General features: G+C 47.9%; 1 protein-coding gene across 3 annotated transcripts; it reads left to right on the plus strand.

Moving 5' to 3' along the window:
* Nucleotides 1-21,592: 21,592 nt before the first annotated feature.
* Nucleotides 21,593-229,742, plus strand: GALNT14 (polypeptide N-acetylgalactosaminyltransferase 14). Of its 3 annotated transcripts, none has more exons than XM_027033488.2 (15): nucleotides 21,628-22,015; nucleotides 153,276-153,445; nucleotides 179,953-180,051; nucleotides 187,541-187,608; nucleotides 189,934-189,999; nucleotides 190,172-190,293; nucleotides 197,894-197,981; nucleotides 198,702-198,786; nucleotides 202,351-202,454; nucleotides 210,731-210,857; nucleotides 212,991-213,083; nucleotides 217,135-217,218; nucleotides 217,695-217,839; nucleotides 227,866-227,985; nucleotides 229,172-229,742. In XM_027033488.2, exons 1-15 carry the CDS (start codon nucleotides 21,887-21,889, stop codon nucleotides 229,325-229,327), a joined length of 1,656 nt encoding a protein of 551 aa, XP_026889289.1. In that variant the 5' UTR covers nucleotides 21,628-21,886; the 3' UTR covers nucleotides 229,328-229,742. The 3 variants fall into 3 exon arrangements, with proteins under 3 accessions (XP_026889293.1, XP_026889289.1, XP_026889288.1); XM_027033487.2 differs by having other exon boundaries at nucleotides 21,640-22,015; nucleotides 229,169-229,742; XM_027033492.2 differs by lacking the exons at nucleotides 217,135-217,218; nucleotides 217,695-217,839 and having other exon boundaries at nucleotides 21,593-22,015; nucleotides 229,169-229,205.
* The last annotated feature ends 58,616 nt before the right edge of the window (nucleotides 229,743-288,358 follow it).

Raw genomic sequence — 288,358 nt, forward strand, 5'->3', positions numbered from 1 at the left:
TCAGGTTTATAAAAATCAGCATGGTCCTCTGATGAGGGGTGCATGTAAGGGGCTGTGCAAGACTAAGGAAAGCCTTCCAGGCAGAGGCGACATCTGTTCACTATGCTCCAGCCACGTTGTCTTCTTGGAATTACAGGTTCCTCCCCACTCCAAGCCATCTTCATTTACTGTTTCCTCAGCATCACATGCTGCTCCTTCTCATTTTGACTGCTCCCATACACCTCTAAGTCTTGGCCTCAAAGACGCTTCCTCTGGGTAACACCCCCCACCCAACCTAAATAATGATTACTCTGATTTTTCTTTTCTACTGCTCTATTCCTTTCCTTTACAGTACAGATATATTTGTATCTATTAAATACTCATTTATTTGTCCCACCAAGATGTAACCTCCTCAAAGAAGACTTTACCGTGGTGCTTGGGTGGCTCAGTCAATTGAGTGCCTGACTCTTGATTTTGGCTCAGGTCGTGATCCCAGGGTGGTGGGATTGAGCCCCGCATCCAGTTCTGCACTGAGCTTGGAACCTGCTTAAGATTCTCTCTCTCTCTCTCTCTCTCTCTCTCTCTCTCTCTCTCTCTTTCCCTCTGTCCCTCTACCCTGCTACCTTGCCACTCTCCCTCTAAAGTAAAAAATATTTTTTAAAGTAGACTTTCTTTTGCTGTGCATACAATAGTGTCTGCCACACAGAGGACTCTCAATAAATATTGGTGGGACACATGAGTGACCTTACCCAACAAAGACAAGTCAAGAAACTGACTTAATCTCAGTTTTTTTTATCTGCAAAATGGGATTTAGGTATCTACTACCTAGGGTTTCTGCAGTGTGGTTGGCTGAGTAATGTCTCCCAAAGATTTTCATATCCTAATTCCTGTAAGCTGTGAATATGTTACCTTATAAGGCAAAAGGGGCTTCACAGATATGATCTAATTAAGGATTTTAAGATGGGGAGATTTTCCTGGATTATCCAGATGGGTCTGATGTAATCAGTGGGGTCCTTGTAAGAGGCAGGCAGGAGGTCAGCAGGACAGAAGGTGATGTGGTAACAGAAGCAGAAAAAGACTTGGAGGTGTTATGTGGCTGGTCCTGAAGGTGGAGGAAGGGGCCACATGCCAAGGACTGCAAGTGAGAAAAGGCAAGAGACAGATCCCTCCCCTGGAGCCTTCAGAAGGAGCCACCCCTGCTTACACATTGATTTAGCTCTGTAAGTCTCATTTTGGACTTCTGACTTGCAGAACTGTAAGAGCAAAAAAAAAAATTATGTTATTTTAAGCCTCTCAATTTGTAGTAATTTGTTACAGCAGCAATAGGAAACTAATACATGCTGGGATCAAATAAAATAATGCATGGGAAGACTCTGGGAAAAACACAAAGCCAGGAATCATTATTAGTTTTTGACAGCTCACCCCTTGTTTATTACATTTCTGTGCAGTGCCATGTAAGTTCCAGCTACCATAATGAGGAGAGATGTTTGAATAATAGCCATACACCCCAAGGAAGGGCATTTTTTCATAGTTTATAATTGCCATAGAGCTTGAAAATCTTCCAGGTCTTACAGTTCTTAATTATGCTCTCATGCATATGCATCAATTACTCACATGCTCCTACCTAGCTTGTTACTGCAAAGATACTTAAAAAAATATTTGGAACAGCTCCTCTGCATGTATCTCCCTCTGAAAATATCCAATGAAATATTTCACCTCTGCTGCAAAACTCTGCTCCAGTTGGGACATGCTCACCAATCTTCCCTGCTCGACAGAATTAAACCTCAACCCTCGTCTGTCTGCAGTCTCAGTGCCTGTTTATTCTACCTGGCAATTCTCTCCTCCTAACTCCCAGTGGCTTAATTGCAGGTCTGGTCCTCTAGGTTTGTGTTTGCTTTGCTGGGTATGATCTGCAATCCGGGAGGGACCAGCGAGTGCCTGACCCAGGAGGTTATATTTAAATGGCAGTGGAGGGGAAAGAAAAGGTGTTGACGTTTTTGCTTGCTGTTTCTCCCTATAGAAGTGGCTCTGCAGGGAGTCTAAGTGTCAGAGAGGCCATTTTATCTGCAAACCAATGACTTTGTCAAGAGATAGCATGTGAATTACCCAGGTGGCCCTTCCAGTGATTTTTCTGGCCCACCTGACTCGATTTACCAGCTTGTGAGTCAGTTTTGTTCTTCCTTGGCTCCCTCTTTTCCTTCTGTTCCTTTTCCCCCATGACTGATCCTCCTGAGAGATGTCAAAAGGAGTGCTACCTGCTTCTGTTGGGAAGATTACAGATCTTCATGGGGCATTTTCATCAAATGGCCCAATGCCATTCTGTTGCTGCGCTAAAAGGTGGTGGTCTGTCTCAAGTTTTGACTGTTGGACTGAACTTAAAAAAAATGTCTTTTGTGGAACAGAACATCTCACCTTTGGAAACCTCCATTTTACAACACGTGTTGTATCATTAGGTAACTTCCTTAGCCTCTCTGCATCTGGGTTTCCTTGTCTATAAAATGGAGATAATAAAAACATGGGTAGTATCAGGGGGAGGATTAAATTAATTAATATGTAAAATGCTTGTCACATACAAAGCACAGTCACTTGGAGAATACTTGTTTCCTCCTCCACACCCCTCCCCACTCCATTTTTGGGCTTGAGATGCATATACAGCCTCTAAAGATTCTGGGATCTCATTCCAGAGAGTCAGATTTGGTTGGTCTGGGGAGAATCCTGGGAATCTGCACTTTGAGCAAGCTGCCCAGGTGACATTGATGCAAGCGGTCTTCAGACTCTACTTGTAGAGACTGCTCCGTGGGCTGTGAAGATGGTGGGCTTGGACCATAAGCATATTAGGGGCAGCAACTGTGTGGTGTTGATTTGTGTATAATCACAGTGCCTGTCACAGAGGAGCCATCCTACAAACATTGGCCCGTGTTCAGTGAGTACCTCTGTGCACTTTCAAGATTATCTGACTTATTTTTTTCAAGTTTTACTCCTCACTGGGCAATGAGAAGTCAATGTGTAAAGTATACTAGCGCAATAACCTATCATCTGAACTGCAAAACATATTCCCCGGGAACATCTGGGGTCCCCATTCTCCTCCATTCCAGCATGTCCAAATCTTATCATGTTCAATAAGCCCCAGTTCAGAACTATGTTCTCTCTCCATAATGCCTTTCCTGGTTAGAGCTAACACTACCCTCCCCCGCTTCAACCAGTTTCTCTCTGTCATTTAAAATAGGTTAACTCCTACAGTTATGTACTCATGTATGTACATTAGCTCTCTCAGCAGATTGCACAGCTCTTGATGGGTTTCCCCCGAATATCTCTCAAATCCATACCCTTCTCCCAACTGGTCTGGTCCCAGCTCCATTGTCTTGCTCACATTTCCTACATTGCTTCTTTGGTCTGTCCACATCATTCCTCCCCCTTCCAAATTGTTTTTCTCTTTATAGCCAAAGGGAGTCTTTGAAAACCGGAGTCTGGTAGTATTAGCCCTCTGCAACCCTTCCTCACCCACCTGACACTTAAAGTCCTCCCATGGCACTGCTTCCTTGTGCTATTGGGACAAAGCCCAAAGATTTGAACATGACCTTACAAGTTCTGTGGAGTCTAGTTGCCCCCTTGCCTCTCTAGTCTCATTGGGAATTATCATCCCTTTGCTCGGGATGTCTTGCACTTCCTTAAATGCAACCTGCTGCCTTTGGCTACATGGCCTTTGCACATGAACATCCTCCACCTGGAGTTGTCTTCTCATCCTTGCCTGCTGGCCTAGGTAACTTTGTTTTCAGCACTGAATACAAATCTCACATCCTCAGGAAACCTCCAATTCAGCCCTGTCCCCAGTCTAGATAAAATTCTTTTGTTATATGATCTCAAACTGTGTTCCTTCCCTCATTGTCCTCATCTTACTTTATAATCATGACAGTAATACAGATACTTGATTAATGTTTGTCTCCAGGAGAGCAGGGACTTGTCTGTTTTTGTTTACCTGTGTCTCCTTCGCCTTAGAAGGTAAGACTTAACACACACCAGGTGAATCGTTGGTGAGCAAATGAAGGAGATAATGTGCAGCTTTTATTTTGAATGAGGGCTATTGTTTTGAACTCAAAAAGCACCTGGTCTCATTAAGTTCTAGGAATCAGAATTAAGCAGTCTAGAAAATAATTTTGAATTGAAAATTTGTGAAAACTGGTTTATGGCTTAACTTGGATTCAGGGACCATGCTGATTGATGTGTTATGACTATCTTCATTAAGCTTAAGTCCTCAAATTCTCAAAGGAAGTCGATTTTGCTGACAAAATGACTTACGGAACAGACTTTGGGTAGACAGATGGCTATAGAGTATCGTGTCAACATGAGTTTTGGAGACAAATGTTTTTCAGTGAGTAGGAAGGTGGCTGTGTGCTCCGATAAGTGGAGTACAAGCAGGTGAGCGTGAGTGGAAGATGTGGAATGTCTGCATGGAGATTCTATACCATCATGCACCATATTGTATATGATACCCTTCATCCATAAAAGAATCTAGGAATATCATGCAGGAGTAACTAGAGTTGAGAGTAAGTGATGAGACCACAAAGGCCATGGTCAGGAAAAGGATGCTCAAAAGGTAAAAAGAAAATGCGGAAGAACAAAAGGAAGTATTAAATGACGGGCAGCAGTATATAGAAACTACGGGAAATAAAAAGGCCCGGGAGATCTCCATCCCAGAAGCTGCAGACAACATAGCTTGGGGTTCATGCTCCCACCCAAAGCTTCCTCCTTGGGCAGTTGCTCCCAGCCCAGATCAGGAAGGTTGACCAAGGTGGTCATGACTGTAGTATACAACCCACTCTTGCCCCTTACTTCTCATATAATTACTTGGTCTAGAGCAGTTTCCTGAGCAGAGCTGAGTCAATCAGATCCCTCTCTTGAAATCTGGAAGTGGAATAGTGAGGGACTGAGAGAGTTATTTGTCATCATGTGGGCCCAAAGCGCATATAGGGATGGGGTCAGAGTCAGCTCCAGTGCAGGCCAAAGCTTAAATTATGAAAGCAGAAACCATAAGTGATGAAGCAGAGAGGAAAAGATAGTAGACGTTGGAGAGAGGCTGAGATGCACGACTATTTGTGTCCGAGAGAACCAGAGAGGGTAGCTGCTTGGGCCCCATGCCTCTCAGTTACTTAGATCCTCTTTCCAAGAAGCCTGGATAGGTCAGGTGACTGCCAGCTCTTCATCTTTTCAATAAACTCTCCTTTAAGTGGGCTAGGATAAACGGGTCTCCCTCTGTTCTTTATTTTCCAAAGAAATGTGAGAAGCAATCAGTGATTGAGCATGTAATGGAGTAAACAGTTTCCACTTGGGTTTGAGATGTACCTGGGAGGACTCAACTTTCCTAAAGAGTACAGCCCCAAACATGGGCTCAGAAGAAACAAGCTGGAAAATCCATGCTTGTAACTAAGCTGAAAGCTGGTTCTTATGTTTATGCATACAGTTGGCATTCTATGTTACACTTGAGTGAAGGAGATTTTTCCTGCCTGGACGTCTGACCTAGCATGAGTTGGGCTAATGGCTGGCTATGTAGGAACCCCTGAGACTGAAGTCCAAAGTGGAGAGCCTTCTTTGTTGCCTTGGGAGATGGTAGTGGGAATGACAGGCAGAAAGAATTGCTCTAGTTTTCCCGTCTTCCCCTCCAATCACAGCCTGGCCCTAATAAAGGGCTTATAGTCCCTTCCGTGCTCTTCCAGATTATTTCTAAGGTCGCAGCACCATGCTGATGCTCTTGTAAAATCACACTGGTTGCTATTCCCTTTGGATGGTGTCTCAGCCACCAGCTCTAGATGCCTTCAGATGTTCAAGGCAGCGGACTAAGCACCCTCTTCACTGGCCTAGGTATTGTCAGCTAATCAGCAAGTGTTTACTGAGCATCCCCTGGGTGCCCATCTCTGCACCAGGTGCTCTGTGCACTTGGCTTACATGTGTGAAGAAAACAGTTAATCGACTACTGGATGTGCTGTTCTGTTGGAAGGGTTCTGACGCTTTGATGAGCATTGCCAGGGCAACCAGACCAAGAGTCTGTTCATTAATTAATACCACAGTGATTGCACCCAACTCTAGCTATAGAGAAGAGGAAGCTGGTTGGGATGATTTTCTTCCTGGTGAGGGATGGATGAAAGAGAAACATGGAATTTTACAGCAGAGTAGGGTTTATGTCTCATTTTAAAGCTAACGGGGGAAAGAACCTGAAGGAACTGACGTGTGTGGCGGGGAACTGTGGATGAAAATAGTTCAGCTCATAGCCAACTGGATGACCAGCAGAAAAATAGCTGAAGGTTTTCTTAGGAGAGAAGCTCTATCGGGAGAGAAGCTTAATTGCCAAGTTAGGGTTCAGGTTCCGTGGAAAGCCAAGCCTTCTGGTCAGCGTTCCTGAGAAGATACACTGAAAAGGGATTTCATAGAGGGGTAGCTGGGTGGCTCAGTTGGTTAGGTTCTGATTTCGGCTCAGTCATGATCTCATGACTCATGAGTTCAAGCCCCAAGTCAGGCTCTGTGCTGACAGCTCAGAGCCTGGATCCTGCTTCAGATTCTGTGTCTCCCTCTCTCCCTGCCCCTCCCCACTCATACTCTGTCTCTCTCTCTCTCTCTCAAAAATAAATGAAAATTAAAACAATTTTTAAAAAGGCTTTCATAGAAACAATTGGGAATTCATGAAGAAAGGCACATACATGTGTGTTTTGTGTATTTTTTTGGTGTAATATCATAGGTGTGCGTATATAACAACAAAAACCAGTTAGTGATTGTCCAATCTCCTTAGTGGGAACACAAAATTAAATAAAACAAAGACTTTGTTCATGATGGCTTTTTACTTAAAGATGCAAATTCTTCCGACAGTCCTGGATGCCTTTTTGTGCTCTGGGCTCCATTCTGCACCCAAAGGTCTTGGGACATAGAGTAGACTCCAAAGGAACTCATTTGCAGGACGACCTGAGGCAATCAGATTCTTTCTCTCTTCAAGGATTTCACGAAGATGGGGAGCCTGGGTGGCTCAGTCGGTTAAGCGGCCGACTTCAGCTCAGGTCACGATCTCACATCCGTGAGTTCGAGCCCCGTGTCGGGCTCTGTGCTGACAGCTCAGAGCCTGGAGCCTCTTTCAGATTCTGTGTCTCCCTCTCTCTGACCCTCTCCCGTTCATGCTCTGTCTCTCTCTGTCTCAAAAATAAATAAATGTTAAAAAAAAAAAAAGGATTTCACGAAGAAACTAAATTAGTCAATAATTAGGAGCTTGAATGGGGGATCAGGAGAGATCACAGAGACCCATGCTAGGCAGCCATTTTCCTCCATGAATACCCAGAAGTGGGGAACAAGACTGGAGAGAGGAGAATTCACTCACTCATTCATTCTTTATTCATTTTAAACTATTCAGTGAATACCTTCTAGGCATCATGCTCTCTTTGAGATGCAGATGATGCAATATTGCCTAAAACAAAGTCCTTTTCCTCATAGAGTCTACATGCTAGTGGGGCAAGGGAAAGATATAAAATAAATACATGCACACTATATGCTCAGGCCATAATACATGCAATGCAGGAAAAGGAAGCCCCTAAGGCCATAGAGATGGATGGCTGTGAGGCTGTTTTTTTTTTTAATTTTTTAATGTTTATTTATTTTTGAGAGAGAGAGAGAGAGAGAGAGAGAGTAGGGGAAGTGCAGAGAGAAGCAGACATGGAATCCAAAGCAGGCTCCAGGCTGAGCTGTCAGCACTGAGCCCAACGCAGGGCTCAAACTCACGAGCAACGAGATCATGACCTAAGCTGAAGTCGGAGGCTTAACCGACTGAGCCACCCAGGTGCTCCGAGGCTGCTATTTTTGAGAAGGAGGACAGGGGAGGTGAAACAAGGGAACAATCCAAGGGGCTATCTAGCAGGAAATAATGAAGCAGGCCACTGAGAGGATTAGCGACAAGGCTTCCTGTGGTCCTAGAGAAATGGAGAGAGCAATTCTTTTGAGATCTGGCTGTCCTTACTGTCCTTGGGTTCTGTTAGATACTAGGCTATACATCCAATGAATTATCCCTTTTTGCTTAAGCCAGTTTGAGTGGTTTTCCTTTCTTGCAGTTAACAAATTTCAAAGTCATCTACAAATCCACAAGGTGAGTCTAAAGCAGTGATAAGGTATCTAGAATTTCTGTTAAGGCTCCCTGGTCAGAGCATGTGGCTTTTTATCACCACCTGAAGATATCCATAAAGTGCAGGGGCCTTCACAAAGGGGCAAAAACCAACCAGTCCGTGAGTGAAAGAGATGTCAAGGGGTAATAACTCTGCAACTGTTTCTTATTCCAGTTCAGCAAATATTGAAAATGCAAGGAATTATAGTCTCGAAAGCCTTGAAAGAGTATTTGTGCCAAGATCATTCCATTTCATCTGGAGGGTTTGGGGAAACTTAGATATATTAACTGTGGTTTATTTTTTTTGAAATGAGGACCACAGTCCCCATCCTGGGTTCATTTTTTACAGATCACTCTTTTTAATTTTTTAATGTTTATTTTTGAGAGAGACAGAGTGGGAGCAGGGGAAGAGCTGAGCCATCAGCACAGAGCCCATCACGGGGCTGGAACTCACGAAAGGCAAGATCACTACCTGAGCCCAAGTTGGATGCTTAACCAACTGAGCCACCCAGGCACCCCATCTTACAGATCACTCTTGAGGGCTCTGAGCCTTTCAACCTATACATGTGGGGTATGATTTATTCCTGGCCTCCTGACCTCACTCTAACTAGAGAACCAACCAATGAGATGGTAGAATCATGTGGATCCCCAAGGCACGCAAATACTCCAAAGTCAGGAAAGGAATCTAAGGTAATGTTGTGGCTGGAGACTATGACTGTCACCAGACTGATGTCATAGGAAAATAATATTTATTGAGTCCTCTGATGCTGGATGCTTGGCATATAGTACCTCCTTCTGTCCCTAAGTAATTCACCCCATTCTGAAGATGAGGAGACTGAGCTGCAGAGATTAAGCACCTTGCTGTATCTGTCCAGTAAGCTACAGGAGATGACTGTGGGATAAAGCAGAAACAGAACACTGAGAGGAATTTGGGCAGCTCACAGAGAACCAGGGCTAAGCCTCCAGAGGCATGCCTGGCATGGCACCTTGGAGCTCGGGGGATCAGGGGAGGTCACAGAGACTGATGCCAGGCAGCCATTTTCCTGGTGAGCAAACCACTGCCAGCCTCACAGAGACCCAGACGCCAGAGTTGGCATTTCTGTTAAGGCATCAGTGGCTTCTGTGACTGCAGCCTGTACCAGCGCTCTTTTACCCCCTGAAATTCAACTTTTCAGCTGTCACCGCTCCCACTGCTGCCCTGTCCCTTTTCTCTTGTCTCATCAGCTCCCATGTAAAAATTTGGTGAAGTGGTTTCTGTTGGGGAGAGCATAAATGTGAGCTGCAGGATAGTCTAGAAAGGAAATGGCTAGTCTTTTCTACTCCCAAGACAGACTGTTTCAGCCCCTCGTGGGGGTGCAGGAATTCCTCTAAATTAGAAGGTGATTCAGATGGAGGCGGCCAGACATGAGTCACGTGCCCACCAGTGTTGTCAATATGACATATTCAGCGAGGGGTGGATTTGGTGCTCTATTTCCGGAACACATCACTTCTCATTCCCTCTTGTAGGGCTGTCGATCGAGTGGAAGGAGATGCTCGCTTTTAAAAATTTATTGAACAAACATGGTGCTGAGCATTTTCATCATGTCACCAAGTGGCGAGGGGTGCAAAGGTGCGGAAGACATGGTCCATGCCCTCTGAGGGCTTACCTAGCCATCATCACATGGTCATGAGCAGCAAGAATGGATGACTAACATATTAATTACCTTCTGTACCAGGTGTTTTGTATCCATTGTCTCTGAATCCTGACAATAACCCCACAAGGAGATGTTCTTACTGCCATTTTGTTTTTTAGATAGTGACACCGATGGTCACACAGCTAAGAAGCAGCAGATCCCAGATGAGAACGAGAGGTTCTGTCTGACCAACTCCAACTGGGGACTCTGGGGAAAAGAAGGCTCAGTGGCCACAGCTGATGGCTGAGCTGGGATTAGAACACAGGTGCTCACAAACTAAACCACTAAGCAAAACTAACTCCACACCAGCCACGCTCACTACGAGGTGCGTGTAGGCTGCTCTGCCCCCTTTTGCCTTCATTGGTCCGGATGCCTTTTATTCAGTCTTGAGGTTATAAAACCTGTCCCTTCCAGTTCCATCTTTTTGAGGAATGGTGACCACCTCAGCTGATTCCAGGACAGGGTGTGTCATTAAACCAGACCACCCTAAGCCCCTCTGAAGGCAGACTAGAAAGAATCAGGGCACCAGCCTTGAAGGTGATCTTGAAGGTCACTTCCCTGTCTCACTCTCCATGAGGAGAACTCATTCCTGGAGTATGTGACTCCTTTGGGACAGAAGCCCTAGATTTTAACTCTCTTCTGTGAGACGGTGGGACTTTCTGATCTCAGGCCAGTCACCCTGACACTGGCAAGTTCCTTCCCTAAAGTCTGAGGATAGGTTGCAGGTGGTGATTAACTTCTAACGAGGGAAAAGGACTTTCAAAGAAGGAACAAACGTGGAAGCCCTCCTATGGGGGTGTCGAGAGGGACATGAGGACACGGCTCCCAGATGGACGAGTCTGGCAGCACTGGGGGTAAGTGGAGAGGATATTCTGAAAGAGGTCATGAGAGCCTGAGAGACAGAGACAGAGACCCAGAGAACCAGGGGAATTGTTCCTTTGTTCCACGCCTTTGTCTCCCGCCTTCCACTGCTGGTCCACATCCCACCATACTTATCCAGCGGCAGTGATCCTACTGCCCCTAACGTGCATGAATGTGGTCTGTGTGTAGGGGCATGAACATTAGAACTGTCGTCGTGTTAGCATTATGAGGCCATTTCCATTTAGTTCCTGTAAAGGGGAGCCCCACCCCCGACTTACACACACACATCACACCCCCTACATCCATTCCCACACCATCACATACCATACCACCCTGTACCCCTCCGACGTCCCCCACTCCCCAACACCCCCCCACACACAATTATGTCACCTACACACACCCCCATACCACACACCACACGCACACTACACTGCCCTACACCCTCATACACACCCCACACCCCTCCGCACCCCCACATACACACCACACCCCCTTCACAACCCCCACACCCTCCCCATCACACACACACCACACCACATGTATCATACCCCACCAGCACATACCACACACACACACACACACACACACACACGCACACACACACCCCTGCGCACCCTCCCCCTCCCCCACCCCATGTACCACCAGTAAAAACCTCAGAGCCATTGCTGCACCCTGGAAATTGCTTTGTCTTTGAGAGTCTAAAAAGAAAAACCCATCAGCCATCAGAGATTTTAATTATTTATTTTTAATTACACAAGCAATGCATGAATATGTTCTACTTGTAAAAAATTCACACAATACATATAAAATGAAACTCTCCTTCAAGTGAAGAATTTTAAGTAGCTCTGGTCCTCACCTGTCAGCCCACAGGTCTGCCACGGACCAGCTCTGGGGAGTGTGGGCAAGCCCGGCAGGGGTTTAAGGAAACCCGGAGCCCTTGTTATACAGGCAAGGGTAAGGACGCTCGGGTCACTTGTAAAATGAAATGGGGGTCTCAGGCTGAATATATCCTTTCTGTTTAGAAGCTGTTGACTTTGTCAGCACTCTTAGATTTCTGTAGTTTTCTTTGAATGGAGCGGGGAAGGGGGGGCTTGGACACCTGTACCTCCACAGAGATGTGCCCTTTTCTCTGACACCTGTGACCTTAGGGCAGCCAGCATCAGATGCACATGCTGGGATCCTGGCCTGTAGGCTGGTACTCCAGGGGGGCTGCCTTCACCTTCCCAGCTTGGGCAGAAGAAAGAGAATCTTCCTCAGGCACACCTTGTGCCCTCTACCTTGCTGAAGGAGTTTCTCAATAATGGCTCACACCCTCCTTGAATTTAAGGGACCTGGCTATATTTGGCCACAGCAAGTGGGAAGATTTTCATCAAATCAATCTCTTTCTCCACAATATTTTATTAGTAGGTGTTTCCTGAGGACTCAATAAACCCCTGTATAAATTTTCTGTGGAACTAAATGGAGATGCATCAAGGGTTTTAAAAGAGGACTCAGAAATGCATTGGATTGAAGAAAGATGGAAGCAGGAAGAATCATTGAGACCATCTGTTTAGTTCTTCCCTTTACAGGTGAAGACACCAGAGAGGCGGGGTCCAATGCCCGAGGTCCCATAGGCAGAGTGAGAAATAGAGTGAGCACCAGGACTCCCGGTCTCAGACCCTCTGCTCGGCGCTCAGTCCATCACACCAGAGTCGGGATCCAAGCTGCCACTGCGATCTACCAACAGGACCTGGCCCGTCACGACGAGTCCTCGCCCCAGGAGCTCCATTGCTTCCATCCACCTTAGAGCAGCATTGCAGACAGCAGCAGATGAAATAATGACTGTTCAGTGCCGTACAAATTGCCGAGGTACAGAAAGTGAACTGCAGTTCAGTTATTAGAAAGACAAGCATTCCTAATTAGTCACCGACAGCAGCGTGTCCCAGAGCATGATCGTCACCTACCTGAAGAAACATTTTTGGGATTGGGAACCTGGACAGGAAGCTTTGCTCTTCTGTTTTGGTGTATCTAGTGACTTGGTTAGGGACTGAGTGTTCTATGATCTTAGGAAATTATTTTTTTTTAATTTTTAAAAAATGTTTATTTTTGAGACAGAGAGACAGAGTGTGAGCAGGGGAGGGGCAGAGAGAGAGGGAGACACAGAATCTGAAGCAGGCTCCAGGCTCCGAGCTGTCAGCACAGAGCCCCACGCGGGGCTTGAACCCACGAACCATGGGATCATGACTTGAGCTGAAGTCAGATGCTCATCTGACTGAGCCACCCAGGTGCTCCTAGGAAATTACTTTTAATTCAGTTAGGTATGATAATGGTTTTGTGGTTATGCCCCAGGAGGTCATTAATTTTAGAAAAATATGTGTGCTGAAGTATTTCTGGTTTATTTAAGGTTACTGTTTAGGTGTTATGTATCATGATGTCTGTGATTTATTTTTCAATGGTTCGGCAATTGTGGATGCATGCGTGTGTGTGCCCACACATATATGGAAAAATGTTAACTTTTGAATCCAGGTGGTAGGTATATTATATGTGGCGGGTGAGTCAACTATAGTCTATCTTTCTGTGTGTTTGAGAATGTTTATAACAGAATGACCAGTAAAACAAATTCTGCAGGTGAATTCTCTCTAATTCTCTCTAATGGTTTGAGAACCATTATGGAGCTGTACTGACCAATGACAGTCTGTGAAGTGGGAACGTCTTTTGAATTCCCTCCTTGGTATCTCATCAGACTTAGAGCCACTGTTTGTCAGCAGTACTCAAGGTTCTATTTCCTTTTGCTTTGTTGTGACTGAGTCATCGACAAAGCCAAAATATTGATATAATAGGCCATTTTTCTCATTTCAAGGCAGGCCTAGAAACGTAACAAGCTCCACTGGAATATATCGACTAGACCAGTAGTTTCCGGACTTGGGTGCCTAGAAACATTGCCCATAGAATTTCAGCATGCTTAGGGTAAGACACAATTATCTGATTTAATAGCAATCAGAGGTAATTCTAATGTATATCTAGGTTTGAGACCCATATTTTAGACCATGATGACCACAAAGCCAAGGTCACTGATTTGATTTCCACCTTATGAGCTGTTGAACTTTGCACGAAGAAAAGTTCTGTTCCTTAATGACATCCTGCACACCTTACCCTATCCTACCACTTAAAAAATTTTTTTCAATGTTTATTTATTTGTAAGAGACAGAGCGTGAGCAGGGGAGGGGCAGAAAGAGAGGGAGACAGAATCTGAAGCAGGTTCCGGGCTCTGAACTGTCAGCACAGAGCCCCACATGGGGCTCTGACTCACCAACCGCAAGATCATGACCTGAGCCGGAGTCGGACACTTAACCTACTGAACCACCCAGGTGCCACCCACCCACCATTTTTAAATGAAGGTTTTGGTGGAAGAAATGAAAAAAAAAAAAAAAAGAACCAGGATAAAGAAGGTAAGTGGATCCGAACAATTTACTATTGCATATACATATACTATTCCCACCCACCCCCACCCCCACCCCCAATTCTGTCTTCTGAGAACCTGCTCCATTCAGTTGTAGAGGTGGCTGCATTTTACGGATGGGTGAAAAGAGGCCTTTATTTGTTGTTCTCGGATTATCAAGTGTATCAACTGCCTCAGGAATTTTGGATGAAAAGGTAAAAATGTTTTGCCAGCATCAGTGAATTATAATGAAAATGAGTGATGCTTTTAATGAAAAGTACCTGATAAAGAGTTATCCAGCAAGCCTGAAAGGAGAAATTGAACCTCGGGGAAACAGAATGATTAACCACTCCCCCCTCAGCCAACCGTCTTTATCATGAACATTTTCTGGGCCGCCCTAAAGGAAGATGGGGGAACAGCCGAACCCAGGCTTCTGCAGCAGAAACTCCATAAAGCAGCTTCCTTGTTCTTACGTCTTTGCAGCTTAAACCTTTAATTAACCAGAGATGTCATCAAGAAAAGTTTGCCAAGGAAGAGGATGCCTGGTTTAATTAAAAAGATCTTTAATAGTTATTAAGGAAATCAATTTGGAAGTCAGGCCTGAGAGCCGTGATGGGGGAAGAAATCACTGAGAGGAACTTTGCCACCCCTCAGGGTAATGGATTTTAACTCTTGGGTCCTCAGCACCTCCAAATCCCCGGGGATGGTGGTGCAGGGATGGAAAGGAGATGTTCATCACCACTCATCAGTTTAGAATCTACATTCCAGATCCAAGAGGCAGGTCTGCCTTACGGACAGACGAGGAGCCTAACCTTTCTGGAACACAGTTATCCCGGCAATTGACAGAAATAGGAAACCTTTATAAATTGAAAATCTCCTTCCTCATAAGTAGGAGCTATTTTTTTTTTTTCAAGGAGATGCATTATTTTTCCCCGGGGATTTGTGCTTGGACTGTACATCAGGCTTCTTTCCATTACCGTGCAAACCCGCCTCCCTCGGATCAAGCTAGAGAAAGGTATTTGGCTCTTTGGAGCACAAGAGAAATATTATTTTCACTTGTCTCATGAAAATGATGACACAAAAGGTGAAATAGCCGGAGGATGGGCAAAATAAATTGTCTATGTGGAGGGAAACTGCAAAAGGGAAGGAGTTTTTATTTTAAAAAATAGCATTTTGCCAACAGGGGGATGATATTAATATCATCTTCTGATGCAGCCCAGTCGAGTTCAAATGCTAAAAGCACTTTTCAAATAATCTATGTTTAATTAATATTTGTACAGCACTTAGAGAGAGGAACTGAAGAGAGTTGCAGAGTATGGCTACAAAAATAATTTTCCTGTTGCACTGTAGCTATTTCTTAGGTCGACTGAAGTGCCTCTACCTGGGACTCGTATTATTACTCCATGGAAACTCAACAGAGAGGAGGAACCAGATCTTTGAACACTAAAGCCTTCGTCCTAATGACCAGCTTACACTTTCTTGAAGAACCGGAAACAGGCCTTATATTTATTGTATTCCTTACAGCCAATTGCCCAGAATCTATAATCACCATGTATTTTTTTTTATTGCTTTGCCGATTACCTGGAAACCTCTGGGCTTAGTCGCCCCCTCCCCCCCCCCAGTGTCATAGCTCCCTGTTTCACTTGAGGGACATCACTTGGACAACGGGTGTCTCTGGATAGATACACGATAACCCAAGCTTTAGTAATGAACTTATTTTCTTGCTGTAAGTAGATCATGTAGCTTCTCTGGGCTCCACTTTCCTTAATTACAAAGTAAGGAGCATTGAACTAGATGTTCTCCAAGGCCCCTTCTGACCCTAACATAGTCCAATTCATTATTTCCCCTTTGTCTTGGCTGGGTATATCTGTTCAAGTTAATAGAATGATGGTACACAGGACATATCAGCGCTTAGTAAGACATTTATGGCTCAAGTATGGGTTGTAAACTGGCAGGCAGCAGGCTGGATCCAGACGGCAGACCTGTTTAGTTTATAGCCCACCTGAACTTTCTCTTTTTTTGAAGGATGGGAATTAAATCAGTTAATAGTTAAAATCCAGGAGGTTTCACATGGTAGTCTGGACTTCTGTTTCTGTTGAGAAGTTGGGAAACTCTGGCACCCCTTTACACCGGCAATGATCAGTTGGCTTCTTGTGAGTCTTGCCTGCACCCCCAGCACTGCGACCTCAGAATGAAGGTTGAATGTCAGTTCCATCATGACCACTGTGCTTGTGCTGTTGTTTCCCTGACCCTATCTATTCATGTTCCTTTCATGGCCTGTGCAGGTACGTGGGCAAAAGGACGAGATGGTTGGAGGGATAGAGTCTGATGTCAAGAGCCCCTGCCCTTTGAAGGGACATCTGTGCCAGGAATCCACTGCTTTCCGGGATGTGTGAGCTGCTAGGTGGGTAAAATGCCTTCAGCTGGTAAGTGGGGTCAGACACTGACTGGTGTGGGCAATATAATAATTTCCTATTTAAAGCTGGCTCGATTTGTCTATACTGTCTCATCTTTGAATAAATATCTTAAATGTCACTTACTCAGAAAAGCACCCCACATGAACACTTAGTTTATCCTGAGCCCAGTGCGCGCGTGTGCGCGCGCGCACACACACACACACACGCGCGCACACACACACACGCACACACACAAACACACAAGAAATTTTAACATCAAAGACCCGCATTTTTAGTCACTTAAGAAAATCAATGTTCTGTTTAGCAACATCATTGGAAGTCGTCCTGTCCATTAGAGTGGCCATCTAGTTTATTGTCTAATATAGGAATTTCTTAAAAGTCGAAGAGGGCACTATTCATCATCATGCCAGGAAAATAGGAATAAACCGACCTTCTCAAGCAAACCAGGCACGTGGCTCCCCCTGTTCAGTATGCAACATCCACGAATGACTTGATGACAGAATCTGCCAATGGCCCCTGGAAGGTGTCCTGGGAAGGAGAGTTGTCCTATTTCCACCCCTGGGCATAGTCGGTTCCTCTCACTGCTGATGTTCCTGCCGGATGAGAAAGCACCCACCACAGTTGTATTCCTTCTGGGTTCCCAGCTCTCTTGCTCCCTTCTACCTGCACTGATGCCTCTAAGCTTGAGTCTACCAAGGACTGTTTGATGGTCGGAGATCATGCAGGTGGCTGTCAGACCTGGCTATCGGAAATTTGGGGCCTGGGGAGCAAATGACACCTGTCTTTGGGTCCCTCGGTTTCTTCTGTGTGTGCTCTCCTCTTTCAGAGACACTCCTAGGTAATTCTGTTTATTAAATAATCTTCCTCTACTTTTCTTTAAGCTAATCGGGTCACCCCTTCATGCAACTAGAACTCTGCATTTTCTGGTGGGGGTGGATGGTTCATGGCTCAGGTCGCTGCAGGACATTAACACACAAGATCAAATCACTCTCTACAACCCACAAAGACACCATGGCAGCCATAGTAAGTTTTCCACTTGCTGTTTGGGTGAGGAGCAGAGAAAGTTGGGGGGCACAAGTAATGAAGGGAGAAGCAGGCTTTTGAAATGCAAAGCTATAAATCCCTTTCTAGGAAGCAAATTATAGAGGGGTACCAAGGGAAAACAAGAGGTGGGGGAGGAGGGGGGTAGTGGGATAGTGAAAGGAGTTGCTTAATGGATAGAGAGCAGTCCAGAACGGTGACTCTCAGATCCCTGAGATAGAGCCACCCATCTACTCACCAAAGATGAGAGGAGAAACCAGTTGGCCTTATTCTTCTGACAACGATACACCAGTGTGGCAGACAGAGGAGGTAAGGAGGTTGGTAAGAGCTCATTCGAATTTACCACGCAGCCTAAACTATTTCATCACTCACTTTATCAAAAGACCTTGCAGGAGACTTGGGACATGTGGTTGTAACAGAAGCCACCGTGGCAGGGGAAAGGGAGAGGAGCACCGAGGAAGAGGGCTGATGTATTATTTACAGTTGGAGAACTTGAACAGAGCAGACGGCAGGGGTCGGCCCGAAGACCTGGGTCTGTATGACTGTGGAATAAAGACAAGACATCTTTGAATTCTCCGTTGCTCCTTCTGCTGCCAGGGCCCCCTGCCAGTGCTGGGCCGTGTGCGTGTCTCGTCTCTCCACTGTGCTACGATCTGCCCGGCTACCGCTTAGCCCTCCCTACGGCTCAGAAGGGGTAAAGCCCTCCACAGCAAGCTGTCCGGGCCTCTGTGGGTAAAATCTCATTAGGTCGGCACACAGGGCGTCTCGCTGGGGGTGACAGGTCTAATGAGCATGCAGATAGAAGACCGCAGGCACACACGCGCTGTCACTTAAGTCACGCAGTGGGCAGAGAGGACGGATACAGGGACTCGGATCCGAGAGCAGCAAAAGGCTGCAGAGAGCTCGCGGACAGTGACAGGAGGACAGCGAAAGGAAGCCGGAAGCCAAGGGTGAAAACCCAAAGCAAAGGCCGTTGGAGAGCATGTGCCTTGGACTCCATAGCTTCCCCCTGTTTCCAGCTCACATTTGCTCCATATGCTGCTTTACACAGCTTTCCGGGGCCATAATGGGTTTTATTCCATAGTTTTTATACGAACACGAATGACTCACATCTGCTCCAATACCCAATTTCCTCTCTAATGTCTTCGGCTGTGAGGAGAGAACAGCTCGCACAGAACTTGCCAACAATAGGAGTGGCGGGAAGAGTCCTACGCCGGGGACAAGGAAGGTCAGGGCCTTGTGTGTGTGAGCTCGAAGGGCCTCTGAGAGGAGGTGGCATTACAGATGGGGAAACGGAGACCCACCCAGGGAACTGAGGAACTTGTTCGGGAATATCAAGACCAGGGAGGTAGATCCATTTTAGGGCACCAGGAGAGTCCTAATTCCTTATTCCTAACGAGAGTTCTTATTTAATTTATCTTATTTCCTGCCATGTTAAATCTTTTGCTAGGAGCTTTTCCTCCCCATATAAGCTGTGATGAGAAAAACGTAACTTGGATTAATCGCCAGTGATAGCTAATCCCCCACTGGGATCAACTGTGCTCTGCATTACTTAAGCTGGTTATTAAAGTTTTAAATATCCGCCAGAGCGCATGGGGTGGGGGTGGGGGTGGGGGTGAGGGGGCCCATGCCGGGCCCTGGGAGAGACCTACAGGGCTGGGTCCTGCCTGGGGACCCACTTGGTTTCCAGATGCTTGAAGTCCCAACTGAAGTTCATTTCAATCCTGATGACCGTTACTGATGTGACAACCCAGACTACTATACCTTTGGGCTGGATCAGGTAACAACACTTGGCAAAACTGGGTTCCCTTGATAGCTTCCAGAGGACCAGGGGATCTTCTCCACTTGAGTAGAGGGCAAAATAATGATTCAAGAAGCAGGCAATCCCATGGAAGGCAATCCTTGGAAGGCAATCCCTGCTCTCCCTTGCAGGCTCTGCATGGAGCTGCCACGGGAAACCCAGGGCCTCGGTTTCCCCAGATGCCAAACAGAACGAAGCCCCTCAGCCCCTCGGGGGCAGGCAGTGTGGTGCTGCACCATGTCTAAAGCCTGGTGATTGTGTAACCGTCTGCCATCTGTTACTCGGAAGCCGCATCACAAAGCGCTGAGCAATGGACTACGGTGTTGCAGCTCCTGCCTGGAGCCGACAGCATCTCAGCGGCTTGCCTGGGGGTCCCCTGCAGAGCCTGCTGCAGAACAGGGCGCCAGCCCAAGGCTGCAGGTCCAGGGTGAGGCCCCTGGCAGAGACCCAGGGCGCTCACGATGCTGCACAGATGGGTTCCCTTTCTGCTCCCCTCACCCCTCCCATTACAGTGATCTACCTGGATTTTTGCCCCGCCAAAGTGGTGGCTGGGGAGACTACCCCAACCTTTCAGCGATTAGAGTTCTAATAAAGGCAGATTCTGGGCCACCAGTCCCCCACCCCCAGGGTTCTGTGTGATGGTCTGAGAGCTCAGCTGAATCTTAAGATGGGCTGCCAAGAGAGCTCAGCTCTTCTGGGCTGTTTGATTTCCACCTCTGCTCCCAACCGAAACCTTGTTACCTACAGCCTGGCCAAGAACTCTTTGGGGCTGTGAGGCAGGACTGCCCTGTGGCTGAACGACAAGGCACCAAGTATAGGGGGCTTTCAGCAGATTACTCCATATGTGACTCCACTTCTTGGGGGCTGCATTTTACTAGAGAATGAATTCCACAGCCCTGCTTTACACCTGCCTCGCCTCAGATAGGGTATGGGCTATCCCCTATGCTGAGCTCTGTGGGGACAGGCAAGAGGACGGTGGCTCTACGGTGGTAGGTACCTCATCCTTACCTCCCCGAGCAACTTAATGAGATAAGCACCCCTCCAATTAAGACCGCGTACATTCAAATGGCACAGTTCCTGCAGCCACTGTTCCCCAGGCAGGACAGAGTTTTTAACACCCCTCTTCGAAGGGTCAAATGATTCGAATAACACCAGCACCCTGCATTCAGCTTTCACAATTATTCACTCACTTGTCCAAGGAGGTATTACCACCCCCGTTTGGCAGATGAGGAATCTAGGGCTGGGGAAAGCTGAAGGACTTGCCCAATATTCCCATGGCCAGTATGGCTGACCCAGGCCAGGAACGCCTCCTCCCCTGACAGCACCATTATTCTAGTCTAACTGAGGCCTGTGTGCGAATCCAATCCGTTATTTGCGCTGCGCTGCTTCTAGACCCAAGTAGTTTTCATCTGCAAAAAGGAGGCGAAAGCATTTTTTCCAAGGGCATTTGGGAAAGGGGGCTTTCCCAGGGTCATTCCCAAGTACCTCATGTGGTTGGCGCAAATTTGGAACACCGCCCCCCCCCCCCCCCCACCCCCGCTCGCAAGCGCAGAGCCCTGATGCTTACAGGGAGAGAAAACCCTTAAGGGAGATAATTGCGCCTTAATTTTTAAAAAGATTTCTTTAAAGTTAAATTTAGACCAGCTCAGCGTTCCATTAAGCAGAAAAAGTTGCCAGGCACCTGCAGGCAGGCATAGAAACACCCCGGGGGAGTTGGCTGAACTCGGCCTTGGCCCTGAAAGGCCAGGAGAGTGAACCGCGGTCCAGGCGGCAGCCCCGCCAGCGCCCGCGTCCCCCGGTCTCGGCGCCGGCTCCCGGAAGGCGGGTGCACTGGGGACCGGCTCCGGGCGTGAGCGCCACGTGCAGCCCCCGCGCCGAGCGGGAAAGTCCTCCCAGGCACAGCTCAACCCGGCCCGGGCTTGGCCCTTAGGTCCCGCCTTGCGGCTGGGGTGGCGGGCCTGCGGGGGTACCGTTCCTGCCCCGCCCCGGCCCAGCCCCGGACGGCCCCGGAGCCGCGGCCAGGGCTCGGCTGCGCCGGCGGCCCCGGAGCCGCACCGTGCGCCTCAGTCGGCGGGCGGCGGTAGCGCCCCCCTCGCAGAGCCCCGCTCGCTCCCGCCCGGGCTCCCTCGGAGTCGGTCTGTCGGGCCCACGCTCTCGCTTCGCTCCCCCCCCTCCTCCCTCTTGTTCTTCCCGGGGTGCCGGGCACAGCCTCGGATTCCTCCCTCCCCGCAGCTCGAGTCCGTTTCCCTCGCGGCGGCGGCGGCGGCGGCGGGCGAGGCGGCGGCGGCGGCGGCGGCGCAGGGAGCATCTCAGCTGCCACTGCGCTTCTCCGGCGGGAACGTGTGTCCAGCTTGGCTGCCCTTCGGTCCTTCCCGGCCCTTTTGCGCCCCGCGCCCCCCGCCCCAGCTCGCTTCTCTCCGAAGCGGGCGGAGCACCCAGCAGCTTCCTGCCGCCCCAGCACCCTGATCCGGAGGTCGGCGCTCTCCAGGACTCCTGCCCCGCCGACCCTGACCGCCAGGGGGTGCCCCAGGGGCGTAGCGTCGCGGAGAAGACGAGGCAAACGGGACCATGCGGCGCCTGAATCGCCGCTTGGCTCTGCCGATCTTCGGGGTGCTCTGGCTCACCGTGCTGCTGTTCTTCTGGGTAACCAAGAAGAAGTTCGAGCTGCCGCCGGGACCTGAAGTGCAGACCCCCAAGGTACGGGCTTGGGCGGCGTGGTGGGCGCGGGGCACTGATTTGCAGGAGTGCGCGCAGCCCGCGCGCCGGGTTTGCGGGCTCCCGGGAAGCCAGGGCGGGTTTGCTGGGTGCCGCGAGCAGGTAACGGGGCGCCGGATGCGGCCACGGGGTGATGTTTCTGGATTTAGGAAGGCTCGAGGCATCTCCCGACCCGTGAAGTGTGGCAGTGGGAGTGGGTGTGGGTGGCGGGAGCGCGCTCGCGGGCAGAGTGGGGAGCTGAACTTGGGCAGCGCGCTGGGGTCCCGGGGCGGAGGGGACGCTGCAGACGAGCCGCCCAGGGGTGGCAGTCCGTGGACGCCGCGGGAGAGTCGCGGGCGGTGGGGTCGGGTGGCAGGGCGGGCCGGTGCTGGCGCCCGCGAGGAGTCTGGCCGCGGCGCTGACCTCCTTCCTTCCCGCAGCTGCCAGGCCCGACCAGGGGAGGCCGGAGGCCCGGGGTGCGCCGCGCGCGCGTGTGCATCGCGGGCGAGCGCCGTGCAGCCTCCCGCACGCTGGCTGCCCGGGCCCGCCGGCCTGTCGCCACCCCTGCTGTCCCCGATCTCTTTAGCTGCGTGGGAAGTTGAATGTGCCCTGAACACCACTGAGGAGCCTGTAAAACCAGACCCCTGGATGTTGGTGGGGAGTTGGGGAAATGAGAATCCAAGTGGCTTTTCCAACTCCTGCCCAGTGGGTTCCTCCAAGCCCAGCCAGAAGGTTCTCCCTTTAATTTACATTCACACATTTACCTTTAATTCAGAGTCCCCATTCCTGAGTCTCCTCTTCCTCAGACCTGGTCGTGGGACACAGAAGGAGGCCTCTGGAGGTTCCTGACCAGGCAGACAACATTTACTAACTGGGTCCAGAGCAGTCCTCCAGGGACTTGGAAAAAGCCTTTGGAAGAGGGTATGGTCTGAAGCTGGAGGCTAAAAAAGTGAGGGGGGGGGGATGGGGAGAGAAGGGGGTCTCCCCAGTAAGTCCATACAGAGGCCCAGTTTGTGCCAGGTAAACAATAGGTGCTTCTTCATAAGTAATTGTGTAAGTTGGGTGGTATCCTCATTTCATAGATTAAGAAACAGGTTCAGTCTTTGTGCCTTGCCTTAGGTCGTTCTGACTTGAACTCAGACCTCTGATATTCAGAACCTTTCCACTAAATCAAGGTGTCTTTCAGATCCCTTTTTAACTAAGTCTTCTGGTACTTGTGTTTGGAATCTTGCTAATGCCGAGTTGAGTCCCACAAGCGTTTATTGACGGTCTGCTGTGTGCCAGGCAGTGTGCTAGGTGTTATGGGTACAAATATGTAGATCTCACCTTCTAGGGGTAGGGGCTTTGCTCAGGAATGTGCCAGGATCATACAGAGTGCTGAGCGCCAACAGGGCTCACTGTACTGGGTGTCATGGGAGCCTGGGGACTTCCTGGGGGAGGAGGATGTGACAGAACTGAGTTGAGAAGGATGAACAGTAGGTTTGCCAGGAGGTAGGGAGGGCATTCAAGGTAGAGGTTAACTGTACCAAACAGGCTCAGAGGAATGACACAGCGGGTTGTGTGAAGTTGGCATAATTTGAGTGTAAACCACGTGGCTGACGGCAGGAGTAAGGGCGGGCAAGTGTGAAAGGGTAGGATTGGGTAGGACCTCGGGGGTGCTAGGGGCCCTTGGAGGGGTAGTAAGCAGGGGAGTGAGAGATCAGACTGGTGACTTCAAAAAGCCTTTGGATCAATTTTCTCACCTCAGACCTGCCTGTAGATCTGGAGAGCTTTTCTTCTTTTTCCCCCAGGGTGGTTCTGCTCCTTGTGATGCAGTTAATGACGCCTGCAGGGACGTGAACTCTCTCTGTTTTGCATTGAACCTCATTACCTTAAGCTTACTTATTCTTAGTTTACACCAGGGAGCTGGGACAAGAGATCCATATCCCTCTTTGTGCACTTTGTCTTTCGTCTTTACCTGCCTCTTCTTGCCCTGGCATGTGCTGGACACACATTTACTGAATCCAGCTAGATGCCAGGCTCTGTGCTGGGTTTGGAGGCTGCTGCGATGAAGATACTATGTCCCTGCCCTTTGCAGGGAGGTAGGGAGGCTCTCACAAGTTCCTGGTTGAGGCAGAATTACAAACAAGTGAGTAGTGGGTGGGGTGGGGGGAGTGGTCTAATATTGGAATTCTGGACATAGTGGTGTGCAGTCATGGAAGAGGTGGGCTTCTAGTTTTGGCCACTTGCTTTTGGTCTTAATATCTTACTTCTTCCTCCCATGTTCTGTGTCCTTGAGAAGCACAAATTCTATAGACTTTTAAAATCTTGATACCTTTTATTATTAGGCGCCCTTCTTAGTATATTTCTCCTTTCTGTTTTTTGCCGGTATGTGTGACCTCGTGTGCCCACGTATATGTGTTGTGTCTCTTCGTAAGTGTATTTGTGTCTGGTAGATGAACACCCCTCCGTATCTTAGGATATGTGTATCCGAGGAAAGAGACGGAGAGACAGAGTCCTTCTGAGCGCCAGAACAATGTTATTGCCATGACTGACCTGTTTAGGAAATTTGCACATCCTGTACAAAGGCGTGCGGTTGGTTCCCAAACCTGACGGCATGGCAGAATCCTCTGGAGAGTGTTTAACATACAAGTTTTGTGGCTTATTGCAGAGACTATGATTCTGTGGGTTTGGGAGAAGGTCCCAGAATCACTGTCTATACAAGTGTTCCATGTGAGTCTGAAGCAGCCTATTGATGGGTATAATATTTGGAGCTAGATGAAGAATATTAAGTGTGTTGATTTTTTTTTGTAGTTTGGCCCCACGCAAACATGGCCGAATGATTTCATTCTTCTTGAGTTCCTCAAGGACCAAGCTCGTGTGAGCATGTGCACTCGGGCGAAGTAACAAAAGCTAGCATTTGTGTGGTGCCTTACAAATTCACAAGCTCTATTTCACACGTATTCGCTCATTTAATCTCCACAACAACCACATAAGGCAGATAATACGTTTATGCAGATAAGCCTGAATAATGAAGTTACAGTTGGCCCACGACAACAAGGCTATTATTAAGTGGCAGCATCCAGGGTAAGAATGGAATGGGATCGTTTTCGGCACCGCCCACCCACAGGCTCCTTCCATGCCGCTCTGCTGTGTGGACTGCCTGGATCTGCACTTGTGGGTAATGGGGTGAGGCTAGGGGTGTTCACAGCATGTGCTTCCCAACCTCCTTTCCAGCATTTCCATGGTTTGTGCCTAGACACTTGCCTTTGGAGAGCTCCAGGGAGGGGGGAAAGTGTTGGTATAATTTGTGGGGGAACCTCCTCAGGGGGGAATCCTGATCTGCTCTTGGAGGAGGCCACCTGGGGCTGAGGAGGCTCCTTTGGCTGGACAGAGCTCCCCCTGGTGGGGAGGGTCCGGTTGCAGCCAATGATTGCAGCATCCTTTCCAAGGCAGAGATTATTTCCTCAATAGTAGGAATTTGGATGGGATGTTTGTCTATTGTAGGCAAAAAACTCAGTTTTGTGTGAGTTCAGTATCCTAGCTTTTCCTAGGAAATGATCATTCATGGTCCTTTGAAGAGCTCTTGACTTGGACACATTGAAAGGAAGCCTTAGGGAAGTTTTTGTCCTTCCTGGACTCCTTCCCACCTTGGTAGAGGGGGTCAGTTTATTTCCCAAAGCACAAGCAGTGGGTGCCCTTCACTTAAAAATATTTAGAAGGGCCCCTGGGTGACTCAGTTGTTTGTGCATCTGACTTCGGCCCAGGTCATGATCTTGCAGTTTGTGAGTTCGAGCCCCGCGTCGGGCTCTGTGCTGACAGCTCAGAGCCTGGAGCCTGCTTCGGATTCTGTGTCTTCCTCTCTCTCTGCCTCTCCCACACTCTCACTCCATCTCTCTCTCTCTCAAAACAAAGAAACATTAAAAAAATTAAAAAAATATTTAGAGAAGTCAGGGGACTTCTCTAAAAAGAAGTCAGAATATCAACAAGCACTCTTTTTTTTCCTTTAACCTTGAGCTTCCCCCTCCCGCCCTCCCCCCGCCCCCACACCCCAGAAACTGGAGAGGAGAGGACTGGGGCTGGGGCTCCTGGGCCAGGGACCCCTCCACGTAGACTTTCCATGGCAAGTTGCCTTCCCTGGAGTCCACTACAGGCTGTAATTCCCAGGCCCTTAAATTTTTTTCCCAGTGTTGGAAAGCATCCTCATTGGCCTGGGGATGGGATCTCCAAAGTGGACCTGATAATAAAAATAAAATCTGTGCCTTGTCACAATCCAACTGATGTAGAGAAGGCACGCTGCACTCCTGGTTTAAGAAAATTAATTGGATTTTTTTTTTTTTTTTTAAGTTCCAAGAAGGGCTGGCTCTATTAATAGCTCAAGTAAAGATTTCTTTAAGTTTGACTTCTTAATGTTGATTTGATTCTTTTACTGGGTCCCTCCCCCCTCCAAATTCTGCTGAGCTCCAATTCCTAATTGAAAATCGTGTAACAAGTTTGATGTCTTAAGTCAAACTGTATTTTAGTGATAAATACTATACCAGTAAAAATACCTGGAAAATGTTTTAATTTCTTCTCTCCTGTATCATTTGTTTGCCATTTGGAGAATTATACAATAACCGACAGAATTAAAAAAAAAAAAAAAAAAGCAGCACATTTGTCTCTTCCAAGAAACTAAATTTAGTCCAGGGGCTTAGGGCTTAGTAAAAGCAAAAGAATTTGAGGCCTGAGGGTACTTTTTGAGGAAGGTATTGGAAATGTAAAGGCTTTGAATAAAGTGCCTCGGGCCTATGTAGATGTATTTGTGCTCTACTAGAAATATAGCAAACGCTATTAGAAAAGAGCTTGTCTTTTGGTAGTATTTGCATGCCACAAATGCCTTGAGTATATGACACTGTTATTTTATTCCCCATTTAGTAGATCATTTCTCCCATTAAAAAAAATCATGAATTTTAGAGAGAGAGAGAGAGACCCTGTTAATCTGCTGACACTCGGAGCATGCATCCTGGACTCTGTCCAAGGAATTTGACCCTGGCGTGACCAGAAGTAGCCCACCATCAGATAAGCGTCCGTTGTTTCCTTCATTCATGCGTGTGCTGGTGCCAGGCTCTGGGCTCTTTGCCCCCCCCCCCCCCCCCCCCCCCCCCCGCTGTGGTTCCCAAAGCAGGTGGAGGGTAGTGTTGCTTCGTGGTCCAGCAGCGGCTGCTGTACAAGGCTGAGAAATACGAAAGTAGCAGGTTGGAACCTCAGATATTCAAGAAATAGCCTGTTTTTGTAGATATCAACAAGCTTTTTTTTTTTTTTTTTTTTTTTTTACCCTGAGCTCTCCCCTGCAGCCAAATTCAAGCCCATCAGGCTGGTGGGAGTCTGCCCACACTGGGTTGTACCCACATCCCAGCTTGCTTTCTGGCTAAGAAAGCACTCCCCTTCAGGGCCAGGTGGGAGGCCCTGTCTAGGGACCTATGGATCGGATCATTCTGAGGGACTCTTTTTGAGTCAGTGTGGGGAGCTCTCTCTCTCACTAAACCCTTGTTCACCGAAGTGGCCTCCTGCTTTTGGAAACAAAGACCAGGAATCCCTGTCTCAAATGTTCCTGGAGGCATAGAATGATACCTGCTCAAGTCAGGGAAGACAAAGGGCCAAAACCAAGAGGGAAAGAGAAATTAATGTTCCTGTCATAAGCCTCCCTCAGCCTGTCTAGAGACTACCCTTTTTCAAGGTTGCTCGTGTGTTTGCTTCATTTCAAAGTGTTAATTTCCACTCATCAGAGGTCATTTATAAACTAAACAGGGACAGAATGAGGCTGCCTTGGCTGATGCCTGAGGCCCAGGGTTTCCACCCGGCCTGGTTCACAGGATAGCTCGTCTGCCTCGTTTGCCTGCGTCCTTTCCCGCAGCCTTCCACCGCACATTTCCAAAACCGTCTTCTCCATTGTCAGGTGCATTTGAAGATATGTGTTGCCGTGCCCTTGTTTAGTGTCTAACGTGTCCAGTTCTGTCGCTCCTCCAGAGAGCATCTCAAAGTCCCCATTGCACTTTGAGAAAGAGTGTCTGAATTAGAAAGCAGGGACAGATCCCCCGCTCCTCCGTCCGGGGCAGTGTGCGAAGCCTGCCATGGCTTTTGCACATGCCACCCCAGAGAGCAACATTAGAGACCCACCATCTGTGGGGTACGTGAGTGTGAATGTGCCCACTGCCTGCCGCAGCTGGCCGCAGGGCCCCTGGGTGGTCAGCCTTCCCACTCACAGGAGCCTCAGAGACTCGCACTGTTCACTGCAGTCAGGAGACTGAGAGCCCGACCCTCCCCTGGCAGCTCGTGTCACATCATCACGTGTGGTTTCACCTTCTGGCTTTTCTTGTGTGTGTGTGGCCGTCCGTTGGCCATGCTGGAGGGAACTCCGGTCCTTTCTCCTGGGACCCAGTCTCCCCAGCTGTGAAATGGAGGCAGCCTGGCTACGGTCCCCCTGCCTGTCTCGCCCTCGCCCCGCCAGCAGGTCTCAGTCGTTTCGGGTAATTTGGGAATGACTCTGAAAGTAAGACCTCGTGGCTATAAATAATTACACCACAGATACTCCGTGTCTATTACTTATCTTTTAATTATTTTACCAGAAACGCTAGATTAACCAAAAAAATAAATCAGTCTCTGAGTCCTCAGATGTTGAGCTGATTAAGAAAGAACCCCTTTGGGATATGGAAGAACACACACACACACACACACACACACACGTACTCGGGTACCCTGGGGAATTCTGCAGAAGCTCCTGAAATCTGCTGGCTCTGGTATTTTGGTATTTCAGAATAAATGGCCTGATGTGACCTTCTGGGGCAGCAGTGTTTGCATTTGGCAGCAGCTGCTGCCCTCACAGGACCTAATGAACGAACGCTCGGAAGCTGAGAGGGGAGAGAGGGGGAGAGGTCTCTGCCGTGTTAGCTGGGGGTCCTCTTTCCTCCTGCTTCTCTTTCACACCATCCCCTCTTCCCTCCACCACATTCTCCCTCCTCTTATTTGTGTCTCCTGGAAAGCTGGTGGGATCTAGAGCAGAGAGCCCCAGGGCACTCGGCCAGGAGCCCCAGGAAGAAGTCTTGGGATGGGGGGACAGGGGCCTGGGACTTCCCTGTGGCTCCAGCCAAGGTCTGGAGCAGCCTGTGTCCCTGATGCCTTGGATGAAAAAGCAGTTGTTAATGAAGGAGGGAAGTGACTGCCTTGCCCTGGGCCACCCCGGGCCATTCCGCTCGCTTGGATGCCCTGGGAGCAGCGTAAGCCCTTCTCGCAGAAATTGAGGAGCCGTCTGACCCACGGCGTCCCGGAGAACCCCGCTTCCAAGTACAACGTCTCTTCTGCATACCATTCCCAGAGACAAGATTAGGCACTTAAAAAAATAATTAAATTCTCCTCATGTCACTTGTCTTCTTAACTGTAAGCACTATAGAGATCTTTCAAGGAAATGCAGGGGAGAGCTGTATGCTCACATGTTCCTGCCATTGGATTTGAATTCCCAGATGAAGGGAACAGCCACCCAGCTGCCTCCTTTCTAATGATCCTGGTTGTTTAAACCCAATTTGCATCTCATTCCAGGCCAGGAGAGAGAGGGAAGTATCTAGAGAACGGGTATGACTGCCCCATCTTGACAAGCTCTCTCCAAAGAGGCTAACTGTCCCTTTTCCTTGTCTCACTATGGTTTAGAAATTAGGATTTTCTTCCCTGTGGTCGGGACTGGAGATTTATGTAGCTTTTCTTGTTCCTCTGAGAACACTTCAGTCATTCATTACCCGCACCACCCCCCCCCACCTCCCCCCAGCCACAGAGAGACTGGTCCAATCAATATTTATGCGCCCATCACTCGCAGCTGCAACACACAGGAATAATGCACGCCAAATTCCTTGATGGCCATTGAAAAATTAGCTGGCGCCCATATTTCAGGCTCATTGTATTCTAGGATCTCAGGGAGATCAGAGCACGTGGTGCACAGATTAATTAAGCTGCCCAGATAATTGGCTGTTAATAGACGGCCAATTGATGGCTGCCAGATGGGTGCGGAATTGACTAAGGTGCTTATGGCGGGCTGGGGTCTTCATCGGTGGGGGAACTGGCTCAAAGACTTGATTAATTAAAGGTGAATCAGGAACAGGATGTTAAGCGGGAGCTTCTTTCCTCCACCGCTTCCTGTGATGTTTTACAGTTTACACGGTGTTTGTATTCACAAATGCCTCCTTTGATCTTTCCTGCAACCACGTGAGCTGGAAGTTAGTAACACTCTCACTTTCTGAAGTATGATGAAGCCGAGGTTAGAAGGGGGAGGCGACTCTGGCAGGCACCCCCAACCAGTAAGTTGTCTTGAACTCACTCTTTTGACTCTAAAGCTCATGCTGTTTCTATTATGGTCATGCTCAGCTTCTGCTTAGCATTGAAATCTATTTTATGTAGGTACATGTTATATGTATATTTTCATATGGACAAAAGGTTAGCGCTCTTGCTGAGCAATGACTCCTGACCTCTGATGGAAGACCAGTGTTGCTTTTCTGCGTGCGGAAGGGAACTGAGGAGTGAATTAGGGGCACCAGAGAGCCCATCTCGGAAGGACCACTGCAGGTCCAGGAAGACTTTGGGTTTTCTTCCAGGAACGGCCAGGTTTGACTTACCCCCGGGCCCTAGAGAAACATTCCACAGGATGCTACCATCTGTTGTGGGAAGATGCTGGGCCAGAGTGGCTCCGTCCACGTGTCGGTGAGGACTTCCCTCCTAGGCTGGCGGGGTTGACAGCCGGAAATGAAACTTTGCTGTCATTCACGAGGCTGTTCCTCTCAAAAGTCAACGGGATTGTGCAATTAAGACAGACACCGTTGATTTGAATCCCTTTCCTGATGAATGTGGTGCTTGGACAATCAGAAGCAATTCCCCTCTAAGAGGAAAAATGTCACTTGAAAGAACCTAATATGTCCTGTTTGAAATGCAAGGCAAATATGTGGTGGATGACTCCAGGGAAGTGCCTCTGTCCCCAAGCAGAGGGCGCCCTGCCTGTGTGGTGCTGTTTAGCCCTGAAGACCCCTTGATGACTGCTCAGTCCTGCCTTGTAGTCAGACTGACTGCCGGCTGCACCCAGTACCGGGCTCAGCTTCTTCACGGCTGCTTGGGAGGATGGGTGTTACTAACGTACTTGCTGTCCGTGTGTACGTTTCAACTTACGAAAGCAGAAAATCAGGAGCTGCTAATGTCTTCTTGGATATTTTGTCTGCAGTTCAGATTAACTACTGAAGGGCTCATGGTGGTGCTTTTGTTATGTGGTCTGAATGACAAAGTCAGTGTCTACTCCAAGATCCCAAGCGGAAACATGGTTTTTTCACTCTTGTCTATTTTCATGGAGCATGGCAACATTAAAGGGAACTATATTTTTAACAAGTGTGCATGGAGTCAGAACAAAAAGAAATGTAAACCTAATAAGTCTGATATTTTCCCTCTCTACTCGGAGGCCCTACTGATTTTCTAATCATATTTGCCCAATTCTGGATCACATAACTCCCTGGAATTCTCCCTGCCTCTCTTAAAACTGGCATTATGGTTTCTGCTCCAGGTTTTAGCTGTTCTCTTACAATGGAGCATGTATTTTGGAAAGCTTCTTGGTAGTGTCTACAAAAGCTGAACATATGTATATATCTTTGACCCTGCAGTTTTGCTCCTAACTAGAAACCCCAGAGAAATATATTTGTATTACGGTGAATGTCATGTAACCTGAATAGGAGTTGGCACACTTTTTCTCAAAAGAGCCAGACCGTATGTATTTTTTTTTTTTTTTAGGTTATACGGTTCCTATTGTAACTACTCAACAGTGCTGTTATAGAGTTTACAATAATGTAAGCAAGTGGAACATGGCTGTGTTCCAATAAAACTTTATTTATGGACACTGAAATTTGCATTTCATGTATTTTTCACATCTCATGAAATAGTCTTCTTTTAGTATTGCGTATTTTCAAATATTTATACATGTAAGCTGCATTCTTAGTTTGCAGGGTGTGCTGAAACAGGTGGGAGGCAGGCCAGATTTGGCTGTGGGATCCTATTTGTATAAAGCACGAAATCAGGCCAAACAAATGTATGGTGTTAGAAGTCAGTTTCATGGGGTTAGTGACAAGAAGGGGACAGGGGTGCTTGGGGAGAACTGGTTCTGTTCAGTTTCTTGATCTGGGTGCTGGTTATTCGGATGTGTTCCCTTTGCGAAAAGTCACTGAACACACACTGTTTTCTGTTTGTGTATTTCACTTCAGTAAAAAGTTCAAAAACAAACAAACAAACAAACAAACAAAAACTTCTGAGTGTGTGGCTTCTGACTCAGATTTCAGCACCTCACTTGGTGTCAGAGTATGTAGTTTTCATTCTTTTTATAGCTATTGATTCCTGTTTCCTGGATGAGACCGTCTCTGGAGAAAGGTCTTGATCTGTCTTTCCAGTTTCCCCAGTCTTATTCCCTTTAATAATAATAATAATAATAATAATAATAATAATAATAAATAATCAGGGAGACCTTTAACAACTGGTGTGCCAAGGGTACCAGCGAACCAAAGTATGTGCTGTGTGTTAACCCCTTAGTTGCTGGATCACGGGAGGATGGGGAGGATTCTAGGAGAGTGGGTGCTGGGGGAGGGCCGTCAGGACAGTGGGAACCATGCGTAGGACTTTGGCTGGTGTAGCTGTCCCGTGGTGAATCCAGGCTAAAACCTGCTTATGCCTATAGGTAAGCGGCGGAGGTTTAATTCCAGAGAATGGAATTACGTGGCACAAACTATTGGCTTGCAGAAAACCAGCTGTTGGTGGGTGTATCCAGGATGAAAGCAAAGAACTAACAATCTGAGCCCCTAGTAAGTGCCAGGTGCTGTGTGTGTGTAGTCGTCTATTCATTAACAACCCTGTACAGTCGGTATTATTTGCTTCACTTTTCAGAGGAGGAATCTCAAGGCTTAGGGAAGTTCAGTGACTTTCCCAAAGTCATGCGGCTCGCAGGTAGACGAGCTGGATTCCAAGAGGGACCCGTCTGGCCTTTGAGTCTACCTCTTTGCACTTATCACTTGTTCACCCCATGCTTCCTTCTGTCCCCTCACCCTCTCGCACCCCCTGTGCTGTCTTGGAAGTGATGACTTGGATAGATCTTTCTTTACCTTAGCAGCCAGCCTTTATAGCAGCCTTTGCTCTGCTTCCTGGAATTATACACCTCTTGTTTACACCAGAAGCTATTGAATGAAGTAGTTTTATATCAGAAGCTGGCTCTTCTAGGATGAGTCCTTTTATAACAGTAATCAAAGAAAAAACTTTACGACATTTTCAAAGGGAGATATATTGTGGTTTCTGGACCATTTGACATCCTTATGAACACTTCTCTCCGGCAGATGACTGGGAATGTTTCTCGTCCCAGGGTTAAACTTTAAAAAAGGAAGTCCTCAAGGTATCCCATTCTTGCGAGTGTTAAGGTGCTTTAGGTGTGCCTCAAGACAGATTGGAGAGGGGACAGTGAGAACTGACCAACAGATACAAAAATGCGAAGGCTATAGTGGATGGCTACCCACTCCCAACATCATCCCTCCCTCGGAGAGTAGTTCCTTCCCTAGTATAATAGCACCAATTATTTGGTTGTTTGTGCTGAGGAGTTGAAAGCTATCGTGTGCCGGGAAAATACTCAGCATGGAGCAGTAATTATGGATCAGCTGATGATAAAGAATGCATCGGATTGACTGCTAATTAGATTATTAGCAGGAAAAACAAATACCTGCTATTAATACAACACATAAGCTGCATTTATGATACTTTCTACTTTTAATGCATATTCCTTTTTATAATGTGCAGTTTCCTTTTTTTCTCTTTCAGGGCCAAGACCTCCAATTTCTCTAATTTTAGTACGACTATGCTTAGTCGTACTAAGCATATTTGTTTATTGAGCTGTAATCTGGTCATTTTCTTGTTTCCTTCTGGTCCCAAAGTGGGGTTGGGAGAGCTGATATGTATTGAGTGCCATATGTCAGGCTCTGAAGTGTGAAGTGTGTCAGGTCTTTTATGGGAAGAAGGCGGGCTATTCTAGAGCAGCGTCTGGATCTTTCCCATGGCACTGTGGCACTGTGTCTTTTTAAGGGGTTAGGGATCACGGGGTTTTCTTTGTGAGATCAGTGCTGACTTAATTGTCAAAGAGATGACCCCGTTGCTTTTTGTGTGGCATTTTAAGATTTGGTCTTTGTTACCCTGGATTCAAGGTAAATGGGATGGACATTTGGGTGTTTCAGGTGCCGGCACTCCCCGCTACTCCCCACCAGGTCAGCCATGTAGGTTGACTGCGTGTCCCCTAGCAGTGTGAGAGTCCTAGCCACCTGGGGTGGCTAGGAGTCCCATGGGTCCTCTTCCATCTGAAAGAGCCCTTGGGAGCTCCCTGGGCTGCCTGGGAGGTTGGCAGTCTGAGAGTTAGTTGGTGCTTGCCAGTATGGTCATGCTGGGTGGTGTTAAGGCTGGCACCCTTCTGGGGCGCCTGGGTGGCTTGGTCAGTTGAGCGTCCGACTTCAGCTCAGGTCACGATCTCACGGTCTGTGAGTTCGAGCCCCGCGTCGGGCTCTGTGCTGACAGCTCAGGGCCTGGAGCCTGTTTCAGATTCTGTGTCTCCCTCTCTCTCTGCTCCTCCCCTGTTCATGCTCTGTCTCTCTCTGTCTCAAAAAAAAAATAAACGTTAAAAAAATTTTTTTTTAAATTAAAAAAAAAAGGCTGGCACCCTTCTGATTAAACAGTGCCTGAGCCATACAGGTTGTTAAAATGTTCTCTTATAAATATTATCTCTGGATGGCATTGAATAGCCTTATTTTACTAATGAGGAACTTGAGGTTCATGAAGTTCCAATAACTTGCCCAAATCAGTAGAGCTAGTAAGTGGCAGAGCTAAGACAGGTCTGGGTGATTCTGGAGCCCATGCTGGGATGTCATCGGGATGGTTCACAAGGGGCAGTGAGCTCCTCGAAGGAGTTTCTCCTTTTGAGTGGCTGGCCAGCATGGGGAGACAGAGCAAGCAAATTCCCCTGCCACTAGGTCAAGTCCATCAATTCATCCCACAAGCCCCTATGGGGCACTGCTCTATGTGAAGCCCTATGTAGGAGATGTCCCAGCTGGGGTCCTGCCCTCATGTCCAGGGCAAATTTGGGGCAGTAACGGAGCGTGGGGCTGTGGCTGTCTGCTGGCTCCTGGCCACTTTTTCTCTAAAACTACCTCCCTCCTGGGTTTTACATTTGTTGTGTATTACTGGAAGGATACAGCTGTATCTCTAGGATGGTTTTTTAATGGTGAAAGGTACCGCAAGATGGAGAGGCGTCTTTCCTCTCTTTTGAGTTTTTAAAGTGGAACATGAGGCCAAGGGGATAGAGAGAATCTTAATTCAGGTTCACAGGATAAAGGCTTGAGAAGATTGCTTTTGAATTTACTAGTCATTTTTGCAAGGGTGACTTTCTTCCCCTGATCATGTCACTCCCCCGTTAGCTCAGAAAGTTCTAGTTGAAGGTCAGTCTCATCCTGAAAAGCTGTTTCACTAAAACAGGAACCTGTTATTCTGCTATGCCTCTTATTAGAAGAAAAAGCATTTAGGGAGGTCTTTTAAAGGCATTTCGGTGATTTTTTTTTAAATTTTTTTTCAACGTTTTTTATTTATTTTTGGGACAGAGAGAGACAGAGCATGAACGGGGGAGGGGCAGAGAGAGAGGGAGACACAGAATCGGAAACAGGCTCCAGGCTCTGAGCCGTCAGCCCAGAGCCTGACGCGGGGCTCGAACTCACGGACCGCGAGATCGTGACCTGGCTGAAGTCGGACGCTTAACCGACTGTGCCACCCAGGCGCCCCTCGGTGATTTTTGAAGAAGGGCATTTTATCGGGATCTACTTGTCCCCAAAGTGTGTGCTGTTTGAAAAGCATAGTCCTAGTGGAAGGCAGACAGGAAACTTCAGGATAGAAAATAGGCACTAGAAAATAGGGAAACTTCAGGGTAGAAAATAAGGTGGCTGAGCAAGCCATGTGGGTCGAATTGCCCGGGGTGCCTCTTGTGATTCTATACTTATTTGGGCACCAAGAGCTGGGTCTGCACATGGGCCAAATCCAGTCCCTTCCTCCTGCTGTTTATGTACGGCCTGGGAACTAAGAATGGTTTTGGTTTTGTTTTTTTTTTACATTTTTTAATGTTTGGGAAAAAAACTCAAAACAAAAATAATATTTTGTGGCACATGAAAACTGTGGGAGATTCAAATATCAGTGTCCGTCAATAAAGTTTTATGGGAACAGAGTCACGCTGGCTCCTTTATATGTTCTCTGTGGTGGCCTTCACACTGCCCTGGCAGAGCTGAATGGTGAGGGAGACTGGCTGGGTTACAAAGCTCACATTTTACGGGACCCTTTAGAGAAAAAGTTTGCTAATCCCTGCCCCAGACCTTTGGTTCTCATAGTGTGATTCCTGGGTGGGGGTATTTGTTCACCTGGAAGTTTGTTAGACATGCCAAACCTCAGGCCACACCTACCGATTTCACATCCGCGCTGAAGCAAAACGCCCACATAGTTTCTGTGCAATTAAAGTTTGAGAAATGCCACATTAGGTGTCAACTGACTCTTACAAAAAGCTTATATGGGACAAACTGAGGTCTAGAGTTGGTGCCACGTTTCCCTATTCGTAGTGAATTCAGTTGGATTGGATCATTCAAGTCTAAAGTCCCGTTCACCCAGTTAGACTGGGGGGGTTCTTCTACTTAGAGCTGCAGAAGGATCCAGGAGGCCTCCTCAATGCTCCCAGGAACATGGGAGGGGCCTTGAATCTTCCAGGCATTGTGGTCTCAGCTGGAACATCATTGACCAAACCCTCGTCATTGTGCTGACCCCCGGGCTGGGTTCCTTCTGATGCCCTGAGTCCCCATACTCAGGGTCCCGCCTACCTAGGGGCAGCACTGAGGCGTCCCTCTTGGATCTTGCTACATCTTGGGCACCCAGCACTCTTAGGACTGGCTGCCTCCATTGTTTTTCCAAGTTAGAGGAATTCCTTTTTTCCATCACCCTCTGTGCTACTTATTGTTTCAGCAACACGGGCTTTTGCATACCACCTTCCTGGAAGCAAGGGAGCATCAAGTCCTGGTTGTGTGTTGAGATTAGGGGTTAGGGTACGGCTTGGGGTGGGAGTGAGCAGGTAGAATGCAATATGAAGAAATATAATGAATATCTCAATATGTGATCCTACCACACCTGCAGTATATTACGATGGAGTTGATGGGACAACCAGTGTAATCTAGGGCAGTAGCAAATGTAGACTGTCTTCCTGTAGAACAAGGGGTAACTTCTGTAGGAATTTAGAGAAAGGGAGATTGTGTGGGTGGCAGGGGCAAGGGAGGTCTTATGAGGTGCTAGGCCTCCAGCAAGAGTGAGCAGAGGTCAGTGGAAACCAGGAGCAAGCCAGATGTGGAAGAGTTTGAAAATAAATTCATTTGCTTATTTTTGTTCTAAAATGCAAGTATGTCTGAAAGTAAACAGATCTCCCAGGTTGGGAATATTATACCCTACTCACTGGGGACTTTGTTTAGTACATGTTTTGGGTTTAAGTGTTTTAACTGCTCAGAGTATGCTAATTACTCTTAAGGTAGCAATTCAGTGAAATTTGAATTTGACGTTCCCTTTCTTTTACCCTTTTGGCCTAAATGAGAGTGTATGCTTTTCATTTCTCACTGAGGTTGATTCTGGTTTTTCCTGACCACCTATTTTCATCTTTAATTCATGTGGCTGCTTCCTAGAGAAATGCGCCTCTGGAAAATTCATCTCACCTGTCTACATTCCCCTCGATGAAGCCTTGGCGGGGCTGTGGCCAAAAGTCACCTACAAAAGGCATGAACTGAGGGCGTATGCTTGGGGTCCTGAGTCCTGAAGACCTGAGTCCACATGCATTAGTTGGAGGAATGAAGTGGCAACATCCCAGCTGTTGTGACTGGAAGGATGGATCACAATGAGGTTCTAGAAGCTTCCCTCCTTCTTACATATACCAGGTAGCCCAAGGCTGATGGCCTATTTGTGTTACCTGCAATGTGTGGCTGATCCATGGAGACTCTCTCCAGATTACCCGTTTGGGAAGCTAGATTAGGAAAGGACCTAATGCAGCAGACATGCACATAGGCTCATGATGTAGCATGTTAAAAAAAAAAAGTAGGATTCAAAATTGTGTCCATAGTAGGACCTTATTTTGTTTAACAGAAGATGTATATTGGAAAAAAATCTTAGAACGTCAAAATGGGTGATTTGCCCAAATGGGATATTGTCTAGGCTATCTCATTGCTGCTTATTAATTAATTATTTGATTGATTGATTGATTGATTTAGGCTCCCCTGCTCCCTAGCTCCTTCCATTCCTCCCTTCCCCAGCTTTTACATAAGCAACGTAGCAACCTGTGTATATAAACTTCCGTGTCTTCTCTCTGTACCTGTCATCAGTATAGAAACGTAGATAAACATTTACAGATCTGCTGTGGTCCTTGTTAAACAGGAGAGAGAGGTTGATCATGTTGTATATATGTCTTTGTATCTTACTTGTCATCTAATCACATATCCTAGAAATGCTCAGGTCAGCCAGCTTGTTTTTAATGACTGCATAATATTCTATGATTTCATTCACCTGTTTCCATTTAGTGGGACTCCACCTTGTCTCTTAATATTTGTTATCAAACCCAGTGTGGCAGTAAATATTGCACACGTATTCTCACACATTGGGGCTTTTGCTTCTATGGGATAGATTTTGAGGAATGAGAATTCTGAATCCAAGGGAGTCTGATTTTTATATGAATGGGTATAGTAATATTGCTTTTAGAAGCAGTGTAAAAATCCACATTTCCACCAGCATAGTATGAGAACTCTTTCCCCAGCATCTCCTTTAGCATAAATGTTGTCATTTTCCTTTTGCCTATCTGAAGGGTAGAAAACGGGATCCTATTGTAATGTTACATTCTTCTGACTTCAGAGAGGTTGGATGTGTTCTTGTACATTACTGCCCTTAAGGATCTGCTCTTCTGTGATGTATCTATTCATATCCTCAGGCTGTTTTTCCAGTGGGATGTTTATCTTTTTCTTGTCAATTATAAGAGCTCTTTGTATGTTACAGACAGATTTTTATTGGTCGTGGGCATTGCAGATTTTTTTTCTAATCAATTGTTATACTGTTGATTTTGTTTATGTTTTTTATATATTGCCATATAGTGTTTTTGCTTGTTTTCTCATAGTTAACTGTCTTTTTATTAATAGCTAATGAGTGTTCTGTCTTAAAAAGATCTTCCTAACATCTGGGTTGTATATAGAACAGCCTAAATTTCCCCTTCTACATGAGTTACACATTTTTTAAATCTTAAGTCCATCTGGAATTAATTTTTACGTATAATCTGAGGTAGGGGTTCAACTCTGTTTTCTTTTAAATGGGTAGTCATTTGTGTCAATATCACCAACTAAACCATCATTTCCTCCACTGACTGAAATACTACCTTTGTCTTATATTTGTTTCCCCAGAATACTGAGTTTTAGTTCCTGGAGTTCCATTCTGTTCCCTTGACCTATTTATCTCCTACTGTGCCAATATCATACTTTTACTAGGATTTTCTTAGTAAATCTAGGGGTTACTTGAATAATCCAGTGGATTTCCTAGATATAAAATCATATCACTATCAAAATGAGTTAAATTTATCTCTCCTGTTTGAATATTTCTTGATTATTTCACTATCTTGTTTTGTCACATTCATGGGAACTTTAAGATGAAAAACCATGCTAACTTTTTCTTGATTTTGATGCAAATGGTTGTAATGTTTTGCTAATTTGCTGTCCACTTTTATGAAATATTCTTAAAAACAATTTTTTTTAAATTTTAGACAGAGTGTGAGTAGGGGAGGGGGCAGAGACAGAGAGAGAGAGAAAAATCTTAAACAGGCTCCATGCTAAGCATGTGGGACTCGATCCCATGACCCTGGAATCATGACCTGAGCCAAAATCAAGAGTCAGATTCTCAACTGACTGAGCCATCCAGGCGCCCCTGAAATATTATTCATTGTATTTTAGTAGTTTCCTTTTCCTGTTTTACCTCAAGGTTTTTTAATTAGAAATATTTTTGAATTTTTATGGTTTGATTGAATTATGTGTTTCCCTTTTATTGATGCAATTAATTATTTTGATTTCCTTCCTCAAACCATCCTTGCATTCCTGGAATAAACCCTATATAGTAATGGTTTATTTTCATTGTTGCTGCTGGATTTTATTTGTTGGTGTTTATTTGGAATTTTAACATTTGTATTCATGAATTAGATTCATGTATAATTTTTTTGGTACTCTATCAGAGTTTACATTTAAGAGGGGACTGCTTTCATAAAGTGAATTGGGAAGATTTTTTTTAATCCAGTGGTAGGCCTTGACTACCTTGCATACCTATTTTTATTTTTCAATCCAATCTGATAATGTTTGTATTTTAATAGGAATATTCAGCATATCATAATTCATGGAATCATTGATAGATTGAATATTTACTATTTATTTTTATCTTTCTCCTTTATGTTACTTTTATTAGTTTGGCCAATGACCATTTCAACTCCTCTGTCCTTTTTCCATTTGGACATCTTCCTGTGCCATCAACATTGACTGTTACCATTCTTTTCAGGGTATTTAAATACCTATTTCTATGAAAACAAGATATCAGTGAGTTTTCCCTGCCAAGATTTTTTTCCTCATCTATTCATTATCAACCTGATGAGTTGAGCCTCATGGGGACATTTTTACTTCCTTACACTTGCTTACACTGAAAGCAGGTGGAACTTCGAAGGCTTTTACTCACTTCACCTTCTACCACCCCTAATTTCCAGGTTTTACTGAGATAATTTAACACTTCTAGAATGAAATGTCAGGGGTTTTTTTGTTTTTGTTTTTGTTTTTGCAGAATGCCTCTTCTTTTTCAAGTACTCTTTTTTGTGACTTAAATTACACTTTCCAAACACTTTCCTACTATTTAGATGTAACAAATCATGAGGCTTACACTCATCACTGTGTTCTCTTCATCTCACCCATCTTGAGATTTCTGTTTGAATTCATTCATGTTTTTTATCTGAGCTTTTTTTCCCAGATGGGTTGTGTAGGTTATCTTTTCTGTGAACCCTTGCATATCCACAAATACTCTGCTGATTGGACAGGTTGGGGGGGCTTCTGGGTGGCTCAGTTGGCTAAGCATCCAACTACAGCTCAGGTCATGATCTCACGGTTCATGGGTTCGAGTCCCACATCTGGTTCTGTGCTGACAGCTCAAAGCCTGGAGCCTGGTTCAGATTCTGTGTCTCCCTCTTTCTTTGACTATCCCATGCTCGTGCTCTGTCTCTCTCTCTATCTCTCTCTCAAAAATAAACATTTAAAAAAATTAAAAAAAAAAGATTGAGTGACTTCTGGCTTGGCTACTGGCCATTCTGTGGATACAGTGTCTTCCTGATCCCAGTTTTGCAGATGCAGGTTTACTTGAAGACAAATTACTTTTCCCATGTAAGTTACGTTTTCTTTCTTATTGGGTACTGGTGAGATTTTCTCCTTATCCTTGGAACTTAGGAACATGCCTTGGAGTATGTCCTTTTCCATGACTCCTATGAGGAGCTCAGTTCCAGGTCTTTCTTCAAGGGAAATGCTCCACTTTTATTAATTTAATTCTTGTCTATTCTTTATGTGTTCCTCTTGGATAGGTTGGGGGTGCCTGGGTGGCTCAGTCGGTTAAGCATCCGACTTCAGCTCAGGTCATGATCACACGGTTTGTCGGTTCGAGCCCTGTGTCAGGCTCTGCACACAGATAGATATGTTCTCCAAATTTCTTTTTGCCTTTGATTTTTAGGTCTTTTGGGTTTTGTTCTTGTTGTGATATATATTTTTTTTCCATTTGGTCTTCCAAACCACTAATTCAGGTCCCTACAGCAGTGATCCCTTTTGTCAATTCATCTGATGAGCTTTTTAGTCTGAAAATCATAATTTTTGTTCCAGAAGGTCTTTTTGTATGTGTGTGCTATGAATGAATATCATTAGGAGCTGTTATTATTTTTGATTGTGTTGCCCTTTGGCTCCTCCAGCAGCTCTGTTTCATCAACAGCTTCCCTCTCTAAGTGTCTTGCTTGTTCATCTCTCTGGCTTCTGGCCCCTTCTGTGGGTGGCTTGTTCCCTTTGTTTCCTGGATGAGGCTTAGGACCAGCTGTCTGACCACATCAGGTAAGATCAGCAGAGAGTGGTGATGGTGGTGTAGTCTTGACTTCTGTGCTTTGGAGTGGTTCCACTTGGCTAGTGTCAGTTCCCTGAGGCACCAGGAGGAACCACCTAAATTGCTCTGGCACCAGGTCAGAGAGGACTTGGTGGGTCTGTTCAGCCTCCAGCCCTTCCTCTGAGCCAGGGAAATGGAAGGCCCCCTCAGTGTGCTCGTGCCAGGAATGCTGCCTTCTTCCCAGGGCTCAGTCTCACTCTTGGCCAAGTTGTTTGTGGGGTTTGGGAGCTCTGCTCTTGCTCTGCACCTCTCTGCTCTTGTCCTCCATGCTGTCTTTCAGTCCTGCATCCACTTCCTTCATCCATCTCTGCAGGACCTGTGGTCCCTCTCACCGACTCCAGACCATACCCCTGTGTTTGTCTCAGGGTCTTCCAGGCTCAAGAGAGCACCCTGCAGTTGGGTTGGAGTTGAGAGAGATGACTCCACATGACCACAAGGGCACGTTCAAGACACCATTGTCCCAAATTGCTTCATCAGTTTCTGAATTTTCAATAGTGAATTTTCAGAAATTTCCAAGTAAATTCTGTTTTAAGATTTAGGTTTCTTTGTAACCTAATTAAGTTCTGGTAGGAAAATGTGAAGGTGGAGTCTTTGCATTACCTTTCATATTCTGCTACCTTCTGGGAGACGGGTTATGCTTCAGTTTTCATTGGGAAATGTTACTGTGATTTTATAGCAGCTGCATATAACACCACTGGATAGGCCTAACTCATCTTTACTTGAAATGGCTTCCTTATGAGGCCATTTGGGACTTCCAGGCTTAATCCATCACAACATAAGAGATCAAGAAAGATATGGTGATGAGATTCTATAACCAGAGAAAGGAGGATTTGGTATAAGATGGGCATCAAAGTGAAGAACCTGGGGATGGCAAGAATGAGAAGATTCAAAGTAACATCAGGGATAAACTTAATGGCGTTGCGGGCCGATGAGCATGGTATCAGACCTTGTTCCATAGGGTGGACAGAATGCCAAGTGGAGCCCGAATTGCTGGGGAATTAGTTGGCCAAGATGTTATCAGATGGCCTTTCAAGTGAGGAGAACTTGAATGGTCATGAACAGATCATGAATATTGGCCATTTTTCTTTGAAGACTATGGCATATTACAAAGATTAGCTCATGAAGAATTCAAGAGATCCTCACCTTTTTCAAAACTTACTAAGCATCTCTTCCATACACAATTGTGTGCCTAGTGCTGTCCCATACATCTTGTTTGATCTCCATCCAACACTCTAAGTGTATACATTTTCACAGTTTACATGAAGAATGAGGCAGAGACTCATTCAAGGTGCCTTATTCAAGGTCATGGGTCAGTAAATGCCTGTGGCATGCCTTTATGAGCTGATCAGGAGGCCTGACTCAGATGTGACAGTGTTGTTGAAAAGCATAGGTTTTGGTCCAGGATTTGTTCCAACAGTCCTCAGTGTAAGAGAGCAAGGGCCCTGTGCTTGTTCTCCTGAGCCCAGGGGCCAGCTCATTGCTCTTGGGGGGAGCATTTCGGGGCACACTTATGCTGAATGGGCAGGAGTATGACTGTTGGCCTTCTCTAAAGGGCAATTTTTTATGGAGTTTGCAACTGAAATGGGAGCTCAGGTCCTCTGTAGAACAGGAAGGGATGTGTAGAAGGAAAAAGAAGCAAAACAAATAACACTGAGCCTGAAGGAAAGGAGGCATGAGCCCTGTGGTTGAAGGCAACAGCTTTCTGTGGGACTTTCCTGCTGGTAACAGTGCTTCTGGTGGCCTATTTAACAAAGGGAAAGATAAATTAACTCTAAGAAAGAAGCAAAATAGATGGAGGAGGAGGAGGAAAGGATTGAGTGGAAACTCACTGTGCCTAGAAAATGTGAGTCAAGTCAGGTGAGGACCTCCATTTGGAGCAAGAGTGTAAGTAGGTCCCTGTTCACCTATATCATCTTGCTTCATTTTAAGAGGCAAAGGGCACTCACAGTGACACAGCCAGCATTCTCCAGAGGGCTGGGCTCACGGGTGACCTTTGTGCAGCCTGTGGTATATTGTGATGGTTTACTTTTGGTTTGATGGGTTGTAGTTTGAAGTCCTGCTGAAAGCCACATGTGGGACTCCCACAAAAGATGTCCCAGACAAATCAGTCTGTTGAACAAGCAGACGGTCCTCCTTGCCCCTGCTTTTGGCTTTCCTGCTGTAGATTCAGTGAACAAATTAAGTTTAGCACATGTTTTGCAAATATCTACCATGTGACCACTGCTGAACTCCACACTGTGGGAATAAAAGTATAAGCTGGCCCTTTGCCCTGGAAATTTGTGGCATATTCAGGGGAGCCAGCCTGGAGTCCTTGTCATGGTGTCCTTGCGGCTTGCTAATGTGGAATCACTGGGCCGCCTGCCTGCTGGGTGGCTCAGCTGTGGCATTTCCCCACCCACAATCCAGAAGGTTCCCTGGGGCTTCAGAGCTGAAGCAAGAGGCAGCGTTTTATTCTCTGCCTCACTCTGGTTTGCTGTCTTTGAGGCTCTGGAGTGCCTGCTGTTTTAAATTCTCTGGCTTTGTTGGAAGACCACTGGGATGAGGGATGGTTTGTCTAACTCTTGTCTTATAAACTGGATACATCCCTTCCAGTCAGTAAGGGATGTGGAGGTCTGGTCCAGGCTCCCACCTTTTCCCTTAACCTACCTGAGTCAAGTTGAGTGTTATTTTTGAAAATCTGCCCAAGAATTTTTTTTAACCTTATTTATTTATTTTGAGAGAGAGAGAGCACAAGCAGGGGAGGGGCAGAGAGAGAGAGAGAGAGAGAAAGAAAGAGAGAATCTCAAGCAGCCTCCACACTGACAGTGCAGAACACAACGTGGGGCTCGAACTCACCAAAAGTGACGTCATGACCTGACCTGAAATCAAGAGTTGAATGCTTAACCAACTGAGCCACCCAGGTGCACCAGAATTTTTTTTTTTTTTTTATGAATCTAGAGCCTACGTGAGAGTTGCTATAAGTCTCGCTGATTCAGTTTTTCTCACTCAGAGAAAAAGAACAATCAGCTTGACATTAATTCCCCTGCATTTGAGAACAGATGGTTTTCTGAGCACTTAGAAAAAAAATGGGGTGATTGCCAGGGCTAGCGTGGCTCCCCACCGAACAAAGCACGCTTTCTTTCCTGGGGTAGTCCCAATGGGAGGTCAGCGGAAGGACGTAGCACTATAGGGCCAGCACCCGGCCCAGGCGCTTGCTCTCCCTTCCTCAATCTCATGCTCTGGAAGACTGTTCTAACTGTCCTGAGCCAGAATATGTCCACGGTTTTCATGGAAGCCAGCACATGCTTGGCATCTCCTGTCACGCTTTGATTTTGCTTGTTAAAGATTGCCTTCTGGGTAAGAAACAGGGTTCTTTCTTTTTGTGACTCTTAAATCCTTGGCCTGTTCCATTTTTGAGATGCCTAGTGTTTGCGAGACATGTCCCTCAGAATCTCTTTGGAGTGGGACAGCCTTTCACTCGACGAGCCAGTGAGTGGAGTGCCTAGACACAGAGCCAGGAAGAACTGGTGTGCTTTCTGCACTGATGGGGAATACAGGGATTCAGGAGGTAAGAAGGGAGGAAAGAAGGATCTCGTCTGGCTATTCAGAGACCTGGAATATTGTTTCAAAGAAAGGCAATACAGAAATTAAACCTTTTTTTTTTTTTTTGACAGATGGGACTCAAAGACAAGGAAAGAATGGATTTGTTTTTAACGATTTCAAGTAGAATTGAGGCTGTTCCTGCAATTGTTGGAAATAAAATTGGTTAGAAAATGATGTCAGCAGAGAGTGGGGACTGTGAACCAGGAAAATAAATGAGCTCTGAAATCACCTTCTATTTTATAAATATTGTTTCTGGAGCTGAGAAAATTGAGACAGATTATTCCTTTTTCTCTCTCCCAAGCCATGGGTGGAAGAAGCCCTGAGTATCCCATTTGGACCTTGTGAGGAGCATCTCATCTTGTCCTGGCGCGCTAAGTAGCTTTGTCTGCATTTAGACACACTCCATTTCCCTTTCAAGGACCACTATCAGCAGTAGCCAATTACAAACACACCTCATAACACATTATTGAGACACACCGCACGCAGATAAGCTGGAGAGATGTTTAATGATTGTACTGCATCGCGTCCATTACAATCTGTCCGCACTGCCGTAGGACAGAGGGGCCACTTCCTGTGTGAGTGTGTCTCTGTGTATGTGTGTTTATGAGCATTTCATTTTCATTGAGTCCTAATTAGACATAATTTGAGCCAAACCAGTTTATACTTTCAAGGAAGGAAAAAGGGCATCATTTCACATTGTGACAGGCTCCTTTGAAGCCTCAGATTCCTTGTCTTTGGTTTTCTAAACCCATCAGTGCTATTAGCAGCCTGGATTCATCTGCGAACAAGGAATGATTCATTTTCCGACTCAATGGGTGGTTTCTTTCTGTTATCTATTTCTCGTGGAGAGGCAAAAGGTGGGCAATTTAGAGAAATGTTACTTAGGCATTCACTTTCTCCACTTTTTCCTCTGCTGGTTTGGTTTTGCAGTTAGAGTTTGCTGGATTTTATTTTCTCTGCCATTTACCATTGCTGCTGGTTTGGAAGTAATCACCGCGTTTTGCCACAGTAACAGCTGCATTCCAGGCCTGGGCAGAGTGGAGGCTGATTTACAAAGCACAAGGCCTTCCCTTATGGTGTTGGGGGTCTGGGATCTGGGAGGGAGAGCACAGCCAGGCTCAGGGGACAGACCAGAGCCTTCATTTGTTGAGGCGGGAGCCTTTGAGTTTATCAGACCTGCTTGCTCCCTAGGTCTGAGGATGCTGACCCTGGAGAGAGGAAGTTCCTTTCAAGAGTACTTAGTTGGTTAGTGGCAGAGCTTATCTGGAACCTGGCCTCTTGGCCCCTAATCCAAATTCCTTGCATTCTATCTGTTCCAAACTGGCTTCTTTTGTGTGGCAAAATACAAACTCAGTAGGGAGCTGGGAGCTGCCAGCAGGGATGCTGGGTGCCTGCTGGACCCTCCAGCTGTGAAAACCATCCCAGAACTTGCAAATGATTAACACTTGTATAGCGCTTGTTCCCCAGGGAAACCCTTTCCATTCCAAAGAGCCTTCTGAAGGAGGACATGTGATTTCAAAGGATTATGTTATCAAAAGATTGTTCTTACCCTCATTCGTTTGGAAAACCTGAACGCCCAATGTTCCTACCAGTGTTGCCTTGCCTGAGTTTTGTTCTTACAGCTCTGGGCTTTCTCTGACCACCTAGGAGAGGGAGGAGAGAACAAACTTTTGTGTTTGCCTTTAAGTCAGCCTGAAATGTTTTCAGCCAGATGGAAAACTAGGTTGGGTCTTCTAGAGCCCTTTGGTATAGTTGAGAGGGTGACGTGTCCAGCCTCCCAAAGTTGGAAAAATTTACTGTTCACACTTCATTCATATGTTCCTTAGTCCTTGGCAAGCGAATTGCTTTTGAAGAATTTACGTTCCCATCTGCCACTTCTATTAGTAAGGGTGATATTTGTGACTGATGTGGTGATGGTGGAGTCCTGAGGCCTTGGTGATTTAATGTTGCCCATCTGCAGCTTGAAACTTTGGGGTTCACATGGGGTCAGAGGCAGGAGTCTGGGTTTGGTATTTCTTGAAACACCGCCTGGCTGAGAGAGCCTGTGTTTGCTCACAGCCAGATGGATGGTGCCAAGTAGTGGCACATTCCTACTGTTACTTTTGCAGCCAGCAAGAGAAATGAGACAGGGCAGCCAACAAATTGGTATTTTGAAGAATCTGCTCTGTCTTTAGGTGTGAGTGTGGGTGTTGTTGTGGAGGCGGTGAGAGTCTGAGGTGTGGGGTACGATTCTATCCTAAAGAACCAGCTGTTCCCTGGTTAATGGTTATGGAAGACCAGATGCTAAAGGAGAAATAGGAGGAGAGGTAAAATGATCAGCACCATGGAAAGCACCATGTTTAGGGAAGCCATCCTAGCAGCAGGGAGACTTGCCTCCTGTTTGTACCTTCCATACTCTGTTGATAATCTTCAGAGGAGCTGGGAGAAGGACAGCTGTTTCTTCTGGCACTTCTGCTAATGGGAGACTGAAGCTTAAGGGGCGACTGGTTTGAAATGTTGTGGCCAGCTAGCAGAACAGGCAACCAGGATTTGCAGCATGATATAGTTTGTGCAAGACAACCTCTCTTGCTTTCTGCTCTTGGATATTATACAAGAGCAACAAGGAGAACATTTTTTTTTAAATCTCAAAATGTCATTTTCAGTGGAATTAGAGAATAATCTGTGGAATCTGAAGTATGTGCTGCAAGGGCTGGCTGCCGGAGCAGCTGGGTTTGGGAGAGACCACTGAAGGAGTGTGTGTGTGTGTGTGTGTGTGTGTGTGTGTGTGTGTGTGTGTGTGTGTGTGTGTGTGTGTGAAGAGGCTTAGAAGAGTGGCAAGAGGGCCTCTGGGCAGCAGATGGCTGAGAGTGCCAGCAAAGTGCGTGACCTGGAGGTGTAGGGGCATCCTAATGAACCCCAGCCATGTCCCTTATTTGCAAATACTGGGCAAGGATTGGCATGAGCAGAACTGAAGAAAGGTGCCTCCCAAGTCTCTTTTGCTTCAAAGAAGCAGAGGAGGTGGGTTAATACAAAGAATCCTCCAGGGAGGGATATTTGTAGGAAGTAATATCTGTGGTAGTAGAAAAAAAGTCATTCCTCCCTCCCTTCTTTCCTTCCTTCCATTACATGTTTCTTGAGGTATAACATATATACAGTAAGGTATACAAATGTTTTTTACGTTGCCAAGATTTGTACACATGTGCCTTTGTGTAACCACCACCCAGATCGAGATCTGGAGTGTTTTAGGCACCCCAGAAGTCTCCCTGTGCCTCCTCCCAGTCCTTACCCTCCCACAAAGAGAACTTTCTTTTAACAACGAAAAGCTGTCCTGGTCCTTCCTCCTATCCTACAGGAACTTCCTGCAAAAAACTGGTTCAAGAAAGTCCACCTAGCACAATGATAAGTAACAAAAGAGAAATGGAGACTGCTGGCAAAATAGAAGCAAAGATATTATAGCAAAAAGTGTCAGCAGTAGTCACAAAAATTAAGGAACCCCCAAATTGGGAACATTCCCGGGAAAATATTCTCAGGGAGCAGATGAAAATTGCAATCAAGTTATTTCACAATGAATTTAAAGAACTCAATGAAGCAGTCATTTCTATGAAGAAAAACTACAAAGCAGAGACAAGAATTCTGGAAGGGATGACAGGATGGTAAGAGGTAGGGAAATGTGAGGTGTCAGTACTCAAGGAGGAAAGAGGAGAAAAAAGGCAAACGTATCTCAGAAATGGAGATAAAGTTGGAAGGATCTCAAGGGAAAATAGACACCGGAAAATACAGTGTGGAACACAGACAATAGAAATAAGAAAGGTCAAGAAATGCAATGGAAATAAGGGAAGTATTCATAAAGATTAGAAAGAAAATGGTAGATATAGAAGACAAGAAATGGAAATTTAGCATAAGTGTAAATTTAGTCCCTGAAGGAAAACACAAAATAATTGAATACAACAAATATTTAAAATATAAATTAGGAAAACTTTCAGGATATAAAAGAAGACTTAAATCTAAATGTTACTAAGGGAAGTTAACACCAAGGTATAGCCTTGCAAAGTTTTATACATTAAAGATAGGGAATAATTCCCTCCCTCCCTTTCTCCCTCCCTTCCTTCCTTCCTTCCTTCCTTCCTTCCTTCCTTCCTTCCTTCCTTCCTTCCCCCTTCCTCCCCTCCCCTCCCCTCCCTTCCCCTTCCCTTCCCCTCCCTTTCCTTCTCTTCCCTTCCCTTTCCAGCAGGGCAGAGGGTGAATGTGGAGGGGGCACACATAGAAAGTGGCTAGAATGACCTGGAGACTAGTTACAGGGGACAAATAGGTTAATTTATTGAGCAAGTAAATAAATATAGAGAGGGTAGTAGGACCCATGTTTTTCACTGTTTGAGAAGAGATTTATAAACATGTAAAGAAGGAAGGCTAGAAAGAACCTAAGATGCTGGACTGGAATTTGAAGCGTCAATATGTGTGAATATACTTACCTACACTTCCTAACTCATTCCAGTGAGATGGCCCAGAAGCAGTGGGACTACAGTAGTCCTGAGTGCCCACTGAGGTTTATAAATACTGTCCTCCACTAAAAATTACCGGGGCTCCTCAGAGAGATGGCTGACTTAAGGGGTGGGGCAGAGAGAGTAAGAAATGAACCTGAAATGTTCTGTTTTACCAGAAAGTCAGGAAAAGATAAGAAAATGTCAAGGACACAGAAGTCAGCTTGAAGTTTCCATGGGCCAAAATGAGGACAATAAGAGCATGAATATCGGATTACAGTCTATTGGCTAAAATAGGAATCCATGAGTTCATACTGTTACAAATGAATGAATGAATGAATGAGTATATAAATAGATAAGTTAGTAAATAAATAAGTGGGGAGAAGCCTCTTCCTTACAGTAGAGTGCCAATGATAAATGTAGACCGAATGGTGGAAATAGATATTTACCACTTGGCATCTATCATAACGGTAGTTGAAACAGGCAGGAGTTGTCCAAGGATGTTAAGTTATGGGGTTGGAGGTTTCTTATGAGCAGCAGTATATTGGTACACTATTGGAATAGCCTCCCACAAAACTGTAATCAACTACAATGGAAAGATGGTGAATTGTTGGTGGTGAAACCTGGCAGGCACCACTTTGACTAGATGATCAAACTTAACATCATTTGGTGGTAGGATGGTTTGACATAGGGTGCCCTGGATGTGATGCACTAACACAGCATCGTTTCTGTTGTATTTCTGCCTAGCATGCATGGCTTGTTTCTGGTCATGAGGAAATGTAGGAGGGGCCCAGACCCTACAGAATGAAGGCCTATAACTTGTTTGAGACCTTTAAGGACTTGAGACACAGAGAAAGACTGAGGAGCCATTCCGGACTGGAGCAGACTGATGAGACATTACAGCTAAATGGAATGTGTGTTAGTGGATAAGATCCCAGACCAGGAAGAGAAAGGAGGCATTGTTATAGCAGTTGGGGAAATTTGAGTGGGTCTGTGTGTGGGACTGTGCTAGACCAGTGTTTACGTTTTGACTTGGAGAGCTGTATAGTGGTCATATAGGAGAAGGATCCTTGTCTTTGGGAGGCATACACTGGAGTGTTTAGAGATGATAGACATCATGCCAAAAGAAAAATCCTTGTTTCCAAAAATGGGTAAAATACAGTTAAATGTCATCATCTCAAGACTTGGCATAGAGGGGGTGTAAACATTTGTATTGTTCTTGCAACTTTTTTTTTTTAGATCTGAATTGCTTCAAAAATTAACAAAAAGATCATGAAAAAGAATAATAAATGAAAAGATGGGGTGCCTGGGTGGTTCAGTCAGTTGAGTGACTCTTGATTTTGGCTCAGGTCATGATCCCAGTGTCATGGGATCGAGCCCCACATCAGGCTCCGCGCTGAGCATGGGACCTGCTTGAAATTCTATCTCTCTTTCCCTCTGCTCCCTCCCCTGATTGCGTGCTCTCTCTCTCTCTCTCTCTAAAATAAAATTTAAAAAAAAAGAATAGTAAGTAAAAAGAAAGAATTTGTTGGGAATAGAGGCAAAGAAATCAAGTTACTTAGGGGGACAAAAATATCAGGCTGGTCCCAGTTTCCTCTGCAGCAACATTTAATACCCTAAAGACAGTGAAACATCTGAAAGATAAGCAAGGAAAGAAAGTGTGAGCCAAAATTTATATCCATCCTTGCTGTCTTTTAAGTATAAAGAGTTTTGAGCATGCGATAACTCAGGGAATATTGTTCCCATGAGCCCCTACTGAGCAAACTAGTAGAGGATGAACTTCAGCCAGCGAAGAGAAGACTGAGGGTGAATGCTGAGTATTTCCAACCGTCAATCTACACTAAAACTAAGACTAAAATAAATAGAAGCGTTAGAGCGACAGAGGAGAATGTAAATGTTCTGATGATGACAAAATGACACAACTAACAAATATGGGAGGTGGGGGGAGAGTAAATTCCCTGAATGCCTCATTCTATAATAACAGGGACTCAAAGGATATAATTTAGAGCTGACAAAAGAAGTAATATAAGCATAATTATATTTAACAATAAATGGCAAACATTAGGAAAGATAATATTATTGACCAAAATCAGGTGGTAGAAAAGAGACACAGCATAGCCAGAGTAAATGGTGCCCAGGGGCTTGCTTATGTAACGTGTTCATCGTCTCCCTCCCTGCGTGCAGCTGCCACTGTGTTAACATTTCCATGCACTTTCAAAATTGGCATCCAGGGATGTGTGTGTGTCTCTCTCTCCCCACCCCAACCATGCCTTTTCTTTGCCTCTATAGAAAGAAGTGAGGGGGAAGAAGAGAAAATCTACCAATTTTATCTTTGCTTCCAGTACAGGATTAATAAATCATGTCTAAAGACATAGGTTAAGATTATTATATAATGTTGTAGTTATGAATGCAACCACCAGAATAAAAACATGAACCCTCCCCAAGCAGTCACACAGGAGAAACAATCATAGAAGGACTAAAAATAATGCCAAGAAACCAGAAACATAAGATAAAATGAGAACTAGGAGCAAACCTGTTTGTCATGTTGCTAAATATAAATGAGTTTAACTCACCTTTTAAAAAGGGTTTCAGATTGGATCACAAATCAACAACCCAATCCGGTGTTGTTTATGGAGATGCCCCTCAAGTAAAATGATGCAGGAAGGTTGGAAATACAGGAAGGATAAGTGAAGGAAAGTGAGGAAAATACAGAAATAGAAAGTGGTAATTAGGAGCTTGCCTCAAACAAAGGAGAATTCAGGTTAAAATGCATTAAATGACATAAAGGAACTTCATAATGCTAATGTGTACATTTCACAATGGAAAAAAAAAAAGCAGCAACATTGAAAGAACAAATTTCAGGAGATGCATGGAAGAAATAGACCAAAGCACACTTGTAACAGATCGCTTTCATTTACATGTTTCAATCTCCAGATAACTAGACAAAGAATAAAAATCAATATTGAAGACCTAATTAACATAATAAAGAAGATCCATTTGATAAATAGCAAATCCTGTGCACTAAATGAAGAGAATGCATCTTTCAAGGGCCCATGATACACTCACAAATATTGACCATCTATTAGGGGACAAAGAAAACTTCAGTAAATCCCAGCAGGCAGAAAAAAAAAAATACAAGCAGTGTTCTTTGATACAATTAAGCTAGAAATTAATACTAAATCAGAAAAGCAAAATACCATTATGCTGAATGTAAAATCAAATCAAAACAAAACAATACAAACCAAAACACTAAATGCATAGCTTAAAGAGGAAAATAAAAAGTGAAATTGCAGATTTTCTGGAAAACAATGATTAACGAAAACACTGTCAGAACAGATGTGCTGTGGCTAAAGCAGTACTCAGAGGAAAAATGGTGGTCTTAAATATTTACACAAAAGAATGGTAATATGAATTAATCATCTAAGTTGAGGAGATACAGTGGAATAAAACAGATTATAGCAGAGGGAAAGCAGAAGAAAGAAATAGATAAAAATAAGAATTAATGAGTTAGAAAACAAAGGCAGTTGAAATAAATTTCAAAGCTGGTTTTGGGGAAAAATAACAATGAAATAGATAAACAACCAGTTAATCTAATCAAGAGAATGTGGGAACAAATGCAGATACATAAAATAAATGATATGTGGGAAATGACATAAATAGGAAATTAAAGGAATCGTAAGAGACTACTTGACTCAGCTGTATGCAAATACATTTGAAAGCTAAACGAATTAGATTATTTTCCAAGAAAACATATTTTACTCAACTGACCCCAGTAAAGAATCCAAAATTTCCAAAGTGGAAATTAAAAAATAAAAAACAAAAAAAACCCCCGAACTTTCAAACAGGTATACCCTGCCCCAGAGAAGAAATCCCCGTTCTAGATGGTTTTACAGGGAAAGTTCTAGCAAGGAACGGACAATTCCAATAATTCCAATACGTTTCAGAGCATAAGCAAAGAAAAAGAAACAGTTACCAAAGTCTGACAAAAAAGGCACAAATAGAAAACCAAAGACTAATCATTACCATTATGAATATCAATTCAAAATTCAAAAAAAATTTAGCAAGACAACTTTAGCAATACATTTGAATACATATGTCATAATCAAGAGGGTTTTATTCCTAGACTGCAAGTATGGTTTTGTAGCAGTGAACATTAGAAAAAACAATAATGGCTGTCTTCATAGATTCTGAGAAGGACTTTGAGAAAGTTAAAGGATCATGTTTTAGTAAAAAAAAAAAATACACATAAGAAAACAGGGCAGCTGGGTACTTTCTTAACATGCTAAATATACATCCACCTCAGACTAAAAGCCAGCATCAGGCTTAATGGGGAAACAGCAAAAGAATTCTCATTGAAGTAAAGAACAGGAATCTACACTGTTAGTACTAGGATTTGTCTTGCACTGGTGATGCTTACCAATACAGTAGACAACAGAAATCAGTTTGGAGAGAGAAGTGCAGAGGAGGTGAGGGCCACTACATGTGCAGGTATTGAGGTTGCATGGCTGGAGAACATAAGAGAAGTCACTGGAAAACTATTTCAGATAATAAAAGAATCCCCAAAAACAACAAAGTGCAAAAATTAGTACACAGAAATGAATACCTTTTGTATATACCGACATAAAAACATAACAGTTATTATAACATAAAAAATATAAAACAATGATGAATTTGGCAAAAAAGATACGTAGAACATGTAAGTAGGACATGTAAGAATATTTAAAAACATTATGGAAGGATAGGAGCTGTGAGCAAATGGAGCGATATATCATGTTCATGGATAGAAAAACAATGGATGGATGTCATTCTCTTTAATTTGTAAATTTAATGCAATCTATTTTTTTTTCTTTTTTAAAAATGCATATTTACTTATTTTGAGAGAGAGAGCAAGTACACAAGCAGGGAAGCAGCAGAGAGAGAGGGAGAGAGAGAATTCCAAGCAGGCTTTGTGCTGTCAGCGGAGAACCTGATGTAGAGCTCGAACTCACTAACCGTGAGATGGTGCCCTAAGCTGAAACCAAGAGTCAGATGTTTAACTGACTCAGTTACAGGCGCCCCCGTAAATTGAATGCAATCTAAATAAAAGTACCAGAAGTCCTTTAAAAAAGAAGATCAGGTATGTTTATTTTAAATTTCACATAAAAAATTAAATAAGAATAAGTCAGTCAGAGAAAGACCGATACCATATGATTTCACTCATATGTGGAATTTGAGAAACTTAACAGAAGACCATGGGGGAAGGGAAGGGGATAAAAATACTTATAGAGAGGGAGGGAGGCAAACCGTAAGAGACTTTTAAATACAGAGAACAAAGTGAGGGTTGATGCGGGGGGAGGGGGGGTTGCGGGGGAGAGGGGAAAATGGATAATGGGCACTGAGGAGGGTACCTGTTGGGATGAGCACTGGGTGTTGTGTGTAAACGATGAATCATGGGAATCTACCCCCAAAACCGAAAGCATGCTGTATACACTGTATGTCAACCAACTTGACAATAAATTATAGTAAAAAAAAAAAAGAACAGTCAAAAAAATTCTGAAAAAGAAAAACAATATGGGAAGACTGGTCCTACTAGATACTGGAACTTATTATAGTGCCTTATTTATTGAAAAAGAGTTATAGGCACATACACAAATAGTTAACAGCAACAAAATATATAAATAGATCCAAATGCATATGATCATTTAGTATTCTATAAAGATGGCATTTCAAATCACTGGAGGGAAAGTTTAAATATGTACTATTGGGATAACTGGTTGCTCTATGGGGTAGAAACAAAATTGGATCCATACCTCACACTGTATATACACTAGGATAACATTCAAAATGAAAATAAGATCTAAATGTAAAAACAAAACTATAAAAGTACCAGAAGGTAGCACAGAGGAGGCTTTTCTAACCAAATGTAAATCCAGAATCCATAAAAGAAAAATCTGGTATTATATGACTCGATAAGAATTGAAAGAAAAAAATAACAACAAAATCACCCTGACTAGGAAGAAAAAAATCTATATAAACTGAGAAGAAAAATGACAAAGGACTAATCGTCTTAGTAGATAAAGAGCTCCGAAGAGTCATTTCAGTCATTTCAGCTTCAAAGCATTTCAGCCTGATAAAAAAAATAGGCAAAGAATATAACCAGACAATTCATAGAAAAAGAAATATGAATGTTCATGTCCTAAGTATGTTAAGAGATATGCTCAGTCTTACCTCATAACAGTCAAATTAAAACTGAATGCAAATACCGTATTTTATCTATCAGATTGCCAAATGAAAAAAAAAGCTAAGATATAGAACAATGTGTATATGTTACTAAAAGATGATGGAGCAGGAGTGGGGCAGAATTAGAATGTATTTAACTTTGCATCCATATGCATAAGGAGTTCTGGAAGGCTATACAGCAAAATAACAATGGTTTGCCTTTAGGGGTGGTGATGGACTAGGGTTGAAGGGAGACTTTTCATTGTATACCTTTTTAAAACAAACAAACAAACATGTAAATGCATTTTAAAAAGGGGATTAGTACAGTGACAGGATTCTGACATATTTACTGATATATTTATGTGACAAGATGATGCATGCCCCCTTGTCCACCACCTACAGAAAAGGGTACAAATGCCAAATGTAATTTGTTCAAATCCTTTCCTCCCTTAATAAGCCATGAAGGATAGAGGCAGAGCTCCTCAGAGTCCACTACGAGTTTTTTAGGTAAAATCAGCATCATCTCGAATCACTAACTTTTATTAGGCACTGGAGCGTTTGTTTGCAGAATGCAGTGCCTTTGCTGAGTGTGCAGTTTCCATCTCCCTTGACGATTTGGTATGGATCTGGATCGAGTGTTAGATGCTTGTTTTGCAGCTTTTTAATAGAGATGTAGAATGGTGATTGATACCAGCTTGAGATTACTCAGTTGGCTATTATGATGTAAGTCTGAGCAGCTCCTACATACGGAGCATAGGACATAACATGGTGGAAGTGAATGGATCATAGAGACTGACTCCTGAAACTCCCCCATTTCACTGGTGAGGAAACACTCCAGCCCAGGTAGAGGGTACTCGGCTGGTCAGTGGTGAGCTGGAGCTAGAACCTGAGGCTGTCCCCTGGGACCTGCCAGCTCTGGGTTCTTCACATCTGCCTGTTTCCCATGATCACAGAGGTCTTGGCTCGGTCAATGCACTGTTACTGTGTGCACAGCACAGTATTGGAGAGTCTCATAGTAGGGGGGTGAGTGCCACTTGTGTTAGTATGCTTGGATGTGACCAACAGGAAACCTGACCCGTATGGGCTTACACAAAGGAGGAATTAGCTGACAAAGCTGAAAGTTCCAGTAAACATCCTTGGTTTCTCTCTGTAACAAAAACCCTATTTTATTTTCTCATAGCCCATAACACTCTTCAAAGGTGTCTCCTTGGATTTATTTGGTAGCTCCATGACAGCAGGATCCTCTTCTGGCTTGTCTACTCTTGTATTTCCCATGCCTAGAGCACATTTTAGCTGTTCAGTAAATACTTGTGGGAGGTAATTCTCTGCCCTTGGGATGGAAGGTGGAACAGGGAGTATGCACAAGGTCTGAGTCTCCCAAAAGACACTGATGTGGCAATGGACACTAGGGGCCATAAAAACTGGAGTCCACTGCACCTCAGAGACCTTCAGTCTTTAGCTTTCTTCTCTTGTTTCCTAGAAGATATCTTCACTGTTCATGTATTGCTTTCCACTGGATTTGACTCAGGAAGGCAGGGAGAAGCTTCCGTAACTATGATTAGTTATCCTGTCTCACATGACCAGAAGGGTCCTGAGACCACCCAGCCCTGTATAGAGCACAGGAAACTTTCCCCTAATCCTTCTCCAGCTAGAGGATCATGACTGCTTCTTCTTGGTTTAGAATGAGGATAATGCTGATTATGTGTGGTCTCATAGTAAGAAAGGAGGAATACGGTTTTAGGAAGATGCTTTCAATGGGACACAGACAGACATAGGACAGGAATCCAATGTGGGAGATCCAGAATCCTGAATTATCTTCAGAGACCAGGGTCTACCATTGCCACACCTCTTCACTTAGGTCAAGTTGTGCCTTGGTCAATGGTGGTGGTGGTTACCATCTTCCCTGTGTGTACATTTGGATGGTTTTCAGACAGGTTTTCATGCAGGGCATGTGTTATTTGCAGACTCTAATTTGAAAGCACAGTTGTCTTTGGTTAGTTGTGTGATGATCTTGGGCGAATCATTTAATTTCTTACTCTCAGATTACGAGGTAATAGCACCGTCTTCCCTGTGTATCTCCCAGGATTGATGTGAGCATTATGAGACAAAGCATAGACAGAAGCCTACCTTTTCATGACCTTGTTTTAGTTCCATAAAGTTGTAGATCTTAAAGATCTTCTTAGACTTAGAAGGAACCAAAGTGACAAGAGGTTTGGTCAGGGTCCTATGCTTAGCTACTGAGAGAAAACTTTCCCAGCCTCTCTGGGACAGGTACTATGGTAAGGAAACTAATGCCCCCTCTCCTCGACCTTCCCTCCCTCCCCTCCCAAAGATGTCCTCTCCTAATTCCCAGAAACTGAATATGTGCCCTTACATGACAAAGGGGAGTCAAGTTCCTAATCAGTTGACCTTAAAATAAGGAGAGGAGCCTGGATTATCCAGGTGAGTCCAGTGTAATCACAAGTGGAGGAAGGAGGCATAAAAGGGGCTCAGAGTGATTCAGGGTGAGGACTCCACCCTCCGCTGCTGGTTGGAAGGTGGAGAGGGAGGGAAGAAGCCAAGGAATACAAGCAGCTTCTAGAAGCTGGGCAAGGGAAGGAGACCGACTCTTCCCTAGAGCCTCCAGGGGGAACATGCCCTTGCCGACAGCTTGATATTTAGCTTTACCTAGACTTGTGTTAGACTTTTAACCTACAGAACTGTAGGTAAATAAACCTGCATTGTTCCATGTTACTAAGTTTGTGGTAATTTGTCCAGCAGCCCTGAGTACAGGCACCATTTCCCCTATTTTACAAATGAGAAAACGAGACAGAGAAAGGTAGAGACTTTTTCTAAGTCATAAATCTCAGCTACTTTGGGAGCTTTTTCTAGAGAAAGGAGTTGGTGTGTCGAGTGTATTCAATAACTGCTACGGGAGATAGTCTGGAGGAGATTAGGATATTAAATAGATGGTCTTGGAAAGACACCTTCCCCTCCTTCTAGCTAGCCTGCTTTCTACCCATGGAGGGTTAAGAGTTTTAAAATTGATTATTTTTCAGTGACCTAGTATAATCATTATTGTCCTGATAAGTAGGCAGGTTGACTTTTTTTTTTTACCCCCCCCCCCCAGACCCCCCAGGACCAAAGAACATTTTAGTGGGAGAGTAAAAAGTATAAAGTCAGGGCAGAAACCTTTTTTTTTTTTTTTTTTTTTTGCATAAATGGAAGTGGACACTTTGTTGTCTTTCCTTTCTAAGGATGATTTCCCCTGTGCCCAATTAGCTCTAGGTAGGAAGGGAGTAGCTTAATGCAGAACCCACGCTGTGTCAAATACTCAGCTTGCAATTGTTCTGTTTTTGGGGCTGATACGTATTTGTTAGTGTATCTGGACCAAGGTTGCAATTCATAGACATTGAATGCTGGGTGGGGCCCTAGTGGTCACTCTTCCTGGTTGTATCTGTGTTGATGACATTAAGCTATTAAGGGGAAAAATGTCTACCAAGATTAAGTCACCTCTGTGTTGTCTCAACTATTTATGCTGCTTTAAGTCAGCACGTAATTTGTACTCTTAGTGACTCAGCTAGAATATACTCATTGATTCCACTGAGACTTGACATTTGCCTGGTGGCTCTTTTTTTATCAGCTCTTGGTCTCTTCCTCATTTTAATCTTGCTATTCCTTGGCTCTGACCTTGTACCTGGTCCAGTCCACTCACCGGAAAGACAAACCACTAAGGCTAGAAAGGATAAATAGCCTGCATGGGGCCGAATATCACTGGGCAGCAAGGGGGCCAGAGCCTACCTTCTCCCAGTCCCGCCCTTGCCCCCACCTAGCACATCCCCTACCGCAAGTCTGTGTAGGAACATCATTGCTGGACCAGTCTCAAAACCAGCCACGTGTTCTTTGGGAAAATTACTTAATCATGAATTTATTTTTTTTAATCATGAATTTCTATTCTCTGTATGCTCAATAGAGCAGAGAAGAAGCTGAGACACCTGGAGAATGGTGAAGTCTGGCATGTGGAATAAAATGGATCAAGGGAGACCCAAGGCCATCCTATTTGCCAGAGTAGAGAGGGTGATTGAGGGCACCTGGCCACAAGTTGCCCATGTGCATATGTTCTATGGCTCTCTGATCACACAATTAGCTTTGGCCTACAAATGGGGCCAGGTCAAAGCCCACAGCCGGGTAGATCTTATTGTTCCAAAAACAGATGTGAATTACCTGCATTCAGTGGGTTTCTAGACAATCAGCGTGCTTGAGAGGGGTTTCTCGAGTCCTGCTTAGGGTAGTTGAGCCCTGGACATGGAATAACCTGGCAGCTTTACTGTTCTGTGCTCATGGATGTTTTTCTTTATAAGAGGCTGCAAGTCTGCAGAAGTTTTTCAGGCCATTTACATTCAATACCTGCTGAATGCTACAGAAATAAAATGATGTATACATGATAGATAATAATAAGAGATACAGCACTTGTCATTTGTTAACAGTGCTATTCATTATTCTTTGCAGCAGCGTGGTGTGATAGACTCACGTTATCCTCCTCTTGAAGAGGAGAGACATAGGCACGTTGTGTGGGAATCGGCATATCACATCTTTGCTCTCTGCTGGGGATGTGCAGTTCCGGACTCCCTCGGCACTGCTTGGAGAGGTGGTGTGGCCTCTCCTCCAGGCTGGCTAATAGGATCTTAAGTCCCTGGTCCTGGAAGAGCCTGGCCAGGCTCTCAGGTGTTGCGTCTCCCTTTCCAGTTGCTTGAGCTGTAAGTCAGAGAAGCCATCCCAAACCAGCTCCTGCAAAATGAGACTCTTGCAGGGTTCCAGAAGTGTGGTCCTGGAACCCAGGCCTCCTGCAGAGTTGGGAGCCCTGGAACAGTGCTTTCTCCATCTCCTCCTTTTCTTCTCTGCTTTATTTGGCTTTATTCTGCTTTCCTAGCAGATCAGCCTTCTCTGCTCCTCAGCTCACATAGTGGGCAGGAAAGTTATACTGCCAGCCATACAGGGCTCCCTTGTCCTCTTCCTTGTCCCTGACCTGCTCTTAAGTTCTAAGGTAAAAGACCCCAGTGGGTCCAGCCCCAGACAAGAGCCATTCCTAGTCCCCTAAGCCATGGCTGAATCATGTGGCACAAACATGACATCCCAGAACGTCCTGCCCTGTGCATACTTGTGGGGTAGTTAAGGAGGTCTTTGCAAGATGAGTAATCATCTAAAAGATGACCAGATGCTGGTGACTGATCACTACATTTTATATTCATGACATCGTACATTCACTCCTTTGAATATATGTAGTGATAGGAGACTCATTGTTTGAGACAGCTCAGACAGCTAGGATGCTTCTTTATATTGAGCTGAAATAGGCATCCAACCCTAAGTTTACTCCTTGTAGCCACAGCAGGATCTTTATCTTTCTTCTTCATGACGGGTCTTTGGAGGCACCCTGTTAATTAACTCTCTAACCATTCTTCCTCTGACACATGTCTGAAACCCAGCACGTTCCTGGTTGCCCTCCTGAATATGATCCGTTTTGTCTGTATCTCTCTTAAAATGGAATTCCAAGCCTAGTATCAAATCCCCACTCATTCTAGATCTTTTTCTGGGAGTAGCCTTGGGGCAGGTGGAAGATGGTCTATATGAAGACTTGGCAAATTTTTCATTAAAGGACCAATTAGTAAATAATTTGGCTTTACAGGCCATATGATCTTTGTTGCAGCTACTCAAGTAGCTTTCTGGTGTAGCATGAAAACAGTCACAGGTAGTATGTAAACAGGTGAGTGTGGCTGTGTTTCCATACATCTTTATTTATGGATGCTCTAATGTGAATTTCATGTAATTTTCATGTGTCACCAAATACTTTTCTTTTGACTTTTTTTTCCCCGAACCATTTAAAAATGTAAAAACTGCTCTTAGCTTATCTGTCACATAGGAACAGGTGATAGGTTAAGTCTGGGTGGTGGGCCACATTTTGCTGGCCTCTAGTCTGTGTCCTGTAAATAAAGTCCCTCAGTCAAAACAAATACAGTTCCTTTTACCCAAGCCTGAAATACCACCACTGCTGAGGGAGGAAAACATTGCCCTCTGCAGAAGAGGGGAAGGGAGGCCAGAGGATCTGTTTAAAAATACTTCTGGGACAGGTAATAACAGTCTTTGCAACTTTAGTATGAATTAGTACTAATGACTTCCCTTTGTAAAACACTTGCCAGTTTGTAAAACATGCATTATTTAATTCTGTCCTCCCAACACCTGTGAGGTAGATATTTTAATACCTTCACAGATGAGGAGGAAGCCTTTGCTCCAACAGAGGAGGAGGGGTGGGTAGGCTCGAGATCTTGGTATCTGCAAATGATGGCAACTTGAGAAGACGGGTTGGAGGCCTTGAGGGGATGGAGGGTGAGCACCCCTACCTGCCTCGTGAGTTTGCCCGTGGCATCCCTGTTGGCAAGCAGGTGTTCTCTAGACCAGACTTGTTTTCTCCACATATAACTGGCGGGTGTTGAAGAGGGCAGTGCAGGACCTGAGATGGTCAGGTTCCTTGAACAGACTTCAAGGTATATTCAGCTCGCCCCTCCCCCCCCCCACCCCGGCTCAGGCTGGGAAGGCCCTTGAGAGTGAGCTCTCTCTGTTCTCTTTCAGGTATAAATAAGATCTGCATAGTTGGGATGGAAGGAGCATGCTGGCTGCTTGTTATTTCTGGGACCCCTTGCATGAAATACAGGCTCCCTAGCATCACCTGTCAGATCTGGCAGTTTTTGTTTCATTAAAAATAAAACAGAAAGCCCTCTAAGCAATGGCATTAAAGAACATCTGGAAAATAACCCTTCTACTTTCCCAGGGAAGATGTCAGTACGTCCAAGGCAGGATTGATGAAAGAATTTTAGAAGCAGTCAAGAAAAGAAAATGGATCAGGCTTTAGGGAAGTTGGCATAAGAAGTAAGGAGGGAGAAAAAACTGAACCAAAGAACGTGTCTGTCTTCAAAAACAATGGTTCTGGTGGCTAACTCTTAACAGCTGATCTTGCTTGATTTGTTGTGGTCCAGGCTGACTATTCTAGCAGACAGTTATAAATACTTTTTCTTCTTGAGCCAGTTAGCAAGCAATTAAGCCTCTTTGACATGAACATCAATGTGCCAGTTGGTATTGTGGGGGATTCAGAAGAAGCAGACGGCATGGCCCCTGTGGCTCGTCAAGCTCAAGTCCGGCAGAGGGAAGGGACCAGTAAGTCCTGCATCAGACAATGAGAAGGCTAATCAAGTATTGGGCTGGGGTTGAGATTACAGAAGCTGAAGGGAAAGAGAGGGGTCATGGTAGCCTAGAGTCGTTAGCAGAGGCTTTCAAATAGAAAGGGGGACTTCCTAGAATTTAAATCAGTGGAGAAAATTAAAAAGATATTTAAGGAAGAGCAAACAGCTGGCCACAAGGTACCCCTCCCCTCTGCCAACCACACTCCCCACCCATGACCTTGCCTCATCATTCCTTGAGAAGTTTGAGCCTGTTCAATCTGAGTTCATCTTTCCTCTCCCAGGCTTTCAAACCTTCTGGCATCTACATCCACCTTTTCCCTTCTTATAACAATGAAGGACGCCCCCACCCCACCCCCACCGCCTACCTAAGGCCAGCTCCTCTATTGGTTCTCAGGATCTCATCCCCTCCTGCTCTTGTTGTAGATACTGCCCTTCCAAAGCTAGCTCACCTCTCTCAGCCCTCCAAATCCTCTTTCATTTCAATAGATGGTTTTCCCATTAATGTACAAACATGTCTGGTATCACCTATCTTAAAAATAACCCTGTCTAACTAAGCATTCCCCCTTGTGTTGGTCAGCCACATCCATGATGATGCTGCGGAACAAATAACCACAGCGTCCGAGGGGCATACAAGAAGCATTTGTGTTCTTGCTCATTGGCCTGCGGGCTGGCTAGGGTTCCACAGATCCAGGCTGGGTTCCACGTCGTGGGTTGCACTTTAGTCTGTGCCACATATTATTCATCCTCCATCATCCAGAGGCTGCCCAAAGTATGTTCTCCTTGTGGACGAAGACAGGAGCCAAAGACAGCAAGCCCAATCAGGCAAGCACATTCAAGCCCTTGTTGAGGGCACAGCTGTACTTCTTATTGCCCACATCATGTCAGATATCCAAGCCCAATGTCAGTGGGGTGGGAAATAACACTCCCTCCCAGCATGAAGATTGAGAGAGGGAGCAAATGCTTGCTGAAGATTAAAATACCATATTCTTTCTTCTTTGGTGCCTTTGTTCTGGTTCTCTGGATAGCCAGACTTTTAGAAAAGGGTTGCCCACGCACGGTGTCCCAGTTCCTCATGTCCCTTGCTCTCTTCATCTCCAGTGGCTCTGCCACAACCACTCCATCTAGCCCCATCTTGTCAAGGTCACCGACATCATCTGTACTGTCAAAGCCAGTGGATGTGTTTCCACCCTTGTCTTACTTCCTCTGCTGAGGGGGTCACTCTCTCTTTCTGGAATTCCTTTCTTTTGGGTTTTACCCCTTCAGCAGCACTTGGTTTTCCTCCTCCCTCCCTGACTCCTCCTCTGCCCCCTGCTTAGTGGTGGCATTTCTGATAAAGGTGGTCTGGAACTCCTCTTTGCTTACTCTCAACCCCATTGCTGTTCACAGAGTTTGAATACCACCTCTATGATGGTGACTCCTGAATATATGTCTTGAACACAGGGACCTGAGTCGTAGCCTCCTCTACTATTTTAGCTGTCTTAACATCGCTGTTTGGATGCCATGATCATGCCCAAAATTAACACATCCAATTGGAATTGTTTTTCCCTCTATCATTTGCCCCTCAATGTCCTCAGCCTCAGCTGTAGAGGTCCTAAACAGACCACATTGGCACCTGCCTCAGATTCTTTGTAAAGTCTCTTTCTTATGCTTGAAATGTTTTTTGCCCTTCTTCTCCTGACCCCTGCACCCCTTCCCATGGCTGGTGTCTTGTCATCGTCCTGGCCACATAGTCAAATGTCACTACCCTGGAGAAGCCTTCCTTCACCATTCATTCTGAATGAGGCTGCATTCTCCATGCTGCCTCATTTTTTAATGTTTCCTACCAGTTAGCATAATTGGTCATTCTTTTGTTTGTTCTCTTGGGGGTTTTCTGTCTCCCTGAGTAGAACGAACACTTCTTAGCAGGCTCTGAGTAAATATTTGTTGAATTAATGAATTCGAAAGGCCCTTTGAGATTGTCTAGCTCACTGTTTGCCAGCCTGCAGGCCGTGGACCCCTGGAGGACTGTGGAATTATTACCCTGGGTCCGAGGATCCGTAGCACACCAATCATTGCTTTGCTGTTGGACAACCGAATAATAAATCTCACTCACAGGTATACTACTGTTTTTCAGATGATAGTATTGTAATGAATAAAGTACAAATTCATTTGAAGGGATTATTAAATTCATAGGGCTATTTTATCTTACCTGTGAACATAATTTGTATAACTTCTATCTTTATAGCTGTAACCACAGCTGCAGAAGGATGAAGGTGCTTGCTCAAGGTCACATTCTTCAGCAGTAGAAAGGCCTGGAGGGGGTGGAAAGGAAAGGTCAAGGGCCTGGGGAGCTGTATAGCCTGGTGATTAAGAGCACGGCTGTGAGGCATATCCTCTGAGGGTACCTGCTTCAGCGGGGTGGTCCCATGCCCATGGGCCTGAGCCGGTTTGTGTGGTTGAAAGGCTGTGCCTTGGAGGGTAGTAGCAGGTGTAAGGGGCGAAGAGCTGATGACTCTTTGTTCCTAAAAACCAAGGGTTAGCCTGGAATAGGTGAGTCCAGAGATGTTGGGATGCAGTGAAGGTCTGGTGGCCTGGGTAGGGGGTGGGGTATCAGAGCAAATGTCACATGTGGGCACTTCAGTTAGAGCAGCATCAGAAAAGCATGAGAGAGCTGAGGGGTCACAGCAGTGCACAGAGAGGAAACGAAGTGACTGCTGTGAGCACACTGGAAGGTGTAGAGGGAACGTTGGAAAAGGGGGAGGTGTGACAGAGGTGGCAGGGTCTGGTGTGGGACTTGGGGTTCCCTGGTGAGCACCCAGGCCAGAGTGCTGCAGAGGCTGACTTCCCTGCCTTGCCTGCTGTGCCCCCTGCTCCATCCCTGTGACTTTCCTGTGGTTAAGGCTCCCTCGCTGTCTTTTGGCTCAGACTTGAACTCCTCTATGGCTGTTTTTGGGAGCATCTTTTTAAAGTTCTGAAGGTCATGCTTGAGTACTGGCTGCATCCTTTCCCTAGGAGTCTTTTTTAAAAAATGTTGATTTATTTATTTTGAGAGAGAGAGAGAGAGAGCAGGAGGGAGTGGGGAAGGGGCAGAGAGAGGGAGAGAGAGAGTCCCAAGCAGGCTCCATGCTGTCAGCATAGAGCCCCATGTGGGGCTCGATCTCATGAACTGTGAGATCATGACCTGAGCCAAAATCAAGAGTTGGATGCTGCTCAACCGACTGAGCCACCCAGGCGCCCCTAGAAGTCTTTGTCCTGATCCTGGACTGCGTTTCTGGAAGCCCAGAAGATGAGGAACAAGGAACGGAGACTTCAAGTCAGGCCTCTAATTCAATAAGTCAGTCCGGTCTTGTTTGATGCCCTCAATCAGGGAGTGGGATCTCTTCTCTTTGTCTTGTGGGTCAGGTACCCTGGCAGGTTGGCAAATGTCTGGTTGAAGTAACGTTCACCATGTATGGAGGGCTGTGCTGTCCCCCGTGCAGTGCTAAGCATAACACACCTGTTATCTTTAATGCTCGGCCCAGCTCTGGGTGAGCCAGGTTGTAGTGAAGAGACTGAAGTTCAGCGAGGTTAAGTGGCTTGCTTAAGGCTACTACGTTATGAGGGAGCAAAGCCATTGTAACAGTCCTGATGTGTGGGGTGTTCATTCCCACGCTTCTCTCTTACCGGCCTGCCTGGACAGGGCTGCTGAGAAGGACACCTCTCCCACCTCCATGACCTAGGCAGGCTGAGCATCAGAATGCGCAGGAGCTGGGGGCACCTCGGTGGCTCAGTCCATTAAGCATCCGACTCTTGGTTTCCGCTCAGGTCATGATCTCACTGGTTCATGAATTTGAGCCCTGCATCAGGCTCTGCTCTGACAGTGTGGAGACTGCTTGGGATTCTCTCTCTCTCTCTCTCTCTCTCTCTCAAGTAAATAAACTTAAAAAAAAAAAACATGGAGGAGTTAGACACATCTTCCACAGGGCTTCAAATGCCACACTGGATGGCTGGCCCATAGAGAACTCTCCTTTTGGCCCTGAGGTTTCTACTTTCTTGCACCAGCCATCATTAGTTTGGTGCGCATTCCCAGTCTCCATCCAGATCCTCATCTTCCGGGTTCCAGAATCAACTGTTTGAGCCTCAGCCAACACACAGAACCACCTAATAGCTTCTTTGTCTTGAACAGCCCTCTTCTCTTAGCCTCATATTCCACTTCTCTGAGACTGTTTTCTCATCAAAAACAAAACAAAACAAAACAAAAGAAAAACAAAAACAAAGGAGGGGGGTCTAATAATGCTTATTTTGGATTAAGTTTGAGGACGTGCCTCCCGCAGCACCTCACCAGTGCAGGCTCGGCTCGCGTGAGTTGAGGCTGAACTGGAGGTTTGCACTGCGAACCCAGTGCGCTTTCTCCTCTGCTCTACTGCGGATCAGCAGCCTGTAGAAATTGTGTTCCTAAATCCATCCCCAAGTCCCTCAGTGAACCGAGGAGTCCCTGGCAGCTTCCCTGGCAACAGTCTGTCACCAGGATTCTCTCTCCTTTCTCCTGCTGTTTGAAGATTCACCAGCAGTGGGAGAGGGAGTGGGGACCCATGGCCCTGTGAGGACCCTTCCCTCGGGTCACACATGGGGTCTGGCGACCTGGGGTCATGGTCACACATGGGGCCGCGGCTGCTTGACACAGGAGAGCAGAACTGTGGCTTCCTGAGGTTATTCCCAGCTAAGAGCCTAGGCTTTTCTGCAGAGGCACATCCACGGAGGCGGCAGATGGGAACCGCAGCCCCGCCACCCAGCTCGCTTGTGCGGTGGGCGCCGGCTGAGTGCCCACCAGCAGTGAGGCACTGGGTAGAGGTTCCCACTCAGGGGAGGGGAGGGAGACCACTTGAAACCCCGTGATCCCAGGCACATCCAGATCCCGTGTCCTCACAGTCCCCCCCTACCCCCTGTACCCCCTGCTCTGTTTTCTTTAACTGGAACCGTCAGGAGGAAATGATTAGACTAGGCAGCTCATTAACAGTTATCGATTCACTACGTTCCCTTCACCAGGTGCCTTGAAGGGATAAGCCGAGCATCGTTCTCGAACAAGAAAACCCTGCTCTGCCTGTAGGAAGACATGGTGCCTGGCTCCCTGACTCGGCTGGCCTTTGATGCCCACAGCTAAAGGCACTCGGGGCCACCTGCAGCTTGTGTCCCACCCCCAGGCTCCATGATCAGTCTGGGTCCTTCTCAGGGAGAGAAGTACCAACCATCCAGTTTGTCTGGCTCTTTCTGGCTTTAGCACTGGATACCCCACGTCTTGGGAAGCCCATCGATCCTGGGCAAGCCGGACAGTTGGGTTATGCTAGCAGGGAACATTTCATCTTCCTTCTCCTTGGTAATAATTCATACTGAGTGCTTCCCATGTACCCAGCTGACTGTGCCACCCTTTAGGAAGCTGAAGTTACATTGCAGCTAATTTATCTGGTTAATTGTCGCATTTCCCTGAGTCCCTAACTCATGAGTTGAGCATCTAGTCAGCTTCCTGTGGGCCCCATCTAATCCTCTTGTTCTAAAAGCTGGTTTCCTCTTACCTTCTGCCTTGTCCTGGTCTGTGGCTGTCAGCCTCTCCTATGGCTGAGGTCCCGTGAGTGCTACTACAGTCCCCTGTGATGGTTCCTAAAGTCAGCCTTGATCCTGACCTCCATCCCAGAAATCTGTAGGATCCCGGAGTGTCACACATGAACTTGAGTCCCCAGGCTTGGCCTTTACACCTGCACTCTGGACCCCACATGGCTGTCTTCACCTGTGCCTGCTCACTTGCTTAGTATTTATACAGATGTCCCTCAACTTATGATGGGCTTATGTCCCATAAGCCCATGGTAAGTTGCACATATAGGTAGAGAATGTATCTACTACACCCAACCTACTGAATGTCATAGCTTAGCCTAACTTAATGCACTCAGAACACTTACATTAGCCTACAGTTGGGCAAAACAATCTAACATGAAGTCCATTGTATAAAAATTGTTGATATCTCATGTAATTTATGGAATACCCAGTGGTTGTCTGGGTATAGGGGTTTTGTTTAAAAATATATATATATATTTAATGTTTGTTTATTTTTGACACACCCACAGAGAGAGAGAGAGAGAGAGAGAGACAGAGACAGAGACAGAGAGACAGAGCATGAGTGGGGGAGGGGCAGAGAGAGAGGTTGACGCAGAATCCGAAGCAGGCTCCAGGCTCTGAGCTGGCAGCGCAGAGTTCAACGTGGGGCTCAAACTCACAGACCGCGAGATCATGACCTGAGCTGACGTCGGACGCTCAACTGACTGAGCCACCTGGGTATAGGGCGTTTGTAAGTCTGGGGGTCATTCACCCTCGTGGTCACGCAGCTGACCGGCAGCTATGCTCATTGTTCCTGCCTAGCATCGCGAGAGTATCGCGCTGCATATTGCTAGCCTGGAAAAGATCAAAATTCAAAATTTAAAGTGTGGTTTCTACTGAATGCAAATCACTTTGCACATTGGTAAAATTAAAAAAAAAAAAAGCGCAAGTTAAACCATTGTACATCGGGGACTGTGTGTTGGCGGTGCTCGGCCGGTCTTCCTGGGATTATCTCTCCTTGTCCTGTTTGCATGGCATGGGGAACAAGTCCTTTTCGTTATCAGCCTCAGTGTCCTATAAGTAGGCCGGTCGGTACCCACCGAACATAACATGATGCACTTCCAGAGGCATGTATAAATGACTTTTGGATAGGGTGGGCTCGATTAAAAGCAAATTGATTCAAATCATGATTTGAATCACTAGTCAGGAAGAGTCGATTAAATCAATATTTTCCTTTCAAAACTGCATTCGTTTTTGATATAATTTTAATGCACAGGCTTCACAACTCTGACAGAGATAGATGTGGTTTTCATTTTTAGAAGTTACATACCATGCATTTTTAAGCTATGATTTATTTTGACATTTCGTTGAATCAATTTTGCAGCCACTTCTGAGTCTTGAGTGATGACTTAGTTATTTTATTTACCAAAGCTAATCAAACAAATGTGTATAATTTTCCCAACAAAATAAGCATGTGCACTTTTGAATGTTTAACTGTTTTTTGCTGTAAATGTAAAAATGTGTCTTTGCCGAGATGAATTGGACTGTTTGGGGCAGACCCAACCCCAAACACTTATCATATTGTATTTTGGAGTTAACTCACTCTTTGCCTTTCCTTTCTGCTTATTTACGTGTTAGAAGAGAAAGGTGTGCTTTTGTTGTTCCCAAATGATTTTTAAATTTGGATCAAATTCATCTTCTTTGGAAGACTCTCTTGGATGTGTAGAGAAGAAATAGCTGTGGTCACACAAACTTGATGTTCCTCTTCATCCTTGTTGAGACTCGGCCAGCCATTGGCGTGGTCTTCAGAAAGACTTACCAACATCTTTTGTGATTAATCGGGCTTTACCCTATCTGAGGCACATTCTTTATAGGGATCAGTGGATTTTATTTTAAGAAGGTGGAGTCAGACACAGAGAGGCTTGTCTTCTGGAAGGGCTACTTCCCTTCTATCCGCATCAGAATGTTTGGGATACATAGAGCTCTAGACGTCCAGATCGCTTACTCGGGTTTACAAGTTTATCTCTGTCTTTTCTGGGCCTGTTTCTGGCTTCGACTCATGGCGTCATCTCTTAGAACACGCCATATGCATTTTCTACCTGCTGGGAAATCAAGTGTCTGATGATAGATGAATAGGTAAAGACAACATGGTATAAATAGACAATGGAATATTATTTAGCCATGAAAAAGGAGATTTTTGTCATTTGTGACAGTAGGAGTGAAGCTGGAGGGCGTTATGCTAAGTGAAATAATCCAGACACAGAGAAATCTACACAATCTTATGGGTGGAATCTAAGTCAAAGTCCTAGAAGCAGAGATCAGAATGGTGGCTCCCAAGGACTGGGGGAGGGGAAATGGGGAAATGTTGGCCAAAGCATTCAAAGTTCCGGTTATGAAGACTGCATAAATTCTGGTGACCTAATATATAGAATGATGACCATACTTAATAATGCCTTATTATATGCTTGGAATTTGCTGATGGTGGATCCTAATTGTTCTCACTGGCAGGAGTGGGGCGGGGGCGGGGGGGGGGGGGGAAGACAACTGTGCGAATTGATGGTATATTATGTTTAAAAAAGAAAAAAAAAGGATCTGTATTTCCCAAGCTCTCTAGTTTTATTTATTTATTTATTTATTTATTTATTTATTTATTTATTTATTTATTTATTTTATTTATTTTAGGACTTGGAATATAAATGCATTTATGTTTACCCTTTTCATATAGTTCTAGTTGAATAGAACCATAACATGGTAGAGTTGGAAAGAACACAGTGGCTGGTTTCCTAGTCCCATCCTCAAGCTAAGTCTTTAATTGTGAAAATTCAGTGATGTACACAGGTGACAAGCCTGGGGTGAGAAACCATGTCCTCTGAGTCTCTTGGAACAGGATGTTTCCTGTAATAAATCATGCCTGGATTTGAGTAATTTCTCACGTTAGTCTTCCTCTTCTGGAAAGTAATGAGTTTTTAAAACTATTCTTCATATACTAACATTAACTTTTATTCACTTACAGTGGTCCTTTATCGGACTGTACTTAAGAGTCTAAGTGTGGGATGGACACCACCTGGTTTCTTAGTGGGGACACCAGATTTAGCAAGTAGAAATAGAGGACACCCGTTACATTTGAATTTCAGCTACACAATGAATACTTTTTTAGGGTAAGTATGTCCCAAATATCGCGTGGGACATACTTCTGCTAAAAACATAACTAGGCGTCCTGTATGCTATCTTGTAATCCTATTCTCCCTGTTATTCACGGTGATGTGTTTCGTTTGGTTTCCCATGATGTTTGTATGGTGCCAGCTAACACACATAATCCACCTTACAGGTGGCCAGACGTGTTTGAGTTATATTTTCACCGGACACTCTACTCTTCTGTGTTGTTTCATTAAAAAGAGAAATCATTTTGGTCAGCTCTGGTTTTACCCCAGGCACCATTTTCATGAACGTGCACCACTGCATCCCTTTGAGAGGGGATCGTGATCCTTGCAGAGCTCATCCCCTGCCTACACCAGCCTGGGGGGGGGGGGGGGGCGGGCACCAGGTTGCAGGGGGCTGGCCAAATGCAGGACTGCCAGAGGCTGGAGTGGTATCCTGAGCTCACTGCCTGGTCTTCCCTGGGAGCACCAGGAGGTTCTATGTTGGGGTGACCAGCAGAGGGAGCAGGTGAGATGGGGGCTGAGTGACACGAACCTCACTCAGCCCAGAACAGGAAATCGAGACCCCGGTGATGGCAGAAGCCTGTGGAGAGCTCCTGCGGACACATTCCCTTGCTCAGTTGGTGGGAAGCTCGCCTGGAAGCTGAGTATCACTAGATGCATGGCTTTCTTGTTGGAGGAGCACCACTTGTCCATCTGTCTTCCCTCCTGAGGTGGGGCCCGGGCCATTATGGCTCTGGGTCCAGATGAGCTGTTCTCCCTAAGGTGTGGACACCTCAGCCATATATCCTGGCATGCATTTCATTTCTTCTCTGTTTTCTCGAATTGAAAATGCTCTGCAGGGGCGCCTGGGTGGCGCAGTCGGTTAAGCGTCCAACTTCAGCCAGGTCACAATCTCGCGGTCTGTGAGTTCGAGCCCTGCGTCAGGCTCTGGGCTGATGGCTCAGAGCCTGGAGCCTGTTTCCGATTCTGTGTCTCCCTCTCTCTCTGCCCCTCCCCCGTTCATGCTCTGTCTCTCTCTGTCCCCCCAAAAAATAAATAAACGTTGAAAAAAAAAAAAAAAAGAAAATGCTCTGCACCTGAGGCCTGGGCCCAGCCATCTCACTCAGAAGCCAACCCCAGCCCCCCTGGTGTAGCTCCCCTGCTCCCCTTCCCAGGCCCCGAGATGGGCTTGTGCAGCAGGGCCCCCGAAGGGGCCTGAGTTTGCAGCCCTCTGCTCCTCTGGTCTACAAGGCAACCCTACTTTGCCCTGTTCTGTCTCCACAATGAGTTCTCTCAGGCCTGAATCTTGTCCCCAGCCTTGGTCTTCTGTAGCAGTGCTGTTCCCTACTGTGTCACCATGCTGTCCAGCTTCTGGACCTTTGCCGTGAGTAAACAGCCTGTCCTGAGTGGGCAGCGTGGCTCCCAGGATCCAGGGCCCGACCCTTCCTGGTTCAGGCACCGTGCAGGGCTGGGCCCAGGAAGCTTGTATCAGTTGGGGGCAGATGCAGGGTGCATGGGACTGATTCGATGGGGGGGTCCAGGGAGGCCAGACCCTTTCAGGATTGCTTTGATGAGAACTTCAGACTTGGACCTTTTATCCTAAAGTCGTCTAGTTGGCTTTAACTCTAGACACAATTTTCGAGTAACTTTTAAAACGATGGGGTCTCTTATCCATCTATGTTCCTTTAGTGAGGGAAGGGCTGATTGAGACCTGAGTTGGGGCAGCAGACCCGGTGAGCTTATGATCGACTAATGTTATCAAACCTCATTACTATTTTCAAAGCCTTGCTCCCCCTCGGCAAGTTGTCAAGTAGGATCATTACTGTTGAAGTTTTCTCCTCCCAAGCCTGAATTTTCCCTGCCAGTGCTCCGGCTGCTGCCCTGGGTGACTGCTGCATATAAGTGGTCCTGGCCCTTTTCCAGCCTCTGTATCTCAGACCCAGCCCCACCTCCATTGGAGCCAGGCTCTTCCAGATTCCCCCTGGCCCTTCACTTCTCCCTTCTTGTCACTTCTGCTGTGACATAGTGATGTCCCTGGCTCCTTCCGGGCTGCCCAGCCTCTCGGTCTGTCCCGTACCCAGGGCCCCCATGGACCCAGAGCGATCAGTCCTGATCAGGCTCCTGGGCCAGTGCACCGTGGCCTCTCACCCTAGACTGTCACTGAACAGCAAGGCACGTGTGGTGGACGGTAGGCCGTGGTACAGCTGTCCTGCTGATCACGGGATGAAACCCAGAGGTGAGGAGATCAAGTGAGAAGTGTGGTGTGTTTGCTGGTACTCAGGGACAAGCTGGTTTAATTAAAGACAGAGAAGGAGGTAAAGCAGGATTTCTGGGGATCACGGAAGGGGACTTCGGGGCACTTGCGATGTTGTTATCAGATGATAGAGCTGTTGATTATTTTAAAGTTTCTTTCACAACTGAGGCTTTCATTCACCTTCATAAAGGAACTCTTAGACATCAGACAAGATTAGCTGGTGTCTTTGGAGGTTTGTAACAGGAATGGAAATGGGGAAATATTTAGAGAGAATGAAAAAGTATTTGCTGAGATAATTGAAGGGAAAAAGGGGACAGATGTTAAGGAGGGAAGCAGATGTTAAAATGAAGACAAGGAAACCATTGGAGATGCCAGGAGCTGAGCTGTGGATGGTGAGAGATGGGCGTGTATATTGGATTCCGTAGCCTCCTTGAGGAAGGCAGGAGAAAATAAATAACGGAGAAACCCACAGCTCGTGATTAAGAGGAGGCCCTTTAAATTCAGAGACTTTCTTGGGCACTCACTTTTGTGGCCATGGGCATGTCACTTAACCCAAACTCTTTGTACCCTCTTTTACTACCTATGAAATGGGTCTAGTAATGCCCACCCCTCGTGGTCGCAAGAATCAAATGAGATGGAGTTGGCAACGGCTTAGCACTGCCCCTGGCATATTGAGCCAGTAGAAGCTGCACTTGTTATAAAGGCTGTTACTATAGTAATACAAATAACAGTAATCATTAGTACTCTTGTCACAAGGGATAGGGTGCCACTGTGCAGAATTCACATTCCTATGGGACCCTTGAAAGCTGGCTCTGCATAAGTTTGTTGGAGCTTAGGACTATCTAGCTAGCTCAGGTGATCTTATGTCCTGGGTCACTTGGCCGGTCCCATTTATGTCTGGTGTCCTAGCGTATTATTTGCGGCACGTCCTTTCTTCCTTAAGTGTTCCAGTTGGATGACAAGTCATTTAGTTACTCCACGTGTGGTTCTTACTATGTAAATCAGTAAGGCAGTATTATTGCATTATTCATTGTTTCCTGTTTTCTCAAAGAGATTATGAGTTTCTTGAGGCCACTGTACATATGTGTATGTGTGAATCTGTGAATATGCACACACACACACACACACATACACACATCCCTCTTGTACTTCTTGTGTATCTGCATCAGTGCTTCTAATGGGGCCCATCTCAGAGCCATGTGGTGACCTCCTCCTTCAGGGATCATCCTTCAGGACCATCCCCTCCCTCTTGCATGGCTCCGTGCACCTCTCACAGAGACGCGGTCATCAGGGGATGGCGGGCTCAGAGGAGGGGTGGAGGGAGGGTGTCCGTAGGAGCAGAGCTGGATCTAAAGCGTGGAGCTGCGGACAGACCATGGTTTGCATCCTCGCTGGCCACTTAGAAGCTACATGCTCCTGGGTGGTCATTGAGCTTCTCAGGGTCTCTGTTGGTTCATACAGAAAATGTGAGTGACAAAATAGACCTTGAAGGCTTGTTAGAATGGTGGCATTGCATGGCACCTAACTGGGTGCCCAACAAGTGGGAACCCTGGAGCAAGACACTGCTCTGAATGTACGTGGGCAGCTCGCATCCCTGCCTTATCCCATTCGGCTCCTTTCTCCAGCTCTCCCAGCTGATCATTGTACACCGTGGTTTCCAGGGCCTTGGTGACCTGAGGATACTCAAGTTCAGGCAGCTTCTGACCAGGTGGGTGGATGGGTCAGTGCATTCATTCAATAAGTATTTATGGAAGGTGCATGCGGGCACTGTCCAAGGCATGGGGAACGCCCTGGTCCTCTACCCAATGGAGTCCCTGGTTTTGCAGAACTCATGACTGTCGGAGTTATTTGTAGGAGGCTTTAGAAAGGTTTCTTTCCCTAACTCATGCATGGGTAGAACTTTCCGGAATCACAGAACCCAGCATCTGGGAGGAGTCTTCTACCACAGGTTTTGAAATTCTTGCCTGACTTGGAGTAAATCATGTTATTCAAATGGGATGTTTGTGATTCAAACATTCAAACATTCCTCTCCAGTCCCGGCAGAAGAAATCATCCCGTAAGCACGTGAGGCGCTGCAGCCCCTAATAGCTCTTGTAAACACGCTGTCACTCTCGGGGTTGGGCCCGGTCCGGCCTAACCTCTCCCTGACATGAGTCTCTGTTTCTGAGGAGCTGTAGTACCCCACCGTGACACATATTCTGCACCCGTCAAGAAGCACTTTTCAAACCTATGTCTCCAGGCCCCAGAGATTGTTTCTGATCATTTCCAGATCAGTCAACAAACCTTTTATGGATGGAGCAGCTTCTGGGGAGCGGGGGGCGGGGGGTAGAGGCTCAAAGATGTGTGAGACACGTTTGCATGTGAAAGATGTATGGGGATGGTGGAGTCCTATCTTGTGCCAAGACCTGTTTATACTGTCACTTCCACCCTGGGTATCGTGCTCACAGCAGCTGTCCCTAGTTAGGTTCATTTCTCAGATGAGGAAGCTAAGACTTGGGAGGTCAAGTGACTTCTCCAAGGTCACCGAGCTGACATTTGGACCCAGTGCTGTCTCCGCTGTGTTCTCTGCTCAGCATACTGTGAGCAGAAAACCCCCGTTAGACCAGTTTCCATTAGATCTGTTTGCAGTGTAAACCCCAATTGATTATTGTTATGTGCAGAGAACTCAGGGCTCATATAACACACAGGAAGACAAGTAGTCTAGGGTAAGGCAGAGGGGCCCATGTGGCAATGGAAAGAGAGGTTCCATCCCAGATACTGCTTTTCCCTTCCTTTGGAGTCTCCGAACTTGCTTTGTTTTTGTCGTAGCACAGACAGCTTATCTATGATTTGCCTATCTTCTCCCTAGAATGCAGGCTCCAAAAGGGTGGAGTCTTTGTTGGTTTTCTCGACCACTGTATCTCCTGTGCCTAAACCAACATCGGCACGTGGCCAGCATGCAACACGTGTATTTTTTAAGTCCCATCTTTATAATCAACATGTTTTGAGCGCATGTAATATGCCAGGCACAGGGCAAAGTTATTTATGTTATTCAGACCTCATAAAATCCCCATGGAGTGAGTCCTATAAATATCCCCGTTTGGCAGAGGAGGACTCTGGAGCATAGCGTGGTTAAACAGCTTGCCCAAGATCCTACAGCTGGTTAGCGCGGGAGCCCTCAGACACTATCACTGGGTGGCCACTTGCTGCCATCACACAAGCAGTTGGGGGAGGGGTTTGCCCAGCAAAGGTGGCCTGAGCCCTGCGGTTCCTGGTACTTCCTCTGAACGTGGGTGTTTTCCTTACCCACATCTTCCATGTACCCGGCACTTAGCTGTTCCATTGCAAAAGCCAGTTTATCATTGTGTGTTGAAAACATAGGGCTCAAAGAGGACACATAGACGGTTTGCAAGCCCAGCGCAGGAAACGTGGTTGTGGCAGGAACACCGGGCTAGAGTCTGGTGGCCCATGTCACCCTGTCCCACACATCTCTGCGTGGTGTCCTAGGGTGCAAAGCTTCCCTTGCCCTCTTGCTCCATCTAGAGTGCTCAGGGGCAAGTCCCATTGTTCCTGTGCACTGACGTGAGGGCTCCCATGGGAGGGACACACCTGTTGGGCTTGTAGGGGGACCAGGTGTTCCCTAGGTCTCCTTCAGCTCTAAGAATCCGTGTCTGCCGGTCCAGTGAGGAACAAGCAGAGGAAGGCAGAATTTCCCAGGGAGACCAAGGGGCTGTGAAATGGAAAGGAAAAGAGGTAGGGCAAGAAGCAGGGCAGGAGGAGGACAGAGAGGGGATGGGCCAGGGGAGTAGATATGGATTTGCTGTGTGTGTGTGTGTGTGTGTGTGTGTGTGTGTGTGTGTGTGTGTGTGAAAGAGAGAGAGAGAGGAAAAGAGGGAGGGGGGAGAGAAGGGAGAGAGAGGTAGAGGGCGAGAAGGGGGAGACAGAAAGAGAGATTTGGGTGGGGGGGAGAGAAACACGGAGGAGGAAGGAGCCTGGAAGGAAGGAGGGGAATAAGCTTCCTCCAGCCTGAGCCCACCACCGCCGCTCCCCACCATCCCCATGCTCTGCACAGCACAGGTTCAAGACCAGGTCTCAGTCCCTCCATCCCAAAATGCCCTCTGCCTGGGTTCGCTTGTTCTTCCACCTGTCTCTCTCATACCTCCCTTTCCGGCCCCTCCAGATTCGCTCTCTCCTTTCTTGCACACGTGGGTGGGTAGGTGGTCCTCACACCGCAGCCCTCGCTGTCCCCTGGCTGATATCTCCTCTGGGGTTGCTAATCGGCCCCTCCAGTCCAGACGCCTGCATCAGGCAGCCTCCAGAGCTGGCGTCCCGGGATGTGACATGAGGGTACACAGGGGGCCCTGCTTGGTTTCATGCTCTGCTGTTGCCATTTTTGACATTCATAATGAGTCTTGAATGGGAAGCTCCCATTTTCATTTTGCAGTAGGCCCTGCCAGTTACATAGCCAGCCCTGCCTCCATGCCCAGACACCCACGGCGGGGGCCTGAAGGAACGGAGAGATACCCAGAATTCAGAGATAAGAGGAAGGGAGGCCCAGACATAACTGGTCAGGTGGGGAGAGGGCAGCCAGGGAGCAGCTGGGAAGCTGGGGGCAGGTTCCTGGGACCAGGAAATCCTGTAGGGCAGGAAGGGCCGCCAAGGGGCACACAGACTCGGAGCCTACAGAGCCTCGACCACCGAGGCAACGTTGCCATTGTGGGTTCGCCTGTGTGGACCACTCCCTGCCCGGGGTGGGTGGGGAAGGAAACAAGCTAGGATGTGTGCAATGAGGGAAACGGTGTCACTTAACACCAGGTTCTCTGTCCACTGTGAGTTTCAGATCCGAGAGGCTGCCCTCAGTGCTGTTGGCTCTCCATTGTGCTCTGGTGTCCTCTGGACTTTGTTCAAGAAATAGCTGCAGAAGGTCAAGGGCAGGGAGAATGCAGACTCATGATGGTCCTCCTTGGTTGAGTCTGGTTCTGCTTTTCTCCCAAGCCCAAGCAGGTCATGGGATCTCTGTGCTAACAGACACAGCCCTTCCCATGCCTGCAGGCACAGCGCTCAGCCCTTACTCCCTCCATCCCTTAATCATTAAATCACCCAGTCTCGCACATCGGCATTTTTGCCATGGGACAGGGGAGTCTGGATGGCCCTGCCAACTCAGTGATTTAGGCATTTGCCCACACACTGGAATTTGGACGCACCTGAAAAAAAAATCAGAATGCAAGATGTAGGATTTCAAATTAAAATGAGAAGTGTGGCTCACAGCACACTGCTTGTTTCGGCTGCACGGGCTCATGGCTGTCAGCCACCTCCCCTGGAGCACACTTGATAAATCACTGCTGAGCGTTTTCTCGGGTTGCCAGAGAATGGATGAATCACAGGGCTTTTGGAGCCTAACTGCAAGCTTGTTTAAGGTCAATGTAAAGTGGGCAGGTGGAAGAAGATGACCTTTGAACAGGGACCCGGGCGCCTGGGTCACTCAGTCTGGTAAGCATCTGTCTTCTGCTCGGATCATGATCTCACGGTTTGTGGGTTCGAGCCCCGCGTCGGGCTCTGTGCTGACAGCTCGGAGCCTGGAGCCTGCTTCGGATCCTGTGTCTCCCTCTCTCTCTGCCCCTCCCCTGTTCATGCTCGCTCGCTTGCTCTCTCAAACATAAATAAACATTTAAAAAAATAAATAGGGGCCCACAGGGGTATATAAGCATCCCTGTTTTTGAGGACAGGACAACATGGGTAAGGCCTGCATGGTGTTGCCATTTCTAGGTTCCTTCTGTCATCAGGGAATGTTGGGACCTAACACCCAAACTCCTAGGTCTGTTTATGGGCTCCTTTAATGACCATGGACAGGTGCTGGGCCCAGACCGAAATTCATAGCAGGTGTTTGGTGAATGAACGCATGTGTGGAGCCGCCCCTGGTTAACCTGGGGAAGAAGGCCTTGAACGTGGGGTCAGAGTGTGTGTCCTCCCTGGGACTTCACTTGGGCTGTGGCTTATGGTTTGTGCCTTTCCTCCCAGAGGTTCCTGGAGGATGCTTTGCAGGTGGTGTAGGTGGACGGAGGGAAGGTGTAGGTGGACGGAGGGAAGATTGTGGCTTCGCTGTTGATTGGCTCCCTTTCCTTACCCAGGTTTGGGCCGGCATTGATGGGTCTCTCTCCTCCCTGACACAGCGCCTGCTTTTCACCAGGCAGGGCGGTTCATCACCCAATTGGGACGGGGGAGACAAATGACAGCAGTGATATGAACTGAGGAGGATTAGATAAAACCAAAGAGCCATCACACACAGCGGTGGACAGTCATTTAAAAGGACATCCATCTCGTTGTTGCCCGAGGCCTCTTGGGAAGAAAAAGACGTCTTCCTATTGCGAGTTCCGTTTTTACTGCTGGGGGTCAGCCTCCAGGGAGCCCGGGCTGAGCCTCTGCCGGTTGGCACGACCCTGGATCGCCTCCAGTGCACTATCTGGTCAGAGGGAAGAGGGAAGGCTCTGGAGACTGCGTGCGCTCGGGGTCCACCTGTCCTTGGGCGAGGAATTATACTCACTTAACCTCTCGGAGACTCCGTTTGCTCATTTCTAAAATGGGGACAGTAAAAGTGTTTACATCACAGGGCTGTCGTGAAGAATGAGTGACAGACTGCCAGCAAAGTGCTCAGGACGTAGCTAGGGTGCAGTCAGTGAGGAGTGTGACGATCGGGCAGATTCGGGCGGCCCAGCCCGTTCCTAGACAAATACCCCCTAACGAACACTGACCTCTTTGCCTTCCTTATGTGGCCTCGGGGTAGGTAAATAACAGTGAGAAGGTTTGATGCTCTTTCTGAGATCCTGACCGTCCCCTACCGCTCTCCCAAAAGGAAGATAAAGGGGGAATCATTCTAGCATCTATTTATTTTTTTTAATTAAAAAATAGCTCTATTGAGATATAATTTACATACCCTAAGATCCTCCCATATAAAGGGCATAGCTTGGTAGTGTTAGTGTATCCACAGGGTTGTACTACCATCACCATAATATAATTTTAGAGCATCTTCTTCCCCGGAGAGGAAGCCCTGTGCTCATTAGCATTCACTCCCTGTGCCCCCCACCCAGCCCCTAATCTACTTTGTGTCGCTATGGATTTGCCGCTTCTGGACATCCCATATAAATGGAATCACACAACATGTGACCTTTTGTGACAGATTTCTTTCACTTAGCATAGTGTTTTCAAGGTCCATTCATGCTGTAGCCTGAATCAGTCCTTCATTCTTTTTAGTTGACAAACAGTATTTCCTTGTATGGATGTACCTCATTTTGTTCACCCATCCATTAGCTGGTGGATGTTTGGCTTGTTTCCATTTCATTATGAATAATCCGGCATCGTCTTAAATCCCCAGGGGCCCCATTGCTGTCCTGGGCTGCCAGGGCCTGGTGGTATGCTAATGTGGCCCCTCTTCTAGTTTTGATCCTTGGGGGTTGAGAGCGGAGCAGGGGTCACTCTACACCTATTGTTACTATTTTTTTACTTATTTTGAGAGAGAGAGAGACAGAGAAAGAGAGAGCATAAGCAGGGGAGGGACAGAGAGAGGGAGAGAGAGAATCCCAAGCAGGCTCCGCACTGTCAGCACAGAGCCCAATGTGGGGCTTGAACTCACGAACTGTGAGATCATGACCTGAGCTGAAACCAAGAGTCGGACGCTTTACGGACTGAGCCACCCAGGTGCCCCTCTATTGTTACTGTTTAAAGCAAGTTTGCCATTAGTTACAGACCTTGCTTGGGGTGCAGCCTTTTCTATGTCTCCAGAAGCAACCGTAATATGGGTGCCTATGGGAGGGGCCCCATGGTAATGACCAGAGGTTCTAGTTTGGGGACCGACTTGGAGTCCCTGTCTGGGCAGAGCTGGGGCGAGGAGGGGAGTGGGGACTCCTGAGCTTTGTGGCTGGTGCCGATGGGGGAGAAGCGACACCCACGGAAGGGAAGAGCAGACGTGGGGCGTCCCCAGCCTTTGTGCCTGCCTCTCCCCGGGATGGTGGCTCGTGCAAATAGTAATACCACACACGTCCACGCTGCCTGGATTCGGCTCAGCCACAGGGGGACATCTGAGCCCCAGGCCTGGTCTGAAAAACGGGGTGAGGTGTGCCCACTTCGTGAAATGTTAATGGAAGTTAAGGGTGCTGCCAGCACTGGAAGCAGAGAGTGGTGTCAACGTGAAGGTCAGTGTTATTGCACAAGTAGGCACGGACTCCTAAGCCCTCCCTTTGCAAAAGGGAAAGCTGGTAAACTGAGGCACGGAAAGCAGCCTGTCTCAGAGCCACTGGGGATAGCGGGAGATCCTGCCTGGTTTCACACCAGATCCAGTGACCTGTGGAGACCCTGCTCTTCTGAGCGAATGTGGTGTCTGCCCTTCACCAAAGCCCCTGGAGGGAGGACTCTGGAAGGAGGACTCTGGAGAAGCTTCACTGTCTGTACTCTGGACGTGGTGCAGAGAGCCCAGGCCTTCAGGACCCTGCACCGTCACGCTGGGTCACTGGTGTTGCCGGGGCAGGCATCCCTGCCCTGAGCAGGTGAGGACTGGTGTCCCAGCCCCTCAGCAGGGATGTGGGAGAGGTGAGGGGCCACCAGTGCCCCTCCCAGCCTCCCCCATTCTCGGTCTCACTGGACCTGGGAATTGGATTTCCATAGCCCTGAGGCTTCCTGCTCTGACTTGATTTCTCTCATCTGTTTCTGGAGAGTTGGCCCAGCCTGGGGGGCCGGCGTTGTGCGGTGGGGGGCCAGGTGGCCCGAGCGCGGGTTGCTGAGGCAGCGGCAGGACCCAACCTGCAGCCAAGCCCGCAGGCCACTCCACACTCGGCTCTTTGCAGAGACCAATATTTGCGGCCAATTTTATCTTTCCAGCGGGATCGTTGGGATGACGATGTTTTGGCCAAGATGTAGCTGCTGTCCAACCCGTGTCAGCATTTCTGAGGTGAAGAGCTCTAATTAAAGGCTTCCCCGCACGGCCTCCTCCCTCCTTGCTCAGCCGGAGTGACATAAATAAACCCCTTGTTTCTCTTTCGCAAGCAAACCGAGACCCTTAAAGGTGGCTGGCCGCCCCCGGCAGCCCCCCTCCCTGAGTCCCCGGGGCAGAGCAGGTGAGTAATGGCCACTGTCCAAGCCACAGCCTTGCTCCTCTGGCTTCTGACAGGCTCCTGGGTACTTTATAGCAGGGGAGGGTGCCATGAATTCTTCCTGGTCTCCCTCTGCCAGTGCTGCTCTGGCCCCTGGGGTGGCCTAAAAACAGCTTAGCTGGGGAGCGGGTGAAAAGCAGCTAACGGGGCGCAGAACGAAACCTCCAGACTGATGAAAAGAGGGAAATGGGGTCACAGGGAGGGGACACCTGCTGTGCGTTGTCCCCCCCCTGGCTTCGGCACCGGGCACCAATGAGCTCCTCTCCCACATACCAAGTGTGGGAGCGAGACACGGTTAAGTAAGGCTCCGAGACGCTGAGCCGCTTGCCCTAGGTCACACAGCTAGGGAGATGCTGGGGCAGGGATTTGAACCTTGAGTTGGGCGTTCCTGTGTTCTGGTCATTGTGCTCTACTGACTACCACTGGGTTGCATTTGGGGGGCAGTTTGTGGGGATATTTAGTTAAGTTACAAGGCACAACTGTGTCAAAGCTGGAGCTCAAACCCAGGTCGGCCTCTGGCCTTTGGTCCTGCTGTTCTTTCCCTGGGCACACAGAGAAGGTTTGTTGGATGCCCAAGATTGGTTGGGCACCTGGGGAGGATTTGCAGGAGGGTTTGTTGTAGTCATTCTCAAAGCGGGAGGCTCCCCAGGGCAATTGGAGGGTGATTCATTTCGCGATGCTTCAGTTCACACAGTTTTTAAAATCCGATGTGGTGAGCTGGATCTGTAAATCTGAGACCCGGGAGGGGCCGTCACCAAGTTGATAGGGCTGGAAGGTACAGCAGCATTCACTCATCCAGGGCCTTCCTCCTGGCCCCTGACTGGTCCTGCCTAACCCCAGCCAGCACTCTGCCAATGGCACCCGCGTCCTGTCCCCTGGGATTTGCCAGACACTGAGCTGATTGTTTTACCTTTCGTATAATTCTTACCACTTTCCTGCAAAGTATTCTCCCTGTTTTCCCGATGCAGCAAATGGAGCTCGGAGAGAGTCAAATACTTGTCTAAGTTCACACAGCTATTAAATAGAAGGGAGGGCTTTGGACTGACTCACTTTCCTCGTGATATCTTAGCCTTCTGTGGAGGGAGGATAGAGGACGACGGAGGAGGCTTGAAGACAGAGTGTAAAACATCAGGCCTCTGCTCTGCCCTCAGGGCCCTGGGGAGGTACAGCATCCATGTAATAATGTTAAAATAATAAAACAAAAGAGAGGGTGATAAAGGGCCAGGAGAGATGCATAAACTACAGATTTTGTGGGAGTCCAGAGCAGGGAGGTCTTCAGGACTGATCTGGAAGGGAGAGGTCGGTTTGGGGCTTGTTTCCAGCCTCCTTCCTCACCCCCACTTTTCATTCCTCGAGTTGAAGCATAGCCAGCCTGGGAGTGTGAGCGCTTAATCTGCCGGCAATGGAGGAGGAGATGAATCTCTTTAACCGTGCTAACAGTTTTTCATGGCTCTCTCTCTTCTCGTCCCTGTTTATTCTGGAGATCGATACAGACAAAGGAAAAGTTGTTCTCTGGAAGGACCTGGCTGTGTAGTTGTTTAAGAAAATACCCTTAGTCCTTCTTTCCCAGCCCCCTCGTCTTTCCCCCGTTGGATTTATTTAGAGCAGAGCCAGCCCCCTCATCTTTCCCCCGTTGCATTTATTTAGAGCTTCTGGAAAGTGATACCAGGTAGTGATGTTGAACTAGGAGCTCTGACTGCTGCAGCCTGGTCCTTGGTTGGGCCACGGCAGGACCTGGACACCCAGGTTGCACGGGCACCCAACACAAGGAGCTCCTCTCTTCCCTTTAGACAGGAATGTTTGCTTTCTGAGCCAGAAGCAGGACAGGGATGCCCTCTTGAGGCAGAGGAACCCCTGGTGGGTGCGGAAGGAAACATAGGTGTTCTTCTGGCGTCAGGTCTCAAGGTGTGGGGGGGTCTGGCAAGACCCAAAGGACAGTCTAAAGTGTACCAATCCCAACAGGAATCAGTATCCTCTGTATCATATATTTGGATGTGTCAATATAGTCTCGGCTATTCTATAAGCTGGTTGAATGACCTGGAGAATTAGAATAGACATTAACTTCCAACTCTTTCCCCCGGAGGGGCATCCTTTTAGTGCAATGGAAGTCTTTGCCAGGCTGCTAATGTGAGCTGGATATAGAGGAGCTCTGGTTTTGTGGGACCAGGGTTTGGGTGTCAGTGGACTCTACTGCCCTGATCTCCTCTGTGTACCACCTTAGGACTTGGGGCTCTGAGACAGGTCAGGGAAGTGCTGGGGGAGTTTGCCCCGGAGGTTATTTTCTAGCTCTAATGTTCTAGAAATTGACTATCTTACCTTCTTCTCCTCTCGGGTTTGTGCCTGTGTCTAGACACTGTGGGAATCCAGGGAAAGCTGTAGAGGCAGAGACACTGTCTTGCATTTGCCTTGTGTGCTCACACACAGTAGGAACATAAGAGCAGATTTGCACCCAGCTGAGTTTCAGTCTTTATTCTCAGGAACATCAAGTGTTTGCAGCAGGGGATCTGGGCGAAAGAAAGAGCCACTCCCCATCAGCGTGACTTCCTCGTGAGTTCTGGAGGAGCTGGCCTGAGCCTTGCCATATTCCTTTTGCTCCCAACTCTGCCCGATAGGGAGAAAATAAGAACAAAATCCTCATCATGGATGTTTCCTCCTGCAGAATTGTCTTTTCAAATCTTTTCCATTCCGGCAAAATTATTCTTAAGTAGTACCAGGCAGTGATTCAGTTCATACTCAAGATTTTATTGAAACCATTTGGTTCAGGCACTGCATTAAATGCTAGAGGTATGAATAAACTTCAGCCTTGCTCCTGTTCTCAAGGACTGTTCCGAGTGGGTGGTGACAGGAGGTACCTCGGGGCAGATGGCAGTGGTGTAAGATGAGGTGATCAGTACTCAGAAAAGAGGCAGGTGTAGAGTAAGTTGCAGGGCTTTGCTCAGAAAGGGCCAGGGAACCATGCTTAAAGTGAAAGGGGCAAGGGAAAGAACATTCTAGGCAGGGGGAATAGCATGAGCAAACCCTTGACATCTGTTTTCTTAGGGTTGCTTGCTGGTCTGGGGTAGTTGGAATATCAGGTCTGCTGGGGAGAGTTACTGGAGGCCAGTAGAGTTTGGGTCCCAAGTGGAAAAGGCCATATATACCCCGGATGAAGAGTTTGTTTCCAGGAGGAGAAATTCATGGTCATTGCTGTTATAGGAAGATTATGCTGGTATTTTAGAGGAGGTATATTGGAGTGAGGAGAAAGGGGGACTCAGTTGTCCTTGGGCGTGTTGGTGGGAGTCCAGACTGAGAAGGGATGCTTGCATTTGATTTTTTTTGTCGGAGTGGGTTTTTTTAATATGAAATTTATTGTCAAATTGGTTTCCATACAACACCCAGTGCTCATCCCAGCAGGTGCCCTCCTCAATGCCCATCACTCACTCTCCCCTCCCTCCCACCCCCCATCAATCCTCAGTTTATTCTCAGTTTTTAAGAGTCTCTTATAGTTTGCCTCCTTCCCTCTCTGTAACTTTTTTTTTCCCCTTCCCCTCCCCCGTGGTCTTCTGTTAAGTTTCTCAGCATCCACATAAGAGTGAAAACATGCTATCTGTCTTTCTCTGTATGACTTACTTCATTTAGCATAACACTCTCCATTTCCATCCACGTTGCTACAAAAGGCCATATTCCATTAGGAAGGGGATGGGTGCCAGAGATATCTGTAAGTGGAGTTAATAAGCCCATCAATGGATGTAGGGTTGAGAAAACAAATTAAGAAAGAGGCCAAACGTTTGGGCGGAGGGAGGAAGGTGGTGTTGATTGGAATCAGATGCAGAAGGATGCCATGGGGGCGGGGGTAGAGGGTTGGGGGTGGCCGTGAGGTGGCCTGAGTTTGCAGGGTGTGTGGGACATCCTCGTGGGGTGCCCGGGAGGGGGTCTGGCAGAGTCTGGGACCCTTGGCCTCGGGGTGGAGGCTGACTGGGTGCAGGTGAGCGGTCAGGGAGCATTTGAAGGGTGGGAAGAGAAACATCCAACACTTAAAACTGAAAGGGAGAAGGGGATGAGGAAGAACACAGAAGGAAGAGCTGGAGGAACAGTGTCCCGTGTTTCTCAGGGAGCAGCCCATCTTCCTGGATGCCCTGGGGCTTCCCCGGAAAAGTCCTGGCTGGGTGACATTACAGTCAAGACTGAGATGCGAGCAGAGCCAGGCCACTGTGCAGCATTGGCTGTCTTCTGGGCCACACTGGCTTCCCTTGAAGAGAGGTGACCTGCTGGGCCCAAAGCACCGAAACTAATCGAGAGAGCTGTTTAACTTAAACGCGTCACCCCGACTGTGCCGTGGCGGGGCCTGGGTGTCACGTTGACAGCCTCTGGCCCATTAAAGGTGCAGCTAGTCTGGTGAAGCACAGTTTTGAGGAGCAGCTATTAACAGCATTTAATAGCAGGACTGTAGTTAATGGTTAGCAAATGTTTTATGAACAGGTTCCTCGTGCTCCGTGAAGGCGGATTCAATTTATTCGGAATGGATTTGCTTTCCCCTATTAAAGCTCAAGAGTGTATAATCAGCATCCTCCCTCCACCAAAGGGCCTTCTTTCTGGCCAGAGGGGGACCTGTTTAAGTTACAGAGGAAGCCCCCGGTGGTGGGTGTGTGTATGCAGGGTAGGGATGGGGGTCTTTTGTGGAGGGTGGAGACCTGAATGGCTGGTTTATGGTGGGCAGAGAAAGACAATCTGGAAAAGCTTCATGGTCATAATAGAGTCTTCTGAGCCCAGTAGAAAAAACCCTGACCTGGGACCTCATTGGTTCCAGCCCTGGCTGTGATACTGGTTTCCTCGTCACTATTGGGCAAGCCATTTAACCTTTCTGCCTCTGGTCTCTTTATCTGTGAGGTGCAGCTAATAACATCTGTCTTCCTCTCAAGTGTATTGTAGGAATTAATGGCCATGAAGCATTTCAAGGGTTGGGAGAAGAAAGGCTCATGTTGGTGTCCACACTAAGCAGTCAAGGAGAGTCAGGAACTCCCACTGATAGGGAGAGGAAGTATAATTTGGCATGACCAATTGTGGGGAAGTAGGTTCTACTTACATAAATGGGTTAGAGAAAAGATTTGGGTGGAAAGCCACCACCATGGGGTGAAAGTGCCTGAGGTTAGTTATCGAGATATTGTAATGGGATTATGAGAAACTTGGTATATACCTGCAGGAAGTTACTTTCCGTCTGACACCAATGTTTCTTGATCACAAACTCCACTTGCCCCACTAGACCCTTTGCTTCTTACGCACACAAGTTAATGATTACTCTCTGAGTGTTTTCTCCACATCCATGTGTGTAAGATCTTGTTTTCTTCATGTTCACCACGTGGGTAACATCTTGTGAACTCAATAAATACAGAGATGAAATGGCTGTTCAGGGCTCTTGCCTCCTCCTGGATATTAGCCCCTCTCATATTCAATTCTGCGTCCACTCTCTTGCTGGACAAGAGAGAACTCCAGACTCCTAGTCTGCAGCAACCACCAAGCCAGACATTAAATTGAATTTCGGATAGTATTTATTCGGAACAAGTAACATTCCTAAAGCGTTGGGCTGTTTCTGTTCAGAGCAGAAGTGGGCCATGATTTCTGTTTTTAATTCACTAACACTTTCCTCCTGGATGCTGGACAGGTGCAGGACAGGTGCTGGACAAAGCCACCGGGCTGGTTCGCTTGCCCCTTTAAAACAAAGGTTAAGAGACTGTTGTCTTCTGGGAAATAGGTTAAGCTTTTCAGCCCTTTGACTTAAACGTGTTTCTTTGGTCTTTCTGCTTTTCCTGGAGTTATTTTCACTAAACTACACAATGAAACCAGAAATGCTCAATGACTAAGTAGGCGGATGACTTCCATGCCATATCTGTTCTTTAGCGAAGGGCCTGTCTCTCCAGCCCAGACGATTGCAGGGAGCAGGGATTGTTGAATCATTTATATCTGCCCTCTTAGGTCTTTCTGTTGGGAAAGAAATTGAGACGTTTAGAAAAGTTGAGGACTAGGCCTGGTTCTGGTACTTTGAAGATGAATGGCTTAGGACAAGTCTCTTAATATCTCTGAACTCGGTCTCATCCCCAAAACAAGTAGCATTGTAAGATCTGCTTCATGATGTTGTACAGACCAGACGGGACATCCTCTGTGAAAGTTCTGTGCTCTGTCAGGTGTGGGGATTTATTGCCAAGGGGCAAAGAGGATGAGGGAGATGAAGAGGACATACAAGGGGGGGTCATGCCCCAGCCAAATGGCTCCCCTGGGGTCAGCCTGACCTCCTCCTTTGTCCCTTGAGGAATGGTCCCCTGCTGCTGATGCTTGGTCTCTGAGCCCTCCGTGCCACTAAAAAGACCCCCCTCCCCCCCCGCCCTGGAGTGGTTCTGTCCATTCTGGCCAAGACAAAGGCTATTCGTGATCTGCTCACCAAGAGCAAGCTGCAGAGTAACCTGTCCTTGGAGTTCATCCCTAGTTCTAAAATGGAAGGTGATTCCCTTGGCTTCCACAGGCTGGACATCGTGCTACATCCTTTATACACAGTGTCCCACTGAACCCTCGCAGCCCCTCTATGATGATGCGGGTGCCATGGTTCCCCCTCCATGGACTGGGAGGCTCACCTGGTGGGGTGCCTTGCTCACTGTCACGTAGCTGGGGGAGGGCTCTGGCACGAAATAGCTGGTGCACACAGTGTATGGCTGAAGGGACCTTAATGAAGGGGCTTTTTAAAGAGCTGTGGGCAGGGGATTGGGCTTTCTGCTGACAGCTCAGAGCCTAGAGCCTACTTTTAATTCTGTGTCTCCCTCTCTCTCTGTCCCTCCATTGCACATGCTCTGTCTCTCTCTCTCTCAAAAATAAACATTGAAAAAAATTTTTTAAAGATCTGTGGGCAGGAGAAAGGGTGCCAGCAGAGGACAGAGAACCCCTGAGGGGCCAGCAACAGCAGGAAGCAGTTACCCCCGAGGGCTGGAGGGGCAAGGGAGGGGTGATGTTCCTGCAGCAGGCAGAGGAAGGCTGGCTGGAGCGCAGAGCAGGATGGAAAGGATCAGAGACGATATATCTGGGGGCACAGATGGAGAAAAACCAGGATGTGAACCCCAGACTCTGACATCGAAATTGGGGCTCTTTCTGTTTCACTGAGCCGACCAGTATTACCTGTTCTCAGGTGGGGGGTAGTTGTCATGTGATGACAAAAGAGGGAACCACCTCGTGATTGTTCTTCCTGGCATTATAAAGAGGGCTGTGGTGGGACGCCTGGCTGACTCAGTCGGTGGAGTGTGTGACTCCAGTTTGAGCCCCACGTTGAGGGTAGAGTTTACTTAAATAAAATTTATGAGTTAATTAAAAAAAAGAGGGCTGTGGCTTCTCCTGTGGTTCTAGAGCCAGGCCCAATGCCTCTCTGGCTAAGCTGGCTCTCCTGGCTGGCCCCAGCTTTACAGGTACACATGCAACTGCTACAGGTATTTCGAAATGCTTTTTTCCATCTTGTTACTACCTTGAAATAATAGCAGTTCTAGAGTACTGTGGGATCTTGCTGAAAGCATTAATAAAGAAATACAGGGATTACTATATTAAGTTTTAAGAAACATTTTGAAAAACCACATTTGAATATAATTTGTTTCTTTTGTCCTTCCGTGCACTTTATGCATCTGTTTATTTATTTTAAATGTTAATTTATTTTGAGAGAGAGAGAGCTCACGTGCCTGAATGGGGGAGGGGTGGAGAGAGAGAATCCCAAGCCGGCCCTACAACTGTCACCGCAGAGCCCAGCACGGGGGCTTGATCTCATGACCGTGAGATCATGACCTGAGCTGAAACCAAGAGTCAGACACTTAATGAAATGAGCCACGCAGGCGCCCCTATCTTATGAGTTTATAAGCATTATTTTGAGAAGGGCTTCCCATGGCCTGCACACACATAAAAGGTTCAGAAGTCCCGGGCTGGCTGGTTGTGACCTGACAGACCTTGCTGCCTATGGAGGTACTGGATTGTGGTTGGTGGTAGCTTGAAGCTGTCAGTCCTAGGGCCTGCCCAAGTCCCAAGGTCGAGACCCCTGGGCCAAGCTTTGGGGTAGTTCTGGCGCTTTCTGTCTGTGTTCATGGCTTCAACACTGATCCTTTCTGAGAACCACACCTTCTAAGATAGGTGTTTCATCGAAATGGGATCTCTTTGTTCCTCCCCTGCCCACCCCAGAATCTCTTGGGGGTGCTAATTACAATGTACACTTCCAAAGACCCCCCGCCCAGACCTACTGATTCAGAATTGGGGGAGCAGGGCCTAGTCATCTGCATTTTATAAGTTTCTTGGGTGATTTGGGGGGCACACTGCCATTTGAGCCCCAGAACCACTGCTTTAGATTGCTTGTGCCCTGGGACTTTTAATTTGACCTGATGTTCAGAATTATAATTGAATTTTCAAGAGCACATTGGGGCGCCTGGGTGGCTCAGTCGGTTAAGCATCCAACTTCGGCTCAGATCCTAATCTCCCGGTTTGTGAGTTTGAGCCCCATCTCAGGCTCTGTGCTGACAGTTCAGAGCCTGGAGCCTGCTTCAGATTCTGGGTCTCCCTCCATCTCTGCCCCTCCCCTGCTCACACTCTGTCTTTCTGTCTCTCTCAAAAATAAACATTAAAAACAACCACATATGATCTTTCAACCAAGCTATACTCTAGATAAAAGCGTGCAAGTGAGGAGAATTCTGGCTTTTCCCTCTGTGTGTACAGGTCTCTCCTGGCTCCTGTCCAGTATCCCCAGAGGACTTCTCATCAGACCAGGCTGGGGCTCTTTGCTGTCCTCTCTGGCTGGGCCACTCTTATTCAGAGAAATAAAGCCACTAGTCACTGTACTATCAGGGTCTCTTGCCCTACTGCAAGGCAGGAAAGGTAGCCAAGCCACTGTTCAGTCTTTGAGGTGGCCACTGGTAGCCAGGGGCTAGCCAGTGGGGAGCCTGTCCCTCTGCAAGGAGTCTGCTCAAAGTCCTCTCATTACAAGAGGAGCCCCTCCCCCAAGACCCAGTGCACTGCATACGGGTGACACAAAGAGTCAAGTGGCAGGGACACGCCAGGGCTCTGCTAGCAGATAATGGCATAATGGCCCCTTTGGCCTCCAGCAGCTGGAGTCACAGCTGACCTGGTCTGTTCTGTTCCAACCCTGAAGCTTTGCGTTGCAAAGGCCAGTCCGTTGATCAAGTGCAATGACAAAGCTGTGGTTTATCCAGCACCTTTTGTCCTAGCGTGTAATGTGCTATCCAAAGGTCAGCTTTCAAGGCAAAACTTCCTGTGTCATTTACACTTTTTGAAATATTAGAAGAAGTGAAAAGCAGTATGCTGGCACCTTGCTAATGGGTGTCCACTTCCCAAATTTTGATTAGCCCTTCTGAAGATTGCAGGTGTTCTGTGGATGATCCATTTAATAACAGTGAGCCCGAAGATACATGGTCTCTGTGCTGTGAATAATAATTTCAGCTTTCATTTAAATTACTCCTTTTCCAAAGCATGATTTCTTTTATGGGCAGTATTTTCATGGCCGAATCTCCTCCTTTGCCCGGATAGTTTGGCTCCAGCTTCCTGCTTGTGGTTCTGCCTGGGCTCGACCCTCAGACGTGCCACCCCGCAAATAGGCAGATCTTCCAGTCTCTCCACCCTGAGGACCCTTTGGTGCTTTTAATTTTGCTGCGTCGTTTCCTGTCTTGGAGGACGTTCTCTGCCAAATGAGCGGCTCTGATATTATGCTTTTTTCCCCCGCTTTCACTAACCAAAATATATTTACTACTTAGAGTTTCTGATTGGCCCGGGAGCCAGTACTGCTGAGTTGATCTCCTTCTAGTCAAAGGCAAAGAATGTGACCTCTTCTTTCCCCTGTGGGGCTTTGTGGACCAGATGAAGTGTGTTAGGCTCTAGGATCTATGCAGATAGCTCACAGTGCCATGTTACTACACTGAGGAGCCCTGGAGGTTGGGAACCACTGGGCTGTTGTTCTCTGTGTTCATGTGGTTATTCATTTATGCAGGAAACTTCTGTGCAACGGGCACTGTGCAGGGTGCTGGGGCTATAGCATCGAATGAGACAGACCAGGCTCTGATCTAGGCGGAAATGGGGGAACAAGTAAGGGGAGGCCAGGCAGTGATAAATGCCCTAATGACAATAAAACGGGGTGATGGGATGAAGAGTGGTGGGAGCCACTTCATATCAGGCAGGTGGGAGAGGCTCACAGAGAAGGGGACTTTTTTTTTTTTTTTTTTGAGGGAGAGAAATGGTGTGAGCAGGATAGGGGCAGACAGAGAGGGAGACCCAGAATTCGAAACAGGCTCCAGGCTCTGAGCTGTCAGCACAGAGCCCAACACGGGGCTCGAACTCACAGACTGTGAGCTCATGACCTGGGCCGAAGTCGGACATTCAACCGACTGAGCCACCCAGGCACCCCAAGGAGGGGACCTTTAAGTTGACCCAGGAATGGCAAGAAGGAGCCAGCCATGCCAAGAATATTTTTGGTTGAGGGAATGGCAAGTCCGTGTGAAGTCCACACATAGGCAAGTGAAACTTCAATCTTACCTCAAACCATTAAAAAAAAAAAAAGTCAGAACAGCCGTTAGGTAGACAGCTCCCCTCCAGGGGCTCAAAGCATGTGTCACACTTCCTTGAAGTGCCCGGTTTACTTGTCTCTCTCCCTAAATCATGTATGATTTCCCTGAAGGCAGGACACCGACTTGCTCTCCACAGAGCCTGACGCGGAGGAGGACTGTGGCAAATTCGGTGGGTGGATAAAGGCTGAAGGAATGAATGGTGTTGACTTTCACTTTCCTTGGGCTTTACATAACTACATTGGGGGCGGGGGGCTTCTTACTCAGTGGGAAACAGCAGCTCCAAGATGGTCCAGAACAGGTAAGAGAGGCTTTCCCAGTGTTGATCTGATTTGCTAGTTGCCCCAGCACTATGGTCTGAAGACTAGAATAGTCTTCTGCCCTGAAGAAGAAAAAGATGACTGTTCTAGTGATATACGATCAAATGTTCCAGGAAGAGCAGTCACTAGAACATGAATAATCACTAGTACATCAATGCCCTGCTGTGTCTCTTGTTAAGGAAGCACGGTAGCTGAGAAGCTAATCTAATCAGAAGCATCGTTTTTGGGTTCCCGTCACAAATGGAACAAGATGCCCCAGGGGGAAGTGATGAAATATCTGATGTGGGATGGTCCCTAGATGCATTTTTGTGGGTCTTATTTTGAAGGGTGGTCCTGGTCAGGAACCACACCTGGCTAAGACCTGGTCCATGGCCATCATGGAGGAGATGTTGAAGTTGGGCAGACAGGAAGGCATGACAAGGATGGTGGGGAAAGATGGGCTGAGAAGAGTCCCGCTCACCTGGTGGACACCTTCCCTAGCTGTAGGTGCTGGTAGCTGAGTTTACACCTGCAGCCGGCACAGGGTTCAGGGGCTGTAGTTGTCTTCAGTCGCACATCCACCAGGAAGGCTGGTGGTACCCAAGATGAAGTGGATGACGGTCCCAGCAGTCAGGACCCTCCACCCATTGTGCTGGGGTTTGTACTGGACCAGAGGATGGGCAAAGGGTCCCCAAAAGGTGCTGGGCAGAACACTAGCAGGAATCTGCAAGTATAAGAGTGGAACGCGAGGCTAGAGCCTTGGAGCCCAGTTTGGGACCTCTGGGTCTCTGCTTTGGCGTGCGTGTCGAACTCAGTCCCTCAGCTTAGGGTTGGGCCTGGGCCGGGGGAGTGGCCCAGCTGTGAGGAACAGGAAGGAGACGCCCAGGGGCTGGTGCCAAGTAGGGCCTGATGTTGTAGCTCTGAGGGCTCTCCTCCATTGGAAGTAGGAAGGCCAGATAAGCCAGAGAATGCCCAGTTAGATTCTCTGACAACAATTAAAATTATACATGTTCCCAAATACTGCATGAGATGCATTTGCTATTGATCCGAAACTACAGCTGAATTGGGCATCCCGTACTTTGATTTGGTAAATTTGGCAACCGTGATTGGAAGGCAGAAGCTTCCAGAGGGACCCGGCTCTCTAAAGCGTCTGCTGCTTGGCTGTCCTCTGCAGGTGAGGTTGATGAAGATGGTGTGTCCCTACCACCTCCTGAACAGGTGTTCCTCGGGGCAGCAGTTGAGCTGGGGGAGGGGCCCTAGTGGCTTGGGCTTTCGCAGAGGGAAAGGGGTGTCTTGGCCGAGCGGAGGAAGGGCGTCCTGATGGCTCCCAGGGTACCAGGCTTCTACAGAGAGGGCAGCTCCTTGCCGTTACCCACCCTTGACCAAGGGAGTGAAGTGAAAATGCTCAGCTTTCCATTCTGTTTGACCTTGAGTGTGTCCTCTGGTAACACTATGGTGTGACGTCCAGGATGTCCCGCACCCAGCTGTGTGGGTCAGGGTTTCTGTCAGGTGAAGTTTCTCTGCTTCACAGAGCGGGGGGCCTAAGGCTTGCGGGAGCACGGGGAGGTGAGTGGCTCGGTGTCGTGTGGGGCTCTGTGGGTGCAGCCCAGGCCTGGACTCCTGGGTCCGTTTCGCACCCACAGGCCCTGGGCAGCCTCCACACTGAGAGAATCGTGGGCACGACGACCTGGGAGGACCAGCGGCAGCCCGTGTCCGTGCGTCTGTTGTGAGCTGTTGGGCAACTCGACACCTCAGTGAGTGTATCTCCTTGGCAGGTGGTGTGTTTGTTCTCCTCACTGAGGAAATTCTGTCAGCCCGGGCACAAATGACTCGGGGGTGGGGGGGAGTAGGAAGGTGAGTGATGTGTGGTTATTTTTGAGTGGAAAATGAGAGGCAGTGGGGGAATGTCCACTGAGCTATTTCTGAAATGTTTGTCACTTACTGTCACTTTTGAGTCTGGGGAAAGACATCGTTTTAGGACAATCAATATGAACTCTTTATTTCAGTGACTGAACGACGCAGCTCTGGGAGCACCGATGATGGGGTGTCACGGTCTCTAAAGCCACAGACGAATGTCAGCAGGACAGTGAAGGGAGCAGGCGCCTCTGATCCTCTCTGTGATGTTCTGGACCCTCTGCTTCCCTTGTATTAGTCAGGGTCTTCCAGAGAACCAGAACTGGTATACGTGTGTGTGTCTACATATCGACACCTACCTCTATCTCTGTGAGAGGGATTCATTTTAAGGTGTTGGCTCACGTGATTATGGGAATGGCGAGACTAAATCTACGGGGCTGGAGATTCAGGTCAGAGAGCTCATGCTGTAGTCTTGAGTTCGAAATTCATAGGGCAGGCCAGGTAGGATGGGAACTTAGGCAGGGTTTCTAAGTTGCAGTCTTAAGGAGAATTCCTTCTTCTGTGGGGCAACCTCAAAAACTTGGTCTTTGTTCTTTAATTCGTTGGGTGAGGCCCACCCATGTTCTGGGGGGAGGGGGCGGCAATCTGCTCGACTCCGAGTCTGTTGAGCTAAATGTTAATCTTCACTCAAAGTCTACTGATGTCAATGTTAATCATAGGTTTAAAATACCTTCTCAGCAACATTTAGATTGGTGTTGACCAAAGAAGTGGGCACCATAGCCTCGCCCCACTGACACGTAGCCTGTACCTCATGGCGAGCTTGTCCACGTGTGCTGAGTGTGCAGAGCCAGCCAGAGACCCGGGTGGAACACAGGCACTTTGAGGAGGACATCTCTGTCTAGTAACGGAGCTGGGCCACTGGCTTTTCTGTGGGAGGCTTGCAAAGGTCAGAGTGTCCATCTTGATTTCCCCTTCTCTTTCTTATTACGATGTCACATTCTTTTTTGCTTGGGAGAGCTCAGCCTTTGTCCTTTTAAGGCCCTCAACTGAGTGGGTGAGGCCTGCCTATGTTACCGAGGGTCATCTGCTTGACACAGAGTCTACTGATTGTAAATGTTAATCACCTCTAAAATGTACTTTCACAGCAGCATCTGGACTTGTGTTTGACCAACTGGGCCCTGTAGCCTAGCCCAGTTTAAACAAAATTAACTGTACACTTTTCCTCGGCCTCATCCTAACAGTTGAGAGACTCTCCTGTTGCCTTGGATGAGAAGAGTATGGCCACCCGTGTCCAGAGCAGGGATTTGGAGTGGTGGGAGCAGGCCAGGAGCTCAAGACATGGGGAGGCTACATACCTCAGTGGTCACCTGATCCACTGCCCCTACCCGGCAAAGGCTGGCATAAGATAGGAGAGGTTGGAAAAGCCCAAAGCCCCTTTCGGCAGCAGGAGTGGGAGGGGCTGAGGGGGGGATCACTGCCACCCTTCTCCACCCTGGTCAAGGATGTTACACTTCCTTAGTGGGCCGGTGATGAGCATTCCAAACATGCCCAGCTGGGTTGAGGGTTTCTATGAGCCCCCTGGAGGCAGGTTCCGAAGGATTCCATCAATGGGCTGCCTGATGTGAGCCCAGAGTATTCCGCGTGGCTCAAGGCTTTCTACCCAGTTCATTTCACCCTCCATCCAGGGGCCTTTTCTTGGGACGAAGGTGGTTTCTCCGCAGCATCTTCCCGCCTGATTCCTGCTCTTCCATTTCTGTGGGAGACTTTGCCCACTCCCTCCCTCTCTTCCCCTCCCCTCGTTAGTCACAATCTGCCTGTGACTTGCAGGCTCTCTCCAGGGCGAGGTCCTGCACAGGGAAGGTCCCTGTCAGAGCTGGGCTGCCCCCAGGTTCCACCACCCATGAAGGGGAGATCCCCTTTACCTCTAGAGGAGCTGTGCATTCCCTTTTTTAAAAATTAAACTTTTTAGCTTAGAAAAATCTTAGACTCACAGAAAAGTTGCAGAGATCATACAGAGTTCCTGTATACCCCTCACCTTGTTCCCCCGAATGCTATCCTTTTACATTCATTGGAGCATTTGTCACAGTTAAGAAACCAACATGGGTGCGTTCCCGTTAACCCAACTCTAGACTTTATTCAGCTTTCGCTAGCTTTTCGGTCCCAGGATCCAGTCCAGGATGCCACGTTGCATTTAATGCTCGGGCAGGCTTTGTCTGTCTGCCACTTGCTCCTTCTCACCATGACCACCCCTCCGGTTCTGCCCTCCTCCCCTCCCCAGGCTGCATGTGTCTGGTTGAGTGGTCAGTGACTGGAAGCTCATGGTGATCTCTGTTGATCTTTGTTCAGAGGCCTGACTGGAGCTCTCTTCCCTCTTGCACGCTGGGAGGAAGGAAGCCACCCTGGCCACTTGGTAAATATTTTACAACATCTAATGGAATCAAGTTGTTTACTCTGCAGAAAATAGAAAGGCATTAGTTAAAGAAAGTAACAAGCTACTGGTTGCTGACTCTTCAGGTTTAGGCAGAGGCCTGGGAGACTGAATGATTTCCACTTAAGGGGTTTTAGTGCCGGCCTGCAGCAGAACATCCCAGAAGCGATTGGCTTCTGCTGCTTCTCGCTGCGCGGCCCTGGCCACCCAAGCCCCAGTGGCTGGGATTGGCAGCCAGGCTCTTGCAGCCTCAGACTTACTAGGGACCTTGTGGGCTCCTGCTCAGCTCTGTCCCCTTAATGTCCCTCTGCAGACCTCGTTCCCAAGTCGTTCTCCCCTTGGCTTCTTCCTCCTCAGCTTGACTCTTTGCCTCATGTCCCTTGGGTGGGGGAGATCTCGGGAGGCTGTGGACCACATCCTGAACCTGTCATGTCTGTGCCCTGCTGGAGCCCTGGTGAGCTGTGCCCATCCACATGGCCCCTCGCCCGTAGGACCTGGCCTTCTCGTCTGAAATGAGAAGCATGATGCTCCACATGTGGCCCAGAGACAGAGAGAAACCAGGCCGCTGGTGGTGGCTAGAGAGGCGGACCCCGCATCGCTGCATGTCGCATTTCCTCCTTCTCCGCCCTTCCCAACTCTAGGTCCCACTTCTACTTTTTCATAGTCTGCCCCCCCCCCCAAGAGTTTCCTTTCCCAGAAGGGTGAGACAAAAATGTTTATTATTTAAACCTAGGCATATAAAGGCTGCAGTAAATTGTTTTGATGCCATTTACAAGCTGTGCGTTGTAGTAAAGTTTAATGGGACGTCGGAAGGGAATCCGTGCAGGAGGTCTGAGCAGAATCTCGGATGAAGGGGATGTGGATTTCACAGGCCCGCAGGTCTGCGGCCGGTCTCCTGGCACACCGCTTTGAGAGCTCCGTGTGCCTCGTGTTCCCTGCTTTACCCTGTTGCTTCCTCTGCCGCCCCCCCCCCCCCCGCCCCAGCCTGCGGACTTCCTCTGCCCTGCACCCCCTCACCCCCTCGGTGCCCCCACTCACCCCCTGGAACCCCTGTCACGTACACACCACAGTTCAGGGATCCTTCATGACCGAGGGCCAAAGAGTGAGCTGCTGATGTGGTTCCAGGGCCCGGAGCCAGCTCAGCCCTGGCCTGGAGCATTCAGGAGCCTTTGGCTGGACTGTGGGGATTTTTGAGGAACCTTGGGTCCTCTTTCTTGGCAGTCTTGAATGATAATCATTCCCACTTTGAGCATTTCATGAGTTTCGTGTGTGTGATGCCTGAGAATGACCTGAACACCTAGATCGTAACCTGAGAAGGGGGGGTCTGTGGCAGATGACAGACACCCGGAGCGGGGCAAATGAGGACTGTTAAGGAAGCGAGCAAGTGACTGAGTCCCACCACAGAGGGCTTGCTGGGTAACATACACTTTATGAGAACGTGCAGGGTTTGCAAGGACAGCATGGGACATTTCTAATGGCCGTGCTCCTCCCTTCTCTCTGAGGGAGGGCTGGCCGGGCAGGGGGAGGGGAAGGGAGGGAAAGGGAGGAAGAGGGGCCTATGGACTGGAGGGAGCATCTGTCTGGTGAAGGGGCCCTGGTGGGAATGAGCAGGTCAAGGGAAGGGACTTGGCTTCTGATGAGTGGTAGGAGTAGAGTTCAGTCCTGACTGGGAGGGCAGGAGGGGCTTCTCTGGGGTCTGGGGCAGGGCATTGGCCTGGCCCAAGGTCAAGAGGGTCATAATAGCAGCATAGGGTGAAGGAGTCAGCTCCAAGCTCTTGTATCTCGAGTGAGAGAAGATGAGACCGTGGTTCATAGTGGACATTTCAGCCTGGGGGAGCGATGGCAGAACTCCACGGAAGGATGCAGATGGTGTGGGAAAGGGAACGAGGCAGGAGCTGGAGGGGGAGACTGTCCCAGAGCCTGGTCCTCTCTGGCACTCTCTGACTCTCTTTCTTATTTCTCCTCCTGAAGATCCAGCCATTCACTGCTGTAGTTTCCGGAGGCTGGTCAGTAGCAGGTGTTGGAAGTGGATGGGGGCAGGACAAGGTCCTCCCTCAGCCTTGGGTTTCCAGACCAGGTCTTGCAAGCCAGCTCCCCTTAGGGGCTGTCAGCTCACAAAGAAGCAGAGCCCCACACTCCCTCATCAGGGCCCTCCTAGGGGAGAAGTGGCTGGATTGAGGTACATTTGGGCCTTCCCGTGTCCCCTAGCCACAACCCACAGAGCCAGCAGGGCCTGTGGTTCCTAATAGAAAGCAAGAAAAACAGAACATTATGCGTTCCCTGACCCCCAACCCCCTGGTGGGGCAGCACATACGCCTACAAGTCCTCCTTGGGGGCAGTGAGGTTACCCCTGACTCTGAGCATACCCTTCTGCTCCCTGGGCAGGTGTCTCAAGGTCCTCATGTCTGGGCTGTTTCCCCCAGAGGGTGGGGAGCTGATTCTTGGGTGTTTGGAGGCATCCCCCAGGCTCAGCAACTTTGGATAAAACGTTCTAAATCTACCTATTATAGACCCTCAGCTTGAGCCCCAACGGGCTGGCGCTTGGCTGCAAGCCTGCATTCCCAGAGTAGGTCGGATCCTGGCACTGGAGGTGAGCCTGGAGGTGATGTGGGTGGGTGAGCTCTGGCTGTATGTGTCCTCTTTCCAGTCGTGGCCAGTGAGCAGCTCCCATCGCAACTTTGTCCCCCTAAGGTGCGGGACTCCTCTCTGGAGACGGTCAACGTTCAGATTACAGGGCCTGCTTGCTGAGTTTATGATTCACTGTGGCCCTGGGATCTGCAGTTTGGAAAAGCTCTCCTGGGTGATCCTATCCTGCAGCCAGATTTGGGATCCCTTGCTTAGGTCCACCCTCCACTCTAGAAAGGAGCCCTTCAAAAGGTCCCTAGACCAGGCTCTCGAGAATTTGGATATGGAAGGGAGACGGGGGAATATCTGGGGCTCCTGGCCCTTGTTATTAGTTATACTGAAGTGAGACGTGTTCTCTGTAGTGCCCATCAGATCTCAGAGTAAGGGTCGTCAGGAAGAGCCAATTCCACAGCTACTTAGAGCCCAGTGAGCAGCTACAAATGGCAGCCCAGCCTCTGGGACTCTCTGACTTAGACTAAAGTGGTAAGGTCGAGGGCAGCATAAGGAAGATCAGGGCCCTAGGGTGGACCTAGGCTTTCCCTGGCACCTCTGTCTCCTTCCCCAGGGAATGATGCCATGCTACGGAAAAGCCTGTACCAGTCCACATGCTGACTTCATGTCAGATGTTTGCCTCTTGCGCTCCCTCCTTGCCTTGCTCCGTCTGACTTGGGGGGTGGGGGGAGGGAAGGTGGCAAGGCAGGCCTCCTCCATGCTTCTGCCCTGCCTGGGACGTGCAGTTCAGCCTCTGGCCAGGCAGGCCCTGCCCCATCCTTTCCCGGAGGGGTGCTCCTTCGGGGTTCCACCGCCAGGAGGATGATCTATGCTGTGAGATTAGCCCTGCACGAGGGAGGAGCCCGTTTCCAGCCGGGCGGCTTCCTAGCACCTGAGCCTGGGGGAGGGGCTCCCCCGCCCTGAGCTTTCCTTTCTCCATTTGCAAAAAAGGATTTTGCTGGCTGTCCTGCCTCCCTTAGAGAAGCATCTTAAAGACCGCGAGTGAGCTGAGAGATGGGAGCATATCTTGAAAATTCTAAAGCAGGGCCTGTGAACTTGAAATGCGTGACATAAAGAAGTGGGCTGGGCGGTGAAGAATGGTGGGAGCAGTGAACTGCAGAGCAAAATTAGATTCGATTAGAAAAAATAGGTACTGTAGGCTCCGTGTAATGCACATTTAAGGACCAAATTTGGCTCCTTCATTCACTCCTGCTGTTAAGTGTCATTCAGAAGCCAGGTGGCCATCGTGGATTTCCATGTCACATTCATGACCTACTGCAAACAAGGCCCCACAAAATAGTTGATGCCTGTCCGGGGGCGGCGTGGCGGGGGTGGCTATGAGCGTGTGTGGCTCTGGGGCCAGCCGGCATGGATTCAAACCTGTCTCCGGTGCTCGGGCACATTATTTCCGCCACCTCTGCTTTTGTTCTTTTTTTCCATGTAAAATGTGGATGATCCTAGCACCTGATTCCTCAAATCCCTTGAGCATTAAGTGAGCTACTCCACGAAAAGCTTCACCCAATGACTGCTTGCAACTTAACCTCCTCAATAAACGTTTATTATTTATTATTATTATTTATTACTGTTGTATTATGATGTTACTCTCTGCGGAGGGGCATATGCTGCAGGAACAGCATGAGGATACAGGATAAGCAATGGAGGTGGAGAGTAGGAAGTTGAGAGCAGAGATCACGCAGAGGTCTTGTGTGCTTCCTGTTGGAAAGTGTGACCTTTTACTTGGAGTCTCCAGGTAACCACAGGGAACGGGGACAAATGGCCAATTACAAAACTGAGGAGGGATCATGCGCGTTCTTGCTGCATCCGTGCTTGTACTTTGCTCAAGAGGTAGAAAAGTCTTTCGTCCTTGATTATCGGGCTGTGGATGTACCTGGAAAACTCAGGTGTGTGCAGTTTGCTAACTGGCGCTTCCTCATTGGCGTGTCTGAGCCCAGCTTGGCACCTCGAGTGTTGTTGAACCTCAGCTGGACGAGCTGCCAGTCCAGGACAGAGATGACGGTGGCATCTGTGTCCCTGGATGCTGGACGTAGAAATGGCCTCCTCGTGGCTGTGGCTTCAGAGTTCAAGGTTTGGCCCAGTTTTCTCAGTTAAATAATGCCCCAGATCGTGGGTGCTGCTCATGTATCTTGGTGCCCCATCCTTGCTTGCACCCATACCTAACCCTCAGCCTGGTCCTTCTTCTCGTCCCAGCATGCACATAACTCCTGAGGTCTGCCTCCTCACCTCCCATCTTGAAGCCCTTTCTGAAGGTTTTCTAGGTGGTGATTTTCTGTGAGCATATTGGTTTGCATTTCCAATGCCTTTGATGGATCCGACATCCCATACTTCTAACTACCCAAATGCACTTGGGATAGAATGTAGCCAGGATGTCCTTTCCAGAAAACTCCTTTCTGGTTTGTGCACTGTTAACTATGGAATATTGAAGGAAAAAGTTTCTAGAATACAGAGACCATACATCTGTTTATCTTGTTCTGAATTACATCCTAGGCACAGAGGGACACTTAATAAATCAATGTCCTGATGAAAATGGTAGTGTTGTCAGCAAATGATGATAATCGGGAATGCACAAGAGAAAATGTTACTTGATTTGAATGTGAACCTTGGGCTTTCAGGGGAAAGCAAGCTCTCTGCAAGTTTCAAGGGGTGCATATTTTAAGGGGGCAGCGTGTTGAGTTTGTAAGCACAACCCCGGTGCTGCATGCAGTGAGCACTGTGCCCTCTTAGTGCTGAGTCCTGGCAGATAGTTCTGGGAACTCTGATGTGTGAGGACAAAAGGCCTGTCTTTTCATAACATTGGGTGGCTTTAAAGGGCTTACTAATGGGAACGTGAAGAAACAATTCCATGCAAAAAATTGATCTTGGAATGATTAAATAGTCTTATAATAAGTTGCTAGTTCTCTGCTCTTTGGTTAGAGAGGACGGCATATGAAGCTGGCAATCAGGAAACTTGACAGCATTCATAGGGGGTGGGTCCTCCAGGTACTGCTTTCCAAGATGCAAGGAGGCACCCTACAGCCTGGCCGGTCCACTCCCTGGCTATCCTTCACCCTTTGCCCACCCCATCATTGATTTCATCACTGTTGTGTCTGTGGTTTCACGGCACCTTGTGTAGACGTCTGATGCTGTATTATATTGTCATCCATTGTTCACAGGTTGGTCTCTCTGGACACTGGGAAGGGACTGATGTGGTCCCTTACATTAATCTTTATGTGATGGGACCTCCCGTGTAGTAGGTCCTCAATGTGTATTTGTTGCATGAGTTAAATAATTTTGGCAAAGCCCTAAAAATAAAATCACGTGGTCCAGCCCTTCCTGGTAAGGTGGAGGACCCCAGAAAGTTTTAATCCCTTGTCTGTAGCCCTGCAGGGATTGGATGTTTTGCCTTCTGTCTCCAAGTGCAGTGTTTTGGGCTGAAGTTGTTTTTTTTCTCCTCTTGTTTGTCTACGTGGGTTTTTCTTTTCTTCTTCACTCGTTCCTATGTTATTTCTTAAACAGCTACATTGAACTAGGTACAAAACAAGATAAAGAACACTAACAGCTTTTATTTTAGCAAGGGAAGATAGCCAGGAAATAATCATGTTCAGTGAGGAAAATATATGGTACATCAGAAGGAGATAGGCACTGTGTAAAAAAGAAACAGGAGAGCAAAGGGGGATTGGAAATACTGAGGAGAGGCAGAATTTATGGGGTGAGAGTGACAAAGTGAGGTTTGAACAAAGACTTGAAGGAGCTGAGGGATTTAGTCTTGCTGATATCTGGGGGTGTGTGTCCCAGGCAGAGGAAAAAACTAAAGCAGTGGCTCCAATGTAGGAGTGTGCAGGGGAACTTGAAGACCAGCAGAGGGCTGCCATAGCTGAAGTGGATGGGCCAGGTGACGGAAGGGAGAGGAGGGGATTACATGAGACAGGTAACCAGAACCATGTCAAAGTAGGGCCTTATAAGCTCAAATAAAGACTTTGGCTTTGATCCAGGGGAAGTGAGGAGCCACTGGAGATTTGGAATAAAGGAATGGGATGATCTGACTTGTACTTAAAAAGACCATTCTGGGAAAGGTAGAATCAGTGAGATCTATTAGATGGCTATTAAAATAATCCGGGCCAAAGGTGGTGGTGGTTTGGCTCAAGATGGCGGCAGCAGTGGACATGGTGAGAAGAGCAGATACTGGATGTGCTTCTCAAGGAGAGCCAGCAGCGTTTCCTGATGGGTTGGATACAGCATGCAAGAAAGAGGAAAGGAGTGAAGGGTACCCCAAGGGTTTTCACCTCAATGGACAGATGGATGGAGTTGTCCACCTCCCAGCCTGCTTCACTGGTTCCATGCCTGGGGTGGGAGAGAAGTGGGGAGAATACAGGAAGCTGTCCATGCCAGTGAGACTATGGTCCACCCCTGTTTTTTGAGCCCTCAGTCTTCTTCACCAATTCAAATACCACCCTTTCAGTAATCCCTTTAAGATCCGTCATCTCCTTCACAACATCTACCTTGATTAATTTTGCCTGGCTGAAGTCTCTCGGTTCATTCCATATTCATACACAGATATGCTTTACTTAACACAGTAGATGAGTTTTTGGAAAGAGAGGTGTATGTCACCTTTCCAAAAAAATATTAACGCCTATTTTATATTCACCAGGGGAGCTAACTATTTAAAGTACCCTATTATTAATGCTTTTGTAAGGTGAAGAATCCTTTTGTTAGATGACTATGGATCTCCACTAATTTATCAGTTATGAAAGATCAGGGTATAAACGTATAAAACTGAGCACACACTTGTGTAATATGTCTCTCTACATGAGGTACCTGCTAAGCAGCTCATCGGAGGGTCTCTTGGGACCTCAGGCTCAGGGCACTCTCACCTGAGCTCATCATTTTCCTCCTAAATCATCTTACTCTCATACTTCCAGTTTCATGCAGGCCTCAAACCCCAGAGCCCTCTCTTGACATCTCTTCTCTTCATTCTCCCCTTGCCCCCAGCTTACCACCACTCCACCTTTGTGAACTCTCTTGCATCTTCTGCATTCTGTCCATGACCCTCTGCCTCTTATAGTTCAAGTGCCTAAGGCCTTCTAGTGGACACTTCTTAACACTTCACCCTGCAACTGCTCTATCCATGTTCTCTAAGACATCCTCCCACATTCAGCTCTCCAAGTCAGCTGCCCAAAGCATCCTTCTTCCCATGACCCTGTTCAGGGTTTGAACCTGTTCAAGGTCTGAATCCTTCCCTTTCCATGTCTCTGTCCAGACATCAGTAGCCTCCCCATCACCTTGCCTGTAACCTACAGTCTAAACACCTGAGCATGTTGTTCAAAACCCTGTCTGTGGCCAACCTGCATGCACCCTTGTGGTCTTACCACCACCACTTATCCATCCATCCTCATGCACCACGATGGGCATCCATGGCGAGGCATTTCCTTTACCCCTGCAGCCCTGAGGATGAGCAGGTGGAGACCCGTACCTTCACCACCCCTGGTCTGCAGTGCCCCTCTGGCCACCTTATTCTGGTCAAATCCTTTCCATTTTCAAAGACCAGCCCAAACACCCTTTCCTCTTTGAAGCCTTCTCACCTTTTAGGCAGAAACAACCCCTCCTTCCATAGTACTTTATGCAAATCACTTTAATAACACATATCCCTCTTCTACTGTTTTGTCATTCTCCCTGCCCTATTTTCTTCACCAACATGTGTGCTTCCTGCCTGCTGGGTGCTGTCTGAATCTTCCCCTTTCTCTTTCATGCCTTATGTGTAGAGAGCGCATAATAAGAATATGTAGTGTGACACTATGGCTGTCCTTTTTCTTATTAATGTTGTTGACATGGAAGGCCCACATTAAATTGTAAGTTTTGTGAAGTCTGGAATTGTCTTTGGATTTTTTTTTATCTTCATCCCTTACCATACAGTCCCCACAGATGGCACTTATTGTGCCAAATGCCAAATTCTTCATGAGCCCTTGTGTTTCAAGGTTGCATGGTCCTCATGATGGAAACACAGCAAATTAGGAATTCATTCCAGGCATTCTGGCCTCTGGTTTGTTTATTTATTCATTTGTTTATTTATATCTCATGTATCAGGTATGCATTTCAGACCACAACAGTAGGGTGTAAGACATGTCACATTTCTTTATTTCTCTAAGTCAAATTTAATCGGTGCCAAGCTTCCACCTGCTGAGCTGGCAGGAAATCTAATCTGTCTTTTGAGACTACCGCCCCCAACCACTCCCTGAGGATTATAAAAAAAGCATTAGGAGTCTCACCAGTTCTGAAAAGCTGGTGAAGGATTCTTTTGTTGGGGATCCATACTGGACATATCCTACCCCACATGGCCTGCAGGCCAGTGTCTCCTCTGCTTCCGTATTAAGAGAGCTTGCGGGCCCAGCATCAGTTTTGTTTTGTTTTGTTTTGTTTTGTTTTGTTTTGTTTTGTTTTTCTGAGACCCACTGCTATATCCCCAGGATGCTGCAAGGAGGAAAGCCCCAATCTCCACCACTCATGGCACTGACAGAAACCAAGCCCCATCTTGGCTTTGGAGGATATTCTCAACTTCCTCCAGATGAGAGAGGGGAAAATACTCCTTTTAGCCTCTTTCAGTATGGTCAAAAAAGTTAATTATATAATGATTTTCCTGTCACATATCTTAATAAATGATTTTGGCTCTGTGCACATCATAAATTCATGACCATAGAGAGATAGAAATAAAGAATTCGGACCAGGGAAAGAACTCAGTTTCAGGAACTAGAATTGCTACAGTTAAGCTTCACATTTGACTCTAAGCTTCCGAGTTGCTAAAGTGAAAAGGGAGATGTGGTGTCATAACTCTGTTATCAGAAAGGGAGAGACAGTTTCTCAAGAGAAGCAAAGCTTTCTCTATTACTTGATTCTAAAATAAATTTTCCCATATGAAGCTTTATAAAGAGGATATCAAACAAAGCCTTCTAAGGTATTGCATACAGATCTCTGTTTCTTCTTGCTTATACCTCCCGATAATCACTTGTGAGGATAAGTATGCCTCGGGGCCCGCACACAGGAGCATTGGCCACATACATTGATCTGTACTGTTGCTATCTTTATGTCCTGTTCAAACACCTAAACATGGCCAGATATTCCTGACATCACAAATGCACCACAGTTTAAGCAGAATGGAGACTGAAATAAACATCTACTAAAGATCATAATGTAAGTGATAGAAGAGTATGTTTGGTTTGGTCAAGTAGGTTTTGCTCCTGATGTTTCCTTGGTCTATTGACGGCTTTGGCCATTTCTTTCTCCTGCTGAAATCTCTGAGCATAGGGGCCGGGACTCTATATTGAATCATTGAATCCTCAATGCCAAGCATGGTGCCTGGCTTTTCACAGATGTTAAATAAGTCGTTGTTGAGTTAATATGCTTGTTTTTCTGTTTATTTGTAACATGATCTTTTAAGTTACTCTCCTGTGTTTCAAAAGTGATATGGAGCTAAATGAGAAAAAGAGTTCCTCCACGCTGGACCTTTCTTTGCCTCATACATGACAGAACTAGAGAAATAGGCTTAATGATGCATTAGTGATTCAGGGAACTCCTATTCTGTCAGGACAATGAAAACTGGTAGGCTGCTGGGTAGAAAACATGAGGTTGTGTTCTATAAAGGAAGATGTCAGTACTACCCAAAGTGATCTATGAATCTGTTGTATGAAATCCAACACAATTCCCATCCAAATCCCAATGACATTGTTGGTGGAAATAGAAAAACCCATCCTAAAATTCATATGGAGTCTCAAGAGACCCTGAATAGCAAAAACAATTTGAAAAAGAACACAATTGGATGACTCCTAGTTCTTAATTTCAAAATATATTACAAGGCCACAGTAATCAAAACAGTATGATATGGCATGAAAGATAAATATAGGCGAATGGAATAGAATACTGGGTTCAGAAATCAACCCTTCTGTATGTGGTCACATGATCTTCAGCATGGTGGCAAGGCCTGTCAGTGTGGAAAGGACAGTGTCTTCAACAAATAGTATTGGGAAAAATATACACTTACCTGCAAAAGAATGAATTTGGACTATCACACCATAGATAAAAGTTAACTCAAAATGGGTTAAAGGCATAAGCATAAGATCCCAAACTATAAAACCTCAGGATAAAACAGGGAAAAACTTCATGACTTGGCGTGAATGGATTTGGCAATGTGTTCTTGGGTATGACATGAAAAAGGCAACAAAAACACAAATAGACAAATGAGACTACATTAGCCTTAAAAACTTGTGCATCAAAGGACACAACAGAGTGAACAGAAAACCTACAGAATGGGAGAAAATATTGCAAATCCTTTATCTCATAAAGATTTAGTATCCAGAATATACAAAGAATGATTCCTACTTAACAACAAAAATATCAAATAACTCTATTTAAAAATGGGCAAAAGAGTTGGATAGACAGTGTTCCCCAGATGACATACAAATGGCTCACAAGCATGTGAACAGATAGAGTCACTAATCATCAAAGAAATTAAAATAAAAACCACAGTGAGCTATCACCTCACACCCAGTGGGGTAGCTACCATCAAGGAAAAAACAAAAAACTCGTACAAAGACAGAAAATAACAAATGTGATTGAGGATGGAGAGGTTGGTACCCTTTTGCACTGTTAGTGGGATTGTAAAATAGTGGAGTTGCTATGGAAAACAGTATGGTAGTTTCTAAAAAATTAAAAATAGATCATATGGTAATATGATCCAGCAACCCCACTTCTGGATACATGTCCAAAAGAATTGAAAGCAGGCTCTTAAAGAGATACTTATGCACCCATGTTCATGGCAGGCACTATTCACAATAGCCGAGAGGTGGAAACAACCCAGATGTTCAACAGATGAATAGGAAAGCAAAATGTATATAATGGAATATATATACTATATATATAGTATATATATATTATATATAGTATATATATATGGAGTGTATATATATATATGGAGTGTGTATATATATATATATATATATATATATATGGAGTATGTATATATATATGGAATGTGTATATATGTATGGAATGTGTATATATGGAATATATATATATATATATGGTGTGTGTGTGTGTGTACACACACACACACACACACACACACACACACACACACACATACACTGTGTAGCCTTAAAAAGGAAAGAAATCCTTTCACATGCTACAATATGGTTGACCATTGAGGAGATTATGCTAACTGAAATAAATTAATCCATCATGAAGAGGTAGGAAAAGATACCACTTATATGAGGTATCTAAAGTAGTCAAACAAAATAGAGAGTAGAGGGGAAGGGGGAGTTGTTTAACGGGTATATGAAATAGAGTTTCAGTTCCGCAAGGTGAGAAAGTTCTGGAGATCTGTTTCACAACAGGTAAAAATTCTTAACATGATTGAACTGTACACTTAAAAATGGTTAAGATGATAAATTTTATATGCTCTTTCTCATGGTTAAAATAGCAACTAAAAAAAAAAGTTAGCCATTGAAGCACTTTCAAAATGGCAGAGTAGTTACCTCCAAAAATCTGCCCTTCCATAAAAACAGAATCCTGGCAAAAATTGTCAAAATCAATTTTCCCAGAATTCTAGAAATTAAAGACCTCCAACAATTTGAGGAACATTCTTTCAAGAAAAATGACTGAATCTTAGTAAGAACCAGTGACATTTTAATTTGCCCTGTTCCCATTTGCTTTAGCTCTGCAATATTCTTGACCAACATCCTAGCAACTACAGCAGGTATGAAAATCAGCAGACTAGCAACTCTGGAGGGGTCAGAATGGAGTTGGAGCTCCCCTCCTGGCCCCATCTCCTGAGAATTATCGCTATGTGAACAATAGATTTGAATTCACAGAAGAAAGAATCAGCAAACTTAAAAGTAAGTCAATCGAGACTATTCAGTCTGAGGAACAAGGTGAAGAAAGAGGAAGAAGGGACAAAACATCAGAGACCTGTGGGACATCATAAAATGTACCAATATGTGGATTATAAGAATCCCAGAAGGAGAGAATAGAATGTGGCAGAAAGAATATTTGAAGAAATGGGGTCCTGAAACTGAATGTATGAAAAACATTAATCTGCACATCCAAGAAGCTCAACAAATTCAAGTAGAATAAACTCAAAGAAATCCACACCCGGGGCTTCTGGGTGGCTCAGTCGGTTAAGTGTCCAACTCGACTTCGGCTCAGGTCATGATCTCGTGGTTCATAAGTCTGAGCCCTGCGTCGGGCTCTGTGCTGACAGCTCAGATCCTGGAGCCTGCTTCGGATTCTGTGTCTCCCTCTCTCTCTGTTCCTCCCCTGCTCATGCTCTCTCTCTGTCTCTCAAAAATAAATAAATGTTAAAAAAAAAAGAAATCCACACCCAGACACCCCATAATCGAACTGTCAAAAGTCAAAGATGAAGCAAACATGCTGAAGGCAGCAAGAGAGAGGAGACTTGTTACATGGAAGGGAGCCTAGCAAGATTAACAGCTGACTCCTCATAAGAAATCTTAGAGGTTAGAAATCAGTGGAATGAAATACTCAAAATGCTGAAGGAGAGAGACTGTCAACCAAGAATTTTCAGTAAAAACTATCCTTCACAAGTGAAGGCGAAATTAAGAAATTCTCAGATAGACAAAAACTGAGAGGCAGAAGACCCGCCCTACAAGAAATATTACAGAGAATCTCTCAGCCTGAAATGAAAGAACACTAGATGCATTTCAAATCCATATGAAAATATAGAGTAGTAAAAGCTACTACAGTGCAAATTCATTTTATTTGTTATCCTTTTTTCCCTATTTCCTTGAAAAGACAGCTACACAAAGCAACAATTATAAAACTGTGTTGATAGGCTTATAATGCACAGAGATGTAATTTGTATAGCAACACTAGCATAAAATAGGAGGGAAAGAATGGAGCTGTATTGGAGCAAAGATTTTATATACTGTTGAAAATAATAAGTTCGTATTAATCTGAATGGGATGGTTCTAAATTAAGATGTGAATCGTAATCTCCGGGAAACCCGCTAAGGAACAAAAACAAAATAAAAATAGTACACTAGAAAACATCCATTTAACACAAAAGAAGGCAGAAATGCAAAAATAGAGGAATAAAGACACAAGACATAGAGAAAACAGCAAAATGGCAGTCATAAATCCTATCTTGTTATTAATTACACTAAACTTAAATGGACTCCAGTTAAAAGGCAGAGAATGGCAAAATGGATTTTTTAAATGTTTGTTTTGAGAGAGGGAGAGCATGTATGTGGGGGTGAGGGGCAGAGAGAGATGGGGAGAGAGAACGCACTGTCAGTGCAGAGCCTGATGTGGGCTTGATCTCATGAACCGTGAGATCATAACCTGAACCGAAACCAAGAGTCGAATGCTGAACAACTGAGCTATGCAGGTGTCCCCAGCAAGATGGATTTAAAATATATATATATATATATATATATATATATATATATATATATATATATATATTTATTTATATGGAGATATATATATATATCTCCAACTCTATGGTATGTACAGGAGACACATTTTAGATTTAAAGGCACAAAGAGGTTGGAAGTAAGAGGCTGGTTAAAAATAGAACATGTAAACAATAACCAAAAGGAGCTGTAGTAATATCAGACATAATGGACTCTAAAACAGCACTTTTTTTTTTAATTTTTTTTTCCAACGTTTATTTATTTTTTGGGGGACAGAGAGAGACAGAGCATGAACGGAGGAGGGGCAGAGAGAGAGGGAGACACAGAATCGGAAACAGGCTCCAGGCTCTGAGCCATCAGCCCAGAGCCTGACGCGGGGCTCGAACTCACGGACCGCGAGATCGTGACCTGGCTGAAGTCGGACGCTTAACCGACTGCACCACCCAGGCACCCCTAAAACAGCACTTTTAATAGAGACCAAGAAGAACGTTTTCTAATAAGAGTCAGTTTATCAGGAAGACATAACAGATGTAAGCATATAATCACCTAACAGCAGAGCCATAACTAACAGAACTGAAAAGAAGTAGATGATTTGAAAATAATAGTTGGAGACTTCAATATTCCACTTTCAGTAATGGATAGAGAAAGTTAGCATGTGACCAAAAAGGAGCTAGAAGGTTTGAGTGCTATAAACCAGCTGGATCTAACAGCATTTATAGAATACGTCACCCAACAAAAGCAGAATACACGTTCTTCTCAAATGCAGAATGGGTCATTCTCAAATGGAGAATGGGTCATTCTCCAGGATAGACCAGATACCAGGCCATAAAACAACCTCAGTACGTTTAAAGGGATTGAAAGCCTACAAAGTAGTTTCTCCAACCACAGTGGAGTGAAATTAGAAATCAATTACAGAAGGGAATTTGGGAAATTAAACCATATACTCCTACATAACCGGTGGATTAAAGAAGAAATCATAGGGAAGGTAGAAAATTCCTTAGGAAACATGAAAATGAAAACACATCATATCTGGTACAACCACCCTGGAAAACAGTATGGAGGTGACTCCAAAAGTTAAAAGTAGGACTACTCTGTGATGGAGCAATTGCAGTACTAGGTATTTACCCAAAGGGTACCAAAAACACTAATTCAAAGGGATACATGCTTATAGCAGCATTATCTACAATAGCCAAATTATGAAAACAGCCGAATTGTCCATTGACTGATGAATGGGTAAAGGTGATGTGCTGTGTATATACAATGGAATATTATTCAGCCATGAAAAAGAATGAAATCTTGCCATTCGCAATGACGTGGATGGAGCTAGAGAATAGTATGCTAAGTGAAATAAGTCAGAGGAAGATGAATACCATGTGACCTCACTCACATGGAATTTAAGAAGCAAATGAGCAAAGGGAAAAAAAAATAAAACAGAGAGAGGCAAACCGGGAAACAGACTCTGAACTATAGAGAACAAACTGATGGTTACGGGAGGGGAGGTGGGTGGGTAGATGGGTGAAACAGGTGGTGGGGATTAAGGAGGGCACTTGCTGTGATGAGTACTAGGCGTTGCATGCAAATGTTGAATCACTATATTGTACACCTGAAACTAATATTACACTGTGTTACCTAGTTGGAATTTAAATAAAAACTTAAAAGAATGTATAAACCCACCTAAAAAATAGAAAACACAATATACCAAAACTTGTGCTGCTACACCATTGCTTAGCGGGGAATTTATGGTTGTACATGCTTATATTTAAGAAGAAAGATCTCAAGTCAATAACAGAAACCTCTACCTTAAGGCATTAGGAAAAAAAACCCAGATCAAACAGAAGGTAGGAAATTAATAAAGATTAGAGCAGAAATCTAGAATATAGCAAACACAGAAACAATCACGTAGATCAAAAGTCAGTGACTGAAATAGCCCCAGGCGCTCTGGGGAACTCTCCAGCAAAGCTGTAAAGGACAGTGGGGCCCTTTTGCGGGGCTCCGGTGCTGGACCAAACACTGTATTTTAAAGTATAGGCTGGTAAGCATCCTTGAAACTTGCTCCTAGAAGAGTAACAACATGAAGTAAGTGTTGGAAAGGATTATTTGGTGTCAGTGTTCATAATCTGGAGGCGGCGTTCAGTGCATTAGAAGGGCGGAGGAATGAGATCTGCAAAAGGGAAGCCGGCAGCCGCTGCACGAATCCAGGCTTCTGCGGACAAAAGCCTAGAGCAGAGTCATCGCCGTGGAAGGACACGTTCAGTATAGAAGGGGTTGGGGAGGAAAGTAGCCTTCATAGGATTTTTTTTTCTTTTCCTTTTTTTTTAAGATTTTATTTTTAAGTAATCTCTAACACCCCACACGGGGTCAAACTCACAACCCCGAGCCTAAGAGTCGCATGCTCTTCTGACTGAGCCAGCCACGCGCCCTGACTTCATAGGATTTGATAGCTGTTGGGATCTTTGATCTGAGAAGTAAGGAAGGAGAATGAGTGTAGCCTTGGCTCCATAATTTACTAGCCATTTGATCTTAGGCAGTTCTGAGCCCTGGTCCCTTCATCTATGAAATAAGAATAGCAATGCTTACCCTGGCCTACATTTCAGGACTTTGTGTATGATTTAAATGGGATAATGGGTATAAAATAGGTGTAAAAGCCACTTGAGAATGCTCAAACTCTTGACAAGTATGAGGGCTTGTTTGCTATTATCATATAATGAGTTCAGGTTCTGATGCGCGTTTTCAACAATGAGGACATCTCCGTGGAAATGTGCGGATGGTTGGAAACTCGGGAGGGAATTCTGCAGAGAAATTAGTGCCAGAATGAACATTTGGGCATCACCTGCCTCTCTCAGGCAGAGGAGTGGAGAGAGGGTGGGTTGGGGGTGGCAGGACAGGCACTTAGCCTGTGGAGCAATCCAGACGTTTAGGGACAGAGGCAGGCCAGGGCGGGAAGGGACCAGGAGCTCGGAACAGGATTCCCAGTGCTGCAGTCTGCCATTACCCCTGAAGTGTGAAGGAGAGAAGGTAGCAGGTCTGGGCTGAGCGATGTCTGTGATCTCTACACAGGAGTTTCCTTAGAAGATCAAGCAGGCAAAGCAGCATTACCAGAATTTAGCTGGAGAATCACAGGTCGGGAGTGGGAGGCAGCAAGATAGCCTGTTCATTCTAAACGATTGGCTTTGAAAGAAAGAATTGGGGCAATTTCAGAGTCTTGTGTTGAGATTTCACGGTTCCTTAGTTTGAAATAGAAACTCTGTTGTGGTTGTGCTGCTAGGAGTGTCAGGGTCACGAGGGAGGCCACCAGGGAGGACAGGGGACCCCATCTTGCCCCTGGCTCTGGTGCGTTGCATTTTGCATGTATGAGCCGTGCCACGCATGAGAGATAGGTGGGAACCCCTCTCCATGGAAGCAAGAAGGAAATGCCCAGCAGATCAGAGCTATCCCAAAGCCTCAAGAGCTCATTCTCTATTCAGTGACTCAGCCTGTGCACCTGCAGGAGCAGCCCACCCAAGCCAGCAGAGCTCATTTCAGAGAGCTGATTCTCTCTCTTTTTTTTCTTTTTGAGAGAGAGAGACAGACAGGGTGGGGGAGGGAGAGAGAGAATCTTAAGCAGACTCCATGCCCAGCCTGGAGCCCAACGCAGGGCTCGATCCCATGACCGTGAGATCATGACTTGAGCTGAAATCAAGACTTGGATGCTTAACCGACTGAGCCACCCAGGCATCCCCCCCCTTTTTTTTGAGACCTGATTCTTTCACTGCCATCTGTCCCTTTACATGCAGCACCAGCTAGATTATGCCCAGTATGTTCCCCAACCCAAGGATGTTCACTGATCACAGTGCGGCACTGAACTTGGGGTGGGGTGTGACTCCAGGTCCCTGCCAGTGCAGGACTGCTTTGGGGGCTGACTGATCCAGTGGTCCCCTTAAGGGATGGGATGCAGCCTTCCCTGGCACCTTTTCCCACAGAACCCAGCTGTTTTTCCAGGCTTGAGCTAAGTGCAGCTCAGGGCAGGGCTTCTTGGCTTTCAAGTGTTCTTCACAGCAGATCTCGGGGAGGCTGATATGACCTTCATCGCTCAGCAGTGCCGCTGAGCTGTGCTAAGGAGGGTCTTCCTGGCCTGGGAAAGAGAGAGAATCTTGAGATGGTGGCGGGGGGTGAGGGGGGTGGGAATATTCTCAACATCTGCCCTGGCAGGAAGATTGCAAAATCAAGTCATATACTTGCTTGCACAGACCTCAGGCTGCTTCAGTGACTTCCCAGCCCCAAGATGCTTCTTAATACACTTGACCTCAGAAGGCACCAGAAAAGTAAAAGCAGCAAAAGTCGAGCCCAGCTACCCAGAACGGCCGACTTCATCTGTTTCTTGGAAATGAAAATAGCCTTGCATTTGGTTGCTGTTCAGGATCTTCTGGAGCCTAGTGCTTCAGTCCTTGTGCCTGTGCCCACTGTTGTTCTCCTGCACCCCATTCTGACTTTCTCATCCCCAGCCCTGGGCCCAGGTGAGGATGAACATTCTGGGATGTCAGTGGCTGGGGATATCTTGAGTAGGTGAATCCACAATCAGCCATCCCCACCACTTCCCTAGGGACCATGAGCACAGAAAACTTTCTGAGAAAAGCCCACTCTTACACAAGTTAGGGCTTCGGACCTGAGCCCCCGATTGCCCACCCACCTTGGGGAGCTGGCCTCATCACTGTGGTCTTCAAGCACGTCTTTGTATCCAGGAATCCCTGGGCATTCTGCTCCAAATCCCACCCTGGTTTCAGCACAACCTTCTTAAAGGACTAAGATACCTTGTTCCAAATGAAGGAAGGTCCCTGGCAGATGAGAACGGCAGCTATAAGGACTTCCTAAAGACATAGGCAGAGGGAACAGGGCACAGCTCAGTAATGCCAGACACAGAGCCCTAAACAGGGGGACACTTACTGGAGAGAGAACACAGTCCCCTCTTACTGGGTGTCTGTCCATGCTCTACTTCCCCAGGAGGGTGTGGAGAGGACGGGGCAAACCTCCATCTCTCCCTATAAAATGGATTCCATAGCCGAGATCCTGCACCCCAAATCATATTTCCTTATGGGAGTATAAGGGTGGCAGCTCTTTTCAAGGCTTAGGCAGGGCATTTAAAGACTTCCTTTTCCTCCATATAATGTTTTTGGATGGATCCCAATGTCATGAATGTGTGCCAACAAGCTATAACTGCTTGAGGACTTGGTTTCCTTAACTCGGTGAGTTTGGGTGAGCAAAGTAGGGGGAGTTGCAGCGGCACTGGTAGATGAGAGGCTAATCCAAGAATTTGCAGAGCCACATGCAAAGGTTAGACTGGGTCAAAGTGGCATTCATCACGTTAGTGAGCCTAGAGGGAGAAAGAAAAGAAAAAAGAAAGCAAGCACAAGTGGAGAAGGGGCAACGTGAGAGAGACAGATAGAGAGAGAGAGAATCCTGAGCAGGCTCTCGACTGTCCGTGCAGAGCCTGATGCAGGGCTTGAATTCACGATCCGTGAGATCATGACATGAGCCGACATCGAGAGTCAGATGCTCACCCAGACGCCCCTGCCTTTGTTTTACAAATGACAAAACAGTTCTGGAGACTTGAAGTGACCTGCTCAGGTCACTCTGCCCAGTGAGTTGCTGTGGAGAAACTCAGATCCAAGTGTGCGCACGTCTGGGCCCACTCTCTTCCCAGGGCGTGTGTCAGCGTTGTTCCGGGTAGGGCAGTTTGACAAGTGGGAGCTCTGTGGGAGGATTGCTAACACGGCTTTCCTTCCTGGCCCTTGGCCTTTGTTCTGGAAAGCAGCGCTTCTGTTTTTGCTTTGTCTGTGTGTTAACCTGCCCAATCTCTCAACTGTGGGGCCCCCCCAGCCTTTGCTGCTCTGCCTGGGAGCCGTCCTTCCCACCGCTCACCTTCCCTTCCCTGCTGGATATCGCGGCAATGAAATACCACCTTGGCTGAGTTGGGGAATTTGTCATTTTTACATCTCCACATCCTAGTGTCTTCTGCTCCCGGTGACAAATAAATCCCTGGGCTGATGGCTGGCCCCGGCCATTCATTAAGCAAATAAAGCCCCAGTGTGTGAGTCGGAGACTCGTAAATAATCCCGGGTGTTTTATCCCAGTCGCCCGCTGCCTCTCCGGCTTTGCATATTTATAATACAGGAGCAGTATTTCTGACACAGATTGTTACATGTGGGAGACACTGGGGAGGGCGGGCAGCTCTGGGTTCTGACCTGGATGGAGATGGCCTGTTAACAGGCTGGGCGCAGGCAGTGGCCCTGAAGCTCTGAATGTGGGCGTCCTTACCCGGCAGGGGTGAATCCCTGGTGTTCAGCCCGGAGCTGGCCCTGCAGGGACTGAGTTCTGATCTGGCTCTGAGTCGAGGTGAGGAGGAGTGGGGAGACCTGGGGCAGTTGGCCGGTTCAGCCTGTTCTGTCTTGGGAGTAGAGGGCCATCATCTTGGAGGAGGGAAGTGGCTGTAGGACAGTGGAAGCCTCGGCAAGATAAGTGGCTAGTAAGTGACACTTAGTAATGTGCCCCTCAGGAGAGGCCAGGCACCCTCACACCTGCCTCTCTGGGCAGCCTCCTGCATGCGGGGGTCAGGCTTCTGGCCCCAAGGAACCAAAGGACGATGAGGAAACAGTTCATGCTAGCAACGACGGGAATGGCAAGGGTCATGAACAGGAACATTTACTATTAAAGAAGGGGTTCAAGTTTGCAAGCATATTCATACGCATTGTGCACCTGACTACGTATGCTTATGAGCAGCAGACTCAGCAAGTCTTATTCACCCGAGAAAGATGCCATCGATGCAGCCACCCTGGGCGGTGTGTGCACGCATGCGCACACACACGCCATGACCCTCTTCGCACGTCATATCCCCCAGGCAGCAGTCGGTGCCTAAAGCCTCCCAGAAGCAAAGACTGTCGTTTACAGAGGTGTAGAGGCATGTGGGGCACATGAAATTGTGGTGATGAATAGAAACACAGGTAATGGGCATCTAGCACTGTATCCCAGTCCCGAAGGGGATGCTCGGAAATACTATTAACCCACCAGTATCCGTGCACCAGGTTTCTTCCTAAAGTTGCCAAGGTTGGCCAATCTCACTCATTACCCCTTTTGTCTGGGATCTGTGTGCCTTGTGCTAGGAACCCCGAGATGGAATACCTGATCTCGGACTGGGCCCCATGACTTCTCAGAGTAAGAAAATACTGAAAGCGGAGTCCATCTTTAAGGCCCAACGAGAGTATGTGGGGGTCCGGTTCTCCACTGTGCCTGGGTGGTATCAGGCGGACCAGAGTGTTTTTTTAATATGGGTTATGGTACATCATTAAGGTGCAGGACACGATGAGAAAGCAATACAAGCAGGAAGGGAGAGTGTCCTTCACAAAAGGTTCGTTTCTCTCGTACTTGTAGGTGTGGGTGCTATGTAGGTGTCCCGGTCGCAGTGTGGCATGTATCTCTCACTTCGGGTTGCATTCAGGAAAGTGGGCAGCATGGGGAAGACTGGAGAGGAAAGGGCTGTGGACTCAGAGTGGAGGGTCCTGGATTCGATTCCCAGCTGCGCCCTTAAGTCCTTGCGCACCTATTTGCACACTGCGACTCAGGCCGGACCCCCTTCTTTGTACGTGAGCATGGCAGAAATGACCAGCCGTGATGGCATGGTGGAAAACTAGAGCTGGAAGACACCCTGGAGGTTCTCCAGGCCTTCGTGGGAACTCGAGGCTGGAGATCGGGAAAGACAGGTCACAGTCCAGGGGCAGGACGGGAGCCCCTTGTGCTTCTTGGGGAAGCCCCCCTTTCTGATAAGTGATAGGCACAGGGACCTCTGGAATCCCCTTAGAAGCAAACGTCTCCATGTGGCAGCCAGGATGACCCAGTGTCACCCCGTTCGAGGCCTCATTCATCTCCGAGCCAGGACAGAGCGGCCGCTTTAGCCGTCACAGGCCACACCCCAGTGTCTGTCTGGGGAGAGAAGACAAGATACTCTGCATCCGGTTAAAAGCAACAGGAGGATGTCAGGGAGACAGAAAGTAGCTCTTCTTGGAAGCCAGCCAAGGCATCCTGGTGCCAAGATTAAGAAGGATAATAACAACAGCCATAATAGCCAGAATCAAAAACGCTTCTACGAGGCCTCGGGGACCTGGCAAAGTAATAGGAGAAGGGAAATCAAGACAGACACTGTGACCTTTGCAAACCTCCTGCAGAAAAGCCAGTGGCCCAGCCCCTTGCTGGAGAGAAGTGTCCTCCTGAAAGTGCCTGATGTTCCACTCGGGTCTCTGGCTGGCCCTGCACACTGGGCACATCTAAGGACAAGCTCATGGCAATGGTTAATGCAGTGTGTCAATGGTGGCAGGGATGGGGGGGGGTGCTGTGGGTCCCAGTTCTTTGCTCAACACCAGTCTAGATGTTATTGGGAAGGTATTGTAAACATGTGATAACCATTTAAATCAGTAGACTTTATGGGGCGCCTGGGTGGCTCAGTCGGTTAAGCGGCCGACTTAGGCTCAGGTCATGATCTCACGGTCCGTGAGTTCGAGCCCTGCGTTGGGCTCTGTGCTGACGGCTCAGAACCTGGAGCCTGCTTCAGATTCTGTGTCTCCCTCTCTCTGACCCTCCCCTGTTCATGCTGTGTCTCTCTCTCTGTCTCAAAAATAAATAAACATTAAAAAAAATTAAAAAAAAAATAAATCAGTAGACTTTGAGTCAAGCAGATGACTCTCTACCATGTGGTTGGGCCTCATCCAATCAGTTGAAGGCCTTAAGAGCAAAGAGTGAGGTTCACTGAAGAAGGAATTCTCCTCAAGATGGGAACATAGAAACCCTGTCTGAGTTTCCAGTGTTCTGACTCAAGACCGCAACAGCAACTGTTGCTGGAGCCAATGCCTTAAAATCTCAACCCCCCGCCCCCCCCTCCGTATTATAGAATGTTAGTGATGGGAGGACTCCTTGCAGATCCTGATGCCAGCCCCTCTCACAGGCTAGCGGAATGAGGTGGGGAGGGGTGCAAACTTTGGAATCAGACCTCCTGTATGGGGACCTAGGCTTGTCCCCATCTTAGCATTATTATACATTCTTAGCATTACTATACATCTTTCTGCCTCAGTTTTTCCTTCTCTGAAATAGGTATAATAGTTACAAGAAGGATTAAATGTAAAGTATTTAACCTAAGTACTTGAATCACTTTTAGCTCATTTCATTATTATCACATAATTAAAAAAAAAAAGTTGCCCCAAATTGATGATGTGTCTGGCCTGCTATGCACAGTGTCTGTGATACAGCTGATCCACATGTTACATATTTTGATTTTAAGGCTAGGAACTGCTGTATTGCTCTGTGAGCCTGCCATCTCCGCTGGGAAGATGGTCCCAGAGTCTGCTGTGTGGGATCACTCTCCTCAGTGGTTTTCAGTTGCTCCCCACTGTTACTCCAAAGAAAATCTATACTTTGGGGCCCGGCACTTAGTCAGCAACTGTTATCGCATAGGACCATGTACCAGGCTCTGGACTGGTTGCCAGGGATACCCGCCGGAGCTCCTGCCCTCATGGGATTCACATTCTAGTTAGAGAAGTAGAAAAAAAATGGATACATAATCTATATGAGTGAATATGTAGACAAACAGAACAGAATAAGGGGAAGGGTGGTCCAGATGAGACCTCTAAAGAGGTAAGGTAAGATCTGAGCAGGAGGGAATGAGCCAGGCAGATATCTGGGGGAAAGGCATTCCAGCTGGAAGAAGCAGCATGTGCCAAGGTCCTGAGGTGGGAGCTTGATGGGCACCAGGAAGGAACAGCCAGGAGCCTGGTATGACTGGAGTAGAGTGAGGGGAGAGGAGAGAACATGGGGGTCTTTGGGCCATTGTAAGGACTTTGTGAGTGAGATGTGTAGCCAGTAGAAAGTTTTAGACAGAGGTGTGATGTTATCTGACTTATGTGCTTAATGGATCGCTCTTGTTGGCTGCTGTGTGGAGAATAACCTCTAGAGAGAAAGAGAAGAAACATAAAGACCGGTTAGATAAGAGAGGGTGGAGTGGGCACAGGCACAGGGGTAGTGGCGGAGGCACCGAGTCGCGTGAGGTATGTTGCAAGTTTGCCAACAGAAAGGATGTGGAGAGTGAGACAGCGAGGAAGCTAGTGTGACATGCATGCCGAAGGCTGGAGAAGTGGGATGGATGGATTCGCCTCTCATGGAGTGAAAAAGACTTAGAAGAGCAGGTTCTGAGGGGAAATCGAGACCTAGGTTGGGGACTTATGTCAGGAAATATTTTGGACCTTCCACTGGAGATGCTGGGGGAGCCATTGGACATGAAGAGGGAGAGAGGTTGGAGGTAAAGATAGAAATTTAGGAGTCATCTTTATGTTGAAATACTTGGTAGTAGATGAGATCAGGAAAGGAGAGTGTATAGATACAGAGAAGATGGCAGGGCACTTCAGTGCTTAGCAGGGAGGAGACTGAGAAGGGGCAGCCATAGAGGTGGGAGGAAACCCAGGACAGAGAGGTGGCCTAGAGGCAAAGGAGGATAGTGTCCTGGTGGGAGGGCTGGAGCTACTGTGCAATGATGCTGCTGGGTCAAGCATGAGAGAACCCAGAATTGTGGATTGACTTTAACCAAGTGGAAGTCATGGATGACCTTCCTAAGGGCTACTCATAAATCATGGATGACCTCCATAGGGATCATTCATAAATCATGGAGGACCTCCACAAGGATCATTCATAAATCATGGATGACCTCTATAAAGGCCATTTCAGTGGAGACATAAGGAGAAAGCCTGGTGGGCTGGGATTCAACAGAGATGAGGAAGAGACAGTGAAGGCAGGACTCTTTCTGTAAAGTCAGTACAAGAAAGGGGGTGTTTGTAGGGTGAAAGAGGGATCTGGGGTCAGAGGAGGGTTTTTAAAAATAATTTTATCACCTCAGTGCAGTTGACATACAACGTTATGTTATGTTAGTTTTAGGTATACAACATAGCAATTCAACATATATCGAATTCTATGTTATGTAATGCTTCCCCCAGTAAGTGTAGCCACCATCTGTCACAATACAACATATTACATGATTGACTATATTCCCTATGCTGTACTTTTCGTCTCTCTGTGACTTATTTATACCTGGGAATTGGAACCTCTTGATCCCCTTCACCTATTTCATCCATCCCCCCACCCAACTCCCCTCTGGCAACCATCAGCTTGTTGTCTATTAATGAGTCGTTTTCTGTTTTTTCATTTGTTGGTTTTGTGTTTTAGCCTCCAAGTATAAGTGAAAACATGTGGTAGTTGTCTTTCCATGTCTGACTTACTTCACTTAGTATAATACCCTCTGGGTTCATGCATGTTGTTGGCAAGATCTCATTTTTTAATGGCTGAGTAATAATCCATCATGTGTATTTACCACATCTTCTTTATCCATTCATGTGTTGATGGACACTTGGATTGCTTTCATATCTTGACTACTGTAAATATGCTACAATGAATATAGGGGTACATGTATCTTTTCAAATTAGTGTTTTCATTTCCTTGGGTAAATACCCAGTAGTGGAATTACTAGATCCTATGGTAGTTCTATTTTTAATTTTTTGAGGAACCTCCATACTGTTTCCACAGTGTTTGCACCAATTTGCATTCCCACCAAGAATGCATGAGGGTCCTCCTTTCTTCACATCCACGCCAACATTTGTTATTTCTTGTCTCTTTGATATTAGCCATTCTGACAGTTGTGAGGCGATATCTCATTGTGGTTTTGCATTTCCCTGATGATGAGTGTTGAGCATTTTTTTTACGTGTCTGTTGGCTGTCTCTATGTCTTTTCTGGAAAAATGTCTGTTCAGGCCCTCTGCCCATTTTTAAATCAGATTATTTGCCCCCCCCCCTTTTTTTTGGTATTGGGCTGTAGAAGTTCATGACATACTACATTAACCCCTTATCAGATACATCATTTGCAAATACCTTTTCCCATTCAGTAGGTTACCTTTTGTTTTGTTGATGGCAAAGGAGGGTTTTTGAAAGATGGGAAACAGTGTTCTAGGTTTGCGTGCTGATTGATGGGAATGATCCAGCAGAGAGCAGGGATGTGATGATGTAAAACAGAGAGGAGAATTACAGGAAAGAATTCCTCGAGGGGGCAAGAGGCGATGAGATCCAAATAAGACAATTGGTAGTTAAGGGCCTCCATACTCTGCCTTACTAGCGTTATTTTTCATCCACCAGAACCTTTTCCAGGCAAAATTTAGAATTTTACTCTTCCTTCAAACATGTCTTTCTCCCCCCCACCCCCCTGTACTTTGGCCAGACCCTTAGAAAACTAGGAAACTGTCTCCCACCTCTCAGTCTGTTGAAAATTTCCTGTTCTTCAAGGCCTGACCCAAATGTGCCCCTGCCATAGCACTCACAGGTCTGCTTCCAGAAGTGGTCCCTCTTGACCATCGGTGCCCTTTGCTTGGAGCTCTCTAGAGCACTTAGCATTAGTGTTGACTTCTCCACTAAGTGGACAGCTGCAGAGAAGGGCCACTGGTAGGTGGTGGGGCAAGAGGAAGAGGTCAGCTCCATGAATCTACCCAGAACTCTGGCATTAGAAGAGCTACAAAGAACTTCAGGCTTGTGTGTCAGTGTGGCATGTTTTTTATTTAGAATTATATATGAGGAGGGGCACCATAATTTTTTCTGTGTGTAGATCCTAAAGATCCTTCCTTACCTGGCTCTGCTTGTCCCCATTCTACCCCAAGGAGACCATAAGCATCTTGAGTAGGCATCATATCCCACTGGTCTTGGGACCCCTGTGGTACTTTCTTAGCCTCTCAGTCCACATTGGTTCAGTGTGAGGACACTGTTTTATAGAAGTGTTATGTGGCAACTGAAGGCCCATGTATTCTGACTTATATAAGGTGGGGTGCTGGTGAAAAGTGACCTTATTTGTTGGGGCACTTGGGTGGCTCAGTTGGTTAAATGTCCGACTTTGGCCCAGGTCATGATCTCATGGTTCACAAGTTTGAGCCCCGTTATTGGGCTCTGTGTTGATGGCTTAGAGCCTGGAACCTGCTTCTGTGTGTGTCTTTCTCTCTGCCCTCCCCTGCTCATACTCTGTCTCTCTCTCTCTCAAAATTAAATAAAACATTAAAAAAAAGTGACCTTATTTGAGAACTGGGGTTGAGGGGAGACTGTAAGGCTGAGAATGGGGTCAAGATCCATAATACTCCACCCAAGGGAAAACTGACCCCAAGCAGGTAGTGTGACGGGACTGGGACACAGCATCCCACCATCCCACCATCTCCCACTGTGGGAACCTCTGGGGGCTCTGTGGCCATATTTTGGGTCTGACAGCATCTGCATTAAAAAAAAGAAAGCAGGGTTTGATTCTCCTGTCTTATCAGTATTTCTCTTGGTCATCAAGATGGTGACAAAGAATGGCTCTCCCCTCATCCCCCTTTTCCTCCCCTTTCTGACCCACCCCTCCCAATTATACACATATTTGCAAAACACATGCATGGTCTCTGAAGATACTCCAGCCACGAAGAATAGGATGCAAAGATTTATTTCAGAACCAGAGGAATAACCTTTCTTCTTCCTCTCTGCTTGTTGATGCACCTGCCTTTGAGGCCTTCAATGCCTACACCACTTGTCCAATTTTTACTCATTATGGCAGCAACCCTGGAAAGTAGATACTACATCCCCATTTGATGGATGAGAAAATCATCCACTGGTCTGTGGAGAAATGAAGACCCCCTCCTCAGGTGCACACAGCCAAGGGCTTGACAGAGTACACATTTTATCTCCAGTCTCCCACCTCTAGGCTCAGGCTCCGGGGCTCTTCCAACTATGCCTTTTTATCGAAAGGGCCAAGTAGTAAATGTTTTAGGCTTTGCAGGCCATATGGTCTCAGCTCTGCTGTTGTAGGAGAAAGCCGTGGACAGCGTGTTAATGAGTGGGTGTGGCTGTGTCTCCATACAACTTTACTGATCAGAGCAGGTGGCAGGCTGGATCTGGCCCACAGGTCTGCGAGAGAGGACCTCGGACCTCCCCAAAGCTACCTCTTACCTTGTTGCCCTTTTGTGACCACTGCTTCACATGACTCCCAGAGTGTCCCTCCCTTGCCTGCAAACCAGCTCATCCATGCCGTGCCTGCACGTTTTTCCAGCTCTTGCTGAATATCTCTTGGAATTCATGCTCCTGCCTCCCCCTCCAGGCCCATTGGCAGGTGATTAAGAGCCCAGCTATACATTTCTGACAGCAGTGGCTGGCAGGAGGGACCGTGTGGCTGAGATAAGCGAGTGTGTGCTGGGGAAGGGGCTGGCCATGTGGGACGTGGGTTTCATTCCCGGAGAGGAGTAATAAGCATGTAATTGGCTTTTCAGAAATGCTCGGGCTGCTGGAAAGCCTGTGTCTCAAGCCCACCATGTACTCCTTAGAGCAGCGGAGACTGGCTCACCCAGAGTGGGGATGAGCCAGATGAATTCTGGGTCAGCAGGTGGGGCTGTCTTGTCCCCAATGATCACTATAAGCTGTATGATGTTTGGGAGCCAAGAGGCAGAGTAGGGCAAGACAGAGAAGAACGGAAGCCTATCCTGCCAACAACCTACTTCCCCACTCACAAGGGCAGAAGTGCATCCCAGGAGGCCAGTTCTGGACCCAGCATGACAGTGGAAGCATGGGGAATTCGACAGTGGCCACTGCCTTCGGTCTGTGGATGAGACCATCCCTATGGGATGCCGAGGCCACCTTGAACTCTAGGCACGGGGGGAGCTGTCCAACCCCCAGGTTTGTGCTGCCCAGAGAGGGGTTCTGACTATCTGACTCCGAGGCAGGGAGAGCAGGGGCTGCTGGAGGTCCCCTGCTTCTTTCTCAACTTCTCTTTCCCTGGGGTGTTATTGACCCACATGAAGGTATTAAAGCTGTAGCCAGGTTTTAGATAGAACAGTTACAGAAAAATCAGCTTTTACTTTAGGTTCAATCCCCTTTTAATGAACACAATTAAAATATACAGGTCTATAAATTGAGTCTATTTTCATGTCCGGGGTAATGATCCAACATTGCTTTGCTGTGTTATAGTAGCAAAACACATCTCTCTAGCATGTATGTTCCCAAATCTGTGGCCATTTCCCACTTGTCTGTGTCACAGAGGGTAGACTGCCTGGTCACCTGGTGACCTGGTAGACAGGTCACCTGACCTGTCAGCTCTAGTACAACTCTGTGCTGTAGTTCTGGCACAGTAATAGCCTCTTGTATGTGTAGAAGGCAGTTAGGTTGTCAAGGCACTTTTACACGCATCCTTTTACTTCACTCTCACAGTGACCCTGTTACCTAGGTGGGTCAAGTGTTATGCTTTCCATTTTACAGAGGGGTGAATGGAGACTCCAAGCTCAGTATTTGGGGTCACACAGGAAGCAGGTGCAGAGATAGATGGGACTAGACTCCAGCACTCTTTGCTCTGTCCCAAGCTGCCATTCTTGTGATGGTCTGAGCTCCAGGCTAGGGTACCAGCCTCTGGACAGGGAGCAGTAGCCATCTAACTTCAGCAAGAGACCTTCACATCCCTTGGACCTGCCTGGTCATAACTGTCGTGACAGGACTAGACTGTGTGGTTGTGTGGAGAACCTTGCAGCTTCCTGCCTCAACCAGGCCCTGGTGGACACAGCCAGATTCTCCATGAGTGGTCATTAAATGAGTGAATGATGAGTGGCCCTGGGCCATCACAAATAATGGTACAACGGGTGCTGCTGACATGTGTCAGGTGTCAGACATCCGGGCTCTGTAGTTCCTGAAGGAAGGGATTTTACCAATGAAAATTAGAGCAAAACCCACTTGGGGGAGCCTGAGTGGCTCAGTTGTTTAAGCATCCCACTTCAGCTTAGGTCATGATCTCGTGGTCTGTGAGTTAGAGCCCTGCCTGGGGTTCTATGCTGACAGCTCAGAGCCTGGAACCTGCTTCAGATTCTGGGTCTCCCTCTCTCTCTGCCCCTTGCCCACTTGCACTGTCTCTTTCTCTCTCGAAAATAAATATTAAAAAAATTAAAATTTAAAGCAAAACCCACTCAAAATAAGCTCTGGAGTCAACAAATTCTCAACTTGAGTCCCATTCTAAAGTAAAACCACAGGGGTACCTGGGTGGCTCAGTCCACTAAGCGTCCAACTCTTGGTTTCTGCTCAGGTCATGATCTCACACTTTCGTGAGTTCAAGCCATGCATCGGGCTCTGAGCTAACAGCGTGGAGCCTGCTTGGGCTCTCTCTCTCTCTCTCTCTCTCTCTCTCTCTCTCTCTCCCCCCTCTCTTCCCCTCTCCCACTCATGCAGTCTCTGTCTCTCTCAAAATAAATAAATAAATAAATAAATAAATCAGTTAAAAGATTGCATTTAAAGTAAGATTGCACCGTTTTATGTTGGGGGGAGAGTTTCAGCTGAAGGGAGGCATGGTAGTTTCCACCTGTCCTTCCCTCCGTCCACCCATCCCCGAAGCCTTGCCTCTTGTGTGATGTCTATTGTGCCAGATTCCCGGCCCTGCAGACTCTTCAGCAAGAGTGAACAGTATGTGGGCCATTACTCCTCCGGAGCTGACACTCTGTGGTGCCCCAGATGGGCGGAGATTGCGCTGGAGCTGCCTGGCTCCCTGTGCCCCAGGCCGCTGTCCACAGTCAGGACCTGGAACAGCACTGCCCCCGAGGCCCAGGCCTCCCCCCCACCGCCCACTGTGAGGGTAATGTCCCCCTAGTCATCGCTGTGGCTACAGATGCCCTTATTACTCACACAGAAGTCTCACCCTTGTTTAACAACATATTAAACCATTAGTCTCCATGCCAGTGGGTTCAGCTAGTTCACAGTGGCAAAAGCTGATCATTAAATCCCCTTTTCCCTGCTTAATCTCTTTTAAATTGGTTGCTTTTTAATTTCACCAAGTGCCCTCTTTCTCAACCATTCTGTCACCCGCCCAGTGCTGCGGCCCTGGCATACTCCCAGGTGACAGGGGCCAGGTCCCCTGCATCTACCCTGGGGGGGGGGGGGTCTCTGTGACTGCAGGGTCACTGGGGTGGAGCCTAAACAGGATGCTCTTCCTGCGGAATGGGCCCCCACTCCAGGTGCCGTGAACTGAACAGGTTATTGATCTGCTTGCCTCACACTCACCTCTGATCCACTCCTGAGGCTGAAGATTCCAGTCTTTAAACTTGTGTCATCCAGAGCCTGGGTCCCCTGCAGGTAACAATAAAAAAATCTTGTGTCTTCTCAGCAGGAAACTCAAATATTTATAAAAATGGATAGTGTGTTGTGTGTATTACTTGTAGTAACTTCAGAAGTCATTAAGGCTGTGATGGAGCCCGGAGAATTCACATCGCTGGGCCCATCAGAAATGCTTGCGGTGGACAGGGATGGGAGGTGGGGGATGCGGAGGGTCCACTTTTATTCCTGGCAGGCCCCGTGGGCCATAGGACAGTAACCCCCAGCTGTCGAGGTACCAGGCTCAGGGCATCTCTGCTGACGGCCATGGGGATGGAAAGGGTTAGAGTCTTAGGAACATGATGCAAATGTGGAGGCAGAATTGATACGTGAGACAGAAGTGCCATTGGCAAGGTGACCAAGGGCCATTCAGCCGTGGTTAGCTTTGAGGCCTTTGCTCATGCATGAAACGGTCATCCAGATATTCAGGTTGCAGGGTCGCTAGGAGGATGTCAGTGAATAATGAGCGTGGTGCTCCTAGCACAGAGCCTGGCACATGGTGTGCCTCTCCCACTCAGCGGAGGGCAGTTGTCTGAGGAAGTCGGCGGCCAGCACTTTCGGCCTCCGGGGGAAGGAGATACAGGTGCAGTTAATGGGATCTGGGAGGGACCCCAGTGGCATCCCCTGCCGTCCACCACTGCATCCAGTACAATCCACATACCATCCACGCCTCTCTGGGATTCGGGTCAGGCAGCTTCCAGGGAAACTAGCAAGGGAAGGGCTCGCGTAACCAACTACAGCTCCTGCTGCTGTAGTTGTTCCCGGGGCTGAAACTGATCTTCGTGTCTCCCTCCCCTGCCCCCCCACCAAACACACACACACACCTACACCTGCACCGAGGGTTGGTCTAGCTGGCTTGCCTGGCGGAGTGATCCAGACTCTCATCCCCGAGGCCCTGGTTACTGTGTCTCTGGCAGTTAGGGGTTGTAGTACCTGCCTGTTATCCAGTTACGGCCGAACCGGGAGATGCTCCAGGGAGTCACCTGAATGCCAAGCGTGTGCCTTCCGTCCCCATTACACAGTGGTCCCCCCTTCCTCCCCTCACCTCAGTCATCCTTCTCTATTAGATAACTGTTCTCTGAGCCTGCTGGTCTACTGGTGAGAAGCATCAAAACCAAAGAGGTGGCAACAATAGCTTTAAGTTTAAGGGGGCGCTGTCCCCTTAGGTGGGACTGAGAGATAGAAGTATCCCCTCTCTAGGACCCAGGGGGTCTAGACTCCAAGAGCCTTAGCTGTGGAGAAAAAAAAGCACAAACTCCCTGAGTGTGGGAGTGGTGAATGCGTCCACTCCTACTCTTACTCATTGGTACCCAGACCCCATGAACGTCACCTGCCGACTACAGAACATCACATACTGGCTGTCAGTGCATGGCAGCTCCCTGAAGGATGGTGTCCTGTCTTCTCAGGGCATCATCTCCATGCTGGTGCCTCAGCAACACTCTGGCAGACTCTGGATGGCATAGTATGTTTCTGGACCAGTGGATCTGTGGTCTGGTACCTACTGCCTTACCCTCTTTGACATAAAATGGGCCCTTTGGTACGAGACAACGTTGCGGGGAATTCCTGCCAACAGGTCAGACTTTCTGTGAGCCCTCAAAATAGTGGTACCAGCAGAGGCTCTGTTGACAGGAAATGTGAACATATAGCTGAAATACATGTTCATCAGGAAGGATGAATCATGGCCTTTCCCGTTATGAGAGGGTGCACTGTAATCCACTTGTACCCGGTGGCTGGTTGGTCTCAGTGGATGGTGCTGTATTAGCCTCATGATTTGTCTCTGTTGTGGGCAGGTTGGCATGTGGCCCTGGCTGTGGCTGCATCAGAGTTGGAGACAAGGAGCCCATGCCACTAGGCCCATGCATAGCCTCTATCTTTGCCCCCATGTCTGCTTGATTCATGAGTCAGTTGTATGCACTAGGGTAGCTGAAGACAGAGCCTGGCTGACTTCTAAAGAGTCATCATGGCCACTGCCTGTTCTGGCATGGATGCTCTTCAGTGGGCATTAACATGTGATATAGATCCTCACACATGGTGCAACTCCCAGAAGGCTCTACCCCAGGCGTCCTTGTCTCCAGCCTTTTAATCTTGCTCCTTCCAGGTCCCTGAACGGCCAGTTTAGCCATTTACCACTGTTTATGAGCCCGGGTGTTTCCCTACATTGAGCCACGTCTTCCTCCATATAAGTGCGTGCGTGACAAGGTGCACTGTCTGAAGCTCGACCGACTGGAGGGGTTTTCCCTTAGCACCAATTCAAGGCCACATCCGAGTATGGCTGTAGAGCAACAACAGTCCATTTGTGGTTTGCACCCATCTGTGGACCCAGGTAACTTGCAAACAAAGCTCAGACGTTTTCCTTCTCAGTAGAGGGCCCCCAAGCCTCTCCTCGTGAGGCCATAGTTGTGAGCTGAGAGGTGTCAAGACAATGATTGTATGTGACAAGGTGGAGGAGAGGTCTCAGCCACCTGTTTGTACAGTCTTCTTTTGCTCTGTGGATGTGCCCAAGCCTGATTCTGAACATTCTAGTTCCGCTTGATGATGGCCTGCTCTCAGGCCTGCTCAAATTTATGGCTTGGTAGGTCTAACACTATCCAGTTCGTTTTGAGTAGTTCTGGCTATATCATTGCTTGATGTCCCGTGATTTGATTTTTCTTTTTTTCTTTTTTCTTTTTTTTTAATGTTTATTTGTTTTTTGAGAGAGAGAGAGAGAGCATGAGCAGGGGAGGGGCAGAGAGAGAGGGAGACACAGAACGGGAAGGCAGGCTCCAGGCTCTGTGCTGTCAGCACAGAGCCCATTACGGAGCTCAGACTCACATACCATGAGATCATGACCTGAGCCAAAGTGGGGCACTTAACCCACTGAGCCGCCCAGGCGCCCCACATTATTTGATATCCCAAGGTTAGAGATGTGTGTCTGTGTGTGTGTGTGTGTGTGTCTTCGTCTGTGTTTTAATATTTTCTGTTTCTACCAGTGCCCAGCAGCACACCCTGCTGTATAGTTCTGAGCCTCAAATGGCTGCTTTAGGCTTACTTCAAAACCTTAGGCTACAGACTGACTGTTAACGCAACTACAGCTTAAAACTTCACCAGTTTTTCCGCTGACACCCTTTGTCTTTTCTGGCATCTAATTCCAGATCCCATGGTGCATTCAATTGTGATGTCTCCTTAGTCTCTTTCCATCTGTGACAGTTTCTCTGTCTTCCTTGTCTTTCATGACCTTGATACCTTGTTTGTTTTGCAGAATGTCTCCCAATTGGGTTTGTCTGATGTTTCCTCCTGATTAGGTTGAGGTGATGTGCTTTTGGCAAGAAGGCTATGAGCCCTTCTGAGTGCATCATTTCGGGGGATGCATGATACCAATGTCTTATTACTGTGGTGTTCACTTCAATCGCGTGGCCAAGGTGATGCCTGCCAGGTTCCTCTATTTAAAATTACCATTTTTTTTCTTTGTAGTTAATAAAAGTCTTGGCGGAATGTACTTTGAAACTATGCAAAAATCCTGTTTCTTCTCAAACTTTATCCCACCGGTTTTAAGATAGACTGGTGCGGTTTTTATGCCATGGACCCTTTCAGAAGGTGGTATTGACTTCTTTCTTCAGCGCTCCTGTTGGGAGTGGAATTTGAGGTGCCCTGTGCAGGGGGAGGCAGCTACCTCTCTGTTTTCACTGGCAGGGAGTGTCCTGATAGCCCTGAAGAACTTTCACATCCTGCTTCCATTTCTCACCCCCTCACCTGCTAATTTATACTCAACCTCTTATGTCTCTTGCCTCTCTCCCTCTTCCCTTCGTTTGCTTGTTGAATTAGTTGCTAGGGATGCAGCCAGCTCAGAACTCTGCACTCTAGGCATATGGTAGACCCAGAGAACTTTGGAGACCAGTGACCCCAGCCCCCTATTTCCCCAGTGAGGATAGACCCCAAGACGTGAAGAGGAGCACATGGGTCTGGAGGAACCAGTGCCAGGTCTAGAACTCGGCTTCCTGACCTTTGTGTCCCAGGTTCCCCATGGTGCTCCATTCCTCAGGGCTGGTCATATGGAAGTTCCCTCTAGGCCCTCATGAGGCACTGCTACCTGTCATATGGCTCCTCATGTGAAGTGAAGTCATGTTTCCCATTTGGTCTTGAGCTTCTCGACTTCTGTCCTGAGGAAAAGGAGCTGCTGTCTGCCTGATTGGGAACTGGGGGCCCCACACCCCTCTGTGGGGAAGGCTTCTCCCTTCTTTGACATGCAGCATTGGGACAGGCATCTTTGTGAGAGCCCAGAGCACCCCACGAGCTCTCCAGACCTGAACAGTGGGTCCTCCTCTTGCCTTTTTTCTGGTGGGGGGGAGTTGGGGTGCTCACTTCTGTTCTCGTTTTCATCCTCATCTTCGGTTACCTTCGCCTCTTTGTCAATTGTTACATGCAAGTCACTGCTTTTTGCAACTGGTGTTTTCATTTAATCCTTAAACCCTGTGAGATGGACACAATTCTCCCATTTTCCAGGGGAGGGAAACTGAGGCTCAAAGAGATTAAGTAGCTTGCTCTGGATCACCATTCCCATAGCCATTTGGGTTTGTTTCCTAATTAAATAGATTCAGTGCTCTGCTGATTCTTATACTTCATTCCTGGGCTTTTCATTTTGAACCATCTCTTCATTGGCCAGATGTTACCCTCTGGCACATTCTTCAAAGCAAGCTCACAGGTGCTGTAATCCCTGGGTTCTCTGATGGCGAGAATGTTAGCCTCTTGCCTTCACACTGGAACAACACCCTAACAGGTTAAGATGCTCTCGGGTCTCGTGGAGAGTCCGCCTCTATGGCGTCTGTTCATTGTCCTCTGCCGGTGGATGTTGCTATGAGCAAGTCTGAGGTCAACGTTCTCCCTTTTGTAGGTAACTTGTTAGTTCTGCCTGGACGCTTGGTGATCTCTGTCTTGATTTTCCAAGTTCAGTACCTACGCCAGGAAATGTCTTTGTGCTGATTGTTCTGCATCACTTTTTCGTGGAACATGGCATGCTCTTGTGTTGTGCACCTTCCATCCTTTATTCACCTCGGGAGCTGTTGTTAAGAAAAAGGTGAATACCTTTTGTGCGTTCCACCTGTGTTTTGGCTTCATGGTGACCGGTTTTCTGATGTTGGTTCACCTTTGCTCTTTCTACATGGGTTTCTCTCCTCCGGTTGCTTTAATAATGTGAGCCTTTCTCCTGTAGAGTCACAGTGACCCGCCCGAGGGCCCACTGCCAGCGGGTGGCAGACCAGAACTGCGACCCTTTCGTTGGTATCAGTAACTAGATTCTCTGCTGTACCTGCTCCACTTCTTGGGATTTCTACATTTGTTTATTGGTTCTGCAAAAGTGTTTTGTGGTTCTCAACTGTATAGCCCTTCGAGCCATTTCTTCATCATCTCATCTTTTAGCTCTTATCTTAGTAAATTCATGTTCTTACGTTGTTCTAGAACATGAAGCATGTTTGGGTGATTTCTTTTGTTCCTTAGGTCATGTTTTCTTTCACACTGGGGTTTCTGGGGTGTGTGTGTGTGTGTGTGTGTGTGTGTGTGTGTTTTAATGTCTATTCATTTGTTTTGAGAGAGAAAAAGCCCATGCAAGCAGAGGACAGGCAGAGAGAGGGAGAGAGAGAGAAAGAATCTCAAGCAGGTTCCATGTTGTGAGCGCAAAGCCCGACACGGCGCTCGAACTCCAAAGGGTGAGATCGTGACCTGAGCCGAAACCAAGAGTTGGATGCTTAACCAACTGAGCCACCCAGTGCCCCTGTTTTTTTTTCATGCTATGATCCATTTCTTTGTTTTTGTCCCCCACCGTCCCCCACCAGCAACATGTTTGCATCATGGCCATGGGGTTTGTTTACATCTTGCCTGACCTCCTGACCCTGACTCAGGGCGGGTCAATTCTTGACCGCTTTCCTAGCATGTCTGAGCCTGGCTCACTTCTTCCACAAGGCATAGTCTGAGGGCCGGGAGCTCTGTGTCTGCCTTCTGTAGCCTGAACGTGGTGGGGAGGCAGGGGCTGCAGGCAGTTTTCATGAGGACACCCAGCCTCTGCCAGATGCCAGAATCCCCAGAGAAAATCCACACTCCCACCTCTAAGGCATAGGCAGTTTGGGGCAGGAAGGCCCGATAAATAAGGAATTATAGTGTTGCAATAAGAGGGGGGACATTTTTAGACTGCTGGGGTCAGATTTTCTCAACTTTCTTCTAGTAGTGGCGGGGGAAGTTTAAGAGAAAAGGTACCGGTAAGGATACCGGTGTGTGGGGACCAGGATTATGCATGAGACAGGAAGTCCAGAGAAGGACTTGCAGCCCATGGTAAGGGATGGGATCCAACTGTATTTTAGAAAAGTCATTCCAGCAGCAGTGTGAAAAATTAAATGCAGATCCCAAACTAAATCCCCAGGGCCTATCTTTTGGTCAGCTCTGCGAAAAGGCCAAGGAAGTATGTTTTGTACTTGGAGCTGAGGCACCAAGGAGTAGAAAAGTTCCTGAAACTGGCTGACATCCCCACTCTTTTTATCCCTGCCCCATTTTAAACACCCTCAGCTTCTGGGCAGCTGCTGAAAACCACCCCACGTTCTCTCCCAGGGCTGTTTCCTCATGGACCTCTGGAGATGTTTTCTCAGGCTGCCCAGATGGCAGCCAGGGCTGGGGGCTGTACATCTGGATAATATATCTCAAGGTTTTTGCCTTTTACAGCACAGCACTGGGCAGGGACTAATTATGGGGTCCCTCTGAACAGCATGCCTCATTACTGTGCTCAGCATGGAATGGGCAGAGCCTGGAAGAGCTGGGGAGCTGGCTTCCGCCCCCTAAAGGGTAGCTGGGAAGGGAAGAAGGAGGATATCATTGATTTCTTCCCTATCAGACAGGTTTGCCCATGTGAACTCATCTTTTCAGGAAGGCACTCACTCCTCTGTGCTGGACTTGACAGCCAGGTGCCTCCTGGGACTAGGGTAGCACTGGATCCTTGATGCTGTAAGCAGAAATTTGCATCTATGTAAATAAGGACGTTTCTCTGGGGAATCAGTCCATGGCTTCCATCACATTGGAAAGGGGGCCATGTCTCATCAAATAATTAAGAATGCCTTCTCTATCTTACTCCTACATGTGATGGGTGGGGAGACTAACCAGAGACCCAGAAGTGAGAGCAGAAGTGATTTGCCCATGGACCAGGTGTAGTGGCAGAGGCAGACCTGAAAGCCAGATCCCCTGGCTCCCTCTAGGACGCTTCTCGCTGCCTCATTAGTGAGATCACTTCCTGCCCTGCAGACACACGGTGTTTTCTTCTTTACTAACAAATAAACGTGTAGCTGCTATTTATTGAGTGCTTAGTGTATGCATGGCACAGTGCTCAATATTTTACTTACTTTATTCCATTCTTTCACAAAATAGCATCATGATTTCACAGAATAGACAGCTGTGGTGGTGGTGTTCTTAGCTGCCAAGGTGAGGTTAAATCACTTGCCAAGGTCACAGAGATAGAAACTGGAGGAGAGAGATGGCAAACCCAGCCCCATTGGGCATCCACTCTTCCCATCCCCCCTGTTCCCTCTGTATTAGGCTTCTGCCAGCCTGGCCCATCCCTACAGACCCAAACCAAGACTGGCATGCTTCCTGAAGTATTGTGACAGGCTGAGCCCCTGCTGGCCTTCCCTTCTCTGGACAGGTGGGGCCGTTACAAGTTCTTGTAGGAAGATGGCCCCAGTTTCTTCACCAATCCTGCTCCTTCCTTGATGGCTGCCCTTGGGCCTATCTCCTTCTCCCCCTCCTAGCCTGTGCTTGTATATGACATGAGAATCATGGTATCCATATCCTGGGGCTCTTAATGAGATCATTCTTGTCTGCTGAGTCACTTATTCAACAAATACTTGAGAATATACCACGTGCCAACAGCTGTGCCAGTGATGTCGGTGTTGAGTATGGAGAAGGCTGTCTCTGCTGTCAAGAATGCAATGGCCTTAGGGGCACCTGGTAGCTCTATTGTTTGAGCATCCAGCTTCGGTTCAGGTCATGATCTCATGGCTCGTGGGTTCAAGCCCCACATCAGACTCTGTGCTGACAGCTTGGAGCCTGGAGACTGCTTTAGATTTTGTGTCTCCCTCTCTCTCTCTGCCCCTCCCCGACTCATGCTGTGTCTCTCGCTCAAAAATAAATAAACATTAAAAAATTAAAAAGAAAAAGAATGCAATGGCTTGGTCAGGGAGGAAGACAGGAAATATATACTTAGACAAAGTTACGTGGTGCAGACTGGGACTTCCAGATTCCTTGAAGGAGAAGTACAAAGTTCTAGGAAAGTATAAGGAGAGACTGATTCAACCTAAAGTTCCTGGAAGGCCCCTTTAAAGATGCAGCACTTAGTCTGAGGCTGATGGATGGGTAGGAGTTGGTCAGATAGAGAATATTCTGGGGAGAAAGCCCAGCAGGCATGGAGGCCAGTTCGCTAAAGGTAAAATACCATACACCAGGGGCTTAAACAACCAAAATTTATTTTCTTGAAGTTCTGGAGGCCTGTAGTCCAAGATCAAAGTTCTAGCAGTGTTGTTTTCTCTTGAGGCCTCTCTCCTTGGCTTGCAGATGGCCACCTTCTCCCTGTGTCCTCACTTGGCCTTTCCTCTGTGTGAGGATATTCCTGGTACCTCTACCTCTTTTTATAAGGACACTAGTCATGTGGCATTAGGGCTCCACTCTGATGGCTATTTTAACCCAATCATCTCTGTAAGTATCTATTGGCCTTATCTCCAAATAGTCACATGGATTAGCACCCCCCCCCCCATGACCTCATTTAGCCCTAATTACTTCTTTAAAGGCACTATTTCCAGATGTGGTTATATTCTGAGGCCCTGGAGACCTCAACAGATGAATCTTGGGGAGAGACAACTCAGCCCATAACAGATGGGAAAAAGCTGGTCTTGTTTTAGAAGCTGAAGAAGCCAGGGGCACCTGGGTAGCTCAGTTGGTTAAGCAACTGACTTCAGCTCAGGTCATGATCTTGCTGTTCATGAGTTCAAGTTCTGCACTGATAGTGCAGAACCTGCTTGGGATACTCTTTCTTTTTCTCTCTGCCCATGTCCCCCCCCCTCCCCCCACCTCTCTAAATAAATAAACTTTAAAAACATATCCTTAAGGGGTGCCTGGGTGGCTCATTCGGTTGGGTGTCCGACTTCAGCTCAGGTCATGATCTCTCAGTCTATGAGTTTGAGCCCCGTGTCAGGCTCTGTGCTGATAGCTCAGAGCCTGGAGTCTGCTTCAGGTTCTGTGTCTCCCTCTCCCACTCATACTCTCTCTCTCTCTCAAAAATAAATAAACATTTTTAAAAATTAAATATATATATATCCTTAATATATAATGTATAAATATATATATATCCTTACAATATATAAATATATATAAAAATATATAATATAAAATGTAAATAAATATAAATAAAATATAACATATATAAATATTATATACATATACATATATATATATATATATATATATATATATATACACACACACACACACATCCTTAAAAAAAAAAGCCGAAGAGGCCAGTGTGGCTGGAGTATAATGAACAAAGAGGAAGGGAGAAGTGGGACAAGTCTGGAGAATTTGCAGGGCCTGGGGGCCCATGGTAGAGTGGAGACAGTATTCTGAGTGCAGCAGGAGCCCCTGGAGATGTTTGGAGCTAGAATGGGAGAGAGAGGATCAGGTGTACTTTTAAGAAGGTGACTCTGGAAAATGGATGGTTGGAGCCAAGAGTAGAAATGCCGAGTTGGGGCCTGTGGCAGTCAGTGGTGGTTGGGCATGATTGTAGAGACAGGAGAGGGCAGGTGGTTGGATGGAGACCCATTTTAGGGCATGGGTGATGGGTCAGATATATGGGGGGCGTTCCAGTGACCAGGCTGAAGGTGAAGGTGAGAGAGAAAGAGGCATCAGGATGACCGTCAGACTCCTGTTTGAGCCACTGCACAGATACTGGTGCCATCTCCTCACATGGGAAAGACAGAAGGTGGTGCCGGTTGGGATGGGAAGTTGGAGCGTTCCATTTGGAACGGACTCAGGGTGAGACAGCCCGGTGGGCATGGTAGGTGGGCCTTTGGGTGGTGCAGAGGTGGAGCCCAGCGAAGAGACCCAGGCTGGAAGGCTCTGTGGGAAATTTGCCACCTGTGGGAGGTGTTGGAGGCATAGGACTAGAACTCGCCTGTGGTAAGCAAGTAAGAAAAGAAGAGGAATCAGGATTACATCCATAAGAATCCCAACATTTAGAAGCCAGGGAGGAGAGGGAGCTGGCAAAGGAGATTGAGGAGTTGCCAAAGCTTGTGGGAGAGCCCAAGACGGGGTTCCTGGAAGCCAAGGGACGGTGAGTGGTAGGCACCCAGTCAGTGTGGCTCCTTTTCATTGCCACCCTCTCCTTCTTACTTAATTTTGTCTCTTATTTCTCAGTATCTCTTGGCCCTTAACCTCCGGTGACAGTAAGAACCGAAGAGATGAGTAAATGAATGGATGACACATGCACAGAGTGAAGGAAGCGGTGCAGCTGTTGTGGGTGGGCCTCTGGGGGGACGAGTAACTGCCCTCATCTCCCTCCTCCCTTCTTGGCCATTGATTCTGTCCAAGGGACTGGGTGGGGTGCGAGTTTCCTAGAAACCCGTGGCCCTGTCTAGCAGAAGGCCCTCTGGGGAGCTCCTTCTCATGCTTGTCAGGCATCCTGGCCTGAGCAGGACTGAGCCAGTCCCCTTGGCTGCCCGTGCAGGGAGCCGCCTCCCCCAGCAGGTCACCGGAGCCCCTGTCGCCTTTCCTCCCCGAGCAGTGTCGACTGCACTGTAATCACACAATTATGATGCCATTAAAATGTCACATTTGGAGAAATCCATATAAACAAAGCATTAACAACCACTTGAAAATTGCAGTCTTTACCACTAATGACCTACTTTCTCTACACACCGCGCCCTTCTGCCACCCCCACTCGGCTGCCTCTTTCCCCAGCCTCGATTTCAGAGGCACACCAGAAGGTACGTTCTGTCTTCTTTGCTGCCTGGAAATCCTTGATGTCTAATGTGCTGGGAGAAGCTCTTCGACGGGGCGCAAGACAGCCAGGCCAGGGGAGCCCAGCACTGAGCCACTTAGGGAATGACACAAGAGGAAGGCACACCAGGCAGAGCTAAGTTCCTGATGGAAGGACCCTCAGAGAGAAGCTGATCCTTGGGAAGTTGAAGAAAAAAGGTGGTGTTGAAAATCTGAAAAGGTAGCTTTGGGCCTTGGCTTTGACCGCCCCCTTCGGAAGCAGAGCGGAAACCAGAGACATAGTGGTCACACTCACAAGCATAACACAACACAGGAGGAAAAGTGTCCTGTTCCGGGACTGTGGACCAGAGGGCTTTGGATCCCTGCCACCGTGTGTCCAGGATGAGAAGTGGGTGGGCTGGGCAGAGAGGCACAGGGCAATAGAGCTTTGATAGTTTTGACTTCGTTTCCCGGAAGAGTGCTCTGGAAAATTTCAGGTACTGAATTTTCTTTGTCACCAGAATCTAATTTTAATGCATGAAGAAAATGGATTACTTAAAAGAATTTTATATATGAGTGCTCTTATAAAATAAAGCGAATGAGTGCTCTTGTAAAGTAAAACATAAACCAAAACAGCTCTAGCAAGTGATTAATCTCTTCCCAATGTATCTGAATTGCAAATCTGGATTCCCATAGAGTCCCGGATGTGATTAAAGGGAGAGTATGCCTGATTCTGAAACAGCGAAGGGAAGGCCACTGTGGATTAAACAAAGTTGAGTTAGCGTGTAGGAGGGGCTTTAAATAGTGTTCCTACGCTTTCCACCCCCTCACAGTTCAGGATGCACCTGCAGAAGGGATCATGCCCCAGACACTCTGATGAATGGACAGGAATCGTTGGTGACCAGCATGTCCTTTGGGGAGCAATTATTGGTGCTTCCTAAAGTGAGGGAAGTGGGGGGCCTTCTTTACAAGCAGGTGCATCATAAACCTCTTTTTTATCGTTTCTGTGACAGGGTGTGACTCACGTTCTCACTGTGTCATAAAGATGGCCAGTATTTAGGACAGGCTCAGAAGGATCTCTCTTGGTTTTTCAGCCCGCTGCCATTATCACTTGCTGTGTCGCCTGCAGCACTAAATTTGCCCTTGGCAGAGGCGAGCATCCCACCCCCACCCAGATTCAGCAGGCATGTCGTCTGGGTACTGTGGGTCTGCTTTGGACATAAAAAGAGCCCCTTTCATAAAAGCCAGCCAGTGGCCCCCATGGGGTCCTGCAGATAAAGTCATTTCAAAGTCATTCACTCCAATCCCACACCTCCATATTCAGCAGCTGACCTAGTTTTGAGGGAGCTAGAGGGTATCTGGAAGTCACCTTATTTACAGAGCAGATAGAAAATGCACTAAGCTCTGGGCCCTCACTGCACACAGTATCTGGGGAGATCTAGCCTGCACCTCGGAGGCATAGGAGGGAAGGGAACAAATTCTCAGCCGAGAGCTTGAGGCTTCTTGCTAACGTCACCTTTGGGGAATGAATGACAGGGCTTACGGGACACCTGACTTGGAAACTCCTTTTCTAGCCAGAGTCGAGTTTAGCGTGCGGATTAGGAAAGGTATTTCCAGGATTACGTGGCAGAACGGCAGTGCCTCCTCCCTCCTCTTCCCTGTCCCTCTCCAGGCCGGCGCTGGGTCAGGAGCCCTCCACCCACGACCCCCTGCCATGGCAGGTCCTGCTTAAGGAACAACAGGGCCCACCTGCCCGGGTTTAATCCCAGCTTACTTGGCCAAGTCCCTTCAGCCTCTCAAACCTCAGTTTCCCCTTCAGTAACATAGGGTTCACGATGGCATCTGCTTCGGGCTTGTCCTGAGGATGCAGCAAGTGACTGTTTCAGGACAGATCCTGGGGCGCAGTACATGTTACAAACTACTAGCTGTGGGTGTTCTGAGCGGTGTCCGGTGTGAGAATTGATCACCTTTCCACATCAGTCCTTTTCCCTGGCTTCCCAAAGCTATCTCCATCTTGATTTTGCCAAGGTCACCTTTGTCTGGGAAGAACCCAGAGGGAGATGTGGGGAAGCCGCAAACCTCACTAAACACATTCCTTGTGAGTCCGGCTGTAGGACTGGCCATTGAAGCCAAGTCCCAGGAGGCCCAGAGGAGCCCCTCCAGAGCTGATGTGTCCGGTAGAGGAGAGGGGCCCACAGTCGAGCAGGAGCCCTGACGTCCAGGTTCCTTGGTCTGATGGAGACTTGGGGTCTCAAGTAGGCGCAGACTTCTGACCTCTCCCCCAAGATTCCCTAGGTCTCTCCCCAGAGTCGCCCGCACAGGTTCTGTGCTGGCCCCAAGCCCCCACCTCCACACTTGTTAAAAGGCGGTTAGCTCAGAGGTCCCATAATGCTAGCTTCTAGCCTGCCAAGCTGGATATAACCTTAACTATTACTTCTTAAAATCGTTTTCTGTCTCATCATTTGAGTGGCTCTGAGCTCAAAAGCACGTTTGAGATGGAGCTTTTGGGTAGACCAGCCCTGCCAGGTCCCAGGACACATCAGCATCGATAATGACCTATTGCTTTCATCACAGCTGGACAGTCAGGTGATGCATACTGTCAGTTGCCTGTCGATGCTGTCAGAGACCCCGTTTCCACCACAAAGAAGGACGAAGCTAAACATAAAGTGGCTGGCTGTAAATTGCCTTTTCTCTCCATTAGCATTCAGTCCCCCAAAGAAATAATAGTAACTGCAGCAGTGTTGACAATAATAATATGTTACACACGCATTATGTTTTGCCAAGCAATTTTTCCGGCCGTATCTCATTTTGAAGATCCAATCCGGGCCTGTAAAGTTGTGCGGGGTAAGGGTTAATACTGCTCTCAGGACGGAGGGAGAAACTGGCCACACGCAGTTGAAAGGTCGTGTGGAGCAGAGCCAGACTCAGGACCCAGCTTTCCTGACTTGCGTTCTCTTTATGACATCGAAGGAACCGTGGAGGATTACAGGATCCTCCCTGGTGCGGTGCACCCCTTCTCTGCCCAAGGTGTGTGCCACCTTCCCACACACAGACACTCTTGCAGCTGCAGATCTGACCAGGGGAGTTGGGTTGAGATGTACAAGGGGCCCCTGGAAGGGGAAAAGAAGTCACAAGAACAGAACCGGTAATGTGAGTGCTGTTCCCTTTATGTCATCCTTCCCTCCTTTATCTTTACCCTTTTCCTTTTATTCCATTCCTGCTCCAGGGTCACGGTTTGATGGCCTTCAGGCCAAATTCAGCCCATAGGCATATTTTGCCTCACCCAAAGGGAAGGTTTAAAGAGTGTGAGTAGGCAGGTGTTGTGAGGTACTTACAAGGTATCCACTGGCATTTCTGTTCTCAGTGACCCTGAAGGCACGTTCGTTTGTGACCCCTGCTAGATGCTTAGGTTCAGTAGGGCCCCTTGAAAATTGCTTGGCTCCGTAAGTGTTCCTTGAGGCAAAAGGGCCTCGTGATGATGCCTGAAGATATTTCCCAGCCCTGTTCAGGCAAAGGAGGGGAGAGGAGCCGGACTTTGGGAAAGTGATTTCTTCTGTCCCTGAGAAATCCGAATCTTGTTTGTAGTGCTTTATTAGTTCCTTCTAGAAATTGCTTCCCGTGGGGTGAGGCTCTGACCTCAAGGCCCCATCTCAGTCCTGCCGGAGGCCCCTGTGGCCACGTTGGAAGATGGCTACAGCATCGCCCTTGCAGACCCCACCTCGGTCTGATGAGGTGACCATGCGCCCAAGATGGCTCAGCGGTCCACACCAGAGACAGTGTGCTGCAGCGTCCTGCTGTGTCCAGCCGGAGGCTTCCTTTCCTAAGCCCATTTCCAGCTCTTCTCGTCCCATGTCCAGATGCTTTGCTTAGTCTCCCCTGGGCACTGGTTCCATCTCTTCGTGCATGCTGTCCTCCAGCATCGGCCTCCTGGTGGCGGACAAATCCATCTGCCTGTGCCACTGTGCAGTCCACCAAATCCTCTTTCTCCTGAGCCCCGCGGGGGTCCCTGGCTATCTCCCCTCCCCGATCTCTTGCTCTCTGGATTCCAGACCTGGAAGGGGGGAGGCTTTTGGTGTTCCAGTCCTGGCTTACTGCTGCAGTCTTTGAACCCGCAGGAGAGGACGCAGAAATGCATGTGAGTAGGGCCGGCTCTCTCTCTGGCCTCATGCCCACCAACAATTGGGAGTATTCTTTTAGCAAGCGATAAGCAATTTGGGATGTCTGTCCACGTAAAGGGGCTCTGGGTTTCGAATTTATAGGACTCTGGGTAGGAAGGAAGCAGACACATCAGCATGAATGCTCACGTACCCAGGCACCTGCGGGGAAGCCAGCCCTTCTTCCCCAGCCACGCAGACTTACACTTCCCTGGTACCTCCCTCTCGTGCTAATTAGTAAGCAAATTAATCTCCATATATAGTCCAAATTGTGTGCGTTTCCTTTGTTCTATTCCAGAAACAAAAGCCGGGCTTCTGTCCATTCCATTAATCATATTATATTTCTCAGTTGGAGTTTCCAGGCAATTAAAATAATTATCAGAACCTCTCTGCTTCCAGAAAGCTCGAAGCCTGCTACAAAGTCGTATTTGCATGTGGTGTGCAGTTGGGATACAGGTGGCGTGTGGATGTTGGGACAGTGGCAGGGAGGAGAGAGCTGGGTAGTGGCGGTTCTTGCTGTCAGAGGTTTGGTGAGGGTAATTGGGAAGCAGTTGGAGAAAGAAGCCAGCATTAGAGAGGGTTCTAGGCTTGGCATCCAGGCTGGCAGGCCCTCCAGGGGCTCTGAGAAGTCATAGCAAGCAGCTCCCAGCAGATTCATTTTCTAATCACCTGGCTCTATGGTGGGGGGTGGGGAGGGCATGAGTTGTGAAAGGAAAGTGGGGAAGAAATGGAAAGACCTAGAATAGAAGAGTAAACTCATTCCTGCTGATTACATGCTACCTCATTTGATCCGAGAAATAGCCCTTTCCCCCTCTATTATATGTCCATTCCATCTATCACACATTCCTTAAGGAGTGACTTTCGTGTAATTAATACTAACCATTAAACTCCAACATTGAAGGAGCAATTGCCTAATTCACAGGAAAATTTAAATTTATTACTGGCACCCGAGATAAAATGAATCCTGAAGAGGAGAGAAAACCCTGCAGAAGATAAATAGAAAGCCAAGTGGGATATTGACTTGATCCTTCTCCAGTGCAGGGTAATTTGGCTTCTAAAGTGAGTTAGATCATAATAAATTAAATTTAGATTTCTGCACATCAGTTAAATAACTCCCAAGACAGAATTCCAGCGAGAGGAAGAGGTGATAATACATGGTGGAAATATTAAAATGAAGATCTTATCTAATAATCCATAATTGATGTGCTGTCCCTAAATGAGGGAAAAGGATTTTCCAGCTCTTTCCCTTGCCATGAGCCCCAGTGAGTGGAGGGCCGGCTGGCCCTTCCTTCTTTCTTGGGGTTTGTCCTGCACACCGGGAGGAGTCTGTTCCCAGGGTCCTTCCTTTCCCAGACGATTCACTCTAGGCAGGACTTAGAGATTGTTCTGTCCTCTTCACTCTCTGGACTGGTTGCTGGAAAAATAAGGTCAGTCCCCAGCTGGGTGGACATTAGAACAGTGCTGGGGTGACCAGATACTCCTCCATTTTTAAGGACTGCCCAGCAAGGGGGTAAAACATGGCCTGGATTGATGAAAAACATGTCCTGGTGATGTTGAGGGAACACAAGCTTTGAAGCCAACAGCCCTGGGTTCGAGTGTTCGTAGTGAACTCCCAATCCATGTGGTCTTAAGCAGGCTCCTTTGTTTCTTTGAGCCTGTTTTCTCATCTGTGAAATGGGAACAACACGACTGGCCTGCCTGCTTTACAGGGGTAAGGGAGGTGCAGCATTCCAGCAAAAAAGCTTTGCAGCTAATGAGAAACGTTTCTCTTTGGCCTGTTTGATATTGCCCTTCAGTCGTTATTATACTTTCTTCTTTCTAAAAGTTATGCTCGGTTCTTTTTCAATGAGCTTTTGTTCTTGGCTCATTTTTTTTATTCCATTTTTTAACCATTTTGTCTACAGTTCTGCTTTATTTTGTATCCCCAACTCTTACATCTGAAGTCTTTGGAAGATCTAAATCTGTTGTTTATAGTTTCCACTAACTCTCATAACGGTGACTTGTTTCCCTGTGTGTCTGCTCTTCTGTTGTGATTTCACCTTTTGATGAGCTTTGTGAGAATCCTGGGGACCTAAATTGGAGATGCTTTTCTCTAAATAGGATTACATTTGCTTCTGCTGGGAGCCGGGGCTACAACTGACCTGGGACCACTTAGTCCTTCTTCCTGGCCTTAATTGTGGAGGATGTGGCTTCAGTTTCTCCATTTTGGGGGTCAAGGTTTACTTTCTCAATGACCTTTACCCTCAGGGCAGCGTCACATTTGGTCTGCTTCCCATTCAACTCCCAACTCTAGTTTCAACACCCTGTATATTCACCTCTCACATGGAAGATTTTCCTTATAGAAAGCCCAGAAATACATTTTTAAAACACAATTTGTCGTCATTGATGCAGGATCTGGTTGTATGAACGCCCCCATGAGTGTCTGGTCTGCTGAGGTGCGGGAAGCAGAAACCTCTGGGGACAGAATGCAGGGACGCTCACCTCGGTGCTGGGAAACCGAGGCTGTCCACATGTGAAGGTGGGAACTTCAGTGTCCGTAGTGAGCTTAGAACCCGGCCCGGGTCTACCGGCTTTGACATAGATACCTCTCAGCTATGCGAACTTGGGCAGACCATTTATCCTCCGGGCCTCAATTTCCTCATTTGGAAATTGGGAATACAGTTGTCATTGTATGTTAGGTCTGTGCAAATTAGAAATAATTTGGGGCACCCCTCATTCACTGCTTCCCTCTAAGGTTCTGACAGGGGGGCTGTGGGATTAATTTTGGTTTTCTGATAAGTGGCAGACATTACCATAGGTACAGCATTTTCACAGAACAGCTCCCATGTAGCAAACCTGGATAGAAAAGTTAGGGGTGCCTGGGTTGCTCAGTTGGTTGGGCGACCGACTTCAGCTCAGGTCATGATCTCGCAGTCCGTGAGTTTGAGCCCCGCGTCGGGCTCTGTGCTGACAGCTCAGAGCCTGGAGCCTGTTTCAGATTCTGTGTCTTCCTCTCTCTCTGACCTTCCCCCATTCATGCTCTGTCTCTCTCTGTCTCTAAAATGAATAAACGTTAAAAAAAAAATTTTTTTTTTAAAAAAAGAAAAGTTACTCCGTCGTGAGCAGTGTTTCCTCTTCTCTTACTACATGTATGGAAAGGTTTCCAGAGTGAATTCTTTGATGAACCCTATCAGGCTTTTTAGTTGGTCTTGTTCTCCTGGACCCTTTATTATATGTTTTGCACTCCTCTGTGTCCATTTTTGACACTACGATGATGGTACCAGGGGTTAAGCCCTAGAAGATGCAGTAGATATAGCTAAATATCCAAAAGGTATGAGAAAGATTAGAGTTGTATCAAATAGCCTGGGGGAAAAAACAGACCCAGAAGGGAGATAATGCCAGGAGACAGATTCTGGTTCAATATTAGAAGGAAACTTCTAGAAGTTGGAGTCCTTTGAAGCTTGGAGTGAGCTACTTGGGACCTCTGTGTCCCTGTCTGGACCCAGGAGGGACGTCCACTGGGCAATGGAATGTTATGCTGGAGTTTCAAACATTGGATGGATAGATGAATGATCTCATCTTTAAATAATAAGTTATATCATTATTTTCAATTCTAATCTCCCATGTGTTAGCCTAGCATATTCCAACCTTCCCACAGGAATCTGCCTGCAGAATTGTACACTTCCTGCCATGGCTGGGTGGAGACTAGGTGCCCAGAAAGGAGAGTGATAGACGGGTGGGGTGATGGTGAAGGGGGCACAGAGACCCTTTGAGGGAGGAAGATCCCCATGCAGAGAAAGAAGTTGGCTGAGAAAAATGATGGGAAACACACACATAGTCTTTGAAGATGACCCAAGAAGATGGCAGTGAGGCTGTGATAAAGCAGTGTCACCTAATAGCTGGGAGCATAGGAGCTGGAGCCAGGCTACAGGGGTTCAAATCCTGGCTCTAGAACATACTACCCATGTGACATTGGGCAAGTCACTGAATCTCTCTCTGCCTTGGTTTTCCCAGTTGTAAAATGGGAATGGTCAAATTGGCATCTGTGATTGTGAGGATTAGATGTAAATGACACGTGATAGGGGTCCCCCCAGAGTGTTAGTCCTTTTGTCATAGGGTAAGTTTGAGAAGTTTTATAATAATCAGCACAGTTCAGAATGGGACAGAGGCCTCATCAAGGGATAGAGACGTTCTCATTCTGATGGCAAAAAGGAAGAAACTTAGGGTAACAAGTGAACTGGTAGCTTGGGAAAGGAGAGGAGACAAGAGCATTAGTGGAAAATAATAGCCACATAATCAGCTCTAATAGTATTAGTGCAAAATAATCAGTGTGAAAGTAGAACAGAAGGAGCAGGCCAGGGATGGATGGAGGTAAGGGGGTTGGGGGTGTCTCATGAAAGCATGGTGGGAGGAAAGAAATGAAGCCACTTGGATGTTCTTCTGAGCTTTTGTCTTTGGTGCCAAATTATTTAAGCTGGGGTTTGGCTGACTTAATCAGGTATATTCTGTAGAAAAGATTGTCTTTTGTTTTCTGTGTGTGGCATCGTGCTTACCGTTAGAAACACACACACACTCCAGACTGAGTAAATTCTGGTCAGAAAGTCAAGTGTGATCTTTCTGGGGGGCAGCGGGGTGGCTGGATGGTGGTGAGGGCCACACAGGAGGGGACATGGTCCTGGAGTGGGGTCTCGTAGGGGCTCGTGAGTGTGTGTTCTTGTTTAAGAGAGCAGTATCTCTTCCTGTAATAGGAAACTTTGTGGAGGTTAAAGTGTGTGCTCAGGCACTGTCCCAGAGGGTCACATGAGCCAGAAAGCAAGGAATCCAAAACCTGGATACCATGTGCACTCTGGACTCGCAGAGACTGAGCAGGGGGACTCATGCATTGAAGAGCTTGGAAACCAACTCCAAATTAGTTCCGGAAATATCTGGTGGAGTCTGGGACCCTTCAAAAATCCTGGGAGGGCTACAGCCACTTTGGTATGGGGGCAGGCAGGGAAAGAGTGGCTGGCTCTTCCTTTGGGTCTGCCCCCCCCCACCTCACTCCTCAAGGGGGGGTGGTTTCTCTGCCCACTCACTCTCAGCAGGGAGATACCCCTGGCTTGTTTCCGTGGTAAGACAGAACAGACCGAGGTGTTGGGAGGTTCTAGGAAGGATTCAGTCACCAGTCCCTTTGCCATCAAGCTTGGGCAAGCCAGCCTGCTAGCCTCTCTATACCCATCCCTCCCTGTCCAGATGGGGTTGTGTGTGCATGTGCATGCGTTCTGGGCCAATATGTGCAAGCTGCCTTGTAAAATAGAAATTGCTATTCGGATGGTAGTGTTAGTATTTTAAACACAGGCTCGCTATTATTTAATACATCCAGATATCATTATAGGAAAACCAAGCTCCTGGTGCAGAGAGTTCCCCCCCCCACCCCCAAAGTGGATCCCAGGGCAGCAAAGTGTGAACCGGCTCTGTACATATGACCATGGGAAGGAGCAGTCCCCTCCAAGGATGCCTCTGACTGGTTGTTCAGACACTTTCCCTCGCCAGCCAGGCTGTTACTCTGGCTCTAGGCTTTCTGGGGGCCAGAATCCCAGCTGAGTTCCCATGGCACCAACCCCAAGGAGGCAGATCCTGGTGGGGACGTCAGAGATGCTTTGCTGCCCGGAGGGTGGTGATCGCCGGGCGGAGCAAACAACCTGGTCTAATGCCCTCTTGGTCCTGGGCCTGATCTGGTGTGAATAGAGAGTAGGGGATGAGGCCAAGGGGTGTTTACCTGCCCTTTCTCCAGCCGCAGTGCCTCTCCACAGGGCCTGCCCCTCCAACTGCTTCATGGAGCTGTCCAGCCACGCCCCAGCACTGCCCCAGTTCAGGCTTCCCTTCCCACCAGCTTGGATTACTGAGGTCCCCTGCCAACTGGGCTCCTTATGGCAGTCTCTTCCCTCCACTTCGTCCTGCACACGTGGCCAGAGACCTTTCCATTGGACCCGCTTCATACAGACCCAGCTGTGTTTCAGAGCTTTCTTTCCCTCGTGTGCTCTTTGCAATTTCCGCTTTGGGCCTCCCCGTCCCTGAGCTAGCCATTCCCTGACTGGATTCCCCCTCCTCCGGGTCTTCCTGCCTTATATCTGGGTTTTCAGTATGCCTGTTATCTCCCCTCCCGTTTCCTCTTAAGCAAAGCAAACTGTCTGCTCCTCTTTCAAGCACTAATTCATTTGCTACCTCTTCCAGGAAGCCCTCCCCATTTCCCTCACCCCTTTGGCATAGGTGTCGTGGGTGTCTTCGTGCATGTCTCTCTGTGGCCTTGCAGCCCCTCTGCAGCCTTCTGTCTCTGCATCTCCCCTCTGTGGCACAGAGCTCTGTAGGAACTTACCATGTAGAGAACTGCAGAGAATTTAACTGGGAATGAGCCAGTGGGAGGTGGTGTGGGGCCCCATGGCCCTTCTCTGCAGAGAAGGATGTCAGGGTCGCTCTGTAGTGATGTCCCAAGCATGGGTGACAGCTGTCAGGCTGTGACATTGCACAGCACAGGCCAGGGATCTCACACCCCACCCCCTGTATAGCAGCAGTATCCCAAGACATTAATAAGATCCATTATTGGATAAAAATCGCTGGTTTCCTAAGCTTCATTCTGTGCTATTAGCAGGAGAATGCTGTTTCAAAAGGAGATAACAGGAAGAGAGAGAGAGAGAGAGAAAGATCAATTACTAGATAAAATCAAGTGGTATCTGAGATAAATGTGTGCCCTGGCGAGCCGCCCCTCTGAGCTGCCTTCTGTGGGTGGAGCGCCTGCCCTAGCATGTGTGGGGCCTGCCCCGGGGCCTTCCTGTCAGGCTCCCCACGTACAGGAGGGCATCCTGGTCAGTGATGGGATGGACACTACCCAGTCAGCTTTTCATACGCTTGCACAGCGACTAGGGTCAAAATACATAAGTGAGCATCTCATCCTTGGTGATGATGCCAGCCCCAGAGCCCCAGCCCCCACATTCCAGGGCAGAGTCCGGTCAATAGGTTCTTTCCAGAGATACAGAATGCTTTTTGCTTTGGCGAACCTGAAAGGGCTCAGTGGCTCTCCTCTAGAGGTGATGGTGTCAGCACGCACTGGGCAGTGGCCATCGAGGGAAGCATCCAGCTTGTGGAGGCTCTAGAAGCCCGCACCTTGCTGGCTGGGTGGAGAGTCTCCGCTTGGCCGCGGAGGTGGTGCGGGCAGGGCAGACGAGGCGGCCTGGCTCTGGGCAGGAGCCGTCCCCTCGCCTCCTCTGCTGTGTGGAGGCCCCAGAGGGCCCAGGAGACTGCGCTCCGCTTTGGGCCTCTGCCACCGTCTACCTGTGCAGACGAGCCTGTAAGCCTTGTGAAAACTTGTCTTCCCAGCTCAGCACAGAGCGTTTAGGGAGGGTGGAACAAGATCCTGAGTACAGAAGCCACCTTCTGCATTCTCAAGCACTGTCTCCACGTACGGTAAGGGACTGATGCTTCTTAAAAATAACCACAGAGTCCGGGGTTGGAGGAAGAAAGGAACACGCCAGGGTCCATCTGGTGGGTAGCACACCATTATAGATGGAGCACCTACTTCTCATCTCTTCCTGTGGCACAGGGGGGAATGACACTCATTTTGCACCTGCTGTGTGTTGGCGTTTTTCAGCCAGTTGTTCTCAAATTACCCTGGAGAGCTGGCCTGTGGGGTCAGGCTTCTAGGACCCAAGTCCCGGCCCTGCCACTTCCAAACTGTGGGATCCTGAGCAAGGTACTTAGTTTATTTAGGCCGTTTTCTTGTCCGTGTAATGGGAATGTGAGAACTGTCCACCTCTTAGAACTACTATAAGAAGTGGGTAAAGGTTCTCGTACAACACCTGCTACATAGCACTCAGCAAATGGTAGCTGTCTTCATTGTGTTGTTCTCTGTTATTGCTGCTGGGGGTGTTACTAACGTCCTACCTCTGGCCCCATCTTTGGGCTGGACTGTGCCAGGAAAACTCCGTTCTCTGCAGTTGGGCGCTGACAGAGAGGGCTGATGGAGGGCTGGGAGCCATTCTCACGGACTGCCCATTTGTGCTACACAGAATTTGGACACTGACTGGGAAGACCTGTGGGACCAGTTTGATGAGCGGCGGTATCTGAACGCCAAAAAGTGGCGCATTGGTGACGATCCCTATAAGCTGTATGCTTTCAACCAGCGGGAAAGCGAGCGGATCTCCAGCAATCGGGCCGTCCCGGACACTCGCCACTTGAGGTACTTCCCTATTTTCCCCCTTATTACTCTCTGCTCTTCCCTGAGGTCATGACAGAGCCACAGCAGGCTTGATTTGCACGGTGCCCATGCCAACAATGGGGGCGGGCAAACCATCCGTGGCCGGCTGGATGCTGAAGTTTTGTGATGTGGTAGTTTACCCTCTCTGTGCTGCTCACTGCTGCGAGGCATCCCCAAGCGCCTGCAGGGAGAATGGGGGGAGCCCCCTGCACCTTGCCTGCCTCACCGCAAAGTCACAGAGCACTAAAGACCCTGTAGCCTGGGCCCATTGTCCCTGGCAGATTCCCATGGCCTGGCCTGGCTTTCAAACAGAGGGAGGGCAGGATGGGCAGATCCCTGGGAAGTCAGGTTGGTGGCCTCATCTGTCACTGGAGGAGGTCCTTTCCTCTGACAGCCCAGGTGCACTTCGTCCTGTGAGATGGAAAAATCAGTGGGGCCTCTTTACATGCCATTGATGTCTGCTTCAGAGCAGCCCGTTCACATGGCCTCCACTCTGCCATGTCCTTGGTCAGGCCACACCTTCGGATGGGCTGCGGAGATCAGGCCTGGAACGATGCAGGAAGGTTCTTTCTAAACAAGAAGAGCCTTTGTGATGGCACGTTGCCTCATTACCAATCCTTCCTGGAGTCGAAGCGGCCCTTTGCTTCCTGATGAGGCCTGAGTCAGTAGCTCGACCCCAGCTCCCCTGTGCTGGCCTCCTAGCCCACAACTGGGAGACCCAGCTGCACCAATGGCCCACGGGTATGAGTTTGTGTCTCCTGCAGGAATTTTACTTTGCACCAGCTTCAAATGGCAGACTGGCCTGTGGGGGGTAGAGGGCCTTGAAGGCATGGTTAAATTGAGAAGCTATATGGCTGGCATGATCTTCTTAGCTTTCTACCTTTGTTCGGGTCTGCGGGTACCCACTTGTGGACATGGGTTTATGATGGGGGCAGTACGGATTTTCATGACTTATGAGGCTGGTCTGTCTGGTGGTGCTTAAGTTGGCAGTCTGTGAAGGCTGGTAGACTCAGTTTCCCCAACAAGGCCATACAACTCAGAAACCTTGACTTATGTAGCATGTTTCCCATGGAGCAGCTCAACCAGGCCTTGTCAGTGACTGTCATTCGTAAACAGAGCTGGAGTCCCGGTTGCCCCACATAAATAAAAGCCAGAGCGATGAGCTATAAGGTATCTGTGGCTTCTTCTAACTTGGAGGGTTTGTAAACTTAACTCTCTTCTTATGGTACCCACGAGACTCTTCCTTAGCAGCAGGAAGACCCCCACAGACAGAGATCCAGGGCACCGGCTGTGCCTCGAACACTCCCTGCTGCCGTCCTGAAAGCTTCTTAAAATCAGAGTCTTGTATTATTGCTGTTAAAATTCCCCAGCACGTATCATGTTCCCTGGCACCTGCTAAAATTTTCTTTAAAAATTAGATCATTTTATTTCCCTGAGTAGAGACTACATGTAGGAGAAGAGCAAATAGAACACAGAAGGCTGAGAAGCCCCACTGGTCCCAGGCAGGTCCCTCCTTGTCCTGAGTCCAGATGGCGAGACCCTCTGGAAGGACAAATGGATGCCTCCTGCCAGGAAAGGAGCAGGTGCATCTGGGTGAGAGCTGTACCCTAACCTGCAGAAGGAGGGCAGGCGGTGGGGGTTCACTGACCAGACAGGTTCGAAGGGATGCGTTGAATAGGATGAATTTCTGCATTCACCCTGGTCTGCGATCTGAGAGGCAGAAATGAAAGCAGTTTACAAGGCCGGACATATGTGTTGGTTGTGGGGGAAGAACTGAGACTATTGCCAAGGACTCACGTTTACCGGGTCCTATTCAGGGACCTCTGCAGCGTGTTGCATTTGTTCAGTGAGTGTGATCTGCTGGCATGGCAGCAAGAGGAGGAGAGAGGATTTAGATGAAATCCAGGCCCCCTTTGGGAAGACAGAGGGGAAAAGTCTATCAGCCATATGCCTGCCTCAGGGCACTAACCTTGCCCTGTGGGAGCTGGGGTTCTGGGAGCAGAGAATTTCAGATTTGTGGATCCTGATCTGAAAGAGCAGGAAGAGGGAAGGACAGGTGATTGGGAATGAGGGCCAGGGACGGGGAAGGATGAGTGATTGGGAATGAAGGCCAGCACAAGGAACCCGGCCGCCATGGCAGGGGTATTAAGCTCCAACTGTGTGCACAGCCCCAGGCTAGCACCAGGAGAGGCCATCTCCAGGCAATGTCTGGAATGGGGCTGACCCTGTGACCACATCACTCTTGTGCTAATGAGAATTCCAGCAACCACCAGCAAAGCCCAGTGTTCTTCCCTCAGATGGGCCCCACTGGGGGGTGACCTTTTATCTCCAGGATCTCCTACTTCCAGCCCTTGCTTCCCACGGAGCCTGTGTCCAGGAGGTTAAAACCCCCAGCTAAGTCCCTTAATCCTGTGAGTCCAGACTCCCTGTATCTTGACTTCGTCCGGATGCAGTGCCTGGGGTCCTTCTTGGGCCCTGCCTGTCACAGCTCTGACCAGTTGTGTCCTCTGGTGGCCTGTATCCTACAGACTAGGGATTCAATCAGTGGCTGGCATTTGGGGCTGGATCATACTTTGCTGTGGGGGCTGTCTTGTGCATTGTAGGAGGTGGGAAGCATCTCTGGCTTCCACCCACTAGATGCCAGGAGCAGCCCCCACGTGTGACAACTCAGAATGTCTCCAGGTATCGCCAGATGTCTCCTGAGGGGCAAAGTTGCAGTGAGAGCCATTGCTGTTAAGCTAGCCCCACTTGTTAGCTGACTTCTCAAGAGGGAAACATCAACATGCATCAGCAGCCCCAGCAACAGGACAAGGCCTTTGGCCTTCTGGGAGACTCATCTTTGCTAGCACCTATTACAGAGCCTGGTGTGGGCTAAGATTTCCAGAAACGTTTGTTGAACAAATGAGAGGGGGGTTAAGCCCACAGAGACACTTGACTATTTCCTCCCATCTGCCTCATGTGCAAAGAGGGAAAGAGGGCCAAGAAGAAGCCCCCTTCGTCCACTCCCTCCATGCTCGGGGGCTTTAGATGAAGGGACAGGAGAACAGACTCAGTGAAAGGAAAAAGGCATTTTCCCTCATTACTGGAAAGAGAAGAGTGAAGAAACAGCATGGGGGAGTGGCCTGAGCTTATTAAGTTTGCTTCCAATTTTCTTACTACAGTAATTGGATTCTGATTTATAGGATGCGTGCAGACAGCGCCTGAGACAGAACTATTAGCTGAGCATTAGAGCAAGCATTGCTGAGAGGCGGGCACTGGGGGGCATCACTCAGGAATCCAAAGATGCTGTGAGACTGAGGGAGGCAGCAGGTGGGGTGGGGGAGGAGGACGAGGCTGCCGAAGTTCTCACCCAACAGGCAGCTGGGCCTATGGAAAAGCCAAATGCGCTGACAGCGTGGAACCCCTGACCAGGACGTCGTGGCGGGGCAGCGTGGGAAGGCAGCCCCAGAGAGGCTGGGGGCTTCATTTCCCCATACAGGATGGAACAGTCACCTTGTTCTCTTGGTCCTCTGAGCCAGGGAGCCCAGGGTATTTTGTGGAAATGGCCGGGTTGCCCTGGAGAGTGGAATGACCAAGGCCAGCAGGCAGGCTTGGAGCTCCCCATTCCCGGGCTTCGTGGGGGTGCCAGTGAGTGCTGTCCACACCCAGGATAGTTTAGAAAATGAGTAACTATGGTTTCAAGTGGACCCTTTGCTCATTCACCCTTTGAGTTTGACAGCCTAACTTTCCCATGCCCGCCCACATTTAACCTAATGCAGTCTTCACAGTCTTGAGATTGAAACATGCTGTCATCGGCCTTTAGACATGTCTTGGCCATAGCTCAGTTTCCCCATCCCTGGTCCAGGGCCTGTGAAAGGCGTGGGAACCAGGTGACCAGCAATGGCCTTTCGCACATCTCTGCTCCTTTCTTGGCTTTGTGTTCTCATTGCACTCAGACTAGGTGGCCTTAAAGCTTTATCAGTGCACAAGTCGCTGCAGTTGTACATAAGTGCATTCTTCTATGCTTGGTCTTCTCTTTCCAGATGTATCCGCATACATGCACTCGCCTCTCCCACCCGCCTCTGTGGGAACCCAACAGTTGTGCTTGCATCGGAGCAACCTACTGCTACATTTTCCCTCTGAGACCCACAATCTTGTTAATGCCTACAAGAGCCTTAACTCCCAGGACACTTCCTAGGCCCTGCAGGGTCACGAGGATAAAGACGTGGCTGCCTTTATCGGGGTGGGGGTAGTGTGCCATGAGTAACTATTTCAGTGTAAGGAAGAGATAGCAGCTAGCTGGGGTGAGCCTAAAAAGATTTCCCAGGGGAGCTCTCCTGTTTATCAAGCACTGACTGGTCCAACAAATAGTCCTCATTTTCCAGGTGTCCCCCCCCCCCCACCGCTGTCACCACATTTTGGTGGTAACAGCTGGATTTGCCATCATCCAAGTAGCACATAAAACATCTGGCAGACAAGAAGCCATTAAACGGAGTCTCACCCCTCAAGAAGGGAGGAAATATTTTGATAAAGCAAACGTGTATTTTTGCTGTTGCCTAGCAATACTTATTATGGGTTTGCTTTGATTGCAAGGGAGCAGGTGGCAGGGTGGACTGTGCCCATGAGCCGTGAGCTGCAAGGCGTTACAGCTGGGAAGCTTCATTAGGTCACCTCCTCCTGGCCAGCTGGTTTGATTGTTCCCCTCAGCATACTCTCCCAGCCTTTGTCCAGTGCAGTGCTAAATGGTTCAAACAGTGGGATACCCATCGCTTGCCTGGAGAGAAAATTCCACACTTCGATACATCTCACCAGGAAGACATTTTTCCTTTGCTCCTTTTCATCCTGGGAAATGAAGGGGCAGTGGCCCAGTCTGGGATCGCCTTTCTCGCCTCCTTGTATTTACTCGGTTGGAATGGCTGCCAAAGATCATCATCATTTCTCTCCTTGTACTCGTCACTTAGCAGTAATAGGATAAAAATCGTTATGGCTGGAACAGCTAAGCATAAAAAATGTTCATATTCCCTCAGAGTCAAGCCTCTTCCACTAGCTTAGCACAGAGTTGGCGATTCTACATCGAGGCGGAGAGGAGGAGAGAGGAAACCCATCACAGCCACTTAGCTTTTGCAAACATGCTCTCCCCATCTGCTACGTTCTGATCCCTCCTGTGCACCATTTTTCAATATAGGAGTTGGTGAGCCTGTGGATAGTAGCTCTGAGTGCGCTTCACTCCAGAGCATCCTGGAATCCCAGGGAGCCTTGGAGGGTGGTAGCAGGAGGAGTTTCTGAATATCCTAGAAGTGGTTCTGCAGGAGAACAGTATCTGCTACCCTGGGTGGCAATTTGAGTACCAGATACTGGGCGCAGGAAGGGGTTCTCCCCAGGGTAGGAGTGGAAGAGAAGACATACAGGCAGAGATAGAAGGTGCTTCTGGGCCAGGATTCCTTACACTCCTGGTCCCCTGGGTCCTTGCCTGCTGCCCCTGTCCCTCCATCATTGCCTACTCTGTGAGTTTCAGGTGGATTTCCTGAAGAGGCAGCATCTCAGCCTTTGAAAGGGGACCAGTCAAGAAAACTTGCTGATGAGAATTCCTCTGAACAAACCGGATTAGCTAATGTGTTCTCACACCTTGTTTAAGCTCATTCCAGCTTTAACATTATGCATCTCAATCATCCATTCATTTTCCCTTTCTTTTCCATTTGACCCATTCATTGAGCACTAACCACATGCCAAGCTCTACCCTAGAAGTTGGTCCCCACTCCCAGGGAGCTCATGGTCTATGGGGGAAATGCACATGGGACTGATTCCTGATACTCAACTGTGGATTGCTCTGAGGCCATATTTTTTATTCTGGAGCTAATGCACAGACTTACTGTCCTTGATTCCCACGTGCCTATCTCCCACCCTGTTCTGGTTTTGGTGTTGCTATTACTGTCTTGGTCATGGAGCAAACCATACAAGTTTAGGAGCTTTCCTGTAAGAATGTCAAAACAGCATGAAGCTGGCCTACCCAGGAGAAGGCATTTACATGTGGATGAAAGGTGGAGGCTTTTCCGAGGAAATGGTATTTAAGCTGGGATGGAGGGTGACAGGTAGGGGGCAGCAGGCATCCCAGGTTGAGGGAACAGCATATGTGAAGAGGAGGAGATTGGTTGGAAGAGCCACACTGTTATGTGTGAGTCAGCGTAATTTCCTTGGAGTGGGGATGACGGAGGGGAGAATAACTCTGAAAGGGAAGCGTGGGGCCGCATTGTAGCAAAGTGTTAATCCAGTCAACATTGGGGTGCCTTCACTTTTGTCTCAGCACTTCCTCATCATCTCAGCAACCCCTGGAGATGCCCTAGCTGGTACAGGGTCAGCTGAGCTCCTGCCAACAGGAAGGGGGACCAAGGTAGGACTGAGCAGAACTGTGCCAGGCAGCAGTGTTGCATGGGACCACCACCGCCACCCCCCCCCCGGCCCCCTGGCCCCAGAAGAGGGTAGGCAATGTCCACAACCAAACTTGGCCTGAACTGGGGCTGATCCAAGGCGGGTGGAGTGTGATGTGGGATCCTCAGGGCGAGGATCCCCCTGGGGTGGGGAGTTTGCTCTGGGGTGAGGTGGGAGAGGCGAGAAGTGAGAACTGGTCCAGAGGAAAAAGTTGTTGATGGGGACTTGGAAAAGGAGTCTGTCCTTTACCCCCATCTGACTGCTGGGTTTAGGACTGAGCATCAATCCTGGTAATGAAGACTTAGGCAGGAGAGCAAGACTACCAGATGAAGCCTATACCTCGCTAAAGAGATCCAGGCTCAGAAGGCTTAAGGGACATGTCCAGGATCATATAGCTAGTCAATGCTTGGCTGAAACTCAAATTTTAAGATGCTTGGGGTATATATACATATATATATATATATATGTATATATGTATTTGTGTGTGTGTGTGTGTTTACTGGTGCTTGTGGGACAAGGAGAAGGAGAAGAGATGATGCTTGAGGACTCTGTTTCCCAATTCCCAATTAGTTTGATGTCTCTATTTTAGCTTTGCTTGGAGGCATAGATATAACATATTTCAGGTAGTTAACGGAGTCAATAATTTCTTCTGGTGTTCTGTCACCAAGACTAAGAAGGACTTGTGTGCCTTTGAAAGGCACTAAATGGCTTTGGTTCTGGAGCCCACATTTCCCTCACTCCCCGCTGGGTTCGCCTCCCTTATTGCATGCTGCCTGAGGAAGGAGGTGATGGAAAGAGATATGGAAAGAGACGGAGAAGTGTGTTCAGGACCCAGGAGGGGAAACTGATTTGGAATGAAAATATTGCCCCTGAAAAATTTATCCTACAGATTATTGAGTCTTAGGTTATTAGGTGTCAGCCTTAAAAGTTAAACAGCAAAGGTTATCCAGCAACAAATGAGTTCATTCAGGAATAGCAGAGACATTTCCATTTGGGACATACAAACCATGGGGAACCACAGGCAGGTCTGGAACGCTAAGGGAGGAGCATCCTTCTGTAGAAGAAAGGAGGAGGTTGGGAAGGGTCGCTCTGAACAAAGGTTGACATTCCTTAGTACCCTCCACAGGCCACCAGTACCTTCTCAGCAGTGGGCCCCTTCCCCCCCGGAAGACTTTTCCCTTAAGCTAGCCTTGAGAACAAGCACCTGTGCTCACGGGCCAGTAACACCAAGGGGAAGGTGGCATCATTCTCTCCTCCAAATTATTTTTTTTCTAGTTGTTTTTGGGGTGTACCCTTTTAAGAAGGCAGAAGGCTGAGGAGGAGACCCTGGATTTGCACTCTGCATTCTGGGGTGTTCTCTTTAGTGCTGTCATGGGCACCCAGACAGCTGGAGTTCTGAGGGAAATAGAAGGCATTGTTGAGCTTGGCTGTGGCTCTTGCTTATGTCATAGGCTGTATTGAATTCTTTCACTTCTGCAGCTTTTGAAATATCCCCGCAAGACCAAAATACACACCAAGACCCAGAACCTCTCTCCATCTTTTCTTAAGTAAACTTTGAATCAAAGTAGCACATATATACAGCAAAGCTGACAGTTCATACATGGACCGCTTGAAGAAATTTCCAGAGAGAACATGCCCACATTCCCACATCAAACATCTCCCTCAAGGAAAAGAAGACACTTGGGGTGCCTGGCTGGCTCAGTCGGTTGAGCGTGGGACTCTTGATCTCGGGGTTGTGAGTTCAAGCCCCATGTTGAATGCAGATTACTTAAAAATCAAATAAGAAAGGAAAGAAAGGAAAGAAAGGAAAGAAAGAAAGAAAGAAAGAAAGAAAGAAAGAAAGGAAGGAAAGAAAAAGAAGACTGAGTTTCAGCCTTCCAGAACCACCCATATGTCCCCGCGCCTACTCCGCACCATAGGTAACACGATCCAGACTTCAAATGCCATTGTCTAGCATTGCTTGTTTTTGAACTTTATATATAAAAATGGGCTTCCACGGTATGTACTCTTGTGTGTCTGGCTTCCCTCAAAATTACATGCGTGAAATCTAGCCACATTTTGCGAGACACGGCGTGTTTTTTCTCATTGCTGTATAGTATTTCTTTGTATGTTGCAATGTATATATCTTCTGCTTTGAATGCTCCTTTGGGCTTTTTCCAGTGTGGGGCTCGTATGATCCATGCTCCTTTGGTTAGTCGTGTCCTTGTCTTTTGGTGAACATGTGGACGTGTCCTGAGAAGCATTGGTACATGCTGCAAAACCCCCAGTGAAACTGTCGCACCTGTTTCCACCCCACCGGCAGCACATGAGAGGTCCAATTGCTCTGCGTCTTTGCAGTGAGGCACTAGTGATTGGCGGTCGGTCTCACTTGAGGCCTTGAGAGGTTGAGTTGTGCTATCTTACCATGGTTTCAGTTTGCCTGTCCTCATGGATCAGTGACGTGGACCACCTTTCGTAAGGTCATGGGCCGCACCACTACTCGGTCAAGTGTTTCATACCTGCTGTCTTCACCTTTCTTGGCCCTTTGGCCAAGAGCCAAGCACGAAGCCTGATTTTTAGTTCATTCTCAATAACCTGCTTCTCTTCTGATTGTTTTCTGACGTTTTCTCGCACATTGTGGCAGTGTGAGAAAATGGAGGGGAACCCCTGGACTGAGCGTGGGAAGCCCTGAGTCCTTTCCAAGATAGTGGCCAACTCTTCAGCTATCAGGGTATCTGTTTCCTCACAGGAAAGAAGAGAGAAGTAGCTCAGAGATGCTTATTACGGTCACTTCCAGCCCTGTTTGCTGGTTGAAAACACTTCTGGTAAGAATGTGCAGAAACTGACTTAGGAACTGAATCTGATTGGAGGCTATTTCCAGAAGCACGGCTCCCTCCAGCTCAGCAGCACCTCTCCTCCCCCTGGGGATAAATCCTTCCCCTCACACACTTCCCTTCCTAAGGGGACTAGAGGGCCTGCAGGACCTTTAGAGCTGTCCTTTATTGCCACTCTTGTGTTCGGTCACCATTACCTCCCAGCACTTCAAAGAACGATCGTCTGGTGTGATGTACCCCATTGTGCCTCTAATGCCAGGAAGAAACGGGCCTAGCGGAACGGGCTCGAGGACATCCTGGGAGGCTCGGGCAGCTGGCACCATTCCTAAGTAAGATTGGAACCTCGGTGAGTCCTCAGAACAAGAGTGGCCACACCTCGTCTCTCTAGTAGACTTCACCGAGCGGTCTCACATCCCTGTCACATGACCTTAATAGCGTCTGGGTGAAGGGGACACCGCCACCTCACAGGGGAGGAAACAGCCCAGGCACTGTAACTGGTGGACTGAGTGGCAGGGCTAGGTCTCCTTGCCCTGTGAGCATTGAGCTACGGCATGTCTGCTGGTTGCTAGCTGCTCCTCGGGTGAGTTACTCAAGCTCCCCAAGCCTCAGTTTGTCATCTGTGAAATGGGAATAATAACCACACTCAGGGATGCTGTCAGGGTGAGGCAAAATAATCCACGTCGAATGCTGAGCATGGTCTTCAACTCCTAGTAAGCACTCATGACTGTTAGCTGTGATGAGTTGCCAGAATGGTCTTAATACCAGGATCAGCATTAGCACCCAGGCCTTGTGATCTTTCCAGGCTCCTCAGCAGGTCTGGGAGGCAGTGGGGAGAGGGTGCCAGCCCCGAGGGAGCAAGGAGCTGCGGTAATGAGTTTGGAGAGGTCCTGGCTCCGCGCCCCATCCTCCACCTCTGAGTTGGGGTGTGCTCCAAGAACAAGGTGGTGCGGGGGTGGAGAGGGTGCGGGCAGAGAAGTTCTGCACAGAGCTTCCTGCCTCAGCCTTGGCTCCTGGCGCCAAAACACTTCGCTTGCCTGAATGTCAAACTTACTTTAAAAACCAAAGTGCAAAATAAGCAATGAGGCAATCGCGATGCCCCGTCTGGTGAAATGTGTACTTTTAAAATAGTGGGGATGGAAGCCAAGGCCAGCAGAGGGAGTGATGTAAGGGCCGGGGGCCAGGAAGTGGAACCGTGTCTGACGGGAGATGAAAAGAGCAGAGGAGGTGACAGCTGTGGGCAGGCGGCTGTGGAAAGCTGGTGCTGGCCAGGGTGACAGACAGTGGGATGGAGTGACGCGAGCAGCGGGCTGGAAAAGCAGCTGAAGGATGCACGATGTGACAGAAGAAGGGGGACCCACGGAGTCATGTAGCGGCCAGAGTTCCGTTGGAGTAACAAGGGCAGGATCGGCTAATGCCGCTGTAGTTACCCTTGGTATCCCTGATGCAGCAGGAGGAACCCTGATGTTTGACTGGAACACATGTATCCAGACAGATGTCACCTTCTGCCCCCACCATGACTCTAATGCTAACCAGAGCAGTATCTGCTCCCCTGATTCTTTGCTCTTCTGCATTTCTCCTTGATTTGTCAGATGGACACATTTATTCCTTACCCCAAGCCTCGCTGAGCCCACTGCCACCATCTTTCGAGACAGCAGGCACCCGCTTTGCTCTCACCTGCCCCATCTCAGGATAGGTCCCGCTGTTTACCTATGACGCACGCCCAAACCTTTGGAGCCCGGCTTTGTCTGCCCTCATTCTGTTGACTCTGTCTCCTAGACAGCCCTTGGGCGCTGGCCTTGCTGCCACGCTCTGTGGCTGTCCCCTCTCACCTGGGTGAGTGCAGCAGCTGCCTACCGCCCTCCAGCATGGCGCTGACTCCTCACCTGTCCATCCTCTCCTGTTCTTCCACGGAGAGCTTTCCAAATGCAGACCCTTTGCTCCCCATCTGAGATCTTTCAAATGTTGCCGGCTCACTTCTTCCCCAGCCAGCCAGGGCTCGCGGCTGCCCGACTGTGCTCGAGGCTTCATTCCTGTTCGTCTTTGCTGTCTGCTCAGGGCATCCTTCTATGGGGTCAGGGAGTGCTCTCCAGGAAGACATCTCACCCTCTTGGGCTAAGTTCAGAGGCTCCTTCTCACTCCCGTGCTCACCTCTGAGCACTCATTACCCTGAGGGACACACGTCCTCTCCCCCCTGTGACCTAGAGCAACTTGGGGCGGGTATGCCAGCAGAGTGCCCGGCACTCAGCCTTTCATCGGTACCCGCTGATGGACTGTGGACTCAAAGGGCATCTCACTGGATTCACTCTCAAACTGTCTACTGAAAACATGAGGGTTGGGAGTGCAGGTGCGGGAAAGAATCCTCCGGAACAGAGGGAGGAAATCGAATCACGGGAAATTTAAAACCACCTTCACTCAACAAAGGATTCTCTGTGTTAGCGCATAAATCCGGGACCACAAACAGCCAATGTTTATTGATCAAACTATTCCCATGACACATGGTAGGCACCTTGTATATGTTCTCCCGGCTAAGCCTCCCAGCCACCTTGCTGTGATTCGGGTTTAGAGATGAGGACATTGACTCTGGTCGGTTGACTAACTTGCCTTGAGGACAAGAAGAAGTAAAAAAGTGGGCCCTGCCCACGGAGAAGACAGTATAGCTTTGCAGACAACGGAGTAACTCCCACGAGAAGGGTGGTGGTAGGGGCTGACGTGGGTGGCACAAAAGCTATAATTTCGGCAGCCCTGGACAGGAAGATGGGGGTGGGGGTTGGGGATGGGGAGGCGTGTGGAGATTGTGCTGGAGGTGAGTGAGTGAACCAGGTTAGCAGGGCTGGAAGGTTCAGGCAGGGGAACTGTGGGGCAAGGCTGGGGGTTAGCCTGATGGGGAGACCTTGGGATGCGGTCAGGGCTTGGCTTCAAGGAACAGAGTGAGGGTAGTGGTGTGTGAAGCATGTGTTAGGGACATTAGTGTGGAAAGCAGGGAGGAAGGAGATGAAGGGGAGACTCTATAGGCGGAAGAATAGTCTAGGAGCTGCAAGGGTGTGGACCCAGCTTGGGCAGATGGAAGTGAGAATGAAAGGTGGGGTGGAGGCAGAATGTGGGGCAGGGCTGACTTGGGGATGGTTGGATGGACTGCCTAGGAGGGCTTGGGAAGGTATGGGAAGGCTTTGCTGCTTACCTCCCTACCTCGGACCTTCCAGGGGGCACACCGTTGTCAGTCCACCAGAGAAGAAGAGGTAAGGGACACTTGGCCCTCAACCAGACCATTCCTGAGCTCGGTGGGCTGGGCCTGGATACATTCCTGGAGTCCCTAGACCACAGGTTTTATCTCAGCTACTTCAGTCTGAGGACTGAAGGCAAAAGGTAAAATGAAGGACTGACTATTCTCTGATCCTTTAGCTGGAAAGTCTGAGAAATATCAGGAAGTAATAGCTCAGGGAACATCAAAGGGAGATACCATTCTTTAGCAGGGGAGATACTTGTTATTTTTCCCTCTTTCCAGAACCTTCCAGCATGTGCTCTTCAAGACCAAAGACAGAGAGAAAGGCCAGTGTGAAATAAAGGCTGGGAGCCCGCAGGTCGGATGACCATCCAAGGGTCCCATAGTGGAGCCTGTGAGAGCACAGAGCCGGGAGTCAGCCCACCTGGTTTTAGATGGAGGCTCTGCTGCTTACTGACCTGCCCTCACAGTCCCCTCCAGAACGAGAGAGGAGGAGTCCCAGCACCTACCTCTGAGAATCATTGCGCAGATCTAAAGCTCTTGGAAGGAGACCTGAGACGGAGCCAGGGTTCAGTAGGTGTTGTCTGTTATTACTATTGTGTAATGTGATTCAAGCAGGGCTAAAATAAGACTTGAAGGAGCCCTCGTCCCAGACACCGAGGAATCTTTTCCAGAAACATTTCAAAAATAGGCCTTGGCCCACCTCCACACTTCCTGGTCCCAGCTACACTCTGCACTTGCCTTTTGAGCACATTATCCCCTATGTGTGTGCACACGCACGTATGCACACACTCCCAGGCACACGCACGCACGCACATAGCTGCCATCTGGGTGGTGCCCGCTACCAGCTAACACAGATCCTGGCAGCAACCCAAGAGAGGCCTCTTTGCTGCCTCCCGAGAGCAGTTCCTCATCATGGAGAGAAGGCACTTCTGTCTACCCATGGTTCCCCCCGAACCGCAGGGTCCCAGCTCGAAGGAGCTGGTCAACATAACACAGCTGAATCAGTTGTCTGGAAAAAACAAGGAAAGGGGTCCTGTGCAGAGTGGAGCAGTGGCCATTTCTACGAGGCCTAAATACAGCCCCAGGCAGCTGTATTTCCCAGTCAGGGGTACGTCCTGAGCCCAGGTTGTATGGGCAGCAAAAGTGTGGGAGGAGGTAAAAAATTGGGATAGGAGATTGGAAAAACCATACTGACATATTAGCATCAGCATCAGCTAATTAGCATCAGCACCCCCCAAGAACGGAGCAGGGGCTGCTGGGTCCAGAGCTGAGTGGAGATGGCCTGTCCTCAGTGTCTGGTGTCCATGCCATGGCGGGGGTGGTCAAACACAGCCTCATATAAATTAGTGGACGGATCTTTGAGCTGTACTTTCACATGGGAATCAGTGCAACTCTGATCATCAGTGTTGGGGGAAAGAGGAGGCCATGAGAAAGATTTTCTTAAAGCTTAATTTTACAATTTAAAGAGTTTTTAATTATTATGAAATTAAATAGTGTTTAATTTTAAATTAAATAGCAGCCTTAGTGTTTAAACCCCTTCATTTTTTTTTTAATTTTTTTTAATGTTTCTTTATTATTGAGAGACAGAGAGACAGAGCATGAGCAGGGAGGGGCAGAGAGAGAGACACACACAGAATCTGAAGCAGGCTCCAGGCTCTGAGCTGTCAGCACAGAGCCCGACGCAGGGCTCGAACTCACAAACCGCGAGATCATGACCTGAGCCGAAGTCGGACGCTCAACTGACTGAGCCACTCAGGCATCCCAAACCCCCTTTCTTTTATGAAATGATATTAGAGGATGGGGTCTTTAACAGATATTCTCTCCTGCAAAATAAAATGTTGCAAATCTAGTAACGATCTTTATAATTTTTTAAATGTTTAATTATTTTTGAGAGAGAGCGCACAAGGGGGGAGAGAGGAGGGAAGGGGACAGAGGATCCAAAGAGGGCTCTGTGCTGGCAGCGGAGAATCTGTTGCAGGGCTCAGACTCACGAACCATGAGATCACGACCTGAGCTGAAGTTGGACACTTAACCAACTGAGCCACCCAGGCATCCTGGTCTTTATAATTTTTTGAGTTTTATTTTACTCCTACAAAAGAACCCATCATCTAGAAACCATTGCCTAACACTAATACTAAAATCTGAAACTGGATTGCATACAAGCTAAGGTTCAGTAATACCAAGGACAGTGATGTCCAATGGAAATAGATGTAAGCCACATGGGTACTGTAAAATTTTCTAGTAGTCCCATTTTAAAAGCGAAGGAAACAAGTGAAATTAACTTTAATGATATGTTTTACTTAATTCAGTGTACCCAAATATTTTGACATGCCATGAGTGTGATGAACTATTTTGCATTCTTTTTCATACAGAGTCTTTGAAGTCTCGTGTGTCTTTCACACTCTAGTGTCCACACATTGGACAGCATGAGTCCGGGTGAAGAGGGTGTCTGGGCCATGTCTGGCATCCCGGTCAGGTAGCAGTCAGTCTGTCCCATCTCCCTTGTGGATGCCTTGTTCCTCGTCCCTGAGACTTTGGTAACCAAGAGGAACATTCCAGCCCTATAAACACAGCTGGGTATTTCCTGTGCTACACAGAACACGCCAGAGCTCTGCACAGGCACCAGATGACTGTCCCAGCTGTGTCCCAGGGCAGCCATCGCCCAAGGCTCCCAGTTTTTGCCACTGTGGCTGCATACTCCAGCTTCAGTTTTGGTGACTTGTCTGGTATCTCTTCTCTGTATGACTGACCTTGGCACCTGGCTCATCTTATAGCTCAGCAGTTCCCTTGAGCTGGTGTCACTCATAACTTGGCAAGGGACAGTGTCCTCTCTGGCTTTGCCCCGGTGGGAGCCCACCTACTTCCTCCTTCACTCACGCATCCACTCATTTCTTCAGACACGTGTTGTGTATCTACTGTGCTTAATCACCGTGCTACGTTCTGAGGTCACAACCACAAATGTGTCCTTGTTTTTGCTACAGCTGACAGTACAGGGGACAGAAAAGTAAGTTTGCAGTGTTTGGTAATAAATTACAGAGGTGTCCTGGGGGGAAAAAGTATACTTTCATACACTGGAAAAGCCTTGGGAGATCAAGAAATGCTTTCTGGGGAAAGTAACTTCCAAGCCAAGATTAGAAGAAGAGAAGACTGCCTGGCCTTGGAAGAGAGGAGAGTACATTTCAGACATGCAGGAGGGAGGCCATGCCTGCAGAGAAGTCCAGAGAGAGAAGGAGGGGGTCAGGCAGAAGAACATGGCAGAAACTAGGATCATGGAGGGGAGGAGTCAGAAGTGGTGCTGGGTCACTGGGATGGTAAGCCGTGATTAGGAGTTTCAACTTTATTTCATGAGCAGTAGGGCAGCATTGAAATGCATTAAAAATTGGCAGTATGGAAAGATCATTCTAGCTGCAGCATGCAGGATAGATTGGAAGGAGATAAAGCCAGCTTGGAAGTTGCTGCAGTAATCCAGAGAAGACATGATAGGAATGTAGAGAAACAGCCAGGTGGAGAGTTAAGTAAAGATTGGTGGAACTAGGCCTTTAATTAGGTTGGGGGGTGGGGGAGAAGCAGGATTCAAGAATATCTCTTGGGTTTGGGCACACTGTAGATGGTGATCTGGGGAACACAAAGGGCTCAGCAGGCTTGGCCGAGGTGCTGGAGGCAGAGGGTGGGTGAAGAGGTCACCTCATGGGGACATCCAAGAGAAGGTGCTCATCAGGATGAGGGATAAGGTTGGGGTCATTAGAAAACAGATAGGAAATTGAAGCCTTAGAAAAAAGTTGAGTAATCCAAAGAAGAGCCTGAAGAGAAGATGGTTTAAGAGAATTTGGGGGGGAACACTAGAATTTTAGATGAGGGAAAGAAAGAAAAGGAGAACCCAGAAGAGACAGCCTAAGAAGAGAATAGCCACACTAAGGTGATTTCACGAAAGCCAAGAGCAAAGAACCAAGTATTTAATAAAATGTGTGACCCTCAGTGTCAGATGCTACAGAGATAACAAGTAAGACAAAGACTAAAAAGTTTCCATTAGAGGTAGAGATGTACTAGGGACCTTGGTGGTAGGATTTGGCAGGGAGAGGATGGTTAAAGGACACTGAGAGGCAGAAGTGGATAGTGACCCCATGTGGACTGGAGCCTTGGGCCTCTCTGTATCATCTGACAGCCCCCCGCCCCCAATCTTGGTTGCCTTAAGGAAACAGCAAGTTCAGTAGTAAGGCCCAGAAGATCTTAGCTTGACCACTAACTAGCAGGGTGGCCTTGGGCAGGTCAGTGCGCTGTTCTGGGGCTCCGTGTCCTCATCTGAAAAAAGAGGGAGCTGGAACCAACATTTTCTAAACCTGTGTCCCACAGAATTCTCTTTGGTAGGATGTTAAATGCTATGCTTTACTCATCATATACCCAGTAAATAGCTGAGTTCTCATTATGGGCAAGGGATTGTAGGATGAGGGGGGAAAAAGTGCAAGGGTGGGGAGAGGTCAGGTTCTGAGGTCAAATCTTGGTAAACAATAAGCTCGCACGGGTTTCAGAACATTTACCATGTTCATGTTCATCAATAGATCATGAATAAGGTGATCTAGTATTTTTCCAGTATTTCTCATTTGCCCAACTGATTTGACATGTGTACACATTATTCACAGAGCATGCATGGGCTTCTCCTGGAGACACTGTCCAACAGCTCGTGGTGTAGGGAATGCCTAAGCAAGTACTCTCTAGTGTTGCAGGAACTCAGGGGTTTGTCTGGAGCCAAAAAGCATAGGGGCACTTGTACCCCAATGTTTATAGCAGCACTTTCAACAATAGCCAAATTATGGAAAGAGCCTAAATGTCCATCAACTGACAAATGGATAAAGAAATTGTGGTTTATATACATAATGGAATACTACTTGGCAATGAGAAAGAATGAAATATGGCCTTTTGTAGCAACGTGGATGGAACTGGAGAGTGTTATGCTAAGTGAAATAAGTCATACAGAGAAAGATACCATATGTTTTCACTCTTATGTGGATCCTGAGGAACTTAACAGAAGACCATGGGGGAGGGGAAGGGGGAAAAAAAAGAGAGGGAGGGAGCCAAACCATAAGAGACTCTTGAAAACGGAGACTAAACTGAAGGTTGATGGGGAGGGGGGGAAGGGAGGGGAGGTGGGTGATGGGCATTGAGGAGGGCACCTGTTGGGATGAGCACTGGGTATTGTATGGAAACCAATTTGACAATAAATTTCATATTAAAAAAGAGAGAGAGAGAGAGAAAGGTCTTCCAGCTGCTGAGGGCTGCAAAATAAAGTAGAAGCAAGACTGAGCCAGACTCTAGGGGAGTCCAGATATCCTGGCCTCTTACATCATAGTGCTCTCCTTCCCCAGTTACCTTCCCAGTTGTCAGCAAAGACCCTATGGGGCCCTTTTACATTGCCAGGAAAATGGGCTTGCAGTGCTGTTTTCTGGGAACACTGTTCTGATCTACAGGCTGCAATGACTCGGATGGTGGAAGTACCCTGGAATGGTCAAGATGTAGGTTTTCTTAGAAATCTGATTGTGCTGGGAGTAGGTGGCCGAGAAATCAAGGAGGGTACTCTGAGGAGGCAGAAGTGAACTGCAGGCCCTGAGCTGGCCTGACAGGTAGAGTCAACCAGGAATATGGTGATGTTGGTGCAAGGGAAAGCGTTTGTTGGCCTAAGTAGGCTCACCCCGAGATCAAGTCCTCTGTTAAACGGCCTTATGTTCATTGAGGGGTGTCCACGACACCATCTAGGTCAACCTTTCTGCCAGAGAATTAAGCCTTAAAGCCCCAGGACATCCATTGTATGAACTGAATTAACTTCTCTTCCGTGCATGTGGAAGGCTACTGTTATGTACCATCCACGGGAGAAGTGAGAAGAGAGTCAACAATTTTCTATGTATTGTATGGTTCATATTAAGAACCGCTGAGGGAGCTGAATCTATAAAAATTGGAAGAACCCCAAAAGGTACCACTGGAGAACGTCTCTCTGTATGTGGGTCTCCTGGGCACCCACACCTAGATCATCCAGTGGAATGGAGGTGTGGGGGCTCTGGGAGCACTTTGTGGGGAGAACCATGATGCAATGGCTTAACTCTTCCACCAACTACCCAAGAGAATTTGCCTTTGAACCCAGTGGACTGACAAACAGCTGCTGAACTTGTTTTTCCAGGTAGCTAAGGGTACTTGTATTCCTTGCCTATTGCTGCATAACACATTACCCACAATTTAGTGGCCTAAAAGGATGTTTATAATCTCATTTTCTGCATGCCAGGCATTCAGGCATGGCCCAGGTGGGTCCTTGACTGTTGGCTCTCACAAACAGTGATCAAGAGTCAGCAAGAGCCGCTGGCATAACTGGGCATAACTGGGCTGAACCCTCATCCAAGCTCCCTCGTGTGGTTATAGGCAGGATTCAGTCCCTCACAGGCCATGGACCAGAGGCCACGCTCAATTCCTTGCCACGTGGGACTCCCCAACATGGCAGCTTCCTTCACCAAAGTATGCAGGCCAGAAAGATGGATGCCCAGTCTTTCCTAACCTAATCACAGAAGCGGTATCCTGTTACTTTAGCTGTATTCTGTTCCTGAGAAGCCAGTCCCCAGGGTCAGCCCACTTCCCAGAGGAGGGCACTACACAAGGACTTGGGGGGTGGAGGCCATCTGCTGCCCACCACAGCACCCAGCCACGTTTCTAGGCAGCTCGCTTCCCTGCCCTGAGGGCTCACAAAACCCCTTGCCAGAATACAGGAACTTAATAAAGTGTTCACCAATTAAAATGTGGCAGCATAATGGAGTAGCAGATCGCAGTGACTCTAAGTGCCTTTAATGCGATGCAGGATTTCTGTAATACTAAGTGAGGACAGATGCTGAGGCAAGACCTAGGAGCAGTATATGTTTATGTGGATGAACAAATTAATCTGCATGTGAAATCCCAGTGAAATTGACATGAAATAAAAATTTCATGCCTTACAGTGTATCAGTGTTGCCCATGAAATGAGATTAAAAGGAATTTCTGATTTTACAGTTGTCATACTTTTCATACTGCTTGCATTTTTCTCTTCTAAAGACTTGGGCTTGGACCTAGAGGCCAGGCAGAGGTTTGGCATTTTATACCTTTCGGGCCATCTTCCTTCTCCTCATGCCTGGGAGCAGGCTTCCTTATGTAGAACTGAGCCAGGAATGTATTGGATGGTCTCAGCTCTGAAAACGGAATCTGTGATCGTAAACGCTGGTGGCATGTTCCCTGTCGCTGTCGTTAGGCAGCTGACATTCTGGAAAGCTCCCTTGGCTAAGAGCTTTGCCCTCCTCATTCTTCCTCACACACACCAGCTTTGGGGTGCGTGTTGGCGTCTGGGGGAATGAGGGGGAGAGATGGCATTCTCTCTGAGGCCTCTTCGGGGCTGGAACCATGGCATGGTAAGACGAGACAAAGGTTGGGGAGGGATAGAGGATGTGCCACAGGCCCCTGCACCTGGGAATCCACAGACTGTCGCTCCCTCGGGGACAGTGTTCCCCCAGGAAACTGGTGCCACCCTCACTTTATGTCTTACAGCTGTGTTTCCCTTGGCCTTTGTGGCCATAGAGTTCAGGAAATGGAACATACAGAGAAGACAACCCATTCCGTTTCTCTGCCTCAGTCTGACCTCTGCAGTGTGTGTGGGTCTGAAGGAATCAGAGGGAGGGGAGCAGCTTTCCGTTTAGGAACACGTATTCACGAATTGCTCCTCCCAGAGCCTCATGGAAATCACACCTTCACGGGCTCCACCTTGGCGGTGAGTGAGAGCCCCTGTCGGGATTCCCCTGCGGTGGCCCAACCAATAGTTGGCCCACGAGCGGCAGCCTGTCCCTCTCCTCTGGGCAGGTCACTGCGACGGCTAGGTCCCAGCTCAGTAGCAACTGCTTCTTGGGTTGGTGACTTGAATTGGGGGCACATGGGTCCACACAGAGCACAGGGCGCAGGCAGGACCTGAGCAGCCGCTGGAGGCTTATGGATACCCTTGTGCTTGGAACAGTACTGGCCAGGAGATGTTATGGCATGGTGATGATAGTGGCCTGGTGACAAGGACGTCTGGCAGGCCTGGGTTCAAATGTCTGCACTGGCTGCAGCAACTTACTCAGCCCCCCTGTGCCTCAGCCGTTAAGCAGTGAGTCTGTTAAGCAGTGGCCCCTCAGAGGGTTTTGGTGAGTGTTAACTATGCAGGGTACTCACTACATGCCCGCAGTAGGGGTCATTATGTAGTAGTCTAAAAACATTCCCTGAGGTAGATAGGTCATCCCTGTAAACCAGGAGTTAAGGCTTAGAGAAGTGAAGTTCCAAGCTCCCAAATAAATGACACACCCTGGGTGTCCACCCCACCCCCACTCCTCCCACCCCCCTGCCCACAGGCTTGTTTGATCTCCATTACATCAAGCCACATATTTGCGTGACCTTTCCTCTTTCTCTAACTGTCCTCAGTCTCCCCTCTGGGACACCAGACCGCCTTCAAGAGTCTGTCTTCTCACACTTGGTGCCAATGTCCGTTGCAGGGGAGTCCAGTGGCTTTTCCTTTCCATCAACATTTGGGTAAAAATACTTATGTCTCTGCTTCAGAGTTACTGCATCTGCCTCTCCATCACTCCCTCCTGTTTCCACACTCCAGGATAAAACCCCAAATGTTTGTCATTTATGACCATGTCTTTTCTTCCATAAGGATGGCACGCTGTAGGAGAAGGTGTATGTTCAGGAGGACCTGGCCCCAGCCTTATAGCAGGCACACTTAGGACCACCAGGAGCCTCTGTTGCCCACTGATAAAATGGGGATGATGCTGATATCCTCACACCACTTACAGGCAGCTGTAAGTGCCGGTGTCACGAGCTTGTGCAATAAAATAGAAGGCATGTGTACAACATTACATTTCTGGGGTAACTGACCGTTGCTTAGTACGTTTCTGGCATAGCCGCATTGGCACCTGTTTGGGTGCAGGGGTGGGGAGGGGAGGGCGAGCAGGGGAGCAGCAATTGGTGATGGAAAGGGATGGGAGAGGGAGAAGTTCCTACCTGTGTCCCGGGGCCGGCATCTCAGAACCACTATGGAGGCGTCCTCAGCCTGTAAGTGCCCTGAACACTCAAGAAGTTGATGGTTCAGGAAGCACTTGGAGACACAGCTGAACTTGGGGAAATCAAGAATCTCAGGTGAATTTTTCAGAAAGAAAGAAAAGAGAGGAACAGGAGAGAATAAACTACACATGGGAAATGAGCTCAGTGGAGCATATGTTATTCAGGAGGTGCTGGGGCCATGGGGACAGCAGCCCGGGCGGGCGGGCTGGCGTCAGTCTCCCCACACAGCATGGGCCGTCCTTCCTCCCGGCTCTACCCCCGCCCCGATCTTTCCGGCTCACTCACTCTTCCCTCCAGTAAAACCCCTGAATCTTTAATAAATTATAAACAAGCTTTCCTGTCTGTCTGTGGGTACCAGATCTTAGCATTGCAGCTTTTGACATTCCTCTGGTGTCCCTGATGGATCTTGCTGTTTGATTAATCTTTTAGATCCCTCTCCCAGAGAGCCCGCCATCTGAGCTGACTCTCCACACAGCGTCCAGTTTGAAGGATTTTTCTCAGCCTCTCTGCCTTGCTGCTGCCGGTGCCTAGTGCTTGTCCCTAAGCAGGGCTGCAGGACGCTAGAGACAAATCGCAGTTAAAAGTCACGGGACCCGGGTTCAGCTCTTCTGAATCCCTCACCAGGTGTGTGGCCTTGAGGGAGAGCCTGAGCCCCAGTTTTCCTCTTGTGTGGAGTGGAGGTTCTCAGATGCTGTTGCAAGGGTCAGATGAGACAGTGGATGTGCTGCGACCAGGGGCAGAAGGAAGATGCCTTGAAGTCCCCTCAGCCAGGCTAGGCTGCCCGTGCCATCATGTTGTGAGGCTCTGCCCTGCTGCCTACCCTCCCTGGGTTGTGCATGCTGGGGCACTTAGGGGATTCCTGCCCCACCTAGAGAGGAGCCCCTGTCCTGTATCCTGCAGGCACAGGAGGCTGGAGAGGAGTGAGGTCCAGGAGCACAACGGCCCAGGCTCCCACCAATGCCTGGCACACCACCAAGTTCTGTCCAGTTTAAGAGGTTGAACTGACTCGTCTCCAAGGCCCCTTCCTTTTCTCAACCATGAGTTTAAGGTTCTGGTCCATAAGCGTGGACCAGTGCATGGAGGCAGGTTCAGCCACTGTAGTCATGATAATTCTAGCTACCATCTTCTCAGCATCTGTTAAACACGTGAAGCCTGGGGTCTTCACGACAAGCCTGCAAGGGAGGTATTTGTCTGCATTGTATAGGTGACAAATTGGGGCTCTGAGAAGGCAAATGATGTGCCCAAAGGCACACAGCCAGTTTTCGGCAGATCCAGGATTCACATTGACATCACAGCCCAGGTTCCTCTCTCTAACGTTGATGCTACATTCTTTGCTCTCTCGCCCCCTCTTGCCTCCCAGCGCCCCTCTCCCTCTGTCAGACAGGACAGAACTACCCCATGGGAGGAGCTGTCCGCACATTTGAACTTGACGTTGAAAATAATGATAGTTACCGTTTTGTCAAACATGGACTGTTACCTAACAACATAGTGATAATCTAGGGGGGGGGGGGGATCGCTACAAGTTAAAAAATCATTGTCTCCACTTTCCAGATGAGGAAACAGTTCAGAAAAGAAAATTCGATGTCCAGCAACACAGCTGAGCCTAAGCTGAAAATGGTCTTTTTGATGGTCTTTCAGATTAACTGTGTTTTATTCACTGTCAGCGACAATCACAGCTTCTGATTACTGATGCTGGGGGGACCTTAAGCAGGAGGACCTGGGGTCCAACCTGTCTTACAGAGGAGTAGACAGCAGACTGGGGAGGAGGGGGTTTGCTCACAGTCCCACAGTTGGTCAGTAGCATATGACCCCCAGGCCAGTATTCTATGACCTGTCTCACTCAGCACTCAGTCTGCGGGTCCAGAATCGTGCTGGGACTGGGACACCATACCCCATGTCCCTCGGTCCGTCCCTACCTCATCCTCCAGCTCCATGAAGACTTCACCAGCCGGGGAGAGTGATGCCTGCCTCTCTGCCCTCCAAGCATTGTGTGTGTCCATACTGCTGGGCTGTCGCACATGAACATGCCTGCCTCTGGGCTGGATGTCGCCAAGGCAGGAGAAAGGGTCTCTGTCCCCAAAAGCTCTCTGAGCAGCTGTTCCCACTACCACCCTCCCGCACCAAGTTGTCCTTAAATAACTTACATCACGAAAGCTAGAGTTTGGGGCCCCCATGCCTCCCAGGCTGCAGAAGAGAAAGCCATCCCTAAGGCAGTGCCTAGCACCTGACCCTTGGCACAGCCCTGGTAGTAGTGGCCTTCTGAGTCACTCGGTTCGGTCTCTCTCTTTCTCCCCATCTCTGATGGAGACAAGGAGGTCCTACAAAGCTCTCAGCTCTGTTAGCTTCCTGCAGAAGACAGATGGTTATTCTTCTGCTCCCTGACATCCACCTCATTCCTTTTGGTGCTGCCCATGCTCACTGCCTCCTCCCCCTCTGCCTGGGTATCTCCATCCTCTCTGTGCCCTCACGGACCCTGCAGTACAGCAGCCGAGGGCCCCCACCACGTCCACCTCAACCAGCCGCCTGCTCTCTTCCTTCTCGTTGCTCCCAATTTAAACTCAGCTCTGTATACAAACATAGGCCACATCAAGGGCTCTTCTCATCGGCGGACCATGTCGCGGCATTTTCCTTCTCTTTTCATGATAGCTAACAAATGCATAAATAAACCACCCCCCTCCCAAACTTAGCAGCCTAAAAACAGTAGGAAGCGTGGCGTACCTTCATAGTCTTTGTGGGCCAGGAATTGGGAGCATCCTGGCTGGGCGGTTCTGGCTTAGAGCTGCTGAAGCTTCTGTCATCTATAGGCTTGCCCGGAGCTGGCGGATTCACTTCCAGGGTGCTCGTTCACATGGCTGGCAAGCTGGTGCCGGCTGTGGGCAAGAGGCCTCAGTTCTTCTGCACGCAGGCATCTCTCCGCCGAGCTGCCTGAACGTCCTCGGCAATTGGCTTCCCTCCAGGTGGCAGTGCTTTGGTGATTTAGCCTTGGAAGTCACCCACTGTCACTCATATTCTGCTGGTCATAGGAGCTAGCCCTGATTCAGTGAGGGGGATAGAACTACACAAGGCATGAGGACCCGTAGGTGAGAGTTCCTGGAAGCCTTCTGGGAGGCTGGCTGCCACACCTTTGAAATACATCAAAGGTTAAGTCATCAGTTGACCTAGAAATGCATTTCCTGAATTTCTTTCTCCCTTTCCCTATGAATGGGCATCTAGTATACTTAACTCTTGTTCTAGAACCATGGAGATAGACAAGGGTCCTTTCCTAGAGGAACTCATAGTCAAGTGAGGGAGACAGTCCCATCAGGAAGCTCTAGAAGAGAGACATGTACACGAAGAACAAGTCACTACCTATCTGGGGGAGTGTAGAACACCTTCACAGCAGAAGGGAAAATTGCTCAGGGTCTCAAAGGATGAGTAGGGTCTCATTAGATGAAGAAGGGAGGAAGGACTTTGCTCCATGCAGAAGTCTTAGTGCGAGTGGTGGTGGAGAGTTCTGCCAACATAGGGAGCTGCAAATGTGGAAGGTCTTGAGGGCTGTGTCGGGAGTTTGGACTTTTTGCAACAGGAGCCACTGAGGGCTTCAAGCCAGAGGAAGGCATGGGCGGAGCTGTGTGGCACACAGGACGTGACTGGCAGGGACAGAAGGTGCAGGACTCTCGGAGCCGGGCCCACAGGGATGACAGAGAAGGGGTGAATTCCAGGGGGTGTTCTTAGTAGGTACAGCTGACGTGATGTGGTGAGGGGTTGTCTCTCTGGAAGCCGCAGGAGAAGGCCTAAAGGCCATGACTTACCTTTTCACTGTCTCTTCCCCTGGAGCCTTCCTTTCCCAATTCTTGGCTCCTGGTGGGTGACCCAAACCCAGATCTGCTCAGGCCCTGAGCACAAGAGCCCAGCCTTCTCTGTTCTGTTTAGGGTTTGCTCTTGGAGGAACGTGTTCACGTATCAGGGAGGCCACAGGGGCGTCAGGCTCTCTGGCCTAGGACTGAGATTAAGCGTCTTCGGCCACAGACTTCCTTGAGAATCTAGTGAAAGCTACAACCCGCACCTTTGCCTATCCTACTTTGCAAACAATTTCAAGGGGTTCACGGTCCCCTGGGAGTCCATCCTTGGATCTCTGGACCCCAAATGCAAAGCCCTGAGCCTAGGACGAAATTGGAAAATAAAGACATGTTTGACTCACCAAATGTCTGTTATTTACTTCCTCATTTAATACCACTCCCCGTAATTGGACAGCCCCCGAAAGAGCGACAAACAGGAGGAAGCACTTATCCAGGGATAGTCCCTGGTGGCACCGGCATCACTTGGCGGGTTTATTTTCATTATTATAGTAATTTTCAGGCTGCGGGCTACAATTTTCACTTGCAGCGAGGTATTAAATTGAAATTACCCCAGATGTAATTGTCATATGAAACGATCCTGGACACGTGGAAATGAATGCTTTTTTAAGATGGGGTTTTATTGTCTCTGTGCCAGGGTTTTAGGGCTCTGCCTTGTTAAACACACCAGATTTCCATGTTTGTGTGTGGCAGGAGGTGAGGGGTCAGCCTGGTGCAGTCAACTGGAGCTGCCGGCCGAGGACAAGGTGGGGGCTCTGTCCGGGATGGACACAGACCAGGGAGCAGAGCCCAGGACCTGGGGTGGCTTTGTGTGGCTACCAGGAACCTCCATGCATGAATTCGGACATGCGAGAAATCCCACATTTCTGTTCTGCACGTTTACTTAATTTGGATGCGAGCCCAAGTTCCCCTGAGGTGGTAGGAAATTGAACTTCAGTCATTCTGGGAACTTTCCTGCCCTGGGGTCTTAATCTGCACCGTGCAACCAGGTCAGCCCTCCCAGATGCCAGCCATCTGTCTATACCGGCAACCGCCAGTCACCTGGCCCCTTGGTGCCAGCCCTTTAGATCTGCTTTGCCCCCAAAGGTCTTACCTGTGCTCCTGCCTTTCCTTCCCCAGGTGCACCCTGCTGGTGTACTGTGCAGACCTGCCCCCGACCAGCATCATCATCACCTTCCACAACGAGGCCCGCTCCACCCTGCTCAGAACCATCCGCAGGTAAGACAGCCCCCCCCATCCATCCATCAGCCCTTCGAGGCCCAGCCCTTGGGAAGACCGGGTCTGCTCACTGGCAGGCTGGCCCTGTGATAAGAATGTCAGGCATGTCCCACTCCATGGAGGTGCTGTCTGATACATGTTACGCATCCATTCTGTCGCTCTTCGTCCTCCTGTGAGGGCGGCTCTTACCCCATTTTATAGGGGGATAGCCAGAGGCCCCAGGTGGTCAGTAACTTGGAGGTCGGTGGCAGCCACAGAGGATCTGGAGCTCTTGCCCTTAACCATCGTGCTAGACTGTCTCTGGAACATGAGCTCTAACTTCCACAGCTGACAAGGGAGCCGAGGGGTGACGCTGAGTAAATACCTCACCCCAGCATTGGGCTGGGATTAGAACCTGGGTCTGCCAGGCACTGCAAGTCCCAGTCCACGCCTCTCCACAGCCTCCATGTGGCCAGGAGCCGCAGCACACGGCAGAGCAGCTCGAAGGCAGTGCTGATATTTGCTTTCCCCGCTGCGTATCTTCTGTTGCAGCACCAACCCCGCTCTGCCTCTCCACCCACCCTCAGCTCCTAGTCTGGGTCCGCTCTTGCTGTAACAGGTGCATCCTTACCTTGGCCTGTGGCCTGCATGAATCTGTGACCTGCAAAAGCCCCAGCGCCAGCTCCCAGCAAACTGCCCTCAGAGCACAGACAGGGCCCTGGAGACCTGGCCCTGGTTGTTTTGCCTCCCTTCCCCATGCCATGTCCCTCCCATAACTCTGGAGCCCTCTCCCCATGCCCACCCTCCCCCCAACACCATCCGGCCCCCCTTCCTCTTTCAAGTCTCCAGCAGCATTGGCATCTTCAAAGGTGGTAATGGCAGCCATCGATCATGAGGTCCCCTCGTGTGCAGACGTGCCTCGGCTCATGCTGTCCGTTGGGGAGGTGGGAGGCCACTGCTGTACCCACTCTGCAGCTGAGAAAACTGAGACTTGGAAGTACTGAATCAAAGCCCACTGTTGCTCAGCTAACAGTGGTGAAGCAGGGTTCAAACCCTTGCACTCTGACCTCAGTTCTTAGCAGCCTCTATAGGCAAGGCTGTGGATGGTGGTGGTGTTCAGCATCCCTGATAGAGGTGTTGGGGTCGGCCCTGGGATAAAGTGCCTGCGATACCTCCATGCCCCTGGGACACATGGCCTGCTTGAGCCCATCCCTATCTGGAAGGCAGCGCATCGCATGGTCACCTGATCCCACAGAGAAGGAGGGCCAAGGAGAGGATGACCAAACATGGTGAAATCTCTTGTCATTTCCATCACTAAGCCACACCTTCCTGTGCCTGGCTGTGGGCAGGTAGGGAGGCTCCGGGTGATGGGAGGGAGTCAGCGACAGGCTCGCCCTGATGGCGGGCACCAAGTCTTTGGCGCCACCTGTCACTTACGATGAATGTCTGCCTTGCAGGGTCAGTGCATCCCATAGAAACGCAAGGAGGGAACTGCCCAAGTATGTGTTGATTCCCCCCTGTCTACAGGGGCAACTCTGTCTGCTGCCCAGATGTCCTTGGCAACCGGCTGGCTGCTTCCTTCGGCCAGCTGCTTGCCTTTTCTGCCCTGGCTTCTGCATTCGCCCTCCAGGCCCCCAGGTTTGCATTTGGTTTCCCAACAAGGCTTCAGCTCTTGACCAGAAAATGTCCTGAGTCACTGTCAGGAGTCACTGTGAGTCTCGCAGTAGACTAACAAAGTACCTTTCCGATTTGTAAACCAGTGCAGGCATATGGGGGGGAACAGGGGTATGGGGTGATCCGATTTAGCTGAGTTTTTTCTGGTGAAGGGAGAAACATTGTTTCTCAGCCTCTGGGCTGAGCAGGGACATGGTGGAGCGAAGGTGACTACTTTGAAAACACCAGACCACAGCCCCATGGCCATCATGGTCTGCTTGGGCAGGGTAGGCAGGGTTTCTGGAACAAACTATGTCTGCCAGATGTTTCCACGAGGGCACTGGGATCAGCAGGAGTCCTCACCTTCCAGGCTGGCCTCTCTTCTTCTTTCTAGGAGTCCTCTGACACCACGCACCTCCACCCCCTTAACACACACACACGCACATGCACACGCACGCACACACACCATTAGAGCCTTCCTCTGGACTTCTTACTACAAATCCCTACTCTAGCACTTAATGCATTTTTCCCAGGTGTAATCTTCAGTGAACTCCTTTAGGGCAAGACTGCATCTTATTCACCCCTTACCAAAGCTCCCTGTGGCTCAGTTGCCTGATCAAGAAAATGGGAATAATAACCATAGCTACCGCATAGTGTTGCTTTGGGTTAGACAAGGGACCGAGAACTGTGGCGGGCATAGAGTCGGTGCTTGAGCAGCATTAGCTATCTCCATATCTGCACGGTGAGCGAGCTCTCAAAAGAGGCTGTCAGGTACCTCGGGTCACAAGACCTGGGGTCAAGTAAGTCCTTCCCCTACTGCTTCCTGGCCATGTGACTTGGGCAGATCACTGACCACATCTGTAAGGATGGAGATGAAAATATCCCTCATGTTTCCAGTTCTACCACATTTCCCACAAGAAGACATTACCTGGAACATTTGGGGGTGTTATCCTGTGGGGCTCCCAGGCTCCCCATAGTTCCGTAACACTGTGTTTATATTCTCAAGGTCACTTGAGGTGCTCTCTGTAGACTCCTCCCTTTCAACTCTAAGACACAGTTTATCTTTTCTTCTTGCTGTTCTTTTACAATAGTAATAATGATACTTTATAATAATATCATTACTATTTTAAATGTATGCTGGGCTTTATGGTCCCCAGAACACCTTATGCCTCAGTCCAGTCGGAGTCCCATCCGGAACTGGAACTTTTGAAGTCAGGGGTGCCTGACGTGAACAGAGGCCCAAGGCCACCGGGCTAGGAAGCACAGGAGCCAAGACTCAGGTTTCTGGCTCAAGCGGGGAGGTTGGGAGGCAGCTAAGGGTGTAACCCAGTGCCTCTGTCCACCAGCCTGATGAGCACTGCCCCCAAGGCCCTGGTGCCCTGTGTTCTGAAAGAGGGCTTAGGACCAGCGCATCAGCACCATACTTTTCAGTAGACACCCGTGAAGTGCCAGACCACACACCAAACTCCTGGGCACTTTGCCAGGAGAGCCCATGGACCTATTTCCTGCCTCTGAGGAACTTCTGATATAACACCCAAGTGTGATATATGAAAACAGCAGAATGAGGGTAAAACTGTGTGAACAGACAGGCTTTTATATCATAAGCACGGTGGAAGTGAATTTTAGGGGAGGGGGGGAAGCAAGGAAGATTACTTCTAGAAGTTTCCATGGCCAGGTATTATTTGCCTTGGGATTCTCTTCCTTCCATTCCCTATCTTCATGCACAAATAAATCACCAGCCACTGAGACAGGACTGAATGAGGAGCTCTTCCTATCTCGCTTTGTCATCAGTGAAAGGATCTTCTCTAAAGTATCTTTCATCTTTAATGTTCTAGAATTCTGATGGTTCTGCTGCCAGGCTCTCACAAGGGAAAGACACTCAAGGGGAGGACGGAATGTACCCTCTCCTCCCCCTCCCTCCCCCCAGCACTTGACTAAACCTTCGCCCTTCTGCCCATCCCTGCCCTCGCTCTCTGGCCCCCTGAGTTCCTGAGTTAGCTGGGTGAGGGCTGGGGGCTGGGAGGGTGTACATGAAGGTACTCAGAGCTAGGCAGTGGCATGATGGGGGTGGGTGATGGGGGCAGGGAGAGTCACAACCCAGATCAGTGAGGGGACTTCTTTTCTTAAGGAGACAGAAGCAAGCCCCGAGGAATGGTTTATCTTTATCTGGTATTGCAGTGGGTCCCTGTGTATATGTGAGACCAGAGCTGTCCCCTTCCTTTTGGAGTGTCCTTCAACCCGACACTGCCCGTGGGGGCTCTGGAGCATGCATGATTATACCCTGAATCTCCTTACTGTTGTTTTTTTTTTTTTTCTTTTTTGGTAAAACTCTGGATTTAGAGGGAACAACTTCTTAGGTTAAGGTGGATAAGAAAAGAGACACGGGGCCAGATTTGCCCACTCTGCTTATACCAACTGTGTGGCCCTGGGCAAGCTCCTGTACCCCTCTGCCTCAGTTTCTGTTTCTGCAAAACAAGAGCTACCGATAATAACTGCCTCACACGATGGTGGAGAAGAGTGAGTGGGTTCAGGCAGGGCCTGGCACAGAGGGGTCCTGTACAATGGACAGTGGCAGGGGTCCTGATGCTCTCCCGCCTGGGGACGCAGCAGTGTTGTTACGCAGGGGCTCTCAAACTTGAGCAGGCATCAGAATCCCCTGGAGGGTCCCATCCCCAGGTATTCTAACCCAGTGCGTCTGGCGTGGGGCCCGAGCGTTCGCATTTCTAATAAGTGCCCAGGCAGCACAGATGCTGCTTGCCCTGGGGTCACACTTTGAGAACCAGGATCATCATTATTATCAATAACCTGGATTCTGAAAGCAGCCCCTGGGCCATGCTCCATGCTGAGCACCTTTCAGGCAGCCGAGGAAGTTGTGGTGCTGGAGACTCAGTACCTACTGAAGCTCTCAAGCCAGCAAATGGTGGATATGTAGCTCTAGTACTTGAACCCAAGTCAGCCTGACTCCAGAAGGTCCAGACTCAACGGTCAGCCCGCCTCAGGTCTTCATCCCACTGACATTTAGGGAACGTTGGAGAAACCCTGCCTGCATACAGCACCGTAGAGTTCACAAAGCAATTTCAAATACATTTCCTCATTTCATAAGGCACAAGAGCCTGTGAAGTAGGTCAAGTATTAATATCGCCTGCCTTTACAAGGAAAATGTAATTACAGATGAAAACGAAGGCTGGGAGCGGCCTGGCGTCTTGTTCAGGATGGCACAGCTAGGAAATGCTGGGGGCCGCCCGGCCTCCCACGCCGTTCACACCGCCGTGCCCGCCGCCTCCCAGGGTGCTCCATGGGGGCTCCCGCCGTCAGGGCTCGGCAGGCAGATTGTGGAAGGTGTAGGTAGTTGCTCTCTGCCTAGCTGCCCTCTGGCAGAGAAGTGAGCTGTGTGTAGGAGACTCAGTTCTAGAATAATTCCCAGGCAGGGTGTGATCTGGGCCTGCCAGTGAGGTGAGCACTCACTCCCATTCGGAGGCTGTGTGGAAAGGGCATGGAACGCCGTAGTGGGGGACGGGCTTTTCCTAAGCTGGAGGAAAGGGACAGTTGGCTTGGTGGCAGAGGGGCTGGTGAAGCCTCCTGGCGGACGGACTGGGGAGAGCACAGCTCTCCAGGAATGGAGCAAGCAGGGTCTGGGTGGTGGGAATGGCAGCGGTGGTTCAGAAAGGGGGCCCCTGGGGGACCAGCTGGGCCAGGCCGAGCCCCTGGGCTAGACTTGACCTTTCTCTACCAGCCACCCCAGGAGCCCAGAGCACCTGCCACCTCAGGCTCTCCCAATCCAGGGCCACGTACACGGAGCCCCCGCTATCACTCCAATTGCTCTGATTAGGGGAGCAAAAAACAAGCCAGGTGTTACCAGGAAATGGTCTAATTAGCACTTACTGCTGACGATTTCTGTTTTTTTTTTTTTTTTCTTTTTTAAACCCTGGACATTTTTTATTCGCTAATCATCTCTCAGTTCAACCAGCCCAGAGCTGCATGCGATTTACCTTTTGATGTTCACAGAAGAGAACTCTTGAATTTCAAAGAGCCGGCAGGGATTTGGGGGGAATCACGTGAAGAAGCTGCAGCCTTAATCAAACCTCATTAGAGGGTATTCTTCAAGCAGGTTTTCCCCCTCTTTCTGCCTCCCTCCCCCCTTCCCTGTCTGAACAGGAGACTGGTCGTTGGGTTGGCGTGTGTTTTCTTTGGGACTGTCAATTGATCCTGTGTGGTAAGGGTCTCCTCCTGCCACCTCCTGCCCCTCCGTGTCCCCACCTCCCAACAGCCAGCTCAGGGCTTGGAGTCGGGGTTGCTCTCTCACCTTCTACCAGTTGCCATGGTGAGAATTAAGGCTACATAAATAAAAGTAGCTCCAGGCAAAGTTCTCCTCCTGGAGAGTCTCTGCATCCTGCTTAGACAGGGCGGCTCACCAGAAACAGGGCTCAGATTGGCCCCCCTGAGAGGAGAGACTCACACAGTGCCCCACCCCCAGCACCAGCTGAACCCCCTCCCCAACACGCACCAGGCCATGGGCACCCCCCAGTGGGTGGTATGGCCCCGAGGATGTCTGAGGAACTGCGTGGTTTGGGGTGTTCAGAAGTGGAATATGGCCCGACACCCCAAGGGAACCCAGAAATCCAGCCTTGCCCTGTGAGTGCACATCGGCAGCACAGACCAGCACATGAAGTCAATCCCAGAATTGTTCCTGCTGCACAAAGATAGTGCCAGACAACTACTCCGAGCCAGACTTTGTGCTAAATGTTCTATAAAAATTTTCTCTCGAATTCTCCCAGTGGCCCTGTGAAATAGGTACTACTGTTCTTATCCCCATTTTACAGATGGGGCCACTTACTGCACAGAGCAGTAAGGTAACTTGCCCAAGATCACACACTTGTAGTAAATAGCTCCTAGACTCTGAGCATCTGGCAGGCAGAGCTGATGTTCCCTCTGTTCCTCGTATACCCAATGCAATGCTGAGCACATAGTAGGTGTACAGTACCCATCCCTGGAGGGAATGGCGGGCCACGGCTCTGAGCTGGCTTCTGGCAGCACAGTACTGACAAGGACCCTGATCCCCTGGGCTAGACTTGACCTTTCTGCCCAGAGGGGCCAGCAAAAACCAACCCTCAGAGTTAGGCATGATAGAAGCCTCAGGAAGCCGAAGCCATCCGTTCTCACTGAGTAGCTGGAAAGCTCTTAGGGGAGGAAGTACGTTGAACTGGTCCTTGCGACAGAGAAGGGGCATATCAGGCCATGGCAGTGTGGCAGACCCAGCTCTCGGTTACAAACCAGCAGGATGTCACCCGATAAGGGCCCTAGGCGAGAGGAGGCTGGAAATGGGGTCCGTCTCCAGACAGTGAAGAGCGTGCTGAGGATTTGGGTCTAGACAGTGAAGGTTTTGTCAACTTAACTTGTTTGCATTGGTGAGGAAAGTCGCATGATGAGACGTCAGCTCCGGGCTTCAGAAAGCTCACTCTGGAGGCCCCCAGAGGACAGCCCAGGCAGGTCATGGCTGCTGCAAAAAATCCGGCAAGAGGTTGAACCGGGACAGAAGTGGAAGAGGTGGAAGTGGTTTGAGCGACCTTTTCTAGCGGGACCAGCAAGTCTTGGTCACTGACTCGGTGTGGGGTCTCGGGATATCGCTGAGGAGGACTCCTGGGTTTCTGTCTGGGTGCTGGGTGGGTGCGGTGGCATTCACTAGGGGAAAGCAGGGCTGTATCCCAGGGGCGCACAGGGGAACGGCATGACTGCACAAGCCCGTTGGTTGCTCCCAGTTTTCATTCCTCAAATGCAGTGGTGTCTATTTAAAGCTCGGGTTAGTGCATACGTTTAACTGCCAGAAGTCCTAATTATCTCCCGTCCTTCCGCCTCACAGCGTACTGAACCGCACTCCTATGAATCTGATCCAGGAAATCATACTGGTGGATGACTTCAGCAATGACCGTGAGTATCAGTGCTCCCTTGCTCTGGAGACACAGGTTTCTATTCCCTGCGCACGGTTCTCTGGGGATAGAGGGAAGCCTAGGCTTGTAGCAGGTATAGAAGACTTCAAGTGTTGATGTGGGGCTCAGGAGGGAGATAAACCTTACGTTTAAAAACAATTTGTTGGGTCCTCTGCTGTGGGTCTTTGAGGACCTACACAGTATATTTAGTCGATCCTTGATTGGGTTGGTGTGTGTGTGTGTGTGTTTGTGTGTGTGTACGTGTGCACATGGAGGTGTGCACACACATGTATGTCACTGTCCCCTATCCTGGACATAGAAAACTTCAGAGAATTGACCCTGGGACCCAGAGCAGTTTCCATCGCTTGGGGTCCCTGACTCGTATCTGTGACAATCTGCTAGCCCGAGCACAGGCTGCAGCACCCTCTCCTTGCATTCCTGTGGGGGGCGCTGGGTGGGCTCTGCAGGGTGCCATGTGGGGCATCCCATCACCTGGCCATGATGCAGTGAGCAGCTGCCCTCTGACCCTCCAGCCATTGGTCATCACTGTTTCCAAGTTGTCCTATCAAAGAACCTGGGTCACCCCCCCCCCCAGTATCTTCTTGCCCCCAGAAGAGCATGCAGGTGTCCTCAGACATGTGTATATTGAGTTTGATGGGCACGACATTTGGGGAAGCATCCTCAGACTTCAAGGGTTGGTAGTGCCGCCTCCTATGAGAGCCATCATCCCAGCATCCTGGGTGCAGTTCCAGGCAGAGCCACCTCTTTCCGGTGACAAACCAGGGGAAGCAGGCAATGGCCCTGGGAACAGCTCCAAGTCCTAGGAGAGTAGAATCTGTCCCCCCGAGTGCCCATGCTGGCAGCTGGCTTAGGAACCACTACCACCCTGGGGTCTGCTGCGGGAAGGCTATCACCCACACCCACCGCACGGCCTCAGAACCCTGGGAGTAATGCATACATGAGTTGTGCACTGGGTCCAGAACAATAAGATCGGACTCTCAGTACTTAAACTTGGTGAGCTGATCTCCCTTCCCTAGTGAGGAAGCAGTTGGAGGTGGGGAGAAACTCGTCCTGCCAGGTCACCTGGCACTGGAGCCTGAGGAGTGTATGCTGCTGGGTTCACTCAGAAGCGGAGCAGCTTCGTGGTTAGAGCACAGACGGAGCCAGACTGCCCAGCTTCAAATCCTAGACCTATCACTTACTCAATCACTGGCTACATACCTCAGGCAAATTAGTAACTTCCACGTGCTTGCTTTCCTTGACTGTAAATGGAGATCATTATAATTATACAGTTTATGTAAGGATTTAAATGTGTTAACACAGGGCGCCTGGGCGGCTCAGTTGGTTAAGCACATGACTTCAGCTCAGGTCATGATCTCACGGTTCGTGGATTTGAGCCCTGCATCCGGCTCTGTGCTGACAGCTCAGAGCCTGGAGCCTGCTTCTGATTCTGTGTCTCCCTTTTCTCTCTGCCCCTCCCCTGCTCACTCTCTCCCTCTCTCCCTCTCTCTCTTTCTCTCAAAAGTAAATAAACATTAAAAAATAAAGTCAAGTAAATGTGTTCACACATTCAAAGTGCTTGGAACAGTACTTGGCCCAGAGGAAGCTTCTATGAGTCTCTGTTGTCACTCTATAGAGTCCAGAGCCAAAGAGAGGCTAAGGGTGGTAAAACAGTGAAGCAAAACCAACACGATCGGGTCTCAATGTGGAGTTCAGAGATTTGGTGGGTCAGGGAAGCAATGGGGCAGGCAGGCAAGCCAGAGGACAGGTCTGGGGTGATGCTGAAGACCGGGTCTCCTGCCCATCCCGGCACATTCCCCTGCATGGTAGAGAGAGAGGTAAGCCAGTTCTGTGATGGGATACACTGGACAGATCACTTGACAGATAAGGTCTCCAGTATCAGACAGGAAATGCCACAATTCATCTCATCCATTGTGTGGTCTCCCAGCAGCTTTTGCTAGACCCCACTAGAGTGAGCAAGAGTCTCGTCTCATGCTTTTCATGGTCTATAGAAACGGAGAAGAGTCTCCAGGTGGCCATCCCAAGAATTCCCATCTGGAAGTGCTTGCCAGCAAGCATACAGGTACTACTATGTGACCTGCTCCAAAGAGTCCTCCCTTGAGGCCACTTTGCATGGACTGGGCCATGTTTGTATATTGATAGAAGCAATCAGTCAGCCTCATCCAAAACCCACAAACACCCTGGGGTCAGGACAGGACTCTGCGGCTGGGGGCAGGGACAGTAGGTAGGGCTGCCTTACTTACCTACTCTTCGGGTTCACCTCCACCCCAGGGCATTCACCCCGCATCACCTTCTGTCTTCACAGCTGATGACTGCAGTCAACTCATCAAGTTGCCCAAGGTGAAATGCATCCGCAACACAGAGCGGCAAGGTAGGTCCGTGCAGCTGGGCAGGACCTTGGAGCGTGAATGTCCGGGATTGGGGTGTGTATGTGCATCTGGGTGTATGTTCAGTGTGCAGGGGGTGTCGTGTGGCTCCCCCCGCGAGCTTGCCGGAAGATGGAAGGACGGGGGCATCCACTTGCCCGTTTGTCCCCACTGCAGGTCTGGTCCGGTCCCGGATCCGGGGCGCCAGTGTTGCCCAGGGCACCACTCTGACCTTCCTTGACAGCCACTGTGAAGTGAACAGAGACTGGCTCCAGCCCCTGCTGCACAGAGTCAAAGAGGTGAGTGAGGCTGACTGAGGCCAGGATTCCACAGCCCCTACCTCTTGGCTCTCTCAGGCCAGTACTTCACATATGCCCCCCAGGCCCTCTGGGAGGGGGGGTGGGACAGATTGCTGTCCCCTCATTAGAGATGGAGAAGCTGAGGTAGAGCGGCCTGCCCACGGTCACACGGCAGGGCAAGGCCCGGGACCAGTTCTTTGTATCACACTGTGACCCACGGCAGGCCCGCAAATGGGGCTGCCAATGGCAGCTGATACATGACGCGTGCAGTTTCCTGGGCAAGAGAACTGCCCAGAACTATTTCTTCCAGACAGTAGAAGGTTCCAGAAAGGGAGCCCTGATGAGTGCCTTTTGTGAGAAGAAGGCAGCAGACTTTCACTGGGCCTTGCCACCCAATTCCTGAGGCTTCTGTCTTTCCTCCAGCCGTGCATCACCCTTGCCCACAGGCCAAGGCAGGTGGGCAGGATGCTGAGAAACCTTTATTCCTTGCCTCTGTCTGCCTTTAGATTACTCTGGAATTCTGTATGTTTCTTCTATGTCTCAGTTACTCCTTTTGAAAGTATGAAAAAAAAAACAACTTTCTTTAATGTTCCCATTGGTATTTTATATTCCCCGAAGTCCGCCCACCCCCATCCTGATCTACAGAAGTCACCAGAAGGTACCAGCATCAGTGCTTAGCGTTGCTGCCCTTCATTTTCTGCCTGAGTTGACTCCCACGGCCACTCTGTGCAGTACGAGGTCCGTTACTTTTCACATACCCATTTCACAGACGAGGACACAGTGTCGGGGGAATTATGTGACCTGGGCTGATATTCCCTGGCCAGCGCCACCTGCACCAGAGCCCTCCGTGTTGCCTCCACACCATCTTCCCTGTGCAAAATGACAGGGTTGAGGCTGAAAGAATTGGGATATGTGAACCACTCTGCAAAGTGGGAAATCCTTCCCGGCTCCGTTCGTCCCAACGAGAGCACCTCGGTGGCCTTGCAGAGTTCTCACACATGGGCCCAGAGGTTAATACCCATCCTGTGACCACCTTCCCTGAGACTGGGAGAGCTCAGAACTTAGCGCTGTTTAAGAAAATGCTCTCTCCCCTTTTTTTCTGGCAAAATCCCGCTGAAGAGGTCTGGATTGAGAAATAGTAGGTTATGAACAGACCCTTTAATTTCAGGGCTTTGCCTGGCCCTGGAGGCCCTTCCAGATCCTACCAGTCACAGAGGTGAGGGGGGCGGGGATGATGCTGAAAGTACCAACCCTCTAATCAAGTGGTTGGTTCCCCAGCTGACCGGTCATCTCATTAGCATAAACTCAGTTTCCATGAAAGGGGATTACTATGAATAACTGTCCCCCCATCTCTCAGGAAATCCCAAGGGTTTTAGAATCTCTTAGTGAAATAGGGGCGCCTGGGTGGCTCAGTCAGTCAGGTCATGATCTCATGGTCCATGAGTTCGAGCCATGTAGGCTCTGTGCTCCCAGCTCAGAGCCTGGAGCCTGCTTTGGATTCTGTGTCTCCTTCTCTCTCTGCCCCTCCCTCTCTCCCTCTCTCTCTCTCTCTCTCTCTCTCTCTCTCTCAAACATACATAAACATCAAAAAAATTAGAAAAAAAAAAGAAGCTCTTGTGCAGTGAACCAAGATCAAAAGCCAGGTATATATTTCTTCTTATATCACAATATCACAGTGTACCACATTTTTTAATTAAGTTTTTCATTTTAATTCAATTATAGTTAACATAGAGTGTTATATTAATTTCAGGTGTACAATATAGTGATTCAGCAATTCTGTGCATTACTCAAGGCTCATCATGATAAGTGTGCTCTTAATTCCTTCTTCTATTTCCCCCATCCCCCACCCCATCTCCCATCTGGTAGCCATCAGTGTAGCATGTACCCTGTAGTTAAGACCGTTTCCTGGTTTGTCTCTCTTTTTTCCCTTTGCTCCTTTGTCTTGTGTCTTAAATTCCACATTTGAGTGAAAGCACATGGTATTTGTCTTTCTCCAACTGGCTTATTTCGCTTAACGTAATATACTCTAGATCCATCCACGTTGTTGCCAATGGCAAAATTTCGTTCTTTTTATGACTGAGTAATATTCCATTGTATGTATACAGCATATCTTCTTTATCCATTCATCAATCACTGGACATTTAGGCTGTTTCCATAGTTGGGCTATTGTAAATAATGCTGCAGTAAGCATTGGGGTGCATGTATCCCTTTGAACTGGTGTTTTTGTATTTTGTATTTTGAATACCTAGTAGTGTGATTACTGGATCGTAGGGCAGTTCTATTTTTAACTTTTTGAGGAACCTCCATTCTCTTTTCCAGAGTGGCTGTACCAGTTTGCATTCCCACCAACAGTGCATGAAGGCTCCCGTTTGTTTCTCCACATCCTCACCAACAATTGTTTTTTGTATTTTTAATTTTAGTCATTCTGACAGGTGTGAGGTTATACCTCATTGTGGTTTTTACTTGCATTTCCCTGGTGAGAGTGATGTTGAATATTTTTGTATGTGTCTGTGAGCCATCTGTATGTCTTCTTTGGAAGAATGTCTGTCTATTCAGGTCCTCTGCCCGTTTTTTAGTTAATTGGGTTTTTTTGTTTCTTTCTTTCTTTCTTTTTTTTTTTTTTTGGTGTTGAGTTTTAAAGTTCTTTATATATTTTGAATACTAACACTTTATCAGGGAGGTCATTTGCAAATATCTTCTCCCATTCAGTAGCTTGTCTTTGAGTTCTGTTGATTGTTTCTTTTGCTGTGCAGAAGCTTTTTATTTTGATGTAGTTCCAATAGTTTATTTTTGCTTTTGTTTTCCTTGCCTCGGGAGACATATCGAGAAGAAAGTTGCTATGTCCAGTGTCAGAGAAATTACTGCCTGCGTACCACATTTTGTTTATTCGTTCCTCTGCTAATGGACATTTGGGTTGTTTCCATCTTTTTACTATTGTGAATAGTGCTGCTGTGAACATTAGTATGCAAGTTTGAGTGCCTGCTTCTAATTCTTCGGGGTGATACCAACGAGTGGAATTGTGGGATCATGTGGCGATTCAGTGTTTGATCTATAGGACCCCCCCAGGCTAATGTGGCCCTGCAGGATATGTTAGGGGGCCTTGCTTTCCTCAGACAACCTTAATGAACCCTTTCCACCCCAGTGCCTATGAGGCCATCACAGAAGCCCTTTCTGAAAAATGCTCTCATTTTTGCATCCCTGGTCAGCCTCACCTGCAGGGCAGAGAAGCCTTCATCGTTTCTTCCTCCTGCGTGTGAGTGCTCCTTGCCACCCAGTGCTCCTCCTGTGGCAGTCACTTGGCCCCAAATAGAGCTCATCCTCCCAGGCTGAGCTCCGGATCCCCACCGCTCTCTGATCTAAAGCTTTGGTAGCAGGGGACTGGCCGGACAAACCCTGGAGCCGTGGTCTGGCTCTGCCCCTTGCGGAGCGCCACAGCAGCCTCTGTGGGCTGCAGAGGTTTTCTCCAGACCCTGGCTCTTGTTGCTAGAACATTCCACTGAGACATCCCTTCCAGGACAGGGATGTGGTCGTGTGTCAGCCTGTGTTTCCACACGTCTTTGTATTGTGTCTCGTCTCAGAGTAAAACGTGATTTGATCTTGTGAGTAGAAGTGGAAATTTTAAGCTGTAATTGGAGTTGGGGATTTTCAAAAATAGAAAGAGATAAGAGAGAGGCCGAGTTTGGGCTGTCAGAAACCGTCCTCAGCTGGTCTTTTCCACAAGGAACTCTCTCGCGTCCCGTCTCCTCCCTTCAGCTACACGATGATACTTGAAACAAGCACCAGGTTGGTTTTAATTCTTTTAACAGAAGCCTCTTTCTCCCCGCTCCTCATCTACATGTCTCTTCAGTAGGAAAAAAGATTTTAAGAAATTTCAATCCCTTTAGCATTTGGTAAATTTATGTAAATAATGGCTTACATATGCTTCAAAGCCTCTCACACGCCTCCCTCTCTTCTTCCACCCAAAAGCCCTGTTAGGAAGGCAAGATGGTTTGGCAAATAATAATTTGTCTTCACTTTATAGATGAAGAAACAGTTCCTCAACGTGTGCTGGTTTGCTTAAGGTGATGTGAATTCTAGATAGCAGCGTCAGAACGAGAACCCAGGTCTTCTGTCCCCTCCTCGAGGACCCCTTCCTTCTCCCCCACCCCGCCCCTCCAGCCTACCTTAGAGGCTCCATCGTCACCCTCCAGTGCCCGTCCTCTGTCTTCCCTAGACTGTGAGGCCGTATCCATCTTTCCATCTGCCACAATTCCTAAACCATAAGAGGTGCTCAGTAAAGCTGGTTCACCAAGTGAGTGACTGATCTCTCTAGCTTTCTGAGTGCCCATTCACAGTGTAATTTTAGTTACATGAATGGGTGGAGGAAGGAGAGGTGTACCGCACAGGTGATCGATGGCCATTGGCTGGTGCATTCAGCCTCTGTCATTGCTGCCAATGGACTTGGTGGGGGGGGGGGGGGAGGAGACGGGGTCCAGGCCATGGGCCTGCCAGTGACTCCTCCAGCTGCCTGCTTAAGCCTACCTGTGGGCCTAGCCTTGAAGACCAGCCAACTGGAGCTCACGGGCCAGCACCTGTGGTGGCTTTGGGTATCTTTACCGGAAGTCCTTCCATCCCTGAGCCTGTAGGAAGAGAGGCCATTTTTCTCAACTGTAACTGACCCATCCACTTTGCTACCAGCCATCGACATAGTACCCTCAGAGCGAGTTAACAGCCAGCCTCTTGAGCCAACGCTGATGAACACCTGCTGCCCAGCAGGCCGTGGGCTGGGGCTGAGTGCTGTGCAAGTGGAGCAGTTACTGACCCCCAGGGTCACTCAGATTTGCGTCCTGGCTTTAAGGGTCACGTGTAAAGTCTCCTGCAGCCTCTTTTTAAGGACATGGCTTCACACACCACTGAGCCCCAAACATCCCTCATTACCCACCTGGTCTCCATGACTCTAAGCAGACACCACATATGAACTGTGATAGGAGTAATAGAAGGGACGTACAGGGACGGTGCACCAGAGCTGACGCACCCTGGAGGCGGAGCCCCTGGGTGGCTTCTGGGGAAGGCTGTGGCCCAGGCAAGCAACCAGCATTTTCCCAGGCAAGCAACCAGCATTTTATTTTGCATTTCAATTTCCAAATATTGAGGAGAGATTTGAAACACCAGGATTGTGGTGTGGGGGTCCCCAGACCACCCGCAGATTCAGTAATTCACTAGAAGGACTTGGAACTTAGCAAAACTATTATATTCATGATTACTGTTTGGTGTAGCAAATGGATACAGGTTAAACTCAGCAGTGGGAACAGGTGCATAGAGAGTTCCAGGCACAAGCTTCTAGTTGACCTCTTTCAGTGGGATTATACACATGGCACTCACTTCTCCCAGCAGGGATGTATAACTACATGTACAGAGCATTTCGGAACAGGAAGCCCACCCAAGCCTTGGTGTCTGGGCTTTTTGTTGGGGGTCAGTCACCTAGATGTGGCTGACCACCCCCCGCCCCATGGTCTCCATGCCCCTCCGAAGGTCAGGTTGAGTTGGTACCACACGACCCAAGGCCCTCATCATAAGTCACACTATTAGCGTAGACTGTCTGGTATATCTCAAATCTCCCAGGGAAACAGGGACACTCTTCTAGGCAGGGCATTCTGAGGGCTTAGGAGTTACTGCCCAGAAGCTGGGCAAGGGCCAAACATATCTCCGGGCAAGATTAATTCTCTGCTGCACAAGCATTGACATAAGGACTTAGTGAAGCTGTAAAGACCCAAACACTCAACAAGCCAAGGCAAAATGAGGACTTTGTCAGACTCACAGAAGAAGTTCAGTCTCCGAACTTCTGCAACCATGTCAGAATTCAAGTCACAAGGATGACTTTGAGGTTGTGTCCATGGGGAGGTATTGGTGTGGATGGCCGTGCGTGGGCACGTGGTGCGTGTGCACACTCAGAGATGCACAGTGACAGAGCCTGAGTGGTGCCTGGAGAGCAGTGGCAGCTGGGCAGGTGCTGTGTCGACTGTGGAAGGAGCATCTGTGCGCGGCCCAGAAGTAGAAGCAATGCATTGAAAATGAGCATTTCTTTCCACATGGGCCCCTTGCCTTCCGAGGTACCTTGTCACTGTCAGGATGAGTCACACGTGGAAGCTGAGGGCCAAATGAAGTCTGTGAACATAAAAGCAGGCACCTGGTGAGTCCGAGCTTAAAATAAGGAGACAGCCTCATCTGGGAGAGAGATTGAACTAGGAAATGAAATGGCGACAAGGAGAATAAGAGGTTCCTGCCTGTGCCAGCAGGTGGTAGGTGTGGAGGATTGGAGATGTGGTCCCGCCTGATTTCCCCGACCTGCTGGCTCTCCCAGGCTGCTTGGTTTCCATTTGGCTGTGGAGTCTCCATGTTCACATCTCCTTTACCCTGCCCCCAGCTTCCCCTCCCGCAAGCCAGGTACAGGGTGTTCACCCAGAGCAGGGAAGGCTTTAAAAATATATGCAGCACCTTGACAGCCCCCAGGAGCTGGTGCCTCTGTCTTGCATATTTTGAGAATGTTTCCTGGATGACTTTGATGCCTATAGACAGGGGAGCCTGAGGGATACAGCAAGCGAGGAAGCCGGAAAGGGAGATACAGGCCTAGTTTTGATGGTCTCGAATGCCAGGCTAAGGAGTTGGAACCTTATCTTGCAGGCAGTTCAGGTTTTTAGCTGTTGAGCCGCACAGTGAGATTTTCACATCGTAATGACAATTTCGGCGGCCGCCGAAGGGAAGAGAGTGGGATAAGGTAGGAGTCCACTGCGGTACGCCAGGTGTGAGGGGGGAAAAATGGAGGCAGGACACACTCAGATGAGCAGTTTCAGAGTTAGATTCGACGGGTGATGGGCAGAGGCGAAGCTTTCTGCTTTGTGCTGGGGAGACGGAGGGATATGTGATGGTTCTGTTAGCAGAAATAGGCAACCGAGGGAAAGGAGCATGTTTGGGGACAAGATGATGAAGCCATCACTGAAAGCCCATGGGGCATCCACGGAGGTGGCCAGTGGCATACTGGATCTGAGTCTGGAAGGAAGGGGGTGAGTCAGGGCTGGAGGCACCGATCTGTGACCATCACAAGTGACACCTGAAGTTAGGAATGTCTAGAGATGCTATTCGTAAACGTAGGCATAGAATGAAGGTATTTGGAAATTCCAAAGTGCTTTTCCTGTGGGTGTGTGGCTTCTTTTCATGGGACTGCAGGTAGAGGTCACCTTCCGGGCTGACTGTGGCCTCTGCCTCCTGAGACCCCACTTATGGTGAAGGACTTTTAGAGCCCCCTTCTTCCTGCTTTCCCCCTTCTTCATGTGCATCCCTCTCCAGCTGGCCCCTGCCATGTCCCCACCATGCTCCGAAGGCCACTGTGGCTGAGAAGGACTCCAGGAGTCAGAGAAAGGCTCCTGGCGTTTTAGGCAATGGAACCAGAGAGGTCACGGTACCCCATTTTCTAGATGAGAAAATTAAGATCCAGAGCTGGCAGTGCTTAGTCAAGGCCACAAAACCAGCCTGGCATTACCAGGGCGAGGCTCTGCCAAGCTCACTGATTCCCAGCCCGGCTCCTTGGCACCACAGGCTGAGCCCGGAGTCTGCTGTCTTCCAGGACTACACGCGGGTGGTGTGCCCCGTGATTGACATCATCAGCTTGGACAACTTCAACTACATCGAGTCCGCCGCGGAGCTCAGGGGTGGTGAGTAGGGCCAGCACCCCTCCCCAGCAAGAACTCGCTGCTCCTCCTGGTTGTTGCATTCAAGGGGGAAAGTGGGGGAAGCGTCTGCTGGTGGTTTGTCTGGAGCGTCCAGCCCTGAGTCCTACAATGCTGGTGGCTCCATTGTGGCCTTACCACTGAGGCCACGAATGGAACAGCCAGGGGAGTGTGTAGGATGATGCCTCCAACCCCCAGAGCCCTGGCTCTGATATGGGCTCGCTCTGGGACCTGAGAACAGGAGGGAGGCAAGGACCCCCCCAGCTAGGCAGGGCCTGACTTGTTCTGTCACCTCAGCACTGGTCGCCATGCTCTCTCTGAGGCCCACCAAGGTTCTGCTCAGGGCCTAGTGCTGGTTCCCCAAAACTGATCTGAGGTAGCTCAGCCCCTTACAAAAACCTGCTGGCGCCTCCCCAATGCTCCTGGCCAAGGGCCACGCCCGTAACTACCCATCCTGTCCCCCTTGGACTCTGTCGCAAGTGACTCTATCGTCTGCCCTTTATCCTCTAACTGCCCAGCAGAGAAGGCTCAGAGAGGCAGTAGGAGGTAGAGAAAGAGAAGCTGTGGGAGGGACATCTGGCGGCCTTCTTGCTGACCAGCCTGGGACCAGCTTCCCCGGATGCATTCATGAGCTTCCAGAAAAGGGACGCGTTGCGCAGGGACAACGTGAGAGACCAAATCAAGCGACTCGGTGCTGTGTTCCAGGGTTTGACTGGAGCCTCCACTTCCAGTGGGAGCAGCTCTCCCCAGAGCAGAAGGCTCGGCGCCTGGACCCCACCGAGCCCATCAGGTAAGTCAGGGCAGGGGTGGCTGGGCAGATCTGTCACCACTCGGACCTTCCCGCTGCCGCAGAGTGTAGGAGGCATTTCACATTGGACGCTCAGGACTGGGCAGAGGCCAGGAGAACCCTTGCCAGGCCAGCAAGGCCCTTACGTCAGGAGTTTCTGTCTTCAAGGAGATGTCTCCTGAGGGGACAGGGGTCTGGTAAGGCCTGTGCTGAGGAGCTGTTCGGTGTCACCCTTCCCACACTAGCGCCTCGTACTTACACTTCCCGCGAAACGTTGGGAAGTTGGGACCAGATGGTCCTGTTTGAGCCTCTGACTGGGGAAAAGATGGTTCCTTAGGGCCAGAGCTGAGCTACCAGGCAGGATTCAGCCCGGGAAAGGTCAGGTCAGCAGTGCTGTAAGCAGAGGCTGATCTCGAGGCCTGGCCACTGCTGCTTGTTAACAAACACGTCTGGGGCGCCTGGGTGGCTCAATCAGCTAGACGTCTGACTCTGGCTCAGGTCACGATCTCACAGTTCATGAGTTCTAGCCCCGCATCGGGCTCTGTGCTGTCAGTGCAGAACCCGCTTTGATTCTCTGTCTCCCTCACTCTGTGCCCCTCCCCAACTTGCGTGCATGCACTCTTTCTCTCCCTCAAAATAAAATATATACAAACAAACAAACACACATCTGCTGTGTCCTGTCTGAGAATGAGATGGTGGCATCAACTCCAGGCTCTTTTGCGGGCGTTCTCTCTCAGGCCCCTGCTACGATTCGCTGCACATGGTGGCAGGATGGCCGCCTGGGGCCCGGGACCTGTCGCGGGGCCGGGGGTAGAACAGAGCATGGTGTCCACCCAGCAGGGAGCCTGTGTCCTGAGCACTGAGAACGTATGGTGTGGGTGTTCCTACCTAAGGCTGGTGCACGTGTCCCAGACCTGTTGGGGAATCTCCAAGCTGACAGCTGTCTGCTTCAGGTGAGGTGTCAGGAGGATAAAAGTGCTTGGGGAAATACAGACAAGACCACTAGGATGCAGTTTCTCTGGCTGGTAACTTAGGGATGCCCCACATTCTTCATGGGCATCTCCGTATCTCTGGACCTGCCGTAGAGTAAACGTTTGCTCACTTGCACTGAATTAACTTAAGAACATAAGTCAGATTGTGAACCAAGGAGCTATGAAGAGCCAAATGGGGACACTCCAGAGAGACGTGTGTGTTCAGGAGAGCTCTACCAGGGACCTCTGTCTCACCTACCTGCCGGCCTCTCCTCCCTCCTCCTCCAGCTGTCATAATCTGGAGTGATGCCAAGAGGGAGATTGAAGCCAGATGGCATGCTGGCTAATGCCTTTTCTTTCTTTCTCTTTCTTGCTTTCTTTCTTTCTTTCTTTCCTTTTCTTTCTTTCTTCTTTCTTTCTTTCTTTCTTTCTTTTCTTCTTTCTTTCTTTCTTTTCCCTTCCTTCCTTCCTTCCTTCCTTCCTTCCTTCCTTCCTTCCTTCCTTCCTTCCATGTTTATTTATTTATTTATTTTGAGAGAGAGTACACATGCGAGCTGGGGAGGGGCAGAGAGAGAGGGAGAGAGACCATCCCAAGCAGGCTCCACACTGTCAGTGCAGAGGCCAATGAGGGGCTCGATCCCCTGAACCATCAGATCGTGACCTGAGTGGAGATCGAGAGTCGGACACTTCACCAACTGAGCCACCCCGGCGCCCCCTGCCCTTTATTTCTAAAGGGAGAGTAGAACCTTCTTCCCACACTGAGAGCTCCATGCAGCACACATCAGCTTCTCAGCTACCCAACAGTGGCAGCACATGATATGGTGGTGGACCACATCAAGGACGAAGGGGGCGGTGGTGCAGCCACCTCCTGGTGTTACCCTTCTCTGTCCCAGTGGTGGCATTCTGAGGGTGGGCTCTTTTCTTGTGGGAATATCCCTGCTCCCAGAATGAGTGTTTCCCAGCATTAGGTCAGTTTGCAGGAAATAGCAGGGGGGCATGGCTTTGGGAGACCTGGTTTCTGGACCTGCTCTCCATCAACTAACTGATGTGGGTGAAAACTGCCTTCACCCTCTGGACGCACTGGATGAGGGGCCAGGTCCCTGAGGGCTTGCCCACCTCTCCCAGCCACCGATCCTTATAGACACACGTCTCTAAACTTGCTGGATTATTTGGTTGGACTCTGCTATCCTTGTCTGCCTTCCTCTGCAACCTTTTCCTTCCCAAGTGGCTTCTCTGGCATCTCTCTCAGGCACCAGAGGCAGGGGAAGGTGGGGTGGGATCCCATGGGAAAAAAACAAAGATGAGGGTGTATTAGTTTGTTGGGGTTCCTGCAGCAAAGTACCACACACAGAATGGCTTATCGACAGAAATGTATTGTCTTGCAGGTCTGGAGGCTTGAAGTCGAAAATCAAAGTGTCGACAGGGTCGATTCCTTCTGAGGGCAATGCCGGCCTCTCTCCTTGGCTTTCAGGGGGCTCTCTTCTCCGTGCCTCTTCACATTATATGCTCTCTAGGCACGTCTGTCTCTCTGGCTCTGTGTTTCCTTTTTTTAAGGACACTAGTCACATGGGTTTGGGGTTCACCGTAATGTCCTCATTTTAACTTCTATAGAGACTCGCTCCTTAAATAAGGTCACATTCTGAGGTATTGGGGGTTAGGACCCCAACATAGGTGACATAACCCCTGATAGAGGGGTAAAGAGGGAAGAAAAGGAGAACACAATCTCAAAAAATGGATGTGCAATTTTTAAAAAAAATTTTTTTTAACGTTTATTTATTTTTGAGACAGAGAGAGACAGAGCATGAAGGAGGGAGGGGCAGAGAGAGAAGGAGACGCAGAATCGGAAGCAGGCTCCAGGCTCTGAGCCATCAGCCCAGAGCCTGACGCGGGGTTCGAACTCACGGACCGCAAGATCGTGACCTGAGCTGAAGTCGGACGCTTAACTGACTGCACCACCCAGGCGCCCCTGGATGTGCAATTTTTAAAAAATATTTATTTATTTTTGAGAAACAGAGTGCAAGTGGTGGGGGGGGGGGGGGGAGAAAAGGAGGAAGACACAGAATCCAAAGCAGGTGCCAGGCTCTGAGCTGTCAGCACGAACTCACGGGGCTCGAACTCACAAACTGGGAGATCGTGACCTGAGCCGGAGTCAGACACTTAACTGACGGAGCCACCCAGGCGCCTTAGGATGTGCTGTTAACAGGTGCTGCCTCAGTCTTCCTTCCCTGCCTGGTCAGTGGCCCGCTGCCCGGGCTCCCAGTAATGGAACCCCCCAAGAGAGCCACGCTGGGCAGGGCCTGTGGGAGAGACCAGTGAAGGATCCCCAGGCCCTCAGAGCAGCAGTGTTCTGAGCAAATCCCAGCTCCCCCAACGGAAGGCATGCTGATGAGTAAATTAGCCTGTCTGTGAGGCCAGGAGATTTAAAATCAAAAGAAAAAACTCCAGAGCATGTTCTTGTTTTAGGTAATAATGCATTGGCCCTGTGAAGAGGAAGAGAAATGGGGAGAAAATTGTATTGAGCTCTGCACTGCCAGGGCAGACGAATGTGACGGCGGTCTCTCTCCCGTAACTCCCTCCCTTCCTTCCAAATGCATAGGACTCCGATCATCGCTGGAGGGCTCTTCGTGATGGACAAATCCTGGTTCGAATACCTGGGGAAATATGATACAGACATGGACATCTGGGGTGGAGAGAACTTCGGTGAGTCGCTGTCTCTGCGTCCTGAGGCCGGGTGTCATCTCTGTGTCCTGGAACCACGTGTACCTGGGGTGAGGGCCTGGGAGGGGCCAGTAAGTCACTCCTTGGGGGCAAGGCCAGTGGGGGCACCGGAGGAGTGGTTGCTGGGAGGGTGGAGGTAACAAGGCATTTCTCCGTGGGGCCGCACGGACGCTGAGCACCAGGAAAGCCTTCCCGGGGAAGATCGTTGGGGCAAGTTGAAATGCAAAAGCCAGGAAGACTAAGGAGGAATACCAAGCCGGAGGCTTGAGCTGGGAGCTCTGAACTGGGGATCTTGGAAGGGGCCCAGGGATGGAGAGGGCTGACAGTGACCCCGTGACTTGGGTAACATCTGTTGGCTGCTCTGTGCACACAGCACTCAGCACCAGGGTAATGAAGAGGGTCTGGGGTCATCGCCACAGAAGCCCAGGAGCATCTGGCCCTTGTCTTTTAGTGAGAGAGAAAGGGGTGTGGGTGGAAGGGGTGCAAAACTGTGCAAGCGTGTCTGGCTGCAGTGGTGTGGGCCTGCATTCTGCAGCTATGGGAGAAAGAGCAGTCTGGGACCCGCTCGTGTAGCTTGTAGCACTGAGTGAGCCCAGAGCTGCCTCATGTAGTAGAAGTGCGACAAAAGGGTGCTCCTTGCGGTTATTGTGAAACTCCACAGAGTCGGGTCTGTAAAACTCCCAGAGCCATCTGCACACAATGCCAGCAGGTGTTGTGTTGGTTTCCTTTCCCTGCTCCCAGCCGGCAAGATCCAGGAAGTGACCAGAATATGGGCTGGGACTCGATTTTGTTTTGTTCCCAGCTGTCTCTAGTGCTTATGGTAGTGGCCACCTTGAAGGTGGCTTTGGTAACTACTTGTTGAGGAAGACACTGGAGAAAGAGAGGAAGAGGCCACAGTGTCACCGGGGAGCGTTGGGCACAGGCTCACGGAGCAGTGACGTGGCCTGAGAATGACCCGTGGGGCTTGGCTGGGCATTTAGCAGTAATCTCATGCATTGTCCTCTGCCAGTGTTTTTTCCTGTCCCTGCCTCCAGAGTGTTTTATGGCTTTCTTCCTCAGTCACTAAGAGTTATTTTCCAGGAATTTATGGCTGCTGGCCTGACCCACAGCATCTGTTCTCCCAAACTGGGCAGTGTAGAGAAACCCATCAAAAGTATACATCTCTTGCCATCAGGGGCCAGATTGGAAGCTCAACAAACGAGCAGAAAACCCCAATCCCACGAACCAAACTGCCTCCCCTTCCTGGCACCCGTCCCCTGGAACAGCCTGGGGAAATAAATCGGATATGGGTTTGAGATCAGCTGTGCCTGCACGGGCCCAGAAGAGCTCAGAACGGGGTAGAGTCTTGTCGATCCCAATGGGGACGAGATTTCTGTCTTTCTGGGCAGCCCAGAGCCCAGGGCATCGTGCCACTCAAGGTGTCTCTCATGATCCTCTCATGTGCTCCGGCCTTTCCTGCTACAATCAAACGAATCGTTTCTATAGCACTTTTGACACACATCCTGTCTCTGCTCAGGTGCTGTTTATGACAACACGTTCACTGCTTCACAGTTCGGCACATGCTCTTGTTGTGAATTTTTGTGTTAAACTGTTAGAAAATTCTCCTTGGTGGTAACCCATCTCCCTCTAGCCTCTGTCTGTTGGGACTTGTTCTGCCCCCTTGAACCCTACAAAGTGAGTGTGAGCCTTCCTTCACGTGGCAGTCGCTTTGGGATTCAGGCAGCATGTTATTTTTAATGATGGCACATTCCGGTCCAACCTTCCAGTACCTTCTGTTTATAGCAATGTTGACACACATCTGCCCACATTAAGTGGCAATCTCAGCTAGTTGCTTCCGGTCGTGGGACATTAACAAGTGCTGATTCCACTGGGGAAGTAGGGAGGGGCTTCTGCGGAGGTGTGGGAGAGGCATTTTCCGATCCAACACAAATTTCTTTTTTTTAATTTTACAATCCAACACAAAAAAGCTCTACAGACAGCTATCCCAGGAAACACCGCTTTCTCCCATCCCAGCATCCTGTTATGTTATAGCCGGCTCTCAGCACTTTGAAAGCCATTTCTGGATTTTTTTTTTTATTTTTTTTTTAAGCATTTTATATGCCAGAAGATGCAGGGCTTCTCCAACGGTGCGTATGTCACATGGAGCACCCCAATTCTGCATGCAAACATAGGTAGGCACCCGAGTGGGCATTTGGAAGAGCCCATCAGGATGGGGATGATGATCGGGGGTTTAGTGGGGTCGGGGAGCTCTCTAAGCTTCAGGGATGGTGCTGAGGGAAGGAATTCTGGCTCCAGGGTGTGGCAGGGGGGCCTCCCCGCAGCCCAGCTCACCAAGTGCCGGGATCCGCACCCGAAGCATCATTGTTCACATCCACCCTTCTCTCCAGCCCCAGGACTATTCTGTTCCCCTCAAAGCCAGCCTCCCACTGGGCCAGAGAGCACTGAAATGCAGGTCTCTCCCACTTCCCAGGCGTGGTGGCCACCGTGGGTGCTTCTTGTCCTAAGGACGAGGCCCACACCCCTCAGCTGAGTCCCTCCTGGTGTGTGCCCACCTCTCCAGCCATCAGTCCGGAGGCACAGCCCCAACATGCCCGGCCCTCTGCAACCACCTGGCCTCCCTCCTCCACCGAGTGTGGACTCCACTGCACAACACAGCTCCGGGGCGGCCTCCCCCAGGACTAGCACACCTTCCCCGCCCGCTCTCCCGCCCACCCCACTCACTCTGGGCCCCTCCGCACCCAGTTCTCCTCTCTACGAGGCCTGGGCCCTCTCTGTATTTGCGTTCATTCACCTGTGCCTTCCGCCTGCCTGCCGCTAAACCCGGGACGAGGCGAGAATATGCCTCCAACCTCTAGTCCTAGAGGCCTAGAACACTGGAAAGTGCTGGCTACCCGTGTTCCAAACCAAGGGACTGGGAGCTGGCGAGTGGATTCTTCTCCAGAGCCCCCAGCATGGAACGTGGTTTGCACACCTGGATTTGGGCCTTGGGAGGCCCTCAGCAGGGGGCCCAGCCAAACCCACACACCAGGTTTGTGTGGCCTTTGTTATGGCAGCAAAGGTGACGATTACCCTCCCCTGCCCCAGGGCAGCTGGCTGTAAGTAGATAAAGCTAATGCCCCTGCTACCCCTTCAGACTCAGGGGTGGGGGGTGGACAGCACCTGCTAAAGGAGCATGTATCTGACCTGCTGGACTAGTTTCTCCCTGGAACCTTCTCTTTCTGCCTCTCCCTCTTCATGCTGGATGGCTCAAGGTGACGGAGATGGCCTCATCTGAGAAGAGCATCCACGTCTGATGAAAAGTCCTCTCCCCACAGACAGGGAACTAAACTAAAGCAGGCCACAGCTCAGTTCCTTCTCTGGGCCGTTGGACCGAAGCTCCATGCCCCGATGAAGTCCCCCAGGACCATCCTTTCCCACTGCTCCTGGACTTCCCCACGTCTACCCTGGGCCCAGCAGAGATGACACACATGGCTTGTTTTCATAGGGATTATGGAAAGATAAGTGTGCCACCTTGGCATTTGCAGGCTTATGGCTCTGGGTGACCATGGTGGGCCTGTGGCTACTGCCTGTTCAGAAGCTAGGGGCCTGGATACAGCGAGGTGGCCCCAGATGGTATGAGGTGTGGTTTTGTAGACCAGAAAATGATCTCTACTCAAGTCCATGCATTCATTAAAAACTAATAACAGAGTTTCCAGGCCCAGAAGGTCCTGAGAACTTAAAGATCATTAAAAGGAGCTGGGTCTCTATGGCCACATTTGTATGCGTGGACTTGTGGAGAACAGTAGCCCACCACAGCTCACTCCACTCCCCTTGTCCTGAGTAGGTTCCCCTTGGCCAAAGGCAGAACGGGTCCTCCTGCCGTGTGTACAATGCGTGTCTGTATACGATATGTGCAGCTCCACGTAAAACAGGATCATTGAAGTCGGCGAAGCCCATGTCTAAAGCGCCCTCCACCTGTGTTTAGAAACCCGACTATGAAATGAAATTGGAGCTTTGATGGGTCGGGCTGAGCAGTGGTGTTCGGATGGCTGTGGTTTGTTGTCTGGGGAGAAAGCGTCCCCTTTCCCATCCAGCCAGTCATGGCCTTGTCGGGCAGAGGTGGGTCTGGGGGAGGGCAAGGGTGCCATGGGGACCTGGTAAGATCTGGTAAGTGGGTTGATGAGACAGAAGAAGAGAGGTGAGAATGGAGGGTGGGGAGGGCAGCTTTCCGTCAAGCATGAGTCTGATGCCTAAAGAAAATAAGATACTAGCACCGTCCCCTCCCCACCCCCCCATGAGGGTGGAATAATGACATGTCTCCCTGCCTGGAATTCAGAGTATATTAGGGCCTGCGTGACATTCATCACCGTGGAGATGGTGCCGGCGCTGACTCAGCGAGAACCCCCTACAGATTCCCTACAGCATCTCTTTGCTCGGCCTCCCCACTTAAGAAAGTGATGACTCTGCAGGAGCAGGAGCCGCAGACGTGGAAAGTAGAGGGTCTAGGCAGTGCCTGGAGGGCCCGCTGCCCCACGCCTCTGTCCACGGCACTGCTGACGCACGAGCCCCTGCTGCGTGGGGCCTCTGGGTTTCGAGACTTTCCCAGGTGTCAGCACGTATCTGTGTGGACGGTTATCCTGATGTCAGTGGTGTAGACAAGGACAGGGCTACTCCATGTCCTGGGTGCTAAATATCCCACACAATACACCTGTGAAACATCACACCAATCTGCACCCCCCAGGCTGCCCGACTCTGGGGGCAGCACCGCAGTGCAGGTCAGTCCCCGTGTCTTCCATCACCCCGGTTGTAACACTCAAGATTCCAGAGCAGAGAAGCTGTTAGTGCATCCCGGGCCTCAGGCACCTACGGGCAGCATCAGCCGGACCAAAGGGGTGCAAAGACGGGCATTTGTCACGATTGGATGAGTGAGTGGAGGAAATGCAGCGTGGTGGCTGGTCATAGGTGAGCCTCTCCTGTTGGCCGATAAAAGCCTTGAAGCCAGCGTCTTTGCACCCACACCTGCGTTGGCCGACGGCTGCTGCTGAGTGCTGAGGGCAGGTGGAGGCAGGGCGAGAGCGGAGTTCAGGAGTGGGGAGATGTGCTTCAGTCCCCAGGAACCCACTGGCAGGTGTCAGGTCAGAACCGCTTCTGCATCATAAAATAAGGACATCCGTGACCAGGAGCAGGGTTGTTAGGATGACTAATAAGCTACCACCTGAGGGAGGACAGAACAAAGCACAGCCCAGGGGTAGATGAAGAGGTCATTTTCCTCCCATGGCTCAAGTTTGCAGAATTGAGATGCGTGGTGATTTTAGGCTAAAGCAGCAGCCACAGGAAAAGGAGGAGGAGGAGGAGGAGGGATGGTTTAACAGGTGGAGGAGAGGGGACAGGCTGTGGCAGGCTGTGGAAGGCGAGGACCGGGTAGGAGATGAAACGCATCTGCTGGTGTCCAGCACTCCCTGGCAGAGGGTCAGACAGCCTTGTAAGTTGGCACAGGAGCTGGGAGCAAGCTAGGGCTGGCGGGATGGAGGGGAGTCCTCAGCATCACGTGAACCATGGGGCCAGCTGAGGAAGCAGTGTCAGGAAGACACGGAAAAGACAGAGCCTCAGGGTGGAAGAATGCCAGAAGACCAGAAGGAAGGTGGAGAAGGACCAGGGTCCGATGACTGCTTTCCAAGGTGGGGGGCCTGTGCATGCCGACGGGGGGGACAAAGATGGAGAGAGAAGCAAGATCCTGGGCACGGGAAGCACGGAGGCAGAAACAGGTTGCAGGGGTCTGGAGGGGGGGGGCGGGGGATGGAACTGAGGCATAGTTTGGAGGGATTCGCTTTGCAAATGAGGAGGGACATATGTCTTATTTGAATACATGGAAAGGAAGAGACCACAGCCAAAACGTATGCGTATTTTTGGAGGAGGGCTGGCACAAAATTTGTAGGTTATATCTAGTAAACCAGATCTCCGTCTCTAGTTTTGCAAGATGAGAGGGTTTTCCTTTTTGGGAACTGGAGCAGACCATATTTTGAGATGCTGGAGAGGAAATGAGGGGAGCAGAGTAGACTTTTGGAGCATACTGTTAAGGAAGACGTCCTGAGGCCAGAGTCACACATGTGCTAACAGTTCCAGGGCCTGGCCCCTGCAGCCCCTTGGTGCGCTCACTGCAGGGTGGGGAGGCGGGTGTTGGCAGTCAGCTGAGCTCACTCATTGCTCGTGTCCCCCCATCCCACAAACACCAGGCTGGGGCACGTGATCCCACTGTGCTCCAGCCAAACGTCAGATTGCTGCGTATCGAGGACCTTGATGGAAAGTCAAAACCCCAAAGTGTTAGTTCCACAAATTTTAAGTGGCTGCTGTGGCAGAAGAAGGAAGCTGGAAGCGGGTACGGGAGGGCAGTGCTAATGGGGTCCGTGTTTCAGAGACTGGCTTCAGGGGCGTCTGATCACAGCCATGGCTGATCTTCCTGTCGTACTAAAGACGTTTCGCTGTATTCTCAAAACCTCTGTTTCATTTGATGTGGACGGCAATCCTGTGGAGTTCTTCTGTGATCTTGGTTTGGCATGTGAAGAAACCCAGCCTCAGTGAGCTGAATGAAGCGGGATCCCCCAGGGACACGGCTGGGGGACTGCCGTGGACTCGGGGCTGCCAAACCCAAAGCCGAGCTCTTCTCATCTTCCTCCCTCACTCCATGTTCTTGCCACCATTTGGAAGTAATCTTGAGAAGCCCTTTCTTCATCTGAGTGCGCGCATTCTCCCCACCCTGTCCCCAAGCTTCCTGAGAATGAGCTGTAGCACACTGGGACCAGAACCTGGGCAAGCAGAAGGGCCGGTGTGGGGAAGGTGGTGGCAGTGGGCTTAGTATCTAGGGAGCCTTGCCTGCAATTCAAGGGCACAGGGCAGGAGGCAGTAGGGACAGGTAAAGGGTGGCTGAGGACAGGTGAGTGACCGAGCAGGTGAGGATCACAATGGAGAAATCGTGTCCAGGCACCTGCTTGGAAAGCCGGAATGGGAGGAGACAGAGAGCAGGAAGTGGAGGGGCAGCAGATAAGAAAGAGAGGACCCAGGGTGAAAGAACCCAGGGAGATAGGGCCCAAAGTACTGGAGGGTGTGGGGCACGTATGTGGTGGGAAGGCACTAGAATACTCACATCCTCATTCCCTGCTCCTGGACCGCAGTCTGCTTCCACGTGCCCCGCCCCCAAGAGCAGCCACCCATGGGCCTGGGCATGAATACGATTCAGCCTGCCCTCCTCCCACTTGAGCTTGACTGCAGAAGCATGGAGCAGGCGGCAATTCCCAGATGGGAAGCTGGCACTTCCCACCAGGGGCCTGGCCAGTGGGGTGCACGGGGGAGCCTGCCCTGGGTGTAGGCAATAAGGAGGTGCACTGTCCGTAGAGAAGGTAAAAGCAATCACAAAACTGCCTGACGGTCGTTCAGCAATTCTAAACACTAGCGGTGATGAGATACTCCCCTCCCCCACCTTGGTGTTCCCCTGCTTCCTTCTGGGGCGGGAGCACCAGGCTAGGACACAGCCCCAGGGGAGAAATGCACACCCCGGCCTCTTCCCAGCCACCTCTGCAGACTCTGCTCTACCCTCAGCTTCAGAGCCGGCAGCCAACCAGCAAGAAATGGGTATGTGTGCAAAATCCCCGCCCTAGGGATCAACCCCAGCAAGTGTAGAGGCTTCCAGCATTCTCTACAGCTGCTCTCAGCTACTGGCCAGACTTCCTCCTCCCGAGCTACGATTCAGGCGCCCTTACAGAATGATAGAATTGCAGTCGGGCCATTGGGAGGTGACCGACACCTCGTCCAGGGGTTTCCTGGGAATCCTGCCCCTGTATTTTGCTAGCCTGTGAGAGTGTGGAACTCACTACTTCCATTACAGCAGTTCCTATCTGGGCCTTGACTGTCAGGAAATTCTCCTATATTCTTGACTGGAGATTCTTTCTCCTCGGTCCTGATTCCAGCCCTCTGTGGTCCTCCATGAGGGGAGGGAACAGGGGCTAATTAAACGTGTGCCTCTCCAAGCCAGCCACTATTTCCACATTCACTCTGGTCATCCTCCCGGCTATGAGTTATTGTCGTCCCCGTTTGCAGATGGGGAAACTGAGGTTGCCCAGCCAGCAGAGCACACAGTCTGACTACGAAGCCACCTCCTCACCCCCAAGCCCTAGGCTAGATGCAGTGGGGCCTGACCATGTCCTTGGTCCTCAGGACTGTCATCCTGGGTCCCCTCCCCTCCTGAGGACACAGCGCAGTGATGAGGGGACACGGCTGTCTTACAGAAATCTCCTTCAGAGTGTGGATGTGCGGGGGTAGCCTCGAGATCGTCCCCTGCAGCCGGGTGGGCCACGTCTTCCGGAAGAAGCACCCGTATGTTTTCCCAGATGGAAATGCCAACACATATATAAAGTAAGTGCACATCCCAGGGGCTTCAAGGGGGCAACAGAAAGCCGAGGGCTTTCCCAGTGATGGGTTGTGGCTGTCCCATGTTCGCTGGTAAGTTTCCCGAGTGTTCTGGATGCTCTGGAGCCACACATCATTCTCCCTGGGATTCTGCCTAAGCAGGGAAGGTCGGGCTTGCCCACCCCGCTTGAGGACTAGGCCTGGGGCTGTTCCCCACTGCTGACTGCCCAGGGCTCAACAAGGCCCACATGTCCCTGGGCAGCACCGTCCTGCAGGGCTCCAGGTATTTGGGGGCATTTGGGCTGGGGGAAGAGGATGCCATTTTGCCTCTGAGTTCTGGAAGATCCACTGCTCCCACTTTCAGGCTGGGTCACCAGGGGAAAGGTCCTTGGAAGGATTTGAGACTGGGGACGCACAAGTGGCTACAGTTCACGTGCCTGCCCCAGGGCCCTGCCGGCACCCAGACAGGGTCCAGGCTGGGGAAGCCCTGCGACCCTGGGCTTCTTGCAGAGGGTGTTTGCACCGCCTGCAGCGGGAAGGGGTAAGGCAGGATGAAGATCCAGGGGCCTCAGTGACCCGGTGCTGCACTTACCTATTCCTGCCCTGTCCCTTTGTACACACTTCTCCTGTGATTCCTTCTAGAAATAATTCCTGTGTACCCCTCTCCCCGTGTGTATCTTTCCTCCGTCTTCCCACTTTTTCCCTTATTCTCGTGTCTTGTCATCTGACAGCCTCACTTCTCCATTTATTCTCCTTTTTCCTTTTCTGTCATTTAGTCCATTTGGGAGAGGGGGAAGCTAAGTGCCTCTTGGTGCTTTTCTTCATCTGGGGCGTCGTTTTCCTCATCGGTGTTTTTCCTTCCTCAGTTTTCACACGTATGAGCAGGTACAGGTCATGTCCTGACATGATGGTCTCAGGGCCGTCCTGGGGTTGAGCAGGGGAAGAGTTAACACCTTTTCCAGGAACTTGGTGGACAGGGGTGGGGCGGTGAGAAACCCAACGGGCACCAAAGGGAGAGCTGCCTTGGGCCCTCGGGTTTTCAGGAGGAAAAGGTGAGTGGGGGACACCTGGTGTAGGAAAGCCAGGGGGCTATGATGTGGAAGGGGGCCAGCCTAGGAATGAGGGGGCAGCCCTAGGCTTCAGAACAGGCACTGTCTTTGAGTCTGAGCCCTGGCCAGTGGGTCAGTCAGTGGTTAGAGAAAAGTAGCACAGGTGTTTCCTAAGCGGCGTGCAGTTGGCTGATGACCGGCCCAGGGGAACGTGCCAGCAAAGCGCTGGTAACTTGAGTGCACCAAGAATGGACTGCGGGTGCGTGACTCATTCTGGGTCCACCAACTTGGAAGAGCGTAACATACCCCTATATGGAATGCCTCTGCTCCAGACAGAACCAGAAGTCTGCAGGAGCATCCCTGTGTAGTGAGACCCCAAGTTCACTTCCGTGGACCTTGGCAGGAGTTGCTTCTCCGCTGCACCTGGCATCTGTTTTCTGATGACCTCGGTCTTGCTCTGCGGGCTCTTCCTCGTACCTCTGCCTCCCTGTCTGCTGAATGGTGACATTCTCCGTGTCAGTTTCTCTCGCTTTTTCTGTGCCCTGTGAGGTCAGACTCAGAGCAAACTCTTGGAAAAGACTAGTGTGCTGGCCAAATGTCTGACAGACAGCTTGATACCTTGATTGTTTATGCCTGCGCCACACTGAGCACATGGGCTCCAGGAAGCCATGTGCGATTGGCTTTCCCGCCGAAAGCTGGGACCCTACCACTTTCCCTGCAGAAAGGGGGAGCTCCTTGATCAGGGGTCTTGAGGGTAGCTGGAGGCCCTGCCTCTCTGCTCTTGGTCACTGGCATGTGTGGGTTCTCCTGGTTCTTTTCTCTTCATTCATTCATTCATTCATTCATTTTTGAGCCACATAAGTTCTATTTCTGGCATAATTTTTCTGGTGTGTACCTTTTGGGGAGGAGTTTGTCCTTCCTACTAATGTCCTGGGTCTTGGGGGAAAGGCCCCTTTGGAGAGCAGGTGGGACTTGGCTGGACTCAGCGCCCAGGGAAGAATGCTATTCCTGGGTCTTGGGGCCCCCAGCTGGGTAATGTTGTTTGCATGTGCATTTTAACCCATATGTGACCCCCACCCCACCTCCCCAGGAACACCAAGAGGACAGCTGAAGTGTGGATGGATGAATACAAGCAGTACTATTATGCTGCCCGGCCATTCGCCCTGGAGAGGCCCTTTGGAAAGTAAGTGTCCTTTCAGGCTGATTCGTGCAGAGGATTGAGATGATCCCCAGCTCCTGACAGCCTGTCCACTTAGCTGGTCACCCAGCCTTTGAGCCACTCCAGGACCCGGGCTGTGGCTGCTCTCCTTTGTGTCCCTTCTTGCTCCTGCTCTGTCCTGGGTGTGCAGGGCTCTCGGTAGCTCTTATGGAATGACTGACAACCTGGACCACCACCCCAGTGAGTGAGCTGTGTTTCGCACAATGGGGCGATATTTATAGCTTTTTACAGAGAAGTAGGATGCGGGACACAACGGCCTTAGTCCCTAGAGGTCAGAGCTCCTCCTCCGAATTCTGAGTCACCCACATGCAAACTGCCCTTCTTCTCAGAGGAGCAGTATCAGACAGGTGTCCCCTAGCACCCTGCTCTAGCTTCCTGGGAGTGGACAAGGACAGGAAAGGAATTCTGTGCCAGATGCCCTAAAGGCTATCCTGTTAGCACTCCCCAAACTCTGAGTAATGGATTTAATTGCCTCTATTTTACAGGACAGGGCACTGAGGCTTCTGCAGGTTAAGCGACTTGCCCTAATCAAATCACCTGGGGGATGAGGCTCAAACCACACCTGTCTGATCCCAAAACTATAGGGTGCAATTCTCCAGCCCAGAGCTGATAAAAGAAAATGGGATGTTTATGTTTGTTTATGTTTGTCATTTGACTGTTTTGAGGAGCAGCCAGTGTTTTGTTTTGTTTTGTTTTGTTTTGTCACACTGCTGTCCCTCAGTCAGACTAAGGCTGGTGAGCGGGTGGGTTTTGCTGCCTGCACCCCTCAGGAGGATTACATCGGACCCAGCCAGAATGGCTCGCGTCTCTGAGGTTATAAACCCATGCTGTCCATCCAGGGCAATTGCACAGGACCTCACAGGACATTTGTCCTGAGTCCTCAAACTTCTGGTCCACTGTCTGTGGCCGTGCACCTCCCCCTTCCTTACCTCCTGCCCTCCCCAGCTTGGGTTCACTCTCTTGCTTAAAGAGAAGGTTTAAAAGACATTGTCCTCAGATCTTTTGCCCTATTGTGCATCTATCAACACCCCAGGCAAAGTTTTCTCAACCCTGGATGAACCCGACTTTGTGCCTTTCCCTCCCCTGCGCACAGGCTGCTGAAGGTTCTGGAAGGTATCAGCCGGTGCTGCTAACACACCGTGGCCATCAGACTCAGGGAGGCCCTTGGCAGACCCGTCAGTCCTGCCGCCTTTCCTGGGTACCATTCTCCCCAATCTCCATTTAAACCTCTCCTGTCTCCCCAGCCCCTGAGTTCACCCGTCACTCACAACAGATGACACCTTCTGTTTTATAGATGAAATAGATGGCCTCAACTTCCCAAGACAAATGACCTGTGAACTTTGCTGTATCTGCCCCATTCTTCTCTAGTTCATCTCGAAAGACAGGTGTGCCTCCTGCCGTGTTAGCCAGCCCTCCACCTGTACTCGGGATCCACCTTTCATCTGCATTCATTCATAAGTCAACATTTATCCAGCTCCCTCCACCTGGATTCATTCTCTCCTGCCTCCTGGCTCAAGACTTCTCAAACTTTAATGTGTACACACGTCTCCTGGAGATCTTGTTAAAATGTGGTTGCATATCTAAAAAGCTCCCGCCTGGGTGGTGCCGTGTTGCCGGTCTGAGGACCTCTCCTCGAAGAGCCAAGTTCTAGGGCAATGCTTCCTAACCTAGCTTGCATGTTGCAGTCACCTGGGCAGCTTCAAAAATGACTGCTGCCACTCCCAGAGAGTTGACCTACTCTGAGGTATGGCCTGGGCTGTAGAATTTTTAAGAGGCAGCCACCCCACCGCCACCTCCATGACTCTAATGTGCAGACAGTGTGGGAACCACTGTTCTGGGGGACTTTGTCCTCTGCGGGTCTCCACTCTTCCTCAGCCCTGATCTTTCCTCCCTACCGCATGGTTCCCATCTGCATTTAAACTGAGACAGTGTCGTAAAGCTTAAAACTTAAACCATTTAAAAAGGAAAAGAAGGAGGCGGGGAAAAACCTACAAAAACTTCTCCTCAATCCAGCATCACTCATGCCCTTACAGCCCTGTCTGCTCCTTCAGGGCCACGCATCATGAGCTCCTGCCTGTGAGTGTTGTGGGTGGCTGTTCCCTGTTCCTCTCCTGAGTGTGATCTGAGCCCCACCCCCACCTCCTGTTCCTGGGAGCCCCCACCTGGCTCACCCTGACCCCCTTGGGCCCTGTACATCCTCTGTGTTACCCCATCGGTCTTCTCCCTCCCAGCCCCTCCGGCGTATCTCCGGCCACGGTTTCTGCACCTGCAGTCTCGTGCTGCTGCCCCCACTCCCCCTTCTTGGTCCCATCTGCAGCCTCAGTTTCCTCTTTTCCACTTTGTATGTGGTCTTCCACGAGGGTCTGTCCTCTCTGTCTTCGTACTGTGCCTTCTCCAAGTACAAACTGGACATCTCCACCTGGACGCATCCCAGGCTCCTCTAACTCAAATCCTGAAGAGAACTCGTCTACTTCACTCTTAAGCTTGTTCCTCGTCCCGCATCCCCCATCTGCATGAACACTCCTCCTTGTGTCCTGCTGCCCAAGTCAGAAATCTGGTTGTCAGCCTTGACCCTTCCCTCCCCGTCTCTTCCCATGTCCTGCAATCACCAAGTCCCGGTGATCCTGCGCCCTTCACACACTGAGTGCCTGGGTCTTTGCTTGCACACTCAACATTCAGCTTTAAAAAAAAAAGTGACGTCATTCCTCTGCTCACCCTACTTTGGGTCTGGTGAGGAAATATGCTCAGTGCTAAGTACACGTCCTGGCTGTGAAAGCACCTGGTCTAGTCAGGGCTGGAAGGAGGGGAGGCTGGCCCAGTCAAGGTCGGTCCTCTGTGGTCACCCAGGAAGAACAAAGTGTCCATGGAACCCAGGAGGGTGATGGCAGTGCAGCTGGGGAGAAATGGAGGGGCTTGGACCTGTCCCTTCTCTCCGTTCCACTCCCGTTTCCTACCTGAGAGCGTGAGCAGCTCCTGGGCTTCTGCGGCCTTCTCCCCCTGCCCGCCCCGTCTCCAGCTTTGCCCCGTCAGACCAGTTCGCCACCAGTAAGATGCCCTGAAAGTGCAGACGTTGCCGCGTCATGCTCTGCTAAGAGCCCATCAGCTGCCTCCCATTGCCTCAAAGTCCAGACTCCTCCCCAGTGGCCCCCAGACCCTTTACCATCTGTTTCATCATCTCTTATCCCGTCTACTTCCAATCCGCCACCCCCACGTGCATACATTCATGCGCACGCTGCCCCTGCCACCAGACCAATCTCCCTTTGCTATTCCCCTGCCTCTACCTGGGGCCCCTGCCTCACCCACTTTCTGGTTTGTCTCGATAGCATCCACTTTTCCTTCCAGATACCAGCTTCACCATTACCGCCTGGGCGAGCGCGGACCCAACAAGCAAGGGTGCGCCTCTGAGGGGCCCCCACAGTCCCCACATGCCCGCCCCAGGTCCCCACAGGGTTGTGGTTGCTTGTTTCATTACCTTTGTCAATTGCTCAAAAGCTCGCCATCCACCATTTCCCACATGGGGCACAACGCCTGGCACACAGTAGGCGCTCAATAAATGTCTGATGCATAAAGACATGACCAGGCACCAGAACCAGCCAAAGAAGATGATTCTTTGAGGGAGAGGTGGTCAGGAATGATATTTTGACTACAGAATCCAAAGAGGGATTTGTGGATAAGTAGACTCAGAGGCCTAGCAGTAAATTAGCAACAACACCCTGAATGTCCTTGTAGCCTTGTTTTTAATGAAAAGTAAAAAACACCCCCAGATCCCATTTCCAAGTAAAAGCACAAACCCTCCGTGCGTGTCATTACCACGCCATTGTGAGATATTGCTAAGTGTTTCCATAGCTGTGTCTGGAGCTCTCGAAATCTGTCTCGGGTAATTTCTCCAGTACCCTCCGGAGAGAGGTGGGTGCAGCATGGGCAACAGCTTGTGTTTTGTGCCTCGGCCTCGGTACCTGTCTGTGACACAGCTGTGTTTTGTCTTTATGTCTACCCCTGCCCCCATCACCCCCAGCGTCGAGAGCAGATTGGAGCTGAGGAAGAATCTGCACTGCCAGAGCTTCAAGTGGTACCTGGAGAATGTCTATCCAGAGCTCAGGTATCCGCCCTACCTCTTGCTGGCTGTAGGGCAAGGCCCTCAGCTCACTTGGTCCAGAGAAGGGACATCCCATGGCCAACTGGATCAGGACTTTGAAGTGCGTGGAGCTCTGAGAAGACCAGTCAGCTCCCCTTCCTTCCTGAAACCAGGAGAGGAATTAAGTTAATCAGTAGCATGAGGGATTGAGGTTAGCTAGCAGCAGTCTCTCGCAACTGCTGGCATTTGAGCCCCAGTTGATCAGAGGGCGTGAGCTCGTTGACGCTGTCCTATGTCAGGCTCCTTACCCTTGTGGCTCCTGGGTCTCTCCTTGCTGGATTGTTCCTAGTGGCAGCCCCCACCCCAGCACAGGTCATGGTAATACCACCCAGGATGAAACGCCCCTGTCATCCTCAAAACCCTGCCTTGACCTCTCCAGCTGCTAGTGTTACTAAGCCAAAGAGCGGCTGGTTCTCCTCATTCCTGTGACTTTCCTCCAGAATCCCCAACGATTCCTCCATCCAGAAGGGCACTATCCGACAGAGGCAGAAGTGCCTAGAGTCTCAAAGGCAGAGAAACACCGAGATCTACAACCTCAGGCTAAGCCCCTGTGTCAAGATCAAAGGCGAGGATGCAAAATCCCAGGTGAGCAACAGGCTGGGGATATGAGAACATGTACAGGGACTTAGCCTCCGTCATCTGCTTTTCTGTGACACCAGGGGTCCAGTTATACCCAGAGCTTAGCAACAGAGGAGAAGTATGATTCCTCCTCACTCTAGGACTGAATTCACTCCACTAGTTTTCCAAATGTGTAGAGTTTCTCTGAAAGACCTCTTACTGGGCAACGTCGTGCCTATAGGAAATTGCCATTAAATTAGCAGGATTTAATGAGTACGTACGTCACTGGTGTCCTACCTGCTGGCAGTAAATGTGGGCTGGGTCAGGTGGATACAGTAAAGCACATCCAGCTTTAGCCACATAGCTTCCTCCTGGCTCCCACAGAGCTGCAGGATCCAGATTCTTTCTCCCTCTTTCCTTTGCCGGCTCCTGTCCTCCGCTTTCATATGCTAATGGTGAGTATTCACCCAGGTTCTCAGGTCACTGTCCTTTGCTCTGTAAATGGTTTCTTAGAGATTCTATGCAAGCTTCCAGCTTTGACATCCCGTTTCATTGATTCACAAATTCTAGTTTTCATCCCTCTGGGCATTTCACTCATTTATTCACCCAGCAATCCGCTCTTCTCAAGGTGAGGAGTGACTAGGTTGCTGGTCTCTATGGCCACACACCCCCAAGGGATCTAATGCAGGAAGCGGCAAGTAAGCAGCCCTTCTGTTGTAAACCCTGTCCTGGATGGAGCTCAGTCACCAAGGGTGGTATCTGCCATATGCATAAGGATCAGGAACGTCTTCCCAGAGGACTTGAAAATGCGCTGCATGCTGAGAGAGGAGTAGGAATAGGCCGTGTCAGGACAGGGAGAAGGGGCAGCCCAGGAAGCATGTGTGAAGGCCTGGGCTGTGGCTGGATGACAGTGTCCGTGATTCCAGTCAACAGCTGGCTACGAGCGGCTGCCGGGCACCACGGCCACACCCCCGTCCCACACCTTCTCTGTGTGACTACCCTCTTCCAGGCTCCAGTCCTGTCCATCTGTCCTGGCTCCTCTTTTCCCCGCGTCCCCATTCCCGCAGATCCCTTCCCGTCTCTCCTCGAATACCTAGCTCTTCTTCTTCGTCCTGCATTCACTCCTTCAGCCTTCCTCAGCCTCAGCACCATTGACATTTGGGGCTGGATGGTTCTTTCCAGTGGAGGCTGTCCTGTGCTCTGCAGCCTGCCTAGCAGCAGCCTCTGCCCACCAGATGTCCCGCACACCAGTCGTGACAATCGAACTTTCTCCAAGCTACACCAAACCCCCCTGGGGCATAAAACCACCTGGGTTGGGAACCATTGTGTTTGGTTTCGGCCACAGTCTCCGGTCTCTGCCCCTCATCCCCCAGCAGACGTGTCACCATCACACCTCTGTTCCCCATCTCAATACAGCCTTCAGTGGCTCCCCACACCGTCTGCCACAAAAGTCTATGCCTATGTTTGAGGCATCTCACCACTGGCCTCCAGCTTGCAATTACTTTTCCAAGACCCGTTTCTCTGCTCCAGCAGGACATGGGAGGGGCTGCCTGAGTTAGACAGGAAAGGAGAAAGGAAGCAGGGGTATTGGTTTTGCCTTAGGTATGGCAGCCTGGCTGGGAATGACACCATTTGCTTAAGTGACTGTTTTGTAAACTCTTGCAAATAGGTGAGGCACCTGCCTCTCTTCTGACTCTGTGTGCAGGCCCTGTCCGCGGGGTTCCCAACAGCCTGAATGTTGCCATCCGCCTTTTCCAGGGACAGGAGTTGGCTTGATCTGTCTTCAGCAAAGCAGGGCTTTTCATGTCTTCGGCTCCATAAGGACATGGGAGGAGGGGAGCCACAGGTTCTCTGCAGTCTCGGGGAGGGGTTCCCCACTAGCCCAGCCCCAGTGAAAGATTTCACTGGAGGGTAATAGTACCTATTCCAGCTGACCTTCCATTGGCACAAGAAGGGGAGGAAAAGCAGTGATCTGTGGGAAACTAAGAGCGATCATAGTAACAGGCTTGGAGTGAGCCAAGAACTCTTTCTAGAAGAGAGTGCCAAGCTATCACTCCTCCCCACTTTGGAGAGAACAGTTTGTGTAGCAGCAGTGTGAATTCAGGAAAATGGAAGAAGACTCTAAGATAGACATTCAGTCTGCTTCCACGGACAACACTGAGTGCCCACAGTGTGCCAGGTGTCAGGCTGCATGCTGGATGCAGAGTGGGGCCAGGTTGCATCAGACACAGCCCCCTTTGAGAGGGGGCCCACGGCCAACAGCAGGACTGGGCTGCACGTCCAAGTGTTGTGAAGGTGTAAACCCACTTTGGACTGATAGAAATCCGCATAACTAATTCAGCTAGAATAATCCCCAGTTTTGTGTGTATGCGTGCACACATGTGGAGCTACACGCTTGCAGGACTGACTTGGGTTACCTTTCTCTTCCTTTCAGTATGTTTCCGTCCTTCCTACGTAGGAGAGATAGTCCTGCCTTTCTGCCCACCAGCCCTTTCTGCTAATGTGCTATGACATCCCGAGCTTGTCTCCTCTAACCCTGCTTCGCCTCTTCTCCCCTCCTACATTTTATTTCTCTTCTTGTGCTGCCTCTTGGCCTGTCCAGAGGGGGGTCCCATGTGCCCCGCAGGCCCTTTCTCATGACTCAATTCAGCCCTTTCTGCAGCTGCCGCCTTCTCTGCCTGTGAGAAGCCATAGCAAGGAAGGGATACAAGAGCCCTGTTAAGGAGGTATCACTATTATACTAATTTTGCAGATGAAACCAGGGCCTGGAGAGATTATCCAAAGTCACAGGCTAGGAAGTGGTGATGGCGGGATTTGGAAAATCTAGCCACCATGCCATAGCTCTGCTATCGCTGCTGCTGTCGGAGTCATAGATGGTTCTGGAACCCTTTTATTCAAGTTCATTCGTGCGAGATGTCTGTCCCTGAGATCCCTCACAAATATAGAAAACTGTAGATCAGCTCCACTCTCACAGCACAGAGCTGGTCACTTCCCACTGGAACCAAGGGTCACACCCCATGTCGGGGACTGGGCGGGGGGGGGCTGGACCAGACAATTGGCACCTCCCCGACATTGATGGGAACTGGGGAAGTGCATGAATGGAGGCCCACGTTCCCTGGACTCCATGCCAGGGCAAGGGGGTGGGGTACACTTAGCACAGGCTACTAGCCTGTGCCTATTCCCCTTTTCTGCCTGCCCTGGCTCTGTCCCCCACTATGAACTCCCTGCTGGCAAATCCACATTTGGTCGCTCCCCTCTAAATGGTTCCCTTTGGGTCTGGCTGTGTGTAGTCTGGCTTCAGTCTACCCTTGGGAGGAGAGACCTGGGGTGAGATCTCTACAGGTCCTGAAACCAAGCTCAGGCCATGCGGTAGATGATTCCAGGGTCCAGACTCCTGGAGTAAAAGAACAGCAGAGGGTGGTAACAAGAGCTTGGAGTTCTGCTTCCAGCTGGCCACACGCTCTCCAGGGGTGGGTTCCCAGGCACATGGGTGTCCCCATTGTTGAAAGGAGACAACCAGACCATGGTTGTCCTCTGCCTCTGACACTGGCTCATGTCCCTGCCCCACCCCCAGCCCATCTGTCCACCCCTCCTCACCTCTCTTTCTTGGCCGGCTCGTCAACCTTGGGAACAAAATGTTTAATCTGAGAGTGTATTGAAGATGTCAGCAAGCTGATGCCTTGGGTGAAGTACACGAGAAATACATCATCAGTCTGCAGACGTGCGAAGCCCAAGAACCCTCCAGGTTAACGAGTTTCCCCCTTAACTTTATTGGATTCTCTAGAAAAATATTTGTATGAAAGATAGAGGGAAGACAGATGCACCAATCTCGTTTACTATCCCAATTTTTCAAAAGGGAAACAAACCTAAAAACTCTTCAGTGTGTCCGTCTCCCTGTGTTCCTGGCAGTTTGGGCTACTGGCTTATGAAGGACACGTGTAGACAGCTGGACACCCGGGTGGGTGAGAGAAGGTGAAACTCTTGCCCCTGCACCTGCACTCCCCTTGGCACCCAAAGTGAGTCTGCCCACGGGACGGTGGCCAGTATGTCATCTTCCCTGTCTGATCCCACCATTCCTCCCCACGCTTCAGGAACACACCCTTGGGATCGGCCCCATCATGGCTGCCTTTCCGGCATCTCTCCTGGGAGGCGAAGCAAAGGCACTTTTCTAAAGGAAGCTCTCTGGGCCCATCTCTTTTCCTGTTGGCTTCCTCCATTACCGTAGTCCACAGATGAAGCGCTTGCTGTGTGGTCAGCCCTGTTCTGAGCACATACACATGGAAACCCATCTGTTCCCTACAGTGACCCTCCACGGCAGGGACCCACATTATCTTCATTCCCCACAGAGGGGACAGAGCTGCAGAGTTCAGTACGTCGCCCACATTCGCAGGAGTAACAAGCAAGGAGCCAGCAGTCACTCTTGGGCCCAACAGCATGACCCAACAACAGATGCGCTGGCTGTGGGTTTTTAGTCACATGTATATAAAGTGTGTTCTTACAACTCAGGACGAAGGGACAGGATGGACTGGGAATAAAGAAAACACCCTAACAGTGAGTCTGGTGAAGGCCCTAATCGAAGGCAGGGAGTGTAACTCTGAGCCTCCCAGGTCACCAGGGAGAGGCTAAGGTCTATGTCTGTGCAGCTGAAGAAGGTGTCCCCAACACGGCCAGTCAGTGCATTTGGGTGATCCTTCAGGGACCTAGGTGCATCGAGAGGTTGGCTGAACTGAAGTGTCACTTGAGCCCATGCATTCATTCCAGACACCTTGTCTGAAGGCTTCAGGGTGTGTGTGTGTGGCCTTCAGAGTGGCCTACTCAAGGCCAGCTGGTGGTTCTGGTTGCTCTTGGCTCAGATCCAGTCTCACCAAAGAGGCCCCACATTTAAAGTCGGCCCTGCAGTCTGCACCTGGCATTGCCCAGAGTAACCACGGACCTCTGTCCCCCTCCATAAAACCGTTCCTGCCTCCCAGGGCCAGTGTGAGCATCAATAGACTATGCATGTGAAGCACCTGGAGCCAGAGTCCTTATAAATGAGCTATTTGCCCATCTAACCACAACAGAACCAGCAATGCTGCTTGGCACGTGGGGTCTCTTCTCCATTGTTTACTGTTCCCCACGCTGAAGAGTTTTTGAACGGGGAGCTCACCACCATCAGTAACTGACACAGGCTTCTGCGTTGATGACAACACAGCGCCTGCCTTCTCTCCACGTGTGAATGTTTCTCTCCTCACCCAACCATCGCTCCTCCCACGTGCCACAAAAGTACTGTTCACGGAGACCGCGTCAGGGCCAGGCGCCGGCTGCGTGTTCCACGGGCATCATCTGGGTTGGTCTTCACACGACCCCGTGAACCGTGTCCTCTTATCCCCCCATTTCACAGATGGGGTAAGCGAGGCTTGGAGAGGTTGACCAGTACTCTCAGGTCATACACGAGTAACGCCGGGCCTGCTGTCCCCAGGGACCAAGCCCTTCAGACTAGGCTGGGGTGTCTCAACTTCAGCACTGTTTGCATTAGTACCGGATAATTCTTTGTTGTGGGGACCGTCACGTGCGCTGTAGGTTTTGCCAGCATCCCTGGCCCCACCTGCTAGGTGCCAGTGACACCTTCCAATTAGTCCTAGTGCTCAAAGAATGCCTCCAGACACTGCCATATGTCCCCTGGGTAGACAGATAGGGGTGAGATCACTCTAGTCGAGAGCTGCTGCCCCAGGCTGGTTCCTTCTTGCCTCCTGGAGGTGGCCCTGGGCCATTCCAAGGTCAGCCCTAGGCCTGGATCCCGACCCATCTCATGCCTGCCTCTTTTGGACCTTGGCTCCTCCAGACATGTCTTCTTCTTCTTTTTAAATGTCTATTTATTTTGAGAAAGAGAGAGAGCACAAGTCGGAGACAGGGGCAGAGGAAGGGAGAGAAAGAGAATCCTAAACAGGCTGTATGCTCAGCACAGAACCTGATGCGGGACTCGATCTCACAACAGTGAGGTCATGGCCTGGGCCGAAATCAAGAGTCAGATGCTTAACTGGACTGAGCCTCCCAGGCGCCCCCAGACATGTCCTCTTAAGAGCCCCTTTCCTCTCTGCTGTTCCATCCAACACAAGACATGAAACCCGGGCTGGGTGTTGCGGCCCGTGTCGTCCCAGCCCTGACAGCTGCGGCCAGATGGGCATCACCCAGAGAGAAGTCTGCTGCCCCCACTTGCCAGGCTGCTCGCTTCTCCTCATGCAGGGGCTGACTTCCAGAGACTCGCTAAGCGCAGAGTCCTTAAGGTCCAACCTCGACCACCCCTCCCCATCATCAGTTCCCCTCTTCCAGGGCAGGAGCAAAGGGGCTGGAGGGCCAGGAGTGGACCCCCCTCTCCTCAGTCCCTCAGTGGCCTATCCTTGAGGAGGTGAGGCTGCCCACACCACCTCTGAGTTACCTTCTGTAGGTGTGGCCATGTCTGTGTGCACCGGGGTGCAGGGACGGGGGGTGGTGTCTATGACTGGGCCAGACCCCCAAATGGAGCTGTCAGGAGACGGCTCAGTGCACACCGATCTAGGCCAGGCCAGCCTGAGCAACCATGGCTACCTTCCTGAATCCATTTCTGACTCCGAGGTTCATTTAATAAACCCATTCATCACCGGCCATTCTGGAAGTCTGACAGGTTGCAGAACGGGAATCGGAAAACCTCTCCTCGCTTCCTGCCCCACCTGCTCCCGTGTTCTGCCTCCCTCCCTCCTCCCTCGCAGATGTGGCTCCTCCGAGAAATCTTGAGGCTGAATTATTTCAGTGCCGGTAAACACCAGCTAATGGAAAGTCCATTCAGTGTAAAGGCTTCCATACCCTGTCTGTGCATGTGCGTTCTCCCCTTGGGGGTCTTGAGGTGATCTCTTCTGAGCCCAGCCCCGGCCCCCGTGGGGGTCACCATATGCCTTCCTTCCCGAAAGGCATTAGTGGATGGGGTGTCTCCGATGTGAAAAAAAACACCACCCCCCTCCCACCCTCAAGCCTTCCCTAGCACTTCCCTAGCCCCTGGGATACTAAAAAAGAAGAAATGCCAAGATAAGCTTTCAGAAATTGTGGTATATGTCAAGTTTTTATGTTTAATTAGTTAATGCTCTTAACATACACACACACACAAAGACAAAGTCAGTGTATTGTGGCAATCAAGATAATTACAGGATTTATTTTTAAAATGCTAATTCACGGTTTACAGCAAGCTGTGTGGGTGGGTAATGGGTCAGGGGGATGGACCTTATCTTCTTTCCACATCACTGACTGTGTGTTTAGCCTCATTTCCCGACAATGGCAGAAATCTAAAGCTGAGGCCAGTTGTATGGTGGGCCTGGGCAGTGGTTCCCTGGCATTCCTGCCCTTGGGCCTGGGCCTGGGCTTCGGGCTTTTCTCTCCCCACCCTCCCCTCCTCGTACAGAATTCTTTGGACACACACCCAAGATCTGCTTCCACTTTCTAGATCACACTGCAGATGTCTGGAGCCCCAGAATCCCCCACTGAAATGGCCGAAGCCTGAACTGAGGACCTGCATGGATCTCCTGGGGGTACCCTGTGTCCCTAGCACGCTACCTAGGTCCAAGGGGGTGACCAGCAGAGACGCATATGCAGGTGCAGGAGTTCACAGCAGGGGACAGAGCCGGGGTGGGAAGAAAAGGGGAACAGGCACCGGCTGGTAGGCCGCATTGTGTGTACCCCACCCCCCTGCCCTGGCATGGAGTCCGGAAAACGTGGGCCTCCACTCATGCACTTCCCCAGTTCCTATCAATGTCAGGGAGGTGCCTACTGTCTGGTCCGATCCCCCCTCCCCAGTCCCCAACATGGGGTGTGACCCTTGTTTCCAGTGGGAAGTGACCAGCTCTGTGCTGTCAGAGTGGAGCTGATCTACAGTTTTCTATATTTGTGAGGGATCTCAGGGACAGACACTGCCTGTGATTAAACTTGAATAGAAGGGGGCTGGAAGGAGCCGTGACTGTGGCAGCAACAGCGACAATAAACAAGCTGGAGATGGTCCGGGACCGCTGACCAGTTCGTGACTTTGGATAACCTCTGTGAGCCTTTCGTTGTCTGTAAAATGAGGATAATAATAATAATACTTATCTAGTAGGATTCCTATGAAGACTAAATTAATCTGTGGAAAGTCCCCGGAACAGTGTCTTGCACACAGTAAGTGTTCAGCAAATGCTAGTCATCGGTAACAATGTCATCATGGTTATTGTTTCACCTCTGTGCATACAGACGTCTTTCCCTTTCAGTTTACCCTGGAGGGAAGCACATGGCATGTGTAGTATGGTGATGTTCAAGGCCGGTGGAGAATTTATTGATGTGTTCCAAGGAGTACATTCCGTAACATTTATTATTTAAAAAATTAAATATATATATAGGTCTAGAAATAGATGGAAGAGTATAAAGGATCCCCTGGACCCTTGCCCAGGCTCCAAGAAGTCTCAATTCACAGCCAGTCTATTTTCATCTGTATTTCCATACACTCCCCTGGTCTAGATCTTCTCCCAACACCAGCAATTTGAAAAGGGACACAGGAGGGACGCCTGGGTGGCTCAGTCGGTTAAGCATCCGACTTGGGCTCAGGCCATGATCTCACAGTTGGTGGGTTCGAGCCCCACACCTGGCTGTGTGCTGACAGCTCAGAGTCTGGCGCCTGCTTCGGATTCTGTGTCTGCCCCTCCACTGCTCACACTCTGTCTCTCTCTCACACAAAAATAAGTAAACATTAAAAAAAAATTTTTTTTTAATGAAAAGGGAATCCACACATAGAACCCAACCATAGAGGACGGTGGCTCCCACTGAACTGGTGGCCCCATCCAGGTATCAGGGACAGGGAAGGTTCCAGATCAGGAGAGGCAGTGGTCTGCATCCAAGTGTCTGATGGGGCAGCAGAAGGACCCAAGCTTGGGAGCGAAGAGGAGAACACAGGAAAGACGCTGAGGATGTCACTAGCTAGCAGAAGTCAGGAGAGGCGCCAAGGCTGGGGAGTGGCTGCCATCAGCTGGGGGAGGTGCAGAACAAGGAACAGATGAGCACCGGGTCAGCTTATGGGGCATATGGACCTAGAACAGGAGGCCAGCCAGCTAAGGGACCCTTTCTCCATTCTCGGGCCAAGGAGAAGTGGCTGCCAAGTGGCCTGGTCCAGAGGCTGAGGGCCAACTGCAGGGGTGCAGTGGGGAAGGAGTTCAGTCCTTGATGGGTTCTCTCAGCAGCTCCCCTCAAAGCATCCAACTCACCGGTGACCCTTGCTCCGTGATGAGGGCAAAGGGCAGCTGGGCCCCCACTTGGCAGCCTGGGAAGGACCTTGTGGAGTTTCACATTTTCATCTCCCTGACCTAAGAAACAGGAGTGGCTTGGGCTTCTTCAGCACTTAGCTGCTCTCTGATCTCTGGCATTGCATGGAATAAGTGAGGCATGTTCCTTGTAAGGAGTCTCCCAGAAGGCCCCTTTCCTCTCCCACCCTCCTTGTCCTTTCACCTTTTCAGTTCCCCTCCCTGTAGGAGCTCTGTGCTAAGCCATCTCCTCCTGAAGTGCTGGAGTTCACACCCCTGCTGTGATGATGTTCTGTCTCCTGACTCCCTCTTTTCCCTCCCGCGGCACACTCCCTGTTCCCTTTGTCCTGCCGTGGGCCTCTTATCAGAACACTCAGGCTTTCAGGGCACCGATTTGGCCTCCCTGCCAGGTCTGCTCACGGTGTCAAGTGTGGGGAACAGACCTGGATCTGACAGAGAAACTGCTGACCACACAGCTGGGCTGCGGTGCTGTTCAGGCTTCGCCACCTCAAGCCCAGAGTTGTTCCGTGCCTCCCAGAGGTGGCCTGCATGCCCAGGCCAGTCCCCTTCACAGGTGTGGGGATGGAGAGTTCAGTGGGGCTGTGACCTGCAAGCCTCTGGCTGTTGAGTCCCATTGTTCAAGGTGACTTTGTTGACCATCTGTTCCTGCTGGGACCCCCAGTGCTTTATACCACCAGGCTTCGCTAATTATCACACATAGTCCCGGGAGTGCTCCACCAGGCTTCTGAGGATCCTGATGTGAACCTTCTGGCCTCTTCTCCTCCAGATATGGGCCTTCACATACACCCAGCAGATCCTCCAGGAGGAGCTGTGCCTGTCCGTCGTCACCATCTTCCCTGGAGCCCCGGTGGTTCTTGTCCTCTGCAAGAATGGAGATGACAGACAGGTAAGTGCTCACTGGGCACACAGGGGCGTGGCCACCTGCAGCTTCCAGACTGCCTGAGTAAGGTCAGAGGCTCGAGTGTGCAAGACAGGAGAGAAACTGTAGAAGAGGAGGGGTTGATCAGAAAGATACCCCCCTGGTTAGGAGAGGTGGTCGGATTGCCCCTGAATGCCTGTGGACTTCGGCAGACCACAGTGTGCACGTGCATCTTGTACCCTCCTGCGTAGCTCTGATGCCCACCTGGCACTCTGGCTCCGGGGTGCCTTCAGGGCCACAGGGATGAGGAAGTGCTTTAACTTTGCCTTCAGAAGCCTTGTGCTCTGGCAGGATGTCCACCAAGATTCGTAGCACTCTGGATGTGCCATGTGCCCAGCTGACCCCAAGTTGTTAACCCCACACAGTTTCCTGCCAACTGGGTACTGGCATTAGAGAGACAGAGATTCCAATGCCCTTTGATGACTCATTGGCTGTGTGACCCACAGCAGGTTACTGGACCTCTCTGAGCTTTGGTTTCTTCCTCTGTGAAGTTAGTTGATGATGCTCCCCCCATGGGGCAGCTGTTTAGAGCGATGAACTGAAGTGGTCCATGGTGCCTGCTCAGTGGTGGTTCCCCGAAACGTGCCCATCCCCCCCACTTGTTGGGTAAGAGGAGGTCTGGGGAGCAGAGGCATGAGCTCCCCTCTCTGCCTGGGCCCTTCATGTGCTGGAGTGCTTTGGAGGAGCACAGGTTCGTGGCATCAGGTGCTGCCCAGAAGCCTCTCTGCCCTCCTGCACCCCATCCCCCAGCTCACTCCCACATCTTCCTGCCGTGCAGACACTGAGGGCACATCATCTCTCTGGGTGCTCCTCTGACTAACGTGCTTCATGTTTTCTGGCCTGTGGCTTAGAAAGTTACTGCCTTCTAATGAATTTTCCTAGCAAACATATTGATTTTGCTTTTACTTTTTTATCTGGAGGGGAAAAAACAAACAAACAAACAAACAAAACCAGAAAAACCAACAGTACCTGGCAAAGCAATTAGTTGCAGTTTTATTCCTCCGTGAGACCATGAAGTCAAGTCTCTGGATGACCCCAGCCGTGCAGTGTAAACACGGCTGATTGTTCTGGAGCTGCTGATGTTGTCGATAGGACCTGGGGCCTTAGCCAGAGAATCCCGGTTCACTCTCTCTCCTCTCCGTCTTCTCAGCAGTGGACCAAGACTGGTTCCCGCATCGAGCACATAGCATCCCACCTCTGCCTAGACACGGACATGTTTGGTGATGGCTCCGAGAATGGCAGGGAAATCGTTGTCAACCCATGTGAGTCGTCACTTATGAGCCAGCACTGGGACCTGGTGAGCTCTTGAGGACCCTGTGCCTGAGCCAGCAGAGCCGTGGGTGACATTTCCCAGATGAGAAGCAGACCAGAAATCAGGCCACCAGCAGCTCCCAACTACTGTAGTAGATGCCCTGCATGGGGAGGTAGAGAAGAGCCCCTGGACAGGAGCAGGTATCTCAGGGAGGATGGAGGAAAGGATTGTAAGCCACGTGGGGCTCAGAGACAGATTTCACGTGCTCTCCGTGCTGCTGAGTTCCAGTCCTGGCCCAGTCTTCACCTCGCTGGAATCTGGCGACCAAGATGTAATGGGAAGTGTTTATGTTGTTCCCTTTCTTACAAAGGAAGCCAGAGAGAAAAGCCTTTTTTTGTCACTGGACCAGGACTAAATTGAGAGATGAAGAATGGAGGTTGTTTTCAAAACAAATAAAGGAACCTTAGATGTTTTCTCTGTGCATCTATTTGTTTCTACTTATGTAAGTTCTGGGCTAAGCTAAGTTCTTCATTCAGAGGGGACACGTGGTGGGGCGGAGGCTGCAGGGTCTTTGGGCAGAGCAGAACTTTGGGTTCTTGCAGGGTCTTGCAGGGTCTTTGGGCAAAGAGAACAGGTCCATGAGAGACTCATGCTCCTATCTTGGGCTGCCACCAACAGCCTGTGTGACCATGAAAGACACACAGGGGCACCTGGGTGGCTCAGTCGGTTAAGCATCCAACTCTTGGTTTCAGCTCAGGTGATGATCTCACGGTTCGTGAGTTTGGGCCCTGGTTCGGTCTAGGTGCTGGTAGTGTGGAGTCGGCTTGACAGTCTCTCTCTCCCTCTCTCTCTGCCCCTCCCCTGCTCGCTCACTCGCTTTCAAAATAAGCAAGCTTAAAAAAATTTTTTTAATTAAAAAATCACATACACACAACTGCTCTGCTGCTTCATTTCCCAACATGTCAAGTAGGGGAACAGGAGCAGATCCGTGGTTCTTACCCAGGGATACTTTCTCTCATCCGGACAAATCATGTCTATTTAGGGGCTCAGATTCCAGCTGTGGAGATCCTGCTTTGGGAGGTCCAGGTGGGGTCCAGGCTCCTCAGGTGATTTGGATTCTCCCTGGTTGGGACCACTGCCCTAGATGTTGCTCTGGGCCCTCCTGGCTTTATAGTCTATGGCCACTAGCATATGACTTTCTTACTCTAATAAATCCCCAATGTGCCCTAGGAATTGGGTACTATGTTCGTCCGTGCTTATATTTTTAATGTTTATTTATTTATTTTGAGACACAGAGCACAAGCAGGGGAGGTGCACGGGGGGGGGGGGGGTGGGGAGAGAGAGAGAGAGAGAGAGAGAGAGAGAGAGAAGCCCAAGAGGCTCCATGCTGTCAGCATAGAGCCCATTGCAGACCCCAAACCCATGAATTATGAGATCATGACCTGAGCCCAAATCAAGAGTCAGATGCTCAACTGATTGAGCCACCAAGATGCACCTTTGTTCATGCTTATTAACTAGGGTTTAAGAAAAGAACCAATGCATATTGTTTAAAAGTTCCCAAAATAGGGGCGCCTGGGTGACTCAGTCGGTTAAGTGTCCAGCTTTGGCTCAGGTCATGATCACAGTTTGTGGGTTTGAGCCCCGCGTCGGGCTCTGCACCGACAGCTCGGAGCCTGGAGCCTGCTTCAGATTGTGTGTCTCCCTCTCTCTCTGCCCCTCCACTGCTCGTGCTCTGTCTCTCAAAAATAAACTTAAAAAAAAAAAAAAGTTCCCAAAATAGTCCCATACATTTTCTGCCAAGGTCAGTCCACCACAAGCTGTTTAGTAATGGTCTTATTTATCTATTGCTAAATGACAAATTACCCCCAAAACCTGGCAGCTTAAAGCAACGCACATTTGTTATCGAACAGTTTCTGTGGATCAAGAATCTAGGCTCAGCTTCACAGGGTCCCCTGCTTCAGAGTGACTGGAAATGCTACAGTCAAGGTGTTTTCCAGGGCTCTGGTCATCTCAGGGTTCAAACAGGAGGATCTGTTCCAGGGCTCACTCACTGACTGTTGGCAGGATTTGGTTCTCCAGGCCTATTGGCCATAAGCCACCCTCAGTCCTTGCCATACAGTCCTTGCCTCAGTCCTTGCCTCTCCAACATACCAGTTCACTAAGCAGACCCACAAGTTGAAGGTGCCAGCAAGATGAAGTCAAGGTCCTCTAGAACCTAATCTCACGAGTGACCATCTGTCACTTTTGCCACATTCTGTGTGATAGAAACAAGTCACTAGTTTCAGCCCACACTTATGGGAATTACACAAGAAAGCTGATGCCAGGAGGGGGGATCATTGGGGGCCATTTTCACTTCTGGCTGCCGCAGGAACTGTGCCCTAAACAGGTGTCTGTCTCCCCTTCATCCAGAAAGCCTTCAGTGAGGGCCATGGTTCAAGCTCATCATTGCTGAGGACTACTGCAGGTAGAGGAAGTCAAGGACTGAGTGTACATACCCAGAATCTCTTCCGGGGGTTGTATCAATTCATACAATGCCCCTCTTACCTTCTTTAGTTATGGTTTGGCTCTTTTGTGGTACTTTCATTCCCCACTATGAAAAGGAGAGGAGGCCATGGGATAGATAAAGCCGCCTATTGAAGAAGATACTCTGATGACTCCTCGAGCTGTGTCCGCAGGATTTAAACCAGCCTTGCAGAGAAGGAAAGGTCAGATAGGTTCGCCAGTACCCTCTCCCTTGAGTAGGAGAAGCAGGCCCTGCACTAAACTCAAGGAGCCAACGTCCTCACCTATTGTTGGTCTCTCTATATATCTGTACCTGACCTTGAGTTCCCTGGTGGCAGGAAAGCTCTCTCTTGCCTTCTCCCACCACTGGGCTGGGCACATCAAGCTCTCAGTGAATGTTTTCCTAAATGGATGATTGGAAAAACTCCTCCTTGTCCAAGGTAAAGTAACTTATATTTTACTACTCCCATAAAGTCACAGAGTGTAGGTGGCTCTCAGTCCCTCTTGAACACCCAAGGAAACGGAGAAACAAGAATGAGGCCTTTGCCCCCGGAGGACAAACGTTTTTTTGCTGATGACGATAAAGCCAAAACAAGAGTAATTTGTGATTTGAAGGCAGAAATAACAAGAGTTCTGGGGCACCTGGGTGGCTCAGTCAGTTAAGTGTCTGACTCTTGATTTCTGCTCAGGTCATGATCTCATGTTTCATGCGTTCAAGCTCCACATTGGGCTCTGCTCTTGCAGCACAGAGCCTGTTTGGGATTCTTTCTCTCCCTCTCTCTTTGCCCCTCCCTTGCTTGCTCACGCATGCTCTCTCTCTCAAAATAAACATTTTTAAAAATTAAAAAAAAAAGAGATAACAACAGTTCCACACCTCCACCAACTGAGGACAAAGCTGATGATGCCCTGATGGGACAGTGACCTGCCCTGGGATGCCTCAACCTGCAGTTGCACAGCAGAGTGAGTACGGCCAAATTTTGCCTGGCAGTCAGGTCTTTAAGTGAATGCTGAGTCACAGTCCTTAGTCAACTCTGATCTTTGAGTCCAAGTGCCAAATTTCAGTATCCTGGAAAGGCTCACTCCGAAGGCCACCAGTAGTCGTCGGTGAAAGTAAAAGTGGGTCAAATGACATCAGCCTATGAAAAAAGAAAGGACCTACACTCTTCACATTTTAAGGGCTCACAAGATTGAGACCACCAACCAAGCTTGGAGTCACTACCCTGGAGCAGTCTCACCACACGGCCAGGTGAGGAGGTGTCAGAAGCCCCCTGTCCTGGGATCACATCTGACTAGTGGGCTCAGATACAAACAATAAGGATTCCTAAGTATCTTAGGGGTGTGGTGTGCAAATTAAGTGGAAAGGAATTTATACATCCATATATATATATATATATATATATATACTAGAAAGAAGAGAGTCAGGGGCTCCAGGCACTGCCAAGTGTATGGATTAGAGTTGGAGGGTTGATGAAATTGAGTGAATGGGCAGAAATGGGAGGTTTTGAGTAACTCTAGGAGCAGCATAGGTGGCCAAGTCAGGTGCCATATTGAATCTGATCCTTTCTCTCTTGCCAGTTTGTTTCCTTATGTGCTGTGTAAATCCTCTGAGCTCATCTTCAGCAGGAGTCATTTTCTCTGCACACCCCAGGTGTCCAGGTTGTGGAGGCATGCCTCGGGAAAGGTTCAAGTTTGCCTCTGTTGGGTCCCATTGACTTTAAACCATTTGGTACATTGATTTCTCCTCTGATTGTGGTTTCCACTCTGTGGAAGCGATGGGAATTTGGAACCTGCATCTACACTTAGCACAAGCTTGGTTTTCCATCTTTTGCAAATTATCATTTCTCTGCGCAAATTATTGGCCTGCTGCCATGCCATCACCATTCACCCAGCTGGTGAGTGGGGATTCTTTAGCCCTTTTAAGGAACCAACTATATGTACGGTCTTGTTTCTGATCCCAGCCACCCGGGGTGTCCACAGTCTTCACATCGGCCTCTTGGGTGTTCGAACTCTAGCCATCTGGATTCAATTCCCCTATCAGCTCACACTCATCACTCCAGCTTTGAGTTCACACTCATTTTTGGAATCTAGGATTCCCCCTTCCATTCAAGTGCAGCTATGGTTTCAAATTGTTTTATTTTATTTCATACAATATTTACATGTGTGTTGGAGAGGGGGCTTCCCAAATCACCTCAGACCAAAATTCCTTAGTATTATGATTAGCTGTCACCGCTGTCTTTCCCACTGGCTGCGGGACCATATCTTAGTGTAGACACTCAATAAATTTCTGTGAATGAGTGAGAGAATAAGCTTGTGATTCTTTAGTACCACTTTCTAATTACCTCCTGGCTATAGCTATCAGACATTAGAGTTTTAAAAAGACAGCAAAGACAGAAACGGAGGACCAAGAAGACAAATTTATAACAATGAAATCTTGTTATAATACCCATAGATTTAGGGATCATGCATATTTTACTTCATAATGACAGAGTTTAATACTGAAAGTGCTAACTGGAAAGAACTATCAGTAATGGAAATCTTTAATACTGCAATAGAGCCCAGCAAGGAGAATCTGTTCTCATAAACTCTGGGGGATGGTGACAGAAGAGGACATGGCCACACTTGCACTGCATCTGCAGGAATCTCAGGCATATTCCCCGGCATCTGGCAACGTGAGTCCTGGTTGGCCTTTGAGAGGAGGCTTACCTTTTACCTGTGGTCTATGTGGTTTACCTATACTAGATTGAAGTCCCCTCCCTGCCCCCCAACTCCACGCACTAAGCCGCTGCCCACTGTGCCTCTGAAGAGACTGTGCCCTAACCTGTCTCTTCCCTTGACTTGTGCCAACAGCTGGGCACATCTGGCTCACAGAGGAGAGAGTGCAGGTTGGAGGGTGACGTGAGAGGTCGAGCAGCTGTGTGAACGTGGAGACCTCTGGGACATTACAGGTGATGATGGGAGCCTCTTCTCTCCAACATGCAGAGCCAACCTCCCGGGCTCCCTGGTGGTCCAAGGTCTCAGGCATCCTAACTCGGATTAACACACCCCGAAGCTCCGAGCGCTTTTCCATTTGCCATGGAGCCGACTAATTTAATGAAGCCGTCACAGTGCAAACCTCAGGGCATATTGGAAAAGGACTGGAGCACGACATTATTTCACAGCAGTAGATTTGCATCATTTTCATTTCACAGCTTTCCAATGGGAAATAATAAAACAGAATTACAAACATAATGAAGGAAGAAAGGAGGAGAAAAAAAAAAAAACAAAAACCTTGGGTGAGAGACACATCCTCTGTGCTGCACCAGGGCTGGTTACGTTATTCATTTGAGCCAGTAAATATTATCTGGCTTTGCTCTGCAGAAAGGAGCGGCCCAGGATGCCTCCACCTGCTGCTGAAGATAACAGGCTGCAATAACTCACTGTCCAGCACAGCGAGGAGCTGTGTGCATCCCCTGCGGAAGGCTCACCGCATGGCCTTCTGAGAAATTGCAGCCTCTGAGGGCACATCCCCCCTGGGCCGGCCGCGGTGCCGGGATGAAGGGTGTGCCATCCATGATGGTGGGATGGGGGGGGGGGGATGCACTGTGCCTCCCTCCCCTCCAGAAGACCGCTTCCCGGCATGGGTGCCTGGATTCCTAGGACGGAGCATGCGAGTCCCTGCCCCCTTCCATTTCTGCAGGGTGCTCCCTGGGCGTAACAAGGTGCGCTGACAGCCAGAAGCTATATAGGAGACAACAGAGAGGACACGCTCTGTTCCCAAACTGTTCCCATTCATCGCACTGCGGTGTGAGATCAAGGGAGGCAGCCGGCTCCAGCTCCACTGGGCCTTTTATTCTTTTCTGCCGGCCTGTCCTTCAACTTGAGGAGATGCCCCGGGGCCTGTCCCCACAGCAGGGAGACCGAATCCCTCCGCCCTCCACCCTTCGCCCAAACCCAGTTCCTCCCCTGCCTTTTACTGAAAATAACTTTTCTCCTCTGTGAACGCAGGAGTTTGAGGCCTTGCTTCTTCTCTCTTAGCCTCCTTTGAGACCAAGCCTCACCTGTGCCTTGGGCCTCCTCTAACCTTCCTGCTCCTACAGGTATGCCGCCCCGTCACCCAACCCTTCCCCATTAACTGAATAGTATCTCAATTTCTCCTACCCTGACTTCTAGAAAAAAAGCCTTCCCTTGAGCCCCGTTCCACTTTTTCTTTGACCAACATGCTCCTCTAAAGCACAGTAGTTAGTCCCGTGGACTCGGGTCAGATAATGTAGGTTCAGATCCTCCAGTAACTGGCTGTGTGACTAGGGACACATTACCTAACTTCTCTGAGCTCAATTTCCGACTCTGTCAATGGGGTGATAGTCACAGCTATCTCATAATGTTGGTGCGAGATTAAATGAAATGTGGAGTTCTCAGCCCAGAGCCAGGAACATATTATGTCTTCGAAAATGTCTGTCGTCATTATAGTTTTATTGTGAGGATTGAACATCAGTGTCCAGAGCAGAGGACAGGGCTCCGGAGTGTTGAAGGCTCACCCTGATCCAGAGGTCACTTAGAGGTCAGGCTGGGTCTGAAGCCCCCGGGGTCACGGAGAACCTGATCCCCAGCAACACTGCTCTTCGGTTGGGAATTGGTGACGAGCCCGGGAGGAGGAAGAAGCAGAGAAGAGCAGCGAGGGTGAGCGGTCCCTGTCGCCAGTCTTGGCCCCTCCTTGCCTGCAGTTCATTGTCATTTCGCCCATTTGGGTGTTTCCTCGGCCCTTGTGTTCATTCCCCACCCGCACACAGATCGGGTCTGTCACCTGTGTGCTACCCCCGGTGTGCCACGGTCCGTGCTGAGCCCTGCGGGGAAGCCACACTGTCAGCGGTGTCACAGTCCAGGAGAACAGAGCACAAGCACAGGAGGAACAGAGGTTGGCAGAGCAAGTCTGGCCTGGCCCGCACCCCCAGAAGCTCCGCCCTCCCTCTCAGAGACAGTCCCACCACACCCCACACCCCAGGAAGTATCTTAGCTCTGCTTCCTATGCTCAGCTCTCGTACCTGAATCCTGCCTCTCTTCAACTCACCAGCCTGGCACCTGCATGATTTTCAGGTTTGGAGGTACCCCTGGATGCTGTGAGAACACTGTGTCCAGCACCCTGTGCCCTGGGCTTCTGCCTGCCTTCCGGTGGGGTCCCTTGCTCAGGGGCTGGGGGCCGGTCTCTCACCAAATGGAGGGCAGGAGTTCTAGATCCATTGATGGATTGGTGGTTTTAAAGGACACTCGGGCTTGAGCCAGGAGATAGGATGTTAAGGACCCAAAGCAGTTCAGAGTTCAGAAAGGAAGTTCAAAAAGAGAATTCTGGAGGTTCCAAGGAAGAAAAGACCCCATGTGAGATGAACTTAAAGCATAAGTGAGGTTTCGAAAAGCTGGAGATGGGGACACGTCCTAGGCAACAGCAGCCTGAACAGAGACACAGAAGCAGGAAAGGACAGGCCTTTTTCAGGGAATGTGGAGCGTGCCATAGAAGACATGGAAAGAGTGTGGGTCAGAGAGGGGGACCGACGGGAGGTAGCTGTGAGCCACTGAAGGTGTTGGAGGAAGTGAATGATACTGACCCGTGTGTAAGAGGAGAGAGATGGATTAAGTAGCAGGAAGTAAGGTGCTTCGAAGATGACATTCTGTGACAAGGGGCCTATTAGAGACTCCAGAAATAGTCCAAGAGAGATTATGAGGCCTAAACCATGTCACCGTCAGTCAGAGTGGAAGACAGACGATGATCCTGAGCGATTGTGGCGGCGGACGAGGAGGAGAGGAGAAGGTGACGAGAGCAGGTGGAACAAGGTGAGAGAATGGCCTTAATGCTGAGAGGATCTTGCTCTGCCTGCAGAGAAGATGCCTGCATCGTCCCATATTTAATTGTTCCATTTGAGTATCTGATAACCGGGCTTAATTAGTCAATCATAAAACATTTTAGACACACAAAAGAATAGTAGCATAGCAACCAGTTACACAGCACTTAACTCTGTGCTCAGCATTGTTCTGAGAGCTTTCAAGATTTGAACTTCGTCAATCCTCGCGCAAGTAACAGCTATGTGGTAACAGTACTATGATCTCTGTCTTACAAACGAGTAACTTAGCGGCCAAGATGGTTCAGTGATTCACCCAAAGTCATTCACCTGGTAGTAAAAGTAAGCTTCAGGTCCAAGAAGTCCGTGGCCAGAGCTCCGGGTTCATAGTCACCAGGCTCTGCTGCTCCTCACATTAAGGATAAAATAACAAATTTTACGGGGCACCCGGGTGGCTCCGTCAGTTACACGTCTGTCTCTTGACCTCGGCTCAGGTCATGATCTCGCAGTTTGTGAGATAGAGCCCCATATTGGTTGGGTCTGTGCTGAGGGAGGAGCCTGCTTGGGTCTCTCTCTCTCTCTCTCTCTCTCTCTCCATCTCTCTCGGCCCCTCCCCTGCTTGCCCCCCCCAAAACAAATAAATACATTTTTAAAAATAATAAAAACACTGTGTTCCTACCAGAAAGAAAATGATAGAGTGAAATCCCCCCTGCAAACTCCCTCATGGGTGGAGTTTTATGCTAAGTGGTTCTGCCTGTTTAACACCTGGCTAGCCGTACTGACCTCAGATTCATTCACCCATCAACCATTTATTAGGTAAAGAAGGGAGAAAGGAATTAGCATTTAGTGAGCTATTACTGTGTGTCAAATATACGCCTATGTGCTCTGCATTCACTGTGAATGCTATTAGCAGTTTGCCGAGGCAGGTGTTGTCCTCGTGATTTCACAGATGAGACACTTGAGTCTCAGAAAAGTTAAATAACTGGTCAATGTTGCCCAACCTATTTTTTTTTAATGTTTATTTATTTTTGAGAGACAGAGAGACAACAGAGCACAAACAGGGGAGGAGCAGTGAGAGAGAGGGAGACACAGAATCTGAAGCAGGCTCTAGGCTCTGAGTTGTCAGCACAGACTCCAACGCGGGGCTCAAACTCATGAACCGCAAGATCATGACCTGAGCCGAAGTCGGACGCTTAACTGACTGAGCCACCCAGGTGCCCAAGGTTGCCCAACATATAAGTGGTAGAGCTGCCTACCTCTTCTCGGTGAACATGCTGCCTTGCAAAGTACATGGCAGTCAGCCCCCCAAATGTATATGGAGATCACCAAGTATAGATATTTACTAGGCACCTGTTCCATGGCAGGAACTATTTCAGGAGCTGGCCACCAGTCCTTGCCTTCGAGGACAAGTGGAGAGAAGCAGGTTTTATTTTAGAGAGAGTTAGGACAGGGGGAGGATGTGCTCTTGGCCGTAACAGAGGTCACTGGCGTACAAGGGGCACCAAGGTGGGGGGGGGGGGGAATGGAAAAGCTTCCCAGAAGACAGGATGGCTGAGTCATAAGACTGATAGGACAAGAGGCAAGGGGGCATAGTCCTAGCCCCAGAAACCCACTTTTGCTTCTCCACACTGTCTTCTAGTACCTGGCTCAACCCTGACTATAAAAAATGATGCATTAACTTTATGAACTTCTGACAATTTGTTTTGACGTTGGGGAAGAACATGGGGCTGAAGGAAGGCTGAGTCATCTGCTAGGAAACCCCTTCCAGCCCTCCCAGCACAAGGGGGACACCTGTGTCCCCATGGAAACCTCGTGTCCTCATGGAACACCTTCTGTCAGCCTGTGCTCCCATGTTCCCACCGTGCCCTCTGCAAAGCTGACTTAGCACTCCACTCATGAACTGTACCTCCTGTTTACATGTCTGCCCTTGCACTTCTGTTTCTTTGTAAGCCCCTCCGAGGATGGGGCCCACACTGCATCTACCAGGGTCTGCTCTCAGAGGGTGCTTGCTGAACTGAACTGCCCTGAGCAGACCAAACCAGATTTTCCAGATGAAGCCACTTTGCTCCTGTGTCTAGTCAGCCAGCTGGGATCACATTCACCTTTATGTCCAAAACAGGCCCTGGCAACTTGGACAGCACGAATAGGCCACAGTTCATCCTAACCACCAAGAATTCTTTCTGTTGGATCGTGAAGCACATGAAAACCTCTCAAACCTGGCCTCTGTTGAGGGATACTTGGTGCTTCTGTCCTGCTGCCCTGGGGAATCGACAACACAAATTTAACAGGAACCAAGAGCATTCAGACTGGCCCATCTGCGAATGGCAGGGCTGTGGGCTAAGCATCCAGAGGGATGACCACTGACCGCCCTGGCCTGCTGAAATTGGCTTTGGGACTTCCCGACCAAGTTGGCTTCAGGGTAACAGCCTACCTGTGAAGTGGGGCCTAGGGAGGGGAACCCATAAGAAGGCGAGGTGAGCCCTAGCAAAGATATTCAAACCACAGAACATCGTTCACACTCCAGAACCAGAACCTCCAGGGTGGGAACACGTCTTGAAGACTAGGTACGTGCATCTGATGGGAATCCAGTGTGGACAGATGGGAATTCTCTTTGTTATAAAACAAAGTCATTCCGTGGAGAATGGGCTTGCTTAGCTCTGTTCTTCTCTATACATCCTTTCTCATTGCGGCAGTACAGCTGAAATGGCCTGAATTCTGTATATCTTGGCTAGGATGAAAGAAAAGTCCAGACTACTGAGCATGAACAGAACTTTGAAAGAGTGCTTTCAGTCCAACTCCAGCTTCTTGGCAAACCTCTACCTAAATCATAGCGGCCACTTGCTTCCATTTCCAAATGTCTTTAGAAATTGCTCTTAATGGGCTCACATCAGTACTTAGCAGGTGCTTCCGCCATGCAGGTAGCCAGGTCTACTGAGGCTGCAGGGAACTAAAACACCCACACGCTGCCCATAACTGCCCTGCAAGGAAGGCGTTGTTTTCCTCACCTACGCGGCAGGACACCGTGTTTCAGAGCAGTGCAGTAACTTGTCCAAGGATGCACAGTGTGAGCACTGATGGCCAGCGCAGCAGGGCTGAAACCCACTTCTTTCAGCTCCAGATCCCAGGCCCCTTCCTGTTCTTGTCCCTTTTTTCCCCAAGAAAATTTACCTTTTGAGAATCTAGTCAAGAAAAACACGAGAACAATGTTATGCGTTGTGTAACTAAGAAGTTCAAAATGTAACACATTTTATTTTTTAAATTTTTTTGTTTATTTATTTATTTTGAGAGAGAGAGAGAAACAAAGAGTCAGAGAGAGGGAGAGAGAATCCTAAGCAGGCTCTGCACTGTCAGAGCAGAGTCGGACACGGGGCTTGATCCAATGAGCTGTGAGATCACGACCTGAGCCAAAATCAAGAGTCAGACGCTTAACCAACTGAGCCACCCAGGAGCCCCAAAATGTAACACATTTTAAAAATTGTCTTTTCACAATGAAAAAAGCTGAGGTTTTTGAACTGATAAAGTTGATGCCAGTCGGATTGCAAGAAAAAAGAGATCCAGGACACTAAGGGCTATACCAATTATCTTTGTCTTGTTAAAAAACTCAAACTTGCATTTAATTACTTTTATCAAAGTAATACTTGTTTGAAGTAATGTTTACATACAGAAATCTCCTATTCCAAATATACTCCCTTTCCCCAGAGGTAACCATCCTTCACGCTTGTAGGGCTTTCGCCTGGGATTTACCTCGATAATTGAATATTATACAGCTGTTTCTTGAAATATCAATTTTAGGCATTATCTATTGACTTTGTGCCATGGGAGATAAGGACTTAGTTTTTCCACACCACTGCCCACATTTCTCTCCTTTTATCCTGGTGACATATTTATAAAATAAATTTTGGCAAAATCAATAATCAGCACTTATACACTGAGCCAAATGGTGAATTACGACCAACCTCCTTTCTCATACAATCTTTTGTTTTTCCCTGAATTAACAATTGCTTCACCTTTTTCATTTCCCTGATTTTCTGTGACTCTCTCACTCTTTTCTCCAAATTCTCCCATGTGACATACTTGCCATGATCTCAAACAAATCCTTATTCCCTTTTTTTTTCCTTCCTTAAGAATTCACTCAAGAGGCTCTCTGTTCAAATGCCCCAATGTCACTGGTTGCTTTCTCTGCAGGCTGCATAACAGACACCCTGGGGATTCTGTTCTCCAATCTCTAATTTTGGTTCACTTCTTTCTTGGATCATAGATCTTATTTCTTGATTTCCTTTCTTTCTTTCTTTTTTTTCTAGATAGCATCCTAGAGTACCTTCCTAAGAAAGAGGTAAGCTTTTTGAATTTGCATCTGTAAAGGAAAAATTCTTGAATGGTAAAAATGTCTTTATTCTACTTCACATTGGCTCTCTACTTGGGTTGTGTATAAAATTCTAAGGTGAAAGTCATTTGCTTCAGGATTCTGAAGGCAATGCTCTCAAGAACTGTGAAGAGTCTGAGGTTTTGCCCTACTTTCAAGCTGACAAGTTGGCCCACCAGCTGGTAAAAGACACAAGACCCCTGGGTCAGAGCTAAAGGAGAGTTTATTACTCACAGTAATGGGAGAAGGCAGAATATCAGCATTTTTTTTTTGACACTGGTTCTCCTAACCCCAGTTCTCACAGGTGGCAGAGACAGGGCCAAGTGACACCTACCCACACACAGTGGGTTGTGTTACCACAGATGAACCCTGAGCTTCGGGAAACTAAATCTTTTATAATGGGCATTTTTGCTCTGGAGGGAAACACTATTGCTGCCTTCAAAAACTGTTCACTATACAAATGTGCTTGAAAAGATAGTCCCAAACAAGGGGCCGTCAGTGCCGCTCTCACAAGATATCCAGAAATGCAAAAGACACAAGGTAAATCATCCGCCAAAAATTGCTTCCTTGCCTTCAAGCTTCCACTACACTCCTGAGCTTCCACTGATACCAGTGCAATCATTTTCTTTCATTTGTTGCCCTTCCCCCCCCCCCCCCCCCCCCCCCGTCTCTGCAAGGCTTTGGGCCATTTCCTTATACCTGGTCTTCTGATTATTTCCTAATGTCAATTTGGAGATTCTATATCCTACATTTCTAGGGATTTTTCTTATACTAATTCTTTGGTTATTCAGTGGTTTCTTTCTCCCTCAAGCTCCCTTATGGAATTCCCTAATTTCCCTTCGATTTGTTTGTTTGCTTTGTTCTCTGTCTTTCAGTTTGGAAGATGTCCTCAAATTTCCTATTAACTGTGGATGTACAGGCATATTAAACAATGAGACATTCTGTGTTCATGGATAGGGTATGCCACCTGGTGAGCTGAACCATGGCGTGATCAAAAGTGACCTTGCCGTTTCATTGTGGGGGGATCCCAATGGTCAATATTAGTAGGTGTTTTCTCTTGGTTCCCCTAGTTTCTCCAAAGGACAATCTAATGTCAGGCTTGGGTTTCCGGACATAAGACAGGGGAAGAGAGCTGAGGCTACCACATTTCCGTAAACAATTTTTATGGAAGAAAAGAAAGACATACGTGTGATAAACCAACTCCCCATGATCCTCTTGTTCTCAAAGTGGTCCTACCCACATCCCCACTAAGAGTGGACCTTAGCTTAGAGCCTGGGACTCTTATTATGGTGTAGAGGAAATTAGCTAGAAATTAACCAAATCAGCAAGAGGTAAGATTCGAATCCTTACTGATTCACACCAACTGTGTTTTCTCACACAGACATGACCAGTCTTTGTGGATCTGATGGGGAAACTCAGGTGCAGGACATTGTTAAGAGAGAACCTGGGCTGGGTCTGGTGACAACCTTCCCACATGGATCTTTCTAAAGGAAATGACTGCTTTCCTTTTTCTTTTTTGTCATCTGATTTTGGTTTCTTGATCCTCAAGGTGGTATTTGCCCTTCTCTTTAAAAATTTTTCTTCACAAAGTGTTTGTGAGCTCATCACACGCTCTGAGCTGGTTTGTATGCCTTGCAGACCTCCTGCCTCTTGGTAAACCTTCATTAAGCCTTCTGTTAAGTTTCAAGGTCATCACCTGGTGAGCACATGCCCTGGCGGAGCGGGAAAGCCCATGAGCTCTTTCAACAGTGCATCTGACTTCCTCTCAGAATCTCAGTGGCTGAGGCCCGGGAACTTGTATTTTGAGAAAATCCCCTAAGCGACTCTGGTGACCTATGTGTTGACAGGGATCTATATACTCTTGCCTGTCATGACTCATGCATGGAGTTCTGATGTGCTAGGCCACCTGTCCCTGGTGCAGACTACCTGGCCACTTGAACCTCTATCAATCCACTGCCCTGGTTTGACAGGGCCTAAATGTCAGGCCCTGAACTTTGCATGACCACCCAACTATGGTCCTCCCATCCTGACTCTTTTCTGCCCTCACACTGGCCTCCTGATCTCAGGCTGGCTCTATGGACTTACTTGCCTTTGCCAAAACTCATGTCCTCTCTCACCCTTCGCCCACCAACCCACCACTACCCATACACTCACATCCTGGTATCTTGTCCCACTCCAGAACATCCAGACCTGCTCATGCCCTAGATCCCATAAACAGAAAGAATGCTTTTGGGTGTTACAATGTTCAGTCTAATGAGAGATCCAGACGATGAGCACTGAGGAGGAAGAGGTGGCTTCAGGTTGGCATTGCAGGGGGTGTGTCACTAAAATAGGATTTCAGCCAGACTTTTTGTGTATTCACAGAGGAGAGCAAAGTCAAACCTAGAGAATACTTAGCAAATGTCTTATGCTATTGCAATACAGGTACAACTGTAATTCCTATTCCTACTGAAATTCACCTATGTTATTGAATCCCGACTCTAGGATAAGCCCTGCATCTGTACATATATGCATGGATATTCATGTTTTTCCCCCTGATTCGATCCAAACTTGAGATTTTTCAACAACCCTGCATGGGAGGGATGATTATTCCCATTTTAGAGATGTGAGAAATGAGGCACTGAGAATTGTTCTCTCAAGACCTCAAAGCCTTGTAAGTGCTAAAGGGCGGATCGGAGTCCCAGTCTCCTGATGGGTGTCTTTTCTCCTTGCAGGAGGTCCTGCTGCTTCCTTGTAATTGAAGAATCAGAGAGGAGTGCCCCCTCCCCTTCCCAGGGAGACATCTGCAAATAAAACTCAAATGAAATCACTCTGTGTCTCCCCCGGCATGTAGACTGCAAGCTCCTCCCTTGCGGGTGTCCATTATCCGGGTAGGTGAAGTGTGGCTAATCGTGATATTGATAACTGGGTGGCCAGGAGAGTTGTGTGAAAGGCAAAGTGTCAAGCCTACAAGCCCATTTCACTTGACACCCTTTCTTTTCTTCCTCCACAGCTTTCTGAGGCATTCACTCAGAGACTGAAAATATTCATGGTTCGCTGCAGCCCCACATCTGAATTACTTTGTAAAAATTAAGTGCTTTTAGAGTTAGGCAAGCAAGAAAATATTTGACTTCGGTTCTAACGAAAGCCATTGTTAACATTTAAAATATAGAAAATAACCATGCGTTTGCACTTCAGACTCCCATATCTGCCAGCTTGCTGCAGCGCATAGCCTTTTAAGTGCGAAGTACATGAAAATCTAGGTTTGTGGAAAAGTGAAACTACCAGAGATTATTTAACTGTTTCCAAGGATGCCTTTGTACAGGAATTCCAACGGTTCAAAAACCCGAATCCTTCATCAGGCCCTACACTTGCAGAACCTGTCTGCGCCTCAGCGTTCACCTCTGTAAAATGGAGAGGTGTGGGATTAGGGTGTTTCACCGATACCATGAGGCTGTCGTGAGAATCAAATGAGATACAGACTGTAACCCCAGAGGTGCTATGGAAAGGTAAGGCACATTCTACTTGAGAGGAGTCGAGGGCTGGGATGAGGGGAGAGGGAAGTTCTCGTCCGGAAGTGATAGCCCAGGTTGATGGGGCACCAGCCTCCCACCTAGACAAGCTGTGAACAGTCTGCCCTTAGCTGCCGGCAAAATATGAGAGTTGCGCTATTCTGCACAGTATCACCCTGCCACCCTGCGATTCAGTTAAAAGTAAAGCTCCTGAGTACATTTTAATTTCTGATCATTAGTTACAAGATTTTCTTGTTAACTCTGATTCAGCCGATTTTGCTGAGACACCTCTATTTTTTTCCCCTTTTATTTTGGTCGTGCAGCACAGAGCCTGTTCAGACAGACAATAAATCCGGGTGGCTAACCTCCCTCCCGGGGATGAGTCATCTGCAACTCTGTAAAGGACACAGCCAGGAGGGTGGTTATGGGGAAGGGTCCTCCTCCCAGGCTTCCTTACAGGTGACTCTAGGGGACCTTTGTGATTCTGGCCCCAGGATACAAACCTGCCACTAGACTACATCAGGGATAACAAGATTCCCCCAGGACTCAATAGCAGGCAAATCAGGGGGAAAAAAAAAAGAACAGAACAACCCAGGACAGCTCAGCAAAATCAGTTCCTGCTTTCTGTTGCCTTTATTAGATCACAGGTATGATGCATCTGAATTGGTTGTAGATTCATCTAACCTGGAGGCACCAACAGAATTTCACAACCAGCCAAATTGGTTTGGGGCCCTGCAGTTCCTCCTCCTTTCCTTCCTTCCTTCCTTGTGTGTGGTTGTTCTCTGTGGCTATTGACATGGATAGGTTTATTGTCCTCCTTGGCCTGATAGGTAACCTCCTTCTGACCTTGGACCTAGGACAACGAGCTCATCCGTGCTAAAATGTCATTCTGGTCAGTTGTAATGTGCTGCCCAGGGACCAGTGGTGTTTTTAGACATTCTTAAGGAGAGCTGACACTCCTGGAGGTTTTATCAAGGGCTGACCACTTTTCATAACCCTTTTTATATTTGAACTCAGATAAAGGCCCTATCAACCCTGTGAAGTAAATGGATACAGATGAGGGAACTGAGGCACAGAAAGGTTAAGTAGTTCTCTGTAGTCACCCTTGTGGTTAGTGGTTGGGCTGGGATATGGTCACAGTTCCAGTCCATACCCTTAGCAACTGCACTTTATTGGAAAAACTTGATTTCGTCACAAGAGACTGCTGGAGCAATCTGATACAACAGCAGGATTGCTCAGTCTCAGGGGAGAGATTGGAGGGCCTGGGTTAGACCTACAATAAGAACAAGACTGAAGCTGGAGGAACAGACCTCACTGATCAGCCAAGAAGAAGTCCTCTCTCATGGTGGCCAATCCTGGGGAAGAAGTTACAGTGCAGATGAGCAACCCACAGCATGGAGGCTGAACAGAATAGAAGGGTTTCCTGGACCAACACATAATCCAGAGCAAGAAACACTGAACTATGCTGCCATCAGGGACAACGACCAGCAGGCTACAGGACCCAGGTTGGATCCTGAGCTGAGATGGGCTTGAGAGCAAGAGTTAAGAGTAAGTTAGGAATCTCTACCTCACACCATATACAAAAATTAACTCAAAATGAATCAATGACATAAGGGCTAAAACCATAAAACTCCTAGAAGAAAGCATAGGGTAAATATTCATGACCTCAATTTTGGTAATGATTTCTTGGATATGACACCTAAAGCACAGGCAACATGAGGGAAAAATAGATAAATTGGACTACATCAGAATTCAAAGCCTTCGTGCATCAAAGGACACCACCAAAAAAGTGAAAAGACAACCAATAGAATGGGAGAAAGTATTTGTGAATCATAGTATTCACAGCCTAGTATTCAGAATATATAAAGAACACTTACAACCCATCAACAAAAGGACAACCAATCCAATCAGAAAATAGATGAAGGAATTAAATAGACCTTTCTCTGAAGAAGGCATACAAATGGCTAACAAGCACATGAAAAGATGCTCAACATGATGAGTCCCTAGGGAACTACGGATCAGAACCGCCGTGAGCAATCACGTCACACCCACTGGATTGGCTGTGATCAAAACAAAAACAAAAACAAAAACAGAAAACAAGTTCGGACAAGGATGTGGAGAAGTTGGAACACTCATACAATGCTGGTGAGAATGTATAAGTTCAGATGCCATGGAAAACAGTTTGGTGATTCCTCAAAAAGTTAGGCACAGAATTTATCATATGACCCAGGCATTCCACTCCTGGATATATACCCCAAAGAAATGTAAACAGCTACTCAAACAAATATACACATATGCATAATCATAAACAGCACTATTCACTATAGCCAAGAGTAGAAAGAATACAAATGTTCACCAACGGATGAATGGATGCGCAAATTGTGTTGTCTGTATACATTGGGATGTTATTCTGACAGAAGAAGGAATACAGGCTACAGTATGGATGAACCTGGAACACATTATGGTAAGTGCAAAGGGCCAGACCCAAAAGTTCTCACGTTGTGTGATTCCATTTATAGGAAATATCTAGAATTGGTAAATCCATAGAGACAGCAGATTGGTGGCCACCAGGCACTGTGGGGAGAAGAAAATGGAAAGTAACTGCTTTAATGGGCATGGAGTTTCCTTTTGGAGTGATGAAACTGTTTTGGAACAAGATAGTAGTGGTTATACAACATTATGAATGTACTAAATGCTACTGGATTTCTCACTTTAAAATGGTGAATTGTATGTTATGTGAATTTCACCTCAATTTAAAAGAAGACAAAGATGAAGAAAGTAGTAGTAGTAGTTAGGCCCTTAGAACAACCATGGCACCAGGCAGGGACCAAGACAGGTTCCCAGGTACTTGAACAGAGGTATAAAAGATGGGGGACCAAGTCTTGGCCACAAGGCGGAGGCCCAGGGAGCCTGGTGCTAAGCCTCAGGAATAGGGCCAGGGCTCCTGAGCAGGTGTAGCCTTGGAAGAAGGTGAAGGACAAAGCCAGCAGGGGAGATGAATTGTGCTCAGCTGAGGAACCTGGGATCCCTTTCCAGGTGGGAGGTTACCAGCAGCAAGGAGAGCAAGAGTGCGTAACCATGGGACACGGGGCATTTCTGGCCTCCCTCCCTCAGGTTGTATTAGCCTGGAGGTTTGGATGAATGCATTTGGCTGATAATGGATCCCAGACACAAAGGAACAAGCGGGAGGGGTGGTGAAGGAGGGAATGTTCTGTTGTTGTTTAGAAAATGAACAAAACAGCTGGAGGTAAAGCTTTTGTTACAGGCTGCCATCTCTGATTCATGCGCCTTTATAATCCTGACTACCGTTTGAGTGAGCCAGGAAGAGCGATTATTACCTCTCGCGCTGCACCCACCAGCATGGGGTTTATTAGAAGTAGACGGCCGTTTAGCAATGTCAGTAGCGTGCTTATCATTACGCAGAACAGGCCACTGCCTGGATGGAGAGCCTCTGCTCTCCCGCGGAGGCTCAAGGCAGTGGGTTCACGAAGGGTGAGGCCGGCTTGCGGCACCCTAGCTGCTGGCAAGGACCCAGTGGAGCCCGAAATGTGCATAGAAGTTGCTGCAACTGAGCGGAGCCTGGCTTTTGAGGGCAGTGAGTGGGACCCCTCTAACTTTCCTCTTGGCCATCAGCTGGGAGTAGCAGGAAAGAGGAGGAAGTTTCTAGAAGGAACAATAGGTCTTTGACACTTCTACCCACCCCCCACACTATGCTCCCTCCTTCCCCAGCTCCCTCCTCTGCCACTCCTTCTTCTGGTGTACCCTCAGGCCACCTTTTGCCCACAAAGGTCTCGAAAACTGTCAACCTCTTCTCTGCCCAAACTCTAAAGCCAAATTGAATGCTGCCCTTTGAAAGGGTGGGGGTGGTGAGACTCCTCCCACCTCTTCCTGGGACTGCTCTGGTCCCTCCATGGTGGGCCTTTCTGTCTATCCCCACCTGCTGCCATCTTACCCCACCTGGAAAGCCAGTTTACATGGTCACCATTTGGAAGTCTTTCTTGATTGCCCACCCAGAAGTGCTCTCCCTACCTCTAAATAACCTAGCACCTGCTTATGCCTCTCTTGAAGACTTAGCCTATTCTGCTCCCATTCTAGTTATTTCTGGACTTGTCTAGCCATCCTGAGGTAGGCTGTATGGGTCCACTTCAGAGTTATCTCACAGGGCTTAGCACACAAGAGATGATATGTGATTGATTGAATGAATGAATATAATATATAAGTGAATGAATCCTTCCAACCTGAGTCAGGTGAAAGAGTTTCAGGGATGCTGCTGACCCATGCAGGAATCCCTTTGGCCCCAGCTGTGACTCATGGTGCAGAGAGCCCATCTATAGCATTTGACTGAGAGCGTTTTACTCTCCTCTAGCTCTCTGGGGAGTACCCTGGCCTTCTGCTAACTCATCAAAGGGGCCTGGACTGGAAAGCAAAAATGGAGTGGATGAGTCTCTTTTTATTAAAACTGAGGCTGCCTTAGTCCTAGGTGTGCTGGGACTTCAGTTACATAAGCCATTGTGGAAGGGTAGGGGGGCCAGGAGCAGGTGGGATGAGGGCAGGCAGCAGGAGTACCAGTCACAGCACCATCATGCTTCCTGTCATCTGTCTGGGGAGGGGGGGGGGGCAAGAGAAAGCCAGGGGGAGCTGGCAGTCCATGGGGCAAGGGAATGGCTTGCAGGATATTGGGGCCCCAGCTGGGCGAGCCGGGACTCTTGATAGGGGTCCTCTCAGCACAGGACGCAAGGCAGCTGCTCATCGACTTCATCAACTGAGTGACCCCAGCAGGCCAGTGGGAGGCAGAGGATCTGCCCTGAGCCCAGGCAGACATCTGATAAGGGTGGGCTGGTTAACTCCCGACCCGGGGGAGTTAGCAGCTGATGCTGGCTGGCTGGCTGGGAGTTAGGACTAGTTCAGCTCGCACAGGGCCAGGCTTATGCTCACAGGGGCTGCAGATCTGGAGGGCTGGCAAAAGCAGGGATTGCCCGCAGCACCCACCCCCACGACCTTTTTTCCTTGGAGCCCCTTTCTCCTACCCTGGATTTCAAGAAACAAAGCAGCAAGGGAGAGAAGCAAACCAGCAAAGGAAGGAAGGGGAGAACGGTGGAAGAACAGCAGGGGCGTTTGTAAGTTCTCAGGACGTCTCAGGACATCTCAGGACTTGTATACAATTGGGTGAGCCCTCTTAAGAAATTACAATTGCAGCATTCAGTATTGAGCTTTGCAAGTGATAACGGCAAGAGAGCGGCCAAGCCTAAGCTTGATCCTCTCGGGAAGTCAGCCTCTTCCCAGTCTGTAGCAATTGTATAGGTGGGGAGCTAAGATGTCCCATAGAAGTTCAGGCACCCTCCTTCCAGCTCATGTTTCTCTCTCACTCCTCTCTGGTGAACCTGGCTGGGCTGCCCAAGCAGCCTCCCTCCTTTCCTCCCCCCTCTCCCAATTAAAACATCTATTTTGTATTTCCTGCATGCGGCACCCTTAATATTAGGTCTGAAAACAATTTGCAATCAGTTGTACTAATTAATCTAATTGAATTTAATTTCCCTTTCTTGGTGTTAAGGGTGAGCGAACTCCATATGCTGACTTATGTAAAGCAATATGCAAATTTGTATCTTGAGCCCAGAGCCCTGCAAATGTTTTTGATTACAAAAAAGGCTGTGCCGAGGCCCCAGGGAAATGAACCACTGCAGTTTCTGGCCCAACCCCCTTGCATTCCAGCTGCCTGAGCGCAGTATCCCCTCGCTATGCCACCTGTGGCTTGGTCACCCTTGTTCTTGCCCCAGACTACACTGTTGGGTCCCTCTGAGGGGTCCTTAGAAACCCAGATACCATATTTTCTACTTTAACTCTTCACAGTCTGGGTTCCTTCCCTTTATTGTGCTGCTACTTCTTCTCCCTCGGCCTCCCATTAAGCTCAAGGATGGATTCTAACTTTGGCTGGAAAGTCTGATGAGCACCCTGTTGATAAGACCTTGGTTTGGGGAGGTGGTGGGTAGTGCTTTGCCGGCTGCCCCAGATGCCTCCAGCAGAGGGCAGGTGTGGGGCTTGGGTGGGGAGCCTGGCCACAGTGCGGAGACACCAGGCATGTGGCCCCCACTACCCTTCAGCTCCCACGGGGAGGGAGTGGTATCACCCATAGATGACAGTAGAGAGAGGGTCATGAGCTATGATTAGCCACAGCCCAGCCCCAGAGTCCCTTGCAGAGCCCTCCCCGCAAGAGCCAGCCCACAGATAGGTGCTGAGGACAAATGGGCACTGAGGCTGTGAATCACCTAAGGGTCTGCGTCCCTGATGTTTTGCTCTGTGAAAACCCAATGTCTTCAGTTTTGTTTGCTTCAGAATAACCCAGAGTGGGGAGAGGGGGATTGCACAGGGTAGAGAAGAAACAAGAGAAGCTATGAGTTAAAAATTGTTGAAGCTACGTGATGGCTCGTTGGGGTTTATTATACTTTTCTATTTCCATACGTGTCTGAAATTTTCAGATCTAGTTCTCACGCTGGTTCTAAGAGCTGGCTTTCTGCTTCCACTCAAGTGGGAGCTTACAGTGGGAATTAGCAAAATAAAGGAAGGTTTACTGTCAGCTCCTGCCATGCCATTAGCAGTGCAGACAGAGGCTACATCCTCCTCCCACCTCCCCAGGAAGGGTAAAGGAGCTTCAGTCTGAGTTGCACAAGGGTGCGGGGGCAGCACTGTCCCAGCCACCTGCTGGTCCCATGGCCGCACGGGTCCATTCATTTGGCCAGGGAAGGACAGCGATCCTAGCAGCAGGTTTTAAATGGTAAAACAGCAATGAAATGGCCCAGGCTGTGGAGGACAGATTGGAAATGTAGGAAGCTTAGGGGAGGAAGACTCATTTGGGGGATTTGCAAAGTTTTTGCGAGAGAAAAAAGAGAGCAGAGCTGATGGATATGGAGAGGAGGAAGACGGATTAGAAATATTCTCAAGAACAAGCCATAGCCCATCTGGAAGAGATGAGCAGGCAAGAAGCATCAGAGACTGCTCCCGGATGCCTAAATTGGTGGCAAAATCATCAGCTGAGACAAAAAAATCTAGGTTGGGAGAAGGTTAGAAGGTGGAGAGGAAAAACAATTTTTTTTTCTCAGTCAAATTTAATTTTAGGCACAATATGAATCCACATGGAGTTGTCCAAAGAGGTTGGGAATATGAACCTGGAGCCCCAGGATGAAGCGAGAGCAGAAGGGAAAGGTGTGGAAGTCAGGGGCAGATCAGTGACAGACCAGGGCAGGAAGAAGGTGAGGCCTCCCTGGGGGAGGATCCCAGGGAATGCCAGTGTTCCTGGGGCAGGAGGAGGGAACAGAGACAGCAGACCAAGAGAGAAAATCAAAGAACCACTTCAAGTGGAAGAAAGAGAATCAGAGTTCTAATTGTGGAAGCCAGGAGAGGAGAGAATTGCAGAAAAAGAGTGTAAGGATGCCACATCCTGCAGAGAAGACTCCTAAAATGAGGAACGCACAAGAGTTTGCACAAAATCTGTGTGCTGAATTTCCCACAAAGAGGTCACCACTGACCATGGCAAGAGTAAGAGGAACACACATCCCTTGCACTCAAAAGTGACATAATACTTCAAAACTATAATAGCAATTTCCAAGTCTAGGTCTGTTGTGCATGAAATCCATATTCTTTTCTAAATCCAACCTTCCCTCCAGTATATTAAATATATGTGAGACATTATTCAAAGTTATTCAAGAACAAAGAAGAATTTCCCAATTTAGCCTCTGATGGGATGAAGGAGTTTATTAGTAAGAAATCCAGTTGAGAAGGTAGAAAGTAGTAGACAAGGATTGATGAGTTAGGGACAATTTAAAGGGGCCCCAGGGTGCATTCAGCCCGTCCATCCTTGGTATAGGACTTCACTGCACCATTGCTGGGTTTGTTTTTTCCTACACATCATTCCACATTTCATTTAATCAAAATTGATTAAGGGTATACTATGTACAGGCATATACCGCATGCTGAAAAATTTTTTAAGAGTATTAAGACAAATCCTAGCCATTAAGGAGCCAGTGTCTGGTAGGGAATTAGGAAACATCTATAGGGATTTTATCACAGAGACGCAGAGGTGTGCAATGGTGTGGCCGAGTAGGTGAGACAGAACTGAGCCCCAGTCCCCTGACCTAGCCGGAGCTCCCCTTCAAGAGGCTCCTCCCTTGCACAGCCTCTCATGCAGAACTTGTATTCACCTGGGCATCTTATGTACTTATTGGAAAGTGTGCCAAGGCTTCAGAGGAGGCCAGGCGTAGACATCAAAATCCATGCCTGCCTACCATGCTACCTTGCTGGGACTAGAGCTTACCAAAGTCCCTTTATTAAAATGTCTCACTCTTCTCTGCCCTTCTCCAGACTCTGTTGGTTCCCTTATCTCTTCCGGGCAGAAAGCAAAACCTCCCTCTAAGACTGCTCTGCCCTGTGTGGGGCAAGGGGCTTTTCAGCCAGATCTGTGGGGCCACAGAGGGGGCCTCTGCTGCCAGGCATCTGAGAATCTGGATTCTCACTCTGTCTACTCTGAAGCTTTCCTTGGTTGCTGGTTTCCCCGGATGACTGTGGTCGTCGGTCTCCTCCGTACCCAACAGAGATCAGATGATGGAGAAGAGCCATATCTTTGTGCGCACATGGTGACATACTGAGAAAAGTGCCCAGGGTGGGAGAGGGGCGTTGAAATTCTTGGCAGGAAAAGAAAAGCTGAGGGATCTCCAACTCCCTCTACCCTTTGAGCCACATCTCAGTATTGAAGGAAGAGGGTAAGGGGTTTGGGGGGCAGTGCTGCGGCTGAGATGGGGAAAGTGAGGTGCATACCTCAGGTGCAACATTTAAGGGGGGTGCCAAGAACTCAGTAATTAAGATAAATCATATTTTAATTATTATTAGAGGAATATCACATGCAAAAATTCATGATGAGCAAAAAATGAACATTGTCAATAAAGATGGGATCAGTAGGATCAATCAGATAGTGAGAGTTGCCCCAAACTAGATGGGAAGAGGTAAGGGTGTTCACAGGACATGCACATCTTTCTAACCATAAAACCCAGTTGAGTTTCCTTCTCCCAATTAACCCCCCACCCTGTTCCCCAAAGCAGCAAGACAGCCCTTTACCATGCAGCTCTGCCTCTGCCCTTGCCCAGCACGCTCTAGCCACAGCAACCTCTTTCTGTTCCCAGGACATGTGATCTCTTCCCCACACCAGGACCTTTGCACTTACCAATTCTTGTATCTAGAGCTTCTACCAGCTTTTTTTGAAAGAGACTTACTATCATCCCTCAATTGTCAGTCCAAATGCCCTCTCCTCAAGCTCTTCCCCACCCACTGGATTTAAAGTAAGCCTCCCCCACATAGGAACCACCTACCTTCTTCTTCTAATTCACATTTCACAATCTATAATTATCTTGTTTTTTGTTCACTATCTTTGTGGCTAGACTGGAGGCTCCATGAAAGCAGGAACCTTGCCTGTCATCTCTGTGGTACTGCAGACCCGAACACAATGCCTGACACACGGTAGGTGCTCACCAAGTATTTGTGACTCAAATGGTCAAGTGGGGAAATTCCAGTTCGGGCACTGCCTCCACTGCTGAGGCTCCCAGGATATGTGTCCTCACCATCGCCATCACAGAAGTCACTGCCTCATTCTCTGTGTCCTCAGAGCACTTGTGGACATTTTTATTATGGCACTCCAGCTGGCTGCACACCCAGCAGCTTGACTAGTAAACACTGGTCCCTTGGAGGCCAGGCAAGAGATTTACTCACCCCACATGCTTGAGCCTAGCACAGTGCCTGACAAAAATTGCTCGAATAAACGTGAGGAAATGAATCTATGTCAAACCAGGGCAGCTAGGTTCACAATAGACGTGTTTAGGAAAAAGTTAGATATAATTAACATTTTGTAAATCGAATAATATTTTAATGGCAGTAGGGGAGCTCACTGCTTAAGGGAACCCTATGGAGAGTCTGACTATAGAGAGAGAATCACCCCCTTAGTTATCCTTTCATTTTTAATTTTGGATTTCTGGAAGCTGGATCAGGTTTGTCCTATATGCCTGTGCACATTCTTCGAAGCTTTCAGATGTCAGATGTCCTCAGCCCTGCTCAGTTGATTGTTAGACCCTGAAGAACTTGGTCATTAACCCATTTGTGTATTTTGGGGGATCCGTAAGATGATCTCAGCTCCCTGTATTTTTTTTTTTCTTGCCTGTGAAAACACAGGCATGCTACCTTGCTGGGACTAGAGGTTACCAAAGGCCCTTTATTAAAATGTCTCACTCTTCTCTGCCCTTCTCCAGACTCTGTTGGTTCCCTTATCTCTTCCGGGCAGAAAGCAAAACCTCCCTCTAAGATTGCTATGCCCTGTGTGGGGCAAGGGGCTTTTCAGCCAGATCTGTGGGGCCACAGAGGGGGCCTCTCTGGTCCCTGGAGAGGCTTGGTTTGATCTTCAGTCAACAGAAATAGCCAGCATCTTGGAACAAACCAAATGCTGCCTATTTCTGAACTGACTGGCCCAGTGCCTGGAGAACTGCCTGTGTCAGGCTGCTGTGCTCACCGTGCCCGTGGTTTGCTGTGTTCTTTCTGTTGTTCTTGGCCACCTCTGACCCTCTCCTCTTCATTTCACGGCTCTGACTTTCCCATTGTGTCCCCACTAACTTATATGTTAAAACTCTAACCTCTAAATGACTGTATTTGGAGGTAGGGCCTATAGGAGGTAATGAAGATTAAATGAGATCATAAAGGTGGGGCCTTAATCTGATCAGAGTGTAGCCTTATAAGAAGAGAAAGAAACCCCAGAGTTCTCTCTTACTCTCTCGCTGTCTCTGTGCACACAGAGAAGAAAAGCCATGTGAGGACATAGTGAAAATGCAGCCCTCTGTAAGTCAGGAAGACAAGACTTGCCAGAAACCAACACCGATGGCACCTTGATCTTGGACTTCCACTCTCCAGAACTGTGAGAAACTAATTTTCTATTGTTTAAGCCACTGTCTATAGTGTTCTTTTATGACAGCTCAAGCAGTTGGAGACACCATCCCACACTGTCCCCAGTACCTTAGAGGTCAGACAGCTGGGAGAGGTAGAGATGAGAGCTGGCTCTAAATCTCCCACCTAAGTGGATTTCTTTCCCAGTACCCAGGTACCGCACCCACCCAAGGCAGCACTCAGCTCAGCAGGTGCAGAGGAACATGGTAGCCTTGTGGCTGAGATTGTCCAGAGTCCCCAGGTTCAGTTCTGTGTGGCTCATTGGAAGATACTTGCAAAGCAGGTTGGATTCAGACTCAGATATTAGGATTTATGGAGTGCCTCTTATAAACCAGGTACACTATCAGGAATATCCATGTGTGTGAAAACGCTTGGCATTGTGGATAAGATAGGCCAGAAATTGAACCCAAGGCTCACCTTACTAGCTGTGTTCAAGTCACCTCTATTTGCTTGCTATTCCCACAATAATTCTTCGTGGTAGACCATCTGAAATGTAATGGGTTAGAACAGTAATTATTTGACACTGTTCCAGTGAGCAAGTGCAAACCCCAGTGGTTAGAGATTTCTGGTCCCAATTTCCCCATCCCCTTTGCTCTCTCCTGTACCCGTGCCCGGCTGCTATCTCCACCCACATGCACATCTTTCCCATGGTATAATCTGCAGCACCCATAGCCAAGAAGCTTCACCTCTGTTGTGCATTTTTGGACAGGTCAGAACTCGAGAAAGAACTCAGTTTCCATTGAGCACTTCCTGTGCACCACACCTTGAGCTTGCTGGTATTTCCACCTGCCTCCTTCTATCCACAACACAATACTCTTTCATTATGATTGTTTGCAAGGTGGAGAAATTGATTCTTGGAAAGTGACTGTGATGTGATGTGACACAGATGTGACTGTGAGGACCATGACTAACGTCCAGGTCTCTTGACTCCATGCTCAGTGATGTTTGTTCTACAGACACTGTAGTGAGTAAAGTATGTTTGCCTTAAAATCATGTGTAGAATATTACAGTGGGAAAAAATAGCCTAAATGAAATGGTCTGGGGACAGGAAAAGTTGTGTCATGTGTAGCCAGCAGTGAGGGCACTATTAATTCTAAATGCAGAGGATTATATAGCAGTGTGTTGGTAGATACCACCATGAAGTGATTTCTAATTTCGTATTTGTATTTGTTCTTGATCCATTTGTAAATGTTTTCTTAAGCTATCCTTTATGATCTCTTTGAGAAATGTGAAATAGGAGCCATTTTACCAGCCAGTTCAACTAGGTCATGAACAGAGCAGATGCAGAAATGAGCTCAGGAGGAAGAGTTTATAAATTAATAAGAAAAGCTAAACATCTCAATAGCAAAAGGGTGGAAAATGTAAAACAGGCAATTTGTGCCACTGGTATTTGTTTTTGGTAATGGTAGAGTATCTCATCTTAGACTAACCACTCTCCAGGTAGATTTATAAACTCCAGACAAACAAAAAGCCACTGCCCCTTCCCCACTCATGTTCTGTCTCTGTCTCTCTCTCTCTCCCTGTCACTTTCCCTATCTCTCAAAATAAATACATAAACTTAAAAAAAGAAAATATTTCATACTAAATAGTAATGAAAATGCAACATATCAAAACTTGTAATGCATCTAAAGTGGCACTAGAGGGAAATTACCACTGTAGTGTCTTTATTAGAGAAGAAAAAAGGTTTAGGGGCGCCTGGGTGGCTCAGTTTGGTTAAGAATCCTACTTTTGATTTCAGCTCAGGTCATGATCTCACAGTTTATGAGATCAAGCCCTGCATCAGGCTCTGTGCCTGCTTGGAATTCTCTCTCTCCCTCTCTCTCTCTGCCCTTCCCCCACTCTCTCTCAAATAAGTAGGCATTAAAGAAAAGAAGAAAGGTTTAAAATTAATGATCTAAGTTTCTACCATAAGAAAAATGAGCAAATTAAACCCTAGGCACATAGAAGAAAGAAACTAATAAATATTTGAGCAGAAAGAAATGAAGTATAAAACAATGAAGAAAACTAACAAAACCAAAAGTTGGCTCTTTGTAAAGATGAATAAAATCGATAAAACCCCTAGCAATACTGATCAAGAAAAAAAGAGAGAAAACACAAGTTACTATATCAGGAAAACACAAATAATCTATACTGGGGATCTGTTATCACTTCAGATCACACAAACTTTAAAACGGTGATAAGCACATATTATAAACAAGTTTATGCTGATAAATTTGATAATTTAGATGAAATGGAAAAATTCCTTGAAAAACAAAATTTACCAAAATTGACACAACAAAATAGAAAATCTAAATAGCCCTATCTGTTAAAGACCTTGGATTTATCTCCAGCTTTCCCACAAAAAAGCCTCTAAGTCCAGATGTTTCCATTGTTGAAGTTTATCAAGATTAAGGAATATGAAATGTCAATCTTTTGCAATTGCTTTCAGAAAGTAAAGGATGAGGAAACATGCCCCACTATATTGTATGAGGTCACCATAAGCCTCCTACAAAAATCTGACAAAGCCTTTACAGAAAAGAGAATTACAGATGAATATCCCTCATGAACATGGATATTAAAATCATAAGCAAACCATAGCAAGTCAAATCCAGAAAAAAGATAATCCATCGTGACTGAATACATTTTGTCCCAAGAATGTAAGGTTGTTTCAACCTTTGAAAAGCAATGTATTTATTTCACCACTTAAACAGAATAAAAGAGAAAAATAATCTGATCATCTCAATAGATACAGAAAAAGAATTTAACAAGCTTCAACACCCATTCTTGATTAAAATACTCAGCAAGTGAGGAAAAGGAAATTCTTCCACTGAATAAAAAACATACACAATTTTTTTATGGTTTACCTTATACTTAATGGTAGACATTGGATACTCACTAAGCAAAGAGTCTACTGTTTCTGCAGGGAGATTTCCAGTAGAACCCTAGTGGGCCATGGGGCAGTCATCGATTGATTATTTAGGATTTCAGGAGGACATGTTCTAAAATCATGTTCTCAAGCTGAAGTGTTTGCCTCTTCTTCAAACTGAAGAGAGAGATACAGTATAGAAATGAGTTTGGACAGAAACATTTTTTGAGAAACTACTATGGACAATGAGATCACTTAACCAAAATTTAAATGCTCATGCCCTCAATCTAGAACATCCACTTCTAGGTTTCTAGCCCACAGAAACAGTAATATGTACAAGGATGATCACTGCAGCAGTATCTGCAATGGGGGGAAAACTGGAGAAAAATCATATTCTAGCAATAGAATTTTCCATCATGCTATATACAATACTATATAGCCATTCAAAAGAATGAATTTGATCTGAATGCAATGACATGAAAAAATGTCCATAATATAGTTCTTTAAAAAAAAAGTTGATATATTATACTTATAGTACAAGTCTGCTTTTATTAAATAAAGCTCTTTATAATTTATATTTAAAATAAAAGCCTGAAAGGATACATACCAAAATTCTGATTGTACTTAGCTTTGGGTGGTGGTATTATAGGTGATTTTAATTTTCTTTAGGCTCTTATTTTCAAATTTTTCTGCAAGAAACATTTTTTAAAATGTGAGCCACCAGTTGTGCAAAATGAGTGCAATTATTCCTCTTACTGGGAGGGGGGAGTGGTTCCATTAGAAGCCCAGCTGTGTGACTTTGAGCAAGATACTTAATTTTTCTGAGGCTTTCACCTCATCTCTGATGAAAATTATGATAATAATACATTCTGCAAAGAGTAATTGTTAGCATGTATAAGTCCCTCTGGGCTGATATATATATTCCTGTGTGGGTCCCAGAAAGTCTTGTGTGTCCATCAGTGGAGCTAGCAGAGCTTGGAACCTCGCACACACCACATCCCTTGCAGGCACATCTACTAATGATGCTTGAACACCTGCCAGGAACAGAGTCTTGTGCTGGGTGTTTTCTATGTATCATTTTTAATCCTCCACAAAGCCCTAACAGACAGACATAACTCAATTTGTATTTTATTTAGTACATATTTATTGATCCTCTGTTATGTGCCAGCCACTTTTCTAGGTTCTAGGGATATACCACTGAATAAAAATGACAAAAATCCCTGCCCTTCAGGAGTCAAACATTCTCACGAGGAGAGACAGGAAACAAAAATAACAAATACCTATAGGATAAGTAAGTAGTTAATGTAAGAATCCAGTATGGTCGAAGGTGGTATATGTTAGAGGGAAAAAAAACAGCGAGATAAAGCAAATTGGGAAGATCAGAGGGAGTTGAGCTTACAATTTTCAAAAGGATGATTTGGGTAGGTTTCCTTAAGAAGGGTTATTGCAGCATTATTTATAATAGCCAAGATAAGGAAGCAACCCAAGTGTCCACTGATAGATCAGTGGATAAAGAAGATACAGTATATATACACAAGGGAATATTACTCAGCCACAAAAAAGAATGAAACCTTGCCATTCACAACAACATAGATGGATCTAGAGGATATAATGCTCAGTGAAATAAGTCAGTCAGAGAAAGACAAATACCATGTGATTTCACTCATATGTGGAACATAAGAAACAAAATAAGTGAACAAAGGAAGAGAAAAAGAGACAAACTAAAAACAAACTTAAATACAGAGAACAAAAGGGTGATTGTTGGAGGGGAGGTAGGTGGGGGTGGGTAAATAGATAAAGGGGATTAAGCGTAGACTTACCTTGAACACTGAGAAATGCACAGAATTGTTGAATCATTATATTGTCCATGTGAAACAATTTAACACTGTGTGTTAATAATACTTGAATAAAAATAAATTGAAAAAAAACTTGAGGGAGATGAGGGAGTAAATCAGGCAAATATCTGGGCAAAGAGTGTTTCAAGCAGAGGGAGCAGTCAGTGCAAAGGGACTGAGCTGCAGTCCTGAGGGGCCAGGAAGGCTGAGGAAAACAAGCAGAGTAGAGATGAGATCAGAGAAGGAACAAGGATCTGGTCTTGGGAGGCTATTTAGGCCATCATAAAGATAGACTTTCTCTGAGAAATGGAAGCCATTATGTGAAATAAATAAATTAAAGAAAGAAAGAAAGAAAGAAAGAAAGAAAGAAAGAAAGAGAAAGAAAGAGAGAAAGAAAGAAATGGAAATCATTGAAGGGGGTGAAGTATAGGAGTATCATAATTTTAAGCTTTGATAAAAGGTAACGGGGAAAGCAGGAGGTCAGGAGGATATTACAATAATTCAGGTTTGGACAGAGTCATAGTCCCATTTTAAAATCAGGAAATTAAAACTCAGCAGGCTCACGTCTGGCTCACAATCATGTCTAATAAATGGCTGCACTGGGATTTGAGTCCAGAACCATCTGATTCCAAATCCAGTGCTCTTTTGACCAGAAGGGAAAACTGGGCTCAGTGTTATAGTGAGAGTTCCTTTACTTCCAGTGTCCTCACAGCTGTGGAGCTTTCAAACTTCCCCCCACCACCCGGCCCCATTTCATGGCCCTCTCCCACCCCATACTCTCTCCTTCCAACTCTCCTGCTGCCATGCCTCCTTTCCCCTTTCCGTGAAAATGGAGTTAATGTGGGCACTTCAACAGTGCTGAAAACGCCATTTGACATCCTAATGTTGGTTTCAAGTGTTTCCCAAGCACTTAAAACAGCCCAGGGTAGCAAGTAACAACCATAGTTTAGGCTAGAGAAACTGAGGCATTGATAAATCCAGTACCCCAAAGTCACACAGCAGGTTGGAGATGGAGACTCCTATCTCCCTCTTCCTTGTCCATTTAGCATCTCCTGCCTCCTGGTCTAGACACTGGATGTTAAACTGAGGTTGTGCTTTGTCCCCAGTGGCTCAGTTCCCAAAAGGGTGCCCGTGCCCCTTGGCGAGGGTGAACACCACAGCAATCCAACAAAACTATGGTGAATAATTGTTATTTCTTTGCAAAACATCCATCAGGAGATAAGCCCTGGCATTTATCTAGCAGCAAGTGATCGTTATCTGGTGGCAGTGTTCTTCCCACTGACAGTATCTTCTAAATAAGGGTCAGCCATCCAGCGGTCTGTCTGCTGTTGATTTCTTCCTGTGAAATAAACCACATTCCAACCACGGCAGCGGGGGCACAAGGGCAGGGGAGCGGGAAGAGAGAAGGCGCTCAGGGAAGGTGGTCCTTCCACAGTTGAGCCAAAGAAACTGGCCTGAGCTTTGGTTCAGAGAAATATTTGTTGAACACAGGTTTGGGAGAAGATGGAAATCAATACTAAGGAGAATTCCTATTTCCATTTCGGCAAACCATCATAGATAACATGTAACAGAGCATCCAGTAAGTCACCTGGATGATGAAGTTCTGGGTGTGAAGAAGGTGAAAAGAAAAGGCTCTTGTGGCTTTTGATCTCTGTTGCTTTTCTTCCTGTCATCAAACCAGGATCTAGAATGGGTTTGAGTCACAGAGCTTTGATTGACTTGGTATCAGAAGATTTATGTTCAAGTCCAGACACCACCAGGACCTTGAATTAGGTCCTGGATCCTGGACCTAAACTTCTGAGCCTTGATTTGCTCATCCATCTAATGAGAATGGGAATGACCCCTTGCTCACAGGGCTGTTGTGAGAATTGGAAGAGAGAATAATACATCAGAAATGCTGTGTTGACTATAGGATGCTCCACATGTAAGGTACCTTTGTCTTGTCCATGTCTAGGGAATTTGTTGATGTTGTTGAAGTGGTTTGCCCTTGTAATGTCACCCTGAGTCCTCCTGATTTAGAGACTAGCCTTCTTTCTCTTGTTCTACCTCTTATGATCTTGACTGAAAACTACAGTCCAAACAATGTGTTCATCAGCTACTATAGAGCCCTATCTAGCCAGGGTGTACTAGGCTACAAGGAGTTGGGAGAAATATATGATTTAGTCTGTGTGCCTTCATGGGATTTATAAGGTTCTATTGGACAAATTGAGCCCAATAAGAAGCCAAGGTACAATTATGAATATCTCTGTAGTTGGATCATATTTATTGAGGGCCTGACATGTGCTAAACTTTGCCAGGTGCTTCCACATCATCATATTATTTAACACTCCATTCTGAGTACAGAGTGCTCTCATTTTACAGATAAGAAAATGGAAATTTGGAGGAGCCAAGTGATCCACCCAAGAACAACGCAATGGCAAGATAGTGATGAAGGCCATATCTGTTTATTCCCAAGCTCAGAATTCTCTCCCCCACCTCAACTAGAGTAAAATCTGGTGTTCTGACTCATTTCTAAGGAGAAATGAAAATCTCTGGCTCACATTCCAGGCAGTTGAGGCTCTGGGAAGCTCCTGCTTATGGATTCTGCCCCATCTCTGGAGGCCTTGCTACCATATTGTGGTAGGACAAGTATTTTCCTCTTGAGGGATTTGGATATTAAAACCCCAAAGTACAAACCAAAACCGCAATGAGATACCACTTCACACCCATTAGCACAGTTATTTTTTTTTTTAAGTGTAAAATAACAAGTGCAGGTGAGAATGTGAAAAGAAATTAGAACTCTTGTTCATTGCTGGTTAGAATATGAAATGGTGCAGCCACTGTGGAAAACAGTCTAGCAGTTTCTCAAGAAGTTAAACATAGAATTACAACATGATTCAGCAACTCCACTTCTGGATATAACCCAAAGCATTAAAAGGGGACTGAGACATACATTTATATACCCATGTTTACAGTAGTATTATTCATAATAGCCAAAAGAAGCAACCCAAGTATCCAACAGTGGATGAATGGATAAACAAAATGTGTATATACTTACAATGGGATATTATTCAGCCTCAAAAAGGAAGGAAATTTGGACACGTGCCATATGTAGATGAACCTTGAGAACATTATGCTAAGTGAAAGCAGCCAGACACAAAAGAATAAATACTGTATGATTCCACTGACTTGAAGTACCTAGAGTCAGTCATCAAATTCATAGAGACAGAAAGTAGAACGGAGGTTCCCCAGAATGAGGGGAGGGGGACATGGGGGTTATTGTTTAACAAGAAGTGAGTTTCTCTTTGGGATGGTGAGAAAGTTCTGGAAATGGATAGTGGTGATGGTTACAGAACATTGTGAATATACTTGCCATTGAACTATACACTTAAATTAGTTAAAATGGTAAATATTATGTATATTTACTATAATAAAAAAAAGCCCTCAGGGAGAAATTCTTCAGTTGAAGAAGAGGTATGTTGTTCACTAGCGAGTCCAGGACGATTATAATGTTTGTTTGGAAATCATTAACTGTTCATCAAGGAAGGGGCAGCCAAAGATACTCAAGTGGTGACAAGAGAAGAGAAACAGCTCTGCAATATCACCAGAAGTCAATAGGAAACAAGAAGCTGTGAGACTTTCTTCAGAGCCCACCTAGTGTCCAACACAAACAACCTGCATCAGTATTTAAAGGACCTACGAAATAGCCCAGTGGAATTTGACCACAGGTCCCTTTAAGTCATTCAAAGATGAACATTTATGCCACATGTTTCTTGGGCTTTTAAAAGGTAATGTTCTGTGCTGATGGTCCCCCCGGCTATATAGATAATTGTAAAACAAACTCCATATTCCACTGACACCCTTTCTAATTACATCTCACCTTCATTAGGCTATTAAAGTGATAGATGGTGGCAATTACATTGAATCCCACTGAAAACTCTCTATCTGTGACACGCAGTGACGAGAACATGAGTTATTTACCCAGAAGCCAGGAAGAACTTGGCTGCCTTGGCCATTCTGGGGAAAGAGAAACCCCATGCGACCATCAGCAGCATATGGATTCCAGGAACAATGTCAGGAGGCTGGGTGGCAGAGTACACAGTTGGTATTCACTTTTCTACAGACCTCACCAGATGCTTAGATGGAAAACAGAAACTATTATCAGGTGTTATAGAGTGACTTAAAATAATTTGAGTATACTCAGAAGCGAGCCTGCAAAATACTAAATTACTCCCAGCCAATCTGTATAAGGAATAGTTGAAGCGACCAAAAAAGTGAAACCTGGAGTAAGAAGACATAAGAATAGAGGGTGGCTATCTCTAGACATTCCAACATGAACTAGACTTGTTACATCCACATGGCCCAATTAGTGCAGATAACAGAACATCCTACCCTAATAGGTTTAAATAACTAGAACATATACTAGTTGGCATAACTTGGAGGACGAGAGGTAGATGCGCTTTGGGTCTGATTGATTCGGGGGCTCAGTGATATAATCTAGGTCTCAGATTCTTTTCATTTTTCCACTCTGCTATCCACTGTGTCAGCCTTATCCTTTATTGGTTGCTCTAGCATGCCTGTGATGGCCATTAGTAGCAATAAGGGCTACCTGCTCTCTTGTTCACTTCCAGTAAGAAAGCAAGAACTGGCCTCCTATAACTCTAAGAAAAATGAGGAAAGCTCATAGAAGCTCGCAGCTAACATCCCTGATCACATCTCACTGGCTGGAATTGGGTCACACATTCATTTCTAAATTAATCGTTGTAGTATGGAAAGATGGGATTATTTTGAGTGGTTAGATGATTGTGTCCTAACATGGAGCTGCTGAAGGGAAAAACAAGGACCAATGGTTTTAAGCAGTTGTCTCAGAAGAAAAGTTTCTAGTACTGGGGAGGGGGAGGGGGCAGATACAGCTGCCCATTTCAGTACCAATGACGAACATAGTTCATTAGTCTATCATCTACCACTGAGCCTGGACAGCCCCAGCATCTGCCTTAACTTGGTCATCCAGGCAGTCACATAAATTAGGGACAGATCTCAAAAACTGTTCTATTGGCTAGGCCAGCCCAAAGATGGCATTGGCAGGCATAGGAGATAGTGAGCTCTTCATCCCTGGTGGTGTTTAAGCACAGGCTATGTGACCTGTGTGCAAAGATGTTATCATAGGGATTTGATCACAGGTAAAGTTTGGGGCCCGACTGTCCCTGAGATTCGGTGGCTACAGATGGCCAGGGAAGGAAGCTGGGACATTAGAGCAGGCTTCAGATTAGCAACAGAGGAAGGATTTGAGTGCCTTGTCCTAGCTTTTGTATTTTTCTCCATGGTCCTGAAGCTTCGGATTCCTTACATGGGATATTACCCCAGGCATTGGCAGTTTTTCTCTAGAGCATCCTTCCTGGTCATAAAATATGAATATCTTTGCCTGGGGCTTAATCAGTGTGTGCAACTGATTCACACACCTGAGAGGTTGGTTGCCTTGTTTCCAGATCACACAGCTAAGTTGTTGGTAGGGCTGAGATGGGACCTTGGGTCTCCCCTCCTCTAGCCCAGAACACTCCTCTGGAGGCACCAGCTGTGGGGCTGAGGGGTCCTCATTTGGTCATACACATGACAAAAGCAGACCCACCCAGAGGTGGGCAGGAAGGACCACATGGGGCTCAGCACTTGGAGTGTGGTCTTCATGGCCCATGCTGGCTCCTGCAGGAGGCTGAGTACCAGCAGCCATAAGTGTGGTTGGTCTTCTATTTTGTCTGGGCTTCACGTCCTCCATTCACCTCCTCACCTATATGTCTTGTAAATAGCAGGTGCTGGTATGGCTAAGAGGCTGTACGGCCAAGATGTGTTGTGGAGGCAATCCCTCCAGCTTCTCCTTCTAGAGTGGATATGCCAGGGGCATCTGAGTAGGGTGGGAGCCCCTTTGGCTGCTTCTTTCCACTGGTTCCTGCAGCCTGTAACCTCACTGCAAGATTAAAATGGCTTAGAGAAGAGACAGAGCAGGGTGTAGAAGTTCTGTGTCTGCACAAAATGTACCTTAATCTCTCTTTTTCCAGACACAGAGCTTCTATATCCCTGCTCTGTCTCTTCTCTAAGCCATTTTCATCTTGCAAAAAATGTGCCAAAGACCAGCAAAATGTGAAAGGAAAACCTGAAAGGAGTTCTCTGGAAGGAGCTCTTTGTCCCCAGTGGCTTCTCTCAGCACAGTTAGCATACTGAGCCCCTCCTGAATTTGGTAAAGCCCAGTGGAAGGCACTCAGTGCACATTATCTGGGAGTTTCTTGCCTCCAGGGCTGTGACACGCTGGTGTGTTTCAATCAGCTCTGAGGGATGCTGCCAGAAATTCAGTAGAGCCTGTCTTCAGGTTCATAGTCTGTAGCACAGTACCCAACCTTAGTAGGCATTAGAAAATAATGAGCTGACAGACTGAATGAATGATTAGACCCATTTTATAGATGAGAAAACCAAGGCATGTGAGTTGATAGGCCAAGGCAACATAGGAGTTTGGGCAGAGCTGGGACTGGAATTAGGCCTTCTGCCTCCTGGTCTGGTTGGGGGCAAGACTAGACAATCTCTAACATCCCTCTGTGCTCTCTAATATTTGGGGACTCCACAAATCCTTCTCTAGACCAGTGCTGTGCAGTAGAACTCTTTCTGCAGTGATAGGAACGCTGTATAGCTGAGCGGATTGGGTAGCCACGTGTGGCTATGGACACTTGGAATGTGGCTGGTGTCACTGAGGAGCTGTCTAGTGACTACCACATGGGAGGGCACAGCTCTAGCGTTTTCCCTTCCCCAAGGCTCAGCACCACAATCTCTGCCAGACATTGATGCGGTGCAAGTTTGCAGTTGGCAGTGGCACTCAGAGAAACCTCCCCACATCCCTTGGCAAAACACAGCAGCCCCTCCCCGCCAGATGCACCAAGTCATTCTTCAGTAGCTAGGCTTCTATCTACAGAAGGGAGATGAAAACAAAATTGGGAGAGTTGAAGCAGAAAGGCTATTGATTTTTAATCCTTTTTATCATCCAAGAATTTCAAGGTGTATTCTTCATGTCATTCCATTCTTCACCCGGGAGCGGGGAGAAGCTGACCCGGAAGGCCTGGACAACACCAGTCATGTGAATTAAACACACTTTAAAGGAAACCTCTCTGGGCAACATCGCTCTTCCTCAGGGAAGTGTTCGGATCTTTAGTACTATTTTCTGTTGGGTTCTTTCCAGGAGAGGATTTTTTTTTTCTCAAGATAGATTAAACCATGAATCCATTAACCACTGATTTAATTTCTGGGCCCTCATTCTTCTAAATTGTTATCTTGTCACATAATAGAACCATGGCACATGTGAGCTGGAGGATAGTTTAGACAATCTCCAGTCTGTAAAATTAATGAGGATGAAACAGTTACTGCTTATCCAAGCTTGTGCAACTGTTGGACCATGTTCTCTACATCATAATCGTAGTCGTCCCCATGACTCTCTGGGGTATGTAAAATTCTCCCCCATTTTACAGGTAGGTAAATAGCTGACCTAGAATTTACATCAAGGTCTGGCTGGCTCTGAAACTGGGACTCTTCCTCTGTGCTCTGAGCTTTCCAATCATTCTATGGATAAGGATACAGAAACCCAGAGAGCTGTAATCACACAGCAGTCAGGGCCTGACCTCATATCTTTTTGCTCTATTCAGTTCTAGCCTTCGACTTCAGATGTATAACCCCACACTCAACTTGCACATATCACATTTCTCTTTAGCAAACCCCTTTTACCAAAAAAAAAAAAAAAATGTCTAAATACATTCATTTGCCATTCAAGCCCCTCCACAGTTTGGTACCAACCTCCCCTGCCCCAGCCCCACTCAGTCAAGGGAGGTGCCTCAGCAAGCCTGGTGTTTACATTCCTTCAACACTTTCAGAATTGAGCTTTTTTTCTTGGCACAATAAAATATATGTGTGTGTGTGTGTGTGTGTGTGTGTGTACGAATTACATACCTGTATACTGACAAAGATGTTTTGGCATTAAACCCAAAACCCAAAGATGTTTATTACAGCAATATGCATTACAGTAAAAAGTGCAAAATAAAAACAATGTACATGGTCAACTACAACAGAAATGTTAAGAATAGAGTAATTCTATTCTGTAGATTAATATGAAGCCACTAAAATGGAAGTAGGAGCCCATGACGAGGGAGCATTTGCCTCCCCACAATGGAAACCGCTGAAGAAGAATAGATCATATCTCCCTGAGGTCTCCTGGGCATATATGACATTGAGCAAAACCAGAAATGGCTGAATAACAACAAGAGAGATAATGTGGGTTAATCAAGCTTCGCATTAATTTAGAAGTTCAAGTTTCCAGCCCTTGCCAGCTCCTCCTTGAAGCAGTCCCTGGGGTTAGCTGGGAGAATAAAACTCACAGTGGACTTGGAGTCAGAAACCATTAGCTGAAGGCCCAGCAGGGTCACTGAGACTTTAGTGTGACCATCTGTAAAACGGGGAGGATTCTATCCACTGCAGGCAACTGTGTTGAGCACAAACTGGCAGCGGGTGGCACTCCCACTAGTATTTCCCCCTGCTGGTCTTTGGTGAAGAAGCAACACCATTCCGTGCTTCCTCCAAGCACAGGGAGGGTGAGGGCAGTTTCACCGTGGCAACTCAGCAGAAGATGGGGCCAACCACCACTCCCTTTGGACTTGCTGGCCCATCAGGCTCTTCTAGAACTTGAATCAAATTGATTTGCGGCAGTCTGTCCACAGGGTGGTAGAAGTGGAGAGGCAGGAAACTGTCATGGCTCCCCTTAGATCCCTGCAGCATTTGTGGATTCTGTTGGACCAGAATATTAGAACAGAGCCTAAGAGCAATGATGGCAATAGCCACACATACCCCGGGGGGCTTTGGCAACCATTCATAGGACTGTTCCCAGACCCTGGTCAATGCACAAGGCAATTATTAACTCCATGGAAGATTACTATCACCAAATGCTCTCACAAGTTGTTGGGTTCAACAGGATGTGTTAGTAGAAAATGTTGGGGAATGATTTCATCTCTGTACTGTTGTGCTTAAACACTTAGCCTGGAACCTTCTCCCCCCCAGCCAAGTAGGTTTGGTGCTGGACCCTTATCTGATTTGCCTTTTCAGCCCCTAATTCAGAATCATGCGAGATAGCTAAGAACAGTGGCTTTTAAATTTTTTAAGCAGCAGAACATTTTTTTCCTCAAATGACATCTCATCTGAAACTTATGTGTTTATTGTATAATTTCTAATTAATAATATTTATTTTGACAGTCAACCAGTGACAATAACGAGGTTGTTTTGATTAACAAATAAGATTAGATCATGAACCAGGTTATGACAGTTGCATTTTTTATATTAGTTTCAGCATCTGATTTATATCTGTAGTTTATTTTGCTTGTATCATATTAATATGCATAATAACTAACACTTCAGCACTGCTGAGTGCTTCAAACATTTTAACTCACTTAAGCCTCAGAACTCTAATAGATAATATTCTCATGCTTGTATGAGGAAGTGGAAGCCCAAAGACCTGGAGAAAGTAGCCCCAAATCACACAGCTGGGGTGTCGCCCGAGCTGGGCCAGGTGTGGCCAGGTTGACTTGCTCCATTGTCCATGATTGGATTAACTATTTTCTTGTGGCTCCCAATTAAAAGCCTAATAGAGTTGACCCTTGAACAATAGGGAGGGGGTTTAGGGCACGGCACACTCGAAAATCCACATATAACTTTTGACTCTCCAAGAAGTTAATTGCTAATAGCCTACTGTTGACTGGAAGCCTTACCAATGTCAGCTATCGATTAACACATATTTTGTACGTTATATGTATTATATTCTGGATTCTTACAATAAACTAAGCTAGAGAAAAGAAAATATTAAGAAAGTCTGAAGGGGGGCGCCTGGGTGGCTCGGTCGGTTGGGCGTCCGACTTCAGCTCAGGCCATGATCTCACAGCTCATGAGTTCGAGCCCTGCGTCAGGCTCTGTGCTGGCAGCTTGGAGCCTGGAGCCTGCTTCGGATTCTGTGTCTCCGTCTCTCTCTCTCCCCTCCTCTGCTCATGCTCTGTCTCTCTGTGTCTCAAAACTAAATAAACATTAAAAAAAATTTAAAGAAAGTCTGAAGGAAAATACTTTTATAGTACTGTCTTATATTGAAAAAAAAAATCCAGTTATAAGTGGACTCGTGCAGTCCAAACCCATGTTGTTCAAGGGTCAGCTGTACATCTAAATATGTAGTTGCAAATGATAACTTTTAACTGACTGCCCTTCAAACTCAGGCTATTCTTTCATTAAACTGGGAGGGCAGAAGGGGTTCTATTTGTGCCCTAAACAAATAATAAATCAATAACCTAACCCCAGAAGCACCCCCATTAGGATGCAGGGAACAATTTGAAAATTCCTGACCTAGAGCACCAGGGACATATTGAAGGGACAGTCAGTCTGTCAAAACACACATGCAGGGAACCCTCAGAGGGTAGTAGAGACAAAAGGCGTTCGCTGGCATTTCACCAAATGGAAATCTCTAGTCTCTGGCACTACCAATATTCTCCATTACAAATCTTCCAGCTGGTAAACAGAATGATGCCACTGACATTTAATTGAAATGTCAGCACATTTAGAAAGAGCCCTGATGAAAACTGCCAAGTTAAAGTTATCGCTGATGACTTAAGCTAGATGGAAACAGAAAATCACCACCAATAGCACACCCCCCCCCCCCCACACACACACTCTCATATCAGATGGAGAGAAAGAAGAAAGCTTCAGCTGTCCGAGGAAAATTTATAGATCATTTTTAAATGGAGTTTTATTTTAGCTATGAACAACCATGGGGCAATTGGAAAAACTTGTGAAAGTAATCAGGTCTGAGACAGACCAATGCCCATGTAAATCAATTCAACAAGCATACAAGGATTAAATTGCCTTTGGATAGTAATATCACCTTACATTTATTTGCATAGCTTACAGTTTATAGAGGCCATGGTGGATGGCAAAAATAGCCCTAACTCTGCACTTCGGTTCCCTCCACCCTCACTTTATGCCATTGTACCTTTGCAGCTCCCTCCCACCCGGATGCAAGATTTAACCATGTGATCTGCTTTAGCTAATGGGATGTTAGAAGACGTGACATAAGCAGAGGTTTGAAAAGCACCTGTGGGTTTCTACTCCTCCTTCCCTGTGCCGTCACCACAAGAAGAACATGCCTGTGGAACAGAGCCAAGGATCCCAACTGTCCCAAGGCCATCCTAGATCAGCAATAGCTGACCGACTCTCAGTCGTATGAAAGAGAGAGCCCAGTCCCTCTCAGCAGAGCCAGTTAGGTGACCTGTAGCTAACCACAGTCACATGAGGACGCACAGACAGGAGCAGCTAAGCTCAGATCAGCTGGACCCCACAGACTTGGAGCTAAGTCAGTGCTTACCATTGTATGCGACTGTGGTTTTGAGGGTTTGGTTAAGCATCACTCTATCTGATGAAGAGACCTGCCTTGTGTGACCTCCTGTGTCCCCTCCTTGGAATGGCACGTGAAACAGAGTTACCTCACCCACTTTATAAATGAGCACCCTGTGATTCATACAGGTTAAGTGGATTGACTTTATTTCCACAGCTTCTTCTGATCCCTGGTTCTCTGCTCAGGCTCCAGTCCTGCCTCTCTGAAATCCTTAACCAACAGCATTAACCCAGAGGCTGAATCCATTTTTTCTTTGGATCAAAGTGGCAGTTTTTATAGTTTGAAAGCACAGAGGGAGAGCAGATGTTTCAGAAGTCCTTGGGCCCAAAAGGCAGAAGCTTGCAGAAACATTTGGCTCTACAGCCATCCCTGCCCCCAACGCTGGGACACCCCCCTCCTTCCCAGGATTCCACTCGGCTTTGAAGAGATACACGATGCAGGACATTGCCATCTCTCTGTGGCTGATTACATTCAGAGGCAGAGGCATTCTTTAGATGCTTCACAGAGATCCCTGCCAGGTAGGGAAGCCACTGGAGAGTTGTGGAGAAATGATCAAGAATCTTTTTGACCTTGCAACACTCACCTTAAAAATCTACCCTTGCTCCCAATCTCCCCCAACTAACATCCAAACTCATATAAGATCCTTTATAACCTAGACCAAGCTATAATTTGAGCATCACCACTGCCTCCCACTTCCCTCCCCAAACTTCTGTTTCAGAATCAGAAATGCCCTGCTCTTTTTGGGCAAGTGACCCAAGACCACACATGTAGGGAGTGGCAGCACTGGGCTTCGAACCCAGGCAGGCTAGCTCCACAGTCCATGATCTACGACTCAGGCAGCATTTTGAACTTTTGCCTCTGCTTATACTTCCCGATCTGTACTGAATGAGTTTTTCTTTTTTTTTTTTTTCATTTGCTGAACCTCTATTCTTTCCTATAAGATCACACTCACTTTTTTAAATACTTTAAAGACCTACTCACTTTGTGTGTTCATTCATGCGTGTGTTTTATCTGCCTAAGGTTAGGAAGTGTCTGAAGGCCCTGCTGCTATAAAGCTTTAGCCAGGTTCATGCAGAGCCTCAGAAATCACAGGGAAATAGTAGACTTTGTTCTATTTTTAGTTGCTCCCAGGTTAAGGGTGAAATATGATGGCCCCTAAGACTGTAGGCTTCATATGTTCAGAGGGAGGGATAGGATTCCTCCCTTTTAGGAACAGGTAATTCTATTTTTTTAAATGTTTATTTACTTATTTTTGAGAGGGAGAGAGAGAACCCCAAGCAGACACCATGCTGAGCTCTGAGCCCAGCGCTGTGCTCCCTCTCACAAACTGTGATATTACACTGAAATGAAGAGTTGGACCCTTAACTGACTGAGCCACCCAGGCGCCCCTAGAAACAGGTAATTCCAAATAGACCCATTTACATTATGTGTGTCTTAAACACCTGCTCACCCAGGAGACTTCACAGGAAAGATAAATCCCTGATTCCTCTAGCCTGTAAAGGTACCAGTCACACTGATTGGAACTGCCTCTTTTCACTGGTCTACTCTTACTTGCTGTGCACTCATCAAAAAGTAGATGGCCAGTTTTGTTTATCTTTGTATTTCCTTTCTATCCTTCATCTTCCTCACCCCCATTATTCCTGGCATATATTACAAGCTCAATGCTTACTTGCAGAAAAGTAAAAACTAAACCATGATATTAGGCAGTAGACCCCCAGGGGTTCTTCTAAGAAGTAAAACAGGGGCACCTGGGTGGCTCAATCAGTTAAGCATCCAACTTCACAGGTACACGAGTTTGAGCCCCACATCAGGCTCTGTGCTGACAGCTCAGAGCCTGGAGCCTGCTTCAGATGTCTCTGAAATCTGCCCCTACCTTTTTCTGTCCCTCCCCTGCTCGTACTCTGTCTCTTTCTCTCTTTCTCAAAAATAACTTAAAAATAAAACATAAAAAGAATTAAGTAAAGCACCTCCTCAGAGCCTTTGGTAAGTTCTCCTAAAAAGCTGGGTATGCAGGAGAAATAGCATGTGCTCTAGAGTCAGAAGCTCCTAGCAATATCACTTAATTTCAATGATCCTTAATTTCGTAGTCTGCAAAATGAAGAGAGTATATGGTACCATCTTAATGCTATCGTTGGAAAAGAAAAGAAAAGCTCATTTTTCCAGAACCCATGGCACATTGGGGATGAGAGCAGGGTGGAGAGTGGCAGGCATATGTATTTTGAAAATCTCTTCCCAAAGGATTCTGATATACTAACCCACCCACAATGTGAGAATCGCTAGTCTAGGTCTAAAAAGAGAGTTGGGTTGAGATGGAGTTCTGGGAGAACTTGGAAGTTCATATGGTGGTAAAAGGAGTGGAGTTGACTCCCAGAAGAAGGATGAAGACAGAAAACATGCAGAGGTAAAGGAAGGCCACAGCTGGATGTCCTTGTTATCCATATAGAGGAGGAATAAATATAGGAAAAGGCCATGAAGATATCATTGCAGATGTCTCATTGAGCCTGTCTGTTTTTGGGGATTCCATGATCCGAATTCATGGAGAATGTCAAAGGATATAAGAGGACACTCAGGACAATGATTGGGGCAAGCCTGCGGGTATAGTAAAACTGTGAAGATGGTTTCATTTGGTCCTGGCCTTGTGGGAAGGAGAGAATCCAAGATGGAGGGATAGGTGTTGACAGTGGAACAGGAAACCATCAGGCCTGTCACCCCGTCTGCAGGAGTAGAGGCAAGCAGGGACTCTGGCATCCAAAAGAAAGCCCCAGAAAGGATGTCCCGGTGGAACTTCTGAGAGGTGCTCGATTCCCTGGGCTGTGGCGTTGATTTAGCTAGGGTCTTAATCATGCCTTTCCTGGAGGAGCCTGCCAACTGGTCTCTGTACCACCCATTTTTGCTTCCTGTTAAGTATCTTCCCAACCACTGTCACCAGAGCGATCTTTTTCCCTTGCTCTGTTTTTACAGGTATATTAAAAGTACAATCAGGGCACCTGGGTGGCTCAGGCAGTTAAGTGTCCTACTCTTGATTTCGGCTCAGGTCATGATCTCATAGTTCGTGAGTTTGAGGCCCGCATCCGGCTGTGAGCTGACAGCACAGAACCTGCTTGGGATTCTCTCTCTTTCCCTTTCTCTCTGCCCCCTCCCCTGCTCGTGTGTGCATGCGCTCTCCCTCAAAATAAATAAACTTAAAAAAAAGTATAATCATATATAGATTTATGTATTCAATATATGAATATATACATATACTATTCTTTGTAATTATTTTATTGAAAGGGGATTGATTATATTATACACACCCTTCTGTATCTTTTCTCATCCAATAAAATCCAGGGAATTCCCTCTAAGTCTGCTGGTGGTTCTCCAATTTATACTTTTTTGTGATTACATAATATTCCACAATATAATGTGCCACAACCTATTCAATTTGGGGCCACTATAAACATCAATAGCCAATTCAGCAAATATATATATATTTTTATATATATTTATATTTATATTCTTATATATATTTAATATATATTAATTTATTAATATATTCATATTTATTTCTATTTATATATTATTTTAATATATTATATATATTATGTATGTATTTTTTATATTCTATACATATTTATATCTATATCTCTATGTCTATGCCCTTAGAAAATATTATTTTTATTTACTAGGATAGATTAACAAAAGTATGATTGCTAGGTCAATATATGTACTTTGAATTTTAATAATTGTTGCTTGCTAGCTTCCAAAATAACTCTATCACTATCCCAACCAGCAATATATGAGAACCCTCTGTTCCCCACATCCCTGCCAGCAATAGATATGATAGTTCTTTTTAATTTTTGCCAGTCTGATGGGTGCAAAAAGATACCTCATTGTTATTATAATTTAGACTTCTGTGACTATCAGTGAATTGAGTATATTTGGTGCCATTTGCATATGCCCTTCTATGAATTGTAATTTTGCTACAATTTCCTCTCTTTATTGTGACTTAGTTTTTTTGTCAACTTAGAATTTCTCTCTGAAGAGTAGAGGAATTCACCCCATATCTACCATCTGAATTGCAAACATTTCTGAACATTGCATGTCTTATTACTTTGTTTTTGTCAAAACACATAACCTAGATTTTTTTGTTGAGTTATCATTTGTGTACCATACACATTTTAAGGGCATAATTCACTGGTTTTAACGTATTCACAAGGTTGTGCGCCCCTCACCACTACCTAATCCTAATTAATACCTAATTCATCACCCTGAAGAAACCCTGCATCCATTAGCAGCCACTCCTCATTTCCCTTTCCCCCCAGACCCTGACAGTCCTAAATCTGCTTGCTCTCTCTGTGGATTTGCGTATTCTTCATATTTTATATAAATGGGATCCTACAATATGTGGCCTTTTGCGTCTGCTTCATTTACTTAGCATAATGTTTCCAGGGTCCATTCACACAGCACGTGTCAAAAGTTCATTTCTTTTCTGCGTCTCAACATTCCATTGTATTTTACTTACTCATTCATCAATTGATGGACATTTAGGTTACTTCCACCTGTGAGCTATTGTGAATAGCGCTGCCGTGAACATCAGATACGAGTTTTTGCACAAACGTGTGTTTTTCACTTCTCCTAGGTCTATACTTAGGAGTGTAACTGCTGGGTCATATGCTAACTCTATATTTAACTTCTGAGAAACTGCCACGCTAGTTGTTTTTTGAAAGAAGCTGCATCATTTTGCATTCCCACCAGTAATGTATGAGGGTTCTAATTCCCACACTATCCTAATTTTTTGAAAGTTTGTAAAGGGATTAGTGCTAATCCTTCTCTACAACTTTGATAGAACTCACCAGTGAAGCTACTTGGTCCTGGGCTTGCCTTTGTAGGAAGGGTTTTTTGTTGTTGTTACTAATTCACTGTTTGCTTGTTATAGGTATCTTCAGATTTTTAATTTCTTCTTGAGTCAGCATGAATTTTTCTAGAAATATGTCCATTTTATTTGGATAATTCAGTTTTTCAGCCTATAATTGTTCACAGAATTACCTTATTTTAATTCCATTAAAAATTTTTTTTAATGCTTATTTATTTTTGAGAGAGAGAGAAAGAGCACAAGTTGGAGAGGGGCAGAGAGAGAGACACAGAATCTGAAGCAGACTCCAGGCTCTGAGCTGTCAGCACAGAGCCCGATGCAGGGCTCAAACTCGTGAACCATGAGATCATGACGTGAGCCAAAGTTGGACTGTTAACCAACTGAGCCACCCAGGCGCCCCCACAGAATTACGTTATAACCCTGTTGATTATAAGGTCGATAGTAATTCTCCCTTTTGTATTCCTAATTTTAATAATTTGAGTCTTCTTTTTTTAATTAATCTGGTTAAAGATTAATCAATTTTGTTGATTTTTTTCAAAGAACCAACTTTAACTTTATTTATTTATTATTTATTTATTGTTTTCCTATTTTCTATTTCATTTATTTCCATTCTAATCTTTATTACTTCCTTCCTTTCTTCACCTTGCATTTCATTTACTCTTATTTTTCTAGTTTCTTAATTAAAGTCGAAGGTTAGGTTTTTGTTTTGAAATCTTTCTTCTTTTTTAGTATAGTGCTTTACAGTTACAAATTTTCCTTTAAACACTGTGTTTACGGTAGCCCATAAGTTTTAGAAAATAATGTATTCATTTTCATTTTTCTCAAACTGCTTCTAATTTCTAATTTTCCATATGACCTCTCCCTTGACTTATTAGTTATTTAGGGATGTTGTGTAATTCCCACTATTTGTGAATTTCTCAAATCGGCTCCTGTTTTTGATTTCTAATCCTATTCCATTGTGGATGGAGAACATGCTTTGTTGATTTCAATCCTTCTAAACTTATTGAGGCTTGTCTTACAGTATAACATATGGCCTGTCCTGGAGGATATTTCAAGTGCATTCAAGAATGTCTATTCTGCTTTTGTTGGGTGGAATGTTCTATAGATGCCTGTTAGATCTAATTGGCTCATGGTGTTGCTCTCTACATAGAAGTCTTCTGTTTCCTTACTCCTCTTCTGTCTAGTTGTTCTATCCATTTTTAAAAGTGATATTGGGGGGCCTGGGAACCCAACTTGGGCTCAGGTCATGATCTCATGGTTTGTGAGTTCAAGCCGCATGTCAGGCTCTGTGCTGACAGCTCAGAGCCTGGAGCCTGCTTCGGATTCTGTGTCTCCCTCTCTCTCTGCCCCTCCCCCACTCATGCTCTGTCTCTCCCTGTCTCTCAAAACTGAATAAACGTTAAAAAAATATTTTAAGTGAGATATTGAGGGCTCAACTATTATTGTTACCTACTTTCCCTTCAATTTGTCATGGATTTTGCTTCATGTATTTGGGTCTGTTGTTAGGTGCATATGTGTTTATATTTGTCCTAATAACAATTTTTGTCTTGAAGTCTAATTTTTGGTATTACTATAGCCATTACAGCTCTTTTGGTTACTGTTTGCATGCTATACTTTTCCATCCTTATACTTTCAACCCATGTATATCTCTGAATCTAAATTATGTCTCTTAGAGGCAGCATATAGTGGTGTTTTTTTTGGTCTATTCTGCCAATCTCTGCCTTTTGATTGGAGTTTAATAATTTACATTTAATATTTAATTTATTTGCATTAATTACTAATAAAGTATTATTTATTTTTGCCACTCTGCTATTTTTGTACATGTCTTTTTTGTTACTCTGTTCCTTCGTTTCTATGTCCTTTTGTATTAAATAAATATCTCCTTGCATACCTTCATTTCTTTGTCACTTCTTTCACTATATATTTTGTAGTTATTTTCAGAGTAGTTACCCTGGTGGCTGCCAGGCTATTGGGTTCCACTGTGACAGTGGGCTGCTGGTTTTCATGAGAGCTGCATGGGGTGAGGGAGATAAGAATATGACAAGTTAAATGTTTGCTGTTCTTACTAAATTTTAGCCATTTTTCTTATATAGATGCCCACTGAATTTCTGTATGCCTCTGGTTAATTTTCAGAGTTCTGAAAAAGTTGATTCTGAACATTTACTAGTGTTATTATTGCCTTTATCGAGGAGAGAATTTTAGAGGGTCTTACTCTACACCATTTTCACTGATATTTCTATTGTAGCCTTTTTTTCATGTAAAGTTACTTTTAATTTGTATTTTCATATAATGACTTACTTTAATTTGTATATAATCAAATATGTCTATGCTGTACTTTCTTAATTCAGGGTGTTCACTTACATTAGTAGAGTCTCTTCAACCTTACATTGTAGTCTCCTAGGTTAATATTTATAGATATAGATAAATACCATATATATTATATATGTGTGTGTGTATACATATATATATATATTTGTGCATATACACACGTGTACATACACATATATTGAATTTGTTGATATAATAATATATAATGATATAGTGGGTTGTTTTGATAGATTTTTTTTTAATGTTCATTTTTTTTTGAGAAAGCACAAGCAGAGGAAGGGCCAGGGGCGGGGGGGTGGGGGGGCAGAGGTGGGACAAAGGATCTGAAGCGGGCTCTGCACTGACAGCAGTGAGCCTGATGCAGGGCTTGAACTCATGAACCATGAGATAATAACCTGAGTTGAAGTTGGATGCTCAACTGACTGAGCCATCCAGGCACCCTGATAGATTCTTTAATATTAAGCCACCCTTACTATAAAATATGCTTAATCATAATAAATTATTCTTTAGATCACTGCCAAATTTTATTTGCTATTTCATTTAGAATCTGCACCTAATTAAGGTATTAGGAATTTTGCACCTAATTAAGGTATTAAGAATTAAGTGATATTGGGATATGGTTTTCCTTCTTTGTTGTCTTTGTCAAGCTTCTTTCTAGCATCTGGAGTAGTTAAGTAAGAATTTACCTATTCTTATGTTATATAAAATCCAAGCTTATAGGCCAGGTGACTTTTTTCAATGAAAACTCACTAATCAGGGGCACCTGGGCGACTCAGTTGGTTACATGTCTGGCTCTTGGTTTCAGCTCAGGTCATGGTTCCAGGGTTGGAGGATTGAGCCCTGTGTCAGGCTCTGCATTGAATAAGGAGCCTGCTTGAAATTCTCTCTCTCTCTCCTTTTGCCTCTCTTCCTAGCCCTCTCTTCCTCTCTCTCTGTCTAAAAAGCAAAACAAACAAACAAACAAAACCCTCACTAATCAGTTTATCTATTTCTTCTCTAATAGTTGATTAAGTCAAGGTTTCCATCTCCTTTTAAATCAATTTTAATATGATATGTTTCCATGGAATTAATACATTTACTCTAAGTTTTAAATTTTGTGGTGCCTGGGTGGCTCAGTAGGTTGAGCATCTGACTCTTGTTTAGCTCAGGTCATGATCCTAGGGTCGTCAGATCAAGCCCCACATTGGTCTTTACACTGAATGTGGAGCCTGCTTAAGATTCTCTCTCTCTCTCCCTCTGCCCCTCTCCCTGACTTGTGCTGTCTCTAAAATTAAATTTTTAAAAATTTTTAAAAATTAAGCTTTAAATTTTGTTAGTATACAATCCAAGCATGTAATGGATAATGGCAGCACATGTCTCCTTTTTATACTTTTAATCTTGTCTATTTTTATACTCTCTTCTCCCTTAGCAAGCTTGCAAGAAGTATATCTGTTTTATTGGTTTTCTCAAAAAATCAGATTTTGGATTTCTTTATTCTTTCTATTTTTAAAACTTCCAGTTTGGTGATTTCAAAGAGGAAATTAAACAAGAAATTACTTACTACCTACATACCGATGAAAAATGGAACACTCTATACAAAAACAATGCAATACAAGACACTATACAAGCAGAACTTAATTATTGAAGGACACTGAAAAAGAAAATGAAACCAAGTACTCATCTTAAGCTAGAAGAACCATGAAATAAACCAATCAGAAGAAAAAAAAGAATAAAGATAAAAGTTAAAATCAAAGAGATCTTTCAAAATACCAAGTCTTCCTTGCTTATATCTTCTATCTCTACCTACAGGGTGAAGACCAATTTCTTAGACTAGAGCATGGCACCTAAAGTCATTTATGATTTGTTCCCTATTTGCCATTTAGCCCCATCAGTTGGCACTCCCCAACACACTTCATGCTCCAACAATACCAAATTGCTTGTAGTTCCCAAAATACATTACATTCTCTTTCTTGCCTTCATTTTATTACATGTACGATTCTGTGTCTGGAATGAATGTTCCACCTTCTTCCACCTGAAAAAATCTTTAGTCTTTCAAACCCAGTTTTATGGCACCCCTGTGGAAAGTTTTTTTGACTTCTCCACCAGATGGAACAAATTTTTCTTCCTCCAAGCTACATCACCTTTATACCCCATATCTCTATTTCTTCCCTCAATTCTAGGACATCATTCTCCCTGAGCATTCATTCTGAATTTCTTAACTTGTCTCCTTCTGCATGATTTTCATCAGTGTGACTTAGTCTTCTTCATTCTTTTTATGATTGGACTCATGCATTCTCATGGCTTCAATTTATATACCTGGGGTGACAATTCTCCAACCACTGGCCCCAGCCTGGACTCATCTTAGAGATCGAAGCTAACACTGCTAACTATGAACTTACTCGCGGTCCCATAGGCACCTCATATCCAACTGCATGATTTTCCTTCTGTATTCTCTGTCTTTGAGAATGGTGTAAATAGTTCTCAAGTCACTCAGTCTGTAAATGGTACATCTTTGCCTCTTTCTCATTCACTGCTCATGTCATCAGATCTTGTTTGTGCCTCTGAAATGCCTTTCAAATCTGTCTCCCTGTCTTCATTACCGCAGCTATGGCCCTGCATCCATTCTCATCATCTTTTTCTTAGACTACAGTAATAACATTCTAATTGCTTTCTCAGCAGCCAGCCTCTTTCACGCTAATGTATTCTTTACTTGGTTTTAGTTCTTGTTTTAGTTCTAAAACATAAATCTGGTAATGTTTCTCCACTAAAAAAAGTCTTTGTTCGTTCCCTACTACCCCAAAGGACAAAGTGCAATCTCTTAAGGACCACACTTAAGACCCTGTACAATCTTTTAAGTTTGTATCTTATCAAGTTTATGCCCAGTTTTTCCTCACTATGCACCCCACACTTCAGGCACACAGGATTGTCCATTTCTTAAGACCATATTATTCACTGATATTTTTGGCTGTTTAATACCTGTCCACTTGTCTGCAAGCTCCATGAAATCAGAGAGTCTGTCTTATTTACTGTTTTATCCTCAGTGCCCCCAAACCATTTCAGGCAGGTTGCAAGTGAATGAATGCACTTCCACACTTCTTCACCTTTGTTGTTTCCTTTACCTGCCCTTTCCCACATCTTCTCAGTGGTGAGTGTCTGTCTCTTCCCTATCTTCAAGGCCTAGCTCAAATATCAACTTCTCCATCAAGGCTGACCTAAACACATCCTTCCCCAATTCAAAATGAGTGACTTTCCTTGTCTGGGCTCCTAAAACATTTTCTCCAAAATGCCAGTTTAGCATTTACCTCTTGTACTATAATTATTTAAGTATGTGTCTCTTGTTTCACTAGACCTGAACTCTTAGCAGGGAGGGGAATGAGTCTCATTCATGGGCAGTTTCAAGCACCGAACTTCATACTGAATAAAGTACTCAATCAGAATAAATGTTTGAGCTGAAAGAAGGTGGACTGAGACTTCTGCCTTTGGATGACATAAAGTCTCATTCCCAATTTGGACAGGAATCCTCCTCTGCAGAGTACCTCTTCGGACTGTCTCTCTTGTTCACCTACGATTCTCTTTCGCTGAAGCATCAAACCACAGTGTCAGAACTGGAAGGGGAAACTGAGGCCCCATCATTGAAGTGACCTGTCCAAGTCCACACAGTAAGGGTAAGAGCCAAGGCCAGGACCAGATCTGCTTTCTTTCAGGCTAGTATCTTTCTTTGCATCGCTTCCACTTTGCATCACTTCCAGCCAGTTGCTTTCCTAATGGGGGACAAGGCAAAAATGTCAGGGAATGAGAGGAAATTCACAGGCCAAGTGTAAGTAATGACATGAAGTATGTCTGTGTGTGTATGTAGTTTCTTGTCTCCTTTCTTTTTTATTTATTTTTTTAATGTGTATTTATTTTTGAGAGACAGAGAGAGATAGCACATGAGCGGGTGAGGGGCGGTGAGATAGAGAGGGAGACACAGAACTTGAAGCAGGCCCCAGGCTCTGACCTCTCAGCACAGAGCCCAACGCAGGGCTCAAACCCACAAACCGTGAGATCATGACCTGAGCTGAAGTCGAGCATTTAACCAACTAAGCCACCCAGGCACCCCATTTCTTGTCTACTTTCTAATCTACCCACAGCCCTCTGTGTATTTTCATTAGACTCCTAGAAGGGAGCAGAGAAGTCCCTGATTTTGACAGGAGCTGTGACGAAAGAAGTCATCACTCCTGACCCTTCCCAAATCACTCACCTTCTAGAAGATGCCCAAAGCTCATTGGCTGAGACATGCTGCATCACACCAAGGTCAGAGGTGAGCCCTGGACAAGAAATCCAACAGCCTTGTAATGTCACTGTCGCCAGGAACCTAGATCCTTATTCAGCATGGAAGATGACAAGCCTATGTCCAATCTCACTCCATCTCCCTGGCAATCTCACTCCTTCACCCTGCTGTCACCCTGGCAGACAGCAAAATGGCAGCCTCTGACTTCTGTCCTGCTCTGGCCCCCTATGGCCCAGACAGAGAGCAAAGAATAGCTCAAAGGGGTGTCAAGTACCAGCATCCTCCAATATCAAATTAAAAAAAAAAACCTACATTACCCTCAATAGACATGGTTTTATTGTAATTGCTTGGAATTTGAATAGCACGCCATAACCATCCCCATAAATTGGACTTCTTTAGATTTATTAAGCTATTTATTGAATGGTGGGTAATAAACACTCAGGATTAACAGCTCTGCAACTGCTCTGAGCCAGTTACATACAGAGTTGCTAAACTCCCATAAAATAATTATGAATCAGTTACCATGCTGACAAACCATAATTGTCAAAAGTTCAATGCAGACTCAGGGCCTTATTTAAAAGTTTGTTCTTGTTTGCAGCTTTGAATCTCATCTTCCGGTCTCCTGATATTCTCTTTCATTTCTCTTTCCCTACATTCTTCCTGTTCCCTCTGTCTTCTCCTCTCCCACAGCCCTTCCTTTATTTCATTTGAATATATGAAGATAGTGTGGTTTCAAGGAAGGAGCAGAGATGTGGGGTCCGAGATATCTGAACTCAGGACAAGGGTCTGCCACCTGCTAGCTCTGGGACCCTGGGCAAGTCCCTTCTCTTGGCTCTATCTCTTTAGATGTAAATAGGGAGGCATAAGTAGAGCATCCAGGATATAGGTGGCTTTTTGGCTTCCTTCCCTTCTCTTTCTACTCCAGCTCGGTCTATGCCAGGTATGACTGCTATGCTGGCTCTCCCACAGTTCACTCCTCTCTCCCCCATGCCTCCTCCAACCTAACAGCTCAGCAGGACTGTCAGGACCTTCCACAGTTTGGCCCACTGCCTTCCAACTTGTTAACTTCATCACTTTAGCTGAGACCCTAGTATTACCTGGATTTTAATTCAAATCCTGTAAAAGTAATTTTTTAAATTGTGGTAAAACATATATAACATAAAATATGCCATTTTAATCATTTTGTAAGTGTAACAGTTCAGTGACATTAAGTACATTCACATGGTTGTGCAACTGCCAACACTATCCTTTCCAGAACTCTTCATCTTGCAAAACTGAAACTCTGTACCCATCAAACATTGATTGCTCCCTCCTCCCAGCCCCTGGTCACATCCATTCTACTTTCTGTCTCTATGAATTTGACTACTCCAAGTACGTCCTATCAGTAGAATCGTACAGTATCTGCCCTTTTGTGTCTGGCATATTTCACTTACCATAATGTCCTCAAGGCTTCTTCACATAACTGTGTGTCAGAATTCCCTTCCTTTGTAAGGATGAAGAGTATTTCATTGTATGTATATACCACATTTTTACTCATTCATGCATTGATAGACACTTAGGTTGCTTCCATTTGTTGACTATTGTGAATAAGGCTGCTATAAACATGGGTGTAGAAATATCTGTTTGAGTCCCTGCTTTTAATTCTTTTGGGAATAAACCCAGAATGGAATTACTGGATCATATGGATTATATTTAATTTTCTGAGAAACTGCCATACTGTTTTCCATAGTGGCCAAAAATATTTTCTAAAAATATCCTTTCATTAATTTTAAGGGTAATATACATATTTTGTGAACACTTTGGAAAGTACAGAAATGACTGTAGAAGAAAATAAAAGTTACCCATAATATCACTGGTCAGAGATAAGCAGTATTTACATTTTGAAATAATTCTGTCTAATCCTTGTTCTCTATAACTTTCCCCTTATGGGCTTAGCCTGATTTTATTTGTGTTTCTCAAACAGAATTATTTAGATAGTGCTATCTATGTGATTATGATTTTTTTCTTTTCTTTTGCTTCACATTATACTGTGAGCATTTCCCGGTGTTGTTAAATGGTGTGTGTGTGTGTGTGTGTGTGTGTGTAAATGGCTATACGGTATTCCATTGTATAAATGTTCCATTATTTATAGAGCATAGCTAAATTAGATCAATAAAAGCATCTATTAAAATTTATTCTTATATAAAATTTTTAGCTTTATTAAGTTATAATTGACATATAAGGTTGTGAAAGTTTAAGATTTACAATGTTTTGATATGATACACTTATATATTGTGAAACGATTAACACTAAAGTAGCATTAGTTAACACTTCCATCAGCTCCCATAATTATAATTTCATTTTGTGAGACTATTTAAGATCTTCTCTCTTAGCAACATTCAAGTATATAATACAGTATTGTTAACTATGATCACCATTGTGTATATTAGATCCCCAAAACTTATTGGACTTTATAACTGACAGTTTGTTACTCTTTTTTTTTTTAACAAGAAAATAGCATTTTATTGAAAAATACAGTGTATACTATAATCATGTGTTTATACTCAGGTCACTCATTTGGATGATATTAAAATTTTATGGTTGAGCTGTTCTCTGAAAGATCTGGTACCTTGAAAGCACTCATTTAGTCAAGGTTTTTCATACCCTGACATATTTTACATTCTTTTTTTTCTTTTTTTTTTTAGTTTTATTTTCTATTTTTTTAATTTACATCCAAACTAGTTACCATATAGTGGAACAAAGATTTCAGGAGTAGATTCCTTAAGGCCCCTTACCCATTTAGCCCATCCCCCCTCCCACAACCCCTTTTGTTGTCCATATTTATGAGTCTCTTCTGTTTTGTCCCCCTCCCTGTTTTTATATTATTTTTGTTTCCCTTCCCTTATGTTCATCTGTTTTGTGTCTTAAAGTCCTCATATGAGTGAAGTCATATGATTTTTGTCTTTCTCTGACTGACTAATTTCACTTAGCATAATACCCTCCAGTTTCATGCACATAGTTGCAAATGGCAAGATTTCCTTCTTTTTGATTGCCAAGTAATACTCCATTGTATATATATAACACATCTTCTTTATCCATTCATCCATCGATAGACATTTTGGCTCTTTCCATACTTTGGCTATTGTTGATAGTGCTGCTATAAACATGGGGGTGCATGTGTCCCTTCAAAACAGCACCCCTGTATCCCGTGGATAACTGCCTAATAATGCAGTTGCTGGGTCGTAGGGTAGTTCTATTTTTAGTTGTTTGAGGAACCTCCATACTGTTTTCCAGAGTGGCTGCACCAGTTTGCATTCCCACCAGCAGTGCAAAAGAGATCCTCTTTCTCTGAATCCTCACCAACATCTCTTGTTGCCTGAGTTGTTAATGTTAGCCATTCTGACAGGTGTGAGGTGGTATCTCATTGTGGTTTTGATTTGTATTTCCCTGATGATGAGTGATGGTGAGCATTTTTTCCTGTGTCGGTTGGCCAACTGGATGTCTTCCTTGGAGAAGTGTCTATTCATGTCTTTTGCCCATTTCTTCACTGGATTCTTTGTTTTTTGGGTGTTAAGTTTGATAAGTTCTTTACAAATTTTGGATACTAACCCTTTATCTGATATGCCATTTGCAAATATCTTCTCCCATTCTGTCGGTTGCCTTTTAGTTTTGCTGATTGTTTCCTTCACTGTGCAGAAGCTTTTTATTTTGATGAGGTCCCAGTAGTTCATTTTTGCTTTTGTGTCCCTTGCCTCCGGAGACGTGTTGAGTAAGAAGTTGCTGCAGCCAAGAACAAAGAGGTTTTTGCCTGCTTTCTCCTCAATGATTTGATGGCTTCCTGTCTTATTTTGAGGTCTTTCATCTATTTTGAGTTTATCTTTGTGTATTGTGTAAGAAAGTGGTCCAAGTTCATTGTTCTGTATGTCGCTGTCCAGTTTTCTCAGCACCACTTGCTGAAGAGACTGTCTTAATTCCATTGGATATTCTTTCCTGCTTTGTCAAAGATTAGTTGCCCATACGTTTGTGGGTCCATTTCTGGGTTCTCTATTCTGTTCCATTGATCTGAGTGTCTGTTCTTGTGCCAGTACCATACTGTCTTGATGATTACAGCTTTGTAGTATAGCTTGAAGTCTGGGATTGTGATGCCTCCTGCTTTGGTTTTCTTTTTCAAGATTGCTTTGGCTATTCAGGGTCTTTTCTGGTTCCATACAAATTTTAGGATTGTTCTAGCTCTGTGAAGAATGCTGGTGTTACTCTGATAGAGATTGCATTGAATATGTAGATTGCTTTGGGTAGTATTGGCATTTTAACAATATTTGTTCTTTGTAACCAGGAACATGGAATCCTTTTCCATTTTTTTGTGTCTTCTTCAATTTCTTTCATAAGCTTTCTATAGTTTTCAGTCTATAGATTTTTCACCTCTTTGGTTAGATTTATTCCTAGA

Source organism: Acinonyx jubatus, chromosome A3, assembly GCF_027475565.1.
Source record: "Acinonyx jubatus isolate Ajub_Pintada_27869175 chromosome A3, VMU_Ajub_asm_v1.0, whole genome shotgun sequence".
NCBI lineage: Eukaryota > Metazoa > Chordata > Mammalia > Carnivora > Felidae > Acinonyx > Acinonyx jubatus.

Coding starts and splice junctions, on each gene's coding strand:
- GALNT14 (XM_027033487.2), top strand. CDS start 21,887: ATGCGGCGCCTGAATCGCCGCTTGGCTCTGCCGATCTTCGGGGTGCTC. Junction 180,052..187,540: donor CTGCTCAGAACCATCCGCAG/GTAAGACAGCCC, acceptor TCCGCCTCACAG/CGTACTGAACCGCACTCCTA. Junction 190,000..190,171: donor CCGCAACACAGAGCGGCAAG/GTAGGTCCGTGC, acceptor TCCCCACTGCAG/GTCTGGTCCGGTCCCGGATC.